This window comes from Mya arenaria, chromosome 8 (genome assembly GCF_026914265.1).
Source record: "Mya arenaria isolate MELC-2E11 chromosome 8, ASM2691426v1".
In the NCBI taxonomy this organism is placed as follows: Eukaryota; Metazoa; Mollusca; class Bivalvia; order Myida; family Myidae; genus Mya; species Mya arenaria.
The window spans coordinates 31,273,171-31,561,528 of NC_069129.1; the positions used below are offsets into that span (position 1 = coordinate 31,273,171).

A 288,358-nucleotide genomic window follows, 5' to 3' on the forward strand; every position below is an offset into this window, starting at 1 on the left:
TTCTAAGTTTTCACGTAGTAAGCTAATAACTTTCCATCTGATTTTAAAATGTCTTATTACTAAGCACCCAAATTTCAAAAGAAACATCGGAAAACTTTCGAGGCTTGAAAACGCCATAATCTATTTCAGTTGAGTATATACAATTATAAAATAAATACTAGTTTCTTTGTCTAAAACAATAAATTATCTCATAAGAAAAAACGTGTTGTTTGTTAAATTGTGAAATGAATCGTATAAAGGGATTTCATGGCAGTGACGTCTTAATTCTATTAAAAACTGAGTAGAAAGTTAATATAGTTTACTTAGAATACATATAGACATCATATGGCCATGAGTATACGTATATAAAAAAATCACAAGTGGACAGAAAATCACAACAAAAATCACGATATTAAATATAAGAGTAGATACATTAAAGATATAAACAATATTATTAGAGTAATGAAAAATTAAATCCGGTGGTCAAAATTGCTTTTCTTCGAAGTGCCTGAAAAAAGAAAATGTGTTTATAACACTTCCCCTGAACTTGGCGTTTGTCTACTTAAGGAGTGAAATTAACGCTTTGCAAAAGTCCGGCAAATCCTTAGGTTCCCTTGTTGTGACTGTTTTTGTCTACTTAAGGAGTGAAATTAACACTTTACAGAAGTCCGGCAAATCTTAAGATTCTCTTGTTGTGACTGTTTTTGTCTACTTAAGGAGTGAAATTAACGCTTTACAGAAGTCCGGTAAATCCTTAGGTTCCCTTGACGTGACCATATTCGTATCCACAACCACAGGTGCGTCGGAATAGTTTGCGCCGGCGTTCACGACGTCATCATTGATGGCTTTGAAGCAGGTGACCTTTCGGTCACGTATAACATTGGCGGTGATGAGCACCCAGGGTCCGTGACATACGGACGCGAGGACCTTTCTTGCTTTGTCCATCTCCCGCACAAGGTCTAGGATGCGTTGGTCCCGTCGCCAGTAGTCCGGGGCAAACCCTCCAGGAATAATCAGAACATCTATATCTGAAGCCTGGAATAACGATTGGAATATAATTACAATACAATAATTGACTCCTTTTTTAAATAAATTCACGATTCTGTACATGACTGCAACTACTGATCAATAAGCTTGAGTAGAAAACAAATAAGGTCCTGAGCAAAACCTCATATCGGCTATTAATTCAATGATAAAGAGCTGCTCGTTATCATAGATTATGTTAATATAATACAGTTCCTTTTTAAAACAATTATTATCTTGAATAATTTACTGTTTCTTCTTCTTCTTCTTCTTCTTCTTCTTCTTCTTCTTCTTCTTCTTCTTCTTCTTCTTCTTATTATTATTATTATTATTCACAAATAAAGGAATCATCATCATATGTTCAAATAGTAATTAAGACTTATCAGTACATATATACGCGTACAGGTTCAAATATGAATATTAATCAACAAGATACACAATAAATACGGCTTGTCAATAAAATACAAGCTCCTAAGTAATGTGTATCAAAATTCATAAAAGGCTCTATATGGATATTCATACAAGGGAAAATACAATAGATAGCAATGATACAGATACTTTGCCAATACACAAATGTTTTTGACTCAGGAGTAAATCACTATAATGTACCAATAACTATGCGGCCATGAAGAACATTTATAAACATACATTCTATAATGAAGATTACAGTAAAAGGCACACATTTTTCTAAGAAGCGAAACACCATAATATATTCTGTTTTCACTGACAGTGACCGACAGGCACGGCACTTTCATTGTGTATATTCCTAAGGAGTTAGTGGTGCCAGCTACAAAAGTAAAGCAAACTCCAGCTGAGTAACCAATTAAACGATATCCCATATAATGCGCAATCGAAATAATTATGTTTAAAGCTGAATAAAAGCAAATGCGGTTTACAGTCAAACACTTATTTTATTTTCAACTTTTGTTTGAAAAATGACATTGTTTTATGTATTTGCAAAAGTAACGTTTTATATAATAAAGATTCTCAGTGCTGAAGATATTTGAATAAATCTTATATAACTCTCTGTTTATGGATATATTTGTAAACATGCCTTCGTTTTAAAAGAATTGTGATTGAAACGTTTGTTAACCTGGTACATTTTGATGTTGGAATTTCTTGTTACTTGCCTTCGCAATTTTTTTTTATTTGGTTTCAAAATAATCATTATTCTTTTCACATACATGTAGGCTTAAGCATTGATGGACTAGACTTAATAATATGATTTTATTGAAAAGTGGTCTACTTTCACTTCCAACACAAGAACATCTTCAAATTATCAGCACCTTAAGTAATTATCAAGACAACGGATAATTTAAGCAATCATTTTTGTCGTGACTTTACCTTAATCTCATCGATTCCATACTCGGCCTTGCACTGGTATCCATGTTTCGAGTTGTATGTTTTTCGTTTCTCGGGACCGATGGTAAACGTTTCGTGGCCCTCCCCTTTCAGGCGATAAAATGGGTACCAAAGCTCAATGTCTTCGTAGTTGAACTCAGTAAGAATACCAACTCTTTTACCTGGCATCTTTAAACTCAAATACAAATGTTCTCGAATGAAAATAGTAGAATACAGACCAATATCAAGTAGGCCGTTATTTCCAAAGCGAAAGCGGAAGTAAATATTGCAAAACGAAAACGGAAGTAATTTGCTCACAGGTGACGATAGTGATTTTCTACGTGCTGTCAAGAATTGGGGTTACACTTTTCTTTCAGAAGCAGTGGAATTTGGGTAAGTATGCTCGATTGCTGATTGCTCGAATTTCTACTGGCACATGTGAATTTCATTAGAAACCTCTAATATTGATTACCTAATAATCCAATAATTTTATAAGGATATCTGGTTAAAAATAATTTGAACTTCGCGTTGAAATTCGTTGCAGTGAGTGAAAACGGCAAATTCCACGTTTATAAATAATTATTGATATTGAAAAATATATTAAATAGGCAGTGACAAACTTAGAATGTAGGATGAGACCTGGTACTTTGACATATTTTATGTTAATAATATATAAATACTATTTGTACAGTATGGATCGTATAAACATTGCCAAACACATGCAGAGGCGGCAGTTACGTTGACAGAACCCACCCATGATATATACTATTATTAATGTTTTAATAAGTAATAATAGTATATATTGGGATTATTTTTCGTGGAAATTTTGGTTGATATCCAGGTTTTTATGACTATTGATCATGTTCGGTCGAATCATTTCGGCCGGGGGGGGGACGTGTCAATGAGGTGGGTCCTGTCAATGTAACTTTGTCGTCTGTGAACACGTGTACTGTACAGTATAAATACGTGTACGCTAATTATGAGTCAGTAGTTTAAAACATTATCAGAAAGTAAGACCTATGATTCATATGTACCATTACATCAGCTGTAATAATACATTTATGTGTTGAAAACAGTAAATATCCCGAACGAAGCAATTTCAAGAGGAAGAAAAAATGGCAAAATGAATGTGGAATAAAATTAGCCTACAGTACAGTATTGTTGAAAAGAATATTTTTTTCCAACTTTCAAATAATGAAGCTATGAAGATTTTAAACGTTTGCTTTGAACAAAGCTGTGTGATTTTTGTAAGAAGATGCTTTAACTTTAGCAAATCGATAACGTATTGTTCTATTTTGATCTACCTGAATATCAGCACAATTGTATATTTTATTACTATGTTTCTTCGAAACAATGCCCCCCCCCCTCCCCCAACTATTCAGTGCCCCTCCCACTAGTCAGCTACATAACATTAAGTATGATTCATTGCCTGTGCGATTGCACTTGTAGTCACATGATACGTTTATTTCATTGGCATTGTTCATAACTACAATGTCGATACCATTTGCTTAGGAATAATATACTTCGTGAAATTCTATTGATATTATTACAATGATAAACATATAATTATTGTAGAGTATATAACTAAGAAACAACAATGGCAGAGGACTCAGATATTCCCGAAAAAATTCGGACAAAGGAAGACGTGGTTCCGTATATCTGTGGTTGGAACGCGTTTACAAGACAAAGTCCATGGCAGTTATTAAAATGGAAACTTGAACCAAATAACAGCCGCATACCGTGGAAAGACCTACAGGTAGTATCTCTTCTGAGAAACTGTATAATTTGATACATGTACAAAAATATGTAACATGATCATAACTACTTGCTAAAATTAATTTTAAATGCAACTTCTAAAATTGGAATAAAATGCATGAGTCAACAGACGAAATCCGTTGGCTAGAACTGCAATGGACCGGTGAAAATACCTCGAGCCCCGGAAACTTTCAAGCAAGCAGGAACACTTAAGTATAAAGAAATCGATCCTTCCATCCTGTTCGAGCCAACCGGGAAATCGAGGCAAATTTCATATTGAACATTACCGTCAATAACGACTAGCATAGCAGGTGCATAAAGTTTCTTATGTCATCTCGTTTTGCTGTTAAGTTAAGCATGCATCCTTATGGGAATCATCAAAGAAACCGTATCCAATTACTACATGCTGGCTTTAAAAACCTTCAAATTCTACTTTTGTTATATTTATAAACCGCGTTTGAAAAGAGTGAAGACCATGGAAAATGAATTCATTTTTTGAATTTTATGTGTTTAAAACAATCATGAAGAAGTGCTTCTTTCCTTCATCTTTAATTAATTGGAAGTGTAGAATGATCGATCATTTAGTCATACTTATCTTCTTATGTTTTGCTCTTGACCATCCAGAATTCATGTTTTAGATGCCATCATGTTTAACGTGCTGCATTCAAAAACTCACTGAAATAGCATATTTCACGATAGTTTGTGCTTTAATTGAATTGAAAATGTCATTTTAAATTTAGCAATAGCTGATGCGTTAGGAGTTTGTGAATTGGCCTAGCCTATTCATTTTGGGAAATTCTTCAAATTGGAAAATTTAAATGGGTAAACGTTTTAAATTGGGAAGTTCCACTTTTGAGGATTGAAGACACCTTTTAAACACGGCTCAAAGTATCCATATGAAACTTGGAACTCATGTTACAAACAAACAGGCTCATATCTTACATGTGAGTCTACTTCTAGCTGAATTTTTTCAATTATGGCCTTTTCAATATGAAATGTGTACAAACACTCCACATGGCCAAGCTTGGAAAGTCTAAAATGAATGGACTTCAAATTAATACACATGTAAGTAGATCTTATTGGGGGAGAAATCATGTCTGTGACTTCCCTTCTTTAACATGACGCAATGACAAGAGAGGGAGAGAGATTAAATTTAATTTTCATAGAGTTGATTCTAAATCGAGGGAAAGAATTGATAACAATATATGGACTAGATGGTCCTCGAACAATGTTTAAATTATACAGCATTCTTCTTATGTTAACTTAAAAGATAAACAGAATAATTTGCGCAAACATAATACATTTTTATTGCAAATTTTTGAAGTAAGATCTTCCTTTTCGGGAGAAATATCTGGGAATTGGGAAAATATGCCATTTTTCCCAATTGTGAAGTAGCTTAATTTCGGCCCCTAGCAAAGAAGGTGATTAAGCCATGCAGTATATGGACCTTTTTGGTTTATACAATGCGACTTCCTACACATAACTCTGATTGAGCTTATACATGAACATTTTAGGCAATCCCAAAGGTCCATCCAGTTATGGACTACGCTTCTCGAAAAGTACAAAATCCACCACAAGACAAAATCCAGATAACATGGATTGGACATGCTACTGTGCTTGTTCAGATAGAAGGTCTGAATATACTTGCTGACCCAGTCAGTATTCAGTGAGAAAAGTGGCCCAGCTGGTTTTGGCTAACAATTAGGCTACACACGATTTCGGCCCCCTGCTTGTGAAGCGAAAGATCTACCGCCAATAGACGTTGTGATCATCAGCCATAACCACCACGACCACTTAGATTCTCAGTCAGTATGGGACATAGCTGAACTTTACCCAGATGCCAAGTGGTTGGTTCGTTCAGGCAATGCAAAGTTTTGCAAGATGCACGGATGCAAAGATGTGAAAGAAATGAAGTGGTGGGAACCTACAACTGTTGGTGCCTGCACATTTGTATGTACATTTACTCCGACACAGCATTGGTGCCAGCGATATCCACTCGACTTTAACCATGTATGATGATGCCTTTGAATAATGTTCATTTTACAGTCGTTATTGAAAGAGCACTATAATGAAAAAAAGATTTAGTTAGAGCTAATGTAAGATACTGACACGCGGTCTTCTTGTGGAGGGCTTTAGCATAATGATGATAATACACCTGATGCGGCATGTGGTGCTCAAAAATCAAGTTTTAGTGCAGAAGTCAAGGATGTGTGTACGTATTTAAAAGTCTAACATGCACACATGTATATTAAAACATCTCACTGATATCTTTCAGGCGCTATGGTGTGGATGGGTTGTGAAAAGCCAAAATACAAGTATTATTTTTCCGGGGATTCGGGCTACCAGGATGAGTTATTTAAGTTGATTGGCCAAAAATATGGACCCTTTGATCTTGCATTAATACCAATAGGTAGTTATGAGCCCAGGTAAAAATAAACGCAATGTTTTATTTTATGTTGATGAGGTGAGTCAACCAAGGAAAATTAACATGTTTGAATGAATTATACAGTTCAGTGTGAAGCTTTTTTTTGCGGATATATCACCAAGTTTGTGAGCATGAATCCGGAGGAAGCTGTGAAAGTCCACCTGGACATACCAAGTTGCGTCTCAATTGGTATCAACAGGGGAACATTTGAACTGACAAACGAAGTATACCTCACTGTCTGTTCCATTGTTATTTCCGGTGCTGGATTTATCAGTATTGAGTTTAAACTTATCTAACATCATATATACAATGAGACATACGCAACTTCATTGCACACATTCAAGCTTAATGCAAAGATCAGATCGCAGATTTTCATATTTACGTTCCAAAATTGATGTTTTATGCATTTTTCTTAAACCGTTAGCCATAAAACATTAAATTTTGAATGGAAATATGAAAATCTGCGATCTGTTTTTTTGTCAGCAGTCTTAGATCGTTTTAATTTGATAACCTTAAACAGTTGGAAAAACGGTTAATCTGTGAGTGCAGCTTTAAGTGATTTTTTTATATGCTATATGAACTGAAACTGGTATATTTCGCAAGTGACACAGTCGATAAATATATATTTATATAATTATATATTTATATATATTGTAACTGTCTTACAAGAAAATCTATTTTAAAATTCCTTTAATATTTTACATTTTATTACAACACAAATGCTGGTTTTATGGTTTTAAAAAGAGTGTATTTCTATGTTGTATTTTACATAAATTTCTGGATTATACTTCAGCCGATCACGTCAAACATATTACTATACAGTACCGATTAACATTAAAATTGTCTGACAAAACGATTGACGAAATGAATAGATATGGAGGATACTCTTTGGATTTCGGCCTTAAATCAAACTATTTTCATAAAGTGATTACACTAAGCAAATTATTTTTATCACATGCTTTCCGGTGGTTTATAGTTTTATGAGTGTTTCAAACAGTGAAAATATATATATTAATATTTTTCACTTGTTTAAAATTTAAGTCCGCTCTCGGTTCCAGTCAAAAGAAAGCGCGCACAGGACTGGAACACAATATCAACGAAAAAATGTTACGTGCGCATATAAATTGTTCTAAAAAAGTGTTATTAAATGACTTTTAATTTCAATTCTTATCATACACTGAAAAGAAAAATAATTGGTTTTAGTATAAGATATATAGCAATAAATTTCGACTGTTGACCACCGAAAGTAAATATTTCACGAGTGATCACGAATCAAATCAGTTTTGATTTTACAAACGCACATGCACGCCCGCACGCACGCGCATAGAATCCAATTGCTCACAAAATATATTCCTGATATTTTAAAAATCTAAAGAATTAAATCCACGTGCAAAATTGAACACACTATATAAGCACTATTTAATGAAAAATCTCTTTAGGATAACTCCCACAAACTGAAAAAATATGTAATCATCAAAGAAATTTTATTAATTGCAAGATTTTAGAAATTTTCTAGCGCTGGTGAAACATTGAGCGGATTGATTTTTAATTTTACCGAAAACCCAAGATCAGCTAAGTTTACCCTTATATACCAAAGAAGAATGTTCCAGAACAAACTACAAAAAACACTCAAGAACTTTCCTTAAAAATCTATAGGCTTCATATAAGTAAAGAGTATATGTTTCCGGTCCGGATAGAAAATTCCGCCCCGAGGGTCGGAATGTTCGATCCAGATCGGAAAAACATGATTGATATTTTTTTCTTGCATACCTGAAATTATCAATTAGTGTGAAAAAAATAAACGTTGAAAACGCATTTTTGTACATTTCACCAAAAAGCGCGTGCAACGTTGTTTATTTACGCGATTAAGGGTATTAATATTAGATCACTATTCATTAAAAAAAAAACCTCTAAAATTCGCGTTTTTTTATGATTATTTATTTACAATTTAAATTAAAAGTCTTTCAAACTTATATATTTGACTGCATTTTATTGAAACGCCATATTGTATAATGTATAAGGCTGTCCGTTTGAACTTTGTTCCCATATATCATTAAACGGGAAAATATGTTGGATTTAACAAGATTTGTTTGTAGAAGTTAGTGTGTTTATTAGATATCAGCTGGTCATTATATCGTCCTAATATTAGTTTTAAAATGGTTATTTAAGATAATTACTTATTAAACAAGAAAATCTATGAAAAGTTCTGTTGTGCACTATAAAGTAAGTGTGTATGCGTGTGTACCTTGTCTTATAACTTCAGTATTACTTGGAGCCACCACAGGAGTTAGAAAAACAGATGTACAGCAAAGGTCTGGACCCAAAGACGTTCTTTAATTTGCGAATCGGAGAGACATGGATAGTAGGGGAAGACCGGGATTATGACCCGCCTTTTATGGAAAGAGAGAAAACGATAACACCGAGGCGTCATGATAGTCATCTAGGTGGCTATATATGAGAGCCCGCACTGTCGGAATGCGAAAGTAATCACCATCACAGGATTGACTCATTATGCCAGGATATTAAGACGAAAAGTCAAGTGAGACAAACAGAGCGTTCTAATCCAAAAGCATTTTCTTCAGATGAACCATCGCGACACAACAATCAGGAAGATTCTCTAACTAAAATGAAACCAACAGTGCGTTCTACACCAAGCAATATGACCCTTGATGCACCATGGCCACACAACAATCAGGAAGATTTTGTTACTGGAATGAAACCAACTGGGCGTTCTAAACCCAGAATAGGTATGGCCCCTAATGCACCATGGCCACACAACAATCAGGGAGATTCTGCACCTGGAATGAAACCAACAGGGCGTTCTAAACCCAGAAGAAGTTTGTCTCCAGATGCATCATCGCAACGCAACAATCATGAGTCTGCTTCTTCAGTCAAAGCAACAGGTCATTCAGCACGAGATTGATTTACGAAATTATGACTGTATACAGTGCTGTCAGTGATCTGATGACCGTTGTTTCAATACTTTCTAGAAGCTTATCCAAACTAGTTTGTGTTTTGCCTCGTATCGCACGAACTTCCCATTTATACTTTCCATTGAAAACTGTTAATTGGCAGTCAAAATTGAAGTAAACTTTTATTGTTAATTCTGCGCTTACAAATGGTCACTTGTAAATGAATTCGTCATGAAAAAGTCACATAAGCAAAAATCTTGGTGTAATATAAAATATATCTGCATAACCCAAAAAAACATGTTAGTTCGATAAGTTGCCTTCGTTAAATAGTTGTGTTAAAGTTCTGATTGGAAACAAACTATGCCTATCAATATTATATGTTTTAAACTGCAAAAGAAAAAGAAAACGATAAAAACTTGATGCAAAAGCTCAGTAGTCAATAATTTATCTAAGACCCTTTTTAAAGACACCAGGCGAAGCCCTTAACAGATGTGGCAATTCCAATGAGCATGGAAAAAAGAGAAAAACTCAGTAGCCAACGATTTAACAAAGACCCTTTTCAGGGGCGGGTTCAGGATTTAAAGTTAGAGGGGGTGTTACGTAGGGGCCTAACCTTATACTTGCGCCCCGCCATGAGAACCAAAATTGATTTGGATTTAAGTGCTTGCGGGGGGATCGTGGTGCCCCCCTCCCCCCGGATCCGCTAGTGCTTCTTAAAGGCACCAGGCGAAGCCTTAAACGAATGTGACATTTCAAATGCGCAGTATTATCACTCTATTCAATGTGTTGAGATTTTTTAAATGCGACTTATACCTGTTTGTCTACGTGTGACTTATATTTTTGGTTGCTACCTTTTTGGATGAAAAGAATACTCTGGAAATACTGTTATAAATCGTTGCTTGAAATGACCAAACCACTGTTTTTAAACCAATGAATGTTATAAATAACACAAGTATATATAAACTCTTTTACAAATGCACACCACCAACTCATACCTTAATATGCAAGGAGGAGCTCGATGATAAGTATGCTAAAATAGGTCCTAGAACGGTATATGTTAACTAAACACACAGTTTCAAGTCACGCAATTTTCTATTTTCACTTTGTCGACAAACAATATTTCAGCTTAAACACTCAGGGCATTTTTGTTGATACCAAACCAGTTTCAGTTTAAGTTTCAATGGTTTCAGCAATTTCGATACCGGTTTTGATAGTTATGCTTGAGGTAACAAATGCATGGTTTTGTGTACAGGTCCAACAACATGGCTGAGCTATTGCATGTATAAATTATTTCTATTTATTAATATTACCTTTTTCATTTAGCTCATTGGCCCATTGTAAGGCATTGGTATAAAAAGGTGTCAACAAACGTGGTTGATCACTTTCCGCCATGTTGTTTTCAAAGTAAACTAGTTTTCGGATGGAACGAACCGATGAAACCGCCTCCGGTAGGGGTTTCGATAGCTTCAAAAACCGGTTTCGGTTTTCGTTAAAAAACACACGCTAAAACTGGTTTGGGTTTGATTTGAAACTGTTTTAACAAATGCACAGTCAATAACTTTTATTGAGGCCTCTAGAAACAAGGATTAATTACCGAGAGAAGCTTAAACGTCTGACCTCAATGTAGACGTATTTATATTACGATAACAGTGATATAAACCTACTTAAACCTTCTTACCAGGTCAATATGTCCTTCGAAAAAACAAAAATACCGAGAGACTCCCATTTTGTTCTGCATTGCACCCTCAAGTATCCCCCGGAGTAACGAAGTTGTTATGGTCGTATAGTGGATTCAAATTGTCCGTCCGTCTGTACGTCTATCTTTTGACACAATTGTGTACGCTTCATCTCCAAACCCCCTGACCGGATTAGGATTAAACTTAACATGACGGGTTTAGAAAAGTGGTGCATGCCGTCGTCAGATTTTGCTCGGAGTATCCTTCAAAGAGTTACGGCTCTTATTTGTTTTTCAATATAGAGTACAACTCCTTGCCGGATCTTGATTAAACTTCACAAGAGTGATTAATGAAAGAGAACACTCGATGTTCAGATGATGATGTACTGATCGTAATGGCAAACAACGTCAAATCCACTCCAAAAAAACAGAACATTCAACCTCTTCCAGGAGTCATTCCTCTAAGAAGAAAACACTAATTATCATTGACCTGCTATGACCGTAAGAAATAATCACAAAGAAATTAGATTTTTAAATTAAGACATGGTACCTGTTGTTTCGGTACTCTCTTTGAACCTGTGAATAAATTAACTCGTTATAGAAAAATAGAAAACTTTATTTATTAATACATGAATGACGAAAAGCTTCTCCTGAATCCTCCTCAATACATTGTCTGGCCTTACATCAAATGGTACGCGGTAATATTCGGGATTTACCGCTTAAAAACACTAGACATGATGCTGATTCATACAGATTAAAACGTGGCGACAACATACACCTCTGAGTTTTGACGTAGTAAGCTAATAAATTTCCTATTATTAAGCACCGAAATTTCAATAGAAACATTGGAAAACTATCGAAGCTTGAAAACGCTAAAATCTATTTCTGTGGGTACCGATGGTGCCAAATAATTGTGTATATACAATTATAGCAGAGTTACTGGTTTCCTTGCTTAAACAATATACAGTAGTCTTCATCAGAAAAAAAAACTTGTTTTTCTTAACTTGTGGAATGATCGTATATAGGGATTTCACGGAAGTGACGTCTAAAATCAATTAGGTAGACATCTTAGGGAAACATAATATCTAACGGTTATCTCTTAAGTTGTATTCATTGACCTCATTTAATAAGATTTCTTATCGCTTGCAGAAGTGAGGGACGTGACTTGACCATATAAATTCATGTCAAGAAATATGTGTACTTTACGTCAATGCTAAGATGTAACCAATACTCATTAAATAGAATAGATTGTTACTTAATAGAAAATGACATTAAGCATTTGAACATTTCAATTAAATTCATAAATCATGAATACAGACGATAACAAGTCTAAAGAAGTTTAACAAATCTCCGTCAAACCTTCGAAAGACAAAAATGAGTTATTTCTACACACGCTGATCGTGCGTCCTAAGATTTAAGACGTTCCCAGAAATAGATAGCTACGTAGTCCGATAATCGCTTTGCAGAAGTTTGCAAATCTTTTCGTTCTCTTGACGTGACAATATTCATATCCACAACAACAGGTGCGTCGGAATAGTTGGTGCCAGCATTCACTACATCATCAATTGCTTTGAAGCAGGTGACGTTTCGGTCACGTATGATCTTTGCGAAGATAAGCTCTCAGACTTATCATTATCAATACCTAAGAGTATATCAAGCATATTCAATCTAGAACAACCAAATTAATGATAATTTTCAAAGCAGTTAGCTATTGTACTGGGTTTCTGCATTGCTTTTTTATACATTTAATCTAATATATCATAAAGCTGTGAACCAATACTGCATAGATAGTTTATAAAGTTTATTCAAAATAAATACAGACGTCATGTCCATGAGGATACGTAATTTAAAAAAATACCTTAGCAAGTAGACAAGAAATCACAACAAAATCAATTAAATATAAGAGATGAGTCAAATTTACTGATATTAACAATATTATTATAGTAATAAAAAAATTAATTCGGTAGTCAAAATTGCTTTCCTTCGAAGTGCCTGAAAAAGTATGTGTGATTATATCACTCTCCCTGAACTTGGTGTGTCTACTTAAGGAGTGAAATTAACGCTTTACAGAAGTCCGGCAAATCCTTAGGTTCTCTTGACGTGACCATATTCATATCCACAACCACAGGTGCGTCGGAATAGTTCGCACCAGCGTTTACGACGTCATCAACAATGGCTTTGAAGCAGGTGACCTTTCGGTCACGTATAACATTGGCGAAGATGAGCACCCAGGGTCCATGACATTCGGACACGAGGACCTTTCTTGCTTTGTCCATCTCCAGCACAAGGTCCAAGATGCGTTGTTCCAGTAAGGGACAAACCCTCCAGGAATGATCAGAGATTCTGTATCTGCAGCCAGGAATAACGATTAGAACATTAGACTAAAATGTTAGACTCCTTGTTTAATACACTCACGATTATGTATATGACTGCAATTACTGATTAATAAGCTTTAGCAGTAAACCAATCTAAAGTCCGGAGAAAAAACGGCATACCGGCTAATGATTCAATGATCAAGTCCTGTAAGGAATCACATTCATAAGAAATCATTCTTGAAATTCCTAAACGATCATCTTCAAACAGATAGTTTAAGAACTTCAGTGGCTAACGATTACAGACAGATGTAAATATCACTGTGCAACCCTTTTAATGGATTCTATTTGTATTTCATTATGTAGGTTTGGTGATAATAAAAGAAGTCTAACTTCAACACAAATTATTTATTTATGAAACAACGTTTCGGCCATTCGGCTTTCATCAGGTTATATGTATATAATGAACAGGAAATGACGTCAACATCAAATGACGTCAACGTTGATAACGTCAAAATATAGCATACATTTTTGCGTAAAATAATGTCTTATAGGATCTATAGATATACAATTATACTGGTAAAATGCAATATAAATGCATAAACAAACATCAATAAACCAGTATAAACTATGCAACATTAAATAGGTTAAAAACAGTTATAAACCAGATTAATTTTGTGATTTTTTTTTTAATTCTGCAAGAAGAATTAAAATAATATTTTTGAATTCATACCATTAGGAATGACTGTGCCAAGAATGTGCATCCATTTACTCTCCTTTAATAATCGTTTCCAATTGTTTTCAATTTTATCAATTGGCATAAAAGAAAAATCATTGAAACTGTGGTCAGGAGCATTAAAATGTTCAGACACATTTGTATATGAATCTGAAAAATGCTTTTTATCAAACTTATGACTGTTCATTCTCTGACTACATTTTTGTTGTGTCTGACTAACATATTGTTTTTTACATTTTTTGCAATTGATATCATATATAACACCTTTAGAAGAACAGGACAATTCATCATTTATCTTAAATTCTTTGCAAAAATATGTACTTGAAAATTTGTCATTTTAAAAATAGTACAACAATATGAACATCTGGATCTAATACATTTAGTAACGAACCCGTTAGTGACAAGATTTGTAAGTTTAGAATTCATAAGTATATCTTGAATATTTTTAGGCCGCTTATATGCGTATATGCGCTTATCAGTATTTTTCAGCGTCGAGTAAAGGATATCTTTATCCAAAATTGGTACAGCAGACTAGAAAACTCAACTAGAGCGTCGTTCTATAAAGTGTTTGCAAATTTTGTGTTTCAGTCATATTTGAAGAATGTAAACATTAATAAATATAAAATAGCATTAACTAAATTACGATTATCATCACACCGGCTCTCGGTTGAGACTGGAAGATGGACAAATATTCCTAGAAATGATCGCTTATGTAGAGCATGCAATAAGTTAGAAGATGAGTACCACCTGTTATTTGAATGTCTTTTGTACAACGACATACGATGTATATACATTAAGAAATATTATAGGGAGAGACCGAGCATGTTTAAGGCAGTTTTGTTGCTAAAGTCTGAAAATGCAAACATCGTAAAAAAAATAGCTGTATATATATTTAATGCATTTGAAATAAGGAAAACGTTTGTTCACGTATAGATTTCTAATGAGTAGAAACTATGTGTGCGTTCAGCTGTATAACATTTTCTTTGAAATCACAATGCATTTTATTTGGTAAGCAAAACAATACTAAGATCGACATAGCTTTACCCTGTAAACCATCCTAATATTTCGTTTTCGCTCTTTTAGTGGGGGTGGGAATGGGACATATGCATTTAAGTTAGGCACGTTTATACTTCTAAGAATATAACGCACAAGTAGTATATTTTGTAAAATAATTAAACTACAAATTTAATACATATCATATTCATGTTGTATTATTGTATTTTGTAGACACTGTTGTTAATACTATGATATAAATATAATATTTCATAGTTAAGATCATTTACGTATTTATGATATGTATATCAAACTCTCCTAGGTACAGCTGCTATATATTTGATACAATTATACTTGTTTACTTGTTCGCTATTTGAATTTGAATTTGTATACGTAAGCTATTGTATTCGATGAATATGATCACGGGTCATGTTGGCCTATTTCAAATGTATATTGTGTGTTATATTTCCTTGAATAAACTTTCTTGTTCTATGCAACAATTGGTTTGTAGTTAATGAGATCTTGGACAGTTTTACTTTTTGAATATCTGAGTAGTCCCCAATATTGGTTTATAATTTTACCAATGTTTGGTAATGATGGATTAAAAGTACACACAAAAGGAATAATGTCTTTTTCCGATGATTTAACATTTGGCTGCAAGGCGTCCCCTGCACTGATGGAAAATGTTTTCGAAACAGCTTTATCTATAACAGAAATTGGATAGTTTCGTTCTTCAAAATAGGTTTTTAGTTTATCACATTCCTCCTGGAAACGGTCATCACTTGATGTTATTCTTCTATAGCGTTTAGCCTGGCTGTAGGGGATGCCGACCTTGCATTTTTTTGGATGACACGAAGAGTATTCTATGTTCTGGTGGAAATTGGTTGATTTTTCAAAAACGCTTGTTTCCAAACCACCCTTTAAGTCTTTTTCGATATGGACATCCAAGAATGAAACACATGTTTTGGAGACATTCTTTGTAAATTTAATATTTTGGTGGACTTTGTTGATATCGTGAGGAAAAGCCATTAATTCATCTTCAGAATGTTCCCATATGAAGAAAATGTCATCAAGAAAACGCAACCATAGTAACGGTATTTTGGAACAGTTTTTAAGAAAATCTTGTTCAAACTTTCCCATAAACAAAGATGCAAAGAACGATGCCATTTTCGTGCACATAGCTGTTCCTAAAATCAGTAGGTAGTTTGCATCGTTGAATTGAAAATTGAGGTTTGGAATACTATTCCCGATGAAATACGAAATGCAAAAATGTTAAACACATTTAAGCATAAATAAAAAGTGCACCTTTTAAAATGTGCATATCATTAGTTACAGAAAGGTGTATTATCTTTTCATTATGTTAAATATTGAAATAACTGTTGTTTTATAAATTGTGTTTTATTGAGTGTCTGTCAGCGTGTGCATGATGTATATTGAAATGACTTAAATTGTTATGTTAATTAAACATGATTTGTATAGAATAATTATATTCAAAACATCAATAGTTCTTGTATACGAATGTATAAGTGCGATGCAGATGTTTTATGATTTACCAATTTCATTTTGTCTCTGTTTGTTTGTTTTTCTTTATAGAAGGCCACATTGTAAATATGATGTTGTTATGGTTGAACCGGTAATTATGTCATAATGTGTATATACCTTCTCTAAATAAAGATATTATTATTATTATTATTATTATTATTATTATTATTATTATTATTATTATTATTATTATTATTATTATTATTATGTGTGTATATATACAGTTTAAGCGAGTGTTTCCATTGTTTTTTTGTGTTATGTCACAAAAAAACTTAGGTCATTCCATATATCAACTGATTGTGCCACACAACAGCTGAACATGATTCAAAATCTTGTTTTACCCAATTACAACCTGCTCTTTCTCATAGATTATGTTCGTATAGATCCTTGGTGAATATTCCAAGGACAGTTTAATTTTGGAACAATACTTGCAGTTTTCAAAAACAATTATTATTTTGAATCATTTCATGTTGTTATGAAAATAAATTGAGTTGATATTGAGATTGAGAAATGTCATTTTAAACGAATGAAGAACATTTATTAACATGCAAACTACAATAAAGAATACAGTAAAAGGCAACACGTTTGTCTAAGAAGTGAAAAACCATACTATATTTTGTTTTCAATGACAGTGACCGACAGGCACGGCTGTTTCATTGTGTATTCCTTTAGAGTAAGAGCAGGCGCATAGCTGCCTATACGCGAGTATGCGGCTGAATCCACATGCTTCTGACAAAAAAGATCAGCAAAGGTGCAGTATGTCTACTTGAGTACATGATCCTAACATGTCCATTTTCCAGTACTAAATAAAGCACCCCAGAACGCCCAGAATGCACCAGATTGCATCACGGTTTAAAAAAAAATTCCGAGGGAAATGTCCCGATCATAATTATGAATCCAAATTAATAAATGACTAGCTACGCCACAGTAGAGGTATCAGCTACACAAGTGAAGTAAACTTCAACTGAGTGAACAATTATATCAGATATGCGCAATTGAGATAGGTTTAAAGTTGAACAAAAACAAATATGCGATGTACAGTGAAACACTGAAACTATTTTTAAACTTTTGTTTGAAACATGGCATTTTCATTTTAATGTACTTTATGGAAAAAATAAGGTTTAGTATGTAGAGATTCTCTCTCAGTGCTAAAGAAATTCGAGGTAATCTTAAAGTAAGTTATATAACTCTCTGTTCATATATATATATATATATATATATATGTTAATCCATGCCAGTATATATATATAAAGTGTTAATTCGACATTTGTTAGTCATTATAGTGACAAACATATTATATAGGCAATGACAGGTATCTGTAGAATGAACTGGCATGGATTAACATACTTTATGTTTATTAATTATACTTAAGATATTTATAGAACACATTCAATAAACGCCATTTACTAGGCGTGTATATGATTCTTATCATTTATGTATATAAGGAGCAAAGGAACTATGATTCATGTATTCATGCGTCCCCATGATAAAGTTGAGCATTGGACTTTGAACAGACCACATATTCGAACATAAAACTTGTGCTGTCGAATCACATTCAATCGATCTTGCATTATTTAGATCATGCATTTGTATTTATTGAAATACTAACTGTGCATGTATATTCATGCTTTCAGTACTATACAGTTAATATAAGATATTTTGGTTGGATAAATGCAGATTAAAAAATGGCAGAAAACGCGGATGTACCGTTTGAATTTCGAACACACCGACGGTTTGGATTTTTTTCCACCAACTCCTTTGTCTGTAAATGGAACCCGTTTACTAAACCAAGTGTATTGAAGTTAGGGAAATGGAAACTTGGACAAACACACAGCAACATACCATGGGATAACCCACAGGTAATATATATCGTGATATATATGTATTGTTATTAAATAACAATAAACTTGTGATCGTTTCGATTTGTCCCTAGGAGCACGAAGCGAAACCGGGAACCACTTTAACAATGCGCGTTGAGTGATTTTTATCATATTTCCCGTACCAAATTAATGGTCATTGCCATTAGCGAAGAGTCGAACAAGAATGATCAAAACGACTCAATGTAATAACTAATTAATACAGACGTATAAGTCATAAATACTGCAAATCTCTACTGAGAATGTACAATTACAAGTATAATGTAACCTCTTAAGTCCCTTATGACAGAATAAAGCTTAGCTCACTATTTTTGTTTTGGTTGAATTTGTTTAATGTTTACGTTTTTGAGAGTAAAAGAATAATCTTTATGATATTCACAATAAATCATTTTTCCTTTAACATAACCAAATTTAAGTATGTCTTTTAGTTGAATGAAATAAGCTACTTAAGCCTGTTAAGCTTAAGAACTTCGAGAAATTAGGGGCTGATGTTGATAATACAATTTAGGCAATCCAAAGGGTCTTCCAGTTCTGGACTACGATTTTCGAAAAGTACAAAATCCGCCAAAAGACAAAATCCAAATTACATGGATTGGACATGCTACTGTGCTTGTTCAAATAGAAGGGATGAATATACTTGCTGATCCAGTATTCAGTGAGAAGTGTGGTCCAGCTGGTTTCGGAATAAAACTTGGTAACACACGGTTTACGCCTCCCGCGTGTCAAGTAGAAGATCTACCGCCCATAGACGTTGTGATCATCAGTCATAACCACCACGACCACTTAGATTCACAGTCAGTCATGCACATTGCTCGACTTCATCTAAAGGCAAGATGGTTAGTCGGATTAGGAAATAAGAAATTTTGCATTGACAAAGGATGCGCAAATGTGGAAGAGATGGAATGGTGGCAAAGTACAAGTATTGGTTCCCTCAGATTTGTTTGCACTCCAACACAACACTGGTGCCAGCGATATCCACTTGACTTCAACAATGTAAGTTGATGCTTCTGGCTTAACCAGAACCTTATAGGAAGTAGACAGATAATCACAAAGTAATCATGGTAGTCAATATTTGAAAGTATGACATATGAAGAATTAGTTCTACTAGTAATTAAAGTATATATTTACAAAAATGAGAAGTAAGCATAAGCAGAAGTCTGTCTTCTGATGATGCGTTTGAAAAATGTTCACTTAACAGTCATTCAAATATTAGAATTTGAAGAGCATCATGATTAACATCGATGTATGTTTAGTTTATATGTCAAGGATTCGTGTACGTATTTAAAGGTAAAAAATCACACATGTTTATATTTTCACTCATATTTTATTAGTCTCTATGGTGTGGATGGGTAGTGGAAAGTCCGAAATACAAGTATTACTTTGCCGGGGATACAGGATATCAGGACGAGCTATTTCAGTTGATTGGCCGAAAATATGGACCATCTTGCATCAATACCAATAGGTGCATATGAGCCCAGGTAATAATGTTACACAATTCTTTTAATGTTGATGAGGTGATCATGAAAAATTTGTCAAGTTGAAAAGCACGAGTCATCCAAGGAAAATTAACAATTTTGAAATTGAATATACAGTTCATATGTTTGCAGATTCATTACTAAATTTGAGAGCGTGAATCCAGAGGAAGCTGTGGAAGTCCACAAGGACATACTTAGTAAAGTCTCAATTGGTATTCACTGGGGAACATTTGAACTGACAAACGAGGTATTCCTTACCGTCTGTTCCACTGTTATCTTGCACCACACGTGCAATGAGACATACACAATTTCATTGCACACGTTATAGCTAAATGCAGTTTAAATAGTCAGCTTAGGCTAGTGAATTTACTAATACGAAGAAATGAAGACATAGATTGAATTCTCTAGCCTTTTGGATACTTATGTGAAAAAAATACAGAAACTTTATATTTTGAATTGATATTTACGTATTAAAATGCAATGACTTTGAATATAAACGTATTGAAAAAGATGAACAGTTTTGAGAACTATTTTTGGGGCGAGTGTGATGACGTCAACAGGGAAAAACAGCCCCCACCCCTTACTTTTAAAGATATTTAATAATTTAAGGTGTTTATAGTGTTTAATTAAGCAGGAAGAACCAACTGGACGTCCCATGTTAAACAGCTACTGTTTCAACATGGTTTCGGTTACGCGTGGATTGCAGACGAAATCGGTGATGTTAAGACATTTATGGCTGCATTCACTCGAAGACTGAAAGACTATGCTTTACAGAAACTTAATGCTGACATAAACTCATCGGCAAAAGCAATCTATTATTGCCAATTTAAATCATTACTTGACATTGAAAAATATCTAACACTTAATATGCCATATTCACATAGAAAGGCCCTTTCGAACTTTCGATACTCGTGCCATAAATGGATGGTAGAAAAGGGAAGACATGTGAATATAGAACGACAGTATAGATTTTGCCCATTTTGCTTAAGTCGAAATGTGTACACTGTCGAAGATGAATTACATATGCTGTTAATTTGTCCACTTTATAACGACTTGAGAAATGAACATTTTATGCCACAATGGCTAAATACATTTGTGAGTGTTACTCTATTTAATGCTATCATGTCTAGTGATCAGGAAGAACATATACGTTGTTTGGCAAACTTTTTACTAAATGCATTTTCTTTAAGAGATGCAACTATTCAAGTTTAAACAACATTCAATTACGAACATAATTATATGTTACAAACATGATTAAATATTGCCTATATACTTATTTATGCACCAATGTTATCGTTTCATAACCATTATATGTGTCACTGTACATACATGTGCATGTCTATTTATTATTTAAATTATGAATATGTCATCTATATAACAAATGTGATACTGTGTATTTTGGGCTGGAGGCCTTGTAGTACGTAATAAACTATTCGTAATTAAACAAAGTAACAGGATAAATAGAATAGTAGGTTAGTACCGTGAATGGAGAAAGTTTATCTGACTCGGCTGCGGATTTTATCGGGTTCGCCTTCGGCTCACCCGATAAATTCCTCCTCCTTGCAAGATAAACTTCCTCCATCCAAGGTACTGACCTAGTATTCTCTTTATATTATATGTTTCCGGGTTGGATAGAAAAAACCGCCCCGAGGGTCGGAATTTTCGATCCAGACAGGAAAAACATGATTGAAATATTATCTTGCATCCCTAAAATTAGCAATAAGTGGGACATTCGGAACTCCTCGGCCATTTTATCGAAAACAACCTCGGATGTATGCCGGTATTTCAGTTGAAGTAGTCCGTAATTTTTTAATAATATCATTAATTAAATGTAGTGTTCAAGAGTTGTATGCATTGCTCTCAGTTTAAATTGATTGCCAGTGAAGTGTTTTATTGCAAACATGATTTAGATTCCCAAGAGTTAAGTCATAAAGTTTAACTACTAAATAAGATTACTACGCGACCTATTTGGTGCGGACTTAAACGTACCACTTTTTGAGTATGTAAACCGTCCAAATACATCAGAGGTTGTTTTTGAAAATAATGGCCGAGGAGCTCCGAATGTAAGTGGGAAAATTATCGTAGAAAACGCATTTTTGTACATTTAACCAAAAAACCAAGTTACGTTGTTAACTGACGCCATGAAGCGTTGTAATATAAGATCACTATTGACGTCAAAAAGTAACACTAAAATTTGCGTTTTTAATGATTATTTATGAACAGTTCAAATTAAAAGTCTTGCATACTTATATATTTGATTGCATTTTATTGAAATGGCATTATTTATTATTGTTAGCATGTTTACGGCAGCCCGTTTCAATTTTGTTTCCATATATCATTTAACGGGGAAATAGTTTATGTTGGATTTAACAAGATTTGTTTGTAGAAGTTAGTGTGTTTATTAGATATCAGCTGGTCATTATATCGTCCAGACAATAGTTTTAAAATGGTTATTTAAGATAATTACTAATTAAACATTGTGTTTAAAAAGAAAGTCTATGTGAAGTTCTGTTGTGCATAAAAAGTAAGTGTGTATGTGTGTGTGTGCCTTGTCTTACTTCAGTTTTTCTTGGAGCCACCACAGGAGTTGGAAAAACAGATGTACTACAAAGATCTGGACCCAAAGACGTTTTTCAACTTGCGAATTGGAGAGACATGGATAGTTGGGGAAGACCGGGATTATGGCCGCCATTTATGGAAAGAGAGAAAACGGGAACATCGAGACTCAACAATGGCCCGGGTGATTTAGGGGCGACAGGCTCTAACCAGCATGTCAGCAAGGACGAGAAAGTGGAAGAAGCATCAGGAGTATTAACCAATTAGGCATTATATATTATATAATTTTTGCCCCTTTATTATGAGTCTTAGAAATTCTGGTTAAGGTCTTGCATGTTAGCACACATAGTATGATATCTCAGCAACTACTTAATGTATTGCGTTGAGACTTTATACAATGGTATTCAACCACCCATTGTAACTGAATAACCAGGTTAGATAACTGCATTTTGCAAATAAGATAACTGTATTTTGCAATAATGGCCCTTTATTATTAGACTTAAAAATTCTGTTAAAACTTTTGCATGTAACCACATTTATGTTAATATCTCAGCACATCATGTATTGCATTGAAATCTAATCTGACAGTGATTCATGTATGTTTCGCCAAAACTTTTCAATCCTTACATTGAAAAGCGGCGGAATAGTCGAGCGCGCTGTCTCTGTGACAGCTCTTGTTAAATATTAAAATGTTCTGATTGGTAACATACTATGCCTATCATTATTAAATGTTTTAAACTGCAATATAATAAAAAAAACCTTGAAAACTTTAGGCAAAAGCTCAGTAGTGAATGATTTAACAAAGACTCTTTTTAAAGACACCAGGCGAAGCCCGTCACAAATGTGACATTTCGAATGAGCATGGAAAAAACCCTAAAACTCAGTAGCCAACGATTTAACAAAGACCTTTCTCAGAGTCGGATTCAGGATTCCCCTTCCCCTGGATCCGCTAGTGCTTTTTATCAGGAACACTAGACATGATGCTCATTCGCATAGTTTTAAACGTGGCGACAACACACCCAAATTTCATTAGCAACATCGGAAAACTATCGAAGCTTGAAAACGCTATAATCTGCGATGGTGCCAAATAATTGAGTATATACAATTATAGCAGAGTTACTGGTTTCTCTGTCTTAAACAATATGGTATCTTCATAAAAAATGAATGTGAAATAAATCGTATATATGGATTTCATGGCAGTGATGTCTAAATTCTATTTATATGGTAGAAATCCTTAGGAAAACATAATACCTAACGGTTCTCTCTTAAATTGTATTCTTTGATCTCATTTAATAAGATTTCTTATCGCTTTTCAGAAATGTGGAACATGATATGACCATATGGACTCATGTCAAGAACTATGTAAACAAGAGCCGTCATAAGACAGCGCGCTCGACTACGCCGCTTTGACTTAGAATACAATAATGATGTAATAATACCAAGTTTGGTCTCTTTATGTCAAACCTAACTAAAATATTCGATACATAAGGTGACTTTGATGATGCCCTCCCAACAGCCCGCCCAAACAATGACGCAAGTCATTCAAATAATTTGATTTCCCATTATGAAAATGTGGTTAAGAATATACAAATATGCCTTTCAAAGAAAATTAAAAAAAAAAATTCAAGAGCCATAATTTGTATTTAGGCTTAAAACGGAGTTATGTTTCTTGTTGTAAGATGGTCGTAAATAATTTTGAACTTTATTAAGTGCATTTAATGAACGGTATAGAAGTTTTGTTTTATTAAAATCCCAACTTGCCCTTAACTTTTACTTGCCTAAAACTTTAACCTAAGTCAATCAGGGGCCATAATTTGTATTAAGGATATGGAGTTATGTAACCTCATTGGGTAATGGTCCTGAACAATTGTGTGAAGTATTAAGTCAATTAAATGAAGGGTATAGAAGTTATTTAACAATATCCCAACCTGCCCTTAAAATTTTAACCTAAGTTCCATAGGCAATCAGGGACCATAATTTGTATAAAAGATCATATGGAGTTATCTAACCTCATTATGTGATGGCTCTGAATATCTGTGTGAAGTATTCAGTCAATTGAATGAATGGTATTGGAGTTTTAAGTGAAAATCCCAACTTGCTCTAAAACTTTAACCTGCCCTAAAACTTTAACCTAAGTCAATCAGGGGCCATATCTTGTATTTAGGATAATTTGGAGTTATGTAACCTCATTGTGTGATGGTACTGCACAACTGTGTGAAGTATTAAGTCAATTGAACAAAGGATATATAAGTTATTAATAAATATTCCAACTTTCCCTAAAACTTTAACCTAAATTCCATAGTCAATCAGGGGCCATAATATGTGTAAAGAATAATATGGAGTTATCTAACCTCATCATGGGATGGCCATGAACAACTGCGTGAAGTATTAAGTCAATTGAATGTGGGGTATTGGACTTATAAGTGAAAATCCCAACTTGCCCTAAAACTTTAACCAGACGCCGACGCCGACGCTGGGGCGAGTAGGATAGCACACCTATTCTTCGAATAGACGAGCTAAAAATGGAGTAGTTTGCGTCAATGTTAAGATGTAACCAATAATCATAAAATAAAGTAGATTGTAACTTAATAGCAAATGACATTTAACTTTCGAACATTCAACTTAAATTCATACACCACGAATTAAAACGATTGTAGTTTTAAAGAAGTCATTTATAAAGTAAATACGAACGACAGAAATCTGAATGCAAATACTCCGTTTTTTTCTACACACGCCCATCCATGTGTCTTAAGATTTAAGACGTTCCCTAAAATGGATATCTACTTATGGAGTTGGCAAATCTTTTCGTTCCCTTGACGTGACCATAAACATATCCACAAAGGGCGTCGGCATAGTTTGTGCCAGCATTCACGACATTATAAACTGCTCTGAAGCAGGTGACTTTTCGGCCACGTATATCCTTTGCGGAAATAAGCTATCTAACTTATTATTATCATTACCTAAGAGTACATCAAGCACATTCAATTTAGAGCATCCAAATTAATGATGATTTTCAAAGCAGTTAGCTATTGTATTGGGTTTCTGCTTTGTTTGTTTTTATACATCCAGTCCAATATATCATAAAGCTGCGAACCAATACTGCATAGATAGTTTATAAAGTTTATTCAAAATGCATATAGACATCATGTCCATGTGAATACGTAATTTAAAAAATACCTTAACAAGTAGAAAAGAAATCACAACAAAATCAATTCAATATAAGAGAAGAGTCTAATTTACAGATATTAACAATATTATTATAGTAATGAAAAACTAAATTTGTAGTTAAAATTGTTTTTGTCCGAAGTGCCTGCAAAAGTATGTGTGATCATTATAACACTCTCCCTGAACTTGGCGTTTGTCGATTTAAGGAGTGCAATAATCGATTTACAGAAGTCCGGCAAATCTTTAGAATCCCTTGTTGTGACTTTTTTTGTCTACTTAAGGAGTGAAATTAACGCTTTACAGAAGTCCGGCAAATCCTTAGGTTCTCTTGACGTGACCATATTCATATCCACAACCACAGGTGCGTCGGAATAGTTTGCGCCAGCGTTCACGACGTCATCAATAATGGCTTTGAAGCAGGTGACCTTTCGGTCACGTATAACCTTGGCGGAGATGAGCACCCAGGGTCCGTGACATACGGACGCGATGACCTTTCTGGCTTTGTCCATCTCCCGCACAAGGTCTAGGATACGTTGGTCCCGTCGCCAGTAGTCCGGGGCAAACCCTCCAGGAATGATCAGAGCATCTATGTCTGAAGCCTGGAATAACGATTTGAACATAATTAGACTTAAATGGTTGACTCCTTGTTTAATACTTTTACGATTATGTATGTGAATGCATTTACTGATCAATAAGCTTAAGCAGTAAACAAATAAGGTCCAGAGGAAAACGTCATATCGGCTAATAATTCAATGATATAGTTGCATAAGTAAGTATATTTATATGTGTTTGTGTGTTTGTGTGTGTGTGTATATATATATATATATATATATATATATATATTTACGATTTAAGCTAGTGTTTCCATATTTTTTGTTTTATGTACAAAAAACTTAGTTCATTCCTTATATCAACTGCTTTTGCCACACAACAGCTTAACCTGTTTCAAAATCTTGTTTTACCCTACTAAAAAACTGCTCGTTATCATAGATTATGTTAATATAGTTCCTTAGTGAATATTCCAAAGAAAAGGTAATTCTAGATCAAACTTGCATTTTTAAAACAAGTATTATTTTGTATCATTTACTGTGTTTTATGAAAATAAATGGGGGCCAGAGCAATATTTACATATCATCATCATCATCATCATCATCATCATCGTTATTCGTTTAACTTTTCAATTCACTCTATAGATAGACCATCTATATCTTTGTTTCCTCCTTTTAAATTTGTACAAATATAGTAATCATTATCATATGTGCACAATCAAATATCAGTACACATATACGCGTACAGATACAAATACGAACATCTACAACAAGATAAACAGTAATGTATTTCAGTAAAAGCAAACATTATAGTAAACGTTCATGTTAAGCTACGAATTTGGTTGTATACACAATAAATATGGCCTGTCAATAAAATACAAGACTCCTAAGTATGTATTAAAATTCATAAAAGGCTTTATAGATATTGTATACAAGCATAGATAGTAATAATACAGATAGTTGGCCGAAACAAAAATATTTTATACTCAGGAGTAAATCACTATTATATACCAATAACTATGCGGCCATGAAGAACATTTATAAACATGCATTTTATAATAAAGATAAAAGTAAAAGGCACATATTTGTAAAAAGTGAAACATCATACTTAAATCTGTTTTCACTGACAATGACCGACAGGCACGGCACTTTCATTGTGTGTTTCCCTTTGGAATTAGTGCGTAAGCTCCAATAGTGAATTATTAAAACTCCAACAGAGTGAACAATTATATCCAATATGCGCAATCGAAATATGTTAACGCTGAACAAAAGCAAATATGCGGTTTACAGTGAAACATTGATAATATTTTAAACTTTTGTTTGCATTTTCAATTAAGTGTTTTCTGTACTTTAATATGCAACAAGAGATGTTTGTCAAACATTATGCCCCCCCCCCCCCCCCCCCCTGCTCGCCATGTTGTCAGGATTATATGGCCAATTGAATGAAATATGAATGGACCTCCAAGTTTTTTGCCTCCCAGGCCATTGGTGCAGGCAGTGTCAAGTTATCACACAGACAAGTTTTTGCATTCAAGGTCACTGTGACATTGACCTTTGACCCGATTACCCTTTACATTAAAAGAGGTCATTCACAGGTCAGGCCCAACTCCCTATTCAAGTTTGATGATCATAGGTCCAGGCTTTGTTGATATATCACTGGGAGAAGCTTTAATAACTTTTTCGTGTTAAAGGTCACTGTGACCTTGACCTTAACCCTATGAAACCCAAAATCAAGAGGGGTTATCTAATGGTCAGGCCCAACCTTCACGTCTAGTTTTATGACCATAGGTCCAGGAATTGTCGAGTTTGCCTTGAAGGTCACTGTGACCTTGACCTTTGACCCCCCCAAAAACAAATAATATAAAAATAGGCGTCAACATCAGGCCCAAGCTACATGTGAAGTTTGAGGGCCATGTGTGAAGGCATTGTTGAGTTATCACTCGGACAACTTTTTATCAATTAAGGTCAATGTGACCTTGACCTTAGGCCCCATGATCCCCAAAATCAAAAGGTGTCATCTTCTAGTCAGGCCGAAAATCAATAGGAGTCACCTACTGGTCAAACCCAACCTCCAAGTTAAGATTGAGGGTCATGGGTGCAGGTATCGTCAATTTACCAATCAGACAACCTTTTATCATTCAAGGTCACTGTGATCTTGACCTTTGACCCGATGACTCTAAAATTAATAGGGGTCATCTACTAGTCAGGCCCAGCCTCCATGTCAAGTTTGATGACCATAGGTCTAGGCATAGTTGATTTATCACTCGGACACGCTTTAAAATCTTTTTACCATTTGAGGTCACTGTGTGACCTTGACCTTTGACCCGATGACCCTTAAATCATTAGAGGTCATCTACTGGTCAGGCCCTATCTTCATGTCAAGTTTGATGACCATACCTCAAGGCATTGTTGAGTTATCACCCGGACAAGCTTCGGTCTACCGACGGACCGACCAACCGACCGACCGACCGACATGTGCAAAGCAATATACCCCTCTTCTTCGAAGGGGGGCATACAAAATAAGCTTTTACATATAAGATAAGATGTTGACTCGTTACTCGCCTATGAAAAAAATATTGTTTTGGGTTTCAAAATAATCGTTTGGATACTTTAGACATTCATTCTTAAACACTGATGAAACAGACTTTATATTATGATTGTATTTAAATAAAAGGTCTACTTTCATTTTCAACACAAGAACAACTTCAATTTATCAACACCTTAAGTAATTATAAACACAATGGATAATTTAAGCGATCATTAATGTCGTGACTTTACCTTAACTTCATCGATCCCATACTCGGCCTTGCACGGGTATCCATGTTTCGAGTTGTAAGTTTTCCCTTTCTCGGGGCCGATCGTAAATGTTTCGTGACCTCCTCTTTCAGGCGATAAAATGGGTACCAAAGCTCAATGTCTTCGTAGTTGAACTCAGTAAGAATACCAACTCTTTTACCTGGCATTTTTAAACTCAAATACAACAGTAGTCGAATGAAATAGTAAATTACAGACCAGTATCAAGAAGGCCGTTATTTCCAAAGCGAAAGCGGAAGTAAATATTGCAAAACGAAAACGGAAGTAATTTGCTCACAGGTGACGATAGTGATTTTCTACGTGCTGTCAACAATTGGGGTTTCATTTTTTTTTCAGAAGAAGTGGAGTTTGGGTAAGTATCTGTTTATTTGAATTCCAATTAACACATGTGAATTTATTTAGATCGTTGTAATTTGATAATCTTATATTAAATCAGTAGGAATCAATTTCCTGGTAGAAAAAACACACAATTTTAATGTTAAATTTTAAGACTACTTTCGATTTGAAACTTATGAAGAAGCTCATAACAATGCTGTTAATTCGACATTTGTTAGTCATTATAATGACAAACATATTAAATAGGCAATGACAGGTATTTGTAGAATGAATTGGCATGGATTCTATATTTTATGTTAATTAATTATACTAAAGTATTTATAGAACACATTGCTAATACGCAATCTACTAAACGTGTACATGAATATATCATTTACGCATATAAAGAGCAACTATTTCATTTGTAGGCAGCTACGATTCATGAATCATGCGTCCACATGATATAGTAAAGCATTGGACTTTAACCAGACCACACATTTGTATATACAGTTTGTACTGTCAAATCATATTAACTTAATCTTGCATTACTTTGATTATGCATGTGTCTGTCGCCCCCTAGCCGCTTCAGTTCCTTAAACGCGCACTATTGTGGCTAGTCGACCCTTATTTTAATTATTAAAATACTAACTGTACTTTCATGATTTCAGTACCGTATAGATAATATTTAATATTTTTGTTGAATAAATTCAGATTAAAAATGGCAGAAAAACAGGATATACCGATTGAATTTCAAACACACATACAACAGAGTGATGGATTATTTACGACCAGTTATTCCTATGTCTGTAAATGGAACCCGTTTACTAGACCAAATGCATTCAAGTTAGGAAAATGGAAACTTACACCAACACAAAGCAAAATACCATGGGATGACCCACAGGTAAGATATATCGTTTTATAGATTACTTTGTTTTTAATATAAAATCGTGAGCATTCTGTACAGTAGCTATATATAATTATGTATACATATATCGAAAGGTGAAGGTGTGCCGGTTCAAAAGAATTATAAATGAAAAAAAAACTCACTACATGGTTTGTCCTATTTTATTTGCCAACGGATTTCGCGACGTTCTCTTCAGGGCAAATAACAATATTAACCTTGTGATTATTTCGATTTTTTCCCTAGGAGCACGAAGCGAAGCCGGTTGCCTAACGCAATAGGGTAAACCCCTGCAATATCGTAGATTTAGGGTACCACAAAAATAATCCGCGTTTAGTGATTTTATCATGTGTTCCCGTAGCATATCAATGGCCATTGCCATAGATAGCCTAGAGTAGGACAAGAACAAAAATGATCAAAACGACACCATGAAGTAACTAATATATACAGACATTAAGGTCGTAATTTTTTCAAATTTATACCGAGGATGTACAATTATAGGTATAATTTGACTGAATAAAAAGTATTTCTACTTTTGAAGACTGAAAACTGTCTGACAGGAAATGTGAAGTTAAGACCACTCAGTATTATTTATATTGGTATCTTGCAGTTACTAATCTGATATTGATTACACACGAACACTTCAGGCAATCAAAAAGGTCCTTCAAGTTCAGGACTTCAGTTCTCTGAAAGTGAAAATTCCGCCGCAAGACAAAATCCAGATAACATGGATTGGACATGCTACTGTTCTTGTTCAAATAGAAGGCCTGAATATACTTGCTGATCCAGTATTCAGTGAGAAGTGTGGTCCAGCTGGTTTTGGAGTAAAACTTGGCTACGAACGATTTACGCCTCCCGCGTATAAAATAGATGATCTACCACCGATAGACGTTGTGATCATCAGTCATAACCACCACGACCACTTAGATTCTCAGTCAGTCAGGGACATTGCTCGACTTCATCCAAAGGCAAAGTGGTTAGTCGGATTAGGTAATAAGAAATTTTGCGTTGACAAAGGATGCGCAGATGTGGAAGAATTGAAATGGTGGGAGAGTATAAGTATCGGTACCTTCAGATTTGTATGCACGCCAACACAACACTGGTGCCAGCGATATCCACTCGACTTCAACCATGTAAGATAATGCTTTTGATTTTATTTCACTTTACATGCTTTCAAAGTTTTGTAGTATTAGAATTAGATGAGCGCCATGATTAACAACGATTTAGTTATGCTTCACGTGGTGTTCAATTATGTTTAGTGCATTTATCAAGGAGGCGTGTACGTATTTAAAAGACAAACATTCAAACGTGTATAAATATTTCACTGATATTTTTCAGGCTCTATGGTGTGGATGGGTAGTGGAAAGCCCGAAATACAAGTATTACTTTGCCGGGGATACGGGATATCAGGATGAGCTATTTAAGTTGATTGGCCGAAAATATGGACCCTTTGATCTTGCATCAATACCAATAGGTGCTTATGAGCCTAGGTAACCTGAAATAGAAAATACATGTATGTTAATACAAATAAATAACTGAAATCTAGTTTAAGAATCTGAATTTCACAATGGTTTTTGTTGATGATCATGAAAAATGTGTTAATTTGAAAAAGTATGAGTCACCAAGGAAACAACAATTATGAAATTGAAAAAAAAAACAGTTCAGTTTGAAGCATATTTCACAGATACATCACCGAATTGGAGCGCGTGAATCCGGAGGAAGCTGTGGAAATCCACAAGGACATAAACAGTAGAGTCTCAATTGGTATTCACTGGGGAACATTTGAACTGACAAATGAGGTAAACCTCCCTGTCTGTTCTAGCTTCAAATGCCATCATAAAAAAGTTTTCAGGCCCCATTCAAGAAATAATACTACACTCTCCTCCAAACTATATAAAGAATGATGTGACTATTTACATAATCTGAATCATTGCGCGCATATCCATGACAACCACGAACTATCACATATCTATACGCACATTATTTTCACAACGCACTAAAAAGTTCCAGCGAAAAAATACATTTTACCTCATTTTGTTTAACTGAGGTGGGGGAAAAAAACTCGTTTCCGCAATACACCCTGCCCTCGGGTTGAGATGAACCTGTCTTACTCTCTCAGCCATAGAATCTAGCCTCTTTGACACTTCTTATCATCCAACTAGCAGATGACAAGAACTTTCCTACATATTATAATTTCTTTTTCTACAGTATGATCAGATCGACTTACACAAAACAAAAACAACCAAATGTTGACCCATTTCGCCAAGTAGTTTGTGTATATGCTATATAAACTCAAACTGGTACATGCATATAACCCCAGTGACACAGTCAATAAGGGCACATTATATTACCGATTTCAAGTTTTGCTGCCGACGAATAATTATTTCTATCGACCTTTCGTTTATTTCTGTATATTTATAGATCAAACTGTCTAACAAGTAAATATCGTTTTGAAGTTTTCAGAATATTTTTCATTCAATTACAACACAAATATAGGTTATGGGGCTTTAAAAAATGGTGTTTTTGTGGGATTTTTGTATTGTATTACTGCTAACCCTGACCTCTGTACAACAAATATATTGATTAACAGAAAATAAATCAGAGAGAATAATTGACGAAGTGTTGGTTTTCAGCGTAAAATCGAGAAAGAAACCAACGAGTGATCATTACACCAAGCATATAATTATATAATGTTTTGTGATCAAATTTGATCTTACACAGAAATTGGCGTTTATTAAACACGGGAGAATCATAATGCCGTTACGTTGTTAAGACCTCCTAATGCAACAGTGAACGAAAGTCGGCAACAAACTGTAAACAAAGTTTATTTAACCAACAATTTTACAAAGACATTTCAAATCAATTGTGTAAAAACTTAGAATAAGTAATAAAGTCCAAAATTCACAAAATATTCACTGATCCTGATGGACATATCTAATTCCACATGCAACACAATGTATGAACACTATTTAAAACCAAACAACAGTTTCAGAACACTTCACATAATACTTTATATATAGTATGTTAGCACTGTACTGTTTGTGGAGTTTTGAATTGTTCTTCCATGTTTCTTGTTTTTGTCCTCTATGTCTTTGGCGTTTACCCAGTGCCATAAAACTGGATTGATGATTAAACGTTTTGCTACTGAGTTTCTTTCTGTAGTTTTTCACATAAGTATTTAATTAAATCCAAAATTTTATATAAAAAATCTAGAATTAGTGAAACTTTTACAGACTAACTAAGGTAACCGAAACCACATAAATCAGAGAAATTGTGCTTTTCTATAGCTTATAAAAATGTTTCAAAACGTAGTACAAAAATCCTCAAGAATATTGTAAACCTGCATTCTCATATCGAAAATGCGTCAAATCAGTGATATGAGCTTGCTAACAAAAACAGATCGCAGGTTTTTATATTTATGTTCAAAAGTTCATGTTTTATGCATTTTTCTTAAAGTGTTAGTAACGATTTTAGCCATAAAACTTTATTCAAATTTGCGATCTGATCTTTTGTCAGCAGTCTTATATCACTTTTTATTAGCTATTTACGGAAAAAATGAATCATTTTAAGAAAAAAAGAAGAAAAAAAGTTGCCAAAACGGTAAATCTGTGAGAGTGCAGCTTTAAATTCTGTAAGAATCTTACTTATTGAAAAACGTCAATAATTGGAGTAAATGGAAAATTCTACAATAATCTAAAAACAAGTCCTGATGAATACAATCTATAGATAGCATATGAGAAAAACCTGGTTTACTCTAATGACTCTAGATCACCTAGCTATGAAATCATCAAACAAGAACATATCAATTTCAACTTATAACATACAGTTATTTAAGGATGATTAATATAAAGAATAAAAAAAGATTTCTTATCAAGTCAAGTAAAAGATGTGTCTATGTAATGGGAACATCGGACGCTCGTCTACGAATGGCTGTTAAGTAAGCCTCGTTATTGTCATGGCTTCCGAGTGTGCCATCGGCCTTGCAACATACATCTGGGAAAACTGCACAAACATTGAAATGATACTGGCTTGGTATTCATAAAGCATCTTAAGTTATTTCCTAACTTAAATCACTATCTTATTTAACTATATCATTTGAGGTATTATACAAAAACATAAAAAGCATACTTCAATGTTAAAACACATTTTTCGCTTAATTAACTATCAAAAAAAGTGAGAAATCGACTAAAGTTAGGAAATAACTAAAGTAAAGGAGCTATTATGAATAGGGCCACACGATAAACCTTTCCGTCGTTTTCAATTATGTCATTCTTCAAAATGTATGTGCGTATATCCAAGGTTCAATGACTACTCAGTTGAAGCGAATAGTATTTCTTGACGAAGAAGTATTAAACTAGTTTTAATAAACTGTCAGATACCTGATGTTTTTTTGTACAATTAGTTATTTTTCAGTATTACTTGGAGCCACCACAGGAGTTGGAAAAACAGATGTACAACAGAGCTCTGGATCCAAAGACGTTCTTCAATTTGCGAATCGGAGAGACATGGGCAGTAGGGGAAGACCGGGATTATAACCCTCCTTTCATGGAAAGAGAAAAAGAGGGAACACCGAAACTGACAAATGGTCCATTTGATGTAGATCTAAGTGGTTATAAAAGGGAGACCGCTCTGCAGAAATGCGAAAGTGATCACCTTCATAGAACTGACAGAATATGCCAGGATATTAAGACGAAAAGTGAAGTGCTGCAAACAAAGCGTTCTAATCCGAAAAGAATTTCTGCAGATGAACCATGGCCACACAACAATCAGGAAGATTCTGCAACTGGAATGAAACCAACAGGGCGTTCTAAACCGAGAAGAAGTTTGTCTCCAGATGCACCATCGCCACGCAACAATCAGGATTCTGCTTCTGGAATTAAACCAACAGGGCGTTCTAAACCGAGAAGAAGTTTGTCTCCAAATGCACCGTCGCCACAAAACAATCAAGATTCTGCTTCTGGAATTAAGCCAACAGGTCGTTCAGCACGAGATAGATTATGACAGTGACAATATATACAGTGCTGCCAGTGATCTGATAAATTGTGTTTTATGTCTCTCTCCCTCGAGGAACGTATTCGGACTTGCATGTGGTTTTACCTCGTACTGCACGAACTTCCCATTTATACTTCAAGAACTGTCAATTAGCAGTCGCAACTGAATTGAAAAAAACACACACCAACTTTGTGTTTATTACGCGCTTCCAAATGCTCGATATTGAATGTACGTGTTATGTTTAAGGCATTTAAGCTGAAATTTTGATGTTAAAAGAAATATATCTGCAATTGAAAAACATATTAGTGTGATATGTTGCTTACGTTAACATATTTATGTTGATGTTCCGTATGTTACTTGAACATACTTTTAAACAAAGTTTTCCCTTTTTATCGGTTTGTTTTGCTATAATACGGATGGTAAAGAACGGTGTTTTCAAGGAACCAAATGCAAACAGTTATTAATTTCTTAATTTGTAAAACATACTATTTGGCTTTAAGAGATAACCTACACACTCGACACAATACAATACGTATTTGGAAATAGCTTTTGCTTTCCGAAAGAGCAACCCCAAAGGAGATTTGGAGCCACGTGTATGAACTGCTAAAAAGATAGCAACATATAAAATGTTCTGATTGGTAACCAACTATGCATATCAAATGTTTTAAACTACAAATTAAAAACAAAACAAAAACGATGAAAAATATAGGCAAAATCTAAGCAATCAACGATTTAAAGTGACTCTCTTATTTAAAATATGTATAACAAACATCAATTTTACTGATATTTTTAAAACCTTTACTCCTTACTAAAACATGCAATTATGGAAAAGATTAATTACCGAAAACAAGATTGTTATCGTGTTTTTAATAGCAGAAAGCGCAAAAGTATTAAATGATTGGTGAATGCTAAAAGATTTACTGTGATCTACTAAAGTATCCTAAGGTAGAAATATCGTGTTTAATGCACATTTTCTTTCAAATTAAACTAAGTATTTTTCATAAGAAACATGGTTTTAATCATTTATTTATGCTTTAAAGTGACACTCATATTCAAAATCAGTACATACACATGTGTAACAAACATCAATTTTGACTGATAGACCTTTAACTACTTACTAAATAATGCATTTATGGAAAATATTACTTACTGATAACAAGATTGTAACCATGTGTTTAATAGCAGAAAGCGCAAAAATATTGAATGATTGGTGAATGCTAACAGATTTACTGTGGTTTTTTTTAGTCCCATAACGTAGAAATACCGTGTTTTATGCTCATTTCTTTCAAACTATACTCGGTATCATAAGAACCATTGTTTTCGACATGTATTCATCCTTTATTGAATATTAAAACAATATTATTAATAGTGGTGAATCTTATTTGGGAGTAATAGTGGATCTTTAAAGGAATATCAAAACAATATTATTTATTGCTGTTAATCTTATTTGGGAGTAAGAGTGCATCTTTAACAAAGACCCTTTTTAAAGACACCAGGCGAGGTCCTTAACGAATGTGACATTTCCAATGATCATGGAAAATAAAGGGAAAAACTGAGTAGCCAACGATTTAACAGCAGATACTCTTTTTAAGGGCACCAGGGCTGAGGCAAATGATCAGTATTATTACTCTTTTCAATGTGTTGAGATTTTTAAACGCTACTTATACGTGTTTGTCTATGTCTGACCTACCTTTTGGGTGCTACGTCATCCATGTATATGTACCTTTTTGAATGGAAAAAAAATCTGGAAATACTGTTATAAATCGTTGCTTGAAATAACCAAACAACTGTTTTTAATTCAATGTAAGTTATAAATAAACTCTTACAAATGCACATCACCAGCTCATACCTTAATATGCAAGGAAGAGCTCGAAAATAAGTATGCTTAAAAAGGTCCTATATGTTGACTAAACACAGTTTCAAGTCACGAAATTTTCTATTTTCACTTTGTTGACAAACAATCGTTCAGCTTAAACACTCAGGGCGTTTTTGTTGATACCAAACCAGTTTCAGTTTTAGTTTCAATGGTTTCAGCAATTTCGATACCGGTTTTGAAAGTTATGCTTGAGATAACACATGCATGGTTTTGTGTACAGTTTCAACACCATGGCGGAACTACTGTAGCCAATATTTCTAATTATTAATATAACTTTGTCATTTAGCTCATTTGCCCATTGTAAGGCATTGTTATAAAAATGATTGAGTTTCAACAAACGTGGTTGATCACTTTCCGTCATGTTGTTTTCAAAGTAAACTAGTTTTCGGATGAAACGAACCGATGAAACCGCCTCCGGTAGGGGATTCGATAGTTTCCAAAACCGGTTAAAAACGCTAAAACTGGTAAAGTTTGGTTCTATTTGAAACTGTTACAACAAATGCATAGTCAATAACTTTTATGTATAGTTACCTATAGAAACAAAGTATAAAACACCGAGAGAAGCTTATACGTCTTGCCTCCGGGTAGGCGTATTTATATTACGATAACATTGATATAAACCTACTTACACCTTCTTACCAGGTCAAAATATCCTTCGAAAATAAAATAAATACCCAGAGACTCCCATTTTGTTCGACACTGCACCCTCACTTATCCCGGAATAACGAAGTTGTTATGGTCGCATAGTGGATTCAAATTGTCCGTCCGTCTGTTCGTCTATCTTTTGACACAATTGTCTACATGCTTCATCTCCAAACCCCCTAACCGGAATTGGATCGAACTTCACACGACGGTTTAAGAAAAGTGATGCATGTCGTCGTCAGATTTTGCTCGGAATATCCATCAAAGAGTCACGAATCTTGTTTGTTTTTCAATATAGAGTACAACTCCTTGCCGGATCTTGATGAAACTTCATAAGAGTGATTAATATCAGGCCGATTGCTCTATATTCCGTCGGAAGGGTTTGCTCGGACTATTTATCACACAGCTGTGACCTTTCGATTTCTTTACCATTGAGTTATATTTTCACAGTCCCAGAACTTGAAGTTGGTTCTTTTGCGTGCTTCATTACTCAGTCCCTCTTACATCACGCCTAGTGCTGTTTGCGTTCAGCTGTGTTCGGTCGGAGTATTTTCCACAGACTTGAGGCCTTTTTACCATATAGTGTACATTCAGATCCATGGGCCCTTTATTTCGAAAAACCCTGGTCGGATCTGGATAAAATTTACAGCCGGAGTAATTTGTATCAGGCCTAGTGATGCATGTCGTTAGCAGGGTTCGCTCGAGGTTTTGGTCCCTTAATACCATTTAAATCTATTTGCCATTAGAGGATTTTCACGGACATACATAATGAAAGAGAACACTCGATGTTCAGATGATGATGTTCTCATCAGAGTTATGGCAACAACGCCAATTCTACTCCACAAAACAGAACATTAAACCTCTTCCATGATTCATTCCTAGTTATCATTGACCTGCTATGGCTGTAAGAAATAATCACTAAGAAATTAGATTTTTAAATCAATTTACTCGTTATAGAAAAATAGAAAACTTGATTTATCAATGCATGAATGACGAACAGGCTACTCCTAAATCCTCCTCATTACGTTGACTGGCCTTACATCAAATGGTACGCAGTAATATTCGAGGTTTACTGTACAGGAACACTAGACATGACTAGACTAGACACTAGCTCTATTTTCGCCTACTCAGGACAAAAGCTCCAACTATCGAAATAGCACACATTGTAGGGCTCGTGGCCTAGTTCATCCCTGCACTTTTCGTTATGGTCCCCTTACTCGAATTTTCGGGTCAGTGTGTCCGTCCCCAAAATGGCTTTTACAGCAGCAAATTTCGATTTTCGAGCTCTATTTTCGCCTACTCAGGACAAAAGCTCCAACTATCGAAATAGCACACATTGTAGGGCTCGTGGCCTAGTTCATCCCTGCACTTTTCGTTATGGTCCCCTTACTCGAATTTTCGGGTCATTGCGTCCCCAAAATGGCTTTTACAGCAGCAAATTTCGATTTTCGAGCTCTATTTTCGCCTACTCAGGACAAAAGCTCCAACTATCGAAATAGCACACATTGTAGGGCTCGTGGCCTAGTTCATCCCTGCACTTTTCGTTATGGTCCCCTTACTCAAATTTTCGGGTCAGTGCGTCCCCAAAATGGCTTTTACAGCAGCAAATTTCGATTTTCGAGCTCTATTTTCGCCTACTCAGGACAAAAGCTCCAACTATCGAAATAGCACACATTGTAGGGCTCGTGGCCTAGTTCATCCCTGTACTTTTCGTTATGGTCCCCTTACTCGAATTTTCGGGTCAGTGCGTCCCCAAAATGGCTTTTACAGCAGCAAATTTCGATTTTCGAGCTCTATTTTCGCCTACTTAGGACAAAAGCTCCAACTATCGAAATAGCACACATTGTAGGGCTCGTGGCCTAGTTCATCCCTGCACTTTTCGTCCGCATGTAATTTGAACATTTATCATACATACTCGTAATGGTAGTCAAATTTTAGGCATTGTAGTTTCCTTACCATAAATAAAGATAACGTTTAGTGGGTATGGTCCCATTAGCCCTAGCTGGTTTGTAAGATGAGAAATTGTTCTTTCACAAGAAAATAACTGTGTTGGTGGACCGCTTATCAAAAAGACCCATAGTAATCAAAATTTTACCAAACATTAAGCTAAAACAGCAAAATCTCATTTTTTCTAACCACTATTTATATTCCTATAAACAGCTGGAAAGCATACAATGATTAACTAAAGTAGTATATAGTTCATATAAGTCATTATATTCATATTTAAAAAATGTAGCAGCTAGCTGCCAGCAGCATATCAACTTGCTGCTGGCAGCTTGCTGCTATGCTGCTGTGCTGCTAACTTCACGCACATGGATGTAAGATGAGTCGTGGTACTGTGACATATTTTATGTTAATACTATATAAATACTTTCTGTGCAGTATGGATCGTATATACATTGCCAAACATTTGCACAGGCGGCAGTTACGTTGACAGGACCCACCCATGATCATTAATCATAAATACCTATATATCTAACAAAATTTCCACGAAAAAATCCCAATGTATATACATGTGTACTATTATTAATGTTTTTTGAATAAGTAATAATACAATATATTGGGAACTTTTTTTCGTGGCATTTTTGTTTGATATCCAGGTGTTTTTATATTAATGATCATGTTCGGTCGAATTATTTCGGTCGGGGGAGGGGAGAGATGTGTCAACGAGGTGGGTCCTGTCAACGTAACTTTGCCGCCTGTGAACACTTGTACTGTATAGATACGTGTATGCTGATTATGAGTCAGTAGTTTAAAGTTTTCAGGCAGTATGAACTATCATGATTCATGTGTACCGTTGCATCAGCTGTCATAACACATAATTATATATGTGTTGAAAATAGTAAATGTCCCGTACGAAGCGATTTCAAGCGGAAGCCTGAAAATATGGAAAAATGAATGGGGGAATAAAATTAGCCCAGAGAATTGGTGAATAGCATAATTTTTCCAATATTGAACCTGTGAAGATTTTAAAAATTTGCTTTGAACAAAGATGTGTGATTTTTGTAAGAAGGTGCTTACGACACAATTGTAACATTGGTACATGTAATGCTATATTTTCAGATGTATACTTTCGGTTCGAAGTTTTGGGCAATATTATAATGTTCATTTTTATTAAGCTTGAGATTTGAAATATATTTATCGTGGCTTCTTTAAGGGGGTAGTTTATTAAAAAGCTTTTAACTCGGTACATATTGTTAATTAAAGTGTTTTATCTAGCGGCGGAACTTGGATTTGTTGTTAAAGGGGTATAACATAGGGATGTTACATTTTAACTTGTGCCCTTCCTTCAGGACCGAAATTTCTTTGTTTTTTTAATGTTGTCAGAGTGGTTCAGTGGGGGTAGTCACCGAAGAAAAGGTTAACAACAATTACTAGTCCGAAATGGTTCACTTCTTAACTCTTGCCCCCCCCCCCCCCTCCCAGTGAAATCTAGTCAGCTACAAAACAAAGTATGATTCATTGCCTGTGCGATAACACTTACAGTCACATGATAGTTTATTTCATTGGCATTGTTCATATTAGCTACAATGTCGATACTATTTGCTTAGGAATTATATACGTGAAATTCTATTGATATTATTGCAATGATAAACATTGTAGAAAATAAAATAAGAAACACAATGGCAGAGGTATCCGATGTTCCCGAAGAATTTCAGACAAAGGAAGGCTTGATTTCGTATAGCTGTGGTTGGCAAGCGTTTTCAAGACCAGGTCCATTGCTGTTATTAAAATGGAAACTTGAACCAAATAATAGCAGCATACCGTGGAAAGACCTACAGGTAGTATCTCCTCTTAGAAACTATACATTGAGATACATGTACAAAAATATGTAACATGATCATATCTACTTGCTAAAATTAATTTTAAATGCAACTTCTAAAATTAGAGTAAAATGCATAAGGTTACAGTCGAACTCTCAGGTATATATGTCGGAATTGCTTCATACATTTAATTATTTAACATTGAAATTTGATTGGTTTACTCGAACGTTATATACATTGAATCAATTGGAAACTCCTTAAATGTATGAACTTGTCCACACAGGCCTTGGCCTTTTGGAATTTCTGTAAGTAAAACCTGAAACTTGAAACTGAATTATACGGTTAGATAATAGTGATTTTATTTGTTGGTAGCTTTTTTAAAATTTCATATTTAACATTATCTTCAATATTGACGAGAAAAGCAGTTGCATATATTTTTCAATGTAATCTCCTTTTGCTGTTTAGCTAAGACATTTCAGCATGCAAAGAATGAGATTCTCATTTTTTAATCTTGGAAATAACGAAAGAAACTGTCCAATTGGTACATACAAGCTTTAAAAAATTTCAAATTTTACTTCTGTTTGATTTATAAACGGCTTTTAGAAAGAGTGAAAACGATGCAAAGTCAATGCATTATGTTGGTTTATGTGTTTAAAACAATCATTAAGAAGTGATCGTTTCCTTCATCTTTAAATAATTGGAAGTACAGGATGATCCATCGTATGGTCATACAATATGTTCTGTTATGTTTTTGTTATGTTTTGCCCTTAACTATCCAGAATTCATTTTTGGATGTCATCATAAGGTGCTGCATTCAAAAACCTAATGAAAAAGCTTATGCTTTATCAATTTCATATTTCATGATAGTTTGTGTTTTAATTGGATTGAAAATGTCATTTTAAATTTAGCAATAGCTGGGGCGTTAGGAGTTTGGTTCATTATATGGACTTTTTTCTTTTAGATAACGCGACTTCCTACACAGAACTCTAATCAATACACTTCTGATCGTACTTATACATTGATATTTCAGGCAATCCAAAAGGTCCACCCAGTTCTGAAATACGATTTTCAAAAAGTACAAAATCCGCCACATGACAAAATCCAGATAACATGGATTGGACATGCTACTGTTCTTGTTCAAATAGAAGGGATGAATATACTTGCTGACCCAGTATTCAGTGAGAGGTGTGGTCCAGGTGGTTTCGGAATACTACTTGGTTACAAACGGTTTACGCCTCCTGCGTGCCGAGTAAAAGATCTACCGCCCATAGACGTTGTGATCATCAGTCATAACCACAACGACCACTTAGATTCTCAGTCGGTCGATGACATTGCTAAACATCACCCAAATGCCAAGTGGTTGGTCGAATTAGGTAATAAGAAATTTTGCGTTGACAAAGGATGCGCAAATGTGGAAGAATTGAAATGGTGGGAGAGTATAAGTATTGGTTCCCTCACATTTGTATGCACTCCAACACAACACTGGTGCCAGCGATATCCACTCGACTTCAACAATGTAAGATGATGCTTCTGGTTTTACCAGTATTTAAGTTGATAAATACAATTAAGATTAAAAAAACTACATCATAGCAAGTAGACAGATAATTACAAAGTAATCATGGTAGTCAATATTCGAAAATATCAGATAGAATTTGAAGAGCATCATCATCGGATTAACAACGATTTCGATCTGCATGTGGTGCTCATTAATGTTGAGGTAATAAGTCATGCGTGTACGTAAAAACATAAAAGAAATCACACATGTTAATACATTCACTGATATTTTTCAGGCTCAATGGTGTGGATGGGAAAGCCCGAAATACAAGTATTACTTTGCCGGGGGCACAGGATATCAGTATATGCTATTGAAGTTGATTGGCCATAAATATGGACCCTTTGATCTTGCATCGATACCAATAGGTGCTTATGAGCCCAGGTAATAAAGTTACACAAAGCTTTCAAGTTTAATAATGCATACTTTGATAAGATTTACCTTTTGCGTTTTTTTCTTTATTTTTATGATTTTTGGGATAAGCGTGAGGTTTGTGCACTTACTAAACACCCGTTAATTTACATTTTACTGACCATTCCAAGGCGTAACCTAACAATCCTTGATAAACATACCTATTTTTTTATATAGTACTATGTATGAACTGTGCTGTTTGTGGAGTTTTGTGCTGTTCTTCCATGTGTTTTGTTTATGATTTTTTTGTTTTTATGTTCTATGTCTTTGGCGTTTTTCCAGTGCCATATAACTGGGTTTATGTTCAAAAAAATTGCTACTGAGCTTGTTTCTGAAGTTTTAATTGTATACAGTTCAGTGTGAAGTATACTTTTGCAGATACATCACCAAATTTGAGAGTGTAAATCCGGAGGAAGCTGTGGAAGTCCATAAAGACATACAGAGTAGCGTCTCAATTGGTATCAACTGGGGAACATTTGAACTGACAGACGAGGTATACCTCACTGTCTGTTACATTGTTATTTCCGGTGCTGACTTATCACTGTCTGTTACATTGTTATTTCCGGTGCTGACTTATCACTGTCTGTTACATTGTTATTTCCGGTGCTGACTTATCACTGTCTGTTACATTGTTATTTCCGGTGCTGACTTATCACTGTCTGTTACATTGTTATTTCCGGTGCTGACTTATCACTGTCTGTTACATTGTTATTTCCGGTGCTGACTTATCAGTATTTTGTTTAAACTTATCTAACACCGTATATACAATGAGTCATACGCAACTTTATTGCACACATTAAAGCTGAATGCAATTTAAATCACTTAAGTGCGAACTTTATTAACGGGCCATCCTCAGCTTTGGCTAGTGCATTTGTTTTTATTTAGGAATGAACACATAGATTTAATTATCTAAAATTTTGGACACTAATTATTATCCAACAAGCAAATTATAAAAAGTGTATGAAAAATCGAACCTACACAAAACACAAACAACCAAATATTGACCCATATCGCAATTATTCAGTGATATTTATATGCTTTATGAACTCAAACTGGTATTTTTCGCAAGTGACCACTCGATAAATATAAATTTACATCAGTGTAAGATATATAGCAATATGTTTTGACTGTTGAACACCGAAATAAATATATTTCACGAGTGATCACGAATCAAATCAGTTTTGTTCACATACGCACACGCACGAAAGCACACACGTGCACAAAGTCCAAATGCTCACAAAATATATTCACTTATCCTGGTATTTTAAATATCCAATGTCATAAATCCACACACAAAATTGAACACATTATATAAACACTATTTAAATAAAAAAACACTTTCAGAATAATTCCCACAAACTGTTAAAATGCAGTCTCAAGAACTTTCCCTAAAAATCTATAGGCATCTTATATATAGTAAGTATATATTATATGTTTCCGGTCCGAATAGAAAAATCCGCCTCGAAGGTCGGAATTTTCGATCCAGACCGGAAAAACATGATTGATATATTTTCTTGCATCCCTAAAATATTAAAAAGTGGAAAAATTAACGTAGAAAACTCATTTTATTTGTACGTTTAACCAAAAAGCGCAGGTAACGTTGTTTACTGACGAGATGAAGCGTAGTAATATTAGATCACTATTGACATCAAAATATTACACTAAAATTCGCGTTTTTAATGATTATTTATGAATAGTTTAAATTAAAAGTCTTGCATACTTATATATTTGATGTCATTTTATTGAAATGACATAATGTATTATTGTTAGCATGTTTACGGCTGTCCGTTTCAAATTGTTTCCATGTATCATTTAACGAGACAATATGTTGGAATTAACAATATTAGTTTATAGAAGTTAGTGTGTTAATTAGATATCAGCTAGTCATTATATCGTCCAGACAAAAGTTTTAAAATGGTTATTTAAGGTAATTACTAATTAAACATTGTGTTTAAAAAAAGTCTATGTGAAGTTCTGTTGTGTATAAAAGGTAAGTGTGAATGTGTGTGTGTACCTTGTCTTACTTCAGTATTACTTGGAGCCGCCACAGGAGTTGGAAAAACAGATGTACAACAACGGTCTGGACCCAAAGACGTTCTTCAACTTGCGAATCGGAGAGACATGGATAGTAGGGGAAGACCGGGATTATGACCCGCCTTTTATGGAAAGAGAGAACGCGGTAACACAGAGACTCAGCAATTTCCCAGGTGATGTAGGGGCGACATGCTGTAACCAGCATGTCAGCATGGCCGAGAAAGTGGAAGCATCAGGAGTATTAACCGTTGAGGAATTTGGGGGAGACCGGGATTATGAACCGCATTTTATGGAAAGAAGGAAATCGGAAACACCGAGCCTCAATAATGGTCGACTTGATGGTGATTTAGGTGGCTATATATGGAAGCCCGCACTGTCGGAATGCGAAAGTCATCACCTTCACAGGATTGATCCATTATGCCAGGATATTAAGATGGAAAGTCAAGGGAAACAAACAGAGCGTTCTAATCCAAGAGAAATTTCTCCAGATCAACCATGGCCACAGAACAATCAGGAAGATTCTGTAACTGGAATGAAACTAACAGGGCGTTCTAAACCCAGAAGTATGGCCCTTGATGCGCCCTGGACCCACAACAATCAGAAAGATTCTGTAACTGGAATGAAACCAACAGGGCGTTCTAAACCCAGAAGAAGTTTGTCTCCAGATGCATCATCGCAACGCAAGAATCAGGATTCTGCTTCTTCAATCAAACCAACAGGTCGTTCAAAATGAGATTGATTTACGTGGCGACAACATACACTTCTAAGTTTTTACGTAGTGAGCTAATAACTTTCCATCTGACTTTAAAATTTCTTATTATTAAGAACCCAAATTTCATTAGAAACATCGGAAAACTATCGAAGCTTGAAAACGCTATAATCTGCGATGGTGCCAAATAATTGAGTATATACAATTATAGCAGAGTTACTGGTTTCTCTGTCTTAAACAATATGGAATCTTCATAAAAAATGAATGTGAAATGAATCGTATATATGGATTTCATGGCAGTGATGTCTAAATTCTATTTGGTAGAAATCCTTAGGGAAATATAATACCCAACGGTTCTCTCTTAAAGTGTATTCATTCACCTCATTTAATAAGATTTCTTATCGCTTTGCTGAAATGCGGAACTTAACATGCCCATATGGACTTATGTCAAGAACTATGTAATGGAGTAGTTTGCGCCAATGCTAAAGATGTAACCAATTATCATAAAATAAAATAGATTGTAACTTAATAGCAATAGGAAATAAACATTTGAACATTCAACTCAAAAACATACACCACAAATAGAGACGATTGTAGTTTTAAAGAAGTCAAACTAATTTATAAAGTAAATACGAACTCTTAATGCAATAAAAATCTTAATGCAAATCTCCGTCAAGACCTCCGAAAAACATGTTTTTTTCTACGCACGCCCATTAATGTGTCTTAAGATTTAAGACGTTCCCTGAAATGGATATCTAATCATGGAGTTGGCAAATCTCAGTTCTCTTGACGTAACCATTTACATATCCACAAGGGGCGTCGGCATAGTTTGTGCCAGCATTCACGAAATCATAAATTGCTCTGAAGCAGGTGACGTTTCGGTCACGTATATTCTTTGCGGAAATAAGCTATCAGACTTATTATTATTATTACCTAAGAGTAAATCAAGCACATTCATTTTAGAACAACCGAATAAATGATGATTTTCAAAGCAGTTAGCTATTGTATTGGGTTTCTGCTTTGTTTGTGTTTATACATTCAATCTATTATATAATAAAGCTGCGAACCAACACTGAATAGATAGTTTATAAAGTTTATTCAAAATACATATAGACATCATGTCCATGTGAATACGTAATTTAAAAAAATACCTTAACAAGTAGAGAAGAAATCACAACAAAATCAATTCATTATAAGAGAAGAGTCTAAATTACAGATATTAACAATATTATCATAGTAATGAAAAAATAATTTTGTAGTTAAAATTGCTTTTGTCCGAAGTGTCTGAAAAAAATAAGGAGTGCAAAATCGCTTTACAGAAGTCCGGCAAATCTTTAGAATCCCTTGTTGTGACTGTTTTTGTCTACTTAAGGAGTGAAATTAACGCTTTACAGAAGTCCGGCAAATCCTTAGGTTCTCTTGACGTGACCATATTCATATCCACAACCACAGGTGCGTCGGAATAGTTTGCGGCAGCGTTCATAGACGTCATCAATAATGGCTTTGAAGCAGGTGACCTTTCGGTCACGTATAACCTTGGCGGAGATGAGCACCCAGGGTTCGTGACATACGGACGCGAGGACCTTTCTGGCTTTGTCCATCTCCCGCACAAGGTCTAGGATGCGTTGGTCCCGTCGCCAGTAGTCCGGGGCAAACCCTCCAAGAATGATCAGAGCATCTATTCTGAAGCCTGGAATAACGATTTGAACATAATTAGACTAAAATGGTTGGCTCATTGTTTAATTAATTTACGAGTATGTATGTGAATGCAATTACTGATCAATAAGCTTAAGTAGTAAACAAATAATGTCCATCATCATCATCATCATCATCATCATCGTTATTATTATTATTATTATTATTATTATTATTATTATTATTATTATTATTATTTTAGCCCCTACTGATGTGTAGTATTAAGGGATATATGATTATATATTACAACACTAAATATTATTTCTAATACGCTCGATAAGACCAAGTTTGTTCACAATGTTTGTCGCAATATACATTGCATATTAGTTGTAATATTTTATTTGTTTTGTATTTCCTATCTCTTTTTTAACTTTTCAATTCACTCTATAGATAGATCATCTATATCTTTATTTTCTCCTTTTAAATATGTACAAATATAGTAATCATTTTCATATGTGCACAATCAAATATCAGTACATATATACGCGTACAGGTACAAATACGAACATCTACAACAAGATAAACAGTAATGTATTTCAGTAAAAGCAAACATTATAATAAACGTTCATGTTAAGCTACGATCTTGCGTGTATACACAATAAATACGGCCTGTCAATAAAATACAAGACTCGATCCTAAGTAATACATGTGTATCAAAATTCATATTTTAAGACTCCTAAGTAGTATATGTATTAAAGTTCATAAAAGGCTTTATAGATATTGTATACAAGCATAGCTAGTAATTATACAGATAGTTGGTCGAAACAAAAATATTTTTGACACAGGAGTAAATCACTATCACGTACCAATAACTATGCGGCCATGAATAATATTTATAAACATGCATTCTATAATAAAGATTACAGTAAAAGGCACTTATTTGTAAGAAGTGAAACACCATAATTAAATCTGTTTTCACTGACAATGTCCGACAGGCACGACACTCTCACTGTGAGTTAGTGGTGTCAGCTCCAAAAGTGAATTATTAAATATCCAACTGAGTGAACCAATATGCGTAATCGAGATTATTAAAGCTGAACAAAGGCAAATATGCGGTATACAGTGAAACACTGATATTGTTTTCAACTTTTGTTTGAAACCTGGCATTTATATTTAAGTGATTATTTAACTACTTAATTAATGCAAAAAAGTAAGGTTCTCAGTGCCGAAGAAACTTGAGGTAAACGTATTGATCTAACTTTCTGATACACATATTATATATATGCATTTTAAACTTACCCTTCTTTTGAAAATTGTGATCAAAACGTGTGTTTATCTGGTATATTCTGATGCTGGAATTTCTTGTTACTTGCCTTTGGAAAAATATTGTTTTTGGTTTCAAAACATTTGCTTGGATTCTTTAGACATAATGTAGTCTTAAACATTGCCAATTCAAGTTGAACAAGTGTTGAAAATGAAAGTAGAAAGTATGAACACATTAAGTAATTATAAACACAATAGAAGCAATCATTATTGTCGTGTCTTAACCTTCATCTCATCGATCCCATACTCGGCCTTACACGGGTATCCATGCTTCGAGTTGTAAGTTTTCCCTTTCTCGGGGCCGATGGTAAACTTTCGTGGCCCTCCTCTTTCAGGCGGTAAAATGGGTACCAAAGCTCAATGTCTTCGTAGTTGAACTCAATAAGAATACCAACTCTTTTACCTGGCATCTTTAAACTCAAATACAACCGTTGTCGTATGAATATAGTAAAGTACAGACCAGTATCAAGTAGATTTTAAACGTTTGCTTTGAACAATGCTGTGTGATTTTTTTTAAGAAGATGATTTAACTTTAGCATATCGATAACGTATTATTATAATTGGATCTACCTGAATATCGGCACAATTGTATCATTGGTCATGTAATGCCATATTGTCCAATGTATACTTTCGGTTTGAAGTTTTGGGCAATATTATAATGTTTATTTTTTATTAAGCTTGAGATTTGAAATATATTTATCATGGCTTCTTTAAGGGGAAGTTTATTAAAAAGCTTTTAACTCGGTACGTATCGTTAATTAAAGTGTTAAATCTAGCGGCGGATCCTGCATTTGATGTTAGAGGGGTGTAACGTAGGGTTGTAAACCCGTGTTACCTTTTAACTTGCGCCCCTCCTTCTAGACCGAAATTGCTTTGGTTTAAAGTTTTGGCAGAGTGGTTTGGAGGTACTCCCCGAAGAAAAAGTTAAAAATTTCTAGTCCGAAATAGTGCTATCGTGCGTATTTTATTACTCTTTTTCTTCTTAATTACGCGCGTATTTTATTACTCTTTTTCTTCTTAACTATTCACCCCTCCCTCTATCCGCTAGTGAAATAATGTCAGCTACATAACATTAAGTATGATTCATTGCCTATGCAATAACACTTACAGTCACATGCTACGTTTATTTCACTACAATGCCGATGTTCCCGAAAAATTTCGGACAAAGAAGGGCGTGGTTCCGTATAGCTGTGGTTGGAACGCGTTTGACGCTAATTATGAGTCAGTAGTTTTAAAAAATATCAGAAAGTAAGAACTATGATTCATATCTACCATTACATCTGCTGTCATAATACATTTATGTGTTGAAAACAAATATCCCGATTTCAAGATGAAGAAAAAATGTCAAAATGAATGTGGAATAAAATTAGCCTACAGTACAGTATTGGTGAAAGGCATAATTTTTTCAAACTTTCAAATATGGAAGCTATGAAGATTTTAAACGTTTGCTTTGAACAATGCTGTGTGATTTTTTTTAAGAAGATGATTTAACTTTAGCATATCGATAACGTATTATTATAATTGGATCTACCTGAATATCGGCACAATTGTATCATTGGTCATGTAATGCCATATTGTCCAATGTATACTTTCGGTTTGAAGTTTTGAGCAATATTATAATGTTTATTTTTTATTAAGCTTGAGATTTGAAATATATTTATCATGGCTTCTTTAAGGGGAAGTTTATTAAAAAGCTTTTAACACGGTACATATCGTTAATTAAAGTGTTAAATCTAGCGGCGGATCCTGCATTTGATGTTAGAGGGGTGTAACGTAGGCTTGTAAACCCGTGTTACCTTTTAACTTGCGCCCCTCCTTCTAGACCGAAATTGCTTTGGTTTAAAGTTTTGGCAGAGTGGTTTGGAGGTACTCCCCGAAGAAAAAGTTACAAATTTCTAGTCCGAAATAGTGCTATCGCGCGTATTTTATTACTCTTTTTCTTGTTAATTACGCGCGTATTTTATTACTCTTTTTCTTCTTAACTATTTCCCCCTCCCTGTATCCGCTAGTGAAATAATGTCAGCTACATAACATTAAGTATGATTCATTGCCTTTGCAATAACACTTACAGTCACATGCTACGTTTATTTCACTACAATGCCGATGTTCCCGAAAAATTTCGGACAAAGAAGGGCGTGGTTCCGTATAGCTGTGGTTGGAACGCGTTTACAAGACCAAGTCCATGGCAGTTATTAAAATGGACACGTCCATGGCAGTTATTAAAATGGAAACTTGAACCAAATAACAGCGGCATACCGTGGAATGATCCACAGGTACGATTAGATACATGTACAAATCAATGAAACATGATCATTACTACTTGCTTAAATTAATTTTAAATGCAACTTCTTAAATTATAATAAAATACATGAGTTAACAGACGAACTCCGTTGGCTCGAACTGCAATGGACCTCGAGCCTCGGAAACTTTGAAGCAAGCAGGAACACTTAAGTAGAAATAAATCGATCCTTTCTATCCAGTTCGACCCAACCGGTAAATCGAGGCAAGCCAGTTCGAGGCAAAGACGTTCGACTGTATATACTGTACAAATTAAGAACAAATCACATTGCATGCTCACTAGAGACCTCCTGACAAGTGTATTCAGATGTATTAATTACAAATCTTTATATAGATATATGTGTATAAGTGTTTAGCCATTAGCGAAAATCAGTCATATTGTATTCATTTTGAAATACACATACATATACATGAACAGTAAAAATTTATCCGAACTCATGTTTAGCTCGACTATTCGAAGAATAAGAAGGCCTATACTACTCGCACAAGCGTAGGCGTCGGTGTCGGCGTCCGGTTAAAGTATTAGGTTAAGTTGGAATTCTCACTTATTAGTCCAATACCCTTCATTCAATTGACTTAATTCTTCACACAGTTGTTCAGGGCCATCACATACTGAGGTAAGATAACTCCATAGTATCCTTTATACAAATTATGGCCCTTGATTGACTATGGAACTTAGGTTATAGCTTTAGGGCAGATTGGTATATTTATGAATTACTTCTATACCATTCGTTCAATTGACCTTCACATAGTTGTTCAGGACCATTACACAATGAGGTTACATAACTCGATATTATCCTTAATACGAGTTATGGCCCCTGATGGACTTAGGTTAAAGTTTTATGGCAGGTTAAAGTTTTAGGGCAAGTTGGGATTTTCACTTATAAGTCCAATACCCTTCATTCAATTGACTTAATACTTCACACAGTATAACTCCATATTATCTTTCATACAGATTATGGCCCCTGATTGACTATGGAACTTAAAAGTTGAAGTTTTAGGACAGGTCGGGATATTTATTGATAACTTCTATACCCTTCAATCAATTGACTTAATACTTCACACAATTGTTCAGGACCATCGTACAATGAGGTTACATAACTTCACATTATCCTTAATACAAATTATGGCCTCTTATTGACTTAGGTTAAAGTTTTAGGGCAAGTTGGGATTTTAATAAAAAAACCTTCTATACCCTTAATGCAATGCACTAATACTTCGCAGACTTATTGACGACCATATTACAACAAGGTCAACATAACTCCATTTTAACCCTAAATACAAATTATGGCCCTTGAATATTTTTTGATTTTGATTTTTTAAAGACACATTTCTATATTCTTAACCACATTTTCATAAAGGGAAAACAAGTTATTTGAATGTCTTGCGTCATTGTTCGGGTGGGCTGGTGGGAAGCCAGCGTCAAAGTCACCTTATGTATCGAATAATTTTAGCTTTTTTTGACATAAAGAGACCAAACTTGGTATATACGAAGAGTGTATGGAGACCTTTTATGGGAATGCGTGTGAGGTCTCTAGGATCAATGTCAAGGTTACTTTTAATAGTAGGGTTGGTATTGAATAACTTAAATAAGGGTCTACATATTGTGACCAAACTTGGTATATAGGGAGAGTTTATAGAGACCTTTCCTGATATTGTGTTTTGGGCCCCGAGAGTTATGGTATAGGTCAAGGTCACTGTTGCTAAAAATAGAAATATGGTTAATACTGAGTAACTTAATTAAGCGTTGACATAGTGTGACCAAACCTTGTTTATAGGACAAGTTTATGCAGAGCTTTCATGGATTGCCTTTTGGCCCCCAGGGTCAAGGTCCCTGTTACTAAATATATTTTACTGTTTCAGTTATGGTTGACATACTGTGACCAAACTTGATATGTATGAAGAGTTCCGTGGGATTGTGGTTGGGGCCCTTAGGATCAAGTTCACTGTTACAAAAAATAGAAGAAAGCAGTTGAAACTGAATCTCTTCTGCCAATCATTAAAAACCTGGTTTTGTCACATCGCGATTCTTGTTCACTTTTTAATTTGATTATTTTATTGCTTTTGAAAGGCACATATTACATCGTTATGGTATTCACTTCTAAGTCAAACCATCGTAGTCGATCGCGCTGTCTTACGACAGCTCTTGTTCACTTACTGGTGTTTACACTAGTGATTTAGTACAATGAGATACTGTTTGAGCATTTGAAAGTCCTTTTGTGGGACACGGACCACAACGAAATTTCCCTTCTTGTTCTATATAATATCACTCCAGTTTACCACTTTATTATGAATTTGCAGAATAGATTTCAGCTATGACATTTTTTTCCTACAAATTATGAACACTTTGTCTGTTATTTCACACCGAAAACCATATATACCAAGATAGTTTCTTTTTTCTGCTATCATCATTTCTTCCACAGTCATGGCCGCATCTCTTGGGTCATCTCTGAATCCATCCACCAAAGAAAGAGGTCCTGCAAAATATCATTCAAAACCACATAATTATCGTCAAATGTGATATAAATCATGTGTAAACTTGAAAATACACACAAGAATACAATGTACACATCATCAAATGCTACCTGAATGGGGAGGAACATTTTTTAAGACTTACTTGAAGGAGTACTACGACCCGGAATCATTTTGTTGTGGGCCGAGTAGTACTCGGAAGCATTTCGATGTGGGCCGACACCAGTGGCATTCAATTGAAAAATAATGTAGTTGTCAAAATTGCTTTATACATTTAACTATTCAACATAGAATTTTGATTGTTTTACTCATATGTTAGATGCATTGACGCAACTATTAACACCTTAACTTTATGTACTTTTCCACATCGTCCTTTGCCTTTTGGATTTTCTGTTTATATAACAGAACATTACCATCAATAACGACGAGCATAGCAGGTGCATAAAGTTTCTTTGATCATCTCGTTTTGCTGTTAAGTTAAGCATGCATCATCTTGGGAGTCATGAAAGAAACCGTATCCAGTTACTTTTTAACATAGTGGCTTTGAAAAAACCTTCAAATATCACTTTTGTTTGATCTATAAACGGCGTTTGAAAAGAGTGAAAACCATGCAAAGTTAATTCATTATGTTGGTTTATGTGTTTAAAACAATGATGAAATGGTGTTTGTTTCCATCATCTTTAAATAATTTGAAGTATAGAATGATCGATCATTTGGTCATACAATGATTTTGTATCGATATGTTTTGCACTTAACCATCCATAATTCATGTTTTAGATGCCATCATGTATAACGTGCTGCATTCAAAAGCTCACTGAAATAGCTTATGCTTTACCTATTTCATATGTCACGATAGTCGGTGCTTTAATTGGATTGAAAATGTTTTTTAGATTTAGCGATAGCTGATGCGTTAGGAGTTTGGTTTAGTATACGGACTTTTTCCTTTAGTTAACGCGACTTCCTACACAGAACTCTAATTAAGATAATTCTGATTGAGCTTATACATGAACATTTCAGGCAATCCAAAGGGTCCATCCAGTTCTGGACTACGATTTTCAAAAAGTAAACAACCCGCCACAAGACAAAATCCAGATAACATGGATTGGACATGCTACTGTGCTTGTTCAGATAGAAGGGATGAATATTCTAGCTGACCCAGTATTCAGTGAGAAGTGTGGCCCAGCTGGTTTTGGCTTACAATTAGGCTACACACGGTTTCGGTGCCCTGCGTGTCAAGTAGAAGATCTACCGCCCATACACGTTGTGCTCATCAGTCATAACCACCACGACCACTTAGATTCACAGTCAGTCAGGGACATTGCTAAACATCACCCAGATGCCAAGTGGTTGGTTGGTTCAGGCAATGCAAAGTTTTGCAAGACGAGCGGATGCAAACACGTGGAAGAATTCAAGTGGTGGGAACCTATAAATGTTGGTGCCTTCACATTTGTATGTACTCCGACACAACATTAGTGCCAGCGATATCCCCTCGACTTGAACCATGTAAGATGATGCCTTTGAATAATGTTCATTTTTTAGTCGTGATTGGAAGAGCACTATAATGAAAAAAGATTTAGTTAGAGCTAATGTAAGATACTAACACGCGGTCTTCTTGTGAAGGACTTTAGCATAATGATGATAATACACCTGATGTGGCATGTGGTGCTCAAAAATAAAGTTTAAGTGCAGAATTCAAGGATGTGTTTACGTATTTAAAAGTCTAAAATGCACCCATGTATATTTACACATCTCACTATATTTTTCAGGCGCTATGGTGTGGATGGGTTGTGAAAAGCCCAAAATACAAGTATTATTTTGCCGGGGATTCGGGCTACCAGGATGAGTTATTTAAGTTGATTGGCCAAAAATATGGACCCTTTGATCTTGCATCAATACCAATAGGTGGTTATGAGCCCAGGTAATAATAAAACACAATGTTTTATTTTATGTTGATGAGGTGAGTCAACCAAGGAAAATTAACATGTTTGAATGAATTATACAGTTCAGTGTGAAGCTTTTTTTTGCGGATATATCACCAAGTTTGTGAGCATGAATCCGGAGGAAGCTGTGAAAGTTCACATGGACATACATAGTAGAGTCTCAATTGGTATAAACTGGGGAACATTTGAACTGACAAACGAGGTATACCTCACTGTCTGTTCCATTGTTATTTCCGGTGCTGACTTATCAGTATTTAGTTTAAACTTATCCAACACCATATATACAATGAGACATACGCAACTTTATGGCACACATTAAAGCTTAATGCAATTTAAATCCCTTTAATGCTACCTTTATTAAAGGGGCATCCTCAGCTGTGGCTAGTGCATTTGTTTACATTTAGGAATGAACACATATATTGAATTATCTAAAGTTTTGGACACTAATTATTATCCAACAAGCTGATTACAAAACTTGTATGAAAAATCAACGTACACAAAACACAAACAACCAAATGTTGACCCATATCGCCATCATTCATTGTTTTTTTATATGCTATATGAACTCAAACTGGTATATTTCGCAAGTGACACAGTCGATAAATATATATTTACATCAGTGTAAGATATTTAGCAATATGTTTTGACTGTTGAACACCGAAAGAAATATATTTCACGAGTGATCACGAATCAAATCAGTTTTGTTTGCACACGCACGCACACACGCGCACAAAATCCAAATGCTCACAAAATATATTCACTTATCCTGGTATTTTAAATATCCAATGTTATAAATCTACATGCAAAATTGAACACACTATATAAGCACTATTTAAATAAAAAAAAAACTTTCAGAACAATTCCCACACACTGTTAAAATGCAATCATCACAGAATAATTTTATTAATTCCAATTTTTCATAAATGGTCTAGCGCTGGTGAAACTTTTAGAGGATTTTATGTTTTACTGGAGACCCAAGATCAGCTAGGTTTACCCTTATTTACCAAAGAAGAATGTTCCATAACAAACTACAAAAGAAACTCAAGCACGTTCCCTAAAAATCTATAGGCATCTTAAAAGTATAAATCATGTTTCCTGTTCGGAGAAAAAAATCCGCCCCGAGGGTCGGAATTTTCGATACAGACCGGATAAACATGATTTGGTATATTTCCTTAAATTATCAATAAGTTGGAAAATTAACGTAGAAAACGCGTTTTTGTACATTTAACCAAAGAGCGCCTGCGACGTTTTTTACTGACGCCATGCAGCGTAGTAATGTTAGATTACTATTGATGTCAAAAAGTTACACCAAAATTCGCGTTTTTAATTATTATTAATGAACAGTTTAAATACAAAGTCTTGCATATTTACATATTTGATTGTGTTTTATTGAAATGACATAATTCATTTTTATTAGCATATATACGGCTGTGCGTTTCAATTTTGTTTCCATATATTACTTAACGGGAAAATGTTGGATTTAACTCCAAGTTTGTGTGTTTATTAGATATCAGCTAGTCATTATATGGTCCAGACAATAGTTTTAAAACGGTTATTTAAGATAATTACTAATTAAACAATGTGTAAAAAAAGGATTATCTATGTAAAATTCTGTTGCGCTTAATGCAGTAGGTGTATATGTATGTGTACCTTGTTTTACTTCAGTATTACTTGGAGCCACCACAGGAGTTGGAAAAACAGATGTACAACAATCGTCTGGAGCCAAAGACGTTCTTCAACTTGCAAATCGGAGAGACATGGATAGTTGGAGATGACAGAGATTATAACCCGCCTTTTATGGCAAGAGAGAAAACGAGAACACAGAGACACAACGATGACCCACTTACACAGAGACACGGCGATGACCCACCTACACATAGACATGGCGATGACCAACCTACACAGAGACACGGCGATGACCCACCTACACAGAGACACGGCGATGACCCACCTACACAGAGACTCAACGATGGCCCATGGAAATTAGGGGCGGTAGGCTCTAACCAGCATGTAAGAAAAGGGGAGAAAGTGGAAGCATCAGGAAAATTTACGAATAATGCAGTTGGGGAAGACCAGGATGATGTACCGCCTTTAAAGGACACAGATACAAGGATAACACTGAGCCTCAATAATGTTCCAGGGGAATTAGGGGCGGCAGGCTCTAACCAGCATGTCAGGAAGGACGAGAAAGTGGAAGCATCAGGAGTATTAACCAGTGAGGCAGTTGGGGAAGACCAGGATGATGACCTGCCTTTTATGGAAAGAGGGATCACTGGAACACTGAGCCTCAATAATGGTCGACTTGATGGTGGTTTAGGTGGCTATGTATGGAAGCCCGCACTGTCAGAATGCGAAAATTATCACCTTCACAGGATTGACCCATTTTGCCAGGATATTAAGGTGGAAAGTCGAAGGAAACAAACAGAGCGTTCTAATCCAAGAGAAATTTCCCCAGATCAACCATGGCCTCACAACAATCAGGAAGATTCTGTAACTGGAATTAAACCAACAGGGCGTTCTGCACCCAGAAGTATGGCCCTTGATGCACCATCGACACACACCAATTATGAATATTTTATAACTGGAATGAAACCAACTGGGCATTCTACACCAAGAACAATGTCCCTTGATGCACCATGGACACACAACAATCAGGAAGATTTTATATCTGGAATAAAACCAACAGGGCGTTCTAAACCCAGAAGTATGGCGTTTGGTGCACCATGGACACACAACAATCGGGAAGATTCTGTAACTCGAATGAAACCTACAGGGCGTTCTAAACCCAGAAATAGTCTGTCTCAAGATGCATCATCGCAACGCAAGAATCAGGATTCTGCTTCTTCAATTAAACCAACAGGTCGTTCAGCACGAGATTGATTTACGAGATTAGGACTGTGGGTATACAGTGCTGTCAGTGATCTGATGACATTTGTTTCAATACTCTCTAAAAGCTTATCCAGACTTGTATGTGTTCTGCCTCGTATCGCACGAACATCCCATTTAAACTTTCCATTGAAAACTGTCAATTAGCAGTCATAATTGATTTAAAAAACTTTTATTGTTTATTCTGTACAAATGCTCACTTGTGAATGTATTCGTCATGTAAAAGGCACATAAGCAAAATCTTGATGTAATATAAAATATATCTGCCTAACCCTACAACATATTAGTTCGATATGTTGCCTTCGTTAAATAGTTATGTTAATGTTCTAATTGATAACAAACTATGCCTATCAATTTTAAATGTTTTAAACTGCAAAATAAAAAAAAAAACGATGAAAACTTTAGGCAAAAGCTCAGTAGTCAATGATTTAACTAAGACCCTTTTTAAAGACACCAGGCGAAGCCCTTAACAAATGTGAACATTCCAATGAGCATGGGAAAAAGAGAAAAACTCAGTATCCAACCATTTAACAAAGACCATTCTCAGGGGCGGATTCATGATTTAAAGTTCGAGGGATGTAACTCAGGGGCGTAACTTTTACTTGCGCCCCGCCATGAGAACCGAAAATTGTGTAGATTAAAGTGTTTGCGGGGGGTCGTGGTTCCCTCCCCTGTATCCGCTTGTGCTTCTTAAAGGCACCAGGCGAAGCCAACGAATGTGGCATTTCAAATGAGCAGTATTATCACTCTATTCAATGTGTTGAGATTTTTTAAACGCTACTTATACGTTTTGTCTACGTGTGATCTACCTTTTGGGTTCTACGTCATCCATGTACATGTATATGTACCTTTTTGAATGGAAAAAACTCTGGAAATACTGTTATAAATCGTTGCTTGAAATAACCAAACAACTGTTTTTAATCCAATGTAAGTTATAAATAACACAAGTTTATATAAACTCTTACAAATGCACATCACCAAACCATACCTTAATATGCAAGGAGGAGCTCGATAATAAGTATGCTTAAATAGGTCCTAGAACGGTATATGTTGACTAAACACACAGTTTCAAGTCACGCAATTTTCTATTTTCACTTTGTCGACAAACAATCTTTCAGCTTAAACACTCAGGGCGTTTTAGTTGATACCAAACCAGTTTCAGTTTTAGTTTCAATGGTTTCAGCAATTTCGATACCGGTTTTGATAGTTATGCTTGAGGTAACATATGCATGGTTTTGTGTACAGTTTCAACAACGGAGCAACTGCATGTAGCCAATTATTTCTAAGTATTAATATTACCTTGTTCATTTAGCTCATTTGCCCATTGTAAGGCATTGGTATAAAAAAGGTTTCAACAAACGTGGTTGATCACTTTCCGCCATGTTGTTTTCAAAGTTAACTATGAAACTAACCGATGAAACCGCCTCCGGTAGGGGTTTCGATAGCTTCACATGACGGTTTTAGAAAATTGGTGCATGCCGTCCTCAGATTTTGCTTGGAGGATCCTTCAAATAGTTACGGCTCTTGTTTGTTTTTCAATATAGAGTACAACTTCTTGCCGGATCTTGATGAAACTTCTCAAGAGTGATTAATACCAGGCCTAGTGCTCTATATTCCGTCGGAAGGGTTTGCTTGGACTATTTTTCACACAGCTGTGACCTTTCGAATTTTTTAACCATTAAGTTATGTTTTCCACAGTTTCAGAAGTTGGTTCTTTCGCGTGCTTCATCACTCATTCCCTCTTACATCACGCCTAGTGGTGCATGCGTTCAGCTGGGTTTGGTCGGAGTATTTTCCACAGATTTGTGGCCTTTTTACCATATAATGTACATTCAGATCCATGGGCCCTTTATTTCGAAAACCCCTGGTCGGATCTGGATAAAATTTGCAGCCGGAGTAATTTGTATCAGGCCTAGTGATGAGGATTTTCATGGATATACATAATGAAAGAGAAAACTCTCTGTTCAGATGATGTACCCAATAAAGTAATGGCAAACAACGTCAAATCAACTCCACAAAACAGAACATTCAACCTCTACAAGGTGTCATTCATAGCTTGAAACTGCTGAGAATAAAGTTTTGATATCAAATTCCACACAACAAAATTTCCCCAGTTTTGGTACAATATTTGCTGTATTTTTTCATTGTCTTTTAATTGTTTTACTTATTTCAGTTACTGGAATCTGTGATCAAAGCTATCGCGTATGAAATCAATTCCAGTGAATTATTGCTTTGTTTTCCTTGAGCGGGCACTAGTGGTATTTTTTATAAGAGGTGAATGCACAAGATTATACCTGGTACTCACTTTAATAATAACATAATTAAATGATTACTGTAAAGAAGCAGATTTGACTTGGCAAGTATTACCTTGAACACCTTGAAAAACTGCTTTTGGAAAGTCATTTTCTCCTTTTCCCCTTCACGGTAAAGCTAGGCATTACATCATCCGTCATAAACCTGTCAAAAAGGGGTACATAATAATATAAAATTGATAACAATATATATAATTTTGCTGGATGACATTGAATTTAACAAAAACAATTGTAAATAACATGGGCCTTTCGGACCCTGATCAAAGATGAAAATTACACAAAAACTACTAGTATTTACAGACATTATTCAAGAGAACAATTAACATTGTTTTCTCATACAAAAAAGTACAAATCGGCGCGATGTCAATTGAGGGCGAATCGGGTTGAATTACATGTATGCTAACATTTCATTGAAACAACCTTGTAAAACACCAGAAAATTATTGCTATAAACCGTTCATCATGCATTGTATCAACTTACCTTGTTGTATTATTTAAAATATGATCCGTCGAGTCTTTAGAGGAGTATTTGACTCTTTCTCCCTCTTCAATATTCGTACACCTCATGAGCAATATGGCGGATCGAAATGGGTTCAAAATTGCGCGCGTCTATTTTAAGATAAGGAATTAAACATGCATTTTTTTCGGAATTATCTAAATTATCTAAATGACATGATTAGAAGCTATCGATATAAATAGTTATGATATTTTTTGTTTAACAAGATGAATTTTAACAACAACAACAAAAAAGAAAGAAAAAAGTCTATAAACATGCGACACCATGCGGAAATTCCAATTACAGAAACCAAGGGCACAGACAAGGGAAGCAACTTGAATAATAACATGATCGAATTTTATATTTATTTGCAGCAGTATCACGATTTTCGAGCAACTTTTTGTTACATCATGTGTATATCATGTATTAACTTGAAATATACAACTTATTACAAACAATAACCAAATCACAACGTCGGTTCGATGTCTAATTGCGACGTCGGACTGACATCGTGATTTTGACGTTGATACAACGTTGTATTTAAGTCGCCGACGTCATGTGTTTGCTGGGTAGCTATTGTACTGGGTTTCTGCTTTGATTTTTATATGTTAAATCTCATATATCATATAGCTGCAAACCAAAATTGAATAGTAAGTTTATATAGTTTATTTAAAATACGAGTATTATAGTAATGAAAAATTAAATTCGATAGTCAAAATTGCTTTTCTTCGAAGAACCTGAAAAAAGTATGTGTGATTATAACATTCTCCCTGAACTTGGTGTTTGTCTATTTAAGGAGTGCAATAATCGCTTTACAGAAGTCCGGCAAATCTTTGGGTTCCCTTGATGTGACCATATTCATATCCACAACAACAGGTGCGTCGGAATAATTTGCGCCAGCGTTCACGACGTCATCAATAATGGCTTTGAAGCAGGTGACCTTTCTATCACGTATGACCTTGGCGGATATGAGCACCCAGGGTCCGTGACATACGGACGCGAGGACCTTTCTTGCTTTGTCCATCTCCCGCACAAGGTCCAGGATGCGTTGGTCACGTCGCCAGTAGTCCTGGGGCAAACCCTCCAGGAATGATCAGAGCATCTATGTCTGAAGCCTGGAATAACGATTGAAACATAATTAGACTAAAACGTTTGACTCCTTGTTTAATACATTAACGATTCTGTACATGACTGTAATTACTGATTAATAAGCTTTAGCAGTAAACAAATTTGGTCCAGAGCAAAAAGTCATACCGGCTAATGATTCAATGATAAAGACGAATAAGTATATGTATATATGTGCGTATATATATATATATATATATATATATATATATATATATATATATATATATATATATATATATATATATATATATACAGTTTAAGTGAGTGTTTCCATATTTTTTTGTGTTATGTCACAAAACATCTTAGTTCATTTCTGATTTCTGATTTTGACACACAACAGCTTAACATGATTCAACTCTTGTTTTACCCCGTTGAAAACTGCTCGTTATCATAAATTATGTTAATATATATCCTTGGTGAATATTTGAAAGAAAAAGTAATTCTAGAACAAAACTTGCATTTTTTAAATCAATTATTATTTTGAATCATTCCATGTTGTTATGACAATAAATGAGTTGATATTGAGATTGAAAAATGACATTGTAAACGAATATTCGTGTAATGCGGACCAGAGCAATATTTACAGATGATAATCATTATTATTATTATTATTATTATTATTATTATAAGGTAAGCCCCTACTTATGTGTAGTATTAAGGGATATATAAGTTACATTATAATACACCACTACTTTTTCTAATACGCTTGTATAAGACCTAATGTGTTCACAATGTATGTCGCATGTGTGTTATATTTATAAGTTGTAATAAATACAATACATTTTATTTGTTTCGTATTTCATTTCTCTGTTTTAAAGTATTTTTTCAATAAGCTCTATAGATAGATCATCTATCTTATATCTTTTTTTACTCCTTATAAATAAGATTTGCACAAATATAGTAATCATTATCATATGTACACAATCAAATAGCAATTAAGAATTATCAGTATCAATTATATATGCTAACATGTACAAATACAAACATTTATGAACAAGATAATTATCAATATAGTTCATTAAAAAACATTATAGTAAACGTTCATGTAAAGCAACGATCTTGTGTGTATACGCAATAAATGCGGCTTATCAATAAAATACAAGACCAATAAGTAATGTTGATCAAAATTCATAAAAGGCTGTATACATTTTCATACAAGGGAAAATAACATAGCAATGATACAGATACTTTGCCGAAACAGAGATCGTTTTGACTCAGGAGTAAATCACTATTATGTACCAATGATATGCGGCCATGAAGAACATTTATAAACATGCACACTACAATAAAGATAACAGTACAAGGCACATATTTTTCTAAGAAGCGAAACACCCTAATATTTTTTTTCACTGACAAAGACCGACAGGCATGGCACTTTCATTGTGTATACCTTTGGAGTTAGTCACGTAGGCGCGTATAGCTGCCTATACGCGAGAACGCGGCTGAATTCACATGATTCTGATGAAAAAGATCAGCAAAAAGTTGCAGTATGTCTATTTGACTACATGATCCTAACACTGTCCATTTTCCAGTACTGAATAAAGCACCAGATTGCACCACGGTTTTCATGCCCCCGAACCCCCTCTCCTTTAGCACAATTATGAATCCACATGAATAGAGGGCTAGCTACGCCACTGTAGTGGTATCAGCTCCAAAGGGGAATTAAACTCCAACTGATTGAATAAGTATATCCCATATGCGCAATTGAGATATGTTTAAAGTTGAACAAAAGCAAATTTGCGGTGTACAGTGAAACACTGATACTGTTTTCAACTTTTGTTTGAAACAAGGCATTTACATTTATTTACATCAATTATGATATAAATTTTAAACTTGCCTTCTTTTGAATTGTGATCGAAACGTTTGTTTACCTGGTACATTCTGATGCTGAAATTTCTTGTTACTTGCCTAATATTGTTTTTGGTTTCAAACATTTGCTTGGATTCTTTAGACATACATGTAGGCTTAAACATTGCCAATTCAAGTTGAACCATTGTTAAAAATGAAAGTAGAAAGTATGAGCACATTAAGCAATTATAAACACAACGGACAATTTAAGCGATCATTATTGTCGTGACTTTACCTTAATCTCATCGATCCCATACTCGGCCTTGCACGGGTATCCATGTTTCGAGTTGTAAGTTTTCCCTTTCTCGGGACCGATTGTAAACGTTTCGTGACCCTCCTCTTTCAGACGATAAAATGGGTACCAAAGTTCAATGTCTTCATAGTTGAACTCAGTAAGAATACCAACTCGTTTACCCGGCATCCTTAAGCACAAAAACTACGGTAGCCGATTGAAAATAGTAAAATACAGACCAGTATCAAGCAGCCCGTTATTTCCAAAGCGAAAGCGGAAGTAAATATTGCAGAACGAAAACGGAAGTATTTTGCTCACAGGTGACGATAGTGATTTTCTACGTCCTGTCAAGAATTTGGGTTACATTTTTTTTCAGAAGCAGTGGAATTTGGGTATGTAGCTGATTGCTTGAATTACTATTGGCACATGTGAATTGCATTAGAAACCTCTAATGTTGATTACCTAATAATCCATTAATTTTATAATGATATCTGGGTAAAAATATCATTATTATTCACTGTTAAATTGGTCTACTTTCGATTTGAATTTCGCGTAGAAATTCGTTGCAGTGAGTGAGAACGGCTAATTATTCGTTTACAAGTAATTATTGATATTGAAAAACATTAAAAAGGCAATGATAAACTTAGGATTTAAGATGGGACGTGGTACTTTGACATATTTTATGTTAATAATATATAAATACTTTCTGTATATTTTATGTTAATAATATATAAATACTTTCTGTACAGTATGGATCTTATAAACATTGCCAAACACATGCACAGGCGGCAGTTACGTTGACAGGACCCACCCATGCTCATTTATCATAAAAACCTATATATCTAACAAAATTTCCACGAAAAAATCCCAATGTATACTATATACTATTGTTAATGTTTTTTAAATAAGTAATAATAGTATATATGTAGTATTGGGAACTTTTTTTCGTGGCATTTTTGGTTGATATCCAGGTTTTTATGATTAATGATCATGTTCGGTCGAATCATTTGGGCGGGGGAGGGGAGAGACGTGTCAATGAGGTGGGTCCTGCCAACGTAACTTTGCCGCCTGTGAACACTTGTACTGTATAGATACGTATACGCTGATTATGAGTCAGTAGTTTAACTTGAATATCAGGCAGTATGAAGTATCATGATTCATGTGACCGTTATATCAGCTGTAATAATACATATATATATATATATATATATGTGTGTGTGTGTAAAATATGGTAAATGTCCCGTACTTAGCGATTTCAAGCGGAAGCCTGAAAAAAAAATGGCAAAATGAATAGGGAATAAAATTAGCCTACAGAATTGGTGAAAAGCATAATTTTTCCAACTTTCAGATAAGGAACCTGTGAAGATTTTAAACGTTTGCTCTGAACAAAGCTGTGCGATTTTTGTAAGAACTCGGTACATATTGTTAATAAAAGTGTTAAATCTAGCGGCGGATCCCGCATTTGATGTTAGAGGGGTGTAACGTAGGGGTGTAAACCCGTGTTACCTTTTTAACTTGCGCCCCTCCTTTAGGACCGAAATTTCTTTGGTTTAAAGTTTTGGCAGAGTGATTTGGAGGTACTCCCCAAAGAAAAGGTTAACAATTGCTAGTCCGAAATGGTGCAATTTGGGCATATTTTATTACTCTTTTTCTTCTTAACTATTGCCCCTACCCCCCCCCCCCCATCCGCTAGTGAAATCAGGTCAGCTACATAACACATTAAGTATGATTCATTGCCTGTGTAATAACACTAACAGTCACATGCTACGTTTATTTCACTACAATGTCGATACCATTTGCTTAGAAATTTTATATTGCGTGAAGAATTATTCATATTAATGCAATGCTAACATATCGTTATTGTAGAAAATAAAACTTGGAAACACAATGGCAGACTACGACGGTGTTGACGAAAAATTTCGGACAAAGAAAGGCTGGATGTCGTATAGCTGTGGTTGGGAAGCGTTTTCAAGACCAGGTCCATTGCTGTTATTAGACTGGACACTTGAACCAAATGACAGCGACATACCTAGGAATGACCATGTAAGAAACTATACAATTCGATACATCATGGTACAAAACAATGAAACGTGATCATCACTTCTTGCGAAAATTAATTTTAAATGCAACTTAATAGATTAGAAGAAAATGCATGAGTTTATTGGAAGGCAATCCCAAATAAATTCTAAATTATATCAATCATTTTGAATACAAAACAATATGCATAAATATATTCAAGCCAACTCCTGAAGCGCCATCTAATATTTGGAATATAGTGACAGCTTCTTTTAAATATATTGTTGGAATGTAGTTTCTTAAACATTACACAACACGGTTTAAAGAGAACATTGTTTGACTCCAGTGAAAAACTTGAATTTTCTCTTTAGAAAAATCGGGCATACAATTTTCACTTATACTGGTGTTTATTAAACTAGTGATTTAGTAAAATTAGATTCTGATGGAGCTTTTATATTATATCTATATTATTAAAAATATTGTTTTATTCGTATGTTACATGCATTGAATCAACTGTAAACTCCTTAAATGGATGTATTTGTTCACATCGGCCGATGTTTTTGGCTGGCTGCTTTTTTAAAATTTCAAATTGAACATTACCTTTAATAACGATGAGCAAAGCAGTTGCATAGAGTTTCTTATGGTAATCTCATTTTGCTGTTAAGTTTATCATGCAAAGAATGAGATTCTCATTTTTTAATCTCGGATATCACGAAACAAACTGTATCCAATTGCTACATACTGGATCAAACCAACTTTCAAATACTATTGTTAGATTTATAAATGGCTTTTGGAAAGAGTGAAAACCATGCAAAGTAAAGTCATTATGTTGGTTTATGTGTTTAAAACAAACATGAAGAAGTGCTTGTTTCCTTCATCTTTAAATAATTTGAAGTATAGAATGATCGAGCATTTGGTCATAGAATTATTATGTCTCTATATGTTTTGCCTTTAACCATCCAGAGATCATTTTTTGGATGCCATCATAACGTGTTGCATTCAGACACTCACTGCAATAGCTTATGCATTTCACAATAGTTTGTGCTTTAATTTGATTGAAAATGGATTTTTAAATTAAGCAATAGCTGGTGCTTTAGGAGTTTGGTTCAGTATATATGGACCTTTTCGTTTATACAACGCGACTTCCTATACAGAGCTCTAATTAAGATAATTCTGATTGAGCTTACACATGAACATTTCAGGAAATCCAAAGGGTCCATCCAGTTCTGGACTACGATTTTCAAAAAGTAAACAACCCGCCACAAGACAAAATCCAGATAACATGGATTGGACATGCTACTGTGCTTGTTCAGATAGAAGGGATGAATATTCTAGCTGACCCAGTATTCAGTGAGAAGTGTGGCCCAGCTGGTTTTGGCTTACAATTAGGCTACACACGGTTTCGGTGCCCTGCGTGTCAAGTAGAAGATCTACCGCCCATACACGTTGTGCTCATCAGTCATAACCACCACGACCACTTAGATTCTCAGTCAGTCAAGGACATAGCTCAACTTTACTCAGGTGCCAAGTGGTTGGTTGGTTTAGGCAATGCGAAGTTTTGCAAGAAGCACGGATGCAAAGATGTGAAAGAATTGAAGTGGTGGGAACCTACAACTGTTGGTGCATTCACATTTGTATGCACTCCAACGCAACACTGGTGCCAGCGATATCCATTAGACTTTAACCATGTAAGATGATGCCTTTGAAAACTGTTAATTTTACATTCGTTACTAGAAGAGCACCATAATGAAAAAAGGATTTAGTTAGAGCTTATGTAAGATACTGACACGCGGTCTTCTTGTGTCTTTAGAATAACGATAATTATAAACCTGATGCTGCATGAAGTCCTCAATAATTAGAGTTTTAATGAAGAGGTCGAGGATGCTTGTACGTATTAATGGTATAACCAACATCTCACTGATATTTTTCAGGCGCTATGGTGTGGATGGGTAGTGAAAAGCCCAAATTACAAGTATTACTTTGCAGGGGATACGGGATATCAGGGTGAGCTATTTAAGCTGATTGGCCGAAAATATGGACCCTTTGATCTTGCATCAATACCAATAGGAGCCTACCATCCCAGGTAACCTGAAATAGTAAATACATGTTATTAATATATAAGGAAAACTGCAATCTAGATTAAGAATCTGATTTTTTCCGACCGTCTTATTAACATATTTGAATAATTAGAGGTGTGGTGTTAAACTGTTCAAGAAATAGTTTCATTTTTGTTTTTCAGATATATTACAGAATTTCAGCATGTTAACCCGGAAGAGGCAGTAGAAGTTCACAAGGATATACAATCCAAAATATCTGTTGGAATGCACTGGGGTACATTTGAGCTCACCAATGAGGTATTTTCATTGCATTTTTAAAAGATAGCATATGGTTGTCTGAACTTTGTCCGAATATTTGAATTTAACGATAGGTGTTTTCAGACATGTATATGTTTATATACGTTTTACAATACATTAGCTGCACGTGACATATTTCAGACAATACAGACGGAAGTACGTTCCTAATACGTATGTTTACTTGGTTGGTAATATGCAAATTAGCAAAGCCTGGGTTCTGTATGGATTGAGACTTTGTTGTATATAAAGACCAGCGGAACCCTCGAAGACGAGCATGCTTTTCTCTGAAGGGATCTGTTGCGTTTTTGACGTTGCACGTTACAATAAAATCTGTAAACGTACAATTATTTGGACTAGAAAGATATTTTCAATACTAGTTGTAGTTCTGTTGTGTACTAAAAGGAGGTATTTGTCATGCAGTACCTTTTGTTACTTCAGTATTACTTGGAGCCACCACAGAGGTTGGAAAAACAGATGAAGAAAGAAAAGCTGGACCTCAAAACGTTCTTCAATTTGCGAATCGGAGAAACATGGGTAGTAGGCGAAAACCGGGACTATAACCCGCCTTTTATGGAGAGAGAGAAAGAGAAAACTCAGACACTCAGCGATGACCCACCTACACAGAGACCTGACGATGACCCATCTACACAGAAACTCGGCGATGACTCACCTACACAGAAACACGGCGATGACCCATCTACACAGAGTCAGGGTGATGACCCATCTACACAGAGACACAGCGATGACTCACCTACACAGAGACACGGCGATGACCCACCTACACAGAGTCACGGCGATGACCCACCTACACAGAGACACGACGATGACCCTCCTACACAGAGACACGGCGGTGACCCATCTACACAGATACACGGCGATGACCCATCTACACAGAGTCACGGCGATGACCCATCTACACAGAGACACAGCGATGACCCATCTACACAGAGACACGGTGATGACCCATCTACACAGAGACACGGCGATGACCCATCTGCACAGAGACCCAGCAATGACCCATCTACACAGAGTCACGGCGATGACCCTCCTACACAGAGACACGGCGATGACCCATCTACACAGAGTCACGGCGATGACCCTCCTACACAGAGACACGGCGATGACCCATCTACACAGAGTCACGGCGATGACCCTCCTACACAGAGACACGGCGATGACCCTCCTACACAGAGACACGGCGATGACCCTCCTACACAGAGACACGGCGATGACCCTCCTACACAGAGACACGGCGATGACCCTCCTACACAGAGTCACGGCAATCTCTACGATGACCCTCTTACACAGTGAATCGGCGATGAATCATCTGTCAGCGAGAATGAGAAACAGGAAACATCCGGATCTACCAGTTGGGCAAAGATGAACCTTGGAGAAAATGGACAATGAATATTGAAAAAACACTGACTACACTGTATAGATGATACTATAATAATATAGATAATTGAAGTTTTGATAAGTGTTATAAATATAGTACTGATTGATGTAATCGTTTTGTGGTGTTTGAAGTTCGCACATACTTGGTATACTAGTATGGCAAGAAAGGGTTTTTAAAGTTTTCAAACAGTTTATTGTTAGTATGATATTTACATTTCAAAATCATGCTTGAGTTGTAATTAAAACTGTGAATAATCATTAATCACTTTAATCATATTATATATTATAGATATGTTGAAAGAATTACATTTTATTCACTATTTTAACTCCACACAAGAAACCAATCATCTATTAACACTATAAGATGCAATGTTACCCCCCCCCCCCCACCACACACACACAGCTTCAGCATCAAGTTTCTTTTCATTTCTAAACATTTAATGATGCTTTCTCATTATTCCTTACCTTATATTTTAGGCGTGATTTGGAGGTGTACATTTGTAATAAGTTAATATATACTTGTGCCATTTAGTACTTTATACATTGAATTTAAAACAGTGCAATGCATTTTATTCTGATATACTTGCACATATAAACAGTACCTGTTCATATATTGCTCTTTAATTATGTCAGAGTACAGTGTACATAATTAGATTCACAAATAGTTCTAATTTTTTCTTTATTTTGTTCAGATTTTTGTTGGGCTAATCTCATTGTTTTCGCATTTTTAATTTTTAAATAAACCACAAGTTCACTATTTTTGGTTTAATTTCAACCATTTGAAGAATCGCCTTATACTTAGTGTTACAATGTTTCAAAATATATCACTTAATTTAACAGCTGGAAATCTACTGTGCGCCAATTGCTTCTATAGAAACGCAATTTTAGCTTTCCAAGTGCATGTGTACAGAACAAAAAGTCATTTTGTCCTTCTCTTGCACATATTCGGGGATTCTAAGGTACATTGTATAGGACTAAGGCGTATATCAAAATTGAGGGCATTTAACTTCAGGCAACTTTGTAATGATTTTTTTGGGGCATAAATCCCCCATTCTCAAAAAGACCCCTGGTATTTTTTAGGAATGACAATTATAAGCTGTAGGAACACTAGAAATCTTAAAGATTCACTATTACTCCGAAATAAGATTCAACACATTAAATATAATTGTTTAAATATATCAAAAAGTATAAACAAATGTCAAAAACAATGGTGCTTATGAAGGATTACGAAATTAATTTGAAAGACAGGTGTTGAAAACACAGTATTTCTGACTTATGAGATGATAGTAGATCCAGTAAATCTTTTAGCATTCACCAATCATTTAATATTTTTTGAGTTTTTAGCTATTAAATACATAGTCATAATCTTGTTATCAGTAATTAATATTTTTCATTTTTATTTAGTAAGTTGTTTAAGGTTTATCACTCAAAATTTATGTTTGTTATACATGTGTATGTATAGATTTTGAATAAGAGAGGCACTTTAATTTTACAATTCAATTTGTATGCTCAGTTGGTAACGTACCTGACCTATAAACCAGCAGTAAGTGGTTCAAGCCTAACAGGGGGCACATTTTGTACAGGGTTTAATGTTAATTACTTGATTTTTATGTTAAAACAATTGTTCCAATGCAGACACAGGAAAATGAGTTCGTCTAAATTTGTGAAAGTATACATAAATACAGTATCGTGCGAGTTTATTTAGATTAACATAATCTACTACTTTCCCATGAATGTTTGCCCTATCGAGTTTTTGTTTGTCTGTTCTTGAAGAAAAGGGTCGAGGTATTTGTCATAGCTTTGGTGGTGAAGTTGGCGATGTCGCCAATATCAACCTTGGCACTGTTCAAGATATTCAATGGGAACTTGGTACCTATACTAGCATGTACAGCAAAGCCCATAACATACATAAGTAAGTGTTGAGTTATGCCCCTTTTCCGACTGAAAAAACCCAACAGACACGCTTTGACATGACTACCTTCATAATAAGCAGATCAGTTCATTGTTTGTAACAGGCTTTCATTTTGTCTGCAATGCTCCAATGTGCAAAACTATTTAAAGGGAAATAGCCCCCTTAATGCGAAAACAAATACTTTCTAAGTTATCAACTAAGAGGTTGTACTTAAAGCCCCTGTGAAGTTCTATTGTAATATGCTCAAAATTGCAGATTTTTTTTCTTCAAAATTCAGTAGAATGCCATTTGGACTGCGCAATGCTCTTATGTGCAAACTAGTGACAGTCAATACATGTCTGATCTGCACATGCAAACAGTTATCATAACTATGCTTTAAACAAAATGCATGTGCGAAGTTTTATCACCATATGTACAGTAGTTTCAAAAAGAGTGTTTTTGAGACTTTATTGAGTTGACCCTTAGCAAACTTAGTTTGGTTACAGAATTGCCCGAAAGAATTCTCTGTCAAAATTCTCTGTCTTGCACGTCGTTCACTGGAGACTAGACCGGTGACTTTGTTTAGTTTAAAACGGTCTTATAAAAAGTTCCTAAAACTTTGAAGGGGCACATTTTTTTTAATTTTAACTCTTTTCATGTTTAACTCAAATGTTGTCTTTGGCATCAACCTATATTTTGACCCTTTAAAGATGAATCCCTGACGTTGGACAGTGATAGATGATCGTGAAAGGGAAGTAACTCATTGGCACTTCATAATAATTTTATATGGTCAAATATTTTTACAAATATAATGCTGTGCTTGCAGAAGGCAAGCTTTGGCAATATTGCCAACTCACAGTTGAAACTTTCAATGCTCAGTTGCATAAATTTGTCTTCAATTTCAAAACACAAACTCCAGTTTCCATTATTATACAATTTTAATTCTACTATGCTGAGTAAACTTTAATTTGGTTTGTAAATCCCATAATTATGAACATAAAAAAATGTCAAATGAACATGTGTGACATTCTCTATATTTAGCATAACGGTAATGATCACTGTTATCAATAAAATTATGAGACTGAATCATTCTATTGTTATAATAATTATTTCCTTTTTAATGCCTTGTTTAAATGAATAAAACATGGTACAGTACATGCTTTTGTGTAAATTTATACATGAAATGTGTGAAAAAATCTTTATAAATTCTACACCACTTCTTGTGAAGCAATTTGAAACGGAAATTTCTGAATCTCATAAGATATTTCTTTTCCATTGTTTGTGATTGATATTGGAACAGTTTCACCCGTTGAACTGGTAACATTCACAATATGAGTAGCGCCTTCAACTTTCATTAAATCATCAGGAACTTTCAGCTCAATAGTTTCAACATTATCAGTAATGTGAAGAATATGAGTTTCTTCTTCATTTTCATTTACTTCTCCCATATTTTGATCAACTAACATCCCTTCGTCTTGTTGTTTGATATAATCAGTGAGTCTTAATTTCTTTGCTGGTTTTTTGCCTACATTGTGTGCTTTGTAGTAATGCTCCTTTAGTTTGTCAAATCTTGTACTAGAAAAGCTGCAGAGGTCGCATCTATATGGCCGATCCATTGTGTGGAGAAGCATATGGCGTTTCAAATTCTTTACAAGTGAAAACCGAGTTCCACATGAACCGCATAAATGAGGTTTTTCTTTCGTATGTGTCACCATGTGAAATTTCAAGTTTGATTTCTTGGTTGACTGATAGTCACATTCAGGTTCAGGGCACTTGAATGTATCTCCTGAATGAATCAAGTAATGACCTTTCAGCTGATTCTTGTGGACGGTAGCATACCCACACAAATCACACAAATAATCCTTCGAGTTTTTGTGCGTGACTTTATGTGCTTTCAATGCATGTTTCCACTTAAAACCAGCATCACAAATGCTGCACACATACGGCCTTATCTTAGAATGTTTTGGAAGATGCTGGTGTAACTTTGCTTTCGTATTAAATATTGATTGACAGAAGTTACAGCAAAATGTATCTGGTGCTTCATGGCTTTTCATGTGCTCTTCAAACTCTGGTAAAGTAGTTGTGGCTTCACATAACCATTCACAGAATGGACACTTCTTTAGATCAAAGGCATGAAGAATTTCATGGTCATTAAACTCTGAAAGCTTTTCAGCAACAAAATCACACTGACAACAAACATACTGAGATATTGTTTTCAACTTTTCACTTGTGCTATCTGTAGTATCAGGGTCAAGTTTTGGTGTAACAAATGTAGGATCAGTTACTTCATCATCCATTTCACCAGCAGGTTCGTCTGTTTCATCAGGTTCTTCTTTTACTGTAACCTTGTTAGACATTTCATCAAAGTCAGTTGCTCTTATATCCTCCTCATCTTCATTTTCCCAGTTAACAACTTCTTCTGAATATTTCTTTGGTTTAATAATTCTTCCCCTCTTGCTTACTTTAAAACAAAAACTATCACTTGTATCGTTTGTGCCATCACTTTTTAGATCTTGCTTGGTAGAATTATTTACCCGAGCCTTTTTGGGGCGTCCTCTGCGTTTTGGCACACTAGCAGGACCTGGATCACGATTTGGTTGAAGGGAAAAACCTGTAGTACTGCTAAAAGTCTGCCCAAAATCTGATGTTTGGGTTGCCACATTTGCTGTACAATCTTTCAATGTATCATTATCATAGTTTTGCAGGAACAGCTCACAAAAATCTGCAAAACAAAAGTTAAAATCAGTTTTTTATTCAACAAGCATTAGAATTATTGTCTTTTAAATTCAAAGATGATGTGAGTTTGTTACAAGTGAAAGTTACATTTAAAAACAGTTCAATTGTCTTCGTCTAGCACTAGCTGTTAAACAAACTGCTTCCATCTCATTTTTTCCAAAGGGTTAAAATTTATTATCTTATTAATACTGGAGTCTGTGATTTTTAACATCTATTCAATTAGTATAAATAACTACCTATGACACTTGTCATCTGCATTATCTTTGCAATTTCAGCAACTTCTGAGATGGCATCATCACCAAGGGTTAAGCAGTTTGTGTACATGAAACTGATAATCTTTCGCACAGCATCCACGTACGCTGCACTTGCCTGCCCGTCAAACGAAAAGTGAATCTCTATAATTTGTGGATTATTCTGACTGAACGTTCTTGGTTGGTCCTGAACACAGAATAAATCTTCAAAATATGGACTTGCTGCGGCTAAAACGCATGAATGGGCATAAATATTTGCGTCATAAACTTTCAAAACTACATCGCAAAGTTTTGACTCCAACCGTTGTATGTTCAAGGCTTGGAATATTGAATTATTTTGATTTAAATCACGATAGGAACTATATTTCACTGATTCAGCTTCCATTTTGGATGAAATAAATTCTAATTACTCATTGGTTATTATAAAATACTGCACCGTATTGCAATTTATAATCATAACGTTTCGTACTACAATTTACACCGGTAATTACAGTCACTATATTTCATCGGGTCACACCTTTTAATGGAGTCGTAGACGGAAATAGTCACTAAACAATTTTACAAGTCACAAGTTTATTTTACAAAGAACTCAGTTAATGATAACACGAGTAAACAAATAAGCCCTTCATACCAGTTATTGCATTGGCGAACATTTATTTTTTTTCCTTATCACATTTTGAAGGTTAATTTCCATATATGCTAGTCTGGAATAAGTTGTAAATTTATCGTTTTATTACGTTTTCTACATTTCTACCCAGAAACCAAATTCAAGACACATGTAATATAAAGGTATTTGCAAAACAATTGTTGGTTTGGATTATTTGTCAGGACGAGTGAGTGATAATAAAAATATACTTATTTTTTTCTCACATGTTTAGGGTTGAAATCAAGTCTAAACAAAACTATTATTTGACCTCGACTGAGGTTTGGAGAAAGGCTGAAAAGATACCAGAAATGCGTTTTAGTGCTGTCAGCGGTCGTTCACAAGTAAGAACAGATACGTTACAGTAAAAGATATGTTAATTATAGAGGCATTCATGAATAGCCAATGATCACTAGTACTATATGCACTTGAAAGTGTGTCGTTTTGAATAATTTGTCTACACATACCGTATACATAGTATTCATCTACTTGATTATTTTCAGGATGTGTAAACCCATTGAAACGGAACTTCTGTTGGCAATTGATCATGACCCCCTTTTAAACAGTTCGATATGTTACTAAGAGTTAATCATTTTCAGAATTTTATAAAAAAAAAAAAGCGTTGACGATATTGAAGATTCATAACGTACAAGTTCCTGTCGTGACTTATATGTTCATTTATGAAATCACAGATTATGTGATTTAGACACAGCTACATGTATGTTTACATGTACATAGTATTGTACGTAACACTGCTGAGTCACAGTTGAAGCGTACAATATGGCCATTTCGGCTTAAACTGATTCATGGATTAATATATATTCACTGTTTTTTACCAATATTCATGGAAGTATCTTTATTTTTTTAAATAAAAATAGTAAAAGCAACTTAATTACATGTATATCACGTACAGTTCAATACAGTACCGTGACAGGCCTTCAAAGACGAGTGTGCACATTTTACTTATAGGATAGGTAGCCATATAAGGCAAGTAGTATTTTTTAATAAATTTGGAGGCATATATATGTCACAAATGCAACGGGCATTTATTGGTTCATGGCTTTTCTAAGACATACAGCTGCTATAAATTATATTGTCGCAAATTAAGATATATGTAACGAGTCAAAATATTTATGTTACCTCGGGCGCAAAACGTACTCGCCAGCGCCAACACTACTCGACTGCGCCATCACTAGAGTAACAGCGTCACCACTATTTATTAATATGTGCATTTGCACCACCGTTAAATGGCGGAGCTTGGTTTAGTGGCCGTGTGTAGTAAGCAAACAAATGAGGTTCACTAATATAAACACTATTCAAACATGCGTCTTTGAAATTAAATTGTCAAAATAATCATTTGGTAAAATGTGTGGTTCGTTTTGTTTTTTTAAATAATAATAATTTGTCGTTTTGATTAAATGCAGAAAGTCTGAAATTATATTTAAAACTCCATAAATTGAGAAAATCATAGCTTACATTTATACATAAAATGGAAGTCTTTACGTTACTAGCAATACATTCCCAGTTTCGGTTAGTGAACATTTTTCGACAAATACCCGAAAATGTCATTTTTATGGACAGCGACCGTGATAATTTCTTTATAAAGCGTAGCTGTAAGAAGTTCTATTTACATCATCAATCGCAAAATCCGTTGTAGAAATTGTATGCATAATTCCATGCACACCACAGGTATAGTTTATACGTATGTATTTGTTGAGTAAGGTGTTATATAAATGTGTGACTGTCCTGCTTACTCAATTAAACAATTTTGATGAGTTTTCTTGTTAACATTTAGGTACAAATTGATGTATTATTAAGCATTGAGGTGTTAAATGAATGTATTATATTCATGTTTCTTTATGTTTTCGTATTACATTTTAATACGTACCTTTCTGAAATCCCATTCTAAGCATTTTACATGTTAAAACGATCATTAATTCTAATTATAGGCCATGACGAAAAAATGTAATAATGCTTTTTTAACAATATGTATTTTTGCGGTATTGTTCAAAATGTGTTTTCTCATTTGTGTTTAGAGTATTAATTATTTGCATCACATCTTATTTAGTGTGTGTGTGTGTGTGTGTGTGTGTATGTTCTTTCAGAAGGCCGCATTGTAAATAAGACGTGTGTTATGTTTTTCATAATATGATGCCTATGTCTTAATGTGTTACCTTCTATAAATAAAGTTATTATTATTATTATTATTATTATTATTATTATTATTATTATTATTATTATTATTATTATTATTATTATTAGCTTGGTAGAAATATCAGTGCCGGCGCCTCTGGGCACCATAAACAATATTTATAAGCAAAAAAAAAATACACCGAGGTATGAACAGTATTTTTCGTTTCCTGTCAGTACTCATAAAATGCTTTCAAATGATACCAAGGGTGCGTGTTGTTGTGGTTGTTGTTGTTTCTGGTGGTGGTGTTAGTAGTGATGGTGAGGAACAGCCTGGTTTAAGAGGGGCGCAACTTTGGGGAACGCGACCCCGAAACTGAGAAAACGCATTTAGTTATATGTGGTTTAGGGAGCTTTGGATTCTACCCCAATAATTGGTCGACTATAACAAGTATAAAATTGGACATTCTGGTGAGTTTTATTCTTATGTTTTCACCGATATTGGCTTTAATGTAGGTGTACTAAAATACAACAAGTTAAGAAATCAATAACATAATCAATCAATTATGACATGAACCAATGACTGAAATTAACAGCTTTATCTAGTGTACTAAATGTTCATACCAAAAAAAATCGCCCACCGTTTTCACGGCAAATAGACAGCATGTTTAATAGATATTTGAGAAAACAGGTAATAACATTTATTTTCATGCGTATATAGTGAAATCAGCATCCACAATGCTTTAAGAAGAATGCACATGCATGACGTATCCGTCTGTGCCTGACCTTCCACGAGGTATTAAGGTAAGATAAACCGTAGTCTGATTTCTGTTGAACTTATATTGCATAACTGTAGTGATAGGGGATGGAACTCCAGACTACCTGTTGACCGAACCGCATGTAGCCGTTATGACTTGTAGCTTCGAATAGCAATAATGCTCTTTCCAAAATATGATAATGCTTTCGTAGTAAATTATTGTTTATAATTAACCCAATCAACATTATAATATATCGTTTATATGATGATACAATTAAGTCCTTTTTCAGAATATTTATTTACTTCATAATGCCGGAAGTTTAGCCTACAATTACGCATGCGCAGTTGGAACAAAAATCTGTGTTCAGTCCAATTTGTTAAACAAAGTGATTTTTTGCGCTATTCATCATCATTGAGTCATTCCCCGATGTTTTGACTTCGCAGATTTATGCGTAAGGGTTGAAATAAACCAGCAACCAGGGTGTCAAAGCCTGTTAGTTGGCCAAAATGTGTATCTGTCTTGTTAAAACTTGAGGGAACTCCAAAATTTCCACATAATGTCAAATATGAGGAGAAGTCGTGAGTCACTTTCAATATCGCAGATAAACTGTGCAGACGAAATAGCCAGTGGCCAGAATGCTGGGGACAAGAAGAAAGAAAAAATGGGCATTTTCAGGAAGTTACGAAGACGTCTGCAGTCAAACTTTAATAGAAAGACGATAGATGGTGAAAAATCACAGAATTGTGTGAAAGACAAATCACCACACAAAAAGCCAAAGCAGAATAATAAGTGCAGAATTAACCTGTGTTCAAAACCATCAAATTCAAATTCATCACAAAGTGCTGAAAGTCTTGATCTTAATGTATTGCAACGTAAACTTGCAGATGAAAACATGTGGCAAAATAAAGATGGTGCTAATGGAAAGGAAAAGGCTAGCTGCAAATCGAAGGATATTTCAGCATTTCAACCATCAAATACATTATGTGCTTGTGGCATGTCATCTGATTCTCGAGATTCCAGAAAAATCACTAATATGTCACCAAGTATTATGACATCCAATCGTTTCGAAATTACAGCATTGTGCCATCCAGTGTCAAATGGTGTTACTATGAACCAGCGTGGTGGTTCTAATGTACATTTTCATGGATATGCGCAACCCGTTGTGTTAGATGGTGCTTTAACTGCAGAAGGACCCAAAACTTGGAGTCTTACGCATGAACTTTTCAGATTGTCAAAATTTGGCTGGTATTGGGGTCCAATCACTCGACGAGAAGCAGAGAGAAAGCTGAATGGACAGCCGGATGGTGCTTTTCTTGTGCGAGACAGCTCAGACGAACGTTACTTATTAAGTCTTAGTTTTAGATCTTATGGCAAAACCTTGCACACAAGAATTGAACATTGCAATGGGAAATTTATATTTGACGCTCAACCAGACACTGAGGGATATCCATCAATAGTGGATCTGATCGAAAACTCAATGAATGACCCTCAGACTGGCATTTGTAGTTATTCTCGAAGAGGGTCACCAAGCCCTCCCATTTACCCTGTTAGACTTACCAAACCAGTGTCTCGATTTACCCAAGTGCGATCTTTACAATATATGTGTAGATTTGTTATTAGACAGTACACTCGATATGATCATATTCAACAGCTGCCTTTGCCAAAAAAATTGAAGGGTTGGATTGGAGAGAATCAATACTAGGATAACAGTTCCTACGCATGAGGCTTTTCTGTTGCCATTAATTGAAAATGATTTTAAAATTTATTCCAAATAACGTATGTGTACATGTATGTAATTCTGGCCTAATTAAAGTCAGTTGATTTTTTTCATGCCTCGACCAGTACGTAAAAATTATATTTCCTACATGCAGTATGATGATGTTATTTGAAGTCTTCTCAGCATGTTAAATAATCTTATAACATATTCATCTTTAAATATTACTGGTAGTAAAAGTATATGAATGAAATAGTATTTTTATACCCTTTTAAATTAAAGGTAAACTAAAGTACATTTGTGTACCTAGTATTTAAACATTAGATTCTATACATACAATATGATATTAATAGAATTCTTTAACTTTTTCCATGTACATTCATTAATTTTCAAAGGCAAATTTTGATCCTCGTTTGATTTATTGAAGTAGTTGTTTTCTATCACATGATTGTTAATTTCTTTGCATGTGTGTGCAATAAGTTTTATTTTATTTTGTAGAGTACATCTCTATATTTTATTTCTAAATAGTTTGTTTTTATAAAGAATCAAGGATTCATTATGTTGTTATCAGTGATTCATTTTGGCTCTGCATCCAGATGTTCAAATTCAATGTTTTTCCTGAGGGTTCATTATTCCTTCTGCATCCAGAATAAGCACTGTTTTTAAAGCATTATGCAAACAGAGTAATTATAGGGACATTCAGACTTTTGCTCAGGATCCATGGTTGTGAAATAAGTGAGTTCTGAGGGATGCAATCGAGCAGATTTGAAAATGAATCGTTGTTGTTGTTATATGTGCCATAGGTTTTATTATGTAATATATAAAGTAAATTATGAAAATGTAATACACCATCTAGCATTTTCTGTATTTTTAGTTTGTCTGTTTTTCATAGAAAAGCAAGTTGAGGTATTAAGGGATTTCTTAAAATAGTTAAAGGAGGGTGCTTCACCTGTTTGTTTTTCAATGCTCTCTTCTTTCCTCATGGAGACCAGTATTGGCACCCTTCTGTTTTTTATGAATCAAAATGATTGTTAATAGAGTGTTTATTTTGTTTTGAGAAAAATCCTTGTGTTTGCTTATAGAAACATACAAAGTTTATATATTTGACATTTGAAACCTGAATTTAACACAATCCCAAACATTTTCTGATAGACCATTTTCTCCCCTAGCACCCTGTTCATACCTTTTCTGCAGCACCCTACCTATTTTAAAACATGGCTATCTCTAGGTATTGTAATGGCCTTGTAGTTGTCATCATTGGCCTCACTGCATGGCTGGGAAACACATGAAAATTGTGATATTTCTGTCTTGACCAAAGAATGAATATTGAATATCACATCGAATTTGCAGCCTATGAAATCGTTCCTTCCATTTTTTCGATACATTTTCTGTAATCATTTTGGAAAAAACTGTTGTATAATACCTACATAAGTTTCGACCTATTTACTCTTTTTTTCTTATAGGATAAAAAGAGTGTTTAGTAGATTACTGTAAGAGGATATCACAACATAAATGTCTGATTTGTCGCTTTTGAATATAAGATAATTCATTTAACTTAAAGACTGATTGAAATTGTGACCATAAAAGTAATATTGACAAGGTTTTGCTATTTTGAACTTCCAAGCTTTCAACTTTGAAAGTTTTATACAAAATTATTGAAGTTTCTGTACCTGAAGGAATTGATTTTGGAAGTTTTAGGCAGAATCTCAAGATTTGAAAAATCACATAAATTTTTGTTATGCTTTATCTTCAGGAAAGAAATCCTTCCCAGTCACTGTTCTTGTGTAGAAACATCAATCTTGGCCATAATTAATATAATGCTCATGTATTCACATGAAACTTAGTACACATGTTGCCACAGAAAATGTGCACAAATTTTATTTTACAATTTATGTAACAAAATGGATAACTCTGGGTCTTAATAACTGTCTTGTTATGCCCCTTTCTGACTGAAATAAAACAGATGAGCATTTGTTTCAGCTTGTGGTACACTTGTTTAATATTTGTATTCTAACTTGTTGTCTGTACTGTGCAAAATTTTACTTGTTTGTAAAAGATTCTTTTTTCATGCAGGAGCAAATTTGTAGCTGAATGTCTGTAAGCCCAGGGTTTTCCCATCATATTCTTTGTATCATGTGTGATCAAATTTCAATTGGCAATGCATTCTACAATGGTTTGCCAAAATACTGAGCTACACTTTATGAGGTTGAATCTGCATTGAACCAATTAGTCAACAATTTATATCAATGCCAATTTTATTGGCACAAATGTTCTCAGCTTTGAGAGATTTTACAGAGCAAACAATTATGGTCTAGCCACATTACTGAAAGGTCAAGATCACAATGGTCAAGGTCACAATAAGGGTCAAAGGTCATAAAGCTACTTTTGTGTATGATCTTAATCCATGTCAGTTAATAAATTTGTTCATGATTCCTTGCACACATGTTCATCAATCAGCACATAGTGCAGAAAACACGTTCCAGCCATGTACAATGCATCATCAAGGTCAAGGTCATGCTTTGGTTTCAAATGTCAGATAGCCATTTTTTGTTGTTACTCCTTGAATTGTCCAAGTTCTTGAAAGAGTGCAAAACCATGTATTGCTCTTGGTTTTACCTAACCAAAATATTTACAATGTGGTACATATATTGGTAAATTGAATTCTGTGTCAAAAGTAATCTTTTTCCACTCACAGTCACCTCCACCCTCACACTTTTGGGATCATTCATCATACATGGTTTTTAATAATAGCCAATGTTTTAATCTGTACAGATTGAATGAGCTTCTTGGCCTTATTTAAATATTTTGAATACAACCTTCACACTGCCAGCATTTTACAGCTTTTCGATGTGGCTTAGTTATTGTATAAGTTGATAATGTAAGCTTTTCGGATCATTATTTTTGAAAAAAAGAGGGTTTCATGTTACCGGTACTTGTTTTGTTGATGCCAGTACACAGATTTTGTTATCAACAGTTCCAGTACGATTTTATGGTCATTAGTACATACCTAACAAATCTTAACATATATTGTATTTTCTTATCACTGCCAAGGAATTGAAACATGTGTCCTAAACTAAGAGATTCAAACATAACCGAGTGAGTGTGGTGTATTGGTTAAGGTGTCCATCATTTACCCAAGAGGTAAAATGGACACCAGTACTGGTTTCTACCAAGGAAATCAACTTTATTCATTATTTGAATCAACTTATAGCTGTCTGTTTTCACAATTGCGTTGAAATTAGTTTGTATAAACTGAACATATATAATTGTTTAGTTTCAAAATTGAAATGTTTAATTAACGAATATCACACATAATTTTCAAAAAGCCTATCTTGCTATTTGTTAAATTCAAATGCAGCTGAAGAATATTTTGTATTTTTACAATCGTATATTACTCAAAAAAATTATTCTGAATTTGTTTTAAAATATACGAAGCAGTGTACATGAAGTTTATGTAGAGTTTTATTTTGAAACTATGTCTAATTTATTAGTTATTTTGACTGTTTATCGATGATGTTAAAATGTATGTGGATTTACTTTGAAACTGTTGATGAATACAATTGATGATAATGCACTGATTTGTTGTTTTATTACATCATACATCAAGGCGCCTATAAATTAATTGCAAGATTTTCATCCCTGCCCTCTTCCTCTTTTTTCGGCTGCCCCTTAAAAAAAGTTAAACTGGGTCTGTATTTGAGTATTAGTCTGGAACTGGCGTTTCTTCATACCAGCGGGTGTAAATGTAAACTTCACATGAAAATAAAGAGAATTGTTACAAATGTGTTTGAGGTTCACAAAAAACACATTTGTGGGCCCTTACGCTATAAGAGAGAGCAAGAACACATATTCAACGGGAAAACGGTCATTTAAGAAAAATAAAATGTATAGAAAAATATACAAATGGACTTGAGCCCTTAAAGATTCTTTATATTATAGTGTTGAAAAAATGCCATTTTTGGTATTTTTGAATCCAAAGCATGTACATATTCTAATAAGATGCAATATACTGAACACAGATTCAAAGGGAAGCAATCCATGAAGCAGATGTTTTCTTGCTTATTTGTGAAAGAAAGGCAAAGGAGAAAAACAACAATTATGCACAATCCTCTGTACAAATTGTCTCCTTTAGACACTTTTGATAGAGCTTCACCATTTCAAGGACCATAATCCAAAAGTGGATGGACCGATCTGGCTGGATTTCAAAAGGAACAGAGCTCTTGTGGATACTTAACTACATATACTGTATAAGTTTGATTAATATACATGTACCATCAAAACTTGATTCAAGACATAATAGCATTTACAAGCAATGGCAATTGTCAAAATTGCTATTGTTTAGCTTGTGAACACATAAGAGTTTCTGTTTACTATCTGATGTTAACCAAAGTTTACAGTAGTAAGATATTAAATTGATCACACTTCCTTTCAAAACCAGCCAGATTCCCCCATGCATGACTTGGTTAAGACCCCTTGAAGTAGACCATATTACTATACCCGCTAATTGAGCTTGAAATCAGACTAGAGCCTCCAGATTTTGTCAAGCCTACTTGCCGTGAGTTAGACATAGCTGTCACAATGGCTTTTTCATGTATAAGCATGCTCGAGTAAGTGTTTAGGTTTGTCTGGACGGAACCTTGTCCAGGCTGTATAGGATTTTCAAAACAACTTACTATGAACATTCACCATGTTGAGGCAGTGTGTCATGAAGAAGACCGAGGTCTGTACCTCAAAGGTCAAGGTCAGACTTAAGGGTCAAAGGTTAAGATTATTCCTGTTTGTGCAGTATCTTGATCATGCATTATAGGATTTTCAAAAACTTGCCATGGAGGTTCAACATTTTGAGGCGGCATTTTTTGCACACGACCCAGCTCGTTAATCAAAGGTCAAGGTCACACAGAGAGGTCAGGGTTTCTCACAAGTAAAGGTCAGTTTTAAGGGTCAAAAGTTAACATGATCCTTGTCTGTATCTTGACCATGCATTATATATTTTTCGAAAATTTGCCATGAAGGTTGAACATGATCAGTCTGGGTGTTGTGCACTAAACTCAGGTCTGTACCTCAAAGGTCAAGGTCCAACTTAGAGGACAAAGTTTGGAATGATCCTTGTAAGGGCTGTATTTTGACCATGCATTAAGGTAATTCCAAAAACTTGCCATGAAGGTTCACCATGAAGATGGACAAAAGAGCCAGGTCTGTACCTCAAAGGTCAAGGCTTAAGGGTCAAAGGTTGAAATGATCCTTGTCCCAGCTATATCTTGACCATGCATTAGAGGATTGTTAAAACACTTGTAATGAAGGTTCACCTTGATGAGGTGGTGTGATGCACAGAAGACTTGGGTCTGCATCTCAAAGTTCAAGGCCCTTGTGGTCTTGATACCGTACACCCACAAGGGCCTTGAACTTGTACAAGACTATGCTAATGTAAATATCATACTTTATTTATAACTCCAAAGGGCAGCATATAGTAATCCAACTTTCTGTCTGTCTGTCTGTCTGTTTTTTTGTTTGCGATAGAGTAATATTTCATATTCAGTATTGTTTATTTGGCTAAAACAACACAAAATTAATTTTAATACATGTATTGCACAATGAATTAAATACACTTTTTAATAAGAACACAAAGCAAACACAAATAAATAATAACATAATTATCACTTAAGCCAACCAGTGAATGTATACATCACTTGAAATAAATGATAAGTAAATAACAATAAAACTTATACATCACTGAACACTTTATCAAAATAAAACAACCAGTTTTAGTATCCCATAAAAACACAAATGAGACAACCCAAACAAAACATCTCTTGGAAAAGCATATGCATTGTCTCCCTTAGTCCACAATACATAATTCTGACATTAACATTATGCGTCACATAAAATTATACAGTTAAAACTAGCTATGTGGAACTCGGTTATTTTGATGTTCTGGCTTTGTTGAACTTCTGTCAATTATGCGGTTTAGTTATACACTTTGATTTCAGATATCAAATCAATGTTCATTATCTCGAAGTTTTCTCCATGGTCCCAATGACTTCTAGTTTTGACTGTATGAATATATAAATAAATTTTTCAACAATATCTATGAACACATAGTGACAACACAGTACAAAGGCTTAATTTTGATGATTAAATCTTATATCGTTATCGATATTTTCAAAAGGTTAAAAGCTATTACACATTTATAGCTTTTACAATGACTCACTGTTTAGAATAGAGCAAAATGGAATGTTTCCATGAAGTGTTTACTTCTCTTGGAAGTAATTTAGTTACTGCAATGTACAAATCATTAGACCACTTTCAAAATCTTTAAACTTTATCTTATTTGTCATTGTTGGGTCTTAATTGTGTAATATTTCAATTAATAAAAAATAATTACAACACAGAGATATAACTCAATTTTAAAGTATTTGTATAACTGAAATTCAGCCATTTTTCCTTTCATGGTCACACACAGGTGGCAAAATTTTTCAATGCTTATCAGCGGATGTCAGAAAATACTGTCTTAGTGTAATTTGGTGTTAACCAGCCTTAAGGTTTGGCTAGGAATGCAGTTTCATTTCCGTGTGCTCATGATCTGTCATCACTTGCAACATTTGCCTCTTCCATTTGGTCACTGCTATCTTTCTTGACTTCTGATTGGCTAGTGTCTTGTATGATCACAGGGACTTTCAACTCTTCTAATTGGTCAGTAGAGTTTTTCTTGACATCTGATTGGCCATGTTCATTACCAACCTCCTCATCTTTCAAGACATTCGATTGGCTGTTGTCATCAGAAACTTGTGTTTCCTCTGATTGGTCTTTGTCACTGGTCAGGAATTCTGATTGGCTGTTGCCATCAGCAACCTGAGCCTCATTATCATCTACATATATAATGTCTTCTGGGTTCGGGGCTTTAGGCAGAAACTCCTCATCTGGTAAAATTTTCTGGAAAACAGCCCTTGCCTGGAGAATAAAAATGAATATTTATTTATAACATAGTCTGAATGACTTCAGTTAACGAAACAAAATATAATTACATGTCCATGTATTTTCCTTTATGAACCTCATGCTTTTTCCATGTTTTGCCCCATAGAGGAGTGGTAGACAAACCTAGGTGATTTAAGTACAGTCAAATCCCGTAAGCTTGAACTCGCATGGCTTGTTTTCTCGTTGGGTCGAACTGGATGTTAAGGGCCAATAATTTTTTCTACTGAATATGTATTTTCGACGGTCCCTGGGTGTTCGCGCCAACAAGGTTTGACTGTATGTTAAAGAATCTGCTGTTCAAATTCTATCTTTGGGGTCGGGAAGTTTGTTGAAATCCCTGGGAGATATAAAAGCATGTAAGGTTTTAAAACCTTGCCTAGTATACATCCCTTGAAACTGGTGCTATAAGGTTTTTCAAATACTGCCTATCATGAATAATCTATGACAGTAAGTCTTGTATGTGGACATCCCTTTAACCAATGGACAAAACAAAGATTAGAACTTAATATATTTAAGCTGTCAAAGCCCTTAAAACTGCACACTCACAGATTGACAGCTTTGACAACTTTTTTATTTTTTGTCTTGGAACAAGCCAATTTTTGCAAAAACCATGGAAACTAGTTATATAAGACTGCTGACAAAATATAAGATCGCATATTTTTATACTTTAGTTTAAGAATTGATGTTTTATGCATTTTTCTTAAATCGTTAGAAACGGTTTAAGCCATAAAACATTAATTTTCGAACGGAAATATGAAAATCTACAATCTGTTTTTTTGTCAGCAATCTTTTATCATTGGTTTGGAGATATTTACGAAAAATTTTGCTCTTTCCAAGACAAAAAATAAAAAAGTTGTAAAAATGGTGTATCTGTGAGAGTGCAGCTTTTACATAATTTTATATAAACTTAAAAAAAAAATCATTTTCACAAAATTTATTTGGGCAAAAAGCTAGGGTGTTGACTTAACCACAAAGTACCATGGTGTTAAGTCACTTTTGACAAATTCTTATTTATACTGTCTTAAATTCTTAAACTGAACAATGGGTTTTGGCACTCAAATGCTACCTGCTACATGTATGAACTGCTAAAGCATTCATTTTTACAAAAGATTGGCAAAACATTATTGATACTCTCTGATTCATAATATGTTGTCTTAAATTCACAGATTGTACAAGCTCTTTTCTATCAAAGGGTTTACACCAAAAGATGTTTTTAAAAGAACACATGTTGTTCAAATTCATGCCATATTAAACAAATAAAAGTTTATTAGCAAATGTCCAAGACGTCAATGGTCTGTAAAAGAACACATGTTGTTCAAATTCATGCCATATTAAACAAATAAAAGTTTATTAGCAAACGCCCAAGACGTCAATGGTCTGTAAAAGAACACATGTTGTTCAAATTCATGCCATATTAAACAAATAAAAGTTTTTTAGCAAATGCCCAAGACATCAATGGTCTGTAAAAGAACACATGTTGTTCAAATTCATGCCATATTAAACAAATAAAAGTTTATTAGCAAATGTCCAAGACGTCAATGGTCTGTAAAAGAACACATGTTGTTCAAATTCATGCCATATTAAACAAATAAAAGTTTATTAGCAAATGCCCAAGACGTCAATGGTCTGTAAAAGAACACATGTTGTTCAAATTCATGCCATATTAAACAAATAAAAGTTTATTAGCAAATGTCCAAGACGTCAATGGTCTGTAAAAGAACACATGTTGTTCAAATTCATGCCATATTAAACAAATAAAAGTTTATTAGCAAATGCCCAAGACGTCAATGGTCTGTAAAAGAACACATGTTGTTCAAATTCATGCCATATTAAACAAATAAAAGTTTATTAGCAAATGTCCAAGACGTCAATGGTCTGTAAAAGAACACATGTTGTTCAAATTCATGCCATATTAAACAAATAAAAGTTTATTAGCAAACGCCCAAGACGTCAATGGTCTGTAAAAGAACACATGTTGTTCAAATTCATGCCATATTAAACAAATAAAAGTTTATTAGCAAATGCCCAAGACGTCAATGGTCTGTAAAAGAACACATGTTGTTCAAATTCATGCCATATTAAACAAATAAAAGTTTATTAGCAAATGTCCAAGACGTCAATGGTCTGTAAAAGAACACATGTTGTTCAAATTCATGCCATATTAAACAAATAAAAGTTTATTAGCAAATGCCCAAGACGTCAATGGTCTGTAAAAGAACACATGTTGTTCAAATTCATGCCATATTAAACAAATAAAAGTTTATTAGCAAATGTCCAAGACGTCAATGGTCTGTAAAAGAACACATGTTGTTCAAATTCATGCCATATTAAACAAATAAAAGTTTATTAGCAAATGCCCAAGACGTCAATGGTCTGTAAAAGAACACATGTTGTTTAAACATGTGCTATATTGCACAAAGAAAGTTAACTAGCAAACGCCCAAATGTTTCGGTTTTTAAAAGTTCACATGTTGTTGAAATACATGCCATATTTAACAAATAGAAGTTTATTAGCAAACGCCCAAGACGTCAATGTATAAAAGAACACATGTTGTTAAAAAACATGCTATATTACACAAACATATGAACCCCAACATAGCAATAATGTCACAATATTCGCAAATGAAATCTCACCTCTCCTACACATTGGTCAATGTCCAGTTCTGATCCAGGCCCGGACATTAACACTACGTTGCTAGGCAAGTGGTCACTATCCTGGATAACAGACTGGTCAAATTGGCTGAAGAAGAGTGACCACACAACACTTGGTTTTGATTGGTCGGTTGATTCTGGATCTGTAAACATGAACAATTAACTATTATAATTGAGTGTAATTATAAGCCAGACCTACTTAAATCAAACACTTAAATGGTTTTGACACATTTTGACCACGCCTGACTGCTTTCAGAAACAGACAATTGTTTAAAAAATTGGCCTTTTTTTCCTTTCTTTTTTTATAATTTCGGTCCAAAAAGCTTTAGACAGTACCAGGGTTGTACGGAAAGTTTTGAGACTGTGTCTATATTTCAAAATGTTTTAAATATAAATGAACAAACAATAAATAGCTGTGTATTTAGACTATTCACGAGTTTCCTTTTGAAAAATGGAATTAAATAATCTCATAATAAGGAAGGAAATGGTTGTCAAGACAACCCATCTAGCGCTTCACGGATCACTTTGAAATTGACGTTTTCTGAAAATTGTTCACAATTCACATATACTACTCCGTCTGAATAAAAGAAGCCAAAATGTCACGTCAAAACATAATTATTATTAACGCAATCTAACTGTAAACATGGATGTAACGACCAGCGGAAGTAGAGAGGTATTTCGAAGATGTCGGAAAAAAACATTGACGTCACGCACGGAGCAGCGCGCTATGATCAAACACTGTGTTCGCAGCTGGATAACTCCTACAAATACTTATTCGTTTCTAACACGGGATATATAAAAGCCAGCATGTTCAAGGGCTTTGATATTTCGCTGACATGGACGTTTCAGTGACGGGCATGGAAATGTGTGCGATTTAAAGCGGACAGCAGACCGTCAGTCATGAGTGAAAGTGACGCAAATTCAGTACGGGACATGTTACAAGAAGACCAGTGGAGGACAGTGAGGGAAATTGGAGAATCCGTTCAGCTAAAAAGGACAGCTGTTCATAATACCAAAAAAGCGTGGAACGGACAGATATTCAAGCAATGGGTTGATTGCCACCGAAAGTGTGTATGTGCAGAAGGAGCGTATTTTGAAAAACTGTAAATGACGTGACGCAATGAGACAACAAAGTGCTCCGTGGCTTGTAACCTGTACTTTTTGTAATGATTGTTGTATACGTTCACTTGGTAGTACATTGTTGAAACTTTCAGGATTTGTTTATATTAGATACAATTGACAGCTGATTAAACTTTAAATGCATCCTATGATTGGTAAGCTTTTTATGAATGCAGTCTCGAAACTTTCCGGACAATCCTCGTACATTAAATAATACACAAACCTAGTGTGTCCTTCACACATTCTTAAATACCCAAATAAACGTGTCAAGATAACCAAAAGACCGACCCTACAAGTGTTAATTTGCCATCAATTCATTGTATGTGTTATCAGCTATTATATGTTTAATCATTTAAACAATAAATGTGATGTAACAATTATTGTACTAAAATGCCAAGAATCTTTATTTATATTTTATTATTGGAAGTGTTTTATATTTTTATAATAAAGTATTTGTTCTAGTTTTGCAACACATTCATTTTATTAACTGAGTAATCATAAAATTGTTATGATACAGAAGGAACTATTAAGTCTATAAATGAAACAATACACTTTTGGCTTCATTAAATGTGTTTTTTTTTTCAATAAAAAAAAAATCCCCCCAAAAACAGAAGTAATTATTAATAAAAAATGGAGGTTTTGAAATTCCAGTATTTCATAGTCTTACCGCTGTTAAAAAGAGTATTGACAGCATATGCCAGGTCATCCTTTGGTAAAACATCATCCTTGCCTTGTCTGGTAAGGTGGTTTACATCTGTAATATATTTGGAATACTTACAAATTACAACGAAATAAAGAAAGGTAACTTACAAATTACAATGAAAAACAGCACCGTGTTTATGAGTCACTAACACTGTGTTTATGAGTCACTAACACTGTGTTTATGAGTCACTAACACTGTGTTTATGAGTCACTAACACTGTGTTTATGAGTCACTAACACTGTGGTGATGTGTTACAATTTTGTAATAACCTCTTTCATCAACAGTGTTTAAAAAATAAAGTTTAAAAAAATTCAATCAAGGAAGAGTACTCACATAACCCACGAGGTGATGACATACTAGAGGAAGGTAACTCTAGCAGGAATATTGGCCGGTCCCCATCATCAGGGCAGGGTAAGCACATCAAGGACAGCTGCTGCGAAAAATGAAATCAGATTGAAGCCTGTCAAAAGGACACTACTCATGTAATACCAATGGTGATGAAATGGAAGAGGGTGGTAACTCCAGCAGGAATATTGCCAGTCCCTGTCATCAGAGCAGGGTAAAGACATCAGGGAAATCTTGCAGTTGTTGAAGATTATACAAGATCCCATAAAAATGTACCGTATATTTTGCCTAAACCATTGAAAATGCTTAAATTCCTGATGGGACATAACTCCTGTTTTATACAAAACATACAAAAATATATAATTGGAAAATCCATTACTTTGGAAAAGTTGTGTTTGCAACACCTTTGTCACATTTTTTGCAAAGATGTTATTTGTGAATTCAAATTGGTCACTGGTTTGCTTGCATAGTTTTGACCCATAATGATAATCCTGTTACATTTGAAAGGCAATTTTTAGGTTTCTTGTGCATTTAATAAGAATGCTACAGGGGGAAACAAATGCTCCTCTTCTTTTCTCCGTTGACCAAGGAGCAATGCATACTCAATAATTTCTACTAGCCAGAGTTATGATCCTTGCTTATGAGCACTGGTTTACAAAGTTTCATGTGAATATTTTTGAACTGTTTCTGAGTCCAGGTATAAGTTATAACTAAGGTAAAAGTCAACATGCTTTTCTTGCAGCTTTAGCAGGCCTGGAAATCTCTTCTCCCACCAATCCAACTCACACCATATCAGAGTAATCTTTAAATGGGTTATGATTGGTGATTAGGTAGGGTGTTTTAAGAGGGTGCAGTAACGAAAACGACTATAAAAATTATTAAAGATTATTTTAGAACATTCCATGGCCTACCATCTCAGGAACCATAGAAAGTTGACTTCAAATTACTGAATGTGGAATTGACGCTAGTAAACAACAAGGCACAAGGTAGTTGGTCATGTGCATTATAACATTATAATGATGTCACACTTCACTAATATAAGACAGAATGAACAAATATACCATCCCTTAAAGGCGTATAAGATTAACATCGAATTTCATTTTGAAGACAATATTAAAAAAATTAACATTTATATCATCCCGGAAAGGCGTATATGATTAACACTGAATTTTATTTTGATGAGAATATCTGTAGGGATTGTTGGTGTTAACATGGGCATAAATTTTCATCCTGTTTGATTACCACCTTTTCGTAAACAACTTGACAATTTACAATCCCAACAGGTCAACAGACTAACGTAGATTTACCTAAGTATGCATTTGACAATAAACATTTTCATGAGAAGAATAAGAAAAAAAGCATGACAATGATAAAACCCCATCAAAGAGAAGGTTGAAAGTATCTATTATGAAACTATTGCAAATAATAATAAAATCAGTAGTTTTAATACCTCTTGTTGTTCTTGCATTAACAGCGGCTTGTCTGTTAATAAGATACCTCTGGAAATTGCCGATGTTCTGAAAATGATAAGGAGTGATAGCATTTTTAATAAAAGTTTAATTATATCATGCTTAGAGAAATTTAAGCCAATATTGATATAAACCCATAGGTTAATACACGGTATTGGTATGCCATAAGACCATACACTTGCACATTATTGGCCCATGAGCTGATGGTTTTGAATGTGTGCCAATGAGGATAACAAGCATACCATATTAGACAGTATCTGGCACACCAGAAGTGAAAAAGCCGTATTAAAACACCATTTGCATAAATGATGTCTGCTTCATTTTTTTTTGTTCAACAATTAACACATTTTTGCCTAAAACAATTTAATGGTGTAAATGCTTTATCATAGGTGCCAAAATATCCAAATTTTTTAGATATCAAGCAATGTCATGGCTTGATGCTAAACACCATCAAAATATGATTTCATTTAGAGATTAATGCATGGAAGAGCTGGACAACTGCTTGACAACTGTTCACGGTGACTCATCCCTTCTCACCAAAACGACTTGGGTTGGATTCCCAGCCTGAGTGCATGTGAGTTTGGTTAGTGGTTACCCAAGCCGGACAAGTGGGTTTTCTCCAGGTATTCTGGTCCCCCCCCCCCCAACAACACAAGACCACACACTTGCGGAACACAAGTGACTTAGTATAAGTTATCATAACTAACTTTACAATGGTTGCAAAATATATAATGTTTAAACTAAGGTGACTCATAACGACAGGAGAATATTTTAAAGCTGCACTCTCACAGATTGAACGTTTTGACAACTTTTTTTAATTTTTTTGTCTTGGAACAAGCCAATTTATGCAAAAATCCATGGAAACAAGTTATATAAGACTGCTAACAAAAAAATGGAAAGCAGATTTTTATACTTAAGTTCAAAAATTGATGTTTTATGCATGTTTTATGCATTTTTCTGAAACGGTTAGTAAAGGTTTAAGCCATAAAACATTAATTTTTTTGTCAGCAATCTTATATCATTGGTTTGCAGATATTTATGCAAAAAATGCTCTTTCCTAGACAAAAAATAAAAAAAGTGGTAAAAATGGTATATCCAGGAGAGTGCAGCTTTAAAAAGCATCAAGACAAGATTTAAAGAGGACTAAGATGGTATGATGAAGTGCAAAAATATGATATATAATATTGTAATATATGGTCATAATAAAACAGAGATTTTTCTTGATTTTTTTTCCACTGGTTGTGCCTGAAATATACTACGCAAGGTTTTTTATCGTGAAGATCTTTGTTTATAAAGAAATTCATCTTACAGGAATTACTGTCAAACGTACCAGAGTACCGGTACTTGTGTTTTTTCAAATTTTTTTTTTTTTTTTTGGGGGGGGGGCAGTCTTTTTTTGCAACAGCCTTTACAAGGCAGTAGTTTGCACCAAGAATAATCACTGCTAAAAAAAACTCTTCTCACTTTTGGAAGGTTTCCTTGTTGAATGCCTCTGGTGCGTAGCTTGCTTGCATAATCAGCCACCTGGCATGAAAAATATACAGAAACATACATAAATGTGATAATAACATTTTCTCATGTATTGCACTTGAAACATATAAAGCTTTCTTTTTTTATTAAAATATTAGCCTTTACAGCAGAAACACTCATAAAGGGTTATTTATATATTATGATTAATCCACAACTTGCTTGCATAATCAGCCACCTGGCATCAATTTTTTTTTACAGCAGTAAATAAATGTAATAAAGACATTTTCTTGTGTATTGCTATTAAAACTTTCTGAATCTTTCTTTTTTATTAAAATAATTTGCTTTTACAGCAAAAACGCTCAGTAGAACGTTTTTACGATTAAGCCACAAGTGTAATTAAGACTCTGAAAATGTATGAGTCATGGACTAAATGAGGTGGAAATTAACAAACACATGTATATAACAAATGTACTTTATTTCAAAATGTGTTAACTTTTCAACACTGTTGATGCTTCTTTTTTGCACATGATTAATTGCAAAAAACCCTGAACACTGCCCTTTGCTGTTGTTTTCAATAGCTTAAAAAATGTTCAGAGACTTTGGTGCTAATAAGTATCAAAGTCAAGCTATGGCATCGGTCATTAAATGTACACAAAAAGATACTGATACGTAAAAACAAACCATAACAGACAAACATCTTTAGTTTCTGAAAACAACTAAACAGAAAAGATTTTTAACCTTCCAGTGACCACTAGTATCTTGAACTCTTTTCCTTTCCTCTCCAGCTTTTTAAATATGATTATTTGGCTCAATTTTGATTGTTGATTTTTAAAAAATTTAAAGACGAAAATTGAACTGCTACATTAAATTTGGCATGGCCTTATGTAAACAAGATCACGACTTACTTGCATTTGATCTTCTGGCCGTCTGTAGTCACAATACCTGTACAGCTGAAATCAGATTTTTGTTTGAAAAATTAATCCATATTTTGTACATAAACATATACAGCACATCTTTGTTTCTCTCCAAAAAACAGACAACCTAGTTTGTTTGACAGTTAGTTCTGGGACGATTCGAATGAATTTCTCTCATGCAAACTGTATTTTAGAATAGAAAATTCAATTTTGACATCTTATCATTTGTCAAAGGCTATTAAAGGGTCTAGATACCAAATGCAAGAAAAAAAGGAAGTACTCAAAAACTTACATACAATTGATATCTTTGTGTAAAACGCTATGAATCTTACTTACTGATGTATCACATTGCTTAGGACACATGTATCTTTTATGTTTTTTTTTGTATTTTTCCAATTTGAAATTAACTGCGTTTGTCTACCATGTATATCCTTGTAAATTTAATAAAAATGTTGGTATTTGTATCTGTACTAATCACGTGACTTTCACATGCTACATGTAATACACACTATAAACTGGTAAAACCGTTATTCGCTATTTTGACTATATTTGCCGACTTTGGGACCATCTGGTGTCTATTCCCTTTAAGGTCTTGATTGAACAGGGTATTGTCATAGTAACAAGTTGATGCTCATAGACTAAAATAAATGTACAGTTTTAAAAAAACAAGTGGCCCAAAATGGCCTATGCTCTACTGGCATGGCTTTTGTGGTCATATCAATCTACAGCATGCATGTATGGGTAAAAGGCAACAGACATATAGTTTATGTTTTGTGTTTGGGTTACCTGGAAACGTAGCACGTTCAACATCTGAGCCCAGAAAGTATTGTAAGCAGATTAGTTGCATGAACTATTTTAATATGTGCCAAGTAAAAGTCATCTGACAAAAAAAAAATGCTTTCAAAACTGTACTCATAGTAAAAATTTCTGTAGTTTTAAAAGTTGGTCAAAAGGTCAAAGTCAAGGGCATCCTAGGACAACATTGATCAATTTGAACAAACATTCACAATCAATTGTGCTGAGATGGATGCACGAACACACAAAAAGATTTTCAAACCTTTCCAGATTTATGTTTACCAAACCTGTGAACCCTGGGTGTGGCCAGTAATGACACCAGGTGCATAACTTAAACATTCACAACCAATTTTGTTAAGATGAATGCACAAACTACAGAACTTAAAGCTAAAAAATGGCCTTTGGGCTTTCAACAAGAACAAGTCAAGTCAACACATTTATTCACTCAAATTCATGCACAACATGAAAAAATTGAGGTAATTGATAAAGACAATACATTTCAGAGGCTCAAATTGAGAATTCAAAGACATAACATACATTCAAATAAATCAAATATTTAAAGACCAGATAGTCCCGTTTAACAGGATAAATATTGCACATGGATCATTGGATTCAAGCAGTGTTTACGAAACTTTATGAGTTATAAAATGGGTTAAGTACAATGGGAGAGTCAACTAATATATATGCAGAAAGTCTACGATAAATAAGATCAGTAATGTTTAACGAAGTTGTTTAAGAATAACAGATACCATTTTACACAGGTTCAAAAATTCCTTTTTATTAGTTGTGTTTACCAACTGTTCAAGTTTATATATGTTTGGATGTCAGTTAAAATATGGTTTTATATACTGCTTACGCTCGTTATCAAAAATGTTACACTCGAATAAAAAATGGAATTCATCCCTTATTTTGTTACATGTTTGGCATTTCCTTTCATTGACTGGTGTTCTATTCCAATTGCCCGTTTCTATTGGTAGTCTGTGGTCTCTTGTTCTAAACTTGATAAGTGGATATAATAATGATTTGGGTGTTGAATGAAGATACTTTTCATAGCCAAATGACGTTTTGAATATTTTATAAAATTGACAGTTGCTAGCATTTTCAATAAGGGAGTACCACCATGTTAAGAACAGATCTTTAAGAGAACAAGGCAGAGTAATTCACAAAATCAACTGTAGAAGCAAAAAGCAAATTGTCTCTCAAAATCCTAGACTTGCAAATTGTCTCCCTTAACTCTTGACTTGAATTTACATGTACATGTAAACTTGGCTAAAAATAGAATTCGCTCATGCAGACCTGGCTAAAAATAGAAAGCATTTCTTTAAAACTTTCATGGCCCACAATCTAGGCATTTATGGGCGGATCTGGCTGGTTTTCGAAAGGAACCGAGCTCTAATGGATATCTAGATACTGTACAAGTCTCATCAAGATACAATCAAAACTTAAGACTGTATCGTGTTCACAACAAATTGTTTACAGACGCACGGATGCACATACTACGTACACATTACCATCGCATAGCTCTTCTGGCCTTTTGCCAGTAGAGCTAAAAACTGCCATCTGTTTGGACAATTATAAATTCAAACACTGAGATATTTAAGTGAATATATTTCATAAACTAAATCACAACCATTATACGTGCTATTATTTACCTTTAAAATGCAGTCTTTTTATTGGTCAATTAAAACACTGACTAAGGAATGATGATTGTACAGAGTGTGGCAATTTTGAGCTATGACTAATAATCAGGGCTTTTTTTCATGAAAAAACAACAAAAACAGAAAAGAGCTAAAAGTACATATTCACCTGTTTTGCTTGCCCATGATGAGAGAGGCGGCTGTAGTTCGGAGACAGTAGACACCACCAAACACGGCACACATTCTGTATTGTAATCATGAACAAAAGTGCATAATTTTAAGATGTCAATTAAGGGAGAATGTAGCACAAGAATATCATGAATTCTATTCAAACAAAGGTGTCAATACAATACAATAGTAACAATACATTAACAGTATTCTTGTTTATCAAAGACGAAAAATCATTTTTCCTGAAGAAACAACTACTGTGATTGAGTGAATATTAAGACCACATATATACTGTTGCCAAAGAAACCTAGGGTTGATAACAGACTCAAAATCCCTATCCCGAAAATCCCGAAAATTTAATTTGAGTATGTGGGAATCAGGCTCAAACAAGGGTAAGACCCCTCTAGAATAATTTTCAAAGCCATATATTTCCATTTCAAGGTACTTCTGGTTATTTCTAATGCAATATATCCAGGAAAACAAAACCCTCACATATGTACAGCAGGCTGAAATTTAAAGCTCTCAATTCTGATTTTAAGATTGTTCCTGAATCCGGAATTATATCATCCTTGATTACCAATGAGATATCTGATGTTAAGGCGAAAATTTCGAAAATTTAACTCTTGCATACAGTAAGGGCTATTCCATTTAAACATATAACCGCTGAGGGGAAGGCACATTTAAATTATGCCAACCCCCTGCAGAAGCAAATTCACCCTTGTGGTGTCCAAATTAGCGAAAAAAGACACCCACCTATTAACTATTAAAATAATTGCCTTCCCCCTGTGGGTTATATGTTTTACTGGAATAGCCCTAACTTATTTATTTTTTTCAACTTATAAAACCACCCCAGAACAAATACACCTTTTGACTTATGTTGACCTAAATGTGACCCACATGGTACACAATACTGTTACCTGCAGAAACTTTGTGGCAGCTCTCCACTTCCATACAGTGACCACAGGAAGGCTGTGTTGCCGTAGCGACCAAGAGACTGAAGGAACTTCTTCATCTGCGTCAAACCCTGCCATATAAATAGCACATTCAGTATTGACATAATTGGAATCAAAGTATTTGAACCTCATGTTATATGAGATAAAACACAAGAAAACAGTGAGATAATAAGAAGGTTGAAAGTAAAACACTTGTAGGTTTTATTTAATTTAAATAATTGCACCTCTGGACTTAACTGACACCATTAATGTACATGTTTTCAAGTTTGAAGTGAATATTGATTTAAAAACATAAACGTGGCACGATAAAAGTTAATACAAAAATATTTATTTTTATTTTAATGCATTGTTATGTTTAACTTAATGACCATACACCATGACAAATTTGTTTTGGCGCTTTTGAAACTGGGGTATTTGTGGCCACATAGCTAAACATTGAAAACAAAATATTTATTAAGGCTCAATCGACATATTCTGTGTATCTGTACACAAATTATATGTTTTTGTTTGTTTTGATTATTAATGTCAAGTGAGTTAAAACATAAAAAGGCAATATATATATTTTTTTAAATTGGCATCAACCAATATTGTGCCCCTTTCATAAGTTTAACATACAGCTTACCTGTCTTGTTGTCATACTGTCAGTTGCCATGGCAATGGAATGTTGAACATAGTGCTTAATAGTGGGCGTCAACTTTCTGGATGTTAGGAATTCGGTGAAAGGCTTTTCCAGAATATCTGAAAATTGATGGTCATGAAAATCAATTGCCTAATTTTTATAAATCAATTGCCTAATTTTTATACATTTATTTAAAGCTTGTACCGTTGTACATATTATTTAAAAACAAGAGCTGTCACAGTATGTGGCGAATGCCCTCGAATATGACATTGACCTACCAACAAGGTCAGTACATGAAAAGTTGATCTTGCCTTTACGTGTCAAATACATATGGCAAGTTATTTTAAATTGCCTCTGAACATAAAAAATACCACCCATACTTGACAACCTACACTGTTATGTCCTTATATTCAGAATTCCCTTGTGAATAAACACTTAGTGTATCTTTCACCTTAGAGGTAGGGACATGGGTCTTGCACACGACATGTCGTCTTCGTATGCTACATGTAGCAAGTGATTTTAAAATCTGTCCATACAAGGGAAAGTAACAGCCCTGACACGACAACCTATACTCTATGTCCTTATATGCAGCACTCCATTGTGAATAAACACTAAGTGTGACCTTGACCTTTGAGGTGGGACACGGGTCTTGCACGCGACACGTCGTCTTGGTATGTGGAACACATGTGGCAAGTTATTTTAAAATCTGTCCATACAAGGGAAAGTTACAGCCCGGACATGACAACCTATACTCTATGTCCTTATATGCAGCACTCCATTGTGAATAAACACTAAGTGTGACCTTGACCTTTGAGGTAGGGACACGGGTCTTACACGCCACACGTCGTCTTGGTATGTGGAACACATGTGGCAAGTTATTTTAAAATCTGTCCATACAAGGGAAAGTTACAGAGCCGGACAGACGGACGGTGCGATTTTAATATGCCCACCCATTTCATGCCTTGGTTTATGTACAGAAAATGCATGAATCAAAAATTATTTGTTACACATATTAAATAACAAGAGGCCCAAAATGGCCTATGCTCTACTGGCTGGGTTTGTGTGGTCAAAATCACTGTTTTTGAAAAGAACCAACCCCTTATGTGTATCTGAATACTCAAAACTGAAGACTGTATCATGTTCACAAGCATTTATTACACAATAGCATTTTTTTATACTATCAAGGCCCATAATCTTATCATTTCGGTTTTCGAAAGGAACCCAGCTCTAATGGATATCCAAATACTGTACAAGTTTCATCAAGATTCAATCAAAACTGAAGACTGTATAGTGTTAACGAGGCATTGTTTACTAACATACTGATTTTTTTTACTATCAAGGCCCATAATCTAGGCATGCATGGGCGGATCTGGCTTATTTTCAAAAGGAACTGAGCTCTTATGGATATGTAGATACTGTACAAGTTTCATCGAGATACAATCAAAACTAAAGGCTGTAACGTGTTAACGAGCAATTGTTTACTGACATACTGATTTTTTTTATACTATCAAGGCCCATAATCTAGGCATGCATTGGCGGATCTGGCTGGTTTTCAAAAGGAACCTAGCTCTTATAGATATGTAGATACTGTACAAGTTTCATCGAGATACAATCAAAACTGAAGGCTGTATCGTGTTAACGAGCAATTGTTTACAGGATTTTTATACTATCAAGGCCCATAATCTAGGCATGCATGGGCAGATCTGGCTGGTTTTCGAAAGGAACCCAGCTCTAATGAATATGTAGATACTGTACAGGTTTTGTCAAGATAAAATCAGAACTGAAAGCTGTATCGTGTTAACGAGCAATTGTTTACTGACACACTGATTTTTTTATACTATCAAGGCCCATAATCTAGGCATGCATAAGCAGATCTGGCTGGTTTTCAAAAGGAACCGAGCTCTTATGGATATGTAGATACTGTACAAGTTTCATCGAGATACAATCAAAACTGAAGGCTGTATCGTGTTAACGAGCAATTGTTTACAGGATTTTTATACTATCAAGGCCCATAATCTAGGCATGCATGGGCAGATCTGGCTGGTTTTCGAAAGGAACCCAGCTCTAATGAATATGTAGATACTGTACAGGTTTCGTCAAGATAAAATCAGAACTGAAAGCTGTATCGTGTTAACGAGCAATTGTTTACTGACACACTGATTTTTTTATACTATCAAGGCCCATAATCTAGGCATGCATAAGCAGATCTGGCTGGTTTTCGAAAGGAACCCAGCTCTAATGGATATGTAGATACTGTACAGGTTTTGTCAAGATAAAATCAGAACTGAAAGCTGTATCGTGTTAACGAGCAATTGTTTACTGACACACTGATTTTTTTATACTATCAAGGCCCATAATCTAGGCATGCATAAGTAGATCTAGCTGGTTTTCAAAAGGAACCGAGCTCTTATGGATATGTAGATACTGTACAAGTTTCATCGAGATACAATCAAAACTGAAGGCTGTATCGTGTTAACGAGCAATTGTTTACTGACAAACTGATTTTTTTATACTATCAAGGCCCATAATCTATGCATGCATGGGCAGATCTGGCTGGTTTTCGAAAGGAACCGAGCTCTTATGGATATGTAGATGCTGTACAGGTTTCATGAAGATACAATCAAAACTGAAGGCTGTATCGTGTTAACATGAATTGTTTACAGACGCACATACTACGTACACATTACCATCACATAAGCTCTTCTGGCCTTTTGCCAGTAGAGCTAAAAATCTACTTACTAAGGAGATTTCACAATCAAGCTAACAAACTCATAACAATAATGCACCATTAAGTTTTTAATTAATTAACCCTTATACTCACATAAATATCAACTTATTACGTTCACGTTTAGTTAAATATTTTTTTAAACATTAAGACTGAATAATACTTATAAGACTTTAAAATAATAACCTAAACCTCTGCAGAACAAACCAGTACCCGTACTTTAATTCAATTTTTACTAGCATTTCTGTATATGTTTAAAGTCCTCAAGCTTCATATTCACATACCTCCAAGCTGTTCCACATTGTTTTCATACTCTAGACAAAACTGGATAAACTTCATCAACATCCTTTTCTCCAACATACTGACTGATTTGCTGCTGAACACATCAGCTCTTGAACATGGAACCTGGGGAGAGATGATATTGAGAGATTTTACAAATAGTTATAGCCTCAAACACATACATGTACATAAAAAAAATTCAGAATGTTAACACAAAATAGTAGTTAGCACAAGCCTCCACGTCCTGCACTAGTAAAGTCTGGCTGAAGCCATTTCGGGAATGGTTTTGGGGCCCTTAATTGGGGTCAAAGGGATAAAGCACACTGGTGCTGAAGCAAAACTGGCTTTTAGAGGCCACTCCAGGCTTCAAATATGAGGCAAACTTGTGTGTCAACACTAACAACTAATAAAGAAACAACCAAAAGCAACCAGATAACTTTTTTTAATCAGTTCCTTCAGCCATCAGATTCAAGGAATTTCGTGAAAATTCGGAAAAATCACATCCATGTGAAGTGCTTTACAGGTTTGCTAAAAATCTTGATTTTATATCACGGGACTTGATAAAAAAAATTATGCTAAGCACTACTGAAAGAATTATGGCTTGTTCATCCAAAAATTTAATGATCTTTGCTGTCAGACTGGTATGCTCCTTTCTTTTGGCAATAATTCCATGTGAATTATATTTTCTGTCTACCAGAAAGATATGTCCAAATAATATTACATCTCCACTGCCTGAAAAACAAGCAACTATTTAATCATTTGCATCTTTACAGCCAAAATGTTCATCAATTCAAATTAATCAATAACGTTATATACCTTTTCAACTTTCCCTTGTGTAACTGTGAGTATTTGAGTGATAGTCTTGAACTCACAATACTTGGCTATATCAGATTGAATAAGCAGCTCCACCATATCCCCGACTGAGTACAGCACCTGTAATGTTCAGGACAGGGTAAGAGAGGTCTACTGTTATATTTTAAATGTATACTACAGCACATTTAAGCCACGAAGTGTGTTAACTAAACAATGTTGTAATACTATGTTATAAAAGCTTCTTAACTTGATAATGAAAGAGTCTCAAGACATATTTGGGAATATTTTCTCTCTAAATTGAATTCACATACCTTTGGTGATAAATCAAGATTAAATTTTCTCCATTCATCCTTTATCGTCGATCTGGTCCACTGTTTTTTGCCATCAGTCTTAACTGTGTCTTTTTCACTATTACCAGCCTTGTTATCATCTTTTTGTGCACTTTCATCTACAGTTTTCAGTTCACCAATATCTTTTGTAATTTCATTCACAGCTTCCTTGTTTTCATTCAGCTTTTCTTCACTAGCACCTCCATCACTTTTGTCATCAACTGCATTCTCTTTACTACTTTCATCAACAGAATCCGTTTCAGTGTTGTCAGCTGTGACCTCTCCTTTATCACTGTCAGGTTCAGCCGTTGCTGGCTCGGACAACTCTTCTGGTTGGAGATCACTACATAGAAACACAAACATGTTTACTTTGTAATCATTAAACAGCCATTCAAATAACCTAAAGATAAAAAGTTGTTTCATCCATCTCAGACATATATGTATGTTTGTATGTATGTATGTATGTATGATGATTACTGCCAATAATATGCTATGGTATTTAATAGGAAAAAGGAAATCATTCACTGAATAGATTGGTTGTGGGTGATCTGACATGAATAGATTGGTTGTGGGTGATCTGACAATTGTTTGCACTGTCATACAAATTGAATGCAATTTTGTATGTTGAACAAAAAGACTTAATAAAAAAAATCGCCTGTCTTAAACCTTATCATGTTTCTAATAAAAAGATCATATGCCAGTACAGATGTGATTTTTTTCCTTACCCCACATAATATTCAAAAGATGCTTGCTGAAAGTTTGTTGTATTCAATGGCATGTCAATGAGTGTTTCTCCATCTTCTAGAATATCTTTTTCATTTATGTCTGGTTTGGCAAGGGTACCATAGGAGGATACAGAACCCTGGAAAGTATAATTGTGGTTAAAACTTGATAAATTGTGGAGAAAATAACATGCATTTGGTACATGTACACTAACAGGACATTCCCAAGAAAAATATTCAGATACAATCAATGCTTTGGGTGGTTGTGAGAGTGAGGAGGAGGGGGGGGGGGAGCTGACCTCTTTCCCATGTTGTGAAATAGTTTAAGCTTTGAAACTGTAAATGGTTTCTCTAGTCTTAAAATGCAGCAATTCCATTTCTTAAGGTCATTTTTTATATATATAGTTTCTTGATTTTGGCCTTATTCATGAGGTGTCAATTAGCAAATGACTTCACTTATTTATTTTCCATTAAAAATGAAACCAACAAGCTATATTAAATATTATAATTCAATAATGTTAAAACCTCATGTTGCTTAGCCCATTCTTCAATTCCTTTGAGATTGAATGATGCCCAGTCACCACTATAATGCTCATTTCTGCAAAACAAAGAATCAAAATCAAGGCAATTAAGTACAATTACACCATGACTTTAGGGTTTTCAAATTTCAAAAATCACAATCAATTATTTTTTACTTTTCCATATTTAATTTACCAAAAACCTGCAAGAGGCATTGTTATATTTACTTTTCTTGGTGTATGAACATAAACACCTGCAATTTATTCTCCTAACATTCTGTATACTTCTATTTATTATTAACCAAAAATAACATATTACCATATATGTAAAGGTAAACGGTTTTTATTTTGTTAATCATACTTTTGTCACTTACTTGTCTAAATGCAAGACTTTATGGCCAATTCTTGAAAATGCAGCGGCTACAATGCTTTCTGGCATTCCTAGAACATAAAATTTATACAATTAGCAGTAGAATTGTTCAGTGTCTAGATTATGTAGTGGCTTTTGTTGGTGCTGTGCAGTAGCCAAGTTGATAGACGTCATGGGTACTGCCCATGTGAGATTAACTGGACAATTTTGTAATCATCCTCTTTGACAGCATGTTGAGTCTAAACATTAAGACATCTAACTGACAAGTGTATTACAATGACGAATAATACTATCAAATGCTTGTCTATAAGTGATTGTTACAGGCCGTTTTCAATCACAGGCACTTGTGCTGTTTGGTATAGGTTACTTCCGTTACTGATTTGAATAAGAAACTGCCAGGATAGCAGTATAGGGACTTTTTATATTCGTTTTGTAGTTAGGGACGGATGATGGGCGTCACTACTAAGGGCTTTTAATGATAAATTCATAGAAAACAATGGAACCAGAGATTTTAAGAATTTACACTGATATTGATAAGGATATACATGTTTTTATACATGTTTAAGGAGAATAAAATTGTTCTTGATTCCCTTCTATTACTGTATCAAAATAAACTTAACATTTTTAAACAGCCCAGAGCTCCTGCTAGAGCTATTTTTGATTGAAAACCTTTTATTGGTGTCATATACAAAAAAATATATAAAAAAATACAAAGATATATTTTTATAGAAGTACCTTATATGTGTCTGATGTAAACAATATGAATGCACTTATTTTTGTATCAACATTTTAATAAAACTTGTCTTATAATTAATATCATAAATAATTAATTTCCATCTGACTGAGTCATCAACAAGTAAGAATATTTGTTTTAATTTATAGAATTAAAATCAATAGAAATATCAATTAGGTGACAAAAAATATAACATATTATAAATAATTCATTATGAATACATAATCAATTAATGTCGTACCCGTGCCAAGAACAATTACGTCGAATTCGTTTGGCAGGTCCATCTTTCCAACTTTTTGTCAGTTTCGGCCAGCTCAGTATGACGCAACCGCACATACGAGTTTAAACAGTTATAGAAATGTAGACTTATTTAATAAACAAGTAGTTTTTGTAAGATAATATACTTTATTTATAATGATATTTGCTTCGAATTAGTGTTAATCACGATGGACTGCGTCATTCATCAAAGAAGATTTTATTCGAAACACAGCATTTTGTAAAACGAAAGCGGAAGCTGAGGTTAAAGGTCACTATTATTTTGATGCTGGTAAGTTGGAGGTGTATCTGAGTCAATTTTGTATTTATAGTGATTACTGTTCGCTATATGACTGTAATTCTGTCATTGTTATATGCAACTGTCTACGTGTTATAATTTACAGTTGGAGCAGTATAACGGAACATGAAATGCACTTGAAAAATCAAAATATCCCTAAATCTTCATTTAAGAGTTAAAATCAGTAATATGTACATGTACACCAGTCTGTTACTGTAAGGGTTTAGCAGTTCAAGTATTAGGGGTTTATATCACAACTAAATGATGCTTGCAAAGTGACTCATGAAAGGGTTGATTGATTTAAATTTTCGGTACACAAGTTTAACACTATAAAATAATTGTGAAATTTGACTTTGTTTATAAACTGCTTATTTTTATGGAGTTATGGCCCCTTTTTGGCTTAGCATTTGCAACAAAAAAACACAACAGTGTCTTGACGATGACTAATGACAGGGTGGAGGGATACGAATAACTTTTGGAGTCCCATTGAAAGATATGTAACGTGCCGACTAAATGTTGAATTGGTGTCGTAGTAAGAGCTTATATGGATCACTCTTATATAAATTTTCCTCAGGCTGCTTGTTATTTATGATTATAACAAATGGTTCGAAAAATGATTGGTGAGATAAAACATAATCAACCAAATAATCAGGGTTCAAAGATTATGCATTGGTTTACATGAAGTTCAATCACTTTAATGATGAATGGCTTTCTAGAGTTTCTAGCCACCAGCTCCGTTCACCAGACTAGATCGCAATGCTCTATGTATCTGGCTACTTGAACTGGAACGCTAAATAACCCTATAGATGTCAAGTCCCTGGTGCCTTTTTATCCCACAGATCGCAATGCTCTGTGTCCAATAATAAACAGCAAGAAGATCAAGAATCTAATTATTTGATTTCCAAAGACTATTTCCGGTTAACTACTTGATGTAAACCCAAAGGTGGTCAAACACAGAATGAATCTTTCAGATGAGCCACGCGCTTATATACTCCCCGGGGAGACAAGTTCATTATTAACATGTGTAAAACGGGTATATTCCACTTTGCAAAAACTTGAGGGAGACAGCTTTATTTTTACTAATATTCTTAATCTTTATGAAAATAACTCCCGCTTAATAAATAATGTTTAACATGATTCCTTATATTATTATTGTCGTTAATAAAATATTTGCAAGGAATAAATACGTCTGAAATGTAAAACTAACCTTTGAAATACACCGCCAGACATTAAACTTTGTTCGTGTAAATGGCCAATTTATTACAAAGGGCGGTAATCATGCAAATATGCAGTTACGCTTCAAATATTGTTACCATTTCTGTGTCCAGGCTGGGCGTATTCGTCACTCCTATGACAGCCCTAGTTTCATTGAGTCTTGTTAACTGTTCTACATTGGCATTTGAATAATTGATGAGAATATATTTAATTTACCAGGGTAGGTAAAATCTTATTGATTAAGCAGGGGGTGGGCAAAGTGAGCGAGCCCTTCTTAGTCATTAAGAATGTACCTACATGTTAATGACTTAGATTGTAACCTTTTTTCAGAAGGAGGGGAACCAAAAGATACCGTATGATGTCTGTTTGTAAAACTACAAATCTCTTTTAGTGTTGTACTTATTGGAAGCCAATAGGCTAATTGGCTGTAAATGTATATTATAATCTAAGGCTGAGCTAATTGAAACCATTAAATTGCATACAGCTTCAGATACTTTCCAGTTAATATCAAGAAATCTATGTTTAAATTCAATGTTGATTAACGTTGATTAATGTTCTAAATATAGAATATATAAATACATGAATGCCCGGTTTAGTTTAATAACAGAATTACAGTATTTGTCCATTTAATTTTAGTTTTAAACATTATCATAATTTCTAGCAACTTGCCTCAGTTGGCAAGCTGGAAAGATCAATTCATTTGCAGACTGCTGTATGGAACAGTTTTCAATGTTATTTACTAAACAGAGGAACTTTCAAAATATCTGATTATTAACCAGCCACACAATTTTACTTAGGGTGGTCAAAATGGTAATGACCATGGTTCTTAAGCATGGGTCTTATAACATTTTGATATATATCTTAAATAAAATAAACTGATACTATTGAGAGTTATAACAAATTTCTGATTTTCTTTAAATGCATTATTTTTCAGATACTCCGTTTACCCAAGGCTTAGAATTTAAGCCATGGTTCTGGGTAAGGCTGAGTTTGGTGTATCAACCTTCTTTGCATCGAGCCATTCAAACGACAAATGTGGGGCCAATGGATTACCCCTAACGCCCAATTCCATTAAGATCATGGGCAAGATGCAGTGCTTAAAGACACTGGATCACCCCCATGTCTGCAAGTACCTCGACTGTGTCCGTGGGAAACATGGTAAGGCCATATTAAAGATGCACTCTCACAGATTGACAATTTTAACATTAATTTTTAGTTTTTGTCTCAGAATCAGCTGATTTTGGTATCAATGCCTTCAATTCAGTCATATAAGATAACTCAATATTATAAATTGTGTTCAATCTTATTTGGAAGTAAGAGTTCATCTTTAAGGAAATTAGTATTTCAGCAGTTTTCTTAACAATTGAGATCTGTTCTATTGTGAGTTATCTTATATGACTGAATTTAGGATGAAAAAAATGTCGAAAACAAAAGTTCTTATGAAGGATACCGAGTTTTCATGGTAATCTGAAAGTAATGAGCATAAAAAAATATATAAAGAAAATATCAGGCTCATTTTTAGAGTTAAAGCCTACCTTTTTTTGCTGTGAAAATTTCATTAAAAAAACAATCTGTATTTCCAGGCAAAACAGAGTCCTTAACCAGTTCAGTGAGAAAATTGACCTTCTCTGAGAGCATTATATACACTTTTTCTAAGGTCATTGTTATTATACCTAGATTAAGCTCGAGAAAATCATATTTCTTTGTTTAATTTAGAATTTTGTGACTAATTTTGTTTTTGCTTTTGAAGGCTGAACCTGCCTGATGATGCTGAACTCTCACAGATTGACAGTTTTGACATTTTTTTTATTTTTTTTGCCTCAGAATTAGCTGATTTTGATTTCAGTGCCTTCAATTCAGTCATAAGATATTCTACAATAGAACAGATCTGAAATGTTTGGGAAACTGACGAAAATTTAATTTTTCTTGAAGCGTTAAAATATCATTTTTCGATCGCATGTACCGGTATGATAAACTGCGATTTGATCTTATGTCAGCAGTCTTATACCACTGGTTTCTGGACATTTACTCACAAATTGGCTCGTTCCAAGACAAACAATAAAAAAGTTGTCAAAATGGTCAATCTGTGAGAGTGCAGCTTTAACATTAAGAAACTGGCATGGCCTTGAAATAGTCAAATAATATTCCCATTGTGAGATAGAATGACTGAAAATGATTGACTAATTACTAGTGCCTATTATGAATATCGTTTTTTCTAGTATATTAAACTTTGTTGCTGGAAACATGGTAAGGGTGAAGTCGAGGTAATTGTTCGTACAATGACCGAATAATAATGGAGAAAAAATGATTTCTGTCTGTCAATTAAACATGACTTAGCACAAAGTATTAACTTTTTTCTACCTTGTAAATGACATTTATATCTTAAAACTTAGTATTTGTGTATGAAGCAATGAATTTTGTCCAATAACTTAGAGCTATACAACGTGTATAGTTACTTCCGTCTTACAACGGGTCTTACAACGTGTATAGTTACTTCCGTCTTACAACGGGTCTTACAACGGGTCTTACAACGTGTATAGTTACTTCCGTCTTACAACGGGTCTTACAACGGGTCTTACAACGTGTATAGTTACTTCCGTCTTACAACGGGTCTTACAACGTGTATAGTTACTTCCGTCTTACAACGGGTCTTACAACGGGTCTTACAACGGGTCTTACAACAGTTCTTACAACGGGTCTTACAACGGGTCTTACAACGGGTGTAATGACAATTTTATCCTTAGTTGAAATAATTATTTATATGTATAGCTTTTACAGATTAAGACTTTAAGTTTGTCTGTTTTATTTTAGTCGATTTTTGTGACGTCAGCGTCGCGGGTTTGCGGTGCAAAAGCGTTATCATTGGTCATAGCTTAAAAACCATTCAACATATTCATATGAAACTTGGTACATATTTTGTTAGGGACAATATGCACAAATACAGCAAAGGCCCATAACTGTGGTTTCAAAAATTGAAAGTAAGTCCCCTTTTCGACTTAAAAGACAAAAGATGAGATTTTGAGTGCCACTTCGTGGCACTGTTTGTTTTTCAATGCCCATAATACATTCATATTATGTTAGATGTTAAATATTTATGACACTTGTCATTCAGAACTTATAAATGTTTATATTTTTATTTACCTAGAAGTGAACCTAAAATATTTTAGGTGTTTGCTGTTAGCAATGACAGAAAGTATCATCCATCATCCTGTATGTATAGTCTTAATTTTTTGTTTGATATTTTTTTGGTGCAAATATTTATAATAAAACAAAGATATAAAAGTCAAGTGCAATTTCTAATCTGGTTTTGAACATTTTGGTTTACAAAACAATGAATTAATTTCTTGTATTTGCGAAATGCAAAATAATGGAATGAGGAAGCATTATTTCTGAACATTTGAGAATTTCTGAAACCAACAAAACAATCATAGTAAAATTGGACGATTTTTCAGTATTCCATGAAATTTACGAATAAATAAAGGGTAATTGTTTTGTTTTCATGTAAGATCGTAACAAATTTGAATGAAATAGCAACAAAAGGAACTTTTCATGAGTGATGTAGCAATGTGTGAAATATTAACTTTTGGTGCTCACATGGTGAAACATATCTTGCAAAATTACACTGAAAATGAAGAATTGCCTTAAAACGATATCAAATGACAGTTTACTCTTGATTTTCAGAAAAGCACGCCAAATTATATGCAATCTTAACATTATTTTGGAATTAGCCTCGTTGATATGTGTCCCAGCCCTGTGCGAGAAGATTTCGAAACAGTAAATAATATCATAATAATATCTTCCTATCTATCTCTGTTTAATGTCAACTCCTCTTCCGAGTGTTACTGACATGAACGGTGTGCGCTGGCTTGTTAGTGAAAAAAATAAAACACTGACGAAGCAAATCACATCAGAAACAATGAAATATCATCTTTTTTCACTGGTACATGTCTATTAACCACTGGAAAGGATGAAATGAACCCCGGTCTTTGTAAGTAATTGTTTCACAGTTTTTCTATTCTTTTGTAGAAAGGTTGATGGTGGTGCAAGAACATTACACAAATAACCTTGAGTTGGCGAGAAAAACAGGCAAATACCAGCGGTAAGTGATTCTCAGCATGGGTCTGCCAAATATTATAGTGTTGAAGCGTGTATAAGGGTAATATTGTTGGCCCTAGTGTTGGACTTAGTATATTATTCTGTATTCTCAATGAACTGTCTTTATCAAAAGAATGTTTAAGCATGTACGAGGGAATGCTGGCCCTAGTGTTGGTCTAAATGTATCATTCTGTACTCTCAATGAACTTTCTCATTCAAAACAAGACTGCCATTTTCATATTTGATGTGATCTATCAAAAGCATAAAATAAACATCTAATTCACCTGCAACCCTATTCATGGAAATTATATACTTGCCATAAAGTGCTCATGGATAATATCAATGACTTGGGTTATGCGTGCTGTAAATATTGCTAAATGCTTATAATAGATCACATTTTACAGAATTTATGTACTGCATGGTAACTGTCATAACAATCTTGTTTCTAAATGAGTCTCCACTTTCACTGACAGGAGACGTACTGTTTTTGTCAACTGCTGGTATTCTTATTATTCTTTAACTAAATCATGTCTTGAGCAGGTCTCAGAAAGGCCTTGAAGGAATTGATTGAAATTTGAACATAAATAGATGGCAATGTAGACATGTGCATGTGGTGCATTATAATTCTCTGACATATTGTGTCAAAGTTATTTCCCCTAGTTATTTTTTTATAATGTACTTTGTTCTGGCCATCACTAAAACATTATTTTTCGCAATAATTGATTGAAACTTGAACTTATAGATGATAATAAGAACTTTGCCAATGGCTAGAAGTTTAACACTTGGTAACATCATTGCAGTTATCTCCCCTTGTACTTTAATTTTCTTAAAAAGGATTTGTACAGAGCATAACTTGGGAACTTCAGGGTGAAAGTGGTCTAGTGGTAAAGGTGTCCGTTTCTCACCCTTTAGACTGATTGTTCAAGCCCCACCAGAGTGAGAGTGGTCTAGTGGTATAGGTGTCCATTTCTCACCCCATAGGCAGATGTTCAAGCCCCACCAGAGTGAGAGTGGTCTAGTGGTATAGATGTCCATTTCTCACCCCATAGGCTGATGGTTCAAGCCCCACCAGAGTGAGAGTGGTCTAGTGGTATAGATGTCCATTTCTCACCCCATAGGCTGATGGTTCAAGCCCCACCAGAGTGAGAGTGGTCTAGTGGTATAGATGTCCATTTCTCACCCCATAGGCTGATGGTTCAAGCCCCACCAGAGTGAGAGTGGTCTAGTGGTATAGATGTCCATTTCTCACCCCATAGGCAGATGTTCAAGTCCAGCCAGAGTGAGAGTGGTCTAGTGGTATAGGTGTCCATTTATCATCCCATAGGCAGATGTTCAAGCCCCACCAGAGTGAGAGTGGTCTAGTGGTATAGATGTCCATTTCTCACCCCATAGGCTGATGGTTCAAGCCCCACCAGAGTGAGAGTGGTCTAGTGGTATAGATGTCCATTTCTCACCCCATAGGCAGATGTTCAAGTCCAGCCAGAGTGAGAGTGGTCTAGTGGTATAGATGTCCATTTCTCACCCAATAAGCTGATGGTTCAAGCCCTACCAGGATGAGAGTGGTCTAGTGGTATAGATGTCCATTCTTCACCCAATAAGCTGATGGCTCAAGCCCCACCAGAGTGAGAGTGGTCTAGTGGTATAGATGTCCATTTCTCACCCCATTGGCTGATGGTTCAAGCCTTACCAGAGTGAGAGTGGTCTAGTGGTATAGATGTCCATTTCTCACCCAATAAGCTGATGGTTCAAGCCCCACCAGAGTGAGAGTGGTCTAGTGGTATAGATGTCCATTTCTCACCCCATAGGCTGATGGTTCAAGCCCCACCAGAGTGAGAGTGGTCTAGTGGTATAGATGTCCATTTCTCACCCCATAGGCTGATGGTTCAAGCCCCACCAGAGTGAGAGTGGTCTAGTGGTATAGATGTCCATTTCTCACCCCATAGGCTGATGGTTCAAGCCCCACCAGAGTGAGAGTGGTCTAGTGGTATAGATGTCCATTTCTCACCCCATAAGCTGATGGTTCAAGCCCCACCAGAGTGAGAGTGGTCTAGTGGTATAGATGTCCATTTCTCACCCAATAAGCTGATGGTTCAAGCCCCACCAGAGTGAGAGTGGTCTAGTGGTATAGATGTCCATTTCTCACCCCATTGGCTGATGGTTCAAGCCCAACCAGAGTGAGAGTGGTCTAGTGGTATAGATGTCCATTTCTCACCCCATAAGCTGATGGTTCAAGCCCCACCAGAGTGAGAGTGGTCTAGTGGTATAGATGTCCATTTCTCACCCCATAGGCTGATGGTTCAAGCCCCACCAGAGTGAGAGTGGTCTAGTGGTATAGATGTCCATTTCTCACCCCATATACTTATGGTTTAAGCCCAGCCAGAGTGAGAGTGGTCTAGTGGTGAAGGTGATCATTTTCAACCAATTGATCGTTAACTCTTGTGGCATTTTCTTATAACCTAACGAAAAGAACATGACTAATTATAAGATTAGAGCTGTCTTCACAATAAAGCTGAAAGAAATGGGTGTAAACACTATTTTGATTTTACTCAACTTACATTTTGCAGGGAGGAATCACTTGTCCAACTGGCATTTGAGGTTCTCCAAGGTCTTACATACCTGAACTCACAAAGAATCGTACACAGAAATCTACGACCAGAAAACATCCTCTTTGATGCTCAGGTAAGAAAACCTCATCTTAAAAGTGACACTCTTATTTAAAATCAATATGTACACATGTATAACAAACATACATTTTGACTGATAAACCTTTAACTATTTATTAAATAATGCATTTTTGGAAAATATGAATTACTGATCACAAGATTGTAACTGTTTATTTAATAGAAGAAAGCGCAAATTTTTTAAATGATTGGTGAATGCTAAAAGATTTACTGTGGTCTACTATAGTCTCATAAGGTAGAAATACCGTGTTTTATGCTCATTTCTTTCAAATTCAGTTTGGTATTCTTCATAAGAACCATTGCTTTAAACAAGTATTCTTCCTTTTAGGAATATTAAAACAATATTATTAATTTTGGTAAATCTTATTTGGGAGTAAGAGTGCATCTTTAAAGATGAAATAGTGACAGTTAGATAAGCCTCAGTATTTCAGTTATACATGTAATAGGTATTTGATTTGGACAACATTACTTTATTTCATGTTGTGTCGACAATTTTATGAATAAGATTAATAAAACAAACCAATATAAACATACCAGTAAGCAAAAAGTTCTAAGACTCTTTATGATTTTTTTTTTCAATGTATTCTCAAGATTACTGAATAAAATTGTCTTTATAAGAGATAAATAATTATACTTTGTTATCTCTAGTTCCATATGTTAAGGTCGAATTCTAGTTTGACAGTGAAGGAGTTCTTGGACATTTCCTAAAATAAAAAACAAAACCAGGATGGTGTCCTTAAATTTGATCTGTATTGAAGAAAAGTTGTTTAATCAGATGAATATTTAAAACAGAATTGATCAATTGTATAAGCAATAATTTATCATTAAAATAGCTTTGTTAAACAGACCATACAAATATACCGCATACATATCATAACACGTCGTTAATGCTAATTGGTGTACCTGGTGACATTCAACGTTCATCTGAAAAATATTTAGGGGGAGTAACAAACGCATGTGTTAAATGTGTTTTGTAAGATTTTTTCCCTTTGATTAAATATTTAGCATGTTATGGTATTTATTGGGGATGCAAACGAATGGCAAACTTGATATTTGAATATTCGGTAATGCTTTTGATTGAATATTCGATAACCGAAATATATCTTTTAGAAGTTGTAGTAAACTATTATTATCATTCGCTTAAGTAATATCCAAGGCATTTTAATCCTACTTTGTCGTAGCAAGTAAGCGCGGCGTCCCTGATTTTCCCCAAATGAGCCTCTGAAATTCCCCATTATTACAAAGAAAAAAAGTATACATTATGAACAATCAAAAATCAAAATCAAATAATTTCAATTGCTCCCTTCATATTGCAAACAATGTGAAATTAGATGGATTCCTTATCAAATGGCATAATGAGCCAATGGAGGGTCTTTCCGTAGGACGAGCAGCCTCGTTCTGGGATAGACCTCCACCTAATATACCAAAACAACTCGGGAAATAGTAAAATAATAAAACCAAAACAATGTGAATTTGATTCTTCTATTGTACATCAATAGAGGAAATATATCCTAAAACACTATACTATACAGTTACATTTCAAAGCAAGAACAGGGCATCGAAACATGGAAAACAGTTAACAGCACATACATGTTATTGTAGCACATGTCATCAGAGTATCACGGCAATTTAAGCAATGTTGCACAGCTTTATTTGCAATAAAGACAGCACATTAGTGTGAAGGCCGATTCCTGAAATCCTTAATTCGCAAAGGCATTTTAATTTACCGAAAGTAATTTATTTTTTTGTGTCACTTGTCCAATAGCCAGTTGTAAAATTATGGGGAATTTTTATAGTACCCGACGATATGTCCCTAAATCACATATGACGCATGTTTAGTGTATTGTCATCACATTCACACCTCTGGCATAATTGATTTGTTTGCATCCCTAGTATTTATCTGCGTCTTGGAAAGTGTTGGTGTCTACAGATAATAACCGAGTTTTTGATATAAAACTTACATCATGTTTCTTAGCTGTCTGATATGAGGAAGAATTCACTGTTCAGATTGTTTGTTACATCACAAATTGCTTGGTGTCCACATAATTTTATTTTTTTTATCAAGAGTTGAGTAAGTTTTTTTACATGCTACTGCATTTGTTTTTGTCACTTCTAGAATACCTCAGAAGATTAAAATAAAGCACTTCACACAAAAAAGTAATGAGCCTTCAATTTATTTCAAAAATTGGTGTTGTTAAACGATAACATTCTACTATAAATGGAACCTTGTTCTTGTTGTAAACATTTGCTTTATTATAATTTGTAATGCTTTGTAACATAAATAGTTGTTTTTTATGCAGAAAAACAAAGCAAACCATGCTGAGTTTTAAAGCATACAATCAGTTTTAGGACTTTTACATCCAGATGTAACTGGACACGAAGGCGCACATCAAAGAGTAAAGTTATATACTTTTGTGGCAGTAATATGAGCTATTTGAGGCTTATTTCTCGTATATATGTCTCTTGATTATTGCGTAACACAGGTACAGAACATGTTTATACATTCTCTCTTACTAGCACTAGAGACTTAAAATGCTTTTCAAAATTATTTGGACATAACTTGGGACTCTTTTACTCAAATGCCAAAATCGATAATGAATGGTGTCGCCGTTATGTATTCGTGTATAAAGAGCTGTGTGACAACAGGCATTTTGTAAGAAATTCCCAATTTATCTGGTTAAAATTTACTCAGTTTATATGCATCAACTGCGAATTATGACTGCTTAAAATACAGCTTGTACCGATGTAAACAAACTGACTTCGTAGACGTAACATAAGACACCAAAATACCAGCTTCGGATTAATCTTTACAACACATTTGAACTCAGAACGCGCGTGAAATCGAATGTTTTAAACCTCAAGACAATTGAGACAAATCATTAGTTTGTGCACCCGTACAGGCGAAATATACAAGCTGCATCAATTAATGTCATGAAAATGAATGAAATAAGCCCACCTCGAATCTGTTAGGACGTAACTTTCACGACAACACTTACCCACGATTAAATTGTTCCGCCATCTACTACACAGTATTAATGCACACGTTCGGTGCTACTTTTCTGCCACGGGATTAGCTATATGCCACACAGTTAAAGTTTGTCGAAATACACAACGGGCTGTGTACAAGAACAAAATCTGAATAATTTGTGACGTAACATTTTAGACACGACTTTAGGCGAAATATTTCGGGTGATCAATACACGTTTTGTACGTATTTATGGGAACTATTGTTTTCATCAAATGAACACCTGACCTTGGTAAAATTAAAAATAGGTCACTTGGTGCATTATACATGTCTGCTGTCGTCCAAACACGAAGCGATTTGAGACGTAACATATTTGACACGAAATGTTTCTTCATGTTTTCTTCAGATAAAATCGGGATTTATATGTTTTCAACTCCTTCAAATGCTTATTTGGCAAATGGACGTTGGGAAATATACCTTTCTATAAAGATAAACCGTCTGAAGCGACCAAAAGTCCAAAGTGCTGAAAAAGGCATGTTCATCAAATGTCAAACAAAACTGACCAAATTTTATAAAAAAATAACTAGTTCCTGTATTTTTAAAAAATATTATTATACACATATAAAATTCCATCAATTTTGTCTTTCTAATGATAACAACACTGGAAGCATAGAAAAAACGTGAACTACAACAAAATCCAATTATTTGAGATGTAACTGAAAATGCAGGACAGTGAATTCTTCCTCATATTTTAACTGACTTATAGGACATTACATGGCCAAAGTAGGTTATTGAAATCATAATGTCTTGAAGATTGCGAGACATCAATTTGAATGTAAAACAATCTTGCCATAATTTTCTAATGCATCAATTTTGAGAAATATTTAGGAGATAATTTGTAGATATTGTGTATTTAAACTTTATATTCCTTGCTGTTATTATGCTTTTACTATCATTATAACGGCATTTATGAGCGTTTTACTAATTTAAGACAAATCCATGGTTTTAAGTTTTAATGCAAATCAGAATAAATAGCTTTGAACCGGCCTAATTTTCTTGAATCTCACTCAATTTATGTAATAATGTTATAATTTAAATCTAAATGGTTCAGAAATAGACATTTTTATTTAGCTTGGTATGCATGTTGCTAGAGGCTATGTGCAAATATAAAGCAAGGCCTCTGGTTAATCTGGTCTTAATAATGGTTGAAATATGCCACCTCTTTGACTGAAAAATCAACAACTGAAGACTCAAAATATATCAAAAACCACAGTTGGGATTCATTACGTGGTGCTCTGGTTTACCTTTTTTGATTAAATTTCAGCAGAATCAGTCAATGGTTTGTTTTTAAAAATATGTCTGCACAGGTAACAAAATATTAACATTAAAGCTGCTCTCTCACAAATTGACACAGTTTTGACTTTCATTTTATTTTTGTCCCAGAATCAGCTTATTTTGGTACCAAAGCCTTTAATGCAGTCATATAAGATAACTCACAAAAGAACTGATCTCAATTGTTTGGAAAACTGCTGCAATCCTTATTTTTCTTAAAGCGTTATTAACTCTTTTAACCATAAAACATCAATTATCGAGCGTAAATATGGAAAATTGTGATCTGATCCTTTGTCAGCGGTCTTTAATCTCACTGGATTTCCAGACATTTACGCAAAAATTGGCTATTCCCAAAACCCAAACTAAAAAAGTTATCAAAACAGTCAATCTGTGAGAGTGCAACTTTAAAACTCAATAGCCATTTGTATAAAACGATTTGATAATTTGTCCTCAGGTTATATTTTGGTTAGTTTAAAAATCTTAGAGGGATTTGATTGGTTTATAGTAATTATTGGATAAATCTTGACCAATCAATACATGTCTTGAACCATTTTTTATTCTTACGGTTTTAGAAGTTTTAATCAATGGTTTATTATTATGGACCAATTCTTATGGTTATAGAAGTTTTAATCAATCGTTTATTATTATGGACCAATTCTTATGGTTATAGACGTTTTAATCAATGGTTTATTATTATGGACCAATTCTTATGGTTATAGAAGTTTTAATCAATGGTTTATTATTATAGACCAATTCTTACGGTTATAGAAGTTTTAATCAATGGTTTATTATTATAGACCAATTCTTATGGTTATAGAAGTTTTAATCAATGGTTTATTATTATGGACCAATTCTTATGGTTATAGAAGTTTTAATCAATGGTTTATTATTATGGACCAATTCTTACGGTTATAGAAGTTTTAATCAATGGTTTATTATTATGGACCAATTCTTATGGTTATAGAAGTTTTAATCAATGGTTTATTATTATAGACCAATTCTTACGGTTATAGAAGTTTTAATCAATGGTTTATTATTATAGACCAATTCTTACGGTTATAGAAGTTTTAATCAATGGTTTATTATTATGGACCAATTCTTACGGTTTTAGAAGTTTTAATCAATGGTTTATTAGTATAGACCAATTCTTACGGTTATAGAAGTTTTAATCAATGGTTTATTATTATAGACCAATTCTTATGGTTATAGAAGTTTTAATCAATGGTTTATTATTATGGACCAATTCTTATGGTTATAGAAGTTTTAATCAATGGTTTATTATTATAGACCAATTCTTATGGTTATAGAAGTTTTAATCAATGGTTTATATTCTTATGGTTTTAAAAGTTTTAATGAATGGTTTATTATTATGGTGTTTAAAACAAATACTAATTAAGTCTCTATCTGATCTCTTTGAAATTGTATTTCAGGACAAAGTGAAGCTGTCAGCATATGGCTCGTATTTTATGACAGACTGTGGAGCAAATGTTGGCTTTCCCATTGGGTAAGAATGCATATTAAATTGTTGTGTTTTCATAGAAACATCGAGATTTTGAAGCATTGAATGTTGAATCATTATAGTCCCCGAGATTCAAACTGTATTTGTTTGCATAGGATTTCAATATTAGATAATCAATAGTAAAAATATGGTTCGATTCCTTATACCAATTCTTCAGAATCCTCTGAATTCCTGACATTAATGTTTGTTGACATGATGCCATTTACTTATTGTTTCTATATATATTTATTAATCAACTATTACGTTTTTGACGCGATACGGGAACAATCGCGACACCAATACCAGTTGAAGACAATATATTCCAAAACTTGGCCAATATCGACCATATGAGTTTCCTCCGTTTTGATTGGCTACAAAACTCGCCATGTTTAGGACAGGAGAAATGGACCATTTTCATTGGCTGTCGAAACTCGCCTAATATGAGAAATATGCTGGAAATTATTTTAAAAGGAAGCCATTTTATTTTTTGTTTTTCGACTGTTTTGAAGATTTTGTGCTTCGTTTAAAGCTCATTTTATTTGGAATTACAAGCCTATTAAATTCTTCAACCACTTTGTACGGTTTGATATAAAAGTTGTATTAACTTGTTGGTGGTTTTTACGACTATAATATTTGTGTACACTGAAAAAATGACAACAAATTAAAGGTGAAACATTTGACATTTTGGCATACGATTTATGAAATAAAGACGAAAAGACATGCTTCCTTAGACTGTACAGCACATTATTCATAAGTATGTGCAATGTCCCTAAAGGATGCATGTCAAAATCAGCAAAGTCAAGTGTAAAAAAGCAAACATACCGAATGAATCGGCGATAAACAGGCTACAAGAATAAACTTGTGGTAAGTTATTATACTGTTTTTTAACAAAAATGTCAAACCATACGTAATAGTTAATTAATAAAATACTTATTAATTAGGTGATTTCATATTGGCCAAGTTATTTGTCCTTGGTCAGCTGTATTTGCCTTCGCAATTTCGGGTTCAGGCCAATACAGCTTACCTCGGACAAATAACTAGGCCAATATGAAATCACCTAATTAATAAAATTATAATATATATATATAAACACATACATGGCTGTTAAATCAGGAAAGAGAATTGATGAACTCTTCACCTGAAAACTGGACAAACATCCACATGGTCTTGAATTCAAGATATTCTTTTGTTAAACAAATAAGCTAATTATGGAGGGCAGTAATGTTGTAATCCAATGTAAGCATCATATGTTAAAGTTAAAATTAGTAAAATCTTAATGATTAAGAAGGGCAGAGTTAACAAAGCATTATATGTTACAGTTAGAACATTATGGTGTAAAATCTTAATGATTAAGAAGGGCAGAGTTAACAAAGCATTATATGTTACAGTTAGAACATTATGGTGTAAAATCTTAATGATTAAGAAGGGCAGAGTTAACAAAGCATTATATGTTACAGATAGAACATTATGGTGTAAAATCTTAATGATTAAGAAGGGCAGAGTTAACAAAGCATTATATGTTACAGTTAGAACATTATGGTGTAAAATCTTAATGATTAAGAAGGGCAGAGTTAACAAAGCATTATATGTTACAGTTAGAACATATTGTGTAAAATCTTAATGATTAAGAAGGGCAGAGTTAACAAAGCATTATATGTTACAGTTAGAACATTATGGTGTAAAATCTTAATGATTAAGAAGGGCAGAGTTAACAAAGCATTATATGTTACAGTTAGAACATTATGGTGTAAAATCTTAATGATTAAGAAGGGCAGAGTTAACAAAGCATTATATGTTACAGTTAGAACATTATGGTGTAAAATCTTAATGATTAAGAATGGCAGAGTGAACAAAGCGAGCAAGCCGTTCTTAATTTTTAAGATTTTACACAGTATGTTCTAACTGAAGTAGATTAAAACATATTTTTGTCAAACATGGAACCAAATTGTGATGTCTTGTATGTTATGTTGTAATACTGCAAATCTTAAAGATTAAGCATCAAGTACTCATTGGCGGCAGATAGGTGATCTCATTGACTGTTGATGTCGGCAATAATCCATCAACTATTTCTAATAACATGTTTTATGTCTTTTCTTTTCAAGGAATCAGACGTGTTATACTACATAAATATTGCCTCCGGATCCTTTAAGGGGCGCAGTGCATCTTGATGTATTGTTCCCTTCAAGGGGGAAAAAATTATGTTATGATACAGAACAGAATTTATTTCCAGTAAATTTGCTGCATTTTCTAAAAAAAATCTTCACAGTGGCCGTTATGGTCTAATACCAAAATATAAACAAAGTGCCTTTATGGCACAGGCTGAAAGGTAGAAGGTAAACCCTGTATTCCATCATACTATGACAACAGTGCGTAACAGTGCCGGGTAACAGCCCGCAGAAGTTTACTATATATCTTTTAGGGAATAAATAGGAGTGCTGTGTATGTCTACATTCTTTTAAGGGGTATTTATGTAAAAAACAAAAAAAAGAAATTTAATGAAATGATAGGCTCAGTGCTGAGTCTCGCGGCAGGTTGGGGGTAGTGGGGGGGGGGGGGGGGGGGGCACAAGGGCCGGCCTCCACCAGTTGGCCAGCAAATGAAGTTTATTTTAAACCTCAATTGATACCTTAACAATGAAACAAGTGATATATTCATAGCTTTTTTTTATCCCTCGCCTTTTCAAGGAGATAGTAATGGTAGGCACGATTCCGTGTGTGTGTGTGTGTGCGTGCGTGCGTGCGTGCGTGTGTGCGTGTGTGCGTCCATCCGGCCCACATTCATTTCTTTGCATCTCCTCTTACATTTCTCATGCGATTTCTACCAAACTTTCACAGATTGATGATCATAAAGTGAAGCAGCGCATATTGTCGGGCTTTCCTGACTTGACCATTTTTGAAAGAGTTATTGCCCTTTGCTTATTTTACATTTAAAATTGGTTTCTTCGCAACTCCTCTTACGTTTTTCATGCGATTTCTACCAAACTTTCACAGATTGATGACATAAAGTGAAGCAGCGCATATTGTCGGGCTTTCCTGATTCGACCATTTTTGAAAGAGATATTGCCCTTTGCTTATTTTACATTTAAAATTGGTTTCTTTGCAACTCCTCTTATGTTTTTCATGCGATTTCTACCAAACTTTCAAATATTGATTATCATAAAGTGAAGCAGCGCATATTGTCTGGCTTTTGCGATTTGACCATTTTTGAAAGAGTTATTGCCCTTTGCTTTTTTTAGATTTAAAATTGGTTTCTTTGCAACCCCTCTTACGTTTTTCATGCGATTTCTACCAAACTTTCACAGATTGATGACTATATAGTGACGCAGCGCATATTGTTAGGCTTTCGCGATTCGGCCATTTTTGAAAGAGTTATTGCCCTTTTTTTACATTTGAAATTGGTTTCTTCACAACTCCTCTTACATTTTTCATGCAATTTCAACCAAACTTTCACAGATTGATAGTCATATAGTGATGTAGCGCATATTGTCTGGCTTTCGCGATTCGACCATTTTTGAAAGAGTTATTGCCCTTTCTTTATTTTACATTTAAAACTGGTTTCTTCGCAACTCCTTACATTTATGACTATATAGTGACACAGCGCATATTGTCAGGCTTTTGCAATTTGACCTTTTTTGAAAGAGTTATTGCCCTTTCTTAATTTTACGCATTTCTTATGTTCCTGAGAAACTACCCTTATCATTGATTGGCTTTCGTTACAAAAAATGTCCCCATGAGGAGGGGGATATAGCTGTCTGTGACCGCTCTTGTTCATAAGTATGTTCACACAATAAGATGTATAAATGTATTCTTGAATGAAGGTTTGAAATGCATCAATGATGTTATACGTGTCATTTCAATACCTCGGTGAAATAAGTTTTGAGGGGGCTTGACTGTTGTTAACCCCTCAAGTTATGAATTCGTGGATCTGCCAATAAGGCTTAAAACTATTACCGTATGTAAAATCGAATGAGAAAAACTATTGAAAAATATCTATAAATAGCTATGATTGGTTGCCTTAATGCAGTACAATATCTAGCAAAATCTGAAATTAAATTTAATTATTCTCCGCAGGATTCATTTCTGCAGCAGTCCTCACATATTAACCTTCCTCATGTATTTCTGCATGGCCATTTTTATTCATTATCCTTTATTAGTTCCTATTTTCATGTTCTTAATCTGAGCATTAATGAATAAGTGGTTTGTTGATTTCGGATATAAAACGTGACCATACTAAATGGGAAAGTTAATAGTTTGTTTAATTGGATGTCTCTTCGTTAATAAGAAAAGAGGTTAATATATTTAATCCCTTGTCACATTTTGGTACATGTGATGATATTTTTAAATCGCCAGACAGAGATTTAAGATGCTGCTGAAGTCAGATAAGGTACTTACAGACAACAAAGGAATTAGCTCAATCTCATGAATTTGTCACTGTGTGACTTTCTCTTCCAAATTCTGTTAGAAAATTTATTGTCCTTTTTTTTGGTTACATCTTATTTTTCTATGATATTTACTTTCATAATTTCCGAAAGAGACTTTTGTCAGTCATCCTAATTGCAATTGAGTGTTTTGACATTTCTGATAAGATTTTACTGCTTCCTCTTCTTAATTATTATCAGTTAATTATCTCAGATCATAATCATAAACCTTATACTCTTGGAGACTTTGACACTTCTCAATTATCTCAGACTTAATCTAATTGTAAATTTCATTTTTGACAATAATTATTTTTGAGTGACACTTTCTAAAATCTTCGATCATTATCTTTTTATCACTTAATTCTGCTCTTTAAGTTAGTATATAAGTATGTACATTTTTCATTAAGGGAGGAGAAATATATACATTAGAGATACATATAAACTAGGAACTTTGTACTTCTTCTTTTACTAAGGAAATATCTTTGAACTACTTTTTTTGTGACTATATAATTAATTCACTTACTTTCATAACTTAATATATCACATGGACTATTGAATGTTTCTTGTTAAATAAATCTTTGGATTTATCTTTGTTAACTATTCAACTTAAATGTGGAATTAATAAAGAACCAACTTTTAAACATCTTAATTGGACTTGAGTTGTTAATCAAAGTGAACCATTAAACGTGATCTGAACTTAAAACGGTAACTCGCAGTTGTGCCAGCTAATTCCCCAAATTAATGGCCAACTGCACGTGCCCCTTAGACAGTGTGGCTCGGGCTCGGTGACCACCCCTACTATACCGGAGTGTATATACTGGCCCGTTCCCGACGCTGCACGACGTAACTGGGGTGCGCGGTGCCAAATTGACTGTGTTTCAACCATCACTGATTCAAATATTTGAGGCTAGTATCATGTTTCAATGATCGATTTATAAGCGAAAAATGATTGGTTAGGCCTCAAATAGGGGACAACCGATTGTATTTGGTCATAACCGATCATTGATTCAACTGGCGAATGGTTTTTCTTGTTCCTCTCGTTATTTGCGTTCGGCTAATTACTGCCGACTTTCTCCTTTGGGTTCATTTATAAATTCCAAAGTATCGTTAACCATATGGCCGAAAGCAACAACAACACTGAACATCTTCAAACATACACATAACAAAGGCATTGTTAAGAATTATGAGTTATTGTATAAGAATAATACTACAGTTAAGGTATTGTAAAAAAAACGATTGTACTATCGATAATTGGTTGCTTGAGTGGAACCGATTATCGATACACATACTGGAACCGATTTTCAACACTATTTGAGGCCCTTATAGATATGTTTTATTAATCAATGATCACTGATTATTGCCAACGACTTTTACAACTTGATTTTAATATCAGGGCCTCGGGAAGTGTGCGGAAATGTTACTACAGTCGATGTGACTCAGTAGAGTTTAATGTTATGAATAGAATGAGGCTTATAATTACCCAATATTGTAATCATATGCTTGCTTGTTTTGTATGCCAAACCTTACATTTCCAGACTAATGAAGTATATGAGTCCGGAGGTCCTGAGCTACGGCCCTGTAAAGATAGATGATGAAACAGAGTTATCTACCCTACCCCCTTCTAGTCCCAAAGTGGATGTCTGGTCCCTGGGTTGTATCCTCTTGGAGGTTGTTGCTGTAAGTACAGAACAAACCATATCGGTAGATATTTAGCAATACTTCTTTATATGCTTGAAACAATCTTTTAAAAGTCTTAGAGTACTTTTCAATTATATTTCAATGTTTTACTTTCCAAAGACATTTAGACAAAAAAATGTGAAAAATATTGAAAAATATACACTTTGTACTGTATATATATATTTCAATATTTTTTCACATTTTTGGTATAATTGTAATTTTTAGTTTGGAAATATATGGGGTGTTTTTAATTTAAAAAAATAAAAAGGATTGAGTTTGAAAATCCGGTGCCAGTGATATTTTGCTATTATAAGCCAAAATGTGGCCTTTGGAGTGGGGGGTTTAAATACTACTAGAAGGACTTGATGTGAAGCCCGAAGACTGGGTACAGGTACGTAGGGGACATCTAGGGCTAACACCTGGCACTAGCGAAAAAGGGCCAGCTTGGGGTCAGGTTGACCATAAATGACACCATATCCAGGTTTATTCGCTTTAAGTATTGGTTCAATATTTATGTCTCCCCCATTCATGGGGAGACATATTGTTTTTGCCCTGTCCATCAGTCCGTCCGTCAGTCCGTAAGTCACACTTCGTTTCTGCTCAATAACTAAAGAACGCTTGCACCCAGGAACTTCATACTTGGTATGCCAGTTGGTAATGACTAGTAGATGACCCCTTTTGATTTTGAGATCACTAGGTCAAAGGTCAAGGTCGCGTGACCTTGAGGTGAAGAAACAGTTTCTGCTCAATAACTAAAGATCCTTTGGGTCCAGGAACTTCATACTTGGTATGCTAGTTGTTCATGACTAGTAGATGACCCCTATTGATTTTGAGATCAAAAGGTCAAAGGTCAAGGTGACCATCAGCTAAAAAACAATATGTTGGCAGTGACCTTAAGCTTAAAAATGGTTTCTGCTCAATAACTAAAGAATGTTTGTACCCAGGAACTTTATACTTGGTATGCTACTTGGTCATGACTAGTAGATGACTCCTATTGATTTTGAGACCAGTAGGTCAAAGGTCAAGGTCACCGTGACCTTGAGGTGAAGAAACGGTTTCCGCTCAATAATTAAAGAACGCTTGCACCCAGGAACTTCATACTTGGTATGCTAGTTGGTCATGACTAGTAGATGACCCCTATTGACTTTGAGATCAGTAGTTCAAAGGTCAAGGTCGCCGTGACCTTGCGGTGAAGAAACGGTTTCCGCTCAAAAACTAAAGATCCTTTGGGTCCAGGAACTTCATACTTGGTATGCTAGTTGTTCATGACTAGTAGATGACCCCTATTGATTTTGAGATCAAAAGGTAAAAGGTCAAGGTTCCCTTCAGGTAAAAAACGATATGTTGGCGGTGACCTTAAGCTTAAAAATGGTTTCTGCTCAATAACTAAAGAACACTTGCACCCAGGAACTTTATACTTGGTATGCTATTTGGTTATGACTAGTAGATGACTCCTATTGATTTTGAGACCAATAGGTCAAAGGTCAAGGTCACCATGACCTTGAGGTGAAGAAATGGTTACCGCTCAGTAACTAAAGAACGCTTGCACCCAGGAACTTCATACTTGGTATGCAAGTTGGTAATGTAGATGACCCCTATTGATTTTGTGATCAGTAGGTCAAAGGTCAAGGTCACGATGACCTTGAGCTGAAAAATGGTTTCCAATCAATAATTGAATAACGCTGGCGCCAAGGAACTTCGTACAATACAAACTTTGTTTACATTTTCCGAGATTGATCAACAACACTTTCTTCTCTATTCATAGGATCACTGATCTTATGCAGTAGATGTTCACTTCTTAATACGGGTGAATAAACCAAACTTCAATTTTGGTTCGTCTCCAGTCCAAAATTTCAAATTACATGTCCATCATTTATTTTTTCTCATCTACGACCACACAATAGGGGAGACAAGCGCTTTTTCAAAAAAGCAATCTCAAGTTACCAATCTGAAAATATAAGGTAACGATTATTAGTATATTAAAATTTCTGTTACACCTGAGGTGATTTAAACTTCTGTACCAGAGGGGATAAGTTAGTATTAAACAGCGACCTAGTCTTATGAATTTAAAGCTCTGCTAAACTTGGTTCCCCGCTTCATTTTTTTTTGAAAATGTCAACATTGGAACATATACAGACGACATTGTTTTGCATTTAGCCGAGTCATTTTTGAGGCCTTTAAGGACAATCCAATTTTTTTTTGCAGGGAAAACGTCTTTGGGAAGGATCAAGTGTTTCCTGTGTTATTCAGAAGATACTGAATATAGCAAAGTCAGGTATGTTTGTGATTCTAAACTGTTATAAACTTCTGGGCCCAATGTCCCCAAAATTCATAAGCGTAACACATTTCAGTATCCTATTTCATTTATCAAAATTACTTATTACTAGCCGAGCGTAGGGTGTTTTGGGGAAAAAAGGTTTACCAAGTGTCCGCAAAACACCCTGCGCGAGGGTCGGGATGAACCTATCTTACACGAGCAGCTATGGTAGATGCTTTTTCTCCCACCTCAGTTAAACAAAAATTAAGTAAAAATGTATTTTTTGCTGGAACTCTTTTGTGCTTAGTGAAAATAAATGTGTATGGATATGCGATAATTTGTGGTTGTCATGGATATGCGTGCAGTGATTCAGATTATGTTAATTGTCAAATCTGTCTTTAGATAGTTCTAAGGAGAGTGAAGCATTATTTCTTGAATGGTGCGTGAAAACTGTTTTATGGTGACATTTGAAGCGAGAAATAATTAACTAGCGTTCTAAATATTGCCACAAGACAAGGTTTCCATGATGCTACAGATGAGTCTTCAACAAGGGAGGTAATTACAATGTGGTGACCATTAAAAAGGAGTTCCATACGGGCATTTTATCTTTGCCCTTGTTCCTAATAGCGGGGACGTAAGATGTTGCGAGAAATCGGGACCTGTTCTTACATTTATGCTTAAACACGTTCATAGCCTGTAAAAGGTCTGTTCATTTTGCATAATGTAAACTGTTAAAGTATGAATGTTTATGGGAAAGTCTTAGAAGCTTCGCTTTTGCATAGTCATGTAATGACGTTTAAATTTAATTTATTTATTTTACAACAATTGTGAAACAAGTTATTACAATATTATATTGATCACTCTCGTTGGCACAATATTATGCAAGAGTGTGGTCTTCTGTTGTGGGGGATACTTGAGAACCCGGAGGAAACTCACTAGTCCGGCTTCTTGACCACCAACCAAACTCATATGCACCCAGGTTGGAAATCAAACCTCAACGCTTTTTGTATAGTTCCCACAGGTCGGACCATAGGCCCCTGATGATTCACCTATTAAAGTATATGATATTCTTACCAATCTGGAGAAAAAGATCCCAATCAAAGGAAAAAAAAATGTTTTTTTCACACAGATTAATATTTAAGCCATTTCAGGTCTTTGAAAGGAAAAAAACCGAATTCTTTAATAATTTCCTCAGTTGTAGAAGACAGAAAAGCTTGTTCTTGTAATTGTAAAATGTCCCAAAATGTTATGTAAATCGATTATTTTTATCAAAATGGCATATTTATTGACGCAATTTTTCCCAAAATGCCTAAGGTTGTTTTCCAAAAGTGGCAGAAAAAGGCCTGAACATGAGTCACCTAGGTGAGAAGTAAGCATGCTAATCACTGCGCTAACTGGACATGTTCATGTTATGATTTATGACTCACCATAGCAGCAATGATAAATAAACAGTTTTGTTTTCTTATAATATGGTTTCAGACACATGGAGGCAAGTTGTTTTCAAAGGAATATACACCTGATTGGCACAAAAATGTAACGAATCTCAGAACAATTATTTAATAAAATGTTTTACTCTTTGATATCATATATATAATTGTAAAAATTTTTACCAGGTAAAAAAAAAATCCAGTCTGAGACCGGGTTCGAACTGGTGTCGCCAAAATTGCAGTTCAGTGTTGTATCCACTGTGCTACGAAGGCTTAGCCTAAATCTTTGGAATATTTAAGCTATATACCTAACTCGGTAATATCATGTGATCACATCACGCATAAGAAAGAATTCTACTAGTTAGACTAAATTTATTGTAAACTATGTGGCACTTCAGTTAGTTAGTTTAAATGCATTGTATACATCGAGACCAAGTTTATGTTTTCAACAATTTTCTCTTTTTTTCGCTTTTTCATCATACTGTGTATAGCCCCTTAAATATTAATGAGTGACTCAGTTGTTGACTTGCCTCCTCCAAACATTCTTTCATTAAATTGTTGTTTGTGCATTTCGGAAAAACTGTTATCAAAGGTATTAATAATAACTTGGTTCTTTTTCAAAGTTTTGGAAAGCCCTTAGTATCATTTTTAAATAACAAGACGGTTTTTGCATTCAGAAAAATATGTTAATTTAAATAATTTAAGCTTGTTTTTTTCAAACATGTAGTAGACTCATTTTAAAGTGACACTCTTATTCAAAATCAATACATACATATGAGAAACAAACATAAATTTTGAGTGATACACCCACAAATACTTATTAATAATGCATTTAACAAACCGCAAAATGAAAAGGGAAAACGCAACTTTCCCTTTTCAGCATGGTAACATTTTTATTCAACAGAAACCCTTTGTAATGTCCTCAAAGCATTTCTGTAGGATTAGAAATATCTTTGGGAATATTACCAAACACTTCATAGTATAGTATTGAAGAGTTATAGTGTGGTTTTCAACATTTCTGGTAATATTCCCAAAAGTATCCATAGTATGCCAGGTTTTCGGGGAATATTACCAATTTGATCTTGATAATTTGGTAACATTACCAAAACATTTTGAAAATATTTCCAAACACTTTGTAGTATAGTATTGAAAGTTGTGGTGGGGGTTTCAACATTTGTGGGAACATTCCCAAAATAATCGATACTATGCCGAGAGATTTTCTAAAATATTCTTCAACTATGAAAAGTCACAAATATTTGGTAATATTCCCAAAAAAAATGATGAAAATTTTCTGCTAGGATTCTGAATTTAATGTCCAGGTTTTCTGGGAATATTACCAATTTGATCTTAAAAATTTGGTAACATTGCCAAAACATTTTGAAAATATTTCCAAACACTTTGTAGAATAGTATTGAAAGTTGTGGTGGGTTTTTTTACATTTGTGGGAACATTCCCAAAATAATCCATACTATGCCGGGATATTTTCTAAAATATTCTTCAACTATGAAAAGTCACAAATATTTGGTAATATTCCCAAAATAAGTGATGAACATTTTCTGCTAGGATTCTGAATATAATGTCCAGGTTTTCTGGGAATATTACCAATTTGATCGTGATATTTGGTAACATTACCAAAACATTTTGAAAATATTTCCAAACACTTTGTAATATAGTATTGAAGAGTTATGGTGTATTTTTAACATTTCTGGTAATATTCCCAAAAGTATCCATTGTATGTTGAGAGGTTTTCTAAAAATTTATAAAAACGAGGTGTTGTCACAAATATTTGGTATTTTTTTTAATTATGAACATTTTCGGCTAACATTCTAAAATTCGTCTTGGAAATAACGTCCAGGTTTTCTGGGAATATTACCAAAGTTAATCTTGAAATTTCTGGTAACATTACCAAAACCTTTCGGGAATATTACCAAACATTTCATAGTATAGTATTTAAAGTTATAGTGGGGGTTTTAACATTTTTGGGAACATTCCCAAAACTATCGATATTATGTCCAGAGATTTTAAAAATATTCTTCAACTATGAAAAGTCACAAATATTTGGTAATATTCCCAAAATAAATGATAAACATTTTCTGCTAGGATTCTGAATAAAATGTCCAGGTTTTCTGGGAATATTACCAATTTGATCGTGATATTTGGTAACATTACCAAAATTATTTGAGAATATTACCAGATGAACTGAAACAAACTAATTCAACAAAAAGCCTTTGAAAACTCCACAAATAGTTTCTGTAGGACCAAACAGTTCATAGTATAGTATTGAAAACTGGGGCTTTTCAACATTTTTGAGAACATTCCCAAAATAATCCATAGTATGCCGAGAGATTTTCTATATCATTCTTAAACTAGGAATATTCACAAATATTTGGTAATATTCCCAAAATGAATTACGAAAATTTTCCGTTATCGTTCTCAAATTCATCGTAAATACAATTATATTATCTTGAAATATTTGGTAACATTACCAAAACATTTTTGGGCATATCAAAAGATGAATTGAAATAAAATAATCCAAAAGAAAAAGCTCCACGTGGGCTGCTGTAGGACATGAAACATTCTGGGAATATTACCAAAATCTTCATTGGATAGTATTAAAATTAACAGCAGGTTTTTCAGCATGTTTGTAATATTCCCAGAATAATCTATAGTATGACTAAAATTGTTCTAAACATTTCTAAAACATGCAATATTCGCAAATGTTTGGTAATATTTCCAATAAAAATATAAACATTTTATAATAAGAGATGTTTGTCAAACATTAATCCCCACCACCCCCTGAGCGCCATGTTGTCATGATTATTTGAACAATCGAAATATGCATGGACTTAAATGACAGCTGATTGGTCATTGCCATTGGATGACTTTAAGGCAGTTTAAAGATTATGACCATTCAAAGTGTGAGGATAGTAGACATAGTGTTCAATCGTGTTCAGATGATAACAGATATTTGCAGATAAAATGTGTCCTCTTAGAAGGGAATAAATAAATACGACAATATTTTAATGGCGAATATGAGTTATGACCATGACGTTTGACTCTGCTTAAGTGTTGATTGATAGAACGACATAGATTACATATTCCTGGTTGTTTAAACCTACTAGAATGTTATTTCAGTATTACAGGTATGTCTCTTGCAATTTTACAATTTGACAATAATTATTTTAAATACAAGTGTGGACTTTCGCATATTATGATTTAAAAAAAAACACACAGAAAAGAACAGAACAGACGTTTATAAGTCATATACATCAGAACATCGTCTAAACACATACACTTAGGTTTTTGATATCAAATGCTTGTACATGGTTAGTGCTTATGGTTAAAGACACAAATATGTTGACGTAAAGGCAGCAGTATCAGAGGATGAACTTAATTAATAATAATAATAATAATTATTAGGAATGACATTACGAATACATACTGATTCTTTAACATAATCGCAGAGCTTAACCAGCTCACATTTATTGACAGAGTTAAATATATTTCTGGGAATATTACCAACTAAATCTTGAAAGGTTTGGTAACATAACCAAAACAATTCGGGGATTCTTCAAACTTTTCCAACATCCAGTCAACTCTACAGTTGAAATCCTTCGTCTATACATTTTTCTCTAGCCCTGATGATCTGGCTCTGGGATACATTGCTATGAATACATCATCTCCTACATGGCTGTAGGACGTTGCACTTCCCCTGTTTTCTTAAGCTTTAATAACCTCCGAACTGGTCTGCCTTTTCCTGTTTTACTTGTCTGAAAAATAATTATAATTGATAAAACATTATCTATGAACTTTTTTTACAAGCAATTAAAATTTAACACGGTGCATAAGTATGAACTGGTCTGTCCTTTCCTGTTTTACTTGTCTGAAAAATAATTATAATTGATAACATATCTATGAACTGTTTTTTTAAGCAATTAAAATTTAACACGGTGCATAAATATGATCTATTTGTTTATTGTTCTTTATTATTTAAAAAAAATAATACATGACTTTATGGGGTAACTTAATTGTAAAAAGTACAGTCTTTCTGCAGCAAATTTTCCCATTTTTGCAGGCAGTTGAATACATACATGTATGGGATTTCTTTGGTGTTGATGTATGAAGTGGCTGTGTGGGTTCCTCTGGACTAACAACAGCCAATGGTTCATCGGACTCCTGAATTAAACCGTCATTTTAGTATTGTATCATGACTATTTTTTCCAGTTTTACTTCTTTATGTGCAAAATTAAATATAATGTCAAGAGTTTGTGCCTTCCAAACTTATCATTCTAATAAAGGTTACACAGGGTCACTGCTTATCAACATTTCTGTGATAATGATCTGAAGCAACATATAAGCCACAGTCTTATAAATACTCCTGACTGCCCAGCTGGTATTCAATTCCAATGCACATGTTTCAAACGAGCTGTACATCTTATTTTTAACTTTTTTGTCGTTCATTAAATTTCATTTGATTCAGTTAACTTGAACTTTTAAGTTGAAGAATTAATTTTGTTGTATACCATTATACTTACATAAACAGTTTCGAATGATCTCTATTTGTGGGATATTATATATTTTTAATAATAAGAGCTATCACTAAATTTCATGAATATCCCCACACGCCCAAGTCAACTCATTTTAAATACGACCTCGTATGACAAAATTGAAGACCGAACACAAGCTATCGCCAGTTAGGCTGATAAAGAAATCATACGAAAAAAATGACTTAGATGTCCCTTTATCAATTTCAAGAACTGTAAAGAAAACATTGTGATTTCAGTTTTAACTTTTAATTTATCAATTAGTGTAGGCCAATTCTCTATGTATGCAAATATTAACCCAATTCTCAAGATCATTTTCATACATGCAGTAACTCACCACAAGCTTAACACTGCAGTATCAGTCAAAACAAAGATCATCTGGGTATACACACATTCAACAGCCCAGCAGGATGGCCCACTAAGTAGTAAGTAATTGACTGGTACAATTTCATGGTGATTTCATGGACTGATTAGCCTTTTTCTCAAAATGAGGAGTAAATGGGAGGCAATTTCTCTGAATTGTAGAGCGCAATGGACTTAGTTTAATGGCACAAGCTAATTTTTATTTTTCGCCAACTACCTTAGGATAACGGCAATCTACATGCCAATGGTACTTACTAAAATATTAAAATTCTAACCCTTGTAGAAAATTAGTTTTCAGTTTAACCGCACAAAGGCATATATTTATAAACCTATTGACCACTATACACGAGGTTATGAACACTTGCAGTCCTACAGTTAATGCCGCTACTGAGCATCAAGCTGATGCTCGGGCTTATCAGTGGAACTAATCTAACACAACTGTAAACTGACCACTTGACCCTTTCCCTGCTGGGAGCTGTTTGCCTGACTAATTTGAGAGTTATAGTTGTTCTTGTCTTAAGATTTGGGCCATTTTATGTTAGGAGGTTTTTCTTGGTATTTCAACTTTCGCTATCTTGATTATTAAAATAATATTATTATCGAATGCTTTTGTATAAAATTTGTATATCATAGTTATTATTATTATTATTATTATTATTATTATTATTATTATTATTATTATATACGGTAGTCCAAAATCCACTATACTGACGTCCATCAAGTATCATTGTGCAATGTTTAAATGACGTCATAAAACAAGTTTGTCATGAATGTAACATTTATTACGAAATCATGAATCTTTTAAGTGATTTAAACCATTGATATATATATTAATAACATGTTGATCCGGAATGTCTTATTCAACTGTTGTTGATGTTTTAAGATATTGATTTCAGTCAGTAAGCGCCTCGTGCGACTTTAGTCGAATTTCATCTCCCTAATCAAAACGCACTACTAATAAGTTATTACCCTATTATAAGATGCTTTAATATACATATATTTTCTTTTTCGCAAAGAGAAAATAATATGGAGAAAATATATATTTCTGGAAAAATGCTCTACATACATTGTATTACAGAAACATGTAATAAAAGTTCAGTGACTGCTGTGATTAAAAATTTACATCAACTGTGCATGTAGGAGTGCAAACGATCAGAAAAAGTTGGATAATTTTAAATATTATATTAAAATAAAATGAGTCATATAACGTTCAAATATACTGGTATGATATCAAAAGTCCGGACATAGTGGTTTAAGATACAATATTGCTTTGTTGTGATCATTTCTCATATGATGATATTAAACTGCTTTGAAACAAGTATTATATATATATTGAAATAAGGTAGCAATGTTTTATGATAATTCCGAAAGCAAAGACAAAATAGTTAATGAGATATATATATATATATATATATATGAAAAGCTTCCATGCAGTGTGTATAATGTTTAATCACTCTTCTAATGAAGAATGTTCTCACACAACAATGCAAATTAAGAAGAGAAATCTTACAAAGAAAACAAACGTTGATTTAACTGTGTCAGTAAAGAATATTTTAATCGCTGTTTCAAAAGCTACATTTTAGGAAATGAGTTTTCTAGAAAATTACATAAACGAAGATACACAAACATAAAGAGGGCTTATATAATTCACATGAAAAGTGGGCAATGATGTTTTTTTTTGAAATGCATTTTAGCAAAGACCACATTGTCAATGTATCAATAGAAACCTATGAAAGTTCAGTTTCAACATCAAGGTAATATAGTGCTCAGATTAAAAAAAAATGAGTTGTAAGCTGTGTTATAAGTAATAAGAATATCTAAGTACATCAATATATGACCTTATTTTTTGGCAAATGGTTAAAATATTACATTTATTTTAATATTACATCTTATGCCCCCATAACATGGGGGGGGGGGCATATAGATTTGCCCTTGGTCGTCCGTCTGTCTGTGATTCCGTCTGTAGGTAATATGCCAACTTGTGTTACTTAAAACTCGATTATATTACCTAAAGTCCAGAAACCTCGGGCGTTATTTAGGTAAGGACGTTTTGCATCTCGGGTTTCGTTTCCCACTGCACTTAGTAAAACCAGAGTTATTATAATTTAATCAAAAAAGTATTTCACAGAAAAACATACGAACCTCAATCCAAGTGATGACTTCAGAGTTTACAAACTTTAGACTTTATAATTATGAGACTGTTAGCAATTGGATAATGTTGCTATGATTTAATACGGTTGAATTACGCGTAATCATCCTAAAGTGAAAAATAGCAATGTATCAAGTTTGCAGTATTCTTTTCTTGTTCCAAAAATGCAGCAAAAGAAAGTATTAATTTTCATTTGTTGTGAAAATTGCGAAAAACATATTCTTTAAATATAACCATATATAACAAACTTCATTATAACTGCATTATTGACACTGTTAGATATACATGTAATACATAAATTATTATATTTTATAAAACCTAAATATCCATTTCATTCAATTGTACATTTCATTGGGTATAATAGGGTTGATATTGATACTTTTGTAGTAAGTAGACAGCTAACGTTATCTTAATGAAAAGTATAAATAAAAATCCCATGTATAAAGTTATTCCGTTCGAAATTAAATCAAACGATAAGAAGACTGAATATATTTTTTTATTTACTTCAATGTTTTATTTCTTTGCTATGGAATCAATGATTATGTTTTTTTTTTCATTTTCATAAATAGTTTAAAACTAAAGTAAATGATATAAATTGCTTTTCTATAGTCATCGTGAATTTTAGTGCAGAAATCGTACTGAAGATGTTCTCTGATAAATATCCTTCTGACCCCAAAACTGACCAGGGAAGAGTGGTTAATGGGCCCCTGCTGACAGAAATTGGTTATCTCAATTACATGCATAATAAACACCTAGCTGTGAAGTGAGGCTTCGAAAATGGACCAAAATCCAGAAACCTGGCATAAACTGTAGGACTGCTTGATATGGGCACATTGAAAATGATCCATGGAATAATCAAAACAATAACTGGTAACATGAATCGTATCTTGTTAACCAGTTAGAATGTACTTACTTAATGGAATTCATAAACTACTTACTAGATAACCAGTTGAAGCTAAAGGCCAAAATACATTTATCAATATGTGGTAACACGAATGTTATCTGCCGGTAATTATGTTCCTAATTAAGTGGAATTCGCTAACCATAACTAGATAACCTGTTTATGCAGCTAAAAGGGAAAAAGGTGGCAGTTCCGAGCACTTTGAAGCCAGTTTTTAGTATTGTGATATTTATCTTACAGAGAACAGTTTCTATTAACTAGATAGCTTGATAATTATCGCATAATTAAGTGGTTAACACGAACAACTCGCAGACGTTAACAGATTATCTGACGGCAGTTATGTTCCACCGTATGTATCAGACACATGAGGCCGATAATCTATGTTAATCATTTTGTTATTGTGTAACTTGTAAAGGTCAATCTCTGGAATGCTTTGATTGTGCAAACATTAGCTCCTACATCCTTTACAGAGTCACATCAGTTATAAAATAATGTATAACTAAATAAATAGTAACAACATGATGGTTTCATAAATGTGCATATATACATAATTATTGAAACAAGTATACCTTTATACGTTAAGTAAATGCATGCAAATAACATTTAATGAATGTAAATGTAATACACGTTGTGAATTGAAGAATCACATTTTATTACATTTTAAAAAAATATTGCATTCCTGAGAGGGCAATAGGAAAACATATCAACAGCATAACATAAATAACTGCACCTTGTTATGCTTGTAACGTGGGAGAATACTCCTCGTATTGCCCTTTCAAGAATGCAATACTTGTTTAATAAATACGAGCTAAATATTTCTGAATCATGTGTTTTTGAATTTCACTACAAAAGCTTGATGATACTAAGTATTTCTTTTTTCTATTTTACATTTGAACTGAAAATGTCCATCGATTATATCAATTATCCCTCTCAATGACTGAGTCCCGGGTCATAAACAAGTAGGCCAACCGCCTTTATTATGGGACCGTATAAATCAAAGTCGTATTTTCCTACCGGGATTCAAACCAACGACCTTAATAGTCTGGCACCGAATTAGCCGGGTATAATGCAGGAAAAACAGGAACAAATCGTTCAAAGTTCTGATTATCAAACACTCAGCCATTTCTTAGCTTCAAGTATGCCTCTGAATCACGGTATTGGGTGAATTATAAAAACTCTATAGAGCATTAATGAACAAAAGATCACAATAATATAATGCGCATTCCATTAACATGAATTCCATGCGCATATGATAAAATAGCGCCTTTGCGCCGATACTAATGTATATGATTAACCGAAGAACATCGCATGCGTAAAGTAAATACAAATTGCAAAAACATACTCCTGCGCTGGAAATATGAAAAGCCGAAATGTGCTTAAATTTATACTGAAATAGTTCTTTTGTAATTTTTGAAACTTTGATTTACTTAAATAAATAAAAATGACGAGTCTGAGAACGTCAGTGTAACTGATTTGTTTATTGTGTTTATTAAGTTCAAAAGCAATGACCCTTAAACAACAATCATACTGCAGACACTTAAAACCAAAAGTGAAAGTAAATTGCGCAGTAAACAATTAAATATTTTAAAATAATAAAGTTGAAATAATGCCATTATAGCTAAAATACACCCGTTCCGTTCTATTGCGTACAAATAAAAGTTTGTAAAAGTCTGTATGACCTTTCGATTTCTACAGATAACAACAGGTAATGAATACTCCGAAACAATACAACTTTTGTCATCCATCTGATAAAGAAATCAGAAGAGGTAGGCAGACATTGAGTTGTGTATAAAATGTAAACAAAATTGTTGATCTAAATACACACATTAAGAGTCTAAATCACTCAAACAAACTATAAACGTCACTGGCAGTATACATTTATTAAATAACAAAACAATAACAGTTTACCTTTAGACTGAAGATAAATTCATCATCAAACTCAAAGATATGCTTTGACAAATCCTGAAAGGTCAAATATTATAATAATTATAATAGTCTTAAAAAACCATTAACTGTGTTAAGCATACATCATACATATTCATGTACTTAATACAGTTTGATCAAATATCGTTATATTAGTAAATGGAATTACGTAGCATTATAAAATATAATGTTAATCTAAATTGAGCATTAAGATAAATTCCATGGTGTATTCAATACAAACATTGCTTTTAATGTGCCTTTACGACATAAAGGTTAACTGCTTTACATAAGTAGAGTTATTTATATAAGAATATTTGAGTAAAACATGTAAAGTACCTGAGCATTTAAAGAGGTTTCCATTTCCTCAAGGGATATTCCTAATGTGTTGGTTTCTTCACCAATGACATCTTCCAAAGAAATGTTTTCTAAAGATATTCCGAGATAATCCATTATTGATTTCAGCTAAATATTGTGGGAATTAGTTTCAATTAACTGATAAAGTTCAACAAAATTTAAGCAGACTATCAACGTTGTGTATCCTAAACAGTTCAGTCAAAATCACTTTTATTTCACATTTTAATAGTCATATTGATCTATCACATTCTGGATTGTTGCTTATTGGTTAGTTATATCCCTCCGCAAATTTCGTTATTTCTAGACATTTTCCTTCAATCTTGAAGCTTCGTTTTATGACCTGCTGATGAGCAGTTATAGGCACTTGAACAACTGTTGCGGATTTCAAGACAAATATTGATCTGATCTTGACACTAATGGGCTTTGCAATTACAAGGGTGATATCTGACATCAAGCTGGTGTTACTGAGTGTTTTAACTGGTCAAATAAAACAAAGGTTTTTCTATTGACTGATTTTAGCGTCAATCTAGTCCAAACTTATCAAAATAGGCTCTGGACTGAAAAAATATATATCTGGCAACACTTTCAATGATAATAATGTTAGCTTTTGACTAAGTTGACAGTACAGTGACTTAAGCTGAAACAAATGACTAATAAGCATGGATAACAAAAACTTTTTTCCCATTTCTTGTCTCATACAGATCGCATTGCAACTGCATAATGCCAAATGTATATGAATGGTTTAAGGTAACATATTTTATTATCAGTATAATTTAATACAGGTTATTGTTAATATGAATGCACATTTGTATAGTTTTGGGACACCGGATCGATTTGTTGATTGCCCTTACAGAAGTATACCAACCCTTCAGGTAGCTCATAGTGGTTGAGCACCTGACTTGCAAGCAGGGGGTTGAGGGTTCGAGTCCCGAGCTGTTTATAGCTGTGTATAACCAGAACTCGTTATGCCCTATATTGTATCAGCCTTACTTAGTTAAAAAGCACCATGTACAATTTTATTTAACAATACGTGTACATTATACTCCTCTTCCTCTATATATGCACTTGTTTTCTCTTTATTCAACAGCATTGATACTGGTACTGTTAGAATGGGCGCTACCTAAGTAAATATCAAACAATATATCTTGTACATGTAAGAACTTGAATTTGATTGAGAACTCAATCCTTCCGTCTGTAATTTCAAAAAAGAAGTCGATTTTAAATCGAAACAATAACAGGATAAAACTGTTTTCATCCGTCTCATCGCGTCAATTTGTGGTGTATGCTCCTTTTCATAGTTTCAGACTAAAAGCATGAACATTGATATTGATATATGTGTATGTTTCACGTGTAACTTATCACAGACACAACTAATGGAAGTATTAACATCATTATTATAATAGTTATACGAACGCGTTTTGATGTGCAACACAATATTTTGAAATTTCTTTATGTACAGCTTAATATCATAAAGCATTAATCATTGAAGGTCATTAATAGTAACTTGATAATGCACGACGTTATATGTATGCGTGCGTGTTTGTTCGTCCATCTGTCCATATGTCCGTGCGTTTGTTTCTTCTGTCTGTACGTGTTCTTTTTTATATGGATGTTAAAATGTAGAGTTCCAGACACATAACCTTAATCTTGACATTGTTATATTCATATAGACATGAATATACGATAAACATAAATACAAAGACGACCACGTCGTCAATGGTTGCGACAACAATCAAAAGGATTATGACAACGGTGATGACAAAATGAACATGATATTGAAGACAAGAACTATTACGAATCTGCTGATAACGATGGAAATAATAATGATAACAATAATAATTTAATGATTATGCTTATGATGATCATTAATATTATTAGAAGTATTATGACGTCCAAAGAGCATTCAACTTTAGCAATGGTACGTCACATTGCAACGAACAACGGTGTTCAAAATATTGACACGAAAATATGTAAGAACATGACTTTTAATTTTTTGCCGAAAAATGTTTGGTTAAGTGCAAACAGAATAGAGACATAATAAAATTGGGACTTTTGCAATAAAACAAAGTGCCATACCAACTTTAATTACATACATGTACTATGTTTTAAACTACACGATTGTTCCAATTATAATATTAAAGTCCGAAATAAAATCGATATTATAGTCACATGAAATAGGCGTCTATACGACGTCTAAAGAAACACGGTAACTTAACTGACTATCTAACAGTTAACATTTTATATTGGCTCCATTGCAAATCTTCTTCTGTAAGAATAAAGCTTGGCAGATAAACAACTTTTATAAAATACTTCAATAAGTATGATCGAAGAAATATATATCTTAAAGAAACTGTTGTTTTCCATTCATTATCAAGATAATAAATTGGCTCCCCGGGAGGCCGCTGACAATATTATTTCAATATTGTACAAAATTAGCATAGGGACCAGCGTTTAAAGTAGATGAACCAATGTTAACGTGTATAAGAACTCTTGCACAAGAAAAGATGTTTGATTAATGACTTCATGTATAAGTCTTCAATGTGATCTCATGATGACGCAAGTAACATAGATAGTCTTAGTAATATGTTGCAAACAATAAGATTGCGTATGCCTTAATATAATAATACATATGTATTACATTTGCATCACCGTAAAATCAATATAACAATTCACTAGAGTGACAGGTACATTTGTTTATGTTTCAAGCATTGGTTTTACTTATCATAATAATATTACATTTTGATTCAGTGCGGCGAGTGCCTTTACTGTGGTTAATTTAACGATTCTCATTTTTCGTTGGAAAAATCTAGGAACATACTGAAAGATTAAGATGTTAAGAAAGTGTATAAGCTTTTTCACCAGTCAATTTGTTACCACGCCCCCCTCCCACATATCCGGCGGGATAGCCGGGGAAATGGGCCGTATTTTTACCTTTCAGGTAGCCCGGTAGTGCCGGGTGAATGAGGTGGTTTTGTCTTTGCGCCTAAAATAGCCAGGAATAGTCTTTACTTGGGTGCGGGGGAAATTTGCGAGGATTTTACCAGTAGTTTTTCCCCGAAAGACGGGGATCATGGCTGGACCAAAAGTCAAAGTCTGCCTGCTTTTATGTTTCACCATCGTAATGTATTTTTTTTCATCATGGGACTGTCGCCTTTTCGCAATCATTCTGTCTGGTTTTCACCATAGTACTGTCGCGTTTTTACCATTGTAATGTCATATTTTCGCCATCGTACTGTCATTGTTCTCATCATCGTACCGTCATGTTTTCACCATCGTACTGTCGCGTTTTCACCACTATACTGTCAAGTTTTCACCATCGTACTGTCATTGTTTTCATCATCGTACCGTCATGTTTTCACCATCGTACTGTCGCGTTTTCACCACTATACTGTCAAGTTTTCACCATCGTACTGTCATTGTTTTCATCATCGTACCGTTATGTTTTCGCCATCGTACTGTCATGTTTTCACCATCGTTCTGTCATGTTTTCAATATGGTTATGTCATGTTTATGCCATCGTACTGTCATATTTTCACTATCGTAATGCCATGTTTTCACCATGGTACTGTTACCTTTTTTGCCATCTGACTGTCATGTTTTCACTAACGCACTGTCAGGTTTTTGTCATGATAATAACATGTTTTCACAATTGTACTGTCATGTTTCCATCATGGTACTGTCATGTTTTCACCATCGTACTGTCATGTTTTCACCATCGTACTGTCATGTTTTCTACATAGGACTGTCGCCTTTTCGCCATCGTACTGTCTTTTTTCACCATCGTACTGTCTTTTTTCACCATCATACTGTCGCCTTTTCACCATTTTACTGTCATGTTTTCACAATTGTACTGTCATGTTTTCACCATCCTGCTTTTATGTTTCACCATCGTTATGTATTTTCTTCATCATGGGACTGCGCCTTTTCGCCATCATTCTGTCTTGTTTTCACCATAGTACTGTCGCGTTTTTACCATTGTAATGTCATATTTTCGCTATCGTACTATCATTGTTTTCATCATCGTACCGTCATGTTTTCACCATCGTACTGTCGCGTTTTCACGACTATACTGTCAAGTTTTCACCATCGTACTGTCATTGTTTTCATCATCGTACCGTCATGTTTTCGCCATCGTACTTTCATGTTTTCACCAACGTACTGTCAAGTTTTCATCACGGTTATGTCATGTTTATGCCATCGTACTGTCTTGTTTTCACTATCGTAATGCCATGTTTTCACCATGGTACTGTTGCCTTTTTTGCCATCGTACTGTCATGTTTTCACTAACGTACTGTCAGGTTTTTGTCATGGTACTGTCATGTTTTCACAATCGTACTGTCATGTTTCCACCATGGTAATGTCATGTTTTCACCACCGTACTGTCATGTTTACACCATAGTACTGTCATGTTTTCAACATCGGAATGTCATGTTTTCAGCATGGCACTGTTGCCTTTTTGTCATCGTACTGTTATGTTTTTGTCATTGTACTGTCATGTTTTCACTTTCTTACTGTCATGTTTCCATCATGGGTATGTGGGATTTATATCATTGACTGTCTTGTTTTAATAATCGTACTGTCGCGTTTTCACCATCGTTCTGTCATGTTTTTACCATCATACTATCGCCTTACGGTGCGCATGCACATAAAATAATTAACCCTTCATGTGAAAAAAATATCGGATACGATCACCATCATTGTAAATCTCCAATCATAATTGCGTCAAACTTGATGAAAATAATATAGATGTATAAGAAACGTCTCGTAAACTCATCGGTCGTTTGAAAAAACTAATGATAGCACAGCCCTAAAGCAAATGGCACAGTCTGAAGTAAAATGACGTAACGTCATATTTACTTTATAAAAGCACCTGTCTTTTTATGAATAATAATACTTCTACAACACTTCCTGCTATTGGAACTGCTACTGCTACTACTACCTCTACTACTACTACTACTACTACTACTACTACTACTACTACTACCTGCTGCTGCTGTTGCTGCTTCTGCTGCTACTCATACTGTAACTACTACTACAACAACTACTACTACTATTAATAGTAGTACCATCATCATCACCTACTACTACCTCTAACTACTATTAATTCTACTTGCTACTACAAACACCACCAGCACCACAACCACTTCTATTACTACAACTTCCACTACTATTACTACTCTTGCGATCTCTATTCTGACTATTTGCTTGCTCATGCTGCTATTCTGTAATACAACTATCCCATTCGGGATTTAACGTGTTTGAGAACCAAGGCAACCATAGAAACCCGAATATGTCAGTCTTATACGTTGTATTTTTAGAACAAAAACATCTGAAATAATATTCCACAAGCACAACCTAAAAGGTTTTTTTTTTCCGGGAAACCGACCCTCCGTAGCAAACTTGGTGTAAATATGATGATTATTGAACATCAAATCTATGATAACTGAACTATTATTTTGGGTACATTGAATGCTATGTAAAGTAAGTGCAAATGTGCAACATGATGATGATGATGATGATGATGATGATGATGATGATGATGATGATGCGTATTGTGATTATGAGAATGTTGATTATGATAGTTACGATAATGCCACATTGGCGACAATTTTTGCAATAATACAAATCACAATGCGACGACGATGACGACAACTAAGATAATGATAATCATATCACGACGCAACATGACAACAATGACTACAATGATTATGTGATGACCACAACTAAGATAATGATATTTATAGTAGCAATTAGACAACAACGACATTTATGCAAATCATGATGCAATGATGACGTGAATGGTGCCAACGAGGTTATAATGCGTAGTTGTTGTTGTTGTTGTTGTTGATGTTGATGATGATGATGATGATGATGATGATGATGATGATGATGATGATCTTCGGTTGAAGATATATTTCAAAGACACGCACCACTGAAACCAACATGTTAGTACTTGGAGGGGAAATCTTCTATGCTCATGCGCACCGGAAGACAATAGAACGAGGATTATAACACGACAATACGATGATGACTTCATGACAGTGCGATGATGGAAATACAATTGTACTTCAATAAAAACGCGATAGTACGATGATGAAAACACTATAGTGCAATGATGATTACACGACAGTACGATGATAAAAACAAGACAGTACGATGATGAAAACACAACAGTACGATGATGAAAACGCGGTGATAACAGCAGACAAAATAATGAAAGAAAATTAACATGCATTAAAAGAAACCATCCTTTTATACTACAGTTTTCAATTTCCAAGAAAGAGTCTAACATTTGTTAGTCGGGGTCAGTTCCCACCAAACCTGCTCTATCATAGTTTATTACGCTGGTAAACTAGTGGCTGGCTGATTTGATTATCCATGCTGGTATATAGCAGTAAAGTTATGATAGTTGAAATAATTACTACAGTCCTATGCAGACCGCTGTTTGTTCTTACTGCAGGATTGACCAAAGTTGGGGGATTTATGGAGGATGGATGACTTGCTAACTGAATTGCCCATCTCAATAACACCTATAATAAACACCTAAATTATTTAATCATTCACTTCGTTCCATCAGATAAATGCTACTCAGTTGCAGTCTGAGAATTGAAAAATGCGTCTCTTTGTAATGTCCAGTTCTGGTTGACTTGCCGGCAACAATGTACAAGCACACATTACTGAAAATAGAAAACTGGTTAGATAATAATAGCCGTCTCCCGGGGAATCTGTCCATTTCGATTTTTGTGTGAGTGAAATTACAAAATTTTGAGCGACTCAATAAAACTTCATATATTAATTGATTACGAACAATGAGAGAGAATACGAACGCTATTTAAGTATTTTGAAGTATATATGCATCAATATTTAATTTTAATGAAATTGATAAAAATATGTTTTACTTGGAATATTGATGATTGTTTTGATTTATTTAATTTAAACACGATTAGCTCAATTCACATGAGTTATACACAAATACACCTTTTCGAAGACGTCATCATATCAGAAAGTTTAAATGGTTTACGGTTAAACAGACATTGTTACCCTTAAAGAATTCTTTATATTTCACACAAGTAAACTACACCATGATATGAATTGGTAAAACATTTCTTAAACGAGGCACTTAATGCACCATAATCAGTTGGCTTTGACACAAAGCTCCTGGGACGTAGATGGCAATTAAATTTTGGCATTAACTATCCAGCCACCAGAGTGCTAGATCTTAAATTACCTCAATGCCATGCTTATCAAACTGATCACAAGAATTAGTTATACATCATTATGCTGAACAAACTTGCATCGCGTCAGTGTCAGTGGCTAGCAGGGGAAAGTCTTATTTTGCATACGCACTGCCCTTTCTATTCCTAAGTTCACTGAGCAAGCGCATGCATGTAAAATGGAATTTTCAATGAAGTGGAGTATTGATGGTCATATCTTCCAAACTAAAGAACAAAAATTCAATGGAAGAGTAATCAAGCATGTTCATTGTGGCAGCATTGGTTGCATTAAGGTAAATACTACTATATTTTTGTTTATTTGTAAAAAAGATATGATTCTTATGGTGTTATTGCCTTTAACCCTTTGTAAAAGCGGATGCACAGTTTTAAAACAGTTTCTGCCTTCATGAAACAGTGTAAAAAATTACCTTTGTCAAACAATTTTCGCTAAGTTCCACATTTGCATTCCTTACACATTTTACTAATTTAAAACATATAATTCATCTTTGGCTTTTCAAACAACATTAGTTTATATTATCATCTTTCTATCAACAAATTGCAATGTTATAATTAAACATTTATCAAGTATTATATGAGTTGATATCAGCAATTTGCAATTAAGTTTTGCCACGCATATTTTCCTAGCAAAGTTTATAAACGCCTTTTTAACAATAATAATTATAATAATAATATCATATAAAACTTTCCACAAGCACTAGTTGTGATGATTATATTTATCTTGTTTAAAATAAATATCTTTCACAATTTTCCACAAAACAGGTTTCCTTTGAAGATGATGAAAGCATTCAATGCAAGTTAGAACAGTTTATTTCCGGTACGAAGCCAGGATTCAGGCAATGCAGATCCCTGTTCTTGACATGGTTAGATTTCAAGGTAAAATTGTTCAATGTATGCTCACTTCGCCCATTCTCAATAACTTATAACTTACTTCAGGTCGTCTAACTATTTATAGTAAAATATTTTTATAGTAAAAGTAACCTAAGCCTAAATCCCAGGTGCATTACGACACAAGGTGGTTTACATTTCTGTTACGCTTTGTGACTCTGGCTCATATACTTATAAAAAAGTGACAGTTGCACTTTCCTAATCACGACTTTTTAAAGTGACACGTGGAAGCCGGGCAAATACCAAAAAATTCGTATATTTGTAATGCAGCATTTTTGGCAATATTTTTTTACATAATTGAACTTCCTGTTGTTGTTCTGTTTATTTAATTAGCGCAGCTAGGTATCTTTTCTGAAGTTTTTTTTTAATGTTATATTTGTCTTGTTGTTCTTTAGTCATCACTATTTCAATTTATTTAAATATTTCATGATTTTGAAATGGATCTGTAGCGTTTGCTATGAATCCATGTGAAACATCCATTTCTTTGTATTTAGATGTATAAAACTAAATTAATTTCCGTGGTTTGAGGATTGTTCAATGGTGTTACAAGGAGTGATAATATTTTAGGCACACCTGTGAACAATCTCTTTGCCCAGATTATCACTACGAGTTGCCATACTTTGTTGTATTTCAGGGATGCGAGATGCAACATATATCCCGATATCAATCACCTCGAAAAGAAGTGCATCGCTAAAACGCGGCAAATAAATGAGGTATAGTACCCGGATTGCCAATATAGTAATGTTTTAAATGTTTTTAATTTGCTGGGAAAATCACACACAATTAGTTGTAAATACAAATATAACGAGCAATTTCCTTTCACACGCGTGAAGACTACATGAGATAAATGTGATATTCCATACATTATTATGTTGTTGAATAGTATAAGGGTTTAATTGTAATTGTTTATTTTTCAGTTACAAGGGGAAATTCAGTAAGAAAAACTGGTACATAAAGACATGCAGATTGCAGATATGCAGGTAATATGCCGTTAAATCTTAAATGCTTAAAATGGTAAATGTTTTAAACTATTTTGATTAATTATTGACATTTGAAGTATGAAACATTATACAACAAAGCCATTTGTCTATTAAAGTATAAGACATTATATAACAAATATACTGAACTTAAAATGATAATTAATTGGATTTTGGCTGTAATGGCAATATGTAGTATACACCACATCTATAAAATCTAGGAAATACTTATATGTTTGGTTTGTCTTCAGGTGGCAGTTGTGGAATATACAAACCAGGGTGTGTATATTGGAGAAATGGAGGGAAACATGATGACCTTTACCCGTCGGCCAGTCGGAAAACTAACAAGTTCTCTCAACGTAAAAAATAAACAGAGCGTGATTTTGAATCCCTTGGACAAAATGAAAATTAATCGTCGATATTTAATTGCAAAATTCGAAGGATGTAAGAAAGACAACGTAATACAATTATCAGAAATTCAGATTCAACTTATAAATCAGTCCGTAGCTTCGTATTGTTCCAAACAAGCTTCAGACATCTAAAACCTCATATATTTGGTATGCTCATAAATATCAGATAACAGTTTGCCTGTACATATCTTTTAAACCTTGTTTTTGTATTTCAGTAAGCTTACATATTGTTTTCATTTTGTAAATATTTGTACATTTTACGATGGAGTTATTTTTTATTTCCTTTTGCTTTGCCTTAAAGCCTATTTTATTTTAGTAAGTTACTAATTCAAGTTTCATTTTGTGAACACAGAGAATCGGTCAATGGCGAAGTAGGGAATCTAGTCTTGGTCTCTCGAGAGTCATTCCAGTATGCTAAGCTGTTACCCTACATAACTCATTATTAAAGTTCTTCCTGTGATTTCTGTGATGGAGTTTTTTTATTTATCCACTCCTCTGTGCATAAAGCTTGACATATTTGAGAAAGTGCCGTCTTTGGTATTCATGAAATATTACATTTATACCCTTTATTTGTCATTTGATAACAGTTCGAAGGCCATCATGCTTTGGCTAATCTACTCTGTGTTTATTATATTTTTTTTCAATTTTGTTTTCATAATTTGTTTGTATGAAATACCCCTTCTTACAAAAACATTTGTGTCCAGCATAAGCTGACTCAGAGTCTGATATAGTGACATCCTTGTAGGAAATATAAATCCACTTTTAAATGTTTAGCATATACTATAAAGTATTCCGATCAAGAAAATGTCTTGTAGATAAGAGAACGAATAATAGAAGTATTATTATTTTCTTGAATAGATAACTTTAAGCAGGTATTTTCGGTTTATTTTAATGATATGAAAAGAAACATAAAACAATAAAAAAAGTATTGAACCTGCTCCATGGTTACTGATGGAACATTCACCAATTATGTTAATCATGTTCTCGATGACTGTTTTTATTTAAGCATACTTTAAATGTACAGTTCATAACATACACTTAGTTGTTTGTCATTCACGTTGTGAAAAAATTGTTTAAAACTGTATATGTGTTATAACCGAAATATGTTCAATACTGCTATTCATTTAAATGCCCCAGTCTGAGAGGCAAATAGATTTCACTTGTCTGTCTGTTCTTCGGTTCATCCAGCTGTCACAAAACATTTTGTCACGCGTATCTCCGGCAGTAAATTAGCAAGAGTTGTAAAACCAGCATGTCTAGTTTTGCATCTTAAATTCTATTTGTCTGTTTGCTGTTTGTATGTTTGTCAAATAATCATTTTTGTATTTCACTTCATCTGGTTACATCCCCGAATTGTTTTGGTTATGTTACCAAACCTTTCAATATTTAGTTGGTAATATTCCCAGAAATATATTTAACTCTGTCAATAAATGTGAGCTGGTTAAGCTCTGCGATTATGTTAAAGAATCAGTATGTATTCGTAATGCTATTCCTAATAATTATTATTATTATTAATTTAGTTCATCCTCTGATACTGCTGCCTTTACGTCAACATATTTGTGTCTTTAACCATAGCACTAACCATGTACAAGCATTTGATATCAGAAACCTAAGTGTATGTGTTTAGACGATGTTCTGATGTATATGACTTATAAACGTCTGTTCTGTTCTTTTCTGTGTTTTTTTTTAAATCATAATATGCGAAAGTCCACACTTGTATTTAAAATAATTATTGTCAAATTGTAAAATTGCAAGAGACATACCTGTAATACTGAAATAACATTCTAGTAGGTTTAAACAACCAGGAATATGCAATCTATGTCGTTCTATCAATCAACACTTATCGTCATGGTCATAACTCATATTCGCCATTAAAATGTTGTCGTATTTATTTATTCCCTTCTAAGAGGACACATTTTATCTGCAAATATCTGTTATCATCTGAACACGATTGAACACTATGTCTACTATCCTCACACTTTGAATGGTCATAATCTTTAAACTGCCTTAAAGTCATCCAATGGCAATGACCAATCAGCTGTCATTTCAGTCCATGCGTATTTCGATTGTTCAAATAATCCTGACAACATGGCGCTCAGGGGGTGGTGGGGATTAATGTTTGACAAACATCTCTTGTTATAAAATGTTTATATTTTTATTGGAAATATTACCAAACATTTGCGAATATTGCATGTTTTAGAAATGTTTAGAACAATTTTAGTCATACTATAGATTATTCTGGGAATATTACAAACATGCTGAAAAACCTGCTGTTAATTTCAATACTATGCAATGAAGATTTTGGTAATATTCCCAGAATAATTCAAGTCCTACAGCAGCTCACGTGGAGCTTTTTCTTTTGGATTATTTTATTTCAATTCATCTTTTGATATGCCCAAAAAAGTTTTGGTAATGTTACCAAATATTTCAAGATAATATAATTGTATTCAGGATGAATTTGAGAACGATAACGGAAAATGTTCGTAATTCATTTTGGGAATATTACAAAATATTTGTGACTATTCCTAGTTTAAGAATGATATAGAAAATCTCTCGGCATAATATGGATTATTTTGGGAATGTTCTCAAAAATGTTGAAAAGCCCCAGTTTTCAATACTATACTATGAACTGTTTGGTCCTACAGAAACTATTTGTGGAGTTTTCAAAGGATTTTTGCTGAATTAGTCTGTTTCAGTTCATCTGGTAATATTCTCAAATAATTTTGGTAATGTTACCAAATATCACGATCAAATTGGTAATATTCCCAGAAAACCTGGACATTTTATTCAGAATCCTAGCAGAAAATGATCATCATTTATTTTGGGAATATTACCAAATATTTGTGACTTTTCATAGTTGAAGAATATTTTAGAAAATCTCCCGGCATAATATCGATAGTTCTGGGAATGTTCCCAAAAATGTTAAAACCCCCACTATAACTTTAAATACTATACTTTGAAATGTTTGGTAATATTCCCGAAAGGTTTTGGTAATGTTACCAGAAATTTCAAGATTAACTTTGGTAATATTCCCAGAAAACCTGGGCATTATTTCCAAGACGAATTTTAAAATGTTCATAATTCAGAAAAATTACCAAATATTTGTGACAACCCCTAGTTTTTATTAATTTTTAGAAAACCTCTCAACATACTATGAATACCTTTGGGAATATTACCAGAAATGTTGAAAACCACATCATTACTCTTCAATACTATATTACAAAGTGTTTGGAATTATTTTCAAAATGTTTTGGTAATGTTACCAAATTTTCAAGATCAAATTGGTAATATTCCCAGAAAACCTGGACATTATATTCAGATTCCTAGCAGAAAATGTTCATCATTTTTTTTGGGAATATTACCAAATATTTGTGACTTTCATAGTTGAAGAATATTTTAGAAAATCTCTCGGCATAGTATCGATTATTTTGGGAATGTTCCCACAAATGTTGAAACCCCCACCACAACTTTCAATACTATACTACAAAGTGTTTGGAATTATTTTCAAAATGTTTTGGTAATGTTACCAAATTTTCAAGATCAAATTGGTAATATTCCCAGAAAACCTGGACATTAAATTCAGAATCCTAGCAGAAAATGTTCATCATTTTTTTTGGAACATTACCAAATATTTGTGACTTTTCATAGTTGAAGAATATTTTAGAAAATCTCTCGGCATAGTATCGATTATTTTGGGAATGTTCCCACAAATGTTGAAACCCCCACCACAACTTTCAATACTAAACTACAAAGTGTTTGGAAATATTTTCAAAATGTTTTGGTAATGTTACCAAATTTTCAAGATCAAATTGGTAATATTCCCAGAAAACCTGGCATACTATGGATACTTTTGGGAATATTACCAGAAATGTTGAAAACCACACTATAACTCTTCAATACTATACTATGAAGTGTTTGGTAATATTCCCAAAGATATTTCTAATCCCACAGAAATGCTTTGAGGACATTACAAAGGGTTTCTGTTGAATAAAAATGTTACCATGCTGAAAAGGGAAAGTTGCGTTTTCCCTTTTCATTTTGCGGTTTGTTATTTGTGGAAAATATTAATTACTATTAATAATATTATAACTGTGTATTCAATAGCTGAAAATGCAAAAAATTATTAAATGATCGGTAAATGCTAAAAGATTAACTGCAATTTGCTATGGTCTTATAAGGTAGAAATACCGTGTTTTTTGCACATTTCTTTTAAATTTAACTCGGTATCCTTCATAAGAACTATTGTTTTCGACATTTGTTCATCCTTTTGGGTATATTAAAACAATTATATTAAATGCGTTAAATCTTATTTGGGTGTAATAGTGCATCTTTAAAAACAAGACAGTTGTAGGACCTACTCTGAGCATTCTTATATAAAATTGATGTTTGTGCATTCAGGAAGAAATGTTCTTGTTCTGATAATAGCTGGGGTTTTTTCAAACATGTGGAAGACCCTTTGATTCAATTTAAAAAAACAAACCAAAAACCCAGTTGTTGACTGGCCTCCTCTGAGCATTCTTACCGGTACATAAAATTTGTTTTTGTATCAAAAAAAAAATTGTTCTTGTTTTATAACAGGTGGTTTTCAAACACGTGGTAGGCCCATTGGTTCAATTTTAAATAACAAGACGGTTTTTGACTTGCTTTTTCTGAGCATTCTTACATCAAAGTGTTGTTTGTGCATTCAGAAAAAATGTTCTTGTATAAATAATAGCTGGTTTCTTTCTATTCAAACATGTGGTAGCCGTAGTAACCCATTTTTTATAATAAATAACAAGGCAGTTGTTTGACTTGCCTCCTCTGAGCATTCTTACATAAAATTGTTGTTTTTGCATTAAAATAAAAATGTCCTTGTTTAGATAACAGCTTTTTTTTTTAAACAGGTGGTAGGCCCAGTGATTCAATTTTAAATAACAAGACAGCGGTATGACTTGCCCCCTCTGAGCATTCTTACATAAAATTGTTGTTTTTGTATTAAAAAAAAATGTTCTTGTTTTAATAATAGCTGGGGGGGGGGGGGGGGGGGGGCGGGGGTTCAAACACGTGGTAGGCCCATTGATTCAACTTAGAATAACAAGACGGTTTTTGGCTTGCCTCCTCTGAGCATTCTTACATAAAGTTGTTTTTGTATTCAGATGTTCCTGTTCAAATAATAGCTGTGTTTTTTTTTCAAATATATGTATGGCGTATTGTTTCAATTTTAAATAACAACACCGTTGTTGACTTGCCTCCTCTGAGCATTCTTACATAAAATTGATGTTTGTGTTTTCCGAAAAAATGTTCTTGTTTTAATTTTCTAAGCTGGGTTTTTTTCCAGACATGTAGTTCACCCATTGTTTTCATTTTAAATACCGTAAATGACTGGGTATAAGACGATAGGGGGTATTAGACGCAGGGAAAAAAATCTGTGAAAAGTCCAAGAAAAAAACTTTTAATCTATGTTTTTGGTTAAAAGACGCATAGAAAAGATGTCAAATCGTCTGGCATTTTCGGCCACCATGTTTGTTGACAGGGACAAAAAATTTTTTTTCGTGAAAATGGCGACGGTTATCTTTAAAACCATACAATGATAAACTGTCGAGAATAAAAAGTTAAGTTATGCAAAAACCTTATATTGTACGGGTTCGTTCTCAACATGTCAACACCTACAGAAAAGAATAAAGAATGTGACAAAGTGCGAAAAACAAGACCATTTTCGCAACAGTTTGTAGTATTGGTATGTTAAACAGGTTAAAGGCAGTCGAGTTTTTCACACGTTCTCGTACAACTGACAAAAAATATTTTGACAGTGCCCAACTTTGCTTTTTTATATGTAAGTTTAATTATTGTTCAATTCATTTTATTATTCAAAATCATATTGAATAACTTTAATCGAAAAATATTTTTGTTTAAATTATAAACGTCTTACGATATACCGTATCCCGATCTTCAACTGCTGTTTCACTCGTATATGGGTGCTTTTCAAAATAATGAGGCTTTTTCTTTTATCTCTCCTAACTTTTATTCCTTTCACTTTTGGAAAGTGTTTTCAGGCACATTATGGGCCAATCAATGTTGTTAAGAAAATTGTTGAGTTTCAAATGAATGGCTCAATCAGCAAAAAAGTTGTGTAAGAATATGTTGCTAAATTTGTCCCCTGTGCACCTAAAAAAGTGTGACATTTTACATGAAGACCTTTATTCAAATGTGTTTTATTTTTTGAAACTGAATGATATAGTATTTTGGTATTGTTTTTTATGTAACTGAACCCTTTCTCATTTTAAAAAACATACTTCAAATAAAAAAATATGTATTAACTTAACCAAATTTTAATGTCATATGACGGACCCCCATTCATTTAAAAAAGAAGATAGAATATTCAATTCACATTGAGAACAATACCATTCCATTTAGGCACTATTTATATTAAATTACTATGTTATTTTAATAACTTTAACCTGTCAGCTTTATATAAATAACATAGTTTTATTATTTCATACATTATTTTGTCCGTAACTCAGATGCATGTCTTATTACTCCAAAATGTCCCCTGTGCACCTTTTCGGTTGTTAGTTGTCAGATTTCTATAATTTCTTCAATAAAATGATATTCTGCTGTATTTCACAGAAAAGAAAGTTACAACAAATGCAAAAATAGTTTTCAGCCTCTCACATACAGAGATTTGAAGCATCTGCATGGTTTAAAGCAATGTCCCCTGTGCACCCTGTTTTAGCAGATTTCAACTGACAAATATGGTGCTATTTCAACATTATGAGAAGTGTGTATGTTATATTTAGGCATCACTTGATAGTTTAGCAACTTGATGGTAAGTGTGTTATAAATACTTGGCATGGGCCTCCACAATTAACCGTCTGGTAAAGAATGCCATACCGAAGTGAAAGGTCTTAAAATAAGTCATGTTGTAGAAAATTACACAATTGGTGATGTCTGTCAGTCATAGTCATAAAAAAGTAGGCACACCAACTAAATCAGGAAAAAAATAAAAAGGCAGCTAGTATACACAAGCAATGCTAAGAATATGTGGAGTTGCAAGAAAAGTCTTTGGCAATTTGAGCGCCTAAAAATGGACCAAAGTAAAACCATGTCAAAGCCAGGTGAAATTAAATCCTTGTGGAAACCAAAAGTTTCTTGAATTTATTTCTTGAATAATGCCTAATAAAACAGATACTATTTTATTGAGTAGGATGCCAAAGGCAAAGAGACATCTTTTAATTTAGACATGTTCACAAAAGTGTTTAATGGTAACGGGTGCATTGAGATCAAAAACTTTATTCCACTCTGTGGACATATTTTATTCCATTGTTTAGAAATTTAGTTTTGTAGGCTCTAATGTAATCTTTCAAACATTTACCGTATTGTTTCAAGCTTTACTGAAAGTATATACTGTTCCTCTTATTGTAAAAATGTTTACCAAGAAAAGTTAAGTTATAAAAATAATTACATAATTAAAAATATTACTTGCATTATGATTTGTCCCCTATGCACCCTTTCCATTACATAACAAAGTACTAAATATGTATGAATTCTAGTACTTTATATTACCATTGATGATATTTTCTTATTTTTGTACTCAATATGAAGTAGTAAATGTTATATATGTGACTGTTTGCTGTAAGTTGTTCTCTTAGCCATTATTTTCCATTTGCATCATTACATGCTGTTGAATTTTGAGGAAATTGTTGTGAAAAAATGTCATACTGAAGAAATTTTGAGGAATACACTCTATCATATACAAGGAAATGTCTGAAGTTGATCACAAATAATTTTTTATTAGCATAAAAGAGAATATAAATGCATATTATATTGGCTTCCAATATGTGTCCCCTGTGCACCGAAAAATAGCTCAATTTTGAAATGAACAATTTGGCAATTGTAAGTTACAATACATTCTTGAAATTTGGTATGTGGTCTATAAAGATACATAATGTGAGGTATATGTAGATTTTTCCTTTATTTGATTCTTTTTTTAATTACAGCAAAAAGTTTGTGAGGTAACAATTTATTTTTGGTTTCAAATTTAGACAAAATGTGTTGATTTTTTTTATTTTTCTTAAACAACTGAGTTATTATGCACATGACTACACACAGGTACCAATTACTGATTATAAAATTCAGAAAAAAGCATCTGATTTATGCTAGGTTCTTGTCATAAGACACTTTTATAAATCACCCATATTGTTAAAAATGTTCGCAATATTTGGATTTATGGTCAAAATATTTTTTTATTTGTATTTCCTGATACTTTCCCAAAGTTATTTCCATGTAATTTGAAGTATTTACTTTCATTTAAAATAGGTGACAGTCATGAAAACTGGGTTTGAATTTTCAACCCCTATGTCACACTTTTGCCTCATTATTTTGAAAAGCACCCATATACTCGATCAATATGACGCGAGTAACATCCCTTTCTACATAAATCTAAACAAACTCACGGCTTGAAATCGACCTCAGAAAAAAAGTTAAAAAAATTGTTACTGGGTATTATACGCAGGCATTTTTTTGCATTGAAATCTGAGGGAAAAAGGGGGCGTCTAATACCCAGTCATTTACGGTAACAAGGCTTGCCTTTTTTGAGAATTCTAATATAAAATTTGCACATTAAGAAAAAAAACCCTCTTGTTTCAATTATAGTTTGATTTTTCATCTGGTAGTAAACAGCATGTTTCAGTTAGTTTTATTATTGTAATTTACTTGATTGGGGAGTAGTTTCACCACCTGGTTTTTCCTTATCATCTAGTTAAGTTTTAATAGTACACGGAAACTTACAATAAAGTATGAATTGTTTTATATAGAAGCATAGCGATGGTGTCACTTCAGAATGCTGAAACTGCTGTCTGTCTGTTTTGGAACTTTTACATCACTTCAATCATAAAGGCGAACCGCAGCTTACTGCAAAATGCCGAGAAAATAGTCCAATGAGGAAATGGTGTTGCGTCATGTGGTCAAAATGTCGAGCAATGATTGAACATCTCACAGAGAAGCAAAATTGCCGAACTTTCAGTTATTGTAGCTACAATAATTGTTACCTCGGCACTTTGTAAAAGAAAATGTGTAATCAAATTACTATTATGAAGTTTAAATACTAAAAACTTTGTTACTGAAAACATGGGATTTTGTAGCTTCGACATTTAGAAGTGCGGCCATCGATAAAACTGTTTGCTCTGTAGCACCCCTTTGCCACTGTATGTTACAAGAAAGTCCTTTGTTGTTTTCTGAGGCAAGATTTAAGCTGCCTGGTGAATTAAGTGTTCTCTTTCCTAACAGGATATAACATAAACAATCTCTGTCTAAAATGTATGCACTTTTTGGAGGCGTGGTTTAACCTTGGTAGCTCTTTTCTATTGGTTAACAAATTTTATTTTTAATAAAAATTGTTTTGAAAAGTATACAGGCAATTGCTTAGATAAGCTGAGTGATTCAAACTTCTTCTGTTCAACCAAATAGCACTCTGGAATCATTACTGGACTCAGTTTGAACCGCTGATCTATCACTGTAGCTGAATTTTTTCTTGGTAAAACAACACTCTACATTTTTATTTCAGATGAGAGTGGCTTTGATGTTCTAGTCAGAGAATTACAGTGTGAAGAAAAAATAAAGGTGAATTGTTTGAATTTAACTTAATATTAATTTTTGACAAAAAATCCAAGAAAAGGTATGGGGAAAATGTACCAGTATAATGCACATATACCCTGCAAAATAACATTAAAGGGTGTGTATCAGTGTCCCCATGGTCGGGCGGGTGGTCTGTTGGCTAAAGTTAGTTAGTTCTTATATCCTAGAAAAGAAGCCAATTTAAAGGAAACTTCATTTCGTTTTATTTTGGCAGCAATCTTTGACGCCATATTTTACATGATATGGTCCAAATTCTTATTACAGTGAAGTATATACCTGTGCGATGTTAACAAAAAATGGCTATGATGAGATCTGACCATATATCAAGCCAATGCAGAACTTTGAAATAATTTCACTATTTTAATTCATTTTGGCAGCCATTCTGATGTTGATCTTGTTTAATTTAGTGCTGTTTGAATATGTCAAAGAATATTTTTTATTCAAAGCAAAACCATTAAGATAAGTTTAGAAAAATGCATCAAAGCACATGGAGAAAAATTTACGTACATTTGGCAGCCATCTTGGAAGCCATTTTGGAATTGAATTATCTATTTTATTTTTATGCCCCCCTTCGAAGAAGATGGGTATATTGCTTTGCACATGTCGGTCGGTCGGTCTGTCGGTCGACCAAAGCTTGAGTGATTACTCAACAATTCCTGGACGTATGGTTATCAAACTTGACATGAAGGTTGGGCCTGACCAGTAGATGACCCCTATTGATTTTAGGGCTCATCGGGTCAAAGGTCAAGGTCACAGTGACCTTTAATGGTAAAATAATTTTAAAGCTTGTCCCAGTGATAACTCAACAATGCCTTGACCTATGGTCATCAAACTTGATATGGAAGTTGGGCCTGACCAGTAGATGACCCCTATTGTTTTGGGGGGTCATCGGGCCAAAGGTCAAGGTCACAGTGACCATGAATGGTAAAAGGTTGTCCAAGTAATAACTCGACAATGCCTGCACCCATGGCCCTCAAACTTGACTTGGAAGTTGGGCCTGACCAGTAGATGACCCCTATTGTTTTTGGGGGTCATCGGGCCAAAGGTCAAGGTCACAGTGACATTGAAAGGTAAAAGATTGTTTGTGTGATAACTCGACAATGCCTGCACCCATTGCTCTCAAACTTGACTTGGAGGTTGGGCCTGGCCAGTAGATGACCCCTATTGTGCTTAGGGTCATCAGGCCAAAGGTCAAGGTCACAGTGACCTTGAATGATAAAAGGTTGTCCGAGTGATAACTCAATAATGCCTGCACCCATGGCCCTCAAACTTGACTTGGATGTTGGGCCTGACCAGTAGATGACACCAATTGATTTTAGGGGTCAAAGGTCAAGGTCACAGTGACCTTGAAATCAAACTCAACAATTCCTGGACCTATGGTCATCAAACTTGACATGAAGGTTGGGCCTGACCAGTAGATGACCCCTATTGACTTTGGGAATCAGCTGGCCAAAGGTCAAGGTCACAGAAACCTTTAATGCAAAAATTTTAACAAATCTTCTCCCAGTGATATCTCAGCAATGCCTGAACCTATGATCATCAAACTTGACATGGAAGTTGGGCCTGACCAGTAGATGACTCTTATTGATTTTAGGAGTCATGGAGTCAAAGGTCAAGGTCACTGACCTTGAATGCGAAAATGTTGTTCGAGTGATAAGCGACAATGCCTGCATTCATGGCCCTCAAACTTGACTTGGGGTTGCGTCTGACCTGTAGATGACCCCTAATGATTTTAGTGGTCAAATGTCAAGGTCACAGTGACCTTGATAGAAGCTTGTCTGTGTGATAACTTGACTATGCCTGTACCCATGGCCCTCAAACTTGACATTTAGGTTAGTGGTGACCAGCTGATGACTCCTATGGATTTTGAGGTCATAGATTCAAGGGTCATGGTCATAACACACTCTATCCTCACATTTTGAATGGTCATAATCTTAAAACTGCCTCAACGGCATCCAATGTCAGTGACAAATCAGCTGTCATTTCGGTCCATGCATATTTCATTCAATTGTCCATATAATCCTGACAACATGGCGCTCAGGGGGGCATATTTTTTTATATACACTTACACATTTCCATTTTAAAAAATGAAAAGATAATGAGTTTCAGGTAAATGGCAAAGTCCATGCACATACTAATACGAATATTGTACATTTGTACCCAGTGATGACCATCTTGGACGCCATCCTGAATTGAAAAAAAAATCACACTAGGTGGCTGAGGCCATCAATCATTATCTTGTATAGGAAAGACCTAAGGCTACCAATATATGCCCAAAAAATTCTATACACAGCCATGCAGGGTTCTCGACTTTGGCCTCCAGACTATTAGTGATAGATAATATTTTCATACTATTCTGGCTGTCGATGACAACTTAAAGGTTTAATTTGTTCTGTTGTTAATATCATTCAGAATAAATTTTCCACAATGTCTTATTTCCATTTGTACTTAATGGCTGTGGTAAATCATATGTAATTCAATCTGTTTTTAACATAAAGCATTCTCCTTAAAGCCTACAGCAAATGTCGCTGTCTTGTAACCATAAAGACACAATTACTGTTTTATGATTTTCATCTCGGAAATCCCCTCTGAATGTTAATCTATTTTGAAATTGGCAAGAATTGGCGAAAAATCAAAGAAATTTTGCTGAAATTAGGATAACCTTTTCATGATAGTGGTGATTCTTTGTTGAAAACGCCCCCAACATATCCAACCACCTGCCCCATTGTTTTAAGCTCATCTGTTTAACATTGTAGTTGGCGGTAGCAATGGCGTCTGCTGGTCGTAGTGCTAAAACTGTAACATTGGCTATTTTAAAACCTTTCAAGATGTTTAAATGAAACATGGTACACATGTTGAGAGAGACAATATGCACATGTTCAGCAGGGCCCATAACTCTGCCTCTAATAATTATAGAGTGATGCCCATAATTCAAATTTAAAAAAGAGAGCATCGGTGTTGGCTCCATGGTGCTTTTGTTATTTTAAATTTCGGATGAGAATATTAAGATTTTTTTTTCTTTGGCCTTAATTAGTGAGAGAAAAAGGCTAGAGATTTATAAAGGACAATTTGTTTCTGTGTAAGATTAATCATAATGTATTTAACCAATTGAGCACAAAATTTATATTTCACAAGTGGCGTAGTCTTGACTGAAATATTCACTTTGGTGTTCACAAGGTGAAAAAAAAAAGTGTTGTTCTATGGCCCATCAAATGGAGAGCTTATGGTCACTGGAAAAGTTTGTCTGCAATGTCTGCCCTTGAAAGGTTAATTATCAAGTTAGAAAACTGTTGTAGTGTTTTATTTGTGTGTCTGATCACATGTTGTTTTTCATCATTGTAGAATTGAGGTGTCTGGCAATGCAGTTATATAGACATTTTTGTTGAAAATCTTCGGTCCAACATTAGGTAAAACACAATTTGATAGGTGGGACATGTTATTAATACTAACATTTTCTTTCCAGAACTTGCATCAGTCAACTCAAGACCTGTTGAGGCAGTGTCTGACAGTCAATCCAGAAAAACGGTAAATCTTCAGCTTTTCATGTTGCCTGCATTAAATGACAGACATATAGGGATCACATTGTCTGTATTGAATGGCAGATATATACGAACCATGTCATCTGCAATGAATGGCAGACATATAGGGATTAACTTGTCTGCATTGAATTGCAGACATAAAGAGATCATGTCGACTGCATTGAATGGCAGACATATAGGGAGCTTGTCGTCTGTATTGAATGGCATACATATAGGGATCATGACTTGTAGTCTGCATTGAATGGCAGATAAATACGAACCATGTCATATGCATTGAATGGCATACATATAGGGATCATGACTTGTAGTCTGCACTGAATGGCAGACATATAGGGATCATGTTGTCTGTATTGAATGGCAGACATATAGGGATCATTTTTCCTGCATTGAATGGCATACATATAGGGATCATTTTGCCTGCATTGAATAGCAGACATATAGGGATTATTTTGCCTGCATTGAATGGCAGACATATAGGGATCATTTTTCCTGCATTGAATGGCAGACATATAGGGATCATTTTTCTTGCATTGAATGGCAGACATATAGAGATCATTTTGCTTGCATTGAATGGCAGACATATAGGGATCATTTTGCCTGCATTGAATGGCAGACATATAGAGATCATTTTGCTTGCATTGAATGGCAAGACATATAGAGATCATTTTGCTTGCATTGAATGGCAGACAAATAGGGATCATTTTGCCTGCATTGAATGGCAGACATATAGGGATCATTTTTCCTGCATTGAATGGCAGACATATAGGGATCATTTTTCCTGCATTGAATGGCATACATATAGGGATCTTGTCGCCTGTATTGAATGGCAGACATATAGGGATCATTTTTCCTGCATTGAATGGCAGACATATAGGGATCATTTTTCCTGCATTGAATGGCATACATATAGGGATCATTTTGCCTGCATTGAATGGCATACATATAGGGATCATTATACCCCCACAAACGAAGTTTGAGGGGGTATATAGGAGTGAGCTTGTCGGTCGGTCGGTCGGTCGGTCGGTCGGTCTGTCAGTCGGTCGGTCTGTCGGATTTCATGGTTTCCGGACGATAACTCATGAAAGGCTAGACAGATTTGAAAAATTTTTGGTACACAGGTGTAACATCAGAAGATACAGGTCAAGTTCGATATTGGGGCTGGTGGGGCCAAGGTCAAGGTCACTGTTACTAAAAATAGAAAAACGGTTTCTGGACGATAACTCATGAAAGGCTTGACAGATTTGAACAATTTTTGGTACACAGGTGTAACATCAGAAGATACAGGTCAAGTTCGATATTGGGGCTGGTGGGGCCAAGGTCAAGGTCACTGTTACTAAAAATAGAAAAACGGTTTCTGGACGATAACTCATGAAAGGCTTGACAGATTTGAACAATTTTTGGTACACAGGTGTAACATCAGAAGATATAGGTCAAGTTCGATATTGGGGCTGATGGGGCCAAGGTCAAGGTCACTGTTGCTAAAAATAGAAAAACGGTTTCTGGACAATAACTCATGAAAGGCTTGACAGATTTGAACAATTTTTGGTACACAGGTGTAACATCAGAAGGTACAGGTCAAGTTCGATATTGGGGCTGGTGGGGCCAAGATCAAGGTCACTGTTACTAAAAATAGAAAACTAAAAATAGAAAAAACGGTTTCCGGGCGATAACTCATGAAAGGCTTGACAGATTTGAACAATTTTTGGTACACAGGTGTAACATCAGAAGATACAGTTCAAGTTCGATATTGGGGCTGGTGGGGCCAAGGTCAAGGTCACTGTTACTAAAAATAGAAAAACGGTTTCTGGACGATAAATCATGAAAGGCTTGACAGATTTGAAAAATTTTTGGTACACAGGTGTAACATCAGAAGATACAGGTCAAGTTCGATATTGGGGCTGGTGGGGCCAAGGTCAAGGTCACTGTTACTAAAAATAGAAAAACGGTTTCCGGACGATAAATCATGAAAGGCTAGACAGATTTGAACAATTTTTGGTACACAGGTGTAACATCAGAAGATACAGGTCAAGTTCGATATTGGGGCTGATGGGGCCAAGGTCAAGGTCACTATTACTAAAAATAGAAAAACGGTTTCCGGACGATAACTCATGAAAGGCTAGACAGATTTGAACAATTTTTGGTACACAGGTGTAACATCAGAAGATACAGGTCAAGTTCGATATTGGGGCTGGTGGGGCCAAGGTCAAGGTCACTGTTACTAAAAGTAGAAAAACGGTTTCCGGACGATAACTCATGAAAGGCTAGTTTTTCTTGTCAGCAGTGTAACTTCTAAAGTACTCAACAGATTTAAATAAAACAATACATGCATGATAAAAGAAGATGCAGTGTGCAGTAACCTTGGAGTTATGGCCTCTTTTCAAAGGAATGGTTTGCCATTTCTGTGTCCAGGCGGCATTTGGGGGTATTCGTCACTCCTGTGACAGCTCTAGTTTTTCCTGCATTGAATAGCAGACATATAGGGATCATTTTGCCCGCATTGAATAGCAGACATATAGGGATCATGTTGTCTGTCTGTTCCATTCTCTTACTGGAACAAAGTTCATCATTTGAACATCATACAATATGGGCAAATGTCAATAGATATTAGCTTTCACATCACAAATCAGGATGATGATGACATAGAGCATAATCTTTTATTTAATTGTAAGAGCATAATAATTTTTCACCGAGTGAGCTTCAACAGTTTTGTTTCACAACTGGCATAGCCACTTAAGTGCAATATTTACTTTTGGTGTTCATGTGGGAAAATACATTTCCATTTTACTCTGACACAAACATGTTTTCTTTTTTTATTGTCTGTAAGTGGTATGAATAGGCAATTTTAATAACATTTTATCCGAAAAAATCACGGAAATGTATGCGCACGTATAATAATTTTGGAATATTAATGACGTCGTTAGTTTTGTGTTTTGGGGATCATAAGACTCTATATGTTCAATGATATTTATTTCAGTCCGTGCCCTGCAGAACTACTTTCCCATGAGGCATTCCTCAGACTTAAGTTAAAAAAGGTAACTATTTCGTATGGGAATCAACTGTATGATTGTGTGGTTTTTATACAATGTTATTGAGAGGATGCTAAATTCGGATGAAGTCAACCTCAGGTTTTTAACAAATTTGTTTGGCAAAAGAATTTATTGAATCCAATTCAATGTGTGTTTAAGCTCACCTGAGCACAACATGCTTAGCGTGATCTATTCTGATAGGGTGATTGTCCACTGTAAGTAAAAGACCGATTTCTTTATACTGAATGTAAGCATTCCTGCTTGGCTGGAATTTTGCAAGGCTCGAGGTATTTTCGCCGGTCCCTTCGAGTTCCAGCCAACAGCATTTGACTGTAATAAAATCAAGTCTGTCCCCACTAAGTTGTAATTTTTACTTCACTAAATCATAAATATATATAAAAAATCATGCAAATATTTTTTTATTAAATATTTTTTTATTTTTAAATTGTTTATGTAAAACCAATTTCGACGTTACACCTTCATCAGTAGAGTCATTGTATTGAAAGTTAATAAAATGAAATGATCAAGAAGATAGTTGTTAATATGGACGAAATCTGCCTATAATTTCCATTCTCACTGAATTGAAAATTGAATTAAATAAAATGTCCCTGGATGTTGCTAAAAAGGGTAAAAATCTCCTAATAATTATGCCTGTATCCACTAAAATAAAAATCGAATAATACGAAATTTCCTTAGATGTTGCCAAAAAGGGTAAAATCTGCTAATATATGCCAGTCCTCATTGAAATGAATATTATATGAAATGTCCGTCGATGTTCTGAAAAAAGGTAAAATCTGCTAATATAATTTTATATATATATACTAAATTGAAAATTGAATAACATAAAATGTCCCTGGATCTTATTAAAAAAGGGTAAATCTCCTAATATATGCATGTCCTCACTGAGATGAAAATGAATAATATCAAATGTCCATGGATGTTGCCAAAAAGCGTAAAAATCTGCTAATATATGCCTGTAAAAATCTGCTAATATATCCCTGTCCTCAGTACCGTATTATATCATGCATAGGACGCACTTTTTTTACCCCCCAATTCTCGTCTTAAAAATTGCCTGCGTCCTTTCTATGCTATTAGAATTTCATCTGGGTTTTTTTTCCCCTAGTCCATTTCAGGTCGAAAATATCGGACCGGGCAAGAACGCGGTAATAGTAAGTATCTGTACTGCGTCACCGAAGAGAACAACTGACATAGGTAAAATCACGCAGGTTAACACACGCAGAAATATATTGAATGTTTACTTGAAATAAATGATTTATTGAGAAATAAATTGAAAACAAACATGAGTGTTTACTTTTTTACAAAAGGGACGCTACTCACAAAAACTTGATGTGAGTCAGCACTTTAACTGGATTGAGTTATAATGGCAACGGAAAATCGGGAAAGGAGGTAAATATCAATTAATCGTTGTTCATGATTTTAATGTTTCGATATTTTACAAAACATTTTGTTGTATGTTACTGTTTTAAAAAATTAATAAAGGAATGTGCATAACGCAAAGTAGCATTATTGTCACTATCAAATCTTTTCAAATGTGCGAAGGTGTGAAAAACACCCGCTGTCTGTCATTAGAAAAACATCAATAAAACAAACTACTGCGATGGTAATACGGTATGGTTGTTTGTTCGCACTTGCCCGACGTGCCTTTCGCTGGCAAGGCTAATTACCGACACGCATTAATTAGGCCGACATGCTTTAATCCGCGCAGCGACAAGCCTTATCAAAACAATCATCAGTTTTGCTGCGATTGCAACGGTTGACTGTCAGTCAGAAGGCGTGTCGGAACTATTGCAACGGTTGACTGTCAGTCAGAAGGCGTGTCGGGACTATTACGGCATTTGTATAAGTCTTATAATATGCGTGAATGTTCTCAAAATGTCAAGACTTATATTATTGTTGTGTATGCTAAATTACCGAAATATGACGATAATTATCAAAATACACAAGACAGTTATCGAAATATGCCTTATATACAATTTTTTGTTTGTTTTTTACTTCAATATATGTTATAAATACTTTACCAACCTCAATTTTTCGGCTCCGATTTTGACATTTTTCCGCTGCGTCCTATCTTATATATTAAGGGTTTTTCAACTATTTTTTGGCCTGCGTCCTATCTATGCTAGCGTCCTATACATGATATGATACAGAATATTGAAAATTGAATAAAATAATATGTTAATGGATGTTGCCAAAAAGGGTAAAAATCTGCTCATATATGCCTGTCCTCACTATATTGAAAATTGAATAAAATAATTTGTCCATTGATGTTGCCATAAAGGGTAAAAATCTGCTAATATGTGCCTGTCCTCACTGATTTGAAATTTAATAATAAAACAACCCCTGGCTGTTGCCAAAATGGGTATGACCTGTTCATATATGCCTGTTCTCAGTAGATTGAATTTTGAATCAAATAGAATGACCCTGAATGTTGTGAAAACATTCGAACTGCAAATGGAGTATGTTTTATTTATAATGTCTTTGCATGAAGTAATTTCTTTGGCAATATCATTCTGAACTTTTATTTTTAATGTCGGTCGGAGAAGCTACGAAAGAATTGACGTTGTAGAGGATATTTGTTCGATTTGGATGTTTAATTGAAATTTATTTCCATGTGATCAGTATTTAAACGAGTAGCATTGCCATGATTGTACATATAATTTTCTGTAATCATGCACGACTGAAATAAATTTTGCTTTTTCACCGACATCCTATTAAAGCTGCGCTTTCACAAACTGACATTTTTTTTTATTTTTTGTCTAGGAATGAGTAAATGTTTTGCATAGATGTCTTGAAACCAGTGATATAAGAATGCTGGCAAATCCTTTTTAAGCCTTTTTTTCATATTTACGTTTGAAAATTAATATTTTTGGCTTAAAGCTTTACTTAAACAAAGTTTTTCGGCATGTCTTTTCTGAAAACCAATTTTTTTTCTTAAGTCACTCCAGTATTGGAGCTGAAGATTATTTCAAGTAACAATTTTACTATTCATTACCATCCCTAATTTAAATACAAAACTAGTTAAGGAAAATGAAGCTTTGAATTATGAACAATTGAATGGTAAAACAAAACACAAGTAAAATCTTCTCTAAATTGTGTCTAGAAAAATATCAGCACCAATCAGATTTATGCATCAATTTTGTGTAGATGTAAATACTTATTTAGCTTGCCTTAATGGAGTTTGTATGCAACAAAGCAATGCACTGGTTTATTATTCTGCGACTTAAAAAATCCTGTTTTCAAACGTCAGTGCAACAGTTAAAATAATTGTGTTTCCTGGATGCAATTTTATTTAAGTGGCAGCACTTAATTTAGAGTTACTGCATTTTCCTTGAAATGTTTAATGTACTGGGAACAAAAAAAATATAGCTGTTGTTTTGAAACATTTTATTTCAAATTAATTTTTAGCTTTGTCGCCCACAAATGTACACAAAAATATTGTTAGTGGTTAACATCTTCTTTTGTCTAACGAGAAGGCAGTTTTTCTCAAGTTTTCAAGTACATTTATTTCAGCAAATCAGCAGTCAGCCTTTATTGATTTTAATCAGGTGAAGCGGTAGATATCAACATGGAGTATATTAAGAACATTTGAAGAGTTTTTAGTCTAAACGTTTTGGAATATTTGGAGAGGCTCCCATATACATATCAAGTGCATTCAATTGAACAAAACCACGGATCTGTGGTTTAGTGGTAACACACTTGACTATCAATCCAGGGGTCGCAGGTTCGCATCACTAAAAATACTAATCGTCTTCCGGGAGGGATGTTAAATGGGGGTCCTGTGTAACAGTGCTATACACTGGTGCACGTTAAAGAACCAAGGTAACTCTAACCAGGGTTACATTCTGTCTGTGAAGTATGCTCCAAAAACCTAAAATGACTAACAATCTTAACGAAGCACTCGCCGAATGGGCAAGGCCTGAGTGTGAGTATAAATAAGCTTCCATACACTTCACTTAGAATTATTTCAGTCTCTGCTCTGTTGAAGGTCAAGGTGACTGTCAACAAAATAATTGTGTCACTTACGGTACCTTTGCAGCATTGATGATCATCATGTGGGTGCCTTGGCAGGCACCATCAAACTTACATTTAGTTGTGAACTATTTTAAATAGGTTTGACATAAAGTGACCAAACTTGGTATATTTTTTTTTAATGAACTGGGTATTACCCACTTCTTTTCCAATTAGGTATTCAGGCTTTTGCTTTGGGAAAATAATATTTTTGACCTAGTAATTTGAAAGCCAATTTGGTGAACAGGGGAAAAGTTGCATATTTCACAGTATATATATTTTGAATGTTAAATTCTAAACCTACATGACCCTACATGACTGTATTCAATTATTATTGTAGAAGTCATGTGTGTTTCTTCTTTATAATATAAAATGTATAATACGAAATACTTTATAGAGTAGCTTTTTTTCGAGAATGATTAGTGACGTATATTACTCATCAAGGACTTCTATAATTTATAAAAACAATGCTTGAATTTTTTTTACCGTACCACCCGTTTTTTTCCAAGTGCGATAACGACCAATGCCGTAATGATGACTTAATGCCAAACACCATAAATGAGACACACTTCGTTATCTCAATAATTGCATAAACTATTGCTTTGTTACCATTTTTAATGCACTTAAAAATAGTTTTAATAGCATTTCCTGTGATTTGAACTGTGTAAATCGCTGCATATTTGGAGCTCTGAATTAATCTATCCAAATGTGTAGAAAGGCCAATAATTGTGATGCCCCTTAATGCTCCTTTGAGAAAAAATCATTGACATCGCCTTGTGGTGCTTTTGTCTTTGTAAGGCACTGGGCTTGCAATTTATATCCTCTTCTTTAAAATCTGTTAATTTTTTACTCATATTGCATGTCTATTAGTCTGTTTTCAATTTTCATTTTAGACACTTTTTTTCCCCACAATTTAACAGTTTGTAGATGAAATGAATTATTTTAACCACTTAAATGCTTACTTAAATGTACATGACCCTGTTTCAGTTGACTCCACGAAATGGTTACCATTTGTTTACAAGTGAGTTGAGATGCAAAGATCTAGAGTTACCTACCCTTCCTGAGGATGACAAAGGTAAATTGTTCAATTCATTAGCTCCCTTTGTTTAGGTATTGTCATAGCCATTGCTTACTCGTCTGCATTCAAAAACATTCACCTTGACCATAATTTAGTAAACTTTAAAGATTTTCTATTGAAACTTGGTACATATGTTGCCAGAGAAAATAGTGAAGATGCAAATGTACAGCAAGGCCCATAACTCTGGCTTTAATTATTTTTGGTGAGTTATGCCCCTTTTTCCAACTGAGCATTGGTGTTGACTCCACGGCACTCTTTTATTTAAAAGCAGTCAGACCTTTACTTAATCTTATATGTTATGGACCATTTTTACTTAAAACCGATTAACATTGGACATGAAAAAATTGTGAATCCTCCGTTACCTGTAGTCTGCCCTTGTATATCATCATGGTGATGAAACTCTCATCATTTAATGCTTTTGACACCATCAAGTGTCATTTATTAAGATTAAAGTTTCTGAATAAGTCAGAATTTGTATTGTTAAAGGGACTTGCTCATGGTTTGTGAAATGCACTCTCTTTTTTATTATGAAATAAAATGTGGAAAATCGTTAGGAGTGTTAAAACTTAGATACTGACAGCTGGAACACTGCAGCATTTAATGTTGATATTTGGTGAAATATTGTCTTTGAAGACAAAAAATTTCAATAGCGCTACTAATGGCTTAGTGATTCGTTGTTGTGTGATTGGTTGAAGGACATAATCACATGATGTTAGCAATGTGTTGCTTAAAGGTAAAAATATCCATCATTATTGTGTATATGTCATTTTGGGCAAGTGGTTAAGGCATCTGTTTTCTAATTTTTTCTTTGTCGGCATGTGTTCACACCCCACTAAAATCAAAATATTTTTTAAAAACTTTATTTGTATTTTTTTTTTTTTGCAATTTCAATATCATGGAGTTACTAAGAGTAATACAATGATCTAATGAGTGTTTTCAGATACATAACCTGGAAAACTAATTTTTGGGAATAAAACATGAACGAGTCCCTTTCAGGTAATTTTATTTAAATAGTTTGATGCCCAATGCACAGAAATACCCACAACCAAAATGTTTTCTCGTTTTTTTATTACTGAATTTATTGCCTCAGAAGTTCATTCATTTTAAAGCTGCACTCTCACATTTTTACCGTTTGACTACTCTTTTGATTTTTTGTCTTTGAATGAGCCAATGAATGAGCGTAAATTAAATATCTGCAAACCAGTGATAAAAGACTGCTGACAAGAGAACAGATTGCAGATTATCATATTTCTGTTCGAAAATTAGTTTTATGGCACAAAGCGTTACTAACGGTTTAAGAAAAATGCATAAAAAATCCATTTTTGAACTAAAATATAAAAATCTGCGATCTGATTTTTTGTCAGCTGTCTTATATCACTGGTTTCCATGCACTTTCACATAAATTGCCTGGTTCAAAGCGAAAAAATAAAAACAGTTGTCAAAACATTCAATCTGTGAGAGTGCAGCTTTAAAATACCTACCATTATTTATTTTTTTTGAGAAATGGGTTTCCACAACCAACCTATATCAGTGTATATTACTATTGATATAAAATTTTAACATGTTTACTAAAAAATTGCACATTCTTTGGAAATTACGGCAAAAAAAATCCACAATATGGTCAAAAGTGTAGGGTGGGGTGGAAAAAATAGGTTCATTAATTTCAATGGTAACAGACAAAAAAAATTTAACACCCTATGACTTGTATAAATGATTGAAAATTAAGTCATGTGTCCTCCTCGTACCGAAGTTGTCTTGGTTTTGAGCACCACTATAAAGCCTCACAAGGGCTACCGTATTTTCTCGACTATAAGGCGATTCGCTTATAAGACGGCCCCCTAACTTTGCCCATGATATCTGGTGCTTTTTGTTTCGACTCGCTTATAAGACGGGGTCAATTTTTAAGCAAATCTAAAATGCTAAAATTCTTCCTAATTTGTAAAAATGTTCAAGCTCAACGGACAATTATCGACTTTCGCGGTAACTGTTTTTGTTTTACTCAAAGAAAATGGCGGTCAACTGTGAGCTCTCTATTTGGAGGTAGGTTAAAAATTAGTACACAAGTTTGCAGGACAGGTCGTTACTTATCGGAATTGTAATAATTAATCAATAACAACATATGTATGTTTTAGTTTTTTTTTATTGAAGACACCAATGAAGTTCTTCGGCAAAATAAATGGCTTCAATAACATAACTGCGAAAAGCCGAGGCATGTGTTTGTTCAGCAATAATGCTTTAGGCAATATTGTCCCTTGATTGGTGACGAACATAAAGGATTCATATTCGCATTGTCATTTGTTTGCTTAATCAATTGACAGTTAGGTACCTACATCATATTAAGATTCCAATTTATTGATTTGATATATCTGTCAAACTAATTATACTGACACGCGCCATGAGAAAAAATGCAGATATAACGGTACACTGTGTGAAGAGATTTCGTGTTGTTGTTTACTTAATTGCCCCATACTTGTATCAGCAGACGATATACTGGATAGACGAATACCCTATGTAAAATTTTACTGATTTTGACTTGAATCTTTATTTAATATTTTATCGACTCGCTTATAAGACGGGTCCCCTACTTTGGGGGTAAAAATCGGGACCCAATTTCCCCGTCTTATAGTCGAGAAAATACGGTATTCTGATTAACCTAGGTAACGGACTTGTCTTTATGATAAAGCAAAAATGAATAAGTAATATATTATTTGGTTGTTGCTTGTTGAAGGGATTCACTTAAGGATTTTACATTGGCCTTAATTTTTTAAGATCTTTGTTGAATGCGAGTCATTTTACTTTTCCTGTACTGTAACAGACAGGCCACCGCAAATGGCAATTTTGTGAGATACACATTAGAAAATAATTTTCTGACAAAAAAGAGCGAATTTTGTCATATTTTTAACTTATTAAAAATATGAAGCTTTTAAATGCGATATTGTAATGTTGTTATATCATTGCTTCAAGCAGTTTGTTCACATTTTACACAAACATGATTTTTTGCGATAAAACGTGAACCAGTTCCTGGAAGGTGATATGCAGACTAGGGCATGGCCATGGAAATCAATCAATGATGCAACTCATTGTACTGAGAAGATAATAAATGCACCTGTAACTACAATTCAGGAATGAGTTGCATTATTGATGTCATTATCCAGGTATGAATGCAGTTGGGCTGGTTTAAAGGGTGTGGAGTGTGAAGGACTCCATGGTACTGGCCCAACTGTGTTCATTTCCCTAATTATGACATAATCCGATCTGATTTTGTCAGCTTAATCTTATATCACTGGTTTCCATTCATTTTTACATAAATTGGCTTGTTCCTAGACAAAAAATAAAAAAAAGTTGTCAAAAATGTTCAACTGTGAGAGTGCAGCTTTAAAAGCGAAGTCCTGCAATGCAAGAAAAATAAGCAGAGAAAACTAGCATATTTAAATACCATGAACAATTGAAAATTGCTAACTAAAAAGCATAATTACTTTCAATCAAACCAACATTCTACTTAAAAGAAATATTCAATAATCAACTGTAATTAAAACAATTTTCTTTTCAGCATGATTGAAATTTATTTCTTAAATTTGAAAGTATTTCTAAAAGAGATATAACACAAAAAGTATGCTTAATACAGGAGAAAAATGAAGGTAAAGTATAGCAATTTTTAAGTACATACCAACAACCTTTAATGGGCCATACTTCAAATGCCCTATCCACTTTAAAGGAACATAACACCCAATAATACAATTGCAAGAAAATAAAAGAAAATGTCAAAAACTTACATAAAATTGACATCGCTGTGTACAACACATTGAATCTTACTTACTGATGTTCCACATCGCTTACGACACATGCATCCTTTTTGTGCATTTTTCCAATTCAAAATTTACTGCGGTTGTCCAACACATAAAATCAAGTTAGTTTAAAATAAGCGTCAGTATATTTATCTGTACTAATCATGGGACTTTCACATGCTTAATATACACACTTCATGGGTTCCCATAAAAACTGACATATCGGCAAACTGCTGTAGAAAAATCGGACCCAGATCTGTCATGAACATTCAATTTGGTGATGAAATTGATCAAAGGAATTTTTGAAAGAAGTTAACTCTGCTGATAATAACAGCAAGTTGCTAAAACGCTTATTGACAGTTTATTGTGTGAAACATTCACATGCCTTGAAGCTGTCTGCAAAAAAATCATCCTGAGCTTTTTTAAACTGGGAAACCATTTTGCTCAATTTCTAAACTGGGAACTCAGCTGAAACTGCAACATGATTATTGCGTTTATTCGTTTAATAATATAAAATGATGTATTATTGGCCTCATACTGGCTTGCATTGACAATTCTAGGCTTGTTTTGAGGAAATACTGTATTTGCCGATTTTGGGACCATCTGGTGTGTAGTCCCTATAACAAGAATATCTTAGTATAAAAATAAGGCACTTCATCTGTGCTTAGGTCACAGCTGACATTAATATAGATGTCAAAATGAATCTTCAGGGGATTGCTCAAAATATTTTATGGTTGTGATAAGCTTTTCTCTGAAATAAATTCAGTGGTAATGTCTCCCTTGTGCCCTAATCATGCTTTATTTCTTAAACACCAAACTACCGGTAGGTCACTAGGTTCGTATATGAATAACCAAAATAAAGGAAAAAAACAGTTTTTATCTAAATGCATGATAGCAATTGTGTGTGGGGAGGGGGGGGGGGGTCACAAATTGTGTTCCACACTGGTACTTTAAATCTGGTAGCGAATAATCAATCCAATATTTATTGGAGTGTATAGAACATGAACCTGAAATATTAACATCATCACAGGTCGTTATTTTTGCGGTCGATAATGAATCATACTCTACACTCTCATTTAAACTAGCAAGTTTTATCTATTCATTCACACATGTGGACACTACTTAGGTAGGTATTTTGTTAATCTTTGTCAAGTAGTTTGTAAAATACACTTTACTTTGTAAAATGATGTTTTTTAGAAAGTTGGAATCATGATATTTCTGTTTTAAAGGCGCGATATACGTTCATGCATTTTTTTATTGTTTCATTTGAATGCATTATTATGTTAAACGCATTTAACTTTAATGATCAAAACAAAAACAAAGCATACATTATTTGTGTACAGTAAAAAAATATTAGCCTTAATAAATGTTGATATTTTTCAATTAAAAGCTACATGGGAACAAATATTCAAGTTGAGAAAGTGTTAAAATAATTTCTTTTTATCTGTATGTAAATCATATGATTTTTTTGTTTTGATCATCAGTGAAATGAGTTTTAACATAATAATGCATTAAAATGAATAACAGTTTTTTTGCATCAACCTGTAAAATACAGGTTAAGTAGAGACATATAAATCTAAGTAATATAAATAATGTTCCTTTAAAATTAATTACTGTACAGTTTATAAGACTTTTATTGCATTCTGAATAGCATAGTGAAAAACAACACTAAGTTTTTCATATATTTAATGTCCCTTTTTTTTGGTTATTTTGCAGGCATGGCTCAATCCTATTTTAATGAAAATACACCTGATGTAGTTTTGAGGAGCCTTTTTGCGAAGTATGATGCTGACCAAAGTGGTCAGATAGGCAGAGATGAATTGTCAACATTATTGACCACTGACCTTGGAATGACCGACAGCCAAGCTGAAGTGTATATACATTTACTGGATAAAGATGGAAGTTCCTCCGTCTGCTTCGACGAATTCAAACAATGGCTGCGCAGTGATGAAAAGCTTAAGTCAATAAATGATCAGGCAAGATATCATGTACTTTGCAAAGCTGTGGAAATGTTCAAGAAATATGACACAGATGAAAGTCAATCTATCAGCTCTGATGAGTTTGAGGAGTTAATGAACGACCTTGGTGCCTCTAGCGATCGCGAAAGTGACTTCAAAGCCATAGGCAATGGGAAAATTTCGTTTCCAGAATTTTTGAAGTGGCTGAAATGGCTTAAAGTGTAAAGATATCACATATAATTATGTATTTTACTGTGCAAAACTGCAAATTTCTGCCATTATGTGTAATTATAGTGTTATACTGATAAGAATGAATTATAAGCTTAATATATATTCTGTTCTGTAATCTCTTTAAAAGACAAAATATTGATATCTCATTAAATATGAAAGATTGTGTATCCTTGTTTTATTATTTTTATTTAATGCCTATTTCATCATTGATTATTACTAGTTTTTTTAGCTTTATGATAAAAACAATAAACTTTTTTTTTATTTAGTAAAATCAGTATATGGGAATACATTGGGCTTTTTGACAAAAACTACTTTTTAAAGCCTGTTACGCATAAGAATTTTGAGAAATTTCATGAGGCCTAACATCTTATTCGAAAAGAAAATTCAAAAGGGAGACAACTATTTACTATCGACTTCTGAATTGAAAAAGAAAGATAAACAGGAAAACAATAACTGTGACAATTAACCTCCATGATGCATTTCGAGAAACACTTAGATATAGCGATTTCTTTAACATTATAAATAACAGTTAAAAATCATTCATGATTGTTCAATATCAGATCTCTAGCACTGAAAAACCTGAAGTTAAAATGATGTCTGATGCAACTCCGTGCCATTTAGTTTCTACATCTTCTGATGGTTAACAATTTCGAAAATAAGTGGTGCTTTTAAAATTACTGTTAAAATAATGCCGTCGACATCTCGTGAAAGTAGTGCACTTCCATTGAGTGCTTCCCGAGTATTTGAATACCACCAAAGTATAATAATTACAGTTACTAGGTTTTTAGGAAAAATCTGTGATGGATTCATTAATAACCATGATAAAAGACAATCTTGAATTCTCTGAATATTAGATCTGATTGAAAGAAACATGTTTCTAACATTACTTAACTAAAATTATCTTGAATGGACTGTAAAATAAACAAATTATATTAAAGAAGTCCATTCCCCACTATTTTCAGCGCATAAACAAAACCACTGCATTCACTCGGCACTGCGAGCCACCAGAAGGTAAAAACACTGCCCATTTCTCCCGCTTGCCCAGTATGGTTCGGACCTGTGGAGGCCGTGGTTACAATTGACTGGTGCATAATAATTCGATGATAAAAAAGGGTTGCATATGATTAAATAAAGATATTTTTCAGTTAAGCCCTGTTGTGTGGGTTTAGCTCAGAGGATTTGTTTTATTCATTACTATCTTTTCATACAACAAACAGACTATAACACCGACCACCTGTCTGAGAGGAGCATGGAAGAGGTGTATTACTTATGGCGGCTGGCGGGCGGGGATTTGGAGGGGGTCCTCAAAAAAGTCGGAATGATCAAGACAAAACCTCCTGTAACCATTCTGCCAAGGTAAGACTGACATAATGACAAGCAGGGTTGTACAGAACAGAACAAAACAGAACATTTATTTAGATACATGCATATATAGCTTATGGCCATCAAAACAATCATTATAGAATGCACAACGGCATAGATAAATTAACATGATTACAAACAAATATCAAAAAGGAAGCGATACAATCCAGTATAAGTTGACTGTAATGTTTACTATATCCCGGAACAACCTATTTTCGACCACAACCTATTTTCGACCGCCTCCTAAAAATGGTAAAACACTTCTATTTTGCGTCACTTCCGGTAAAAATAAGCTCCAATTGTTAACCATAACAGTAGAGGTATCTAGGTCAAATACAACATGTGACAGCCGCCATTTTGGATTCAAAATGTAAACAACAGACGATTGAAACAGATGTTTTGTTTTTTTGAAAGATGAATGATTGCTTTAAATGGTACACACAAACATTTATTTTTTATTATCACTTATTTATGATTAAAATGTAAATAATCCTTAGGCGGTCGAAAACCTGTTGTTCCGGGATATAGTCTCTTATCTGATTTGTCTTTATAGTAATTATAGTTAGCACATTAAGGAGTGCCATGTTCGATTTCTGGCCGGGAAGAGTGGGTTACCTACATGTAAATCAGCTTTTCCAAGACCACATTCTCCGATAACATTTTGCGAATGGGTGTTTAATTTTATAAGGAAAAAGCTTTTGCAAATGAACTTTTTTCAGTTGAAATATTGTTATTGGAACTTGTTATTGATATTTCAAAGTCATTATTAAGATCTAGGTAGCCGAAAGCTGCTGTGAGAGTGAGGGTTAAAGATGTCTAATGATATATCTGTTCGCCAGGGGAACTTTCTGATAACCTCTCGAAAAGGGGCACAGTACTAGTTTCTGCCAATGAAGTGTGTATGTAAGCTTATTTATACTAACACTTGGGCCTTGCCCATTCGGCGAGTGCTCCAACAAGATTGTTAGTTATTTTATGTTTTCGGAGCATAGTGCACAGACAGAACGTAACCCTGGTTAGAGCTACCCTGTTCTTTAACGTGCACCACTGTATAGCACTTTCACATGGGACTCCCATTTAATGTCCCTCCTGGAAGATGATTAGTAGTTTATTTTTAGTTATGCGGCCTGCACCTGAATTGACAGTCAAATGTGTTACCACTAGACCACAGATCCACCACTGAAACAATTCGATACCATTTTATATCAGCTTTCAGCTGTGTGCAAAATTGAGCTAAAATAAATTAGTATGAACCAATGGTTTGCAAAATCTCCATTCAAAAGGAGCATGATTTTTTATAGCTATGAAACTCAGGCTATTTTTTTTTGGATAAAAAAATGACTTGTAGTTTTCCATAAGTATGTCTTTATTAGTATAGTTTTATTATCAATTATTGTACTTTTGTGTAGGTAGCCTTATTTTTGAAAAATATATCAGCGTGTGAAACAATGCTCTTTATGGCTATTGGCCATTAACACCGAGATATTTATTACCTTGTCTTTACAAAGCATGACCTGTAACAATAAGCTTATATTATTGGATGTCTCTAGAACATTAAATTTTGCACTCTATTAAAAATGATGGTTTGACATTACGTTGTCATTTTAAATGTTCGAAGTATGTAATATTTACCAAACGAAATGACATAAGTGGACACTTAATAGATATTTCCTATTATCACAAAATTTGTAGTAGTAAAAAAATTAACATTCCTCCCACATATACTCAGCAAAAATAGAAACGTCCCTCCATATTTCAGGAAAGATTTATCGGAAACCAAAAGGGTTACTGAATCAAAATAGAAAAACAAGTTCATTCATTTCGGTCTCAAAACCAATTAATAACAACTGGCTATCTTGTTAACTTTTCGAGTGATAACCGGTCAAGAAAGGTAGGGGTCAAAATCAAAAATCCCAAAACTCAGAAAGGTGTTATTGAATGTTTAGAGATGAAATTTCAATAAGAAATGTGGCACATCCAGTAAATCTCGTTAGTACCGAGTGTGGCCACCATTTGCATGAATGCATGCAATGATCCTACGCTGCATCGACGTAACGCAATACCAATGCGTCGGGCAAATTCCTCCATTCCCTTTGTAACGCCCGTGTAAGATCGCGAACATTGTCAATCTGATGGTTAGCTCGTGCTTTGCGGCCCAGCTGATCCCATATGTGCTCAATGGGGTTGAGATCCGGGGAAACCGCGGGCCATGGCATGACGTTGACATTGTTTTGCTGCAAAAATTGAGTGGTGACCCTGGCTACATGAGGGCGGGCATTGTCATGCATCAATGTTACACCAGGACCATGCTGACGAATAAATGGTAAGGCATATGCATTTAGCACGTCTGCAACATAACGCTGTGCATTAATGTTGCCCTGTACAACAACCAAATCTGTCTTCCGGTTTCCCATGATCCCACCCCAGACAATTACGCTCCCTCCCCCAAACCTGTTCTTCTCAACAATGCAACAATCGGCGAATCTTTCATTTTTACGCCTGTATACCCGTAATATTCCGTCAGCATGACTAACTGTGAACCGAGATTCATCGGTGAACAAAACTCGGTTCCAGTCAGCCCTTCTCCAAATCAGATGATGTCGCGCCCATAACAGCCTGGCAGCATGGTGACGTTGGGTCATTATCTGATCAGAGTACGGGCGGCGTGCCCTGATTGGTTGGGCGTTACGACGCAACCGGTTGGGAATGGTCTTCCCTGAGACACCGTATTACCTGTGACTGCCAATTGACGTTGACGTAAGTGCGTCAACGTAATGAAACGATCTGCTCTAGCCGTTGTTACACGAGGCCTACCAGGTCACTGCTGGTCTTTAACAGCCCCAGTCTGCTGCTACCGGGATGCATTCTGACAGCACCCGAACCGACACGTGACTACCCTGGCAGACATCCCACCCGCAAGCATCCCAATTGCCTGATTTCGCTCGTTTTCGCTAAGCCGTGGCATATCGAAAACAGTGAAAAATTAAAGAAAAAATTTAATTTTCAGAATAGCCCCTATCGCATGAATGGTACGACATGAACTGAATCAACATATGGATGACATGTATAGCGTGCACATGCAAAACTTGCAAATGACCGTTGCGGTTACTGGCCGATATGTAAACCGTTGCATATCGGGTAAACTGTACACAATCGTATTCTGAACATCGCCAGGGTTTAAAATACATGTACATTGAACATGCAGCAACTACACAGACAAAGCTTCACCGGCTATAAAACAGGGACGTTTCTAGTTTTCCTGAGTGTATTATTTTTCAACCATAACTTTATGCAACTTCATTTTTGTGATAATGAGGGACAGCGTTATTCTAAAAGCTTTATGAAAATGATTTATATGTATATTTACAATCAAGCTGACGTAATTTGTATAAATTTGTGAAAGATAAGTGCATAACAAAACAACCTTTTACAATGATTGTTTTATTTTCCACTTAAGCAATGGCTTATTATGTTCAATCTTTAAAAATTATCCTGTGAGAAAGACCATGGCAGGGACCTACTAGTCTAAAATAATAGACGTTACATACTGCTTTTTTTTTGAAATTCTACTAACCCCTGAAGGATTTGCCATGTAAAAAAATCATTAAAAAATCTGTCCAGAGACCAGCCTTAAGCTTTGAGCTGATATTCATTAAACATCTTAAATTATTAAGTATAAACATCTATTACCATCTATATAGATCTACCTATTTTTCAGTGAACAATATTCCTATTGTTTAATTTAAGCTATATAATATTTTGAGAAATGTTAGTATTTAGTGGTCAACATAATTTGTTGTCCAATGAGAAGGCAGTATACTTCAAATTTGTCAGTAAAAAGTTATTCCATTAATTTTACTAATTTAAGTTTTAAATCATGTAAATAATACACATGTAATAAAAGTGTTTTTGAAAATTCATTTTTCTTATTTATGATAGGCAAATTATTAAAAGTAATGACCAAGGCCTATTCTAAATTAAATCTTTTTCTTATTTTTTTATAATTATAGTCAAATTAATTATATTAATACATGTGTTTTTTTTACATATAATAATACATTTGGATAAACTTGTATGAAAAGTATTTTTGACATTGTCAAAAAAATGTATTATATTACCAGTACTTGAAATAGGAAATTAATATGAGTTATTATAATAAGTTAGGGAATGAGTTGAAGATGGTTTAAGAATACCGGCCCAGGCAGAGTTGCAATCTGGTACCAGCTCAGAGACAGGTGACATTTTGGATTTGTTCCCATTGTATGTGTGAATTATATTTACAGTCTAACCCTTGAGAATGGTGATGTTCTTGGACAAGGCCGAGACCAGGCGGAGTTGCTGGACAACACCGTGGTTCTCCTGTCACAGGATCAGCTAAGACAGGTGGGTACCAGCATCTCAGGGGGTGGGGGTGTAGGGGGGGGGGGGGGGGTTATACAGGGATGATTATGAATGAAATCAAAGAGGTTAATTAACAAGAGAATGCACAAATGTGACAATGAATAAAGGGGTGAAAGAAAGAAAGGGATATAAAATAATGGGGTTAAAACAGTGACATTGAATAAAGGGGTGAAAGAAAGAAAGGGATATAAAATAAGGGGGTGGAAACAGTAACATTGAATAAAGGGGTGAAAGAAAGAAAGGGATATAAAATAATGGGGTGGAAACAGTAACATTGAATAAAGGGGTGAAAGAAAGAAAGGGATATAAAATAATGGGGTGGAAACAGTAACATTGAATAAAGGGGTGAAAGAAAGAAAGGGATATAAAATAATGGGGTGGAAACAGTGACATTGAATAAAGGGGTGAAAGAAAGAAAGGGATATAAAATAAGGGGGTGGAAACAGTGACATTGAATAAAGGGGTGAAAGAAAGAAAGGGATATAAAATAATGGGGTGGAAACAGTAACATTGAATAAAGGGGTGAAAGAAAGAAAGGGATATAAAATAATGGGGTTGAAACAGTAACATTGAATAAAGGGGTGAAAGAAAGAAAGGGATATAAAATAATGGGGTGGAAACAGTAACATTGAATAAAGGGGTGAAAGAAAGAAAGGGATATAAAATAAGGGGGTGGAAACAGTGACATTGAATAAAGGGGTGAAAGAAAGAAAGGGATATAAAATAATGGGGTGGAAACAGTAACATTGAATAAAGGGGTGAAAGAAAGAAAGGGATATAAAATAAGGGGGTGGAAACAGTAACATTGAATAAAGGGGTGAAAGAAAGAAAGGGATATAAAATAATGGGGTGGAAACAGTAACATTGAATAAAGGGGTGAAAGAAAGAAAGGGATATAAAATAATGGGGTGGAAACAGTAACATTGAATAAAGGGGTGAAAGAAAGAAAGGGATATAAAATAATGGGGTGGAAACAGTGACATTGAATAAACGGGTGAAAGAAAGAAAGGGATATAAAATAATGGGGTGGAAACAGTGACATTGAATAAAGGGGTGAAAGAAAGAAAGGGATATAAAATAATGGGGTTGAAACAGTAACATTGAATAAAGGGGTGAAAGAAAGAAAGGGATATAAAATAAGGGGGTGGAAACAGTGACATTGAATAAAGGGGTGAAAGAAAGAAAGGGATATAAAATAATGGGGTGGAAACAGTAACATTGAATAAAGGGGTGAAAGAAAGAAAGGGATATAAAATAAGGGGGTGGAAACAGTAACATTGAATAAAGGGGTGAAAGAAAGAAAGGGATATAAAATAAGGGGGTGGAAACAGTGACATTGAATAAAGGGGTGAAAGAAAGAAAGGGATATAAAATAAGGGAGTGGAAACAGTAACATTGAATAAAGGGGTGAAAGAAAGAAAAGGATATAAAATAATGGGGTTGAAACAGTAACATTGAATAAAGGGGTGAAAGAAAGAAAAGGATATAAAATAAGGGGGTGGAAACAGTGACATTGAATAAAGGGTTGAAAGAAAGAAAAGTCAGAGACATTGAAAAAAGGTGTGAAAGCAGTGACATTGAATGAAGGGATAAAAGTATTGACATTGAATAAACACATAAAATCAGTGACATTGAATGAAGGGGTGAGAGCAAAAAAGTGACATTGAATAATGGGGTGAAAGCAAGAAAAGACAGAGACATTGAAAAAAGGTGTGAAAGCAGTGACATTGAATGAAGGGATAAAAGTATTGACATTGAATAAACGCATAAAATCAGTGACATTGAATGAAGGGGTGAGAGCAAAAAAGTGACATTGAATAATGGGGTGAAAGCAAGAAAAGACAGAGACATTGAAAAAATGTGTGAAAGCAGTGACATTGAATGAAGGGATGAGAGCAAAAAAGAGACATTAATTAATGGAGTGAAAACATTGACAAGGGTAAGGGGTGAGAGCAAAGAAGAGACATTGAATAATGGGGTGAAAACAGTGACATTGAATAAAGGGGTGAAAGAAAGAAATGGACATTAAATAATGTGGTGAAAACAGTGACATTGAATAAATGGGTGAGAGCAAAAAAGAGACATTGAATAATGGGATGAAAACAGTGACATTGAATAAATGGGTGAAAGAAAGAAATGGACATCGAATAATGGGATGAAAACAGTGACATTGAATAAATGGGTGAGAGCAAAAAAGAGACATTGAATAAAGAGATGTTTGTAAGAAAAGAAAGAGACATTGAAAAAAGTGTGAAAGTAGTGACATTGAATAAAGGGGTGAAAGGGTTGACATTGAATAAAGGGATGCCAGCAAGAAAGTGACATTAAATAATGGGCTGAAAGCAAGAAAGTAATTGTAAATAAAGGGGTAAAAGCAGTGACATTGAATCAAAGGGTGAAAGGGTTGAAATTAAATAAAGAGATGCGGGTAAGAAAGTGACATTAGATAAAGGGGTGAAAGCATGTAAGGGACTTTGAATACAGAGGTAAAAGCAGTGGCATTGGATAAAGGGGTGAATTTTTATCCATGACATTGAAGAAAAGGGCCTGGTGAAAGCAACAGTGTGACATTGAATAAAGGTGAGAATAAGGAAAGTTATTAGTAAATTAAGATAAAGGTGCATTTCATTGGCCTCAGTTAGCTTTCGGCGGTTATGAAGGATCATCTCCCACAACTCAAGAGTTGTTTCCCTTACATTTATAATGCATGTCTTATGACACTAACATTAACTGTTGATGTATTGTTCTCTAAAATAATGGTTTGCAAATGGTATATGACAGTTTGTCTAGGTCTTGTATCTTTTTGATGTCTCAGGTGTGGCATTTATGTCTTTATACATGTATATTATCTATGTTGATAAGACAGATCAAGTTTTTGTCAAGTCAGTTTCCTGCTGGGTCTGTCTGTATGGGTTTGTTTGATTGTCAAATACAAATAACCTAATGTCAACTCTAGCAATAATAATGCTATAAGGAATTGCTTGCTGTTTTATGGAAACTTGTTACTGTGGGTAATTGAACATGAATCAACGTTTAATGGTTTATAACTTTCCATGTACATTAAGATTACTTGATTAAAAACAAACATGCTAAATTTTAAACAGACATGCTGAATTGTAAACATGCTGAATTATGCTGAATTGTAAACAAACATGCTGAATTATACCAAATTGTAAACAAATACGCTAAATTTTAAACAATCTTTGTAACTTTTGCTACGTTGTTAAAAAAACATGCTTAATTATTCTTAATTGTAAACAATCACACTTCAGTATGTTAAATTGTAAACAATCACACTTCAGTATGTTAAATTGTAAACAATCATGCTAAATTGTAAATGAACATGCAAAATGCAAACAATCATGCTAAATTATGCTATATGATAAACCAACATGCTTATCTGTGCTAATTTGTAAATAAACATGCTAAATTGTAAACAAGTATGCTCAAATGTAAATTAACATGCTAAATTGTATGCAATTATGCTTATAATAATTATACTAAATTCTGAACAAATATGATTTATTATGCTAAATTATAAACATATGTGCTCAATTTAATTGTAAACAAACAAGCTAACATAACATGCAAAATTGTAAAAATCATTCTTTTATTGAACTCAATTGTAAACATTATATATCATGCTAATTTGCAAAAAACAGTCATGCTAAATTGTTAGCAAAAATGCTAAAATGTTAACAATCATGCTGAATTATGCTAAATTGCAAACAGATATGCTTAATTGTATGCAATAGCTAAATTACGCTAACTTGTAAGCTAACATGTTATTTTGTAAACAAACATGCTAGATTTTAAACAAATATGCAAAATTATGTGTATTTGTAAACAAACATGCTAAATTGGAAACAAACATAATATTACTGCCCTTCACACTATGCATTTTGTTTCCCCTCTTGTATTTATACACACACAGATAGATTTATCTTGGTGTGTATAGGAGTTGCATTTGTCGCTGCACAATTAAATATTGTTTCGTATGTTAGCTCCAACATTATTGCACCTACAAACTGGAAACTTTTTTTTTTTAGTTTTTTATGGGCTGTTGTGCACCTGCCATTCATTTCACATTTCACTTATTTTATGACCAAATTGAATGTTAAACAAATAAGGTACAACTATTACATTTCATGATTTTACTTTTGCTAATCAATCATGACAGAAGCGAATTAACGAACTAAAGAGTTAGCAAAATGTGACCGTGAGCACAAACTCCATGATACATACAGTCTAAGTGACCCGACTGGAACTCCATGGAATGAGCGGAGGCTAGGCTGATGCCATGTGTTTAGTGTGATAACTATTTATCACAAATGTCCTGAAAAAACTATTGCATAGTAAAGTGCTGGAACAACTACTGACACAACAAATTGGCTGGCAGATAAAATGAACTTATTGACAACACTGAGACAATTCAAACAACTGTTATGCAAAAATAAAATAGCCTTTTGCCAACGATGAGCTTTTTGCCAACACTGAGGCAATGCAAAAACTGTTATAAAGACCAGCGAGAGCAACCACTGAAACGCCAAGCACTCAGGATCTCCCAGCCTTAAGCAATATGCAACAGGCTCCTTTAACAGCCTTGAAATTCCAGCTACTGGAGTATATGCAACCCATTTTAAAATAATTTTTGCCCAACTGTGAAGTCCCATATTCGCCTGGAATGTCACCGAGGTAACTACCGTCTGCAAGGTTAAGGTCTCAACAAGCCCAGATACAATGAAAAACATGTTGTTTCTATTTATTTAATCTGTCATTGCAGTCAGCCAGGCCAACTCTCATCTGGCAAATAAATTTCCCGTCACAAAATTGCATGCAAATCCCCCCCCCCCACCATCAAAAAAATATTTTAGAACTGAGATATAGCGTCATTAATGGCTTCATATTGAACTCAAGTCCTTTTTTCAACACCTCAACATATAACCAATCTTGTGTCCAAAGGTGATGTCTTGGGATATTCATCAAGAATATAATAGCTCATAGTGTTTGTTCTGCATGTTGCTAAGATTTTGTACCAGATTGCCCTGAAATTTGATAGCCACTTCGTCTCAAGCAATTTTGTCTGCTGTTATTCTTGTCACCTATTTATTACAGTATAAAGGGACTAGACACCAGATGGTCCAAAAATAGGGCGATACAGTATTTCTTCAAAACAAGCCTAGTATTATAAATGCGAGCTAGAAGGAGGCAGATAATACATCATTTTACACGATTAAAAGAATAAACGTATCAATCATGTTGCTCAGAGTTTCCCTGTTTAAAAATAGCAAAAAATGGTTTCCCATTTAAAATCATATCTGTTTATGAATACAGATAAATATACTGGCGCTATATCTAAACTTACTGGGATTTACGTGCTAGACAATAAAATTTAAAGTAAATTTCAAAGTGGAAAAAAGTGCAAAAACTGCGAAAGATTGCTCTGGTAAGCAATGTGATAAATCAGTAAGAAAGATTCAATGTGATGTACACAACAATATCAATTTTATGTAAGTTTTTTTTCTTTCAATGGTATTATCTGGTGTCTAGTCCCTTTAAGAACCAAGATTTGTGTGTTGCTAGGTAAGTAAACTTAATGAAGTAATGTGGTTTGCAATTTCTGTTAAAACTTAAATACCAGATTGCTTATTACGCATGTTTTCACAGTCATGTAAGTTCTCTAATTCTTTAATCTTGAAAATTGAATCTTCTATTTTGGCATGCCTGATAAAGTTTTAATTTCACTTTTTCATTAAAACACTTGTGGCTTCTTCTAAATCTATGATTTAATAACAAATGTCTGTTTTCTGTTTTATATAAGATGGATAATAGTTTTAATACTCAGTTAATATCAAGGTATTTATGAACTTTCTTGAATTACAAATGGCCTTGGTATTTCAAAGAAAATCACCTGACATGCCACCCTTTTTGCAGTGTGTGTATGGAAGCTTATTTATACAAGTACTGAGGCAAGGCCCATTTGGCGAGTGCTCCGTTAATACCCCCATCACACTAGGCCATGTTCCCATTACGTCCACAAAAATCTGGCAAGACACAGTCAGAACTTGGTCAACATAGAAAAAACGCAGTAGATACCGATAAGGATGTGGTATTGTCTTTATGGACATGAAGGATGTGAGCGGACTTTGAACGTGTTAAAAAAATAAACGTAGTGAGGACGTGGTCAAATCAGGATGTAGTAAAAACTTAAAAAGAAAGTATTAACGTTGGCATGGATGTAGTGACGGCGTTACTAAAACCTAGAAGGAACTTGATTGACGTAGTGCAAACGTGGTACTGGACGGTAAATATTGAATGGCGTTCTTATCGCCTTGTCTCTTAGGGTTGTCATTGTGTTTTTGCTACGTCTATGGAGTTCTGACCACAACTTCTCCATGCTTTAACTACAACTATGGTACATTCGTGCAACGTTGAAGAAGACCTTGTTCGGTTGTTAATACGTTCTTCAGTGCTTAACACGTCTTAGACATGTTTGTATTAGGTTCTTACCACGTCCTGTCAGGTTTTGGACAGTGATCATGTATAAATATGGGATTCAACTCTCCTATAACTTCATCTTATACCAACACTAGATGAAAAATAGGCCCGTTATAAAAAGAACATGGTAATTCCATCTCGAACCCATTTACAAATAAATTCAAGTCATAAGAATGTGATGAGTACATGATAAACACTTGGTAAGTGCGTGGTGCAATCTTCAACGTACAAATAATGCATTGGACATGGTGTGCACATATAAAGCACGCATAGGAAGTGTGTGAAGATGTGCGCAGTAAGAATGTATTTGGAATGTGTAAGACACAGTGAATACCTGGCAAGGACGCAGTAAGGACGTGGTATGAATTTTTGAGTAAAGCATTTTTTTTTTAAATTTGACCATGTCCTCACTGCGTTAGTCGAAATTGCCAGGACATGGTGCAGTCTTCATGGTCTTTGTCTTGTGTGAATTGGGTATAAGATTTTTAGTCATTTTATGTTTTTGGAGCACAGACAAAATGTTACCCTGCTTAAAGCTTAACCCTGGTTCTTTAATGTGGAACAGTGTATACCACTGACACACTGGACCCCCATTTAATGTCCTTCTCGGAAGATGACTGGTATTTTATTTAGTTGTGCAGCGGGGAATCAAACTTCGGCCCCTGGGTTGACAGTAAAGTGAGTTACTACTAGACCACGGATCTGCCTTTTATGCATCAAAGAAATTCTCCATTTATAACAGATGTGTTTTTGACACCTTCTCTCTTGCTGTTTTGATTAATGGCATTTTATATCTGTAATAAGAACAGGGTTCCTATTTTTTTACCAACGAATCCTCAGAAATATTAAAATGTTGACAACAAAATCAGAATGTTCGTAAAAAAGTTACCCATAATAGTTCTATATTTGTCACTAGTATATGAAATTGTTATGATAAATTGTTGTTTATTTAGGAATGTTTCTTAATATACACAAATCCGGGCGTTTTTAAAACCTGAATCTGAAAATAGCACCAAAAGTAATTAATTTAAAAAAGTATGGGAGTGTAGTTGTTTGTCAGACGGCAGGTTGGTTGAGGATTATTGATGAAATGATGCCCATACCATTGAAAAAGATCCCTCCTAAGTTCAAAATCCCTCTTAGGATTTTCAATGAAATGGCCTCTTGCACTGTTGGAAATTTCTTCTTGGTACAAAATTGCTCCTAGGATTCTGGGGAAATGGCCCCTTGCACTGTTAAAATACTCTCCTACGTACCAAATCTCTCCTAGAATTCTGGAGAAATGGCTCCTTGCATTGTTCGAAATCGCTCTTTTAAAGTACAAAATCGCTCCTAGATTTCTTGATGAACTGGCACTAAGCACTGTTGAAAATCTCTGCCAAGTATAAAATCCCCCTGTACCTTTTAAAAACTGGTACAAAATTGCTCCTAGAATTTCATGATGAGGTTCTATAGCTGTTAAAAGTATGTATCTTTCATGAATTTAACTGTAAAACACAGATATCTAAAGATCTTCATTCCAATTAACAGTATATAAGGATTCTTAAGCCAAAAGACTTTAAAATATGGTACCAGTAGCTCCCTTGCTTAGTGCTCAGCTGATGTCAAGGTTAGTACTGGGAAAATGGTGTACTCAGTACTGATTCAACCTAGGATAGATGTATTCTGTGTATGGATGCCTTTCACTGTGCACATTAAAGAACCAAGAGGTTGCATAGAGCTAGGGTATCACACCCTGATCTTTTGTATCTCTCTCTGTTTCTTTAAGTCTATCAATATCTGGATTCGATTGCGAATTTGCTGTCATTTTTAGCTCTACTGGTCGAAGGCCAGAAGAGCTTATGCGATGGTAATGTGTATGTAGTATGTGCGTCCATGCATCTGTGCGTCCGTGCGTCTGTAAACAATTCCTTGTTAACACGATACAGCCTTCAGTTTAGATTGTATCTCGATGAAACTTGTACAGTATCTACATATCCATTAGAGCTTGGTTCCTTTCGAAAACTAGCCAGATATGCCCATGCATGCCTAGATTATGGGCCTTGATAGTATAAAAAATTAGTGCGCCTGTAAACAATTCCTTGTTAACATGATACAGCCTTCAGTTTTGATTGTATCTCGATGAAACTTGTACAGTATTCAGATATCCATAACAGGTTGGTTCGTTTCGAAAACCAGCCAGATCCTACCATGCATGCCTAGATTATGGGCCTTGATAGTATAAAAAATCAGGGCGCCTGTAAAAAAATTCTTGTTAACTTGATACAGCCTTCAGTTTTGATTGTATCTCGATGAAACTTGTACAGTATTTAGATATCCATAAGAGGTTGATTCTTTTCGAAAACAGTAATTTTGACCACACAAACCCAGCCAGTAGAGCATAGGCCCTTTTGGGCCTCTTGTTATCTCATGTCACTTATGGCATTTAAACACAATTTGTGGTCAAGCCATTATGCAGCCAATGAGTGCGGGCAAACCTTGATAAACTCAAATCAGCAAAAAATTCTTATTGGTGGTTCAATTAGCACAACAGAAGAGCTTATAAAAATGGTAGAGGTATTTGAATTGTTAGTTTGGCAACTTCTGTCTTTGGAAGCTCGACTTCCATCTCTTCCAATTATCAAGTAGAACAGGTGGCAAAGAAGATGAAGAATTGTGGTGGAGACATGCAGGACAGTATCATTTGACTCGGAAATGGTCCAAAATGACAAATCAAGTTGACAACTCTAGTCAGTTATCAAGAGGCAAATAATTATTGAACTGATCAAAATAAACATTTGACTCGGAAATGGTCCAAAATGACAAATCAAGTCAATTATCAAGGGGCCAATAATTATAGAACTGTTCATAATAAACAGTTTTGATCAAAATATTATCGTTTAAAAGAAAACGGAAACTTTGGGATAGAATATTTATTTTTTATTACAATTTCTACTGTATCATATATAATGATCGATTTTAATATTAAATCATCAGTTTGTTAAAAAATGGCTTAAATTGTCATTTGATTTAATGTAAAGTATTTTCCTCTTAAACATCACATTCATTTGGTAAGTCAAAGCTTTTCCATCCTCTTCTAGTCTCTCTCTTCTCTTGTCGTTAGAGCCATATAAAACCGGCTATTTGTACAGTAGAAGAGACCCAAGGGTTACACATTGAAACAACATCGGAGAGCTGGTTTTAACTTTTTAATCAAACAAACATTTTTATTCTATACAAGGTCTTCATTAGTGGACTGTTCAAAAAACAAAATCCCCGGTTCAAAATTTGTTTGTTCAGCTGTTGTGGCTATATTTAATTGCAATAGCTTTTTGCTCAATGCCATTAGTTGAGACCCAAAAATGTTTACAATTAATTCGGTAGATGAAAGTATTTTGAAGTAGTTTATTACTGTATTTCTAGCTTAATTTCATGTTCTGCTTTATTATCATTATTTTTATACGATATAGTTCGTTTGCTGTGAAGATATTCAAGTTGGTGATGTGTTACTAACCGTTTTTTTTTATATAATTTCAGAGACTTTCAGATGTAGATGAGAAATCTTACTACCCTTTATTGGAAGATGAGTAAGTTACTGTTGTAATAAACTCTTTTGTTATGCGAAAGACAACACTTTTATTACACACAGAATTGATTTACTTCGTTTCAATGCTTCATTAATATTATATTGTTCGAATTTCTTTAGATTTAAGCTCTCTGTGGCAAAACATTTGTTGTTGTATTACATGAACATGTTTAATTAATGTACATGTATTGGTTATATACAGGAATCCCCATTTCATGACCATGTCGTTAAAAGTCTTGAATCTAGTTGACTGCAGAACATAGTTGACTGCAGAACATTTCAGGATAATCTTCATTACAATACAACATTCTAGAAACAATCTTATTGACAATATAACATTTTGGGTCCATCTAGTTTACAATATAAAATATATAAGGACATGTTGGTCTAAATAGAAGGGAGAGCAATTCTGAAGATTGTTTTTTTATGAAATTGTTTTTGCCCACTCAGTCAGTCAGTCAGTCAGTGAGTCAGTCAGTCAGTCAGTGAGTCAGTCAGTCAGTCAGTCAGTCAGTCAGTCAGTCAGTCAGTCAGTCAGTCAGTCAGTCAGTCAGTCAGTGAGTCAGTGGGTCCGTCAGTCAGTGAGTCAGTGGGTCCGTCAGTCAGTGAGTCAGTGAGTCCATCAGTCAGTGAGTGAGTGAGTCCGTCAGTCAGTCTGTCAGTCCGTCAGTCAGTCCGTCAGTCAGTCAGTCAGTCAGTCAGTCAGTCAGTCAGTCAGTCAGTCAGTCAGTCAGTCAGTCAGTCAGTCAGTCAGTCAGTCAGTCAGTCAGTCAGTCAGTCAATAAGTCAGTCAATAAGTCAGTCAGTCAGTCAGTCAGTCAGTCAGTCAGTCAGTCAGTCAGTCAGTGAGTCAGTCTGTCAGTCAGTCAGTCAGTCAGTCAGTCAGTGGGTCGGTCTGTCGGTCGGTCGGTCAGTCGGTCGGTCAGTCAGTGAGTCAGTCAGTGAGTCAGTCAGTGAGTCAGTCAGTGAGTCAGTCAGTCAGTCAGTCAGTCAGTCAGTCAGTCAGTCAGTCAGTGAATCAGTCAGTGAATCAGTCGGTGAGTGAGTCAGTCGGTCGGTCGGTCGGTCGGTCAGTCAGATGATGTCAATGAGTGAGTCAAGCAATGAGTCAGTCAGTCAGTCAGTGGGTCAGTCAATGAGTGAGTCAGTCAGTCAGTCCGTCAGTCAGTCAGTCAGTCAGTCAGTCAGTCATTTACACTTTATTTCTGCTCAATAACTTGGCTGGTCAAGACCAGAAGATGACCCCTATTAATTAAAAGGTCAAAGTTGTGGTGAACTTGAGGTGAAAAAATGATTTTTCTCAATAATTGGTACGCAATTTGGTCATGACCGGTGCATGATACCTATTGATTTGACACCAGTAGGTCAAAGGTTAAAGTTGCAGTGACCTTCAGGTGAAAAGCAATATGTTGGTGGTGACCTAAAGTTGAAAAATGGTATTAGCTCGATAACTAAAAAACATTTGCACCAAGGAAGTTCATACTTGGTATGCCAGTTGGTCATGGCAAGTCATTGACCGGCCCTTATGATTTTGGGATCAGTAGGTCAAAGTTCAAGGTCACAGTGACCTTAAGGTGAAAAACGGTTTCTGCTGAATTACTTAAGAATGCTTGCACCTAGGAACTTCATACTTGGTTTCCCAGTTGGTCATGACTAGTTGATGACCCCTATTAGTATGTGATCAGTAGGTCAAAGGTTAAGGTATAGGGTGCAGTGACCAAGGGTACAAGTGGTTTCCACTCAATTATTAAAGAACGCTTGTTCCCAGGATCATACTAAAAACATGTAAAAACTTGAATAAGTTAATATTTTGCTAGGTCTTAAGTTTGCAACTTGATTCAGATTAGCAAATTATTGACCCCTTGTGAAATTAATCTTATCATCAGTAAAAATATAATCTCAATCCTTATGATGCTTTAAGTATAATATGTGTTGTTTCAGTGTCTCAGGCCTGAGTTGTTCAGTGTTGAAAATTTATTTTGTCATAAAGTTTAAATTAGATATTTATGAAACATGGTCAGAATATTTGTCAGCATGATATATAAGACAAGTTTGAATATGAGATATCTTTAGTCAAAAACTAGGTCACTAGGTCAAATATGAAAACAAAATATTGTCTTAAGTTTCTTATTTTCTTTCAGTAAATTCATTTATCTTCACGAAACACGGTTAGAATATTTCTCAGCATCAAATTTAGGACCAATGAGAAATTGGGTCATTTTGGGTAAAAAACTAGGTCACTTGGTCAAATAAAAAAAACAAGCTATTAATTAAAATTCAGTATATTTGTCAACATGATTTGAAGACCAGTGTGAATTTAGGTAATCTCAGGTCAAAAACTAGGTCAATTATTCAGACAAAAAATTGTATATAAGTTCTTTATTCCATTCATAAATTCAACAGTGTTTATCCAGTTTTCAAGAAACCCAGTTAGGCTTTTTTTTTTCACAGCATGACATTTATGACCAATGTAAATATGCATCATCTCGAGTCAAAATCTTGGACCAATGCTATTATGAATAGTCAGCAGCATTTACTTTTTCCTCTATAAACATACATCCTACTGCAAAGTTACAAAATCCAGTTTTAATGTGTTATCCACATGAACCCCTTGTTTAACTTATGAAATGAAATATTTTTTTCAGAAAGACATTAAATGACACTCTTCCTACTTCGTTAAGCAGTGTTGATTTAGCAAGTACAGCGAGTCTACCCATCGTCATCAAAGAAAAAGATGTGGAATATCAGGTTTATCCAGTTTTTAATTTCCCCTCGTATTCACAATATCTTAATATTGTTAAATTAAAGAATTGAGCCCTGAAAAAACATTGCGGGTGCCCTATAAGTATCACCCCATCTGTCCATTCATCCGACCTGATTTTTTTAAAAATTCTTTTTAATAAATTTAAAATCTTTAAAGATATCATCTTTATTCATATATTTGCCCACAGTTACAATTTTCCCTTTTATGAGTTATTTAACTCTATGAGAAAAACTTCATGGTGTTAGAGCAACATTTTTACGATTTTAGTTCTTTTCAGATTTGAATGCTGCTAGGAATTACAATTATATTTATAACACTAAGAATAAACATCTCTTAAATGTTTGAAAATAATAATTATATTCAATGCCTAAAGAACTTCATTTGTTTTGTAATCTGATTGTGTCTGATTTTAAAATACCATAGCTTGAAACCAGATTGGTACCACCCTTATTCTGTTTTAACTTGATTTTCCAACAATTAAAAGAAGGAAATTTACAAAATCAGCAAAATATGTCATGGTTTTCAAAAATGTATTGACAATTTCCTTCGTTAAGTTGTTGTTTGCTCATTTATTACCAGATGTAGAAATGAACAGAATTCAACATAAAACAACGATAAATGATGCATAATAAAATCATATTATGCTAATGTCTACTCAAAATGCTCGATGCTTTTTATAATAATACATTTCATAAACATATGCACTAGCAGATTAAGGAGGGGAGAAGTGGATGCACCTAGAGCGCCCCCCCCCCCCCCCCCCCCCCCCTTGCATAAAATTGTCCAAGTTCACTTTTTATTTCACTATATAAAAGAACAGTGCTCCAGCGCCCGTGCCCTTTACTTACCGCCCTGCCCCCTTTTTGAGAAGTGACCTTTTCACAAATGCTCTATTAGCGCCAGTTATTCCGTTAGTGCCCTTTTTACTATTGAAATAGTTACGAAAGAGCGGCAGCCCTTAATCCGCTGTCATAATTGAGACAAATTACGTAATACTTATGACAATAATGTTCCCGTAAGGTGTCACCATACTCCCATGACTGCTTAAAATATGCCGTACTGCCCTATCATCTTCCCATGTGCCTTGTCCAAGTCATTTGACAGCTAATTGTTTATTTGTGTAGTGAGCAAACGACCTGTGTATTCATAATCGGTCATCTTTTAATCCAATAATTAGGACGAGCCAAATAGGGAAACATCGGCAGGAGGGGGGCTATTGAATGTCAGCCAATCAGAATAAACGTTGAGATCTCGTTCATTTATTCATGAAAGTTCGTAAAATGCGATGGAAAATGCGAAGGGATGGTGAAAAAAGTTGTCAAGGACAATTAAATCTTTTAAAATAATTGTTAATTGTATCGTACAGACGATACTGGCCATTTTTATTAAATATTGAAGCAGACGGTCACTGCTGTTTTGGAAACACCAGAAAGGTGGCGCTAATACAATCAAATACATCACCATTTCAGTAAATGTTTTGAAAGTTTATTTATAAAATATTCATGATGAAAATTTCTTTGTAACCCACAAAATTATGTTGATGCTTTATGTAGTATTTTCTTATCATGTCCACGATCTTGTCAAAATTCGCCGAAACCGCCATTTTGTCAGAATGATTTTATGAGTTATTTTATCAATGTTCTTTGTTTAATAAGTGATTTTTTAAATCAGGGTAGTGATTTTTATTGTCATTTTATTCTAAAACATCAGCATATTAAACATTATTTTACCAAAGACAATTAAATAACAAACAGGCTGAATGTAACATTCGTACCCAAACCCGATCGTACCAAAGTAAGATTCGTCCCCTACATATTTTTTTTTTTTTTTTGTGTGTATCTATTTATTTGATGTTTAACTGTGTTTGTTTTTGTCTTCATTTTACAAACTTTTAAAAGAAATATGTGACATTGCACTAAAGAAGATGCCAAACAAGTACAATCATACTATCACAGACAAAAAGACAAATTTTTATTTTGATATTCAAAACACACCCTTCTAAATTTTGAGAAAATACAACAACACCATTTTGTATAAGTCTGAAAATCATGGAAAATGATTTAAATTGAGTATGAAAACAAAACAAATTCTAGGGGGAGACCCCCCTCCCCCCCCAAAAAAAACCCCAACAACAACAAAAAAAAAACCTTGTGACAGGGGTGGACCCCTCACACAACCACCCCAATCGCCCCTACACGACTCCTGTAGCTTGCCCTTTTCAATACTCCACCCTGCCCTTTTCAAATCCTGGCTGGAGCACTGAAGAAGAAGTAATAAAGTGCCCCCAAAATGTACTAATTTGGACTAAAAATTGTTAAAATTTCCTCAACCCCCCTTGCCAATATTTTAGATAAAAAAATATGGTTCTGAAGGAGGGGCATAAGTCAAAAGGTTACACCCTTAGAGTTACGCCTCCTCTAACCTCAAACCCTGGTTCCGCCCCTGATATAAACAATTCATAATGCCTAAGCACAAGCTCTTGCACACTAACTTTACTTTATAGTTATAATTTACTAAAAGTTGAAACAAGTTTCAGTCCATCTATCTTCATAGAAATGGGGCCTAGAGTTATAAATATTTATTTCTCACTTTTTCAGTTTCACAGAGTGATATTGTATGAGAGGCTTATCCAGGGTTACCCCTACAAACGTGCCCAGATCCTGAAAGAAGCCAGGGTGGATATCCCGCCGTTGTTCAGAAACCTTGTGTGGGCAACCTTGTTGGAAGTTGAGGTAGGGTGAAAGTTGAAGGTGATATTGTTGGAAGTTGAGGTAGGGTGAAAGTTGAAGATGATATTGTTGGAAGTTGAGGTAGGGTGAAAGTTGAAGGTGATATTGTTGGAAGTTGAGGTAGGTTGAAAGTTGAAGGTGATATTGTTGGAAGTTGAGGTAGGTTGAAAGTTGAAGGTGATATTGTTGGAAGTTGAGGTAGGGTTAAAGTTGAAGGTGATATTGTTGGAAGTTGAGGTAGGGTGAAAGTTGAAGGTGATATTGTTGGAAGTTGAGGTAGGGTGAAAGTTGAAGGTGATATTGTTGGAAGTTGAGGTAGGGTGAAAGTTGAAGGTGATATTGTTGGAAGTTGAGGTAGGGTGAAAGTTGAAGGTGATATTGTTGGAAGTTGAGGTAGGGTTAAAGTTGAAGGTGATATTGTTGGAAGTTGAGGTAGGGTGGAAGTTGAAGGTGATATTGTTGGAAGTTGAGGTAGGGTGAAAGTTGAAGGTGATATTGGTGGAAGTTGAGGTAGGGTGAAAGTTGAAGGTGATATTGTTGGAAGTTGAGGTAGGGTGAAAGTTGAAGGTGATATAAGGGCCATATATATAAATATAATTTCATACCCCTTTTTTATTTGAAAGAAAATCTGCCTTTGTGAGAAGTAGGAAATAGCCTTTGGAAACAGCTCCAAATATATCATGAGCATAATCAGCGATTATAAATCCAAAATCAAAATCTGCACTTTTGCCCTTTTTAACCAGGTTTTCACATAGTGATTACTGGTTATTAGAATGACGTATGCAGTTGTTCAGGCTGGCGGACGGTGTCAAACTCACCTATTAGACTGAATATCTTGTGACCAAACTTGGAATGCAGAGAGAGTTTATTGATATTTTTTATAGGGATTTGTTTGGGGCCCCTAGGGTCAAGTTCACTGTTATTTAAAATAGAAAAATGGTTGAAACTGAATATATTTAGTTTTGGTTAACAAATTGTGACCAAACATTGTGCATAGAAAGAGTTTCATGATTATTTTTGAAAGTCTTTATTTTGACCGCGCTGTGTCCGTCGTCTGTCATCAACAATTTGACTGTTAACACTCTAGAGGTAACAATTTGGGCACAATTTTAATGAAACTTGGTCAGAATGTTACCCTCAATAAAATCTTGGACGAGTTCAATATTGGGTCATCTGGGGTTAAAAACTAGGTCACCAGGTCAAATTAAAGGAAAAGCTTGTTAACACTCTAGAGGTCACATTTATAATGTATCTTCATGAAAGTTGGTCAGAATGTTTATATTAATAATCTCTAAGTCAAGTTTGAATTCGGGTCATGTGTGGTCAAAAACTAGGTCATTAGGTCAAATAATAGGAAAAGCATGTTAACACTCTAGAGGCCACATTTATGACCATAACTTGATCAGAATGTTATTCTTGAGGATCTTTATTGGATCAGGTGAGCAATACAGGGCCTTCAGGGCCCTCTTGTTTATTTCATATGACTAAAGAGATACTTAAATTAGGAAAGTGACTTAAGTTAGGAAATGACTTAAGATGTTTTATGAATACCACACCAGCTATACATGTGTTACACTGTTAAATAAATCTTAGTCATTTTCAAAGGAAATGCTAGGACCCTATAAATATGGATATTAAATTATATTTTCTCGATTCATTGATACTGCATTAAAATTTGTTTTTACTATAAATGTACAAATCAGTTTCTTTGTTTATTAGCTAAGTTCTCAAGAGTTGCTACACCAAATTTAGCAAGAAATAATCCCTGAACATTACAGATAAATTATTTCTACGAAACCCATTTAAAAAACACTCTTTTATCGGCTGAATACATCTGTTTTATTTTAACGAAGCCTTTGAAGACCTATTGCAAGATATCTGAAAACATCTATTTCTGTCCATGTAATGCAGAGCGCATGCACTGAACAAAGGTTTATTTGCTTGTTTTAGTGTCGCTTGCAAAGAAGTGCAGACAAATAAGGATAACCTTCCCGCTTCGTCCTCCACTTTGTTGTACAACACTTTCATGAGATAAATAACTTTTGAATGACTTCCAGTAGAATCTTTAAATGGACTAGATACCAGATGATACAATTTGCAAGAAAAAAAGTGTCCAAAACTTTATAAATATTGTTGTGTACAATGCATTGAATCTTGAACTTACTGATGTATCACATCGCTTACAACACATGCATCTTTCACAGTTTTTTCGCATTTAACCAATTCGCAACTTACTGTGGAAATTGTCTACCCATAAAATCCAGTTAGTTTATAAATAGCATCGGTGTATTTATCTGTACTTATATCACGTGACTTTCAAATGCTAAATATACTCACTTCATGGCTTCCCAGAAAAACAGGCAAAAACTGCTTTGAAACATTGTAGACATTATTAAGATCTGTCATCAACATCGGTGATGAAATTGACCAAAGAAAACTTTTGAAAGAGGTTAACTTTGCTGAAAAGGACAGCGAGTTGCTAAAACGCTTATTGACAGTTTAGTGTGTGAAACAATCACATGACTTGCAAGCTGTCAAAAACCATGCCCTGTTTTTTAAAACTGGGAAACCATGCCATGCTATTCCTAAACAAGAAAACTCAGCTGAGACAGGGACATGATCATTGCCTTTCTTCTTCGATCATTTAAAATGATGTTTTATCAGTCTCATACTAGCTTGCATTGATAATTCTAGGCTTGTTTTAAGGAAATACTGTATTTGCCAATTTTGTGACCATTTCTGGTGTATTGTCCCTATAAACATGGTTTGCACCTTGGCGATGGTTAGTAGATAAACCTGTTTATTTTGGGGTTGTTAGGTCAAAGGTCAAGGTCACCAGGTGACCTTAATTGGTCCAACTTGTGACACATCTGATACCCGAAATCCTAGTCTACCTTTTTGAACTTAGAACTGTCAGGCTCTTTAAGGATGAATTATTATAGATGAATGATTAAATAGCACTCACATGTGCAGAAATGTATATTATTGATGTATTCATAACAATTTTTATTGTATTTCATATAAATGTTAATAAAAATGTTGTAAATGACTGGTTATAAGACGATAGTGGTTATAAGACGCAGGCAAAAAAAATCCGTGAAAAACTTGAGAAAAAACCTTTTAATCTATGTTATGGGTTATAGGACGCATTGAAAAAATGTTAAAATCATCTGCGCCATTGGCCACCAAGTTTGTTGATAGTGACGATCTTCTTTTTTTTTTTTCGTGAAATTGGCGATGGTTTTTTTAAATCATGCAATACTAATACAAAGCAAAATATTCTTTCTGACAGTGTATTATGTAAACGAAAACCTGTCAAGACGCAGGCCTTTTTTTTACATTGAAATCTGTGTAAAAAAAAAGTGTGTCTTATAACCAGTCATTTGTGATACATATTGGCTAATGCACATGTATGTAAAATCCGAACTTTATATAAAAAAAAATCACTAGACTATAGTGAGAGAGTATGAGGCCGATAATACTTCATTTTACATGATTAAAATAATATTTCATCGCTGTCGAGTTTACCCATTCAAATATAGTGCATAATGGTTTCCCAGTTTTTAGTGACTGTGTATATTAAGCATGTAAAAGTCACGTGATTAGTACAGATACATATATGTACAGACGTAATTATTTTTAGATTTACCAGGATTTACGTTGGTAGACAAACCCAGTAAATTTAGAATTGAAAAAATACGCAAAAACTGCGAAAGATACATGTGTCATAATTGTTTTGATACATCAGTAGGTCAGACTCCAGATAAATAACAATATGAATTTTATGTTAATTTTGACAGTTTTCTTTTTTTCTTGCAATGGATTCACCCGGTGTCGAGTCCCTTTAAATGACAAATGTTGAAGTTGGCATTGAACTTAACACTCAGGGTAACTCTGACTAAATATATGGAGGCATTATAAGCTTTTAATTGAAAGATATCTTGAAATAATCCAATCTGTTGCATGGCAACGCATTTGTTAGAAACTATTACTATCTTATAAAATAAATTGTTAAATAAGAATTTTTGAAAATTAATGATGTCATTGAACGCAATAAATACTTTCATCACAGCGAAAAATTGTCTCTCATAATTATTTACTTGCACAGAGGTGTTTTTGAGGGTGTTTGGTCTGATTCTTGGACATGGACAATGCTTAATTAATAAACCTGATTATTACGCATACATAAATGCTCCAGATAGCAAATGACAAAACCAGCCATGCCAGTAAAACATAGGCCCTCATGAGCCTATTATTACGTCTTTCCATAAACTATGTTCTTTCATTTATAACTAGTATTCAGAGGTTGTTTTTGTACATGCGCATGAACCAATTGTGCACTGGTATTTTGACAAATACAATATGTAGTGTTAATTCCTTTGTGAATTTGTTAACCAGAATGTTCTACATCATCAGGATATAAGAAATGTCTTACTTTTTCACTAAAAATATGTTACAACCCAAAAGACATGTAGACATCATTAGTGTTTGCCATTTCTTAAGCATATAGTTTTATTATGCCCAATTTTATCTCATATTACAAAATTAATGGGCGAATAAACAAGAATTAATAGTACCATAAAAATGATTATTTGTTTGTTTAATAACACACAGTAGTTGTTCATTAACGAGATGTACAAATACATGATGAGGAAATACCTGATTTTTAAACAAAATCTTGGCCTACATATAAGTGAGCTCCTGTTGATTGGATTTGGGCTTCAAAAAACATTTTAGGAAAGGTTTTGTGGTAAACAGACATGTTTACCTCTGACTGTGCCAGAGAGGTAGATTTGTTTCTCCAGAGAGGTAGATTTGTTTCTCAAGAGAGGTAGATTTGTTTCTCAAGAGAGGTAGATTTGGGCCCAGAGAGGTAGATTTGTTTCTCCAGAGAGGAAGATTTGTTTCTCCAGAGAGGTAGATTTGTTTCTCCAGTGAGGTAGATTTGGTTCGAGAGTGGAAGAATTGTTTCTCCAGAGAGGTAGATTTGTTTCTCCAGAGAGAAAGATTTGTTTCTCTAGAGAGGTAGATTTGTTTCTCAAGAGAGGTAGATTTGTTTCTCCAGAGAGGTAGATTTGGGTCCAGAGAGGTAGATTTGGGTCCAGAGAGGTAGATTTGTTTCTCCAGTGAGGTAGATTTGGGCCCAGAGAGGTAGATTTGTTTCTCCAGAGAGGTAGATTATTTTCTCCAGAGAGGAAGATTTGTTTCTCCAGAGAGGTAGATTTGTTTCTCCAGAGAGGAAGATTTGTTTTTGCAGAGAGGTAGATTTGGGTCAAGAGAGGAAGAATTGTTTCTCTAGAGAGGTAGATTTGTTTATCTAGAGAGGAAGATTTGTTTCTCCAGAGAGGTACATTTGTTTCTCCAGAGAGGTAAAATAATTTCACCTGAGAGGAAGATTTGTTTCTCTAGAGAGGTAAAATAATTTCACCTGAGAGGAAGATTTGTTTCTCTAGAGAGGTAGATTTTGGTCCAGAGTGGTAGATTTGGGCCCAGAGAGGTAGATTTGTTTCTCCAGAGAGGTAGATTTGTTTCTCCAGAGAGGTAGATTTGGGTCAAGAGAGGTAGATTTGGGCCCAGAGAGGTAAATTTGTTTCTCCAGAGAGGTAGATTTGTTTCTCCAGAAAGGAAGATTTGTTTCTCCAGAGAGGTAGATTTGTTTCTCCAGAGAGGAAGATTTGGGTCCAGAGAGGTAGATTTGTTTCTCCAGAGAGGAAGATTTGTTTCTCCAGAGAGGTAGATTTGTTTCTCTAGAGAGGTAGATTTGTTTCTTAAGAGAGGTAGATATGTTTCTCCAGAGAGGTAGATTTGTGTCCAGAGAGGTAGATTTGTTTCTCCAGAGAGGTAGATTTGACAGGAGGTAGATTTGTTTCTGCAAAGAGGTAGATTTGTTTCTCCAGAGAGGAAGATTTGTTTCTCCAGAGAGAAAGATTTGGGTCCAGAGAGGTAGATTTGTTTCTCAAGAGAGGTAGAATTGTTTCTCCAGAGAGGAAGATTTGTTTCTCCAGAGAGGTAGATTTGTTTGTCCAGAGAGGTAGATTTTTTCTTCCAGAGAGGAAGATTTGGGTCCAGAGAGGTAGACTTAATGAATATGCGTTTTCCGCAATTTCTTTAGTTTTTGTGTCTTTTTTTGTGTGTTTTAGGTACACTTTAACTGAAAATTTGTCATATATTATAATGTCCTTGCTTTATCTTTAAGGTATTTACTGCACTGCATAAATATATCTCTTCACTGCATTAATATATCTCTTATCTTGTCTAAGTTGTTTTAATTTTCTATTAAGTCATAATATTAATAAATAATATGAATGTGTATCATATTTTTAAAAAAAAAGAACATTAAAAATATATTAATTATCAATAGATATTTTAAGCCTCAATTTATATTCACAATAACCATGATTGCATTTACAAGATGGAGTATTCATAAAAAATAAAGGAATATTCATAAAAGAAAATAATATTTTATTTGTCCTTTTGTATTGTCACACTTTATTTTCTCATAAAAAGCGTTTAAAACAAAAGAAACAAAGTCAAACTTAGTAAATTTTGTTGGGACAGCGGTGGAGCAGTAGAAGGGTCTAAAAAGCGGTCGATTTTGTCCACTTCCGGTAGACTTTACATTTCTGTGACAACAACAGTTTAACATGACGATAACAATTTGTTACAACCTAACATGACAAATGGATAGATTCTTATCTTTCGCTTCAGTTTTACTGTAGTTTATAATAATTGTACACCACTTTACAGCAAGTGACTTTCAAGAAATGATTGTGAAAGGTTTATTTGTGAGAAAAAGTACTTACAGTGAAAATTGTCAGCAGTTACATAATCATTATATTTGAGTTATTGAGCCACATGAATGTCATGTCATGTCATCAGATTATTTTTTTGATTCAAGGCCCATTCTATGAAACAACGTAAATAAAAATGCTTATTTTTCATTGAAATAACATGATTTGTCATACTTTGTACCTTAAAAAGTTAAATACTTTATGTCAATTCATTCAAAATTAAATTTTCTATAGAAGTGAGGTATAATAATAATAATAATAATAAAAATAATAATAATAATATAATAATAATAATAATAATAATAATAATAATAATAATAACTTTATTTGATGATGATACATAAGCATCTTGTTTACAATTTGGTCTTCAATGGATTCTACAACGATATAAGTATACATTTCTCATTCAAACAATAACAAACAAGATGACATTCAAACACAACTTGAGATATCATTGTAGTTTAACAACCATGGGCAAACAAACACAATGAAAACACTCTTCAATACGGTACAAATTTTGATTTGAATGAAGGAAATTGTATCCTAAAAAGTGTGTATATATTACAGGGTGATATTCAAGCCGAATACGACAGCATCGATAAGGAAACACCCACTGGAACAGACAGACAGGTATCTCACTTTCATACATGCAAATTATCACCCGGCGGGGGGGGGAGGGGGGGGGGAATCCTTGAATTAAGATCCATATGATCAAATGACTGAGTCTTTATCTATTACAATGGTGATGTTTTTTGTGTTTTGAAGATTGCCAAAAGGAAATATGTTTATTAACTTTTTGATCAAATGCAAACAAATCTGACTATTTGGGAATTGGAAGAAATGTAAATTGATATTTTTTTCCATTCTCTCTATTAGTCAGATCGAATGTCATTATTTCTGATAAACAGCAGACTTTTATATCCACTTTAGAGAATGGCAAGCCCATTAAATTATCCACGAAGTATATTTTCTATGAAGTATTTTGTTATGTAAGTGAGTGGTTTTATTATGCAATATGACAGTGTCTCATAAAAATATAAATGAAGTGTAAACAAAATAATTTTTGATATTGCAAAAAAAGTAAAAAAGTGAAATGGTACCTGCATCACAGCGCTTAATAGCATGATGAAAATCTTCTGGTATATGTGAGCCAGATCCCATGGAGTTTTGAGCAAAATCTCCTGGGGAGCCTTTCAAAAATATGGCATGTATGCACTATGTCAGCAATATTTTTTATTGCCGGGCACCTGCTATAGGTCTTCACATAGAATTAACATTTACATGAAATGCCCCTTTTACAAGCCTGACACAATTTGACTAAAAATATGTTGGTGTAAATCTGTTTAGGTTTTATTATTCGTCCAAAGTGTCATGAATATATATATCACACATTGGGCCGCTTGTTAAAGTTAACATCATTGTTAACTTTCAAATGGTTTATTACTGCTCTGGAGGTTTAATTGATTCACTTCAGATCTGGGGCCATGATTATGAACAGTCTCAAGTCCAAGTCTAGACTCAGACTCAGAAAATCACTCTTATTGAATTACAAAGTATCATATTTATTCCATTTCTTTTACAAAAAAATATATAAATAATTGTAAAACATTCAAATAGTAATATATTTCAGCAAATTTTACCATCAATGCTTTGATAGAAGGAAAATTACAATGAAATGAAGTTTTGCCATAATGAGTCTTGAGTCTGAACTCAGACTTCACTGCACCTGGTGTATTTTTAAGAAGATTTGAGGCTACTTTTTATCTGTACTTGTTTATATTCAAATAAAGTCTATTTAAAGTCAACAACAATGTCATCAATCGCATTGTTAACTTCTGTTAACACAAGTTCTAAACAATCAGCCTAAATGGGCTTAATAAAATGCATTTATCAGTATTTTGCCCCTGTGACCAGGACACTTCAGATAATATGTGATTTCCAACAGGCAGGATTTTGACAGGCCCAGTGAGACCCTAACTAAAAAAGCAGGAAAAAAGTGGGCCAGATTGTTTTAACAAAAGGACTTGTTTAGCTTGTCTGGGTTTTTTGAAGAAAAAAAGTTGCAGTAGTGTGAAAGTGTTTAAGTCACTGTCTGCGACCGATTTCTCTGCTTCAGGAGGGGAACTTAGACAACAAAATTTGCAGTTTGTCTTAATCCCCTGGACGTTGATAGCTACATTATGTGTATAATGCCAAATTTAAGGTCATCATTGTTTAATGCTTTTGAATTTTAAGTTGTATCTTTGGGTTGAAGATTGCTATTTAAATTCCCCAATGTCACTAATATAACGAAATCATTGCCTTCCTGACAGCGCATGCCAATTCGAAGTCAATAAAAGTTTTTTGCTTTAAAATTTCACTTGTACCAGATGCACCTTTTAAATTTCACTTGTACCATTAGTTCCCAAATAGTACCTTTTAAACTTTAATTATACAATTAGTTGGCAAATATTACGTTATAAATTTCAATTGACTGTGCCAATAGTTGGCAAGAAGTACCTTTTAACTTTCAATTGTACCATTTAAAAATTGGCAAACATAACATTTGCTTTACAGATTGCCGTAGATATTCCCAGATGCCACCAATACCACGAGCTCCTTGCGTCCCCGACAGCACACGCTAAGTTCAAGAGAGTTCTTAAGGCTTGGATAGTCAGTCATCCACAGTACGTTTATTGGCAGGGCCTGGACTCCCTTTGTGCTCCTTTCCTGGCATTAAACTTTAACAATGAAGGTAAAGTTATTCTTGAAAAACCATGGGCTGTTGTGCATCTGCTAAATGTTTGTCACATTTCTTAAAAGAGTAATGGCCATAGACTTGGAAAAAATGGTATTAAACATGTGAACATGTGTTACACATATGTTACTTCATAGAAATGCCTGTCAATGAGGGCTGTGGTACACCTCCTATTTTTATCAAATTTCACATGGGCTAACAAGAGTTATGGCCCTTGACTTAGTAAAAATATGTCTAAAAAATATTGTGTTGCATGCAGCAGTAGAAGTATTGCACCTACACATATGAAATGTCATAGGTATGTTGGTCGTCCTGAGAAGTTGTGCACCTGCCACTAGTTACACATTTTACTTGGGCAGAGTTATGGCCCTTTAATAAGCAAAAGAAATGTCTAAAACATCATGTGTTGCATTGGGCTCCAATTGTATTGCACACACATTCATGAAACTTTATAGGAATGTTGTACACTTGCCATTCCTTTTACACTCTACTCTGTTTAACAAGAGTTTTGGCCCTTTAATTAGTAAAAACTGTATTACAAAATATTGTGTAGAATGTAGTACCAGAAGTATTGTACTTTCATCATGAAACTTCATATGAATACTGATTGGTTTTCATGCTGTTAAATTCACCTGCCATTTCTTTTAAATTTAACTCCTTATTTCCATAACACAACTTTAAACCATTTCTGTGTCCAGTTGCTGTTTTTTTGGTATTAATCTTTATCATAGATTTGGTTTTGACATTGTTCCCATCAGCGGTATCACAGTACTACAAAAACATAAGTCTTGGTATAACTAGACATCATTAATGATGTTCAAATGAAACTGGATACAGATGTGCCAGATACAATTTGAACATGCATAGCATGGCCCATAACTATGGCTTTAATCATTATTGAGTTATGCCTGCCTTTTGTTTGAATGGGGAAACAGATGATCATTTTCGTTTGCTCAGCGGAATTCTTGTTCTGTTCTTTTGTTTAATGTTAAGGTAATTTACCCATCATCTATATACAATAAAAATCTTATTTTTTAAGTTTTATTTTATAAAATGTGAAGTTTGAAAGAAAAAAGGTTTTATCAAGAGCTTTTTTTTGATTTAGAAATTATGTTATTTAAGAAACAAACAAATTAAATTTACATAAAATTTAAAATCATTGTGAAAATTTGTTTTATTACCTCCCTTTGATATATTGTATCATAATTCAGGTTCCATTATGGTGATATTCGAAAATGTAATCCATTCAAATATAATATAGTGGCTAATCAATATAGATTATAATACCATAATTATAAATACCATAGAACTAATCTTGATGTTAATATCTTAAATGCACTACAACATCTTTTCATCCTAATGATGGCGATGGCTTACCTTCAGTCAACTCAAATTAAAAAAAAAATCACTGCCACTGGAAAATCCTTGGTAAGGTCACATTATTAAATTTCAAATGACATTTCTCTTGCAAAGAACCCATATGGCTTCAAAAGAGTCTGGGTCATTTCTCTTCAAACGTTTTTTCTATGGATGGTCTAACAGATTTCAGATGGCATTTCGTGTGATCTTTTTCCTTATGAAGCGGATCTATTTTAATGGTAGCTTGAATGGTAGCAGGAGTTGACATTTTGAGAAATGTTAAATCACAAAATTGTTTGGCTTTGATTAGCAGACATTACCTATTAGTCTGATTTTATACTTTGTTGGTCAAAATACTTTTTAAAACGGACGTCTCTTAGGGTCTATCAAAATTAAATATGGCTTGCAGTCTCTTAGAACCTTTCATGTTAATTTTCAATGAGAAGACTGATGCAGCCTTGCCTTTTGTTATTGTGCGAATGGCGTCAGTTTTTAGCTTGACTATGCGAAGAATAAGGAGAGCTATCCTAGTCCCCCGAGCGTCGGCATAACCACATATGTTAAAGTTTGCGTATCACCTCAAATTTTTTCAAAGTCCATTGACATATGGCTTTGAAACTTTGCACATTTGTTCACCATCATGCCCCCAACCTGTACACAGGAGGAGGTAACTTTATCAAGCATTTTGACAAAGTTATGCCCCTTTTTCTACTTAGAATTTATGTTAAAGTTTGCGTATCACCTCAAATATTTTCAAAGTCCATTGACATCTGGCTTTGAAACTTTGCACGCTTGTTCACCATCATGCCTACAACCTGTACACAGGAGGAGGTAACTCTTATCAAGCATTTTGACAAAATAATGCCCCTTTTTTTACTTAAAATTTATGTTAAAGTTTGTGTACCATCTCAAATATTTTCAAAGTCCATTGACATCTGGCTTTGAAACTTTGCACGCTTGTTCACCATCATGCCCCCAACCTGTACACAGAAGGAGGTCACTGTATCAAGCATTTTGAAAGAATTATGCCCCTTTTTTTACTTAGAATTTACATTACAGTTTGTGTACCACCTCAAATATTTTCCAATTTAATTTATGTAAATATCTCAGCACATCATGTATTGCATTGAAATCTAATCCAACAATGATCCATGCATGTTTCGCTAAAACTTTTCAATCCATACACTGAAAAGCGGTGGAACAGTCGAGCGCGCTGTCTCTGTGACAGTTCTTGTTTCATATAAAGTGTATTTCCATTACAGCCCTTGCCTATTCATGCATCAAAGCATTTATTCCGAAGTACCTACATAACTTTTTCCTGAAGGATAATTCTCCAATTATACAAGGTAAGTTTGCTCATTCGGTTAGAATTGTACAAGAAAGAGCTTTTAGCGTATTTATGCAATTATTTTGGAACTGTTCAACTATATACAATCACTCGTAAATGTATCCGTTATATCATATGATGACAAAAAAGTCACTTCAGACAAAGTTCATAACTCGCCGGTGGCATGAGATATAGCAGTAGACAGAGTGTGTTTGGCGGGAAATTAGTCTGTTTATTACAAATCATGCCTGTGTTTGGCGGAATATTAATTTGTTTAACACATCTTAAGCCTTTGTTTGGCTGGTCAGGGGATATTAATTTGTTTAAGGTATCGAAAACACAGATATGTTTTGTTTTACGTGCCTGTCATGTTATTCTGGTATCTTTTGAAAGAGTTTTAGATGCAGAATATGTGAAACAAAAACTTGTTTACCCTCTAGGATTGCAAAATACTCCATTTCATGTCTCACATCACAATGGTTTTAATGTGTTTTGATTGAAATTTTAAACTTTCAATGCTGCATTGTGGCTTAATGGGGGTTTAGTAGACATTTCATGCCATATTACACAAGGCTATACAAAAAACGATAGTGAAACCTGATTATGCACCAGTCAATTGTAACCACGGCCCCCCCAGGTCCGGGGAGTTTACCGGGGATAGCCATGGGCCGTGTTGATACCTTCCAGGTGGCCCCGCAGTGCCGGGTGAATGCGGTGGTTTTGTCTTCACACCAAATATAGCGGGAAATTGACCTTATCTTGGGTCCCTTGGGTGCGGGGGCATTTGGAGGGGTTTTTACCAGCAGTTCGTCCCAGCAGGGCGGAGATTTTGCCCGGTCTTGGCTGGACCGAAAGTCAAAGTCCCCGCTATTCCTTGGACCTGGGGGGGCTGTGGTTACAATTGACTGGTGCATTACTAGAATGATGTTTGTCATTGTTTGGGCTGACTGGTGGCCTGGTGGTGACAAACTCACTCTAGATAACTTTAGCTAGGGTTGACATATTGTGATCAAATTTGGTATATAGGAAAAGATTATGGACTCCGAGGCTTTTCATTGGATTGCGTTTGGGGCCCAAAGGTTCAAGGTCACTGTTACTAAAAAAAGAAAAAAACAGTTGACAATGAATATTTTTAGTTAGGGTTGGCATATTGCGACCAAACTTGGTATAGAGGGAGAGTTTATGGAGATTTTTAATGGGATTGTGTTTGGGCCCCTAGGTTCATTATAAGTCAAGATAACTCTTACTAAAAATAGAAAAAAATGGTTGAAACTGAATATCGTTAGTTAGGGTTGACATTATTGTGACAAAACCTCACTTGTTGGAAGAGTTTATGGAGACCTTTCATTGTATTGTGTTTTGGGCCCCTAGGGTCATTAGGTTACTGTCACTAAAAATAGAAAAATGGTTGACACTGAATATCTTTAGTTAGGGTTGACATACTGTGACCAAACTTGGAATGTAGGGAACTCAAATAAACACCTTTCACAGAATTGCTTTTTGGGCCCCTAGGGTCCAGTTCAAGGTCACTGTTACTAAAGATAGAAAAACTGTTGAAACAAAATATGATTAGTTAGGGTTGACATATTGTGACAAAACTTGGTATATAGGAACACTTTATTGAGACCTTTCATAAGATTGCATTTGGGGCCCCTAGGGTCAAGGTCAATTCCACTGTTACTAAAACTTGAAAAACAGTTGATTTATTACAACTTAACCGTGTTACTGTTTGTGAAATAGCTACACGTTTTCTACCCAAGCATATTTTAAGGAAATATTTTTTTCCAACCAATCGAGGGCTATAGAAATGCTATATTGACCTAAAGGCAGATTTATCTGGCTCACAAGTAAAACTTTTGTGTATATTTTTCCTAATGTTACAGTGCCCTTGCAGTATTATAGAAGATTAAGATACAATATAAATTGGTTGCAAAATCTTCAATAAGTGTATGCTTCAATACATTTCTGTAACCAGTAGAACATTTGGCCCTCTTCACAACACAGGCTGAAGTTTTTCTGTCAATCTTTGAAAACCTGGTTTCGTCTCATTGCGGCGTGTCTTGTTGAGTAATTATTTGATATCAGTACAGGTTCTCGAACTGGTTTTTCGCATGTCAGCTCTGCTATAGAACTGTGTGTGTCATAGCATCATATATATTATGATTATATTATAAAAATATTATATTGCAATAATCAGTAATAAAACTCGACTTTCAGTTAATTAACTTAGTTTAAAGATTATATTATAGTCAGTGTAAGTTTAAGTTCATGGAAAATTACATAATTAACTGATCTGTTTTTCAATGACAAAGGTCAAGGTTTTTACATAGCCTTTGTGTATAGTAACTGTTGTCATAGTCATTGTAAAGTCGTTGTGCGAAATCTTTAACCTTGGCCATTACTCAAGGTATTTAAATGAAACTTCATACGCATGTTGCCTGACGCAATTATGCCTAAGCCTAAAAAAAAAAAAATATGTCTGTTTCGGGGAATGCGCCAACCCTAACTATTTTTTTTCCGTTTCTGAGCCAAAAAAATATTCGTAAGCGAATAGAGAGTTACGAAGGGGGGATAAATGCAGATTTTAATCAGAATTATTGTTTATATGATAAAACAAAGTCAGGCAATGACAGTAATGTAGGAAAGACTGCCATGTGCAAGAAAACACTCTGAACTTATGACAGATTTTGAATTTTTTTTTTTTTTAAATCCAAAAAAATCCCTACCTACCCTACCTAGACATTTTGGGAAGGTTACCCTAAACGAACAATTTTTTTTTTTTGGCCCTATGAAATTCAAAGCCTCTGGCTTTAATTATTGTCAAGTTATGCCCCTTGTGTGACTGGATAAAAAATAATTGAGTATTGGTATTTGATCTGCAGCTCACTTGTCAAAGTCAAATTTTCAAAGGTGACTACAATATCTGGTGTGATATTCGAAATACAGAACCCACTGATTAGTTGATTTTCAGGAACCAATATTAACATTCATATTATGACCTGATGATAAAAGCAAAATTCCAAAATGCATACATTATTTTTGGTGCTAAATTAAAAAAAAAAATCATGATGGCAGAGCCTTTCACAGTATTTGTAGAAAGAAAAGTATCAACCTTATAATAGTTGAACAGTTATGCTCTTACTATCAATAATATTTGTTAACAAGATATGGGCTTAAAAGGAGTAAATTACTGAGGTGGAGTTGACAGGATCGGGCCCCAATTTCTCGAAACTTCTTAAGCTTAACAGGCTTAAGTCGCTTATTTCAATTAGCCAAAATACATACTAATAATGGACTTTGATTAATGAAAAATGGTTTCTTCTAATTAGCGTACAGATTTTTCTCATATAATTTCTAAAAGCTCTTAAAGAAGTAAATATAATGCATATTATAGAACAACAGAAATAGTGAGTTTAGCTTAATCCTGTTATAAAGGACTAAAGAAGTTTCGAGAAATTGGAGCCTTATTATACATAGCATTGTTCAATAGTCATTGGTATAACACATTGTTTCAAATTGCTTATATCCTTTCCGATATATAATATTAAGCAGCGAATATAGACACTGAGTTTTGTAAAATGTTATTGAATTACCTATTATGTTTGTTACATGGACTGCAATTCTAGAGATCAGAATCACTCTAGAGCTAGAGGGCATTGACAGTATTGCTACTTTCATTGCTGTCATTAAACAGTTTCAATAAAATTGAGACAGTTTTAATCAATTGAGACTGATGTTTCACCACAATAATAATTTGACTGGCCGACTTACTTGCTTCTAAAACAGTTTTTTTAGTATTACTTTGGATGCGTTCTGTATTTCCAAAGGGTCTTTCTTCAAGAATATCTGCACTTATATTGCTGTAATTTGACTGTTTCAATCTAACCCAGACTGCTGCATATCCTGCTGCATATCCTGATACTTCTCATCCAGAATGTATTTATAGCTTATGTCAGAATGTTTGCAGAATATCTGCATCTGTTTTGCTGTAATTAAACTGTTTCTATCAAACTCTGACTGCTGCATGTTTCCATACTTCTCATCCAGAATGTATTTATAAATTATGTCACATTGTTTGCAGAATATCTGCCAGTATTCAGCCACCTGATCGCCTTTCATGATCCAGAATTGTCCAACCACATGGAGGGAATCGGCTTTATACCAGATGTAAGACATGCATTACATATATAGCATGCTTGAAATATCTAGCATTCTCATATTACAATGATAGATTGACTTTCAAAAGTAAAATTTATGTTAGACTGACTTTAAGACTAAAGATTATGTCTGGTGTTTTTTTTCAAGGGAAAAATAATGTTGAGGAAGTGTGTTCTCATTATCACCCTTCACATTGTGGAAAACTGTTCCGATATTCAGTTGAATCTGCCTGTAACCAGCTATAATACAACTATATGTTTTAAGGCCTACAACACTAGCTGTATTTATTGTCGAGGTTTGCACCTTGATCAATTGATTATTAGGCGACTATAAAACATTGTAGATTTTTATCCCTGCCCGCCCCCTCTTTTTTGCAGCCGCTTTCATTTTATTGACTCAAATAAAAATGTTGAACTAGGGTCTGAATTTGTGTATCGGTCTGGTACTGTCCGGGAACAGCCTTTATTCATACCAGCCGGTGTCGATGTAATCATTCACATGCAGAAAAGGAGAAGTGTTACAATCATGGTCATTGTTTTATGTCTAGAAACACATGTTTATGGCCCCTTGCGCAATACGAAAGAGCATGAACATGAATTCAATTTTGAAACAGTCATTTAAGAAAAATAACAAAAATGTTATCCCACCCCTATTTAAAGAAAAGGATGAAAATTTAGGAATTAATTTATATTGGCCTTAAGCTCAGAAGTGGTTACATTGCATCAGCTTACAGTGTTTCCTATTAAAAGAACCACTACATTGCTATTTGTTAGCCTGTCTGTTTTTCATGGAAAAGTTTTTGAGGTATTGTCAATGCCATGGTGTTGACAATGTGACCTTGACTTCATTGACTTCATTGGTGTTGTCTTAGTGAAAACACTTGAACATCAAAACTCAAAAACAGTTCAAGATATTTAAATGAAACTTGGTAACAGGGGATTTGTAACAAGGTCCATAACTCTGCCTGAAATGATTGTATAGAATTGCTCCTTTTTAACTGAAATCAACAACAGACAATTAAATTGGCTTTCGCAATGCAGCGCTGTTATCATATATGTATAAGAGGTAACAATATCATACTTTTTTAAACAAACATACAAAGTTGTTTAAAGTGAAAGTCTAGTGTCTACTTTTCAAAATAAATAACTGGTTTTCTCAATGTATTTGTTTCAGCTGTATGCGATACCATGGTTTTTGACAATGTTTGCTCGTGAGTATTCTTAAAATAATATATGACATTTTTTCTGATAATTATAGCTTGGTAGTTGTTATTCATAATAGCATCCCATATAACACAAAATTATCTTTGGTTTTGCACAGTTGGTTATAACAGTAAAAACTTGGTTTTTTGATAAAATTAATGTTTATGCCATCATTTCAAACTATTTATGATATACATTCCACAGTGGACAAATTTACCTGTTAGACTTATAATCTTAAATTGTAACCATTATCAATTTTTACATACGGTATTTTAAATATACTATTAAGCGTATATAAAGTGAATCTGCTTGCAAAAATACAAAACCTTTAAGAAAGGAACAAATTAAAACCAGTTTTTAAATTTATAAATGATATCACATGTTTTATGGATACCTATATATTACCTGTACATTGAATTATACAAGCATGCAAAATGGTAAAGAATGATGTTTTTTAATATTTGACCATGTTTTTTCCACATCCTTTTTTTGCACAATTACTTTTTCATCTGGTATATGTATTCATTGAAAGTTATCAAATTTAATGACTGTCTTATGAGATTCACCAAAAAATTGGCCAACACTTGGATTTATAATAATACTACATGTATCTTTGATTTATATGGCATTTCATTAAACATTATAATGAATATTGAATAATTGTGTCAATCTAAAAAATATGGTTGATTTTCTGTCTCTCAGCAAGTTATTGTTCTGCCTATTTCCCTTCAGACGTATTTCCGCTCCAGAAGGTCTTTCATTTGTGGGACACATTGTTGCTAGGCAACTCCTCATTTCCGTTGTGTGTGGGTGTGGCAATACTCCAGCAGTTTCACGATCGGTTGCTCTCCTACGGCTTTAATGAGTGCATATTACTCTTCTCTGACATGCCAGGTAATTTGTATGGCCTTATATTACCTTATATCAAATACCAAATGACCCTGAATAAAGTACAATATGTATATATATTAACAAAGCTTTAATGAGGACATTCCACATTTCTGCTTCTCTTTTATAAGTGAGGTTTTAAAAAATTGGCCTGATCTATCACCTTTTACCTTAACTTTATTGCAAAAACAAAGAAATTGTGACAGTCATATTTTTTGCTCTAATTTTTCCTTTGTAAACTAAGTATTTTTCTCTTATAAAGATTTGAAAATAATGTTTTAACATTTCATTATCTGTACACTTGGTTTTGATCCCAAAACAACTTGATATCAAGAGAAGTAATTATATTACTTGTGTTAGCATTATTAATGTTTTATATGAAATTTATTAAGAAAGTTACATGTATATTCACTTTTAGAAAAATAATGTTTTAGATACCATTGAAGTATTTAATTGGCCAATCCTCTTTATGTTATAAAGAAAAAATATTAACTTTTATCATTTTAATTGTTCACTTTTATCATTCAATTAACTGAGTTTTTTGTCATTTTTAAATCTGAAAAATGAAAGACTTGTATTACAATGCTAGGCTACTTTCTTTATAGGCATACAGACTGTCAATCAGAAGTTAAGATAGCGAGTATAATCCAGTTCCTTCTAGCCAGTTGTTGTTCCAATTGTCTTTTTCAGATCATATTTAACGAAACATTATTTTAGTGGTATACAGTTGGTGTCCACACCTCTCACCCAAGAAGTTGTGGCCTCTCAAAAAGAACACAGTACTGTTTTCTGCCCACAGGTAATGGACCCCAGAGTGATTCATATCAGCTTGCAAATGTCTTCACAATTGAGCAAAATTATATTAGTATTGTCCAACCTTATTTTTTGCCTCTTTTACTATCAATGCTTGGTACAAACCATTTTGTATTCTTAGTTTCCAGAAATAGACATACAACTGTGTGTTAGCCTATACAAACAATGTTGTATCTTTATCTTTTCAGATATAGACATACAACAGTGTGTCAAAGACTTGTATATTTAACTTTCCAGATATAGACATACAACAGTGTGTCGAATACTATACAAACACTGTTGTATCTTTAGCTTTCCAGAAATAGACATACAACAGTGTATCAAATACTACACTAACAATGTTGTATTCTTTCTTTCCAGAAATAGACATACAGCAGTGTGTCAAATACTATACAAACAATGTTGTATCTTTAACTTTCCAGAAATAGACATACAACAGTGTATCAAATACTACACAAACAATGTTATATCTTTAACTTTCCAGAAATAGACATACAACAGTGTGTCAAATATTACACTAACAATGTTATATCTTTATCTTTCCAGAAATAGACATACAACTGTGTGTCAAATACTACACTAACAATGTTATATCTTTAACTTTCCAGAAATAGACATACAACTGTGTGTCAAATACTATACAAACAATGTTGTATCTTTAACTTTCCAGAAATAGACATACAGCAGTGTGTCAAATACTATACAAACAATGTTATATCTTTAACTTTCCAGAAACAGACATACAACAGTGTGTCAAATACTACACTAACAATGTTATATCTTTAACTTTCCAGAAATAGACATACAACTGTGTGTCAAATACTACACAAACAATGTTATATCTTTAACTTTCCAGAAATAGACATATAACTGTGTGTCAAATACTACACAAACAATGTTGTATTCTTTAACTTTCCAGAAATAGACAAACAACAGTGTGTCAAATACTACACTAACAATGTTATATCTTTAACTTTCCAGAAATAGACAAAAAACAGTGTATCAAATACTACACAAACAATGTTATATCTTTAACTTTCCAGAAATAGACAAACAACAGTGTGTCAAATACTACACTAACAATGTTATATCTTTAACTTTCCAGAAATAGACATACAACAGTGTATCAAATACTACACTAACAATGTTGTATTCTTTCTTTCCAGAAATAGACATACAGCAGTGTGTCAAATACTATACAAACAATGTTGTATCTTTAACTTTCCAGAAACAGACATATAACTGTGTGTCAAATACTACACTAACAATGTTATATCTTTAACTTTCCAGAAACATACATATAACAGTGTGTCAAATACTACACTAACAATGTTGTATCTTTAACTTTCCCAGAAACATACATACAACTGTGTGTCAAATACTACACTAACAATGTTATATCTTTAACTTTCCAGAAACATACATACAACTGTGTGTCAAATACTACACTAACAATGTTATATCTTTAACTTTCCAGAAACATACATACAACTGTGTGTCAAATACTACACTAACAATGTTGTATCTTTAACTTTCCAGAAATAGACATACAACTGTGTGTCAAATACTACACTAACAATGTTATATCTTTAACTTTCCAGAAACAGACATATAACTGTGTGTCAAATACTACACTAACAATGTTATATCTTTAACCAGAAACAGACATATAACAGTGTGTCAAATACTACACTAACAATGTTATATCTTTAACTTTCCAGAAACAGACATATAACCGTGTGTCAAATACTACACTAACAATGTTATATCTTTAACTTTCCAGAAACAGACATATAACCATGTGTCAAATACTACACTAATAATGTTATATCTTTAACTTTCCAGAACAGACATATAACAGTGTGTCAAATACTACACTAACAATGTTGTATCTTTAACTTTCCAGAAACATACATACAACTGTGTGTCAAATACTACACTAACAATGCTATATCTTTAACTTTCCAGAAACATACATACAACTGTGTGTCAAATACTACACTAACAATGTTGTATCTTTAACTTTCCAGAAATAGACATATAACTGTGTGTCAAATACTACACTAACAATGTTATATCTTTAACTTTCCAGAAATAGACATACAACTGTGTGTCAAATACTACACTAACAATGTTATATCTTTAACTTTCCAGAAATAGACATACAACTGTGTGTCAAATACTACACTAACAATGTTATATCTTTAACTTTCCAGAAATAGACAAACAACAGTGTGTCAAATACTACACTAACAATGTTATATCTTTAACTTTCCAGAAATAGACATACAACAGTGTGTCAAATACTACACTAACAATGTTATATCTTTAACTTTCCAGAAATAGACATACAACTGTGTGTCAAATACTACACAAACAATGTTATATCTTTAACTTTCCAGAAATAGACAAACAACAGTGTATCAAATACTACACTAACAATGTTATATCTTTAACTTTCCAGAAATAGACAAACAACAGTGTATCAAATACTACACAAACAATGTTATATCTTTAACTTTCCAGAAATAGACAAACAACAGTGTATCAAATACTACACTAACAATGTTATATCTTTAACTTTCCAGAAATAGACAAACAACAGTGTGTCAAATACTACACTAACAATGTTATATCTTTAACTTTCCAGAAATAGACATATAACTGTGTGTCAAATACTACACTAACAATTTTGTATTCTTTCTTTCAAGAAATAGACATACAACAGTGTGTCAAATACTACACAAACAATGTTATATCTTTAACTTTTCAGAAACAGACATATAACTGTGTGTCAAATACTACACTAACAATGTTATATCTTTAACTTTCCAGAAACATACATATAACAGTGTGTCAAATACTACACTAACAATGTTATATCTTTAACTTTCCAGAAACAGACATATAACTGTGTGTCAAATACTACACTAACAATGTTATATCTTTAACTTTCCAGGAACAGACATACAACTGTGTGTCAAATACTACACTAACAATGTTATATCTTTAACTTTCCAGAAACATTCATACAACTGTGTGTCAAATACTACACTAACAATGTTGTATCTTTAACTTTCCAGAAACATACATACAACTGTGTGTCAAATACTACACTAACAATGTTGTATCTTTAACTTTCCAGAAACATTTATATAACTGTGTGTCAAATACTACACTAACAATGTTATATCTTTAACTTTCCAGAAACAGACATATAACTGTGTGTCAAATACTACACTAACAATGTTATATCTTTAACTTTCCAGAAACAGACATACAACTGTGTGTCAAATACTACACTAACAATGTTATATCTTTAACTTTCCAGAAACAGACATACAACTGTTTGTCAAATACTACACTAACAATGTTATATCTTTAACTTTCCAGAAATAGACATACAACTGTGTGTCAAATACTACACTAACAATGTTATATCTTTAACTTTCCAGAAATAGACAAACAACAGTGTGTCAAATACTACACTAACAATGTTATATCTTTAACTTTCCAGAAACATACATACAACTGTGTGTCAAATACTACACTAACAATGTTGTATCTTTAACTTTCCAGAAATAGACATACAACAGTGTGTCAAATATTACACTAACAATGTTATATCTTTAACTTTCCAGAAATAGACATACAACTGTGTGTCAAATACTACACAAACAATGTTATATCTTTAACTTTCCAGAAATAGATATTCAACTGTGTGTCAAATACTACACTAACAATGTTATATCTTTAACTTTCCAGAAACATACATATAACTGTGTGTCAAATACTACACTAACAATGTTATATCTTTAACTTTCCAGAAATAGATATTCAACTGTGTGTCTAATACTACACTAACAATGTTATATCTTTATCTTTCCAGAAACGGACATACAAGTGTGTGTCAAATACTACACAAACAATGTTATATCTTTAACTTTCCAGAAACAGACATATAACTGTGTGTCAAATACTACACTAACAATGTTGTATCTTTAACTTTCCAGAAACAGACATACAACAGTGTGTCAAATATTACACTAACAATGTTATATCTTTAACTTTCCAGAATAAACATATAACTGTGTGTCAAATACTACACTAACAATGTTATATCTTCAACTTTCCAGAAACAGACATATAACAGTGTGTCAAATACTACACTAACAATGTTGTATCTTTAACTTTCCAGAAACATACATATAACTGTGTGTCAAATACTTCACTAACAATGTTATATCTTTAACTTTCCAGAAACAGACATACAACTGTGTGTCAAATACTACACAAACAATGTTATATCTTTAACTTTCCAGAAACAGACATATAACTGTGTGTCAAATACTACACTAACAATGTTATATCTTTAACTTTCCAGAAACAGACATATAACCGTGTGTCAAATACTACACTAACAATGTTATATCTTTAACTTTCCAGAAACAGACATATAACAGTGTGTCAAATACTACACTAACAATGTTGTATCTTTAACTTTCCCAGAAACATACATACAACTGTGTGTCAAATACTACACTAACAATGTTATATCTTTAACTTTCCAGAAACATACATACAACTGATTGTCAAATACTACACTAACAATGTTATATCTTTAACTTTCCAGAAACATACATACAACTGTGTGTCAAATACTACACTAACAATGTTGTATCTTTAACTTTCCCAGAAACATACATACAACTGTGTGTCAAATACTACACTAACAATGTTATATCTTTAACTTTCCAGAAACATACATACAACTGATTGTCAAATACTACACTAACAATGTTATATCTTTAACTTTCCAGAAACATACATACAACTGTGTGTCAAATACTACACTAACAATGTTGTATCTTTAACTTTCCAGAAATAGACATATAACTGTGTGTCAAATACTACACTAACAATGTTATATCTTTAACTTTCCAGAAACAGACATATAACTGTGTGTCAAATACTACACTAACAATGTTATATCTTTAACCAGAAACAGACATATAACAGTGTGTCAAATACTACACTAACAATGTTATATCTTTAACTTTCCAGAAACAGACATATAACCGTGTGTCAAATACTACACTAACAATGTTATATCTTTAACTTTCCAGAAACAGACATATAACCATGTGTCAAATACTACACTAATAATGTTATATCTTTAACTTTCCAGAACAGACATATAACAGTGTGTCAAATACTACACTAACAATGTTGTATCTTTAACTTTCCAGAAACATACATACAACTGTGTGTCAAATACTACACTAACAATGCTATATCTTTAACTTTCCAGAAACATACATACAACTGTTTGTCAAATACTACACTAACAATGTTGTATCTTTAACTTTCCAGAAACAGACATACAACTGTGTGTCAAATACCCTAACAATGTTATATCTTTAACTTTCCAGAAATAGACATACAACTGTGTGTCAAATACTACACAAACAATGTTATATCTTTAACTTTCCAGAAACAGACATACAACAGTGTATTAAAGACTATACAAAGAATGTTGTATCTTTAACTTTCCAGAAATAGACATACAAGTGTGTGTAAAGGACTCCATACAAATATTCTGCAAGACACCAAAGAGTGCAACTTACCGCCAACATGCAAGGCAGGATGTAAAGAAGACAGAAGAGAAGCCTAACTTATCCTACTATTCCAAGGATTACAATGAACAACCATCAAATGAATTGGTACAGCCTAATTTTGTACAGGATAATGGGCCGATTGTTCAGAACTGACAGATTTACAACATCGTTTTTAGTTTTTAAAAGTGAAATATTGGATCATGTGTATTAATTAAACTTCCAGATTAAAAAGTTAACAACGATGACTTTAACAACGTTGTAAACTTCTGCAAAATTGTGAACAATCAGTCCAATGTCGTAGAAAAAATAGATTGAACTATGAAACAGAAACCATAAAATTATTTGGTTTACCTTATGTTTGCACAGTACAATTACACAGGAAATACATTTACAGATAATAATATTGAGAACCATCAACTTATTTGGTTCCTGTTTTTTGCACATTACAATTTGACAGGAAAAATATTAATAATAGATTATCATATTGAGAACAATCAAATTATTTCGTATACCCTACGTTTGCACTGTATAATTTCACAGGAATTGACAGATAACTATTTTGAGAACATTCAAATTAGTTGGTATACCCTATTTATTGACAGTTTATTGTCATAAAAAATAATATTATTACCTGGTATTAAAATTAATACCGTAGCCAGTATTTCATAACATGTCTATGCTATTTTACACAAATGGACTACATGATAATTATAATGCATGCAGTTTTCCAGTATCGGCATTACCTCGTGTCAGGAGGGTATGTATATTCGCCCCCCTGTCTCAGCCCCAATAAACAGTAAATTAGTAATTATCAAATAAGATGGGGTTTTTCAAGGAATTGATGTTAGAAATGTGTATCAATGTTGTTCTTTACCAGCTTAGGTTACATGAGCTGCCTTGTCATATGATTCCTATTGCGTTCTTCTGTGTTGACCAAATATTAAACAACAAAACCATGGAAAATACATGGACACACACAGTAGCTTGAAATTCAACCAAGTTTTTAAAAAGCACATGGACGAAGGACAAACACACACTTACCTTTAAAGTGAACTTTTTTGCAACCTGCTCATATAGTGAGAAAATATATCTAACACAGGTATCTCGAACAGTTTTTGAAATACTGATGAGCACAAATGTGTCCATATTTATTTCAGACCAAGAAAGATTTGAAAGTTTATAACGATGACGTTTACAAAGTTGTTCATTTTAACAAAACTCTAAACAATCGGCTCAAAATGAGAGTCATACAACGTCATTAGACAACAAACACATTATAAAAATATCAAACTATCGTTACAATTTATAAATGTATCAGATCAAACGATAATCCAGGAATGTTTCATACATTCAATCTATCTTCAGTCCCAAATCTTCCTCTACATGTATGCACAAACTGTTCAAACACACGTTTTCAGTCCATGGAACCTCTAACCTTGGATGAGCTTAAATCTGAAAAATGTCCTCGAATATCTGCGGAAGACCTGCTTGAGCTTGGAGAATACATGGGTAACTCGAGCACGAGAAGTCCTACTCGGAAACCAGGCAACACTAAGCCCATGTTGCTGGTCATTGACGTCCGCTCCCAGGACGAGTATCCTTTAATAGTCTTTTAGAAAATAAAAATAAATACCCACATGTTACATTTAAATATAGTCTTTAAGGGTTTCTTTTAAAATATAAACTACAATATTTTTGAAAATAAATAAATGCAATGTTACGTATGTTTGATTGTTTTTTGTTGTTACAAAAAGAAGCATTTTTCCTGGTATGTTACTGACCTTACAATATCTGTATTAATTTATGATAATGCCTATTACACAAAATATGCGATTAAAACGCACCGCCACGTGTTCCTGCGTTATATAAACACATACCACTCACCATTCACATGTTGTTGCTGAACTTCCATGAACCTAACTATTTCATTGTATGCTAATTATCTTATGGCCTTGTTGTTTTCTCCTTAGTGAAAATTATCTGCAAAAAGGTCTCATCTAAATAGATTGAAGTAAACAACGCCAATGACCTTTCTGGGAAATGTTTCTTGCTCTAATTTTTGCTGTCCTTAAATTCTTGCAGACCTTCACCATGATTAATTTTCCTTAATTACTCGAAGAGTGCGGAAATTAATATATGTCCTTGCTTTTTTCAGTCCTTGAAAATAGAACTGTCTTTTACTTTTTGCAGACCTTGGCAATTATAAATTGTCGTATTTTTCGCGGATCTTAATGCATCTCGCTCGTATTATTTGTTATAAATTATAGCAAACCTTGGCGATTTTTAGAACACTTACACTATTCCATGTATCTTTTTCGAAACGATTTCTTTTAGATTTTATGTACACGTATTGTAACGCTAAGGAACTGTTCTAGCAATGCTTGTGTTATAAATGAACGATGCTGATTTTGCGAAAATAAAATCAGTTGCCCCTTAAAGCCTTACAGGCCAAGCAATTATTAGTTTAGTCTGAAAATCATTAAGCAAATCCAATAATACGCAGCTTTAATTTCCTCCAGACCTTAGCAACAAGTAATTGGCCTTAATTTCTCGTAGATACAAAAGAGGCACTGTCCCGGGCAGTGTGAACATTCCGTTCCAGACTGCCTTCTCCCCCGAAGGCGACCTTGTAGCTTGTCCTGCTGTGACGGTTCTGAAGCAGAGCAAAGCTCAGGTTAAGGTGGTGGTCGGTAGCAGGGGCAAAAATGCATCGAACGTAAGGAAAACCTTTGTTGCTAATCTGGTAAAATACGTCATCAAAATAAATAAGATAGATCAATTCGTAAGAATAAAATTAATTATGCTTTTAAAGTTCCGAATATACATATAAGAGGGAGGGAAAACAATTGAATACCCACATGCTACATTTATATTGTCTTTTAAGGGTTCTTCTAAAAAAGTAAAAAAAAATGTGAAAATAAATTAATGCAAAGTTATGTATTTTTCATTGCTTTATGTTATAGAAAGAAACAATATTCTTGCTATGATTATATATGCTGGAAGACACATCGACTGATGGATATTATGATAAAGACGTGTTTGCACTTTGAAAATATTTTGAAATAACAATATAAACACATTTATATTTAACAGCAAATAATAATAGTAAAGCCATGATTGTTTATCAAGAGAATAAGTAGATTACTAAGATTTGCAATGGCCTTTTTAAAACGCATTTGTACTCTACCTTACTTCATTTATCTAAATTGGTAATTCTTTAATGCATTTGGCGTCCCGCAGACATCCTGACATTTTGCACAGTTACTCACAAAGCGACATTGTTTCTTTCAGTTCGCGAACGAATTGGTGCGATTAGGGTATACACGAGTGTGTACACTGCACAAGGGAATCGATGTCCTTCGACAAACGGCTATACTGACAGTGCCACCTGCAGATATTTAATCAGCAAACACCAATCCAGGGATATATCGGCGTAATTTTATTGCTAAACAACCATTACATTTAGCAGACTGAGTTCACTTTATCGCAACGCATCCGCCATCGAAATTAGACGAGTGACCAATTCGGAAAGTACTTAGACTACATTTTTTCTTAAAAGGACTAGATAGCATATGATACAATTGCAAGAAAAAATACAATTGTCAAAAACTTACATTAAATTAATATGGTTATGTAAAACGCATTGAATCTTATTTACTGATGTATCACAACGCTAACGACACTTCCATCTTTCGATTTTTTGCGCATCTTTCCATTTCGAAATTTACTGGGCTTATCTATAACGAATAATTTTAAAAATAACGTTGGTATATTTACCTGTATTAATCACGCGACCTTCACATGCAAAGTATACACACTTCATGGCTTCACTTGACTTGCAAGGTGTTCAGAAAAAAAATCCTCGCTTTTATAAACGTGGAAACCACTATGCGCTATTTTTAAATGGGAAAACTCCACTGAGACATCGACATGATTTTTGCGTTTATTTTTTAAATCATGTAAAGAGATGTATTATCGGCCTCATAGTAGCTCACATTGACAATTAAATGCTTGTTTCGAGGAAATACTGTATTTGCCGATTTTGGGACCATCCGTCTGGTCCCTTTAAACGATGATCCAGTTTAAAGTCGTTTTCCTTTTTGAGTTTCTTTTATTTCAAAGCGTGATGTATTAATCAAATTCTTATAAATTTTAAAATATTGCAAAGCCATACATATGGGGAAGTCTACTTTCTTTATCCAATAAAGAAGCAATTTCTGTGTGCACACTCCCCATTTGAAATATGAGCACCTAAAAGAGCTGACAAAAAAGCAACAGAAAAAATAACTAATGTAGACATTGTGTAAAAAAAAAATATTTTATAGGCACTATTTCTGATCTGGTGTGCTTATGAACTGTTAACAGGACAAATCGAGTTTGAAACATATCTAACTATCTGGTAAAAACAAACAATGAACTTGCTTTACCATTCTCTAATGAAAAATTAACGTTTTTGTCTGTAATATTGTAAACTATATGAATGACCTATTTAGAGTTCACGTGTGCTTATGATTGTGTCAAGCCTTGCAGAAAATGTGCAATATTTCTTTGAATAAAATGTTAGAAAACACGGTCGACTGCTTATTCATAGTTCTTACGCTACTTAACTATATGGACGTTTTATCGTCAAAATTGTTCTACTAAATCCCTCCCTTGACCTACATCTCTTTCTTATGTACAAAATTCACATTTAAAAAAACAACATGCATCTGACACTAATGTCTACACTAAGACATGTCTTTGAATGTGATAAAAACATACATGACATATCCCCGGGGAGGGGGGGATGCGACTGGAATTCCGACCTATCCCCCGGTCCCCCGGTGAGTATTCAATATCCCCTGGAATAACCCCCTTCCAAAAACACCCCAGAAATTAGATCAAGGTTGCACGCATGACAGTTGGAAGCAGCCATACTATTGTGGGTAGAAAAAAAATAATGAAATCACTCCATCAAAGACCATGTAGACGTCCCAAGAATTGTTGTGCTGGAACTATTTCATGATATAACTAATAGTGAACATATTTTATTATCCTGCTCAGTGTTATAACAAGTTACTTAAATGAATATGCTAGGTAAAGTTTATAACCATTTTAGTCCTGTAAAGTCATAACGTCCTGTTTTTCTTTATATAAAGATGATGTATTATATAGTCATGCTATTATTTTTAACCTGTGATGCTTTTATAATATGTTTTTTTCCTTATATTATGTGTATTCGTTCAATAAATAAATGTAAGTAAATTCAGATTTCTGTTTTCAGTATTGTATTATAAATGTTGATCTTGCGCTTAATTTCGTAGCATAAAAATCCCCTGGTGTAATATCAAAATCCCCTGGAATTCAGACCAAACTTCCCTGGGAAGCCTCTCATAAATATGGCATGTATGTAAATCCTTTATAAATAGTATACTTTTCTTAATTATAATTATATATCTGCAGTGTGTCAGATCCTTTAAAGGTGACCAAAGGTTGGCCAAGAATTTTTTTATGAATATTTCATTTCAAATCATAAAAAAAATGTTATTGTAAGGGCTGCATTTTGTTGCTAAACAAATGTGAACCTATTGTTAAAACTAGGTGTCACAGCAGGTGTATGCGAACAATCTGTCCTCTTATATCATAATTAGAAGAACCACATAACACCTATTTCTAAAATTAAAATGAACCTATATAAATGCGATTAATATAATGCTAAGAAACTTGTTAGTTCACCTATAAAAATCTTATAATAGCAGCTTAAAACGTCTTCCTTGTCAGGATGTGGGCTAATGGTCTCTGATCAGGAAGTGTTCACAGCTTGGCTTGTTTTGCTTCCGATTTGGAAATAGCACTTCAAAATCAGGAAACAGTTTGAAACTTGACATTTCAATGTCACATTTTGACCCTCGATATTTCAAGAATGGGAAAACGATTCTGGGTTGGATTTTATATCTGTTATTCTCACAGCTATGGCAGACTATGGTTTTACAGTGTCCGTAGACTCAAAGGGTCAAAGAGGGTGTTTTGTTTCCCGATCGAGTAAACAAATTGACCAACACTACCCGATTGGGAAACACAATTTATTATTACCCTGACCACATCTGGCAAGCTCGGTTCTGCATCTTACATTAGATAAATGTGGTTAGATTTTGTTTCGACAGTGATAACAGTGTTTTTGAAAGGCTACTAATCTTATGATCTTCTTTTCAGCAGACTTGACAAAGATTTCAAAGAATCATTCTGAATAAGTCCAAGATTTCGGAGTGTTTACTGTTTTCGAAAATTTGATATTATGACCTACTTTTTTAGTAGACCTGACCAATACCCGAAATTGATTTTAAAATAAAAGAACATTCTGATTACAAGTTTCATGAACAACTGTTGAAAATTAGGCCTCGTTTTGTGATTTACGCAGTGACCTCCCTTGTGGAGGCAAAAACAGACGTACGTCGTAAACATTGTAATGGAATGGGCACAACATATAAAATCTGCAACAATAAAACGAAAATTACGGGGACAAAAACAGTAGTCAATAATTAAAGAATTAACCGCGACCATAAACTGGAGACTCGACATACACCCATCACAAGCATAACCCACACACGCACCAAAATAGCTTGACAGATGAATTACCGCCGAAACACGAGTTCACTCGGAACACGAGACTACTGGGGGTTTAAGCTAGTTTAATCCTCTATAAAACTATTTTGACATCTGTATGACTTTCTGACAACTAGAACTTATTGTATAGAAATAATGTCCAAATAAAAGTTAATTTTAGCTTAAGTCGAGGTACGGTCATAGCCTTGCTGTTATCGTTGTCATGGAACTTATACACGTGAACAGTGTAACATTGTATATTACGCCATTGCCGTCAAGTTGATGCTGACCACGATCATACTTATATTATAGGTTTTGCACATATTTATAAATGTCAGGGCAAATTTGATTCCTAATTTTGTTTTTTAAAGTTTTCTACTTATTTACTATTTAATAACGATATTTAGGAGTTTTTGTAATGTGTTTGTTATCTAGTGTCATTCTGTTTTGGTCGTTTGAAGTCTGTTTGGGCTTTAAATATGATCTGGTTTGATTTTCTGTTTAATTACGTTTTCAAAAATAGTAGCATAGAAGGCTTTAAGGCTACTGGTCTTGTTGATTCAATTGTTTTATTATCTAACTACTTTTTGTACGATTATTTCTTGAAGTAGGCAAACCGACGAGAATGTTTTTTGTTTTTTTAAATGCCCCCCCCCCCTGACGTTATCATGGGGGGGGGGGGCTGAAATCAAATATTTTTTTACATCTTTCAGGTTACTTATTTCAAATTTTATTCTTTTTTTAACGCGTACCTGACTTGCACATAAATGTCAAATCTCACAATTTTGGCAATGAAATCACGGTCTCACGCTGACTATTTAATTTCTCATGCATTTCAAAATTCACGAAAATAAATACTATAGTTTTATGAATACATCGATTAAAACATTGATTCGTGTATAAGTCTGTCTGACCTAAGGTTAGCCACCGGAACGGGTGTTCGTATATGATAAACTGACACATAACAATCGTTTCCCGGTGTCTATGTAAACATCATGTCGTCTGCTAGTGCTAGTAGCTCGCCTCCAAAAAAAACGCCAAAACTCGAAGAAATATGGTGGTGCGGCCGTATTTAAAGCAAATGTGCTTCTAAATGGTCCCGAGAATATCCCGTTATCTCATCAAAATTAGAAAAAAAATACAAAATTAATGAAACTTGTGAAAAAAATGATTAAAAATGTAAATAACACCCCAGAACCCACCACAGACGATGTAGTAATCATTATTATCCGGGGGGGGGGGGGAGGGGGGGGGGGTCATGCCCCCGAAAAAACCCTAGAATTTATTTTCTCACTCTAAGGTTCATTTGACCCTTGACAGCCATGCTTGCACTGCAAGAGAGCTCCCCTCTGATTACCAGAGAATGATCATCATTTCTTTAATATCTATCATCTCATCAGACGTGTCGTGATATTAAATTGTAATGAATAAACGCTAGAAATGTATGTCTGTAGTGTAATATGTCATCAGATTCATCAGATGCAAATATTTAAATGCCAGTTTTGATTTCCGAGAGAAGCTAAAAACGCTTTGTCACGAATATTTTCTTCATGAACATATGGTATCGAGTGCTTGTGACATTTCCAAGAGTGAAACAGCAACAAAACACTTTAATTTTAAAAACCGTTAATATCAAATAATGTGTTTTATATTTCTGGTTTTATATAAATAAAAATGTTTGCCTATTTACTTAGGCTAATTCTCAATGTAAGAATAATTTGACAGATATGTGTGAATAAAATGTTCCTACAGGTATCCGTTATTTGAAGTTGCCACCACAAACTTTCAGATCATTACTGCAATTAATCCATCCTTCGGTTGTCGAAGGGTTAAGTAGATCGTGCTAGTACCGTTTGCACTTGTTCCCACATTATTTTAGCTTTCTGAACAACCCTCGAATATGTGCAAATGGGGCATTACTTTAAGTCCCCACCTGACCAACATGTAAACAACCCTCGAATACGTGCAAATGGAACATCGCTATAAGTCCCCACCTGACCAACATGTAAACAACCCTCGAATACGTACAAATGGGAACATGTTATAAGTCCCCACCTGACCAACATGTAAACAACCCTCGAATACGTGCAAATGGAACATGCTATAAGTCCCCACCTGACCAACATGTAAACAACCCTCGAATACGTGCAAATGGAACATGCTATAAGTCCCCACCTGACCAACATGTAAACAACCCTCGAATACGTGCAAATGGAACATGCTATAAGTCCCCACCTGACCAACATGTAAACAACCCTCTAATACGTGCAAATGGAACTCGCGATAAGTCCCCACCTGACCAACATGTAAACAACCCTCGAATACGTGCAAATGGAACTCGCGATAAGTCCCCACCTGACCAACATGTAAACAACCCTCGAATACGTGCAAATGGAACATGCTATAAGTCCCCACCTGACCAACATGTAAACAACCCTCGAATACGTGCAAATGGAACATGCTATAAGTCCCCACCTGACCAACATGTAAACAACCCTCTAATACGTGCAAATGGAACTCGCGATAAGTCCTCACCTGACCAACATGTAAACAACCCTCGAACACGTGCAAATGGAACTCGCGATAAGTCCCCACCTGACCAACATGTAAACAACCCTCGAATACGTGCAAATGGAACTCGCTATAAGTCCCCACCTGACCAACATGTAAACAACCCTCGAATACGTGCAAATGGAACTCGCGATAAGTCCCCACCTGACCAACATGTAAACAACCCTCGAATACGTGCAAATGGAACATGCTATAAGTCCCCACCTGACCAACATGTAAACAACCCTCGAATAAGTGCAAATGGAACATGCTATAAGTCCCCGCCTGACCAACATGTAAACAACCCTCGAATACGTGCAAATGGAACATGCTATAAGTCCCCACCTGACCAACAGATAAACAATCCTCGAATACGTGCAAATGGAACATGCTATAAGTCCCCACCTGACCAACATGTAAACAACCCTCGAACACGTGCATATTGAACATCGCTATAAGTCCCCACCTGACCAACATGTAAACAACCCTCGAATACGTGCAAATGGAACATGCTATAAGTCCCCACCTGACCAACATGTAAACAACCCTCGAATACGTGCAAATGGAACATGCTATAAGTCCCCACCTGACCAACATGTAAACAACCCTCGAATACGTGCAAATGGAACATGCTATAAGTCCCCACCTGACCAACAGATAAACAACCCTCTAATACGTGCAAATGGAACATGCTATAAGTCCCCACCTGACCAACATGTAAACAACCCTCTAATACGTGCAAATGGAACATGCTATAAGTCCCCACCTGACCAACAGATAAACAACCCTCTAATACGTGCAAATGGAACATGCTATAAGTCCCCACCTGACCAACATGTAAACAACCCTCGAATACGTGCAAATGGAACATGCTATAAGTCCCCACCTGACCAACAGATAAACAACCCTCTAATACGTGCAAATGGAACATGCTATAAGTCCCCACCTGACCAACAGATAAACAATCCTCTAATACGTGCAAATGGAACATGCTATAAGTCCCCACCTGACCAACATGTAAACAACCCTCGACACGTGCAAATTGAACATCGCTATAAGTCCCCACCTGACCAACATGTAAACAACCCTCGAATACGTGCAAATGGAACTCGCGATAAGTCCTCACCTGACCAACATGTAAACAACCCTCGAATACGTGCAAATGGAACATGCTATAAGTCCCCACCTGACCAACATGTAAACAACCCTCGAATACGTGCAAATGGAACTCGCTATAAGTCCCCACCTGACCAACATGTAAACAACCCTCGAATACGTGCAAATGGAACATGCTATAAGTCCCCACCTGACCAACATGTAAACAACTCTCGAATACGTGCAAATGGAACATCGCTATATGTCCCCACCTGACCAACATGTAAACAACCCTCGAATACGTGCAAATGGAACATGCTATAAGTCCTCACCTGACCAACATGTAAACAACCCTCGAATACGTGCAAATGGAACATGCTATAAGTCCCCACATGACCAACATGTAAACAACTCTCGAATACGTGCAAATGGAACATCGCTATATGTCCCCACCTGACCAACATGTAAACAACCCTCGAATACGTGCAAATGGAACTCGCTATAAGTCCCCACCTGACCAACATGTAAACAACCCTCGAATACGTGCAAATGGAACATGCTATAAGTCCTCACCTGACCAACATGTAAACAACCCTCGAATACGTGCAAATGGAGCAACACCATAATTTGTTACACACATCTAAATAGTAGATATTAAAGTGAATCTTATAAATAAATATCTTTCAAGAAAGCATGTTAGCGAAATGTAAACTTGCGTATTTGAATTGTAGACGAAAACAAGAAACTGAAACCCTCTCAAACATGGTTCAAATAGAAAAACACCATCACTATGATTAACACAACACCGTTTTTCCTATATTCCCTCGTGCATGTGTGTGTGTGTGCGTGCGTGCGTGCGTGGGTGTGAAGGGGTGGGTGGGGCGGGGGGTTATAACGCCCTGATCAAGCCAAAATAATTAATGTTGAAGTAAATGAGGCTTCACAGGTTATAAATGAAAATGATAATAAATTTGATACTCCGAGCACTAAATATAACATGTTAATTCAAGAATGGAAGTAATTGTGAGTAACAGTATACCAGTTGCGGTTAGATGGACAGAGTTTCAAGTGGGGGTGTTCTACCTTAAGCGGTATTTACAGCCCTTTATTCAAGAAAACATTTCTACATCTTATAAATTGAATATTCTTATGAATAAAAACTATGTATAACCCATACATATAACATCATTTTAATTGTTAAGATATCAATTTAAGGTAAAAATAAGGTGTTTCTATGGTTCATTTGCCTGCCATCTGGGGGGGGGGGCACGTTTTGTACGTTCAATCTATTTGATGGACTTACTGTTTTATTTGGAAGTAAAACTACTTATTGAACTCTGACACGATAACGTTATTATCAAGCGGAACACTTGGCAATTTCCGCCAAAGGACGAGTCTCGGGTATTTGCCAGTGCATAAGTAAAAGTAGTTCGTAAAATTAACATGGCGGGGACATCTACAAAGTTGTTGATTGCCTGTTTTTAATGTTTAGTCTCGGACAGGCGACTTTTATGCCTGAAAAACAACGAAGGATTACGAAATCAGGTGTATTCTGTTATTCAATTCTTTGAATCACTACGCGATCTACTTGCAGCGTATAGTTAGATGTAAAGAATTATGACATAGTAAACCATCGATATACATACGGATTTGGGTTATTCTATTATGTGAGTTACAGTGCAACACTATACATATATATTGACCCAAACTTATAACGCATCTATTTTTGAATTGGAATATCTTACGTTTTCTTCACTTAAAATTAATACTACGAAATATCTAATATCCTGTCCTATATACTACTTGATAACTGGTCGCAAAATTAATTACGACTGCCTTTTTGATTTGCTGCTTTTACTTGCAATCTTTCTTATGTTTTCTTGTTCGAATTAAGTTACAAATCTTTACGGTCTGAGCGAAAGAGATGATCCAAATTGAATCAGCCCAGTAAATTGTGGAAAATTGGTCCGTTTAAACATGTGGCTTAAAAATGCATTTCCCATAATACTAAAAACAGTAGTTCTTCGAAAGACAATAAATGAATTTTAACAACGGTGTTATTGATGTGAGCGTATTACACGGGATTTCCACATGGTTCCAATCAGAAAGTTTTAAACATGAAATAGAACGGAAGTGAATCCAGAATCCGGCTCAAACACGCTCAGTAGCTCAATTACAGAGAGCGCTTTTTTTGTATTTTTTATCGTGCGAAAATGATGACTCTTAGAAAATCCTTTATTTTTTTTGCTTTGCCTTTTAATCCATATATTTTCTTTATTTGTATGCGCGCAATAAAGCACAATCTTCGGGAGCGGAAGCAAAACGTTGAAACGTTTGTTCTGTGTGTGTTTGACATGTTGGTATTCAACAGCTAGTGCAACAAGAGGGGCATAGCCAGGTTGCGCCATCTTTGTTCTAGAGGGGCATAGCCAGGTTGCGCCATCTTTGTTCTGTGTGTGTTTGACATGTTGGTATTCAACAGCTAGTGCAACAAGAGGGGCATAGCCAGTTGCGCCATCTTTGTTCTGTGTGTTTGACATGTTGGTATTCAACAGCTAGTGCAACAAGAGGGGCATAGCCAGGTTGCGCCATCTTTGTTCTGTGTGTGTTTGACATGTTGGTATTCAATAGCAAGTGCAACAAGAGGGGCATAGCAAGGTTGCGCCATCTTTGTTTTGTGTGTGTTTGACATGTTGGTATTCAATATGACATGTTGGTGTTTGACATGTTGGTGTTATGGAAGAACCTCAGAGAGTTGAATAATAATAATGACACTATTAACAATAATAGTATAATATTACCACAATACCTTCATACAAACGGAATAAATGTTGTTGGCGATGCACAAATATTAGATGTATTCAATAAGCATTTTACTGACATATCCGATTGTATCAATAAATCAGTGTTTGATGAAACACATTTTTCAAAACTTGGTACCAAATTAAATAGTTTGCTAAAGGGTCAGTACTTTGATATATCTTACAACACCCCATTAGAGGTAAAAATGTATATTGATAAGCTTAATACGGCGAAAGCTACAGGATTAGATGGAATAGGGCCTAATATCCTAAAACAATGTGGTGATTGTATTGTTATACCACTAACGTCCATTATAAATAATAGCATACGGCTAGGAATATTCCCAGACTCATTAAAAGAGGCTAAGGTTTTGCCTTTATATAAATCTTCTGATCGCAATGATCCAAATAATTATAGACCAATTTCTATCCTTCCAACACTGTCAAAGGTGTTTGAACGGCACTTGGCAAATCAAATCAAAACATTTTTAAAAAATACGAATGTCATACATGAATTTCAATCTGGGTTTCGAGAAAAACATTCTTGTCATACAGCGTTGATAAGAATAATTGAAGATTGGATTGATGGAATTGACAATGGAAACTATGTAGGTGCTCTCTTTCTTGATTTACGAAAGGCGTTCGATCTAGTAGATCACCAAATATTATACATAAATTGAAATTATACAACTTCAGTGATAATTCCGTCCATCTGATAACTTCGTATTTGAAAGATAGACACCAAATTGTAAAGTTTGGGGATTCCCAATCTTCACGAAGATGTATAAGGTCTGGAGTTCCTCAAGGATCCATTCTTGGTCCCATTCTTTTTCTTATATATATTAATGACATAACCTTTGAAATTGAAAATTCCATGATTGACTTATATGCTGATGATACTACACTATATGCAAAAAGTTCAAATACGCAGGAAATTGAACGTACGTTGCAAATAAATTTAGATATGGTATCGGATTGGTGCAAAGTAAACAACATGGCAATACATCCACAAACTAATTGCATGTTGTTGGGTTCAAATGCAAAATTAAGAAATGCATGTGCACTCAATTTATTCGTAGACAAAGTACTTATTGAAAATGTAACTTCGAAGAAATTGCTTGGAATTATTATTGATTCATCATTGTCGTGGAATCTGCAAGTTGAATTTGTCTGCAAGAAAGTAATTGCAAAGATAGCCCTTTTAAAAAGACTCAATTATTTTTTAACGGATCAAATGAGACAATTGTTTTATAAATCGTATATACTTCCTATGTTTGACTATTGTTGTAGCGTTTGGGGGAAAAGTAAGCAAACGCATATGAGAAGAATCACCTTGCTTCAAAAAAGAGCTGCAAAAATTATTCTCTTTAAGCCTATTAGAACGCCATCGCATGAATTATTTAAAAAATTAGAATGGCTTCAATTTGAATACCGTTGCAGATATCAAACGGCTGTTATGGTATTTAAATCTTTTAATAATCTTACACCGAGTTACATAAGAGACATTATTAAGATATCTAGCAACACAAGATATGGATTACGATCTTCCACGCGACAAGACATTGCTCACTTTCGACATAAAACACAATACAAGAAACACTCGTTTGCATGCTACAGTGGGAAAGTTTGGAATTTTTTACCAGAAGAAATACGTAAGTCTAACACGGAAAAGACATTTAAAACCCGCTGTAAGAAGTTCTATTTACATCATCAATCGCAAAATCCGTTGTAAAAATTATATGCATAATTCCATGCATACCACAGGTATAGTTTATACGTATGTATTTGTTGAGTAAGGTGTTAAATAAATGTGTGACTGTCCTACTTACTCAATTAAACAATTTTGATGAGTTTTCTTGTTAACATTTAGGTACAAATTGATGTATTATTAAGCATTGATGTGTTAAATGAATGTATTATATTCATGTTTCTTTATGTTTTCGTATTACATTTTAATACGTACCTTTCTGAAATCCCATTCTAAGCATTTTACATGTTAAAACGATCATTAATTCTAGTTATAGGCCATGACGAAAAAATGTAATAATGCTTTTTTAACAATATGTATTTTTGCGGTATTGTTCAAAATATGTTTTCACATTTGTGTTTTGAGTATTAATTATTTGCATCACATCTTATTTAGTGTGTGTGTGTGTGTGTCTGTGTATGTTCTTTCAGATGGCCGCAATGTAAATAAGACGTGTGTTATGTTTTTCATAATATGATGCCTATGTCTTAATGTGTTACCTTCTATAAATAAAGTTATTATTATTATTATTATTATTATTATTATTATTATTATTATTATTATTATTATTATTATTATTCAATAGCAAGTGCAACAAGAGGGGCATAGCCAGGTTGCGCCATCTTTGTTCTCTGTGTTTGACATGTTGGTATTCAACAGCTAGTGCAACAAAAGGGGCACACTTTTAATTGAACCTTTCTAGAGGCGTTGGAAATTTTATAACTTGATTCATGAACACAAGGCATAGGGTCTTTTAAACAGTTTTTTTATTAATCTACGTGGGCAAAGCGTACATGCTTTTTTACGTATATCGTATAAACGACTGAGTATCTCGTTTATGACTGACCAATTGCGTCGTTTCAGAGAGATATGTAAGTCGTTAGAAACGAGATACTAAGTCATTTTAACGAGATGCGTAAGTCGTTAGAAACGAGATACTAAGTAATTTTAACGAGATGCGTAAGTCGTTAGAAACGAGACACTAAGTCATTTTGACGAGATGCGTAAGTCGTTAGAAACGAGATATTAAGGCATTTTAACAAGTTACTGAGTCGAATTCTTTTTATTGCTCATACAAAAATAAGGTCAATCATATAAACATATATATGGCACAAAATGTTCTGCAGTCAATTGAATAAAACTTTGATAAGTTGTCCACAGGTTATCTCATTAAAACGATTTGATTTGTAAGAAGTTATTTTTGTATATATATTGACCAATCAACAAACATTTTGAATAATCGTGACCGAAACGAATACGTAACAGGTTTGACACTTTTAACTGCATATATTTTGCAGTGTCCTTTATTCAAAACGCACTCATAATTTCATTTACTTCACCATTTGTGATGAATTTCTGCGAAGAATCTCTTACATGAAAGTTGAAACCCACTGAGACTGAACATTTATCAAAAATACATAAAATGAAACAAAAAACAACAATACACAAAGAGTTTTTTTGAGGGAGACAATCCATCCTAACGTCTTAAATGTATTGTCAAATTTAACGGGTTAAAACAATAACATATTTACCCATAAGTACATAGAAATGATATTTTAATTGAGTCCCAGTTTCTCGAAGTGCTTTATAAGAAGATGAAACTTAGCTCACGTTTTGAGTTCTGGCACACATTTTGCAATTTTCTCCTTTTTAAGTTGTTCGATAAAGGATCCATTTTGATTACCATGATAACTATGTTTTGGTTTAACATTACGGCAAGTACTTAAAAATATGGCTGAACAGAATTTGTTGCGCCATTTCTTGCCTGATAAAGTGCAGTTTTGGTATTGTATTTGAATAAGAAATAACGTTTTAACTTTGCTTCTCTGTGGCAACTTATTCTGATGAAATGTCATTTTCGTGTGTTTGGTTACACCGGTTTCCGAGGCATGTACGCGATTCTTATCTTTCCGCTTGACAATCAAATAGACTGCAAAGCAGCCAGTAGCTAGTGCAACAAAGGAGCCACCAAGACATACAACTACGAAACCAACATAACCTGAAAAACAAGAACAAAAGTGTAAATGTGAGTGGGTCTGAATGTCATTTTCAAACTTAATACCGTCGCATTTGTCTGCTCAACGTTTCATGTCTTATTCTATTGCTTTTCACTATCTACATAGTTTTTGTGTTAAATAATCTATTGAACATTCTCACTTTCATATCAACCATCATACACACTTGGTAACATGGTTGACGGGTGTTGTTTTTTTTTTAAAAAGTATATAGACTACAAAATCATTCAAAACGCATTATAATTTCATTATTGTTTGTGTGTGTGTGTGCATTTTGTTTTATAGTTGTGTAATGTGTCGATGAGTTGTTTTCTAATTTGTTTTGAACTATTAACTAAAGTGCTTTATAAACACACCTTTTACGCGTCTTTTAAGTTAACGAAACTAACAAATGGATAAAAATTCAATGAGAAAACATGTATTTGTGACATAAAATATTGTCTGGTGGCAATAAAAAAATAAGGTCTGGTGCAACAAACTTGGGTCGGTCGGGAAACCGGAAATAAACGAAAGTTGAGTAAAATCATAATTTATTATTTTTATAAATAGTTACGATACTGATATTTGTAAATACATATACACTTTGAACACACATGTGGATTGCCCTATTATATATATTGAACCTTCGACCTCTTCTGTATAACTTTGCCTTATTGAACGCATTAAAGTTAGGGCGCACAACATATAAAGACTAAAACGCTTAAAGAGCCCAGCCTTCGTTTCATTATCGGAGTTTGATTAGCTGATTAGTTTCCTTAAACACTTTGACAGACCTGTTTTCAAAATAATGTTTTGACAGTGCTCCATCAGGCGGCGGTTTCGAGGAAAGGTTTGTCGATGTGTTTTAAGAGATTAATTTATTAATCAAACTCTAGTATAAACCGAATGCGGGGCTATGTGAGCGGCTAAGACAGCGCCATGTTTCATTTAATATGGTCAATAAATAGTAAAAGGTATCTTTGTTTAAAGACTTCATTTGAAGCAAGCATTGTCTTCTGACGTAGCATTTATGCCGTAATTTATCACTTGGTATACACACACTGAAACAACTCCAGTCAATTCAAGTCAAAAGTTATTTATTGTCGGGAATTATAACAACAGTAAGCACACGGTAGGAAATGTTTATGACCGACATTTACTTAATAAATATAATAAATAATTTTAGTAAAGTATATAAGAAGAAAAGAAATATGCATCGAATAAAAATTATGATCTAGCGTTCAGTAATAACGGTCCATATTATAAAGATATTTTTATAAATTAATATCACATAAAACATATTAATTGATATGCGGTAGCGTTTGCAAAAAAGTAGTCAAAATTATCTGGAAGATATTATAATACTAGCATGAAAAGGGTTAAGAAAAGCTGCATAAGTCATTAAAATAAGTAACTGAGTTGCAACAAATTTGATGATATAAACACATAAAGTACAACTATTACCTAGTGGCATTGGCTATCAAGAAGAAAATGACCAGAACTAAATAACTTAAATAACAAGAAATGCTCCAGCAAGAACTGACTGACAAATACCATGCACCAGGCTAAACTTAAACAAAATAAGTGCATAGATACAAACAATATCAAAACAAGAAATAAACGATTAAAGCATAGCTGAGGGACAAACAACAACATGCAGCAGGCTAATTAACTTTAGCACAATTTCCGTAGAGTCCGTACAGCAGGAACAGTGGCAGATCCCTCCGTCCCAGACACCGACCACACTCTTGACTTGATGAAGATTTATATCCTCATGGTAGTGTTTGGGAAAAGTGCTCCAGAGTCTGACACTCTCTAGCGGGTATAATTTAAACCATTTCTAAAAGCATGATAATAGTTTTTATTTTATCAGAAGATAAAGTGGTATTTGATTATTTATTGATTTTATTTGTCTTTCTTAAACAGTTGGTTATTTAGATTTTCAAGTAATTCATCACATTTTTAAACATGATCATTATTTATAAATTTAAGTGCTCGTTTTTTTAATATTTCCCATCTTTCTAGAATTTAATTCACCACATAATTTCTAAGTCAGTGGGCAAAAAATAAAACGGGACATAAAGGAGTGATTGATATTTACTATTTAGTTTGCTTCTCTGCTTTTACTTGAAATAAATATGACCGTGAAATTTAATTCAAAATATATTGTTCAATACATCTAATAGTTTCACTTCATCCTCAATTTTACCAGCTGACATTATCGCTCAGATTAAAAGTAATAAATGTGTTTTATTTCCAATTGCAATAACCTTCTCAATTTTCCTGCTATGAAGGCTATCGTTCTGCAACGTTTCGATAACATTCACCTTGTCCAATCGTTATGACATGATCATGAAAACAGGGCTACGAAGACTCGGATTTAATATATGACAAAGGTAACATGAATCTTTTGCAAACGTGCCTTTCCAGAAACACGCCTACATACCTTGCACGCTCGTCACCGGGGTCGGATCTACATTATTAAAAATACCCATGAAAACATCCCCAATGGCTGTTTAAGCTATGAAACACAAGACGTCGTGCTAACCAACGTTATATCCTCCTTCACCTCGTAACGATTGGACACGATAATATTGTGTTCGGCATACGATACCGTATCAATATCAATTTGATATTTTCACTGCAAAATAAGGAGTGAAAATATCAATATACATGTAAAATCCTTTGTAGTTACTCCCACTTGATAAAAACACAACATTTCACTTTGAACCAGAAAACGATGTCCAAAAAGTATGTAATATAATTTAAAGAAATGTTACACAAGTAAAAGTAAAGATATATTTGGAATTTTTCAAACGTTTACTTTATCTTTATCGCAGTTTGGCTGTTCAAAGTACGCGTAGAGTCCACACTTTGACCAGCGGCAGCCCAATTGCGTTCATACCCCGATAATGACATCAACCCCACAATTCATTCCTGAAATGACCCTTGGACACGTGCATATGTAGCATCGGTATAAGTTGTTATATGACCAATATCTGAACGACCCTTGAATACGTGCAAATCGATCATCGCCGTAAGTCCTTTCACGATCCGCATCAAAACGTCCTCCGTATATGTGTTAATGGAGAATCGCTTTACGACCTTACATGACCAAAATCTCAAGAACCCTCGAATACGTGCAGATGGAGCATCGCTATCAGTCCTAACATGACCAAAATTAAGACAACCCTCGAATACATGCAAATGGAGCATCGCTATAAGTCCTTGACCCACATCTACACAACCCTCGAATACGTGCAAATGGAGTGTCGCTATACGTCCTCACACGATTCGAACTTCACCTAAACAACAATGCGTGTAAATGGAACATCGATAGCTAAACAACTCCCATATATGTGTAAATTGTGCATCGCCACGTGTCCTTGACCAGCGTCTACACAACCCTCGAATACATGCGTATGGAGCATCGCTATAAGTCCATACATGATCTTTATCTAAATAATCCTCGAATACGTGTAGATGGAGATTCGTTATAAGTCCTAAGCCCCCATAATAAAAGAAAACTCGAATACGTGCAGATGAAGAATCGCTATAAGTCCTTGACCCCGATGTGAACAATCCTCAAATTGGTGCAGATGAATAATCGCTATAAGTCCTTGACACCCATATTAACAACCCTCGGTAACATGCAGATGGATAATCGCTATATGTCATTGACCCCCCCCCCCCACACACACATAAGCAACCTTCGTATACGTGCAGATGGAGAATCGTTTTAAGTCCTTGACCCCGATATAAACAGCCCATGAATACGTGCAGATGGAGAATCGCTATAAGTCCTTGACCCCCCCCCAACCGCCCCCCCCCGTCACCACATAAACAACCAATGAATATGTGCAGATGGACTATCGCTATAAGTCCTTGATCCCACCCGCCCCCCGTCAACACATAAACAACCCATGAATATGTGCAGATGGACAATCGCTATAAGTCCTTGATCCCACCCGCTCCCCGTCACCACATAAACAACCAATGAATATGTGCAGATGGACAATCGCTATAAGTCCTTGATCCCACCCGCCCCCGTCAACACATAAACAACCCATGAAAATGTGCAGATGGACAATCGCTATAAGTCCTTGACCCCCGCCCCCCGTCACCACATAAACAACCCATGAATATGTGCGGATGGACCATCGCTATAAGTCCTTGACCCCCGCCCCCCGTCACCACATAAACAACCCATGAATATGTGCAGATGGACAATCGCTATAAGTCCTTGACCCCCCCCCCCCACTCACCGCATAAACAACCTTTTAATACGTGCGGATTGAGAATCGCTATACGTCCTTGACCCACCACCCCATAAACAACCTTTGAATACGTGCAAATTGAGAATCGTTTTAAGTCCTTGACCCCCACATAAACAACCCTCGAATACGTGCAGATGGACAATCGCTATTAGTCCTTATCTGACCGATATCTAAACCACCCTTGATTACATCGCCGTAGGTCCTTGCATGACACTTCTCTTAATACTCCGATATGAATATGGTAACTTTTGTTTCAAGTGGCAAACTTTGATATAATTGATAAACATGTACAAGTAGATACATTCTTCAATCCTTGCCGATATTTTTAAAAGCTTATAAACAGATACATATATAGGGTCCTACCATTTATGTGGTATAACTCTTAAAATCTGTCCAATGAGGCACGCAAACATACATACGTATGTTAAACACACGATATTTTTATATCACGTTATTGAACAGATAAACAATGTGTAAGCATATGCATAAGCAAAACATGTGTAATGTTCTATAATGCTCATTTTTTTCATTATACAAATACAGTATACAACTCAATGGAATAAATGTCATGGATCGATGATAAATATGTAAAAGGTATCATGCATGTTTATATCATACTGCTTGTACTACAACTGAAAACAATGCTTGCACTTTGAGCAAAGGTCAAACTGTACAAAGACACTAATTAAAGTTTAGTGTTGTTCTGGTCAGTTGTGTCTGGACTTATTGTACGAAGTTTCCGCTTTTCTTTCTCGATTAAAGCAACGAGGATACCGCATATTGCTATGGCAGCCAGAAAGCCGACAGCACTGCCAGCGATAACTCCTGTCGAAACTGAAACAGAGAGGGAATGCATCTCACATAGACTCCAACTGTTATAATGTTACTACTTTATATGTTCTACTGTATTGTTTAATGAATTGTGGAATTCTTTTTTATGGAAAGGGTCATTTCATGTAAGCTATTATGTAGATATTTAATCTTAACTAATTCTAAGACGAAAAACAAACAAGAAAACAACAGCATCAGCGAATACCTGACGGACCGGAGGCTTTTTGTTCAGAAGATGCTGTTGGTTCAGTTTGGTACGACGTGGTTATTGAAGACGTCACCATGTTGTAGGAAATCACTGGATGCATCGATGAATGCGTTCGGTCGATTGCCGAGCTCTCTACGGATTCAGACATTGAATTGCTAAAGACCATTAGAGGTGTAGCTGACAGTGGCCATGTGGATGAAACTATTTCAGGTAAATCTGTTATGCCGAAGAACGTTTCGGATGGGGTCACTGTTGACTCACTCTTTGCCATAGTATGTGTATTGTGTTGATTGGATTGCTGTTTTATTGGCGTCGAGTAGGTGGTAGATGCTGTCGTACTTGAACTTGAGATTTTCGAATGTTCAGTTGTTGTAACCAGTATTCGCAATGGTTTTGACATTGCTATATTTGAATCGGTTGATAGTTGCATGACTGCCTTAAAACCCTTCGACACCTTTGTTGAACTTGGTGATAAACAAGAGTCTGTCGAACTGTAAAGCGCTGAAACTGTACATATATTACTGCACTTCTGGTATTGAGCACCTGCGCCCTGGTTAAATCCGCAGTCGTTCAAGCACTCGTCTAGAGGTTGTAACTTATTGCAACAGAGTCCCCTTTGTCTCTTTGCAAGGTAAAGATCTCCCGAACTGTAGCAATGACAATCAGTACAGTTCCATGGCAACCAATCGCTCCAGTCGCACAGGTTTTGGAGCGTTTGATTGGTTTGTTGAAACACACATGTACAATTTGTTTCATTGTGTATTAAAACAAAAATTGACAGAGCTATTATCACAAACAGATTCCACATATTAAATATATTCTAGCGTACCTCCTTTAAATTTCCAACATCAGCGTCTTTAAAGGCGTTATTTTGAATGCTATGATAACATTTACTGATTAAAATAAGGGCTAAATACCACCATGAATAAAAAAAATACCATATCAATGATATAGTTGAGGGTCTAGCTGTTAGTCAAATCACATTTGAAGTGTTGTAGAGATTATTTAATCTGGTTTGATATTGTTGATAATAATTTTGATGACTTCGTTAAGCCACTGGTCAAGTTATCAGGTACGGTTGATACTTAAAGGTAACCAGCTTTATTTTAAAAGATATCAAAAAGGTATCTATGCATGGAAATAAATAAAGTTAAACATTACTAAAAAAACAATTTTTAAACTTATTCGTTTTATTTCTCTCCCTAATTCCATATGCTTTTGAGGTATTGTTTTCAAACTGCACACACATTTTCATGGTATCGACTGTGTTGAGAAGAATTGCTGTGCAAAATAAACATAATTTTTTTTATGGTATTGTAAGAGTTAGTGCCCTCTGATGACTACTTTTGTACAATTCATTACTGGGACAATTCTTCTTTTCTCCATAACTCAATTTGTGTTTGAGGTATTGACTCCAATTTTATACACATGTTGACAGTGTGGAGGATAAGTGATGTGCAAAAACACACACGTTATTTTGTTATTGAATTTGTGTATGAAGTAATTGCCCCTTGATTATTTTTATACTTTAAAAAAATCATTAACTCTATATGTTTTGCGGTTTTGGCTGTAATGTTAATACGCATATTGACGATGTTGAGGAGAAGTGCTATGCAGAAAAGACAATATTTTGTATATCTTAATTATATAGTTATTGCCACTTTGATATCTTCCATAGTTATTTCTTTTTAATTCTCCCCATAACTGTATATGTGTTTGGGTTGACATCAACTGACATCAACTGTACAAAAAACATTAGTTTGTGCCTTCATATCGACATAAGGCATTCAATGATCATGCATCACTCCTTATACTTCATATAAGTAGGTGGTGACAACATACAGTAATAACTCTAGTTTGTTTTGAATAATTCCGTGTATTTCATATTTGTAATGCATGTGGCGCGACAATTTATCAACACGCGTCATCATTTGTTGATTCAAAACTAATGAACATTCTTGCCAAAACTTGCGCTTGGGTTATTCTCATATATCCAATAAATAATGTTCAAACTCTTAATTTAGCCGTTATCGTAAATAAATGTACACGCCATGTGCAGTTTTATACTGCTTGTTCGTCAAAACCCGCGGACTAGTTCTCTGTGCCGATAATCCATGGCATTTTATACCAGAACAGTATGCGATCGAAATGATCGAAATGAATGAGTGTAGATCGAGACATGTCGATCCATTTTCAAGATCGTTCCAAAATCAGATGGAAAATGTCATCGAAGTTGATCGATCAATATCGTTCGAATACACTTGAAGTGGTAACAGACATGGAGATTAATTGAAAATGTCGATAAAACAACAAACACTTGTTTTATGGACAAACATTACATAATGGTATTTTAATTAGACATTTATTTCAATTTTCAATTGCCTACTTAATCTTAGCACTAAAACGGGAAAGTTTCTTCCCTTACACATAGATGTGCCATGTCAAAATAGAAATACAGAAGCGTGTTCAATGTCAACTGGATAAACAACTAAGGTTTGTGCTTACGAAAAACGGTACATTTGATAGTTATCTACGAATGGGTTAATCAAATGTTGTTGTTTTCTGTTCGCAAACATTATTCCAGTTTAGAAACATTATTTTAAATCGAATTATTTCATAAACGTGTGAACGAAAGCACGCACGCAGATTGTGACCGACTGAAAGTGGAAAATCGCACAAGTGTTTATGGGGACTCTGAACACTGGATGCAAGATTTTTTTGCCACTTGAACCCCTATTTTTCAAAAAATATTAAGTCCCTATTAACAAGATTAAGCTTAGTTCACTTTTCTTTCCGAATCATTTGTGTAATATTGACATTCTTAAAGCTGCGCTGTCACAGACTTTTTAAAAAAAAAAAAAATTGTATTGGAACGAGCCAATTTAAGCGAAAATGCATGTTAACCAGTCATATAAGGCTGCTGACAAAAAAGATCGCAGATTTTTATATTTATTTTCAAAAATTGATGTTTTATGCATTTTTCTTAAACCGTTAGTAAAACATTAATTTTCGAACGGAAATATGAAAATCTGCAATCTGATATTTTGTCATTGGTTTGCAGATATTTACTCATTCCAAAACAAAAAATAAAAAAGTTGTAAAAACGGTAAATCTGTGAGAGTGCAGCTTTAAACGTTTTGTTTTACTTCAAAAGGAATTTATATTTATGATATTCACGATTATTTTTTTTCTTAAGTAAAACCAAGACTAAGTAAGAAATTTAGCTTAATGATGAAAGCTACTGGAGCTTTAGCGCCTTTAAGAAGTTGGTGCTATATGTTCAAGAAACTATATTATAAAATATTAGCAGCTTTTGAATGGCTAACGCAACATTCTTTACTTCTTGAGATAATCGACATGCCTTTAAAAGTTGAGGTCATTTTGCCAAAGCGTTCTTCAGATATTGATCGGAAACCGATTTTCAGCTTCAGGTCACCACCAACATGACCTTTGATCCACTGATGTCGAAATTAATATGGTTTATCTGCTGGTCATGACCAATTATACCACCAAGTTTGAGGTCCCTGAGCCAAAGAGTACTTCATATATAAAATGATTTTTAATTGAAGGTCACCAGGACCTCGACCTTTGACCCATTCACCTAAAAATCAATATAGTTCATATCATGGTCATGACCTACCTACCTAGAAAGTTTAAGATCCCTTGGCCTAAGTGTTCTTCATAAATTGATCGGAAACTGATTTACAGCTGAAGGTCACCAAATTATTGACATTTGACCAACTGGCCTCAAAATCAAAAGGCTTTATCGGCTGTTCATGACCAACATAAAATGTTTAAGAACCCTAGACCATAGCGTATTTTAGATATTGACCGAAAACCGTGAGGACGATTGGATGGACGATCAGAGGATCAGATAACTATATGCTAACCTTTGGCGCTTAACATCCCTGGTTTTGTTATACTAACAATTGTAAAGTTAATGTTTTAGTTATGAGTTAAAGGTTATACAAAAACAACAATATTGGCTACAACCAAATCAATAGATTGGCCAATAATAAGATAACATTTTTTTCAATAAGAAATAACACTGCCCAATGATTTCTGAATTCTCCGAAAACCTTCACAAGTTGCAATACTTATTTTGGCAAGTAGTTGAACTGCCGCACGCCATTCATGTCTATTTTAACCCTGATTTAAAACAGTTATATATATTAAGTCGGTGTCAATATTTCAAAGACGACAAAAAAGTATGTTTCGAATCGTTGGATTATTTGTATAAAGGACGAAGAGTCGTAAACCTTTCTAGACTTGTTTGTTGCTCCCTTTTGGTGAATATTCCTGCTACAGAAAGTAGTTGGTCTATGGCCTAAAATAGAATGTTGTTTCTTATTATACTGACCAAAATAATAGAGTCAGTAGGTCGGGACCTTTGCTTCTAAGTAAAATTGTGCCGTGATATCATTATCACAATTAAAACCATCGCATTTTGTTTGGGCAAACGTTGACTAGAGGGCTTTATAAGAAACACATCTTTAAACTATTGAAAATATATACTTTAAACGACAAAACAAATTTGGATCAAAGACAAGCTTTTTGGCCATACACAAATGGGGTTGGTGCAAAAATTAAAGTTGATCACGAAACCTGAAACAATCAAATGTTATGTTTCACCTAACCTGAATCCACAGTCTTATTGTCAAGCACCTTTTTTTATTAGCATTAAAAGCATCTCCAAGAAAACACAGCAGATATTGAGAAGAGGCATACTTTTCCGTTCTTTTATCTCGTTGCATGTTTTTGTATTAATTAGTTGTTCTTGAATGACGTAAATGATAAAAGTAAACGTGCTTCTCTTTCATAACCCTCATTGTTTTTGCATATATTGCTACTTGCTTGATGCTTGTATATTCTAAAATTAACCTATGTGTTTTTGATATTATTCTGCTGAAGTATTCTACTTATGGAAATGGGTCGAGCACATGGCCTGTTTTTTCCAAAACTCGGTTAATAAATGAAAGCAATAATTTCTTTTTCATAACTAAGTGAAATTTTGAAGGGGCAGGTCTCAACTTGTTTATAGAATGATGACACTTCTTTTATAACTTTTGGATATTTATCTTCTTTCTATACACTGACTAACTGAAACCACAGTTGCCCCATTGTTTATGGTGCATGAAAAGGCCATATTTGACCGTATCCTTGTTTGTGGTTGCATTATACTAATTCATTTATAATGTCACTGGTTCGAATTGGTCAAGGTAGTTAGATTCCAGACGGCGCATAATAATTCGTATTAAATTAGCAACAACAAAGTACATTGATGTTTTTTTTTTACTTTTCAAGTAAATGGAATACACAAATACTACATTGAAGTAGTTACAGAAGAGGATATATGATTCATTAATTGACGGATCTAAAGTCCGTGATATATTTTGTCCATGTTTTTTTTCATATCCTATAGCTACGTGGCCACATTTTCAGTTTAAAGAACCGCCATAATAACGCTAACATCTTTTATACGCCCCCTTTATAGCGTCTTTGATGGTCTCTAAACAAAGTGAGAAGTCACGTGATTTCAAAGGGGTTTTCACATGGGTCACAACCGATGTAAACAAACATTTAAAATATGTTAATTTCTACTTTTCAATTTTTACTTTTTTTTGAAAGAAAATATATGAACAGATTTCTTAGCCTATAAAAAACTATGCTATTTACTGTTTCTACACATGTAGATATTTTAGATTCGCTATCATTTTTATGATGCACCCGTGGCTAAAATTTCAGCGTTGCATCGTTCAACGAAATATCGTCAAGTTTGAATTTTGACCAAGGATTGGATCAGTTGTGACCCGTTGTGACTCATGTGAGAACCCCTTGAAAGTCACGTGATTCCTCATCCTGTAAACAACGAGTATGTTAGCCACGAGAAATGCTCATAAGTAGAGGTATCTACGGCTTTAAATGTGTTCAAATACAATTTTGTTCGTATGTGGACGTTCTCAATCGTTGCGTCCTTAGAAAATGATTATATTTTCCACCTGCATGGGTAATTTGTTCTTGGCTGCTTGGGAACTGAAACAACCTGTCTATTGTTATTGAGAATTAATAACGAATACATAAAACGGCATATCATATACAGGAGTGATTAAAAGCAATTATTACAGCCGTAATTTACATGCGTGTCACTCGCGCAGCTGATACTTTTTATAGCAACGACAAAGCGTTCGATTTTATTGGATTGAATGCTGCATTGGTTCTTCGGATACATTTCCTATATGGTATTATGTTTGAAAGAGGCTTGGCATTTTTTTTCCAAATCTTTGAGAATATTATATATAATTTAAAGATCTTTTTAATCAATGACGTGCATACGGTACGTGACATTGTAATGTTTAAAACTACAATAGGTCAGTAATCAAACATAATTGTCTAAATTACTTAAATTATAATATAATCAGTAAAAACTCTTCGTGCTGTTAATCTGGCCCCAATTTCTCGAAACTTCTTAAGTCCCTTATAACAGGATTAAGCTAATCTCACTATTTTTATAATTCTATAAAAATGTGTTCTATTTACTTCTTCAAGAATTTTTAGAAATTATGTAGGAATAATCTGTATGATTATCAGAATAAACCATTTTTCATTTACTAATAAACATTTTCAGTATGTATTTTGGCTAATTGAAATAAGCGACTTAAGTCCGTTAAGCTTAAGAAGTTTCGAAAAATTGGGGCCAGAGCTCATATTATAAATATCAAAATGACCTACTGCGGATAATATAGAGGATAATGGAGTTGTGCCGATTATTTTTTTTATATTTTTCCGAGTTCGAATTAACAGCATGTACAGCTGTAACGTTTTATCAATCTTTTTTGGCGAAATATGATATATTTATACCGTTTGAAAGGTATATTTGAGATCTTTCTATCTATGTTTTAGTCCATTTCTTGCATTAGTCTTCAGTTTTAAGTAATATGAATTGCGTTTTCTTCTCCAAAACGTGTATTATATGTCGTGCTGAAGTGTTCTCTATCAACCAATCAGCGAATCCCTTATGTGTCATCTGACCCTTGATTTTCCAGCATTGTACAAAAGGCGCACTGTTTTTAGAATGTGATATATTTTAAAAACTTTCCATATTCTTAAGTGTTCTTAGTTTCAATGACTGAATAATCAACAACAATTCAATATAGACATTTTTGTACAATATGTTTTTGCATGTGACGTCACTCATATACCAATACTTAAAAGACAAGTATTACATTCATAATACAAATAACAAGTATACTTTATAAATATCTCAATGATATGTCTACATATGTTTGCAATGTGCTGTGTTGTATAATATTTCTTAACATTGAAAAATAAAAAAAAAAACAAAACAAATCTGTGTCGATTACTGAAAAATGCATTGATATTTCTTATTATCGTTTGTATTTTAAAAAGATAAAAAATTATTATGAAATAAAATCCGTGACAAATGCTATGTTTTTGAAGGCAAATTGATTATTTAGTTAGTATTCAAATTGTTAAAGTTCGATTGCTAAAAGCAGCTGAAAAGTGATATCAGTCACTTTCGTGTCCATTTCCTTGGCAAAAACCAGCACTGTTCTTTTTGAGAAGCAATGAGAATGTTCCCCTGGTTGGATTCGATTCGATCTCTTTGATGAGAGGCAGATTGATAAAGCTTCCGTTGATATAAACCGATTTTTTAATAAAACATGTCCAAAAATTGATAAATTGTATTGGGTAAAATATTCTGTTTATTTTATTATACATTGAGACTAAACCTTCATAAGCACTTTAGTTTTCTTTAAACAAAAGGAGGGGGTACGGGTTTAAGGGATTAATTTGGAGAATCAATATTAATATTTATGAATTGAAAATTTTGTTTAGATATTGTTCTCTTTTATCTGTGTATCATAAGATCAGTAATTCACCGTTGGGCTAATCCCTACAGTTTGTATTGTACTGCTTTCAAAACTTCAAAACTCCATTGCCTTTTGGTATATTGTAATTATATAGCCGATATCTAAGACGAGTATGATCAAAATTATTAAAGTATACATAACCGTTGCCAAGAAGTGGGTTTTTTAGCAAAAGGCTAGCACGTTCTCAGCCGATCGGTTGCATGTCTTGGAAAGCATCTAGTTTGACAACGAAGGAAACTTATTGTTCCTCCTCATCAATTATGAATGAACTATTAATTGGACAAACGATAGAGACCATTACAGCTTGATAAGATCCTTCAACGTTTGCAAATCAATTATTTTATATCTGTTGTAACCTGTTTATAAGCAAACCGAGTTGACAATGCTGCCTCATTCCGGAAACCGGGGGATACATAATGTGGAGGAGATCCGGATAAGGCGTCAACTCCGGACACACGCAAAATGGTAAGAATTTCAGAAAGGAAATAACCAATGAATTTTGTATTATGTACTGACATCAGCTCGCTGCTTTCATTTATTTAAGGAGATTTAAGTAAATTGCGACATTTAACTATATTTCGTTGACACGCTTACATGCTTACGAAGCAATTCGTTTAATTCAAAATGACTAAGACTTAGTGTATTGTTTAAAAAAGTGTTCAATTTTTTTCTTAAAGTCTTTGGAATAAAATTTGATTTTCTAATAACTGTTGGATTAAAGCGTACTTGCAAACACTGGTTGCTTAAGAAAACAATTTATTGTAATAATCAACCAGCCTTTTTATAACTACCTACTTATACGTTTTTTCTTCTGTAATATTCCGCCCTGATTCACAGAGTTTTCAAAGGAATGAATGGTTCGTTCCAAACAGAAATGATGTTTATCTTGACTCGAAGACACGGATACAATACGCTCACCCTGCCTTCGTGTCTCAAAGCGTAGTTTCGGGAAACGTTCAACTGCAAACGTCTGCACCTACCATACCAAGCTGGCAAAAGGCTTCCGCCAAAGGACAGAGATATTCAGCAAATACAGACTCATTTGGGAGGCAGCTGAATGAAGCGAACGATGCACCGGTGAAGACGTTTGAATTACATAATGGCAAGGAAGGTTTTGTACCAGGCGTTAACACGACCGTTTGCCGCAACGGAAGAGTTTCTAACGAGCAAGCTGACTGTCACGAATACATTGGACGGGAAAAACTTTGCGCATGTTTCGGCACACCTTATTCTGGCCTTCTGAACAGCTATGCCAAAGTCTCTTCCGAAAGAAACTATGAATCCCTGACGTCCTATTGTGGTAAATATGATACCATTTTTTGAAGTTTTATATTGATGGAAAAGACTTGTAAATATTTTTATCTTATTTTTTGTTATTGACGAATACTACATTTTAACGCTGCACCACTGAAAACATTCATTAATGGTTGTCTCCGACAGTCCATTCGGTAAGTAAAAAAGAGTTCGTATTATTTTTGTTTTTGTCTACATCTTACATATTTAAAAAAGGAAAAACAGAACTGAGGTCAACAGCTTTCTCCTATTGTTTACATGTCACATTTACTGAACAGATCTTGAACCCCACATACGAATTTGCGACTTTTTGTGAGTCTTCACTTTTAACATGACTTGTCCCTCTAAATTGTACGATAACCTAGTGATGTCCGCCAGAGTTCAATAACATTTCTTACCGATTCAATTTGGCAGCAATAGAATTTGTTTCAGTCGATGTAAATGGCTTTGGAATGTTTCTGGAAATTGAATTTTATAAAAATGACGCTAATGTAATACAGTTTTAGGCAAAATTTTGCGCTGAGATCAGTGCAATAACACAGTGAACTTGCGATCAATGAAGAGAAGGGTGTCCTATTTCAAGGCGCTGATTTAAATACAATTATGGTTACATTTTTACTTTTAAATATCTTAGAGCAGAAAGGTTTAGAGGAACTAACGAACGAGTGTGAAGGTTGATATTTTGTGTTCTATTCTCATCTCTTTTTTCAATAACTATCGATAAGTACCTTGTTTAGAACTCTCGATATGTGAATAATATATATGTTACCACAAATTAATTATAGTTGGTGTAAAATAATATCATAATGTTTATTATGCGCTGCTTAGTGGTATTTGTTTTCTGGTCATGGAATTAAGAACAGAACAGAACAGAACAGAACATGGCATATTTTTATTACACATAACATTTAAAAATTATCAACTTTTCTATATATTGCTGTACAATGCAGTGATATAGTACTTAATATCTAAACATGAAGAATACAAAATATGACTTAACTATTTTCATTGTTAACATACAAAATGCATAACGATGCAACAATAAATAACCTGACTTGAAAATCTTCATTATACTTAAGCGATTATTGAATCTGAAATTTATCGTAAACTGGCTATGAAGTTTGAATACTGAGTACCTTATAATAATAATAATATAGAACTTTCGTTTTATGATTATATAAGCATTTGTTCTAACTTTCGTTGTAAAAACAATTTTGTGGTAAGAACGAGTATACATATCTTATTTAAATCATTTAACACCAGCACATAAATTGTCACAGGTCCGTCACCCATGGGACCTCAAGAATGTTACGAACGTGACCACTATGCTCCTCCCTACTTTCCTCATCTGATGCCGTACCGACACGGAGGCGATCTAGTGGACATACGGCGAGCAAATCCAGGTATATCTGCTTTGTCTAGTTGTAAAAAAGTTACCTATTATATTCGTGTGTTTGGCCCCATTCTCTTGGCCTCTCAGATGTATCTGCTTCGTCTAGTTGTTACGGTTTCCCACTATTTTCGTGTGTTAATCCCCACTATTCTGGCCTCTCAGGTTTAGCTGCTTTGTGTAGTTATAATTTTTTTTTACTTCTTTTGTATTTTAGGTACAATTTTCTTGGTTTATTAGACACCATTCTCCTGACCTCTCAGGTACATCTGCTTTGTCTAGTTGGAAAGGTTTCCTACTAGTTCCGTGTGTAAAATCCCATTCTCCTGGCCTCTCAGGTATATCTGCTTTGTCTAGTTGGAAAGATTTCCTTCTAGTTCCGTGTGTTAGATCCTATTTTCTTGGCCTCTCAAAAAGGCCACCAAAACTGGTTAAAAATGTTTAGTTTCTTATTGGTGAAGAATTATTACTGATAAATGAAGACGACTCTTCATGATAAAGTATTGCTATAACTGTGCATGCGCATATACCCGCGCCTACTGTGTTTGCCTATGCAAAGGAGCAATTTCAGTGTGAACGTTAAAGCATTGTCCCGCCATGCAACTATTGACAGATCTATTTGATAGGACGGTTTCATTTTAAGGCTAATGCCATTTGGAAAGGGCAAACACCAAGTCGGTTTAGAATTTATCAAGTAATTTCTTCGTGAATAAGAAACCACTTTTGCTTCGCTGCGTTCCGCTACCTTAGGTTACTTATTCACAAATAAATTACTTAATGAACCCTAGATAAACCTAGTTTAAAAGTGTCTTTTTCTAATATTGTCAATATCACAATTTAAACGCCGCGTTTATGCTAATAATTTATATTATGCTAGTTGTGTGTAATATTCATTACAAGCTGATCAAGTCAACGTTTTATCAGCATACTCAATTAGAACATTGCCAATATACAAAGAACGTACGAGATGATATTAAATGACAATATAAATTGAGTATGTAACCAGTTTAACAACATTTTATATTAAGTGTTTGCTCGGTAAACCTCGTTTCCGCAAAACACCCTACGCTCGGGTCGGAATGAACCTATCTTACACTCTCGGCCATGGAAGATACTTATAATTTCACCATATCGAACTACTTCTTTGGAGCAATATAACGAGATAAACTCTACAATAAAGCATTTATGTTTCTTTTTTATAGAATAATTATGACAACCTTATTTTGAAATAAATGTAAAAGTCCCTCATTATCAACATTTTTTTCCAACGTACTTTTCATGGTCTCGAGGTTCTTGGCACGTGTCTCTACAAATTGGGAGATACTGACAACGTTATATAATATTCTTAGCGATAATCAGATATCCAGTTATAAGGATGTCCTGATAGATATTATTACAATTATTACGCTAGCTTATTTAATGACCAGATTCTTTAAATACACACGCATACGTTATTGACATTCTAAACTTATTAAACATATCTTTTACCAGAAATGTGGATCTTATTTTCAAGTTTAAGTAATTTGTCTGGAATAAAACCACAAATGTTTCATAATAATATCGAACGACTTTCTCAGTGCTTCAACCTTCATAATTCAAAGGAGATATTTGAACGTGCAACATAACACTGCTTCACTTTTAACCTTTTATATCAGCCGGTGCTGTGAACACACATTTATGGAAGTACATTTAAAACCGATGAGATGAACACTTATCATTTGTGGTATTGTTGTTCTAGCCGATAGAGTTAACACACATTTGTAGTAGTGTTGTTCTAGCCGATAGAGTTAACACACATTTGTGGTATTGTTGTTCTAGCCGATAGAGTTAACACACATTTGTGGTATTGTTGTTCTAGCCGATAGAGTTAACACACATTTGTAGTAGTGTTGTTCTAGCCGATTAAGTAAACACACATTTGTCGTATTGATGTTCTAGCCGATAGAGTTAACACACATTTGAAGTAGTGTTGTTCTAGCCGATAGAGTTAACACACATGTGTGGTATTGTTGTTCTAGCCGATTAAGTAAACACACATTTGTCGTATTGATGTTCTTGCCGATAGAGTTGACACACATTTGTAGTAGTGTTGTTCTAGCCGATAGAGTTGACACACATTTGTTCTAGCCGATTAAGTAAACACACATTGGTGGCAGTGTTATTCTAGCCGATTAAGTAAACACACATTGGTGGTAGTGTTGTTCTAGCCGATTAAGTAAACACACATTTGTGGTAGTGTTGTTCTAGCCGATTAAGTAAACACACATTTGTGGTAGTGTTGTTCTAGCCGATAGGGTACACACACATTGGTAGTGTTGTTCTAGCCGATTAAATAAACACACATTGGTGGTAGTGTTGTTCTAGCCGATTAAGTAAACTTACATTTGTGGTAGTGTTGTTCTAGCCGATTAAGTAAACATGCATTTGTTGTAGTTTTGTTCTAGCCGATTAAGTAAACATACATTGGTGGTAGTGTTGTTCTAGCCGATTAAGTAAACATACATTTGTGGTAGTGTTGTTCTAGCCGATTAAGTAAACATACATTTGTGGTAGTGTTGTTCTAGCCGATTGGGTAAACATACATTGGTGGTAGTGTTGTTCTAGCCGATTAAGTAAACATACATTGGTGGTAGTGTTGTTCTAGCCGATTAAGTATACATACATTGGTGGTAGTGTTGTTCTAGCCGATTGGGTAAACATACATTGGTGGTAGTGTTGTTCTAGCCGATTAAGTAAACATACATTGGTGGTAGTGTTGTTCTAGCCGATTAAGTAAACATACATTGGTGGTAGTGTTGTTCTAGCCGATTAAGTAAACATACATTTGTGGTAGTGTTGTTCTAGCCGATTAAGTAAACATACATTGGTGGTAGTGTTGTTCTAGCCGATTAAGTAAACATACATTTGTGATAGTGTTGTTCTAAATGATGTTGTGAATACACATTAATGGTAACATTATTCACACATTAGTGATAAAATTGTCCTAGTCGATGTGGACACACATTTTTGGTAGTACTCTTTTAGCCGATGAGGTGAACACTCATTTGCGGAAGTAGTGTTCTAGCCGATTTGGTGAACGCTCATTTGTGAAAGTAGTGTTCTAACTGATTGGTGAACGCTCATTTGCGGAAGTGTGGTTCAAGCCGATGTGGTGAACGCTCATTTGCGGAAGTGTGGTTCTAGCCGATATGGTGAACGCTCATTTGCGGAAGTAGTGTTCTAACTGATTTGGTGAACGCTCATTTGTGAAAGTAGTGTTCTAACTGATTTGGTGAACGCTCATTTGCGGAAGTGTGGTTCTAGCCGATGTGGTGAACGCTCATTTGCGGAAGTGTGGTTCTAGCCGATGTGGTGCACGCTCATTTGCGGAAGTGTGGTTCTAGCCGATGTGGTGTCTAACACATGAGGTGAACATACTTTTTTGGTAGTATTGTTATAGCACATGAGGTGAACACACTTTTTTGGTAGTATTGTTATAGCACATGAAGTGAACATACATTTTTGGTAGTATTGTTCTAGCACATGAGGTGAACACACATTTTTCGGTAGTATTGTTCTAGCACATTTTTGGTAGTATTGTTATAGCACATGAGGTGAACATACATTTTGGTAGTATTGTTCTAGCACATGAGGTGAACACACTTTTTTGGTAGTATTGTTCTAGCCTGTGAGGTGAACACACTTTTTTGGTAGTATTGTTCTAGCCTGTGGTGAACACACATTTTTGGTAGTATTGTTCTAGCACATGAGGTGAACATACATTTTTGGTAGTATTGTTCTAGGACATGAGGTGAACACACATTTGTGGCAGCATTGTTCTTGCTGATATGGCGAACATACGCTTTTGTAGAGTTGTTCTCGCCCATGTGCTGTTTAAGCCCATTAGTTGTGGGAAAAGGTTCTTAGCCAGTGTTTTTACGGGGATTTCTAAGCACGTCGTTAGTATGAATGTGTCTCAGTTTCTGTCTTTTGTTGCCACTTAACTACTGACATTAAATTGAATGCGTCTGTTTTAAACTTAAATATTAAATATAACGCCTATTTTATAATTAAAATTTGAAATGTTACTAGACTATTACACCTGATCTGACAACAGACACCGAAATTAAATTGCACTAAATGACATCTACACACGTTCTGAAAGTGGGTTGCATTTCTTCCATAATAATAATAATAATAATAATAATAATAATAATAATAATAATAATAATAATAAATAATAATAATAATAATAATAATAATAATAATAATAATAATAATAATAATAATAGATAATATACAAGTTATGATTATACTGCTGCAAGCCAGCTAAGTGCGTCGCGTCGCCCTTAACATCCATTTTTGAAGAGTCATTTTGTTTTTCATTCTCAGCAAATGTTATATCGTATCGTTTTGCAGTGATTTTGTGTCATACAGTTGTATTTACGTGATTTTTTGACACAAATATGATTCTGTTTAGTTTCATGTTTCATTTAGTTTCTATATATTTACATATTGCGAACGTCAATGTTCAAAAACCAAGGTCAGTACAACATAATGTTACAATGTAAACATCACATTCCGTGCTACATTCGTATATAAAGTTAATATGTTTGTGCGTCATATTGCATGTTTACGTTACAACAATCTGACATTGGCAAATGAGACAAACCGAGGTCTATTACAGAGTCAAATTATGTGTTCGTTCCTGGTAATTGCATCGTTGCATTTCGTTTGCCGAGTCGTTTTCCCTGTCGTGTCCAATGTAAATTTTATAATTATGTCTCCCCTTCGTTTGTGGTGTCTACTTACTTGTTGGAGATTTGTTTTAATGTCTCATTCGATATGTGGAACGTGCACTTCTTAACATACCGAACGGGCAATCGGAACTCCTCGGCCATTTTCCTTCGAAGCAACATGGGATGTTAATGAATGGTTTATAATGTCAGTATTCCTTGTATTTTACTACGCTGCAAGTATATCGAGTAGTAAATTCAGCAGTTAAGCCTAATGACTTTACTCTTAGGAATCTTAATGAAACACTTTACTGGGAATCAATTTGAACTTCATTACAGTAATTACACTTTAAGGCAACACATTTCATTAAAAAATATTTTTTTTTATAAATTTGACGAACTACTTTTACAAATACACCGGCAAACATCCGAGGCTCTTCAACTGGCAGATATTGACGAGGTGTTCCTTTTGACCGAAAAGGAACCATACGCCAGTTTCTTCCCTTGACTTTGCAATGACGTGATTGGATCACTGATTTAATCCAGAATCGAATCTCTTCTAATCGGTTATACAATTGAATACAGTTTCAGATTAAGTTTCAGTACATTGGCAATGTCAGTAAATACATGCCTTTTGCCAAACACAAACATTATAATATATACACAGATGGCCACACCAAATAAACCGAATTATATCTGATGAGTATATATAACATACATACATATAAAATAAATAAAGCAATACATTGCATCCAATCAAGAAGCGCAGATAGCGAGAGCATCAGTTCGTTTTACAAAGACTATACTAGCACCAACACTAATCTGTGTCAAATAGGCTACCTCATTTCCAAGTCTTATTTTCTCTCTGAAAGAGGACAATAGCAATAACATATCAATATATAAGTTCTTAATTTAATATTAGATACACAACCAAAACTCGAAAATAAAGGAGTTTAAGATACAAGATACAAGATACAATATTCTCCCACGTCAGATAAGTAGATCCAATAATTTAACCATGCTAGATATTCTTATCTTGCCCACGGGCGAAGATAAAATGCCCGTATGGAACTCCTTTTTAACGGTCACCACATTATAATTACCTCCCTTGTTGAAGACTGTCGTCAGTAGCATCAAGGAAATTTTGTCTTATGGTAATATTTAGAACGCTAATTAATTATTTCTCGCTTCAAATGTCACCATAAAACAGTTTTCACGCACCATTCAAGAAATAATGCTTCATTTTCCTTAGAACTATTAAAAAAGACCGATTTTACTATTATCATTAACTGGATAACTGCGCGCATATCCAAGATAACAACGTGCTATCACATATATATACGAAATTATTTTCACTAAGTACAAAAGAGTTCCAGCAAAAAATACATTTTTACTTAAATTTGTTTAACTGAGGTGGGAGAAAAAGCATCTACCATAGCCGCTCGCGCAGGGTTTTGCGGAAACTTGGTAAACCTCGTTTCCGCAAAACACCCTGCGCTCGGGTCGGAATGAACCTATCTTACACTCTCGGCCATGGAAGATACTTATAATCTTTATTTAAAGTCTGATATATGATAACAAGAAACATAAGCTTAATAAGCTATTTTCCGACATGAATAACATTCATACATAACAAAACATATCAATGCATAAACAACTACACTAAAACATTAATTACACAATTCAAAGACACAATAATTAAGATTCGTTTAAAGAATTCATTTTTGGGAAATTTATTCTTATTACTCATTTTATGATATGGTAACTGATAATGATTTTAAGGTATCAAAAACATAAATATGCGAATAAGGGAGGCGTGGTGATCCGAAATTACTTGGTAAAAATTGAAAGAGTTTAGGTGTAGAGGAAGAATACAGTCGCACCGTTGGCTCGAACTCCAAGGGACCGGCGAAAATACCTCGAGCCTCGAGAGTTCGAGCCAAGCGATAATACTTACATTCACTATTGAGAAATCGTTCCTTTTGATTCAGTTCGAGCCAACGAGGTTATCGAGCCAAGCGACTTCGAGCCAACGAGATTCTACTATATATAAAAAAGCGTTTTTTTTGCAATTAATGACAATAAAATAGTTTTTTTTTTCGAGTTAAAATTTTAAAAAAACTTATCTCTGAAATCACTGAATATATAATGTACTTTGTATTTTGTATTCTTGTTGTGAACATTGAAATTGTTTGAAGAAAAAGGCAATAAAAATATAATTAAACCTAACTCCTAATAGTTTTAAAGCTGCACTCTCACAGAATGATCATTTTGACAATTTTTTATGTTTTTGTTTTTGAATGAGCCAATTGTTGTGCAAATGTCTGGAAACCAGTGATATAAGACTGTTGACAAAAGATCAGATCTCAGTTTTCCATATTTACGTTCGAAAATTGATATTGTATGTCTAAAAGCGGTTACAAACGCCTTAAGACAAGTCTAATTTTCGGCAGTTTTCCAAACAATTGAGAAATGTTCTATAGTGAGTTGTTTAAAATGACTGAATTGAATGCATTAAGACCAAAATCAGCTCATTTTGAAACAATTTTTTTAAAACATGTAAAAACTGTCAATCAGTGATAGTGCAACTTAAAGGTTGAATTAAGAAAATAATAATGATGAAATGATTTTGCCGATTAACTATGCTGGTTGAGAGCCTAAATCGGAACACTTTTTGCACTATTTTTGAAATATTTTAAAATTATTGCTACATGTTTTGTTTTAATAAATTAATAATTTATTTTACTGGTACAGACTGTACCAATATACTGTGATTGTGGCAAGCATGAACGTTATTCCCCCGCGAGCCATGTATTAACATTTGAACATGAAATACTTTGAATGATAGCAGCATTTGAAATACTTACCGGAGTATCGTGTTCTTTGGAACTTGCATCTAAGGCAAGCGTCTTTATTGATTAAAATCGTAAATAAACCGATCGCGAATGGAAAAACGCTTTTATAACGGGTGTTCCATATTTAGGTACTGGTCCGATTTAGGTACTCACCCAGTGTATGAAGCTCATCTACATAGCTTGGTGAGTTTATAATGTCTGGCCACCAAACCTATCATAGGAAGTTGACAACACCATCTTGGCAGACTCGTTTGTAACTGTAATTGCTCCCGACAGCTGTTATTCCCTTCGTGTGATCTCTCAGTGGACTCTTGCCTTGAACCCGTAAATGTTTTCTGTTGTTTTCAGAAGTACAAATGGCAACAAAGAAAGAAAGGAATATGTCAATGCTTATCAGTGTGACTTCAAAAGGGTCTCTCACTTGGGTCACCATGGGTCAAGGCTAAGAAATATTTACATATATTTTCAATCAAAAAGTTATTTAGAAATTAACGTCACTTACTTGTTTGTTAACACCGGTTGTGACCCGTGGTGAGCCATGTGAGAACCCCTTTGAAGTCACGTGATTCTTCACCGTGAATATATAAGTGTGTTGTTTTGCAGGCTCGGGGCAGATTCAGCTGTGGCAGTTTCTTCTCGAGTTACTCGCCGATGCCTCAAACTACACCACGATCTCTTGGGAAGGCAGAGACGGCGAATTTAAGCTTATTGACCCAGACGAAGTTGCCAGACGTTGGGGAGAGAGGAAGAGCAAGCCCAACATGAATTATGACAAGCTAAGTCGGGCTCTCAGATACTACTATGACAAAAACATTATGTCAAAAGTACATGGCAAGAGATACGCATACAAGTTTGACTTTGTTGGTCTTGCACAAGCTATTCAACAGAACTCCGAGAGTCCACATTGCAGTCTAGGGGCAGATATGTGTGTAAATTCAACAGGGTCACAACCCCAAAATCACGCGGCACACAACGTAGACCGTGATTTCTCATATCAGCAAACTTACTCAAGAAACAAATGATGTCTTCACTTATGCGGCTTCAAAATGATCTGTAAATAACACCCTATTGAACTCTTTCTAAATATTGGCGATTTATTGGCCAGAGTTTATTACTCTTCACATTGAATGGCCTTGTTTTTGTTTTGTAACAAATACCCCATGTTTTTATGACAAACAATTGCCCCCTGGGACAAATATACACATGGGCACATTAACGCGTCTAAAAAATAACCAAAGGGTAAACTTGCCCAGTTGGGTGCATTTGCCCCTTGGGCCAAATATTTTCCCGAGGGGCAAATATTTGTCATAAAAACGGGGTTTCAGTGAGAGTTCATAAATAATTAAGAAACATGTGTACTACATAAGAGTATAATGGTTTGTGAAAGTTACTAAACAATTTTAGTAAGTAAACGCCTAGGTACGGCCGTAAACGCGCGTGTATCCGCAATCATTTGACGTTGACCAATGAAATGAAAAGAAATATCCCTCAGTATGCGAGTTCGTCTTTTGATTTGAATTTTTGTTCGTAATAAGATATGCATTAGTTTTATCTTTCTTCAAACTGGTAACTCAAATGCCTTCCAAAATACTTAAATTTATAAGAAAGGCTAAATATTAGTAACAAATACTAGTAGATAAAATACATGGCAAATACTACACAATTGAAGCGGAAATTCTATTTGAGTAAAATGTGCATTTTACCGTACGTCAATACCCTATTGGGGGCTTTAAAAGGCATCATAAATCTACAAGCGTCTTGATAGAGGCTCGTGAAATTCAATTCTGCAAAAAATCGAAGTGGAGTCGCATCAAACTTTTTACCCAGTTATCTCCCCTGACAAGTAGAATATAATTTATTACTATGAACGCAAAAAGCTGGATTTCAGCTATATATACATTTTTAAATGTTGATTTTAAAATTCAATGTGAATTAAGGTTGAAATATGAAAAATAAATATTCAAAATTTAAGATTCTTTACAAACTTGACCGATAATATATATAGTCGCGTGATTTGCATGGTGGCAGTTATAACTGTTCTGAAAGGGAAGTAACTATGGGTGGAGTTTGGAGTCGAATACAAGCAACCGGGTCAGTATCGATAGACATATTTTTTAAGGAGCACAATGCAATTTAACATTTCTTAGATTGTTATTTGCGAGATACTGAACTAAATATAGTATCTAGCTTTCATTGAAAGATTTGTTTATGTTTTAGGGTTCAGTTTTAACGAAGCAGCAAGCTATATTTTTCTGTAAATCGTCGAAACTGGAATCCAACATATTTGGTGTTCTCGTTCTTTTCTTTTATATTTGATTTGTCTTATTTCAAAACAGAGATATGGCATAATGGTATGCCTTTTTAAGCAGCGTAATATACAAATACAATCGGGTTTATGACCATTATATGCAACAGGGTACGACTTCCAGTTCGCAAGCATATAATGCTAATTTTTTAGCTTCTGAGTAGGAGTAACACCCTCTTGAATACCGAGTACTCGCGTCTTGAGTAAAGAGTACTCCTGTCTTAAGTAACGAGTACCCACGTCTTGAGTAACGAGTACTCCCGTCTTAAGTAACGAGTACCCCCGTTTAAGTAATGAGTACTCCCGTCTTAAGTAACGAGTACTCCCGTCTTAAGTAACGAGTACTCCCGTCTTCAGTAACGAGTACTCCCGTCTTGAGTAACGAGTACTCCCGTCTTCAGTAACGAGTACTCCCGTCTTAAGTAACGAGTACTCCCGTCTTAAGTAACGAGTACCCCCGTTTAAGTAATGAGTACTCCCGTCTTAAGTAACGAGTACTCCCGTCTTCAGTAACGAGGACTCCCGTCTTGAGTAACGAGTACTCCCGTCTTCAGTAACGAGTACTCCCGTCTTAAGTAACGAGTACTCCCGTCTTCAGTAACGAGTACTCCCGTCTTGAGTAAAGAGTACTCCCGTCTTCAGTAACGAGGACTCCCGTCTTAAGTAACGAGGACTCCCGTCTTGAGTAACGAGTACTCCCGTCTTCAGTAACGAGTACTCCCGTCTTAAGTAACGAGGACTCCCGTCTTAAGTAACGAGGACTCCCGTCTTGAGTAACGAGTACTCCCGTCTGTAGTAACGAGGATTCCCGTCTTCAGTAACGAGTACTCCCGTCTTCAGTAACGAGTACTCCCGTCTTCAGTAACGAGTACTCCCGTCTTCAGTAACGAGTACTCCCGTCTTCAGTAACGAGTACTCCCGTCTTCAGTAACGAGTACTCCCGTCTTAAGTAACGAGTACTCCCGTCTTGAGTAACGAGTACTCCCGTCTTAAGTAACGAGTACTCCCGTCTTGAGTAACGAGTACTCCCGTCTTCAGTAACGAGTACTCCCGTCTTGAGTAACGAGTACTCCCGTCTTGAGTAACGAGTACTCCCGTCTTGAGTAACGAGTACTCCCGTCTTAAGTAACGAGGACTCCCGTCTTGAGTAACGAGTACTCCCGTCTTGAGTAACGAGTACTCCCGTCTTAAGTAACGAGTACTCCCGTCTTGAGTAACGTGTACTCCCGTCTTGAGTAACGTGTACTCCCGTCTTGAGTAACGAGGACTCCCGTCTTAAGTAACGTGTACTCCCGTTTTGAGTAACGAGTACTCCCATCTTAAGTAACGAGGACTCCCGTCTTAAGTAACGTGTACTCCCGTCTTCAGTAACGAGTACTCCCGTCTTGAGTAACGAGTACTCCCGTCTTAAGTAACGAGTACTCCCGTCTTGAGTAACGAGTACTCCCGTCTTGAGTAACGAGTACTCCCGTCTTGAGTAACGTGTACTCCCGTCTTGATTAACGTGTACTCCCGTCTTAAGTAACAAGTACCCCCGTCTTCAGTAACGAGTACTCCCGTCTTGAGTAAAGAGTACTCCCGTCTTCAGTAACGAGGACTCCCGTCTTGAGTACTCCCGTCTTAAGTAACGAGTACTCCCGTCTTGAGTAACGAGTACTCCCGTCTTAAGTAACGAGGACTCCCGTCTTGAGTAACGAGTACTCCCGTCTTGAGTAACGAGTACTCCCGTCTTGAGTAACGAGTACTCCCGTCTTGAGTAACGAGTACTCCCGTCTTGAGTAACAAGTACCCCCGTCTTGAGTAAAGAGTACTCTCCGCTTGAGTAACGAGTACTACCGTCATAAGTACCAAGTACTCCCGCCTTGAGTAACGGGAACTACCGTCTTGAGAACCGATTACCCCCGCCTTGAGTAACGGGTATTACCGTCTTGAGTAACCAGTATTCCCCTCTTGAGTAACGAGTACCCGCATATTGAGGATCAAGTACCCCGTCTTGATTAGCGAGTACTCCCATCTTGAGTACCGTGTAACCTCGTCTTAAGTCCCGAGTACTCCCGGCTTGAGGAACGAGTTCTCTCGTCTTGATTCCCGAGTACTCCCGTCTTGAGTCCCGAGTACTCCCGTCTTGAGTAAAGAGAACCCCTTTCTTAAGTACCGAATACTCCCGTCCTAAGTAACGAGTACTCCCGTTTTGAGAACCGAGTCCTCCCGAGACCCCCCACCCCATGTAAAACTGCATTCCATAAAGGAGATTCTTCCTCACAATCACATTTAAAAGACAGATGTTGCTATCGTATTATAACGGGCACACATACGAACGAACGTCATAAAAGTGCACAGATGTTATCCGTATGTACATGGAGAAAGGCATGTCAAGGTTTGTATGAGCGATGGTTTTAACAAGTTCACAAAACAGTTCTTTTTATTTTGCTTTGTGTTTTAAAATATCAAATAAAACACCCTGTTTGCAAGGCCGTGTTAAAATCATCAACAGTATAAAAATGGAGAGAACAACACTCACCCAACTAAACAACACATTTTTTGTGTATGATAATTGGTACAATGTGTCAAGGGTAATACGAACGAATGTTTTCAACAAGTTCAGAAAACAATGCTTTTTATTTTGTCTGGTTTAGTAAATTCTCAAACAAAAAACACTGTTTGTAAGGTCGTGTTGATATCATCTACGTTATAAAACATTGGAGAGAAATATACATTAAAAAAGCCAACGTTTTATGTAAAGCGCACGTAACGGCTATTAACATGGCCTGAGTTGTATATGTACTTGTTAAAAACATTCGCCGAGTTTAGTTAGATCTACAAAAAATAAGTTCGCACTTATTTGACTCACTAGTTACGCCCTTTATATAGTCACGTAGTATTTTGGCGTGAAAGTGAAATCGTCCACATATTATTATTTTTTTTTAATTTGTACTTGAGAGTTGTTTAAACGATTTCAATAGCGGACTGATTACACATATGATGTTACTTCGGATTCATCACGTAATCTTCAACTGCCTCTAGACAACGGCACATCAGCTGTCAATCATAGTTACTTAGCGCATGTGCAGAGGAAATAGCGCACTATTGAAAATAGACGACTGTACCAAATAACAGTGTGTGTATACCACGTGATAAATACGTCATATATGCTACGTCGGAAGGCAATATTGTGCTAAAAATGAAGACTTAAATCAAAGGTAACTTTTGTTTTACAACACAATTTTAAATGAAACATAGCGCAGTCTACGCCGCTTACGGAGCCCCACCTTGGTTTCATTACCGGAGTTTGTTAAGGTGATAAGTTTTATCAAACACTTTGACAAACCTGTTTCCAAAATAATGTTTTGACAGTGCTCCGTCAGACGGCCGTATTGTGAACAGGTTTGTCGAAGTGTTTAAAGAAACTAAACTCTCGAGCAAACTCTGGTAAAAGACCGAAGGTGGGGCTCCGTAAGCGGCGTAGACTGCGCTATGTTTCATTTAAAATGATGAAAAAATAGTGAAGTTATCACTGTTTAAAGGTTTTTTTTTCAAATCGAATATTGCCTTCCGACGTAGCATTTATGACGCAATTTATTACGTGGTATACACACACTGAATAATATAGATCGATAAAATACTCTCTACGAAAATAATTGCTTGTATTCACCGTCAAATCTTCTCTACAAGATATGGAGCTACAGTAAATGGGGTTAATCCTCGAATATCATTGGCCCACAAATATGTGCGAACACCAATAAACAGTAGAATCATATTTGCATGCCGGGAGAAGCATTGTAGCCCCTAACATTGTTGCTATGTGTTGAAAATACTCAAACGCATCTTCCATTGAGGTTTCAATAAATTGAAAATGAAGATATCATTATGGTCTGCTGTTTCTCCGTTGAAAAGGTTTATCAGCATAAACCTCAAGAATCGGTGAATTTAGTTCCATACAGGACTGTTTATCTGTGTTCAACTTAAAGAATCTGATGTCGTGTCGTGCCTCCAATGATTCCTCGGCATGCATATGTTGTTGTTTTTCTATTACTACTGGGTGTTTCAACATGTTAACAAATCATGCCATTTAAATACTCTCTACGAACGCTTTTATTCAAAACGTTGACAATTTTGTAGGAGAATTAATATTCAATAGGGTGGGCACCATAACACTTCTTGTAAGTTTACGTTTGGGATTCCCTTATGAACGTCATCCAGGTTTAGAATAGTATCAACAAAAGCACGAGGAAAGTGCTTAATGTGAGCATCAACGAAAAATGTTTATTTAATGCACCAGTCATTTGAACCCCCCCCCCTCCAAAGTCCGGGGGTATACCGGGGATAGCCGGGGAAATGGGCCGTGTTTTTACCTTCCAGGTGGCCCCGTAGTGCCTGGTGAATGCGGTGGTTTTGTCTTCGCGCCAAAAATAGCGGGGAATGGGCCTTACCTAGGGTCCCTTGGGTGCGGGGGCATTTGGCGGGGATTTTACCAGCAGGTCGTCCCCACAGGGCGGGGATTTTCCCGGACTTGGCTGGACCGAAGTCAAAGTCCCCGCCATTCCCCGGACCTGGGGGCCGTGGCTACAATTGACTGGTGCATAATAAACATATCAGATTGAATATAAGTCATTCACACGTGTGTACAAATAAACCAAACGCTCAGCTACACCACCGATAGTTCCAGCGCTCGTTTTCATACCACTGTTAGAAGCATTGAGTAGGCATATATTTATGTTACACCGACTACTTTTTAATCAATCATTGACATAATCCAACATGTATGGGCCATAAGCTGTAATAAAATTTCGATCCCGGCAGGACTCGAACCTGCAATCTCCTGATTCGTAGTCAGGCGCCTTATCCATTGGGCCACGGGACCTGCTACAAGACGATAACAGGTATACGGTTAATCCACAGGTACACGCACAAGTACACATACAAGTACACATACAAGTACACATACAAGTACAAGTACACATACAAGTACACATACAAGTACACATACAAGTACAAGTACACATACAAGTACACATACAAGTACACATACAAGTACACATACAAGTACACATACAAGTACACATACAAGTACACATACAAGTACACATACAAATACACATACAAGTACACATACACGCATTGTTTCGCTACCGCTCTTATAAACACACATGGTTGAAGAACAAAACAAACTTAACATAAGTCCAGCAACCTATAAGAATGTGTTTCATTTCAATTACAATGGTAACTTTCTGAAACCAAAGCATTGTTTGTTGACTCTATGATTGCTCCTATTCTCTTTAATGAGAGTGCGTAGAATTGGGTATTATTCAAACATTTCACTTTAAATTTTGCAAATTAATTCTGGGTCTGCAATCACCACCCTTAATTGTATTGTATTGTTTATGGATTTATGATAAAGAAAGGCTACTCTTTTGTTTTCATTTTCACTACAATGTTTGAACTCCTACATCGGATCACCTGGTCAACCTTATCGAATGCATAGTGGTTTAAAACATTCAACCAATTTGGTTTTTCTTATAACAAACGTAACGGGTGTTTGAGTACACATGTAGAACTTTCTCCCTATATGTGGTGGCGGGGGTGGCGAAGCCCTAGAAATCAGTGTTATTTATTTTTCGCGTGCAAAATGGGAATTGTCTATAGAATACATAGGAAAAGTACATAGTAAAACTGCGATTGTCGAGGTATTGCAATACTAGGTAAACAATAACTGTTCTTCCGACCAATCGGCAGAAGTGATATATAACTTTATAATACGTACCATATTAAGTGCAAAGTTAGTTTTATATTGACCGTGTTCTAGAGAGAAGCCATTCGTTAGTATTCGTGCATTATACACCAGCAAACCCTTTTAAAACAATTATTTAAAAGAAAATCTTGGGGATGTCACCAAACTCTTTCATTTAAATCCTCACGCCGACACTTCTTTTCATATGTAGGAATAAGTTCAACGGTGTATAAAAAATGTGTATGATGTATAAGTAATAGTTAGATGACATGAATTGATTCTTAATGATTAAGAATGGGCGGGGTGAGCGTAGTAGAGTCCTATTTAATCCTTAAGAAATCACTTCATGTCATCTAACTGACTTAGAATACAACCTCATTGGCTATTACATTGTCAATGGAAAATCTTTAAACACGCGGGGAAGTTGAAACTCTTAATGAATAAGTCTACTACTGAATGACTGCCTATCTGCAATTTTATTGGCTGAAAATGAAGGCTGTATTCTAATCACGGATAGAATACTTCTTGGAATAATGTCTGTCAAATACCGCACTTCCATCTCGTAGATCTCAAACCAAGTCATATCGGTATTATAGTACATTCATCAACGTGACTATTGACCTACGTTTGAATTTCTTCTTGTAGTTTGAGCAATGGCAAAGCCTTATATACTAAGGAATCATACATATTGTGTGTTTCTTTTTTAACAAAATGTGTTATAAGAATACAAAGCCATCAAATCTGTGTGCGGTAATTAGCGAAAAAAAACACCACTGCGTGGTGAATTCAACGCCCAAGCAAAAACCTTAAGGTGCCGTCACTCCAATTTGAACGGTCGTCGATGCACATTTTAAGATGCTTTCACAGTGCAAAAGTCGCTTAAATGGCCAAAACATAAACTGTTTGAATAAATATATATATATATTTATTTTAAAAAGGACATTTGCATTTTTGTAACCAGGAAATGGGTTTAATCTACCCTTTTTATTTTTTTATTGAGTATCTTTACTATTTTTAATTAACGATATTTTTTTTTTAATTTTTTGTCTTTGTATGAGCAAATGAGCAGCTTTAATACATAATATCATAATAGTAGCTTTTTTATTTATTTTTCTTTGAACATGTAATCCATGGAAAAGTAATATACTGGTTAAGCAATATAAATTATACACGATGTTAATTAATATCTAAAATGCAATAATATAATTTTGCATCCTAATGATGGATGGCTTACCATAAATACTTGAATAATAATCAAGTATAATGTAAGTAGCTCATTAAGTCTCAACACCGGCCAATTCATCAATTCTCTCTAAAAATGTATCGCATTTTAACTATGCCCCTAAAAGGCATCTTTCTTTTTATCGTGGATCAGTATCCATTGCGCCAATATAAATTAACTATGGGGGGGATTTTCTTTCACTTTTTCTTAAATGCCTTTTTCACTGTTGAATATGTGTTCTTACTGTTTCGTGTTACAAAAGGGACCATTTACATGTGTTTCTAGACGAACCTAGAACATGAACGTTACATATCCCCTTTTTAACATGTGAATGTTGTACAATTACACCGTTGGTATCAATAAACGCCGTTCCCGGACAATACCGGACCAAAACGCAGATGGAGACCCTAGTCCAACATTTTTATTTGAGTCAGTAACTGTTAAGGGGCGGTTGAAAAAGAGGGGGCGCTTGGGGATGAAATTCTAGCAAATATTTTATAGTCGCCTAAATCACCATTCTTTCAATCGTGTATCAGTATCCATTTAAATGTTGTTCTGAAAGAGCGCGTTATTGCAAGTGAGTCGTCTTATCCTTTGGAGTTTGTTCTTATGTAAGAAAATGTTTTCTCAATAACTGACACAATTTGATTCAATATTCGAAGAAGAATATAAAGCCACTGACCTATCAACGATTTATAGGTCCGTGATAAAGCTAATCTGTTCAAAGTCATGCATTACATCACAACGTATTCGATATAATTTGAAAAAAAGAGTCAATATGGAAGACAAGTTTTGTACGCAAAGAAGAAATCGTGTTTGCTTCTGAAATTTCCTACAAAGACCCACATATTGAATTGGTACTTGAAAAAGTGCACAAGATTGATCGATCTAAAATTAATTTCTAGGTCCAAGATTGGTTTATATGGGTCGAGTATTTCCCTTCTGACACAGTAACCGGCTATAAAGAGATCGAATTGTTAAGGCGATTTTCCTGTCTGAATCCAAAGTGGGTCCCTCCTGCAGAGATACAATAACTTGCATTCACGTTCGCTTTAGATGCAGAGATTTTAAATAAGAATACAAAGAACTACGGAGGTTGTTTGTTAAGCTAAAGTTTATTCCGCAAGCTATAGTTATAGAATCGTATAAATGTCCAAGGACATCGTGCACGAATATTCAAAAGCATGTGTCTGCTGCATGAAGAACTTTTCACCCCATAGCTTACTGATGAAATAAACCAATGATGAGGAATCGTGGTTACCGTTAAGGTTAAAATGAGATTTGAATTTAGAGCTTTAAGGCCTGTGTTCTTCATAACATACAGCGTTCCACATACGCATTCAGCGTTGATCTACGTATTCCTGTAGCGTTCTACGTACACAGGTCTGCTTTGTTCTACATACACAATTACTGTTCTCAAATGCAGCGTTGTTCTACATACACATGCAACGTTGTTCTACATACACATCGAACGACAACATACACATTCAGCGTTCTAAAAACACATGTATCGTCCTTATACACATTAAGCGTTCTAAAAACACATGTATCGTCCTAATACACATTCAGCGTTCTAAAAACACATGTATCGTCCTTATACACATTCAGCGTTCTAAAAACACATGTATCGTCCTTATACACATTCAGCGTTCTACATACACTGCACCGTTATATATACACCTTTCAGTGTTCTACATAAATATTCAGTTTTATACATAAATATGTATCGTTCTACATACATATGCAGCGTTAGACATACACATGCAGCGTTTGACTTACACATGCAGCGTTTTACACATACATGTAGCATTCTAAACACACATGCAACGTTCTGTATACACATGAAGCGTTCTATATATACATGAAGCGTTCTACATATACATGCAGCGTTTATATACATATAAAGCGTTCTAAATACACATGTAGCGTTCTACACACATATGCAGCGTTTTACACACACATGTAACGTTCTACATACTCATGCAGCGTTCTACATACACATGCAACTTTCTACATACATATACAGCGTTCTACATACACATGCAGCGTTCTACACATACATGCAGCGTTTCACATACACATGTAGCATTCTTCACACATATTCAGCGTTCTACATACACATGCAGCGTTCTACACACACATGTAGCGTTGTACATACACTTGTAGGGTTCTACATACACATGCAGCGTTTTACACACACATGTAGCGTTCTATATACACTTGCAGGGTTCTACACACCTATGCAGCGTTATACACATACATGCAGCGTTCTACAAACACATGCAGCGGTCTACACACATATACAGCGTTCTACACACACATGTAGCGTTCTACATACACAAGAAGCGTTCTACATACACATGCAGCGTTATACACACATATGCATCGTTCTACACACACACACATGCAACGTTCTACACACACATGTAGCATTCTACATACACTAGAAGCGTTCTACATACGCATGCAGCATTCTACACACATATGTAGCGTTCTACACACATATACAGCGTTCTACACACACATGTAGCGTTCTTCATACACAAGAAGCGTTCTACATACACATGCAGCGTTATACACACATATGCAGCGTTCTACACACATATGCAGCGTTCTACACACACATGTAGCGTTCTTCATACACAATAAGCGTTCTACATACACATGCAGCGTTCTACACACATATGCATCGTTCTACACACACACATGCAGTGTTCTACATACACATGTAGCGTTCTACACACACTAGAAGCGTTCTACATACGCATGCAGCCTTATACACACATATGTAGCGTTCTACACACATATACAGCGCTCTACACACTCATGTAGCGTTCTTCATACACAAGAAGCGTTCTACATTCACATGCAGCGTTCTACACACATATGCAGCGTTCTACACACATATGCAGCGTTCTACACACACATGTAGCGTTCTACAAACACAAGAACGTTCTACACACATACGCAGCGTTCTACACACATATGCAGCGTTCTACACACATATGCAGCGTTCTACACACACATGTAACGTTCTACATACACTAGAAGCGTTCTACATACGCATGCAGCGTTCTAACACACACATGTAGCGTTCTACATACACAAGAAGCATTTGTTATACACATGCAGCGTTCTACACACATATACACCGGAAATAGGATCATATCTTTTAAAGCAGTTAGTTGTTTTGATTAAGGAGCACAGTATCATTACATTACACCTATAAATCTATTCATCAATCTTAATGCTATTTCTGATACGCTTATACTAGTAAAATGTGGAAAAAAAATAAATGTCAGATTTTTGTATATTTGTCAAATATTTCTAGCTCAGACATTGTGTTCAGTTATAAAGTTATTAGTCAGTTTTCTGGACAAAAGTTTGTCCCTCGAGAATCCAGAAGAAATCTCAATCACTGAGGTAAAATGCAGACACATTCAATCTAACCCTGAACTCTAAATGTTATTGTCCGGGTAATCCAGTTAATATTTTAGCATCAGCCACCATTAGCCAGCTGCTTACGATTTCCTGTGAAGCTGATTAAGATTCTATGTTACAGAACTATATATACATGATGAATTCTACACTCGCACATAACAGTTTGGCCATATCATTATAGACTTTCAAAAAGCACGCAAAAATCTCTATTTATAAAAATTAAATGTATGACTGAGACCATTCGGAACTCCTCGGCCTTTTTTTTCAAAAACAACCTCGGATGTATGCCGGTACATCTGTTGAAGTAGTCCGTATTTTTTTGAATAAAAGCATTAATTAAATGTAGTGTTTAAGAGTTGTATTCATTGCTCTCAGTTTAAATTGATTGCCAGTGAAGTGTATTATTGCAAACATAATTACGATTCCCAAGAGTTAAGTCATAAATTTTAACTACTAAATAAGATTACTACGCGATCTATTTGCAGCGGACTTAAACGTACCACTTTTTAAGTATGTAAACCGTCCATATACATCCGAGGTTGTTTTTGAAAAAAATGGCCGAGGAGTTCCGAATGGACTGAGACATGTTGTCAGATTGTTACTTCCTATGGGTCATTGACAAATTTACTCCATATTTATGAGGTCAGCATGTCTCTCATCAGATGTAAATCAGCTGCGGTGATAACAGATTTAGGCTAGACAAAGCCCATCCCTTTCAGTGTGTAAAACATAACGAAGCCATAAACAACGAAGCTTCCTGGCGAAATAATATCTAAGGACAAACAAACATTTATCTTTGTCTACAAAAACACTGTGTCTGCTGGATTATATATTATCTGGATGGAAACATTAGCATCAAAATCAGTCCCTAGAAAGCACGAAAACTCCAACAATTTTGATTGTCACCAGATCATGTTGACATTTAAAGGAAAGTGACCCTTGGAACAAAATTAGTCCAAAAGTAAGAGAACGTCGAACGGTAGGAAACGCTCGTCGCAGTCTTGTCTGTCGAAACAGTATGGGAATGTACTGGCAAACAGTATGGGAATGTACTGGCAAACAGTATGGGGATGTACTGGCAAACAGTATGGGAATGTACTGGCAAACAGTATGGGAATGTACTGGCAAACAGTATGGGAATATACAGGCAAACATTATAAATGTGTTAAGTCCTTAGATTAACTGCTTAATTTAAAATTGTTTCACGATCTACTTGCAGCGTAGATATATGTAAAAAATTCTGACATTGTAAACCGTCCATATAAATCCGAGGTTGTTTTCGATGAAAATGACCGGTGAGTTCCGAATGTGTTCAAACTAGTTCCGAGTGCTCAATAGACATGAAGCCCAACCACAGTGGTATTATTATTCACAATTGTTAAACCAATTGAGTTTTTTAGTAATCACGTGATAACCATCGACGAACAAATGCACATGTACTTGGAATCAATATTTTCTTTATTAAACAAAGAACATTAATCTCAATTTAGGTTTGTGTACTTTGTTTTTGTACAAAAGTAAGTTGTCAAGCCTAAAATCTCGACACATGATTCAATTTGTGATTTATAAAACATAATTTAAACAAGCAGGATCATGCACTATGCTTCACGTTTCAATTTACAAGGCAGTAATTGATGCAAGTATTTGTGGGCCCAATTTAAGCACCCGTACACACGTAAATTTCGCAAAGGCAATTTAAATGCTACCTGTGGTTTCACGTACTCATACATGTTCACGTAAAATATACATTCAGCTAAATTTACAATGACAAGTATAATCACACGTACGCGTTCACGTTCCAATATACATACAGGTAAACCTACAAGCACACGTAAACTACACATACAGATAAACGTACAGATACACGTACAAAGACACGTACAATCACACGTACGCGTTCATGTACAAATATACACATAAATATACACGTACAAGTTCACAAAAAATATATACAAACAGATCTTCGTACAAGTTCATGAACAAATATATACTTACAGATACTCGCACAAGTTCATGTATAAATATATACTTACAGATACTCGTACAAGTTCATGTATAAATATATACTTACAGATACTCGTACAAGTTCATGTATAAATATATACTTACAGATACTCGTACGAGTTCATGTATAAATATATACTTACAAAGTTCATGTATAAATATATACTTACAGATACTCGTACAAGTTCATGTATAAATATATACTTACAGATACTCGTACAAGTTCATGTATAAATATATACTTACAGATACTCGTACAAGTTCATGTATAAATATATACAAACAGATCCTCGTACAAGTTCATGTATAAATATATACAAACAGATCCTCATACAAGTTCATGTACAAATATATACAAACAGATCCTCGTGCAAGTTCATGTATAAATATATACAAACAGATCTTCATACAAGTTCATGTACAAATATATACAAACAGATCCTCGTGCAAGTTCATGTAAAATATATACAAACAGATCCTTGTGCAAGTTCATGTAAAAATATATACAAACAGATCTTCATACAAGTTCATGTACAAATATATACAAACAGATCCTCGTGCAAGTTCATGTACAAATATATACAAACAGATCCTCGTGCAAGTTCATGTAAAATATATACAAACAGATCCTCGTGCAAGTTCATGTAAAAATATATACAAACAGATCTTCATACAAGTTCATGTACAAATATATACAAACAGATCCTCGTGCAAGTTCATGTAAAATATATACAAACAGATCCTTGTGCAAGTTCATGTATAAATATATACAAACAGATCTTCATACAAGTTCATGTACAAATATATACAAACAGATCCTCGTGCAAGTTCATGTAAAAATATATACAAACGCAAAAACTTCTATTTATAAAAATTAAATGTATGACTGAGACATGCTGTCAATTCTGTGCTTTCTTTGCGCCATTGCCAATTTTACTCCATATTTATGGTGTCAGAATGTCTCTCGTTAGGGATAAATGAGTTACCGTGATAACAGATTTAGGCTAGACAAAGCCCATCCCTTTTAGTGTGTAAAACATAACGAAGCCATAAACAGCGAGGCTCTCTGTCCAAACGATAACTTAAGGACACACACACGTTTATCTTTGTCTACAAAAACACTCTCTGCTGGATTACATATTATCTGGATGGAAACATTGGCTTCAAAATCAGTCCCTAGACAGTACGAAAACATTAAACACATTTGATTGTCACTAGATCATGTTGACATTCAAAGAAAGTGACCTTTGGAACTAAATTAGTCCAAAAGTAAGAGAACGTCGAACGGTAGGAAAACCTCGTCGTAGTCTTATCTGTCGAAACAGTATGGGAATTAACAGGTGAACCCCGTTAGCTCGAACTTTCATGGACTGGTAAAAAAACATCCAGCCTCGAAAAATTTGAGCCAAGCGGGAATGCTTACCGTCAGTATAACAAGAGGGCCATGATGGCCCTAAAACGCTCACCTATACAAAGGGCATCTATTCTGTGATAAAGCATTAATAAATATTTTGCTATTTAAACAAATCTTTACAGATGACAATGCCTTGTTTCATATTTGTAAAGGGTCATGCAATAAAGCTACCTGTAAAGTTTCATTAAATTTGGCCTGGTAGTTTCAAAGATTTTTTAAAAGCAAAACAATAAGTCGGCAAATTTGTTGTTGTTGTTCTTGATCAATCTAAATGCCTTGTATTTTTGTAGAGGGTCATGCAATGAAGCTTCCTGTAAAGTTTGGCCTGGTTGTTTCAGAGGAGATGTTTTAAAAGCAAAACAGGAAGTTGGCCAGATTGTTGTTGTTGTTTATCAATCGAGACCCCTTGTTGTATTTATGTAGAAGGTTACCCAAGGAAGCTTCATATAAAGTTACATTGAATTTGGACTGGTAGTTTTAGAGGAGATGTTTTTTAAAGCAAAACAGGAAGTTGGCCATTTTGTTGTTGGTGTTGTTGTTGTTGTTGATCAATCGTGAACCTTTTTCTTGTAGAGGGTCACCCAAGGAAGCTTCCTGTAAAGTTTAATTGGATTTGGAGTGGTAGTTTCAGAGGAGATGTTTTTTAAAGCAAAACAGGAAGTCAGCCATTTTGCTGTTGTTGTTGTTGTTGATCAATCGTGGCCCCTTGTTGTATTTTTGTAGAAGGTCACCCAAGTAAGCTTCCGGTAAAGTTTCATCGAATTTGGACTGGTAGTTTCAGAGTTGATTTTTTTAAGCAATTGTTGACGAACGGACGGACGGACGGACAAAGACCGATCACAATAGCTCATCTTGAGCACTTCGTGCTCTGGTGAGCTAAAACAATCGGTCCTTTAAGATCAATTTAATAAAACGACGAAATCGCGCAAAGCGAGTTGGAGGCAGCGGGGTTCGACTGAAATGTTTGGGAGAATTATTTTGAAAACTATCACTATTTACATAACATAAACCTTTGTGAATAACGCTTATATAATTTATATTTACATTAGGCCAAAAAAAAAGAAATTGTTTGTTTAGGGTAACCTTCTCAAAATTTCTAGGTAGGTTAGGTAGGGATTTTTTTTCAAAATCTGTCGTAAGTTCAGAGTGTTTTCTTGCACTTGGCAGCCTTTCCTACATTACTGTCATTGCCTGACTTTGTTTTATCATATAAACAATAATTCTGATTAAAATCTGCATTTTCCGCCCTTCGTAACTCTCTATTCGCTAACGAATATTTTTTTGGCTCAGAAACGAAAAAAAAGGTTAGGGTCGGCGCATTTTTATAGGTAGGGTCGGGTTACCCGAAACGGACATATTTTTTTAAGCCTTACCAGTAAATTAAATGTTGTGCCATTCGAGTTTGACATGTTAATATACAACGGTCCATTGCAGTCAATTGTATAAAACTGGTAAAATAATGTGTTATGTCAAAATTAAGCAACACGTTTATAAATTTATCAATATGTATCCAATCATTATTATCAAATTATATCACTTATTTGTGCAAACTAGACTAAATATAACATGTTGACAATTTATCCAAGTTTTAAAGAATTAGTCTGTGGGAATATTTGATAAAGTAAGATCTGTTATCAAGTTGATCATGCTCAACCTCTAACTGCTCTTTTAAAGAGGTTACACACTACTTGTACGTGTATGTGTGCGTAGTATTTACACCTTAACTTCTCCGGACATGTTCGGATCGCGAATCATCGCGTATTAATATGAATCTTTATAATTGCTTGATTTGTGCCAACAGGCCACACAATATTCAGTGAAATGTTGGAAAGTGTTGAATTATGATTTTTGTAGTGTATTGTTGTCATTAGCATTTAAAATTTTCGTTTAAAAGTGATTCACTTTGGGGACTAATTTTGTCCGTAGCAGCAAAATATGCAAACCTGTCGGATCGTTCTATTAAAACATGGGTGAGAATAACTGTAAGGTTTTCTTAACTAAAAGCATTTTATTAACAAGTCTTGAAAAAAAATATTATTGTTGTAAATAAAAGTAATGAATTGATTGATGTAATTATCGGGATATGAACGCAGTTGGGCTGGTTTTAGTACGCGTGAAGTCCTTCGGACTCCACACACTTGAACCAGCCATACCCCGGTATGCGTTTATACCCTGGTAATGACATAAATCACGCAATTCACGCAATTTAAAACCAAACGGAACTTCTCGCCATTTTCCTTTGAATGTATACCGTTACATAATTGAAGTAGTAATAGTACTATTAATTGACTGTAGTGTTTTAACATGCTTTTCGTATCACTTATTCAAATACTGAGACAAAGATAAACATTTGTCCTCAAACTGATTCATAGTGCGGTGTATAATTGCATAAATAATTCATACTGCTAAGTGTGAAGTGCTTATGTCTAACTGATAAATTGAAATCACTACGCGACCTACTTGCAGTGTAGTTAAATGAAATGAATACTGACATCGCAAAGCATCCGTATACATCCGAGTTTGTTTTCGATGGGAAATGACCGATGAATTCCAAATGTGTTAAAACTAGTTCCTATTGCTCAATAGACATGGTGCCGAACCACATTAATATAATGATTCACGAGTGTTAAACCAATTGCGATATTAAGAGGTCACGTGGTAACCATCGACAAACAAATGCTTGGAATCAATATTTTCAATATAAGTTGGTCTACGTTGCATTTGTGAAAATGTTAGTCGTCAAGCTGAAAAACTCAACACATGTTTCAATTTCCGATATATTAAAGCTGCACTCTCACAGATTGAACGTTTTGACAACTTTTTTTTGTCTTGGAACGAGCCAACTTTTGCGAAAATCCATAGAATTCAGTTAATAACGGTTTAAGCCATAACACATACATTTTCGAACGGAAATATGAAAATCTGCGATCTGATCTTTTGTCAGCAATCTTTTATTATTGGTTTGCAGATATTTACGCAAAAAGTTGCTCTTTCCAAGGCAAAAACTAAAAAAGTTGTTAAAATGGTATATCTGTGAGAGTGCAGCTTTAAACACAAATGAGTAGAATTTACAAGGCAGAAATTAATGTGGGCCTATTTTAACACCGGTATAAATGCACGTACATATTCACGTAGAAATATATACATACAGATACTCGTACAAGTTCATATAAACATATACGTTGGCGTGTAATGATCAATACCTCAAAGTCAAAATGTATGCACTTCCGGAAAAGGACGTACATAAAGAACACAATTTAATTTCCGAATTGGGAAAAATGTGATTGAAATGGTCGATAAATACAAATACCTCGGTATCATTATCCACGACAAAGGTGATGTCTCGTCTACTTGCGATGGGTTTTCTGAGGGGGTGGGGGTGGGGGGGGGGTGGGGGGTGGCAGAGCACTTGGGAGTGCATACTTTAAAGGACCTTGGACTTAAACCCTTTGAAAAACTGTTTAATACCTGAATCGTGCCAGAAATGGACTATTGTAGTTCTGTGTGGGGATACAAGCACTATCAATCTTCGGTTAACGTTCACAATCGCACCATGAGGTACGCTCTCGGAGTTCATCGATTTGCACCGATACCCGCTGAAATGGGAGACACTGGATGTATTCCTGCCCGGTATCGCCGATGGACCAGCATGTTACGCCTCTGAAATAGACTCGTGATCATGGATCACAACCGACTGTGCGCCCAAGTGTTTGAAATGGACTATAACCGTTGTACCCATAATTGGTCAAGCGAGGTGAAGGACATTATGACAAAACATGGATTAATTGACACTTTCAATAATATGTTACCTGTTAACATATCTAATGTACACACACTTGTGCGAAACCACTACAGTAATAACATTTGGTCAGCAGATGTAGGTTCAATGCATAAAGTAAGAAGTTATATATCGAGCATTTAAACAAGAACTTAACTGTGAAAGCTATTTGAACTTAGACTGAAGAAAAACGAACGCTTATTACTTGCTCAATTCAGAACCGGAATACTTCCATAGCGAATTGAAACTGGGCGTTATTTAGGGGAAACAGTTGACTCTAGAATATGCAGGCAGTGCGACTCCCAGGAAGTTGAGAACGAAAGTCATTTTGTTCTCAGATGTCAAGTGTACGATGTTATTAGAATCACCTGTTTTGGACAACTTTTGTCCAATGATGACTTATCAAATCTGTCTGATTTAGGTAAAAATACACCAATAATGCAAAACCATGTCATACAATTAGTGAAATATATTGTAAAAGCTTACACGCTTAGACGAAACGTCCTATTCTCTTAACGTCTTATATTGTGTTGATAAATGTGAATTCGCACTATTATTAATCGGCGCCCTTCTATATTCGATATTACTCAAGAAATTGATCCAGCTAAGAGACCAGTTCATAAATTGCAAAACAATGCTATCATATTTTCGACGTTGCACGATAAAATGTGAAGTTCAATGTGTTTTATAAAAAAATACTTTTTAATTGATAATGTAACCTTAAATTATAATAGTCTGATTATCATTTTTTTTTTAAATTTTGATTTTAAATACCAAATTTCCCCCAAACAGATGAAGGTTACACGGTACTTTTACAATATCCTTTATGTGTCTAAAACTCCTACGCAATAATTTCCCTTGGCGAGCAGCAAAAAAAGGGAGTTTTTAAAAATTAACATTGAACTTAATTGCTTGTTTCGAAAATGTCATTCGAAAGAATGAATTTCAGATAATTCCCTCTTAATGTAAACTATTTCTTATCCCAGTTCTATTTGCTCATAAGAGTAAAATGTGTTCACAAAAACAAATACAATATATAAAACCCGGAATTCACATAACATGCCGGTACAAATAAAAGGTGAATTTCATGCTTTTGAAATTCATGTATTAGACCATTGACTCTATTGTTTCCGAAGTAACGTGTGTATATTTTTGGTATAATTTTGTTTGTACCGGAGGGTTAGCTTGGGAAAACCAGAGTATTATTATTCCGGGCTTAAACTATTGTAACAATATTATTAACCATAATGTCCTTCAGACATATGTATACCCAACATGTTATCATTGAAATAATAACCTTTTTATCTTATCTACATGCAAGTTTTCCTTCTGATTTTATTGCGCCGACTTGATGCTATGCATCAATTATTTCTTGTCACTGTTGATATCACATGTACATTGTACACTTAAACATCTTTATTTATTTATAATATTCTTAAACAATCGTTGTATGCAATGCACGTATCACTTAAATGTATCATTTTGCAATAATTGCACTAAACTCGATTGATTGTTGTTGTCTTAATTTTAGTCATTGGTGCTATATAAAATAGTACTTGATTGTTTGTATATCTGCACTGTTATATACAACTGATGTTTTATATGAAATTATGCTCCACATAACGCCGACATTAGGTGACTTATAGGCCCGATTGGCCGGGTGTAAATGTAAAACTATTCATTATGAATTGCCATTATGCTATGTCACACATGTCACTATAATAAACAATTTACTTACTTATATACATACAGATCCTCGTACAAGTTCATGTCCAAATTTACGTTCATGTAGTGTTTCAAAACCTCTGTATATAATAACCCAGAAGCCGGACAAGCTAAGCGCTGCTCGCCAGACGTAATCTGCTTATTATACAAATGCATTGAAATTGATGGTTGTTTGGCAATCGGCATTATCTGAATTGCTGCTGGGATAGGGATGTCAAAGAGTACGAGGCGATCTGTTATGCGGGAAGGTTCTGGACGAAATGCAATTGCTCTCAGTTTCATGATATAAATGGTGCCTATGTGACAATATCAGCATGGCGCAATCATGTAAACTGTCAGGCTATCTGAGAAATTAATTTGTTTGGTTCAAAGGACCCTGTGACACGGACTGTTAATGCAATAGAGATATTGTAACAGAAGCAGTGTTTGAAAATGATTATAAATAATAATCGGCAAAATAAGTTAAGCACCACGATATTAGATGGTTTTGTCTTATTCCAATGATATCAAAGGCAATCAAGTATTTCCTGTACGTATTTTTTTGAAATGGTTTATGTTAAAAAAAAAGACAAAAAATAATAGCATACTAGACCGCAATTTTCTGGAATTTATTTAAGATGAAATGATTTAGGCAATTTGGGTAGGGTATCAGTTGTCTTGAATAGCCAGTATAAACAATATACCTTTCCTAATTGGACATTGTTGGCAAATTAGATGCTTTTATTTATGCTTAATTGGTATTGTTATTGTACTGCAGAAAAACTACATGTTTAACCTTTAAAAAGAATAAATATCAAAGAAATAAAAAAAAAAAACACAAACGTTTTTGTTTACAACTATTTCAGATTATGCTGTATTCGAATTCCATGGTTTATGTGTTTGCACACCATTCTGACCGCAACAAGTTTTGTTAAACCCAAAAGCATTTTTAACGCAGAAAGTAGCGTCTTTTTTAGCTGTTGATCGTTAGGTTGTGCATATTAAAGAGTTTAATCCCACAGTAAAATTACATTTTGCGGACCGTTCCATGGCGGTACCCAACAATCCTTGATAAACCCCACAAAATGTTTACGGTATAAATGGTGTGTGTCGTTTGTAAATGTGTGTGTTGTTGTTCTATGTTATTGGCTTTGGCCCTGTGGCAGTAAACATTAAAATACTGTTACCGCAGCATTAGTGAGTCATATTTACATGTAAATACCATTTTTAAGAACGAATATTGATTTCATTCTATGATATTCGACAAACATGGTTCAAAGCATTCGATATTGATCGGTAATTTTCGAATGGGCTCAATCATTCGGAACACCTCGGTCATTTTTATCGAAAACAACCTTGGTTGTATTTGGACGGTTTACATAGTCAGAAATTGGTATGTTTAAGTCCGCTGCAAGTAGATCGCGTAGTAATTTAATTTTGCATTTAAAGTTAATGACTTAACTCTTGGTAATCTTAATTATGTACGCGATAATACACTTAACTGGCAATCAGTTTAAACTTATATCAACAAATATAAGCTTATATAACTACTACATTTAATAAATGATATAATTTAAAATTTTACGAACTACTTCTACTGATGTACCGGCATACATCCGAGGTTGTTTCCGATGAAAATGGCCGAGGAGTTCCGCATTGGGCTCAATGTGCCATACGTTTTATAATTTTGTTTGTAAGCATTACGATTAACCTTGTCTCCGTACAATTATCTGAAATTCTAGGGATGGCCAAGGAAATGATATGTAAAGTGAAGGAAATGCACTGTGGCACTGTATGTATGTATAGGTATATTAACACCTTCTTCTTCTATGATGTTGACCCAGACAATCTTTTGAAAAATTTAACTCCAAAACCTCTTATCTAAAAAGTCTTTCCATGCTTCGCTTGCTATGTCATTTGTAAATGTTCGTGTATTTTGTTTTTCTCACGGGTCATTTGGCTAATTGAACCTTTATTCAGAATAAACTATCTATCTATTTCTGTATGGTACCGGAGACCCGACTCTAAATTTTAACCGCCGTCCATATTCTCTTTTTCCGTAATTTTAAAAGAAATAACGTCCGAATAGGTACGATTTACGGGAACGAATTTGATAAGT

General features: G+C 34.6%; 14 protein-coding genes, 1 non-coding gene and 3 pseudogenes across 17 annotated transcripts; 10 read left to right on the forward strand and 8 right to left on the reverse strand.

The window, feature by feature from the left end:
* Positions 1 to 217: 217 nt before the first annotated feature.
* On the reverse strand, positions 218 to 2,621 carry LOC128242588 (putative cysteine protease YraA). Its single transcript, XM_052959805.1, has 2 exons — positions 2,347 to 2,621; positions 218 to 1,014 (listed from the first exon to the last, which is right to left on the reverse strand). The coding sequence occupies exons 1-2, from the start codon at positions 2,530 to 2,532 to the stop codon at positions 688 to 690; spliced, it is 513 nt and encodes a 170-aa protein (XP_052815765.1). The 5' UTR covers positions 2,533 to 2,621; the 3' UTR covers positions 218 to 687.
* Positions 2,622 to 5,112: 2,491 nt separating this feature from the next.
* LOC128244129 (N-acyl-phosphatidylethanolamine-hydrolyzing phospholipase D-like) lies at positions 5,113 to 22,794 on the forward strand (annotated as a pseudogene).
* Positions 22,795 to 25,694: 2,900 nt separating this feature from the next.
* Positions 25,695 to 29,305, reverse strand: LOC128242589 (putative cysteine protease YraA; annotated as a pseudogene).
* Positions 29,306 to 29,402: 97 nt separating this feature from the next.
* Positions 29,403 to 35,726, forward strand: LOC128242585 (N-acyl-phosphatidylethanolamine-hydrolyzing phospholipase D 1-like). The gene is made up of 6 exons (XM_052959802.1): positions 29,403 to 29,480; positions 30,155 to 30,344; positions 30,992 to 31,477; positions 31,683 to 31,834; positions 32,029 to 32,143; positions 34,758 to 35,726. The coding sequence occupies exons 2-6, from the start codon at positions 30,162 to 30,164 to the stop codon at positions 35,343 to 35,345; spliced, it is 1,524 nt and encodes a 507-aa protein (XP_052815762.1). The 5' UTR covers positions 29,403 to 29,480; positions 30,155 to 30,161; the 3' UTR covers positions 35,346 to 35,726.
* A 5,751-nt stretch (positions 35,727 to 41,477) lies between these two features.
* Positions 41,478 to 46,354, forward strand: LOC128244130 (N-acyl-phosphatidylethanolamine-hydrolyzing phospholipase D-like). The gene is made up of 5 exons (XM_052962145.1): positions 41,478 to 41,486; positions 42,649 to 43,134; positions 43,409 to 43,554; positions 43,960 to 44,074; positions 45,611 to 46,354. Exons 1-5 carry the CDS (start codon positions 41,478 to 41,480, stop codon positions 46,346 to 46,348), a joined length of 1,494 nt encoding a protein of 497 aa, XP_052818105.1. The 3' UTR covers positions 46,349 to 46,354.
* A 1,379-nt stretch (positions 46,355 to 47,733) lies between these two features.
* Positions 47,734 to 49,692, reverse strand: LOC128244131 (protein/nucleic acid deglycase 2-like). The gene is made up of 2 exons (XM_052962146.1): positions 49,530 to 49,692; positions 47,734 to 48,014 (listed from the first exon to the last, which is right to left on the reverse strand). Exons 1-2 carry the CDS (start codon positions 49,690 to 49,692, stop codon positions 47,734 to 47,736), a joined length of 444 nt encoding a protein of 147 aa, XP_052818106.1.
* A 1,687-nt stretch (positions 49,693 to 51,379) lies between these two features.
* LOC128244133 (N-acyl-phosphatidylethanolamine-hydrolyzing phospholipase D-like) lies at positions 51,380 to 56,311 on the forward strand. Its single transcript, XM_052962147.1, has 5 exons — positions 51,380 to 51,436; positions 55,070 to 55,524; positions 55,592 to 55,640; positions 55,819 to 55,957; positions 56,067 to 56,311. Exons 1-5 carry the CDS (start codon positions 51,380 to 51,382, stop codon positions 56,309 to 56,311), a joined length of 945 nt encoding a protein of 314 aa, XP_052818107.1.
* A 5,730-nt stretch (positions 56,312 to 62,041) lies between these two features.
* LOC128242587 (putative cysteine protease YraA) lies at positions 62,042 to 65,193 on the reverse strand (annotated as a pseudogene).
* Positions 65,194 to 67,437: 2,244 nt separating this feature from the next.
* LOC128244134 (N-acyl-phosphatidylethanolamine-hydrolyzing phospholipase D-like) lies at positions 67,438 to 73,704 on the forward strand. The gene is made up of 5 exons (XM_052962148.1): positions 67,438 to 67,443; positions 68,112 to 68,597; positions 68,841 to 68,992; positions 69,149 to 69,263; positions 69,702 to 73,704. Exons 1-5 carry the CDS (start codon positions 67,438 to 67,440, stop codon positions 70,572 to 70,574), a joined length of 1,632 nt encoding a protein of 543 aa, XP_052818108.1. The 3' UTR covers positions 70,575 to 73,704.
* On the reverse strand, positions 73,672 to 75,921 carry LOC128242586 (zinc finger protein 37-like). Its single transcript, XM_052959803.1, has 2 exons — positions 75,522 to 75,921; positions 73,672 to 75,271 (listed from the first exon to the last, which is right to left on the reverse strand). Exons 1-2 carry the CDS (start codon positions 75,919 to 75,921, stop codon positions 73,758 to 73,760), a joined length of 1,914 nt encoding a protein of 637 aa, XP_052815763.1. The 3' UTR covers positions 73,672 to 73,757.
* A 3,491-nt stretch (positions 75,922 to 79,412) lies between these two features.
* On the forward strand, positions 79,413 to 84,355 carry LOC128244655 (uncharacterized). Its single transcript, XM_052962678.1, has one exon. It carries the CDS (start codon positions 79,624 to 79,626, stop codon positions 80,767 to 80,769), a length of 1,146 nt encoding a protein of 381 aa, XP_052818638.1. The 5' UTR covers positions 79,413 to 79,623; the 3' UTR covers positions 80,770 to 84,355.
* A 1,998-nt stretch (positions 84,356 to 86,353) lies between these two features.
* Positions 86,354 to 142,117, reverse strand: LOC128242688 (rab proteins geranylgeranyltransferase component A 2-like). 2 transcript variants are annotated; one of them, XM_052959942.1, is made up of 18 exons: positions 142,107 to 142,117; positions 107,327 to 107,374; positions 106,357 to 106,423; positions 105,990 to 106,062; positions 105,468 to 105,604; positions 104,725 to 105,085; positions 104,417 to 104,533; positions 103,606 to 103,726; positions 100,600 to 100,715; positions 99,942 to 100,048; positions 99,026 to 99,100; positions 96,416 to 96,460; positions 95,505 to 95,564; positions 94,022 to 94,088; positions 92,560 to 92,659; positions 92,191 to 92,277; positions 90,387 to 90,547; positions 86,354 to 87,729 (listed from the first exon to the last, which is right to left on the reverse strand). In XM_052959942.1, exons 2-18 carry the CDS (start codon positions 107,367 to 107,369, stop codon positions 87,355 to 87,357), a joined length of 2,112 nt encoding a protein of 703 aa, XP_052815902.1. In that variant the 5' UTR covers positions 107,370 to 107,374; positions 142,107 to 142,117; the 3' UTR covers positions 86,354 to 87,354. The 2 variants fall into 2 exon arrangements, with proteins under 2 accessions (XP_052815902.1, XP_052815903.1); XM_052959943.1 differs by lacking the exon at positions 142,107 to 142,117 and having other exon boundaries at positions 92,560 to 92,656; positions 107,327 to 107,506.
* On the forward strand, positions 107,594 to 228,983 carry LOC128242687 (TBC domain-containing protein kinase-like protein). Its single transcript, XM_052959941.1, has 26 exons — positions 107,594 to 107,632; positions 109,788 to 110,011; positions 112,880 to 112,952; positions 115,513 to 115,627; positions 121,357 to 121,430; positions 127,377 to 127,518; positions 129,724 to 129,793; positions 160,485 to 160,540; positions 164,019 to 164,080; positions 167,069 to 167,126; positions 172,137 to 172,224; positions 179,419 to 179,557; positions 183,847 to 183,946; positions 193,979 to 194,028; positions 196,673 to 196,775; positions 199,389 to 199,523; positions 206,879 to 206,941; positions 208,868 to 209,045; positions 211,670 to 211,753; positions 215,816 to 215,901; positions 217,066 to 217,102; positions 217,827 to 217,988; positions 224,352 to 224,518; positions 225,832 to 226,007; positions 226,970 to 227,129; positions 227,705 to 228,983. Exons 2-26 carry the CDS (start codon positions 109,822 to 109,824, stop codon positions 227,813 to 227,815), a joined length of 2,679 nt encoding a protein of 892 aa, XP_052815901.1. The 5' UTR covers positions 107,594 to 107,632; positions 109,788 to 109,821; the 3' UTR covers positions 227,816 to 228,983.
* On the forward strand, positions 177,015 to 178,366 carry LOC128242690 (uncharacterized). Of its 2 annotated transcripts, none has more exons than XM_052959944.1 (2): positions 177,015 to 177,138; positions 177,729 to 178,366. In XM_052959944.1, exon 2 carries the CDS (start codon positions 177,731 to 177,733, stop codon positions 178,193 to 178,195), a length of 465 nt encoding a protein of 154 aa, XP_052815904.1. In that variant the 5' UTR covers positions 177,015 to 177,138; positions 177,729 to 177,730; the 3' UTR covers positions 178,196 to 178,366. The 2 variants fall into 2 exon arrangements, with proteins under 2 accessions (XP_052815904.1, XP_052815905.1); XM_052959945.1 differs by lacking the exon at positions 177,015 to 177,138 and adding an exon at positions 177,221 to 177,241.
* A 4,042-nt stretch (positions 228,984 to 233,025) lies between the features above and the next one.
* Positions 233,026 to 234,916, forward strand: LOC128244135 (uncharacterized). Its single transcript, XM_052962149.1, has 2 exons — positions 233,026 to 233,961; positions 234,203 to 234,916. The coding sequence occupies exons 1-2, from the start codon at positions 233,026 to 233,028 to the stop codon at positions 234,914 to 234,916; spliced, it is 1,650 nt and encodes a 549-aa protein (XP_052818109.1).
* A 10,904-nt stretch (positions 234,917 to 245,820) lies between these two features.
* Positions 245,821 to 247,351, reverse strand: LOC128245056 (uncharacterized). The gene is made up of 2 exons (XM_052963263.1): positions 246,496 to 247,351; positions 245,821 to 246,293 (listed from the first exon to the last, which is right to left on the reverse strand). The coding sequence occupies exons 1-2, from the start codon at positions 247,304 to 247,306 to the stop codon at positions 246,145 to 246,147; spliced, it is 960 nt and encodes a 319-aa protein (XP_052819223.1). The 5' UTR covers positions 247,307 to 247,351; the 3' UTR covers positions 245,821 to 246,144.
* A 7,444-nt stretch (positions 247,352 to 254,795) lies between these two features.
* LOC128244885 (uncharacterized) lies at positions 254,796 to 266,506 on the forward strand. Its single transcript, XM_052962994.1, has 4 exons — positions 254,796 to 254,855; positions 255,228 to 255,690; positions 256,964 to 257,086; positions 265,247 to 266,506. Exons 1-4 carry the CDS (start codon positions 254,853 to 254,855, stop codon positions 265,663 to 265,665), a joined length of 1,008 nt encoding a protein of 335 aa, XP_052818954.1. The 5' UTR covers positions 254,796 to 254,852; the 3' UTR covers positions 265,666 to 266,506.
* Positions 266,507 to 271,736: 5,230 nt separating this feature from the next.
* On the reverse strand, positions 271,737 to 271,809 carry Trnar-acg (transfer RNA arginine (anticodon ACG)). Its single transcript has one exon. It is a non-coding gene; the product is annotated as a tRNA-Arg (tRNA).
* Positions 271,810 to 288,358: the final 16,549 nt, after the last annotated feature.

Bases quoted from the DNA above. Each gene is read 5' to 3' on its own strand.
- LOC128242687 (XM_052959941.1), top strand. From the start codon at position 109,822: ATGGTTCTGGGTAAGGCTGAGTTTGGTGTATCAACCTTCTTTGCATCG. The intron at 112,953-115,512 runs GTAAGTGATTCT...TACATTTTGCAG, and splicing joins AAAACAGGCAAATACCAGCG to GGAGGAATCACTTGTCCAAC. The intron at 121,431-127,376 runs GTAAGAATGCAT...TTACATTTCCAG, and splicing joins AATGTTGGCTTTCCCATTGG to ACTAATGAAGTATATGAGTC.
- LOC128244134 (XM_052962148.1), top strand. The intron at 68,598-68,840 runs GTAAGATGATGC...GATATTTTTCAG, and splicing joins ATCCATTAGACTTTAACCAT to GCGCTATGGTGTGGATGGGT. The intron at 68,993-69,148 runs GTAACCTGAAAT...TTTGTTTTTCAG, and splicing joins ATAGGAGCCTACCATCCCAG to ATATATTACAGAATTTCAGC.
- LOC128242690 (XM_052959944.1), top strand. From the start codon at position 177,731: ATGGCTCAATCCTATTTTAATGAAAATACACCTGATGTAGTTTTGAGG.
- LOC128242585 (XM_052959802.1), top strand. From the start codon at position 30,162: ATGGCAGAAAAACAGGATATACCGATTGAATTTCAAACACACATACAA. The intron at 31,478-31,682 runs GTAAGATAATGC...GATATTTTTCAG, and splicing joins ATCCACTCGACTTCAACCAT to GCTCTATGGTGTGGATGGGT. The intron at 31,835-32,028 runs GTAACCTGAAAT...CATATTTCACAG, and splicing joins ATAGGTGCTTATGAGCCTAG to ATACATCACCGAATTGGAGC.
- LOC128242588 (XM_052959805.1), bottom strand. From the start codon at position 2,532: ATGCCAGGTAAAAGAGTTGGTATTCTTACTGAGTTCAACTACGAAGAC. The intron at 1,015-2,346 runs GTAAAGTCACGA...TCGTTATTCCAG, and splicing joins ATGGAATCGATGAGATTAAG to GCTTCAGATATAGATGTTCT.
- LOC128244130 (XM_052962145.1), top strand. The intron at 43,135-43,408 runs GTAAGATGATGC...GATATTTTTCAG, and splicing joins ATCCACTCGACTTCAACAAT to GCTCAATGGTGTGGATGGGA. The intron at 44,075-45,610 runs GTATACCTCACT...GTCTTACTTCAG, and splicing joins CATTTGAACTGACAGACGAG to TATTACTTGGAGCCGCCACA.
- LOC128244133 (XM_052962147.1), top strand. From the start codon at position 51,380: ATGCCGATGTTCCCGAAAAATTTCGGACAAAGAAGGGCGTGGTTCCGT. The intron at 55,525-55,591 runs GTGCCAGCGATA...TTCATTTTTTAG, and splicing joins TGTACTCCGACACAACATTA to TCGTGATTGGAAGAGCACTA. The intron at 55,958-56,066 runs GTTATGAGCCCA...TTCAGTGTGAAG, and splicing joins TGCATCAATACCAATAGGTG to CTTTTTTTTGCGGATATATC.
- LOC128245056 (XM_052963263.1), bottom strand. From the start codon at position 247,306: ATGTGGAATCTGTTTGTGATAATAGCTCTGTCAATTTTTGTTTTAATA. The intron at 246,294-246,495 runs GTATTCGCTGAT...TCTCTGTTTCAG, and splicing joins AAAAGCCTCCGGTCCGTCAG to TTTCGACAGGAGTTATCGCT.
- LOC128244655 (XM_052962678.1), top strand. From the start codon at position 79,624: ATGTCAAATATGAGGAGAAGTCGTGAGTCACTTTCAATATCGCAGATA.
- LOC128242688 (XM_052959942.1), bottom strand. From the start codon at position 107,369: ATGGACCTGCCAAACGAATTCGACGTAATTGTTCTTGGCACGG. The intron at 105,605-105,989 runs GTTTTAACATTA...TATACTTTCCAG, and splicing joins AATGGGCTAAGCAACATGAG to GGTTCTGTATCCTCCTATGG. The intron at 95,565-96,415 runs GTAAGTCGTGAT...TTTTCATGCCAG, and splicing joins GGCCAGAAGATCAAATGCAA to GTGGCTGATTATGCAAGCAA.
- LOC128244885 (XM_052962994.1), top strand. The intron at 255,691-256,963 runs GTAAATATGATA...AAATTGTCACAG, and splicing joins ATCCCTGACGTCCTATTGTG to GTCCGTCACCCATGGGACCT. The intron at 257,087-265,246 runs GTATATCTGCTT...GTTGTTTTGCAG, and splicing joins CATACGGCGAGCAAATCCAG to GCTCGGGGCAGATTCAGCTG.
- LOC128244135 (XM_052962149.1), top strand. From the start codon at position 233,026: ATGGGAACATGTTATAAGTCCCCACCTGACCAACATGTAAACAACCCT. The intron at 233,962-234,202 runs GTAAACAACCCT...CCTGACCAACAG, and splicing joins AGTCCCCACCTGACCAACAT to ATAAACAACCCTCTAATACG.
- LOC128242586 (XM_052959803.1), bottom strand. From the start codon at position 75,921: ATGGAAGCTGAATCAGTGAAATATAGTTCCTATCGTGATTTAAATCAA. The intron at 75,272-75,521 runs GTAGTTATTTAT...TTTGTTTTGCAG, and splicing joins GCAGATGACAAGTGTCATAG to ATTTTTGTGAGCTGTTCCTG.
- LOC128244131 (XM_052962146.1), bottom strand. From the start codon at position 49,692: ATGCCAGGTAAAAGAGTTGGTATTCTTATTGAGTTCAACTACGAAGAC. The intron at 48,015-49,529 runs GTATGGGATCGA...TCGTTATTCCAG, and splicing joins GGATACCCGTGTAAGGCCGA to GCTTCAGAATAGATGCTCTG.